Source organism: Manis pentadactyla, chromosome 6, assembly GCF_030020395.1.
Source record: "Manis pentadactyla isolate mManPen7 chromosome 6, mManPen7.hap1, whole genome shotgun sequence".
NCBI classification, from domain to species: domain Eukaryota; kingdom Metazoa; phylum Chordata; class Mammalia; order Pholidota; family Manidae; genus Manis; species Manis pentadactyla.
In genome coordinates, this window is record NC_080024.1 from 72151352 (window position 1) to 72423441 (window position 272090).

Genomic DNA, 272090 nt, shown 5'->3' on the forward strand with positions numbered 1-272090 from the left:
TGTCTGACGGTTTTAGTGTGGGTGTGAGTGCATGTGACTGTGAGAGTGTGTGTGTAGTTGTGTGAGTGGGAGTGAGTGTGTGAATGTGTATACGATTGGGTGACTGTGTGTGAGTGTGTGTGATTGTGTGTGAGAATGTGTGTGTGTGAGTCTGTGTGTGTAGGTGTGTGATTGTGCCGAACCCTGTGTGATTGTGTGTGTTTGTGAGGGTGTGTGACAGTGTGTGTGAGTGTAGGAGTGTCTGAGTGCCTGTGTGATTTCTGTATGTGAGTGTGTGTGTGTTTGATGATGCGTTTGTTTGTGTGTGTGTAGGTGTGTTAGTGGGAGTGAGTGTGAATACGAGTGTGTGATTGTGTGTGAGTGTTTTTGTCTGTGAGTGGCTGTGAGTGTGTCTGTGAGTGCAGGTGAGAGTGCGTGACTATTTGTGAGTGTGTGTGTGATTGCATGTGAGCCTGTGTTTGTGTGTTGGTTTGTTTGTGTGTGTAGGTGTGCGTGTGTGTTTGACAGTGTTTGAGTGAGTGTTAGTGCGTGTGTGTCTGTAAGTGTTTGTGTGAGTAGGTGTGTGAGTGTGTGTGACCGGGTGATTGTGTGTGTGAATGCGTGTGAGTCTGTGTGTCTGTGTGTTTGTGGGTGTGTCTACATGTGTGTAGGTGTGTGACTGTTTATGGCACTGTGTCATTGTGCGTGAGTGCTCATGTGTCTGTGTGTGTGTGTGAGTTTGTGAGAGTGTAGGTGTGATTGGGAATGAGTGTGTGAGTGTGTATATGAGTGTGTCATTGTGTTTGTGTGTGTGTGAGTGTGTTTTGTTTAGGTGTGTGCGTGACATTTTGTGTGTCTATGTGTGAGTGTATTTTTGTCTGAGTGTGTGTGTCTGTGTGTAAGTGTGAGAGTGTGCTAGGGTGTTTGTGAGAGTGAAGGTGTGTGAGTGGGAGTGAGTGAGTGAATGTGTATATGAGTGGGTGACTGTGTGTGTGTGCATGTGTGTGCCTGACAGTCTGAATATGTGGGTGTTTCTGTGTGTAGGTGTGTGAGTGTGTGTGTGACATTGTGTGAGTGTGTGTGTGACATTGTGTGAGTGTGTGTGAGTGCATGTGAATCTGTGTGTGTTGGTGTGTGAGTAGGTGTGCGAGAGCTTGTGGCAGTGTGTGAGTGTGTGTTTGTGACATTCTGTGAATGTGTGTTGGTGTCTCTGTGTGTGTAGATGTGTGAGTGCAGCAGTGTGTGAGTGTGTGAGTGCGAATGAGTCTGTGAGTGTGTGCGGGTGTGAGTGTGTTTCTTTGTGAAATTTCAGTTGCGTGAGTTGGAGTGATTGTGTGAGTGTGTATATAAGTGTGCGATAGTGTGTGAGTGTGTGTGATTGTGTGTGAGTATGTGTGTGTGCCTATATGTGTTTGTGTCTATGTGTAGGTGCGTAATTGTGTGTGTGCGACTGTGTGTGAGAATGTGGTTGTTTCTGTGTGTAGGTGTGTGAATGTGTGAGTGTGTTTGTGAGAGTGTAGTTGTGTGCGTGTTTGTGTGTGTGTGAGTGTGTATACGGGTGTGTGATTGTGTCTGAGTTTTTGTGATTGTGTGTGAGAATGTGAGTGAATGTGTCTGTGTGTATGTGTGTGAGTGTGTGAAACAGTGTCTCAGTCTTCGTGATTTTGTGTGGGTGTGTGAGAGTGTGTGTGAGCGTTTGAGTGTAGGTGTGTCTTTTTGAGTGCCTTTGTGGTTATTATATGTGTGTGTGTGAAAGTGTGTGTGTAAGTGTGAGTGGGAGTGAGAGTGGGACTGTGTGTACGAGTGTGTTATTGTGTGTGATTGTGTTTGTGGGTGAGTGTCTGAGCGTCTTTGTGTGCAGGTGTGTGTGTCTGACGGTTTTAGTGTGGGTGTGAGTGCATGTGACTGTGAGAGTGTGTGTGTAGTTGTGTGAGTGGGAGTGAGTGTGTGAATGTGTATACGATTGGGTGACTGTGTGTGAGTGTGTGTGATTGTGTGTGAGAATGTGTGTGAGTGAGTCTTTGTGTGTAGGTGTGTGATTGTGCCGAACCCTGTGTGATTGTGTGTGTTTGTGAGGGTGTGTGACAGTGTGTGTGAGTGTAGGAGTGTCTGAGTGCCTGTGTGATTTCTGTATGTGAGTGTGTGTGTGTTTGATGATGCGTTTGTTTGTGTGTGTGTAGGTGTGTTAGTGGGAGTGAGTGTGAATACGAGTGTGTGATTGTGTGTGAGTGTTTTTGTCTGTGAGTGGCTGTGAGTGTGTCTGTGAGTGCAGGTGAGAGTGCGTGACTATTTGTGAGTGTGTGTGTGATTGCATGTGAGCCTGTGTTTGTGTGTTGGTTTGTTTGTGTGTGTAGGTGTGCGTGTGTGTTTGACAGTGTTTGAGTGAGTGTTAGTGCGTGTGTGTCTGTAAGTGTTTGTGTGAGTAGGTGTGTGAGTGTGTGTGACCGGGTGATTGTGTGTGTGAATGCGTGTGAGTCTGTGTGTCTGTGTGTTTGTGGGTGTGTCTACATGTGTGTAGGTGTGTGACTGTTTATGGCACTGTGTCATTGTGCGTGAGTGCTCATGTGTCTGTGTGTGTGTGTGAGTTTGTGACAGTGTAGGTGTGATTGGGAATGAGTGTGTGAGTGTGTATATGAGTGTGTCATTGTGTTTGTGTGTGTGTGAGTGTGTTTTGTTTAGGTGTGTGCGTGACATTTTGTGTGTCTATGTGTGAGTGTATTTTTGTCTGAGTGTGTGTGTCTGTGTGTAAGTGTGAGAGTGTGCTAGGGTGTTTGTGAGAGTGAAGGTGTGTGAGTGGGAGTGAGTGAGTGAATGTGTATATGAGTGGGTGACTGTGTGTGTGTGCATGTGTGTGCCTGACAGTCTGAATATGTGGGTGTTTCTGTGTGTAGGTGTGTGAGTGTGTGTGTGACATTGTGTGAGTGTGTGTGTGACATTGTGTGAGTGTGTGTGAGTGCATGTGAATCTGTGTGTGTTGGTGTGTGAGTAGGTGTGCGAGAGCTTGTGGCAGTGTGTGAGTGTGTGTGTTTGTGACATTCTGTGAATGTGTGTTGGTGTCTCTGTGTGTGTAGATGTGTGAGTGCAGCAGTGTGTGAGTGTGTGAGTGCGAATGAGTCTGTGAGTGTGTGCGGGTGTGAGTGTGTTTCTTTGTGAAATTTCAGTTGCGTGAGTTGGAGTGATTGTGTGAGTGTGTATATAAGTGTGCGATAGTGTGTGAGTGTGTGTGATTGTGTGTGAGTATGTGTGTGTGCCTATATGTGTTTGTGTCTATGTGTAGGTGCGTAATTGTGTGTGTGCGACTGTGTGTGAGAATGTGGTTGTTTCTGTGTGTAGGTGTGTGAATGTGTGAGTGTGTTTGTGAGAGTGTAGTTGTGTGCGTGTTTGTGTGTGTGTGAGTGTGTATACGGGTGTGTGATTGTGTCTGAGTTTTTGTGATTGTGTGTGAGAATGTGAGTGAATGTGTCTGTGTGTATGTGTGTGAGTGTGTGAAACAGTGTCTCAGTCTTCGTGATTTTGTGTGGGTGTGTGAGAGTGTGTGTGAGCGTTTGAGTGTAGGTGTGTCTTTTTGAGTGCCTTTGTGGTTATTATATGTGTGTGTGTGAAAGTGTGTGTGTAAGTGTGAGTGGGAGTGAGAGTGGGACTGTGTGTACGAGTGTGTTATTGTGTGTGATTGTGTTTGTGGGTGAGTGTCTGAGCGTCTTTGTGTGCAGGTGTGTGTGTCTGACGGTTTTAGTGTGGGTGTGAGTGCATGTGACTGTGAGAGTGTGTGTGTAGTTGTGTGAGTGGGAGTGAGTGTGTGAATGTGTATACGATTGGGTGACTGTGTGTGAGTGTGTGTGATTGTGTGTGAGAATGTGTGTGTGTGAGTCTGTGTGTGTAGGTGTGTGATTGTGCCGAACCCTGTGTGATTGTGTGTGTTTGTGAGGGTGTGTGACAGTGTGTGTGAGTGTAGGAGTGTCTGAGTGCCTGTGTGATTTCTGTATGTGAGTGTGTGTGTTTGATGATGCGTTTGTTTGTGTGTGTGTAGGTGCGTTAGTGGGAGTGAGTGTGAATACGAGTGTGTGATTGTGTGTGAGTGTTTTTGTCTGTGAGTGGCTGTGAGTGTGTCTGTGAGTGCAGGTGAGAGTGCGTGACTATTTGTGAGTGTGTGTGTGATTGCATGTGAGCCTGTGTTTGTGTGTTGGTTTGTTTGTGTGTGTAGGTGTGCGTGTGTGTTTGACAGTGTTTGAGTGAGTGTTAGTGCGTGTGTGTCTGTAAGTGTTTGTGTGAGTAGGTGTGTGAGTGTGTGTGACCAGGTGATTGTGTGTGTGAATGCGTGTGAGTCTGTGTGTCTGTGTGTTTGTGGGTGTGTCTACATGTGTGTAGGTGTGTGACTGTTTATGGCACTGTGTCATTGTGCGTGAGTGCTCATGTGTCTGTGTGTGTGTGTGAGATTGTGAGAGTGTAGGTGTGATTGGGAATGAGTGTGTGAGTGTGTATATGAGTGTGTCATTGTGTTTGTGTGTGTGTGAGTGTGTTTTGTTTAGGTGTGTGCGTGACATTTTGTGTGTCTATGTGTGAGTGTATTTTTGTCTGAGTGTGTGTGTCTGTGTGTAAGTGTGAGAGTGTGCTAGGGTGTTTGTGAGAGTGAAGGTGTGTGAGTGGGAGTGAGTGAGTGAATGTGTATATGAGTGGGTGACTGTGTGTGTGTGCATGTGTGTGCCTGACAGTCTGAATATGTGGGTGTTTCTGTGTGTAGGTGTGTGAGTGTGTGTGTGACATTGTGTGAGTGTGTGTGTGACATTGTGTGAGTGTGTGTGAGTGCATGTGAATCTGTGTGTGTTGGTGTGTGAGTAGGTGTGCGAGAGCTTGTGGCAGTGTGTGAGTGTGTGTGTTTGTGACATTCTGTGAATGTGTGTTGGTGTCTCTGTGTGTGTAGATGTGTGAGTGCAGCAGTGTGTGAGTGTGTGAGTGCGAATGAGTCTGTGAGTGTGTGCGGGTGTGAGTGTGTTTCTTTGTGAAATTTCAGTTGCGTGAGTTGGAGTGATTGTGTGAGTGTGTATATAAGTGTGCGATAGTGTGTGAGTGTGTGTGATTGTGTGTGAGTATGTGTGTGTTCCTATATGTGTTTGTGTCTATGTGTAGGTGCGTAATTGTGTGTGTGCTACTGTGTGTGAGAATGTGGGTGTTTCTGTGTGTAGGTGTGTGAATGTGTGAGTGTGTTTGTGAGAGTGTACTTGTGTGAGTGTTTGTGTGTGTGTGAGTGTGTATACGGGTGTGTGATTGTGTCTGAGTTTTTGTGATTGTGTGTGAGAATGTGAGTGAATGTGTCTGTGTGTATGTGTGTGAGTGTGTGAAACAGTGTCTCAGTCTTCGTGATTTTGTGTGGGTGTGTGAGAGTGTGTGTGAGCGTTTGAGTGTAGGTGTGTCTTTTTGAGTGCCTTTGTGGTTATTATATGTGTGTGAGTGAAAGTGTGTGTGTAAGTGTGAGTGGGAGTGAGAGTGGGAGTGTGTGTACGAGTGTGTTATTGTGTGTGATTGTGTTTGTGGGTGAGTGTCTGAGCGTCTTTGTGTGCAGGTGTGTGTGTCTGACGGTTTTATTGTGGGTGTGAGTGCATGTGACTCTGTGAGAGTGTGTGTGTAGTTGTGTGAGTGGGAGTGAGTGTGTGAATGTGTATACGATTGGGTGACTGTGTGTGAGTGTGTGTGATTGTGTGTGAGAATGTGTGTGAGTGAGTCTTTGTGTGTAGGTGTGTGATTGTGCCGAACCCTGTGTGATTGTGTGTGTTTGTGAGGGTGTGTGACAGTGTGTGTGAGTGTAGGAGTGTCTGAGTGCCTGTGTGATTTCTGTATGTGAGTGTGTGTGTGTTTGATGATGCGTTTGTTTGTGTGTGTGTAGGTGTGTTAGTGGGAGTGAGTGTGAATACGAGTGTGTGATTGTGTGTGAGTGTTTTTGTCTGTGAGTGGCTGTGAGTGTGTCTGTGAGTGCAGGTGAGAGTGCGTGACTATTTGTGAGTGTGTGTGTGATTGCATGTGAGCCTGTGTTTGTGTGTTGGTTTGTGTGTGTAGGTGTGCGAGTGTGTTTGACAGTGTTTCAGTGTTAGTGCGTGTGTGTCTGTAAGTGTTTGTGTGAGTAGGTGTGTGAGTGTGTGTGACCGGGTGATTGTGTGTTTGAATGCGTGTGAGTCTGTGTGTCTGTGTGTTTGTGGGTGTGTCTACATGTGTGTAGGTGTGTGACTGTTTATAGCACTGTGTCAATGTGCGTGAGTGCTCATGTGTCTGTGTGTGTGTGTGTGAGATTGTGAGAGTGTAGGTGTGATTAGGAATGTGTGTGTGAGTGTGTATATGAGTGTGTCATTGTGTTTGAGTGTGTGTGTGAGTGTGTTTTTGTTTAGGTGTGTGAGTGACATTGTGTGAGTCTATGTGGGAGTGCATTTCTGTCTGAGTGTGTGTGTGTCAGTGAGTAAGGGTGAGAGTGTGTTAGGGTGTTTGTGAGAGTGCAGGTGTGAGAGTGGGAGTGAGTGAGTGAATGTGTATATGAGTGTGTGACTGTGTGTGTGTGCATGTGTGTGCCAGACAGTCTGAATATGTGGGTGTTTCTGTGTGTAGGTGTGTGAGTGTGTGTGTGACATTGTGTGAGTGTGTGTGTGAGTGCATGTGAATCTGTGTGAGTTGGTGTGTGAGTAGGTGTGCGAGAGATTGTGGCAGTGTGTGAGTGTGTGTGATTGTGACATTCTGTGAATGTGTGTTGGTGTCTCTGTGTGTGTAATGTGTGAGTGCAGCAGTGTGTGAGTGTGTGAGTGCGAATGAGTCTGTGAGTGTGTGCGGGTGTGAGTGTGTTTCTTTGTGAAATTTCAGTTGCGTGAGTTGGAGTGATTGTGTGAGTGTGTATATAAGTGTGCGATAGTGTGTGAGTGTGTGTGATTGTGTGTGAGTATGTGTGTGTGCCTATATGTGTTTGTGTCTATGTGTAGGTGCGTAATTGTGTGTGTGCGATTGTGTGTGAGAATGTGGTTGTTTCTGTGTGTAGGTGTGTGAATGTGTGAGTGTGTTTGTGAGAGTGTAGTTGTGTGCGTGTTTGTGTGTGTGTGAGTGTGTATACGGGTGTGTGATTGTGTCTGAGTTTTTGTGATTGTGTGTGAGAATGTGAGTGAATGTGTCTGTGTGTATGTGTGTGAGTGTGTGAAACAGTGTCTCAGTCTTCGTGATTTTGTGTGGGTGTGTGAGAGTGTGTGTGAGCGTTTGAGTGTAGGTGTGTCTTTTTGAGTGCCTTTGTGGTTATTATATGTGTGTGTGTGAAAGTGTGTGTGTAAGTGTGAGTGGGAGTGAGAGTGGGACTGTGTGTACGAGTGTGTTATTGTGTGTGATTGTGTTTGTGGGTGAGTGTCTGAGCGTCTTTGTGTGCAGGTGTGTGTGTCTGACGGTTTTAGTGTGGGTGTGAGTGCATGTGACTCTGTGAGAGTGTGTGTGTAGTTGTGTGAGTGGGAGTGAGTGTGTGAATGTGTATACGATTGGGTGATTGTGTGTGAGTGTGTGTGATTGTGTGTGAGAATGTGTGTGTGTGAGTCTGTGTGTGTAGGTGTGTGATTGTGCCGAACCCTGTGTGATTGTGTGTGTTTGTGAGGGTGTGTGACTGTGTGTGAGTGTAGGAGTGTCTGAGTGCCTGTGTGATTTCTGTATGTGAGTGTGTGTGTGTTTGATGATGCGTTTGTTTGTGTGTGTGTAGGTGTGTTAGTGGGAGTGAGTGTGAATACGAGTGTGTGATTGTGTGTGAGTGTTTTTGTCTGTGAGTGGCTGTGAGTGTGTCTGTGAGTGCAGGTGAGGGTGCGTGACTATTTGTGAGTGTGTGTGTGATTGCATGTGAGCCTGTGTTTGTGTGTTGGTTTGTTTGTGTGTGTAGGTGTGCGTGTGTGTTTGACAGTGTTTGAGTGAGTGTTAGTGCGTGTGTGTCTGTAAGTGTTTGTGTGAGTAGGTGTGTGAGTGTGTGTGACCGGGTGATTGTGTGTGTGAATGCGTGTGAGTCTGTGTGTCTGTGTGTTTGTGGGTGTGTCTACATGTGTGTAGGTGTGTGACTGTTTATGGCACTGTGTCATTGTGCGTGAGTGCTCATGTGTCTGTGTGTGTGTGTGAGTTTGTGAGAGTGTAGGTGTGATTGGGAATGAGTGTGTGAGTGTGTATATGAGTGTGTCATTGTGTTTGTGTGTGTGTGTGAGTGTGTTTTGTTTAGGTGTGTGCGTGACATTTTGTGTGTCTATGTGTGAGTGTATTTTTGTCTGAGTGTGTGTGTCTGTGTGTAAGTGTGAGAGTGTGCTAGGGTGTTTGTGAGAGTGAAGGTGTGTGAGTGGGAGTGAGTGAGTGAATGTGTATATGAGTGGGTGACTGTGTGTGTGTGCATGTGTGTGCCTGACAGTCTGAATATGTGGGTGTTTCTGTGTGTAGGTGTGTGAGTGTGTGTGTGACATTGTGTGAGTGTGTGTGTGACATTGTGTGAGTGTGTGTGAGTGCATGTGAATCTGTGTGTGTTGGTGTGTGAGTAGGTGTGCGAGAGCTTGTGGCAGTGTGTGAGTGTGTGTGTTTGAAACATTCTGTGAATGTGTGTTGGTGTCTCTGTGTGTGTAGATGTGTGAGTGCAGCAGTGTGTGAGTGTGTGAGTGCGAATGAGTCTGTGAGTGTGTGCGGGTGTGAGTGTGTTTCTTTGTGAAATTTCAGTTGCGTGAGTTGGAGTGATTGTGTGAGTGTGTATATAAGTGTGCGATAGTGTGTGAGTGTGTGTGATTGTGTGTGAGTATGTGTGTGTGCCTATATGTGTTTGTGTCTATGTGTAGGTGCGTAATTGTGTGTGTGCGACTGTGTGTGAGAATGTGGGTGTTTCTGTGTGTAGGTGTGTGAATGTGTGAGTGTGTTTGTGAGAGTGTACTTGTGTGAGTGTTTGTGTGTGTGTGAGTGAGTATACGGGTGTGTGATTGTGTCTGAGTTTTTGTGATTGTGTGTGAGAATGTGAGTGAATGTGTCTGTGTGTATGTGTGTGAGTGTGTGAAACAGTGTCTCAGTCTTCGTGATTTTGTGTGGGTGTGTGAGAGTGTGTGTGAGCGTTTGAGTGTAGGTGTGTCTTTTTGAGTGCCTTTGTGGTTATTATATGTGTGTGTGTGTGAAAGTGTGTGTGTAAGTGTGAGTGGGAGTGAGAGTGGGACTGTGTGTACGAGTGTGTTATTGTGTGTGATTGTGTTTGTGGGTGAGTGTCTGAGCGTCTTTGTGTGCAGGTGTGTGTGTCTGACGGTTTTAGTGTGGGTGTGAGTGCATGTGACTCTGTGAGAGTGTGTGTGTAGTTGTGTGAGTGGGAGTGAGTGTGTGAATGTGTATACGATTGGGTGACTGTGTGTGAGTGTGTGTGATTGTGTGTGAGAATGTGTGTGAGTGAGTCTTTGTGTGTAGGTGTGTGATTGTGCCGAACCCTGTGTGATTGTGTGTGTTTGTGAGGGTGTGTGACAGTGTGTGTGAGTGTAGGAGTGTCTGAGTGCCTGTGTGATTTCTGTATGTGAGTGTGTGTGTGTTTGATGATGCGTTTGTTTGTGTGTGTGTAGGTGTGTTAGTGGGAGTGAGTGTGAATACGAGTGTGTGATTGTGTGTGAGTGTTTTTGTCTGTGAGTGGCTGTGAGTGTGTCTGTGAGTGCAGGTGAGGGTGCGTGACTATTTGTGAGTGTGTGTGTGATTGCATGTGAGCCTGTGTTTGTGTGTTGGTTTGTTTGTGTGTGTAGGTGTGCGTGTGTGTTTGACAGTGTTTGAGTGTTAGTGCGTGTGTGTCTGTAAGTGTTTGTGTGAGTAGGTGTGTGAGTGTGTGTGACCGGGTGATTGTGTGTGTGAATGCGTGTGAGTCTGTGTGTCTGTGTGTTTGTGGGTGTGTCTACATGTGTGTAGGTGTGTGACTGTTTATGGCACTGTGTCATTGTGCGTGAGTGCTCATGTGTCTGTGTGTGTGTGTGAGTTTGTGAGAGTGTAGGTGTGATTGGGAATGAGTGTGTGAGTGTGTATATGAGTGTGTCATTGTGTTTGTGTGTGTGTGTGAGTGTGTTTTGTTTAGGTGTGTGCGTGACATTTTGTGTGTCTATGTGTGAGTGTATTTTTGTCTGAGTGTGTGTGTCTGTGTGTAAGTGTGAGAGTGTGCTAGGGTGTTTGTGAGAGTGAAGGTGTGTGAGTGGAAGTGAGTGAGTGAATGTGTATATGAGTGGGTGACTGCGTGTGTGTGCATGTGTGTGCCTGACAGTCTGAATATGTGGGTGTTTCTGTGTGTAGGTGTGTGAGTGTGTGTGTGACATTGTGTGAGTGTGTGTGTGACATTGTGTGAGTGTGTGTGAGTGCATGTGAATCTGTGTGTGTTGGTGTGTGAGTAGGTGTGCGAGAGCTTGTGGCAGTGTGTGAGTGTGTGTGTTTGTGACATTCTGTGAATGTGTGTTGGTGTCTCTGTGTGTGTAGATGTGTGAGTGCAGCAGTGTGTGAGTGTGTGAGTGCGAATGAGTCTGTGAGTGTGTGCGGGTGTGAGTGTGTTTCTTTGTGAAATTTCAGTTGCGTGAGTTGGAGTGATTGTGTGAGTGTGTATATAAGTGTGCGATAGTGTGTGAGTGTGTGTGATTGTGTGTGAGTATGTGTGTGTGCCTATATGTGTTTGTGTCTATGTGTAGGTGCGTAATTGTGTGTGTGCGACTGTGTGTGAGAATGTGGGTGTTTCTGTGTGTAGGTGTGTGAATGTGTGAGTGTGTTTGTGAGAGTGTACTTGTGTGAGTGTTTGTGTGTGTGTGAGTGAGTATACGGGTGTGTGATTGTGTCTGAGTTTTTGTGATTGTGTGTGAGAATGTGAGTGAATGTGTCTGTGTGTATGTGTGTGAGTGTGTGAAACAGTGTCTCAGTCTTCGTGATTTTGTGTGGGTGTGTGAGAGTGTGTGTGAGCGTTTGAGTGTAGGTGTGTCTTTTTGAGTGCCTTTGTGGTTATTATATGTGTGTGTGTGTGAAAGTGTGTGTGTAAGTGTGAGTGGGAGTGAGAGTGGGACTGTGTGTACGAGTGTGTTATTGTGTGTGATTGTGTTTGTGGGTGAGTGTCTGAGCGTCTTTGTGTGCAGGTGTGTGTGTCTGACGGTTTTAGTGTGGGTGTGAGTGCATGTGACTCTGTGAGAGTGTGTGTGTAGTTGTGTGAGTGGGAGTGAGTGTGTGAATGTGTATACGATTGGGTGACTGTGTGTGAGTGTGTGTGATTGTGTGTGAGAATGTGTGTGAGTGAGTCTTTGTGTGTAGGTGTGTGATTGTGCCGAACCCTGTGTGATTGTGTGTGTTTGTGAGGGTGTGTGACAGTGTGTGTGAGTGTAGGAGTGTCTGAGTGCCTGTGTGATTTCTGTATGTGAGTGTGTGTGTGTTTGATGATGCGTTTGTTTGTGTGTGTGTAGGTGTGTTAGTGGGAGTGAGTGTGAATACGAGTGTGTGATTGTGTGTGAGTGTTTTTGTCTGTGAGTGGCTGTGAGTGTGTCTGTGAGTGCAGGTGAGGGTGCGTGACTATTTGTGAGTGTGTGTGTGATTGCATGTGAGCCTGTGTTTGTGTGTTGGTTTGTTTGTGTGTGTAGGTGTGCGTGTGTGTTTGACAGTGTTTGAGTGAGTGTTAGTGCGTGTGTGTCTGTAAGTGTTTGTGTGAGTAGGTGTGTGAGTGTGTGTGACCGGGTGATTGTGTGTGTGAATGCGTGTGAGTCTGTGTGTCTGTGTGTTTGTGGGTGTGTCTACATGTGTGTAGGTGTGTGACTGTTTATGGCACTGTGTCATTGTGCGTGAGTGCTCATGTGTCTGTGTGTGTGTGTGAGTTTGTGAGAGTGTAGGTGTGATTGGGAATGAGTGTGTGAGTGTGTATATGAGTGTGTCATTGTGTTTGTGTGTGTGTGTGAGTGTGTTTTGTTTAGGTGTGTGCGTGACATTTTGTGTGTCTATGTGTGAGTGTATTTTTGTCTGAGTGTGTGTGTCTGTGTGTAAGTGTGAGAGTGTGCTAGGGTGTTTGTGAGAGTGAAGGTGTGTGAGTGGGAGTGAGTGAGTGAATGTGTATATGAGTGGGTGACTGCGTGTGTGTGCATGTGTGTGCCTGACAGTCTGAATAAGTGGGTGTTTCTGTGTGTAGGTGTGTGAGTGTGTGTGTGACATTGTGTGAGTGTGTGTGTGACATTGTGTGAGTGTGTGTGAGTGCATGTGAATCTGTGTGCGTTGGTGTGTGAGTAGGTGTGCGAGAGCTTGTGGCAGTGTGTGAGTGTGTGTGTTTGTGACATTCTGTGAATGTGTGTTGGTGTCTCTGTGTGTGTAGATGTGTGAGTGCAGCAGTGTGTGAGTGTGTGAGTGCGAATGAGTCTGTGAGTGTGTGCGGGTGTGAGTGTGTTTCTTTGTGAAATTTCAGTTGCGTGAGTTGGTGTGATTGTGTGAGTGTGTATATAAGTGTGCGATAGTGTGTGAGTGTGTGTGATTGTGTGTGAGTATGTGTGTGTGCCTATATGTGTTTGTGTCTATGTGTAGGTGCGTAATTGTGTGTGTGCGACTGTGTGTGAGAATGTGGGTGTTTCTGTGTGTAGGTGTGTGAATGTGTGAGTGTGTTTGTGAGAGTGTACTTGTGTGAGTGTTTGTGTGTGTGTGAGTGAGTATACGGGTGTGTGATTGTGTCTGAGTTTTTGTGATTGTGTGTGAGAATGTGAGTGAATGTGTCTGTGTGTATGTGTGTGAGTGTGTGAAACAGTGTCTCAGTCTTCGTGATTTTGTGTGGGTGTGTGAGAGTGTGTGTGAGCGTTTGAGTGTAGGTGTGTCTTTTTGAGTGCCTTTGTGGTTATTATATGTGTGTGTGTGAAAGTGTGTGTGTAAGTGTGAGTGGGAGTGAGAGTGGGACTGTGTGTACGAGTGTGTTATTGTGTGTGATTGTGTTTGTGGGTGAGTGTCTGAGCGTCTTTGTGTGCAGGTGTGTGTGTCTGACGGTTTTAGTGTGGGTGTGAGTGCATGTGACTCTGTGAGAGTGTGTGTGTAGTTGTGTGAGTGGGAGTGAGTGTGTGAATGTGTATACGATTGGGTGACTGTGTGTGAGTGTGTGTGATTGTGTGTGAGAATGTGTGTGTGTGAGTCTGTGTGTGTAGGTGTGTGATTGTGCCGAACCCTGTGTGATTGTGTGTGTTTGTGAGGGTGTGTGACAGTGTGTGTGAGTGTAGGAGTGTCTGAGTGCCTGTGTGATTTCTGTATGTGAGTGTGTGTGTGTTTGATGATGCGTTTGTTTGTGTGTGTGTAGGTGTGTTAGTGGGAGTGAGTGTGAATACGAGTGTGTGATTGTGTGTGAGTGTTTTTGTCTGTGAGTGGCTGTGAGTGTGTCTGTGAGTGCAGGTGAGAGTGCGTGACTATTTGTGAGTGTGTGTGTGATTGCATGTGAGCCTGTGTTTGTGTGTTGGTTTGTTTGTGTGTGTAGGTGTGCGTGTGTGTTTGACAGTGTTTGAGTGAGTGTTAGTGCGTGTGTGTCTGTAAGTGTTTGTGTGAGTAGGTGTGTGAGTGTGTGTGACCGGGTGATTGTGTGTGTGAATGCGTGTGAGTCTGTGTGTCTGTGTGTTTGTGGGTGTGTCTACATGTGTGTAGGTGTGTGACTGTTTATGGCACTGTGTCATTGTGCGTGAGTGCTCATGTGTCTGTGTGTGTGTGTGAGTTTGTGACAGTGTAGGTGTGATTGGGAATGAGTGTGTGAGTGTGTATATGAGTGTGTCATTGTGTTTGTGTGTGTGTGTGAGTGTGTTTTGTTTAGGTGTGTGCGTGACATTTTGTGTGTCTATGTGTGAGTGTATTTTTGTCTGAGTGTGTGTGTCTGTGTGTAAGTGTGAGAGTGTGCTAGGGTGTTTGTGAGAGTTCAGGGGTGTGAGTGGTAGTGAGTGAGTGAATGTGTATATGAGTAGGTGACTGTGTGTGTGTGCATGTGTGTGCCTGACAGTCTGAATATGTGGGTGTTTCTGTGTGTAGGTGTGTGAGTGTGTGTGTGACATTGTATGAGTGTGTGTGTGACATTGTGTGAGTGTGTGTGTGAGTGCATGTTAATCTGTGTGCGTTGGTGAGTGAGTAGGTGTGCGAGAGCTTGTGGCAGTGTGTGAGTGTGTGTGTTTGTGACATTCTGTGAATGTGTGTTGGTGTCTCTGTGTGTAATGTGTGAGTGCAGCAGTGTGTGAGTGTGTGAGTGCGAATGAGTCTGTGAGTGTGTGCGGGTGTGAGTGTGTTTCTTTGTGAAATTTCAGTTGCGTGAGTTGGAGTGATTGTGTGAGTGTGTATATAAGTGTGCGATAGTGTGTGAGTGTGTGTGATTGTGTGTGAGTATGTGTGTGTGCCTATATGTGTTTGTGTCTATGTGTAGGTGCGTAATTGTGTGTGTGCTATTGTGTGTGAGAATGTGGTTGTTTCTGTGTGTAGGTGTGTGAATGTGTGAGTGTGTTTGTGAGAGTGTAGTTGTGTGCGTGTTTGTGTGTGTGTGAGTGTGTATACGGGTGTGTGATTGTGTCTGAGTTTTTGTGATTGTGTGTGAGAATGTGAGTGAATGTGTCTGTGTGTATGTGTGTGAGTGTGTGAAACAGTGTCTCAGTCTTCGTGATTTTGTGTGGGTGTGTGAGAGTGTGTGTGAGCGTTTGAGTGTAGGTGTGTCTTTTTGAGTGCCTTTGTGGTTATTATATGTGTGTGTGTGAAAGTGTGTGTGTAAGTGTGAGTGGGAGTGAGAGTGGGAGTGTGTGTACGAGTGTGTTATTGTGTGTGATTGTGTTTGTGGGTGAGTGTCTGAGCGTCTTTGTGTGCAGGTGTGTGTGTCTGACGGTTTTAGTGTGGGTGTGAGTGCATGTGACTCTGTGAGAGTGTGTGTGTAGTTGTGTGAGTGGGAGTGAGTGTGTGAATGTGTATACGATTGGGTGACTGTGTGTGAGTGTGTGTGATTGTGTGTGAGAATGTGTGTGTGTGAGTCTGTGTGTGTAGGTGTGTGATTGTGCCGAACCCTGTGTGACTGTGTGTGTTTGTGAGGGTGTGTGACAGTGTGTGTGAGTGTAGGAGTGTCTGAGTGCCTGTGTGATTTCTGTATGTGAGTGTGTGTGTGTTTGATGATGCGTTTGTTTGTGTGTGTGTAGGTGTGTTAGTGGGAGTGAGTGTGAATACGAGTGTGTGATTGTGTGTGAGTGTTTTTGTCTGTGAGTGGCTGTGAGTGTGTCTGTGAGTGCAGGTGAGGGTGCGTGACTATTTGTGAGTGTGTGTGTGATTGCATGTGAGCCTGTGTTTGTGTGTTGGTTTGTTTGTGTGTGTAGGTGTGCGTGTGTGTTTGACAGTGTTTGAGTGAGTGTTAGTGCGTGTGTGTCTGTAAGTGTTTGTGTGAGTAGGTGTGTGAGTGTGTGTGACCGGGTGATTGTGTGTGTGAATGCGTGTGAGTCTGTGTGTCTGTGTGTTTGTGGGTGTGTCTACATGTGTGTAGGTGTGTGACTGTTTATGGCACTGTGTCATTGTGCGTGAGTGCTCATGTGTCTGTGTGTGTGTGTGAGTTTGTGAGAGTGTAGGTGTGATTGGGAATGAGTGTGTGAGTGTGTATATGAGTGTGTCATTGTGTTTGTGTGTGTGTGTGAGTGTGTTTTGTTTAGGTGTGTGCGTGACATTTTGTGTGTCTATGTGTGAGTGTATTTTTGTCTGAGTGTGTGTGTCTGTGTGTAAGTGTGAGAGTGTGCTAGGGTGTTTGTGAGAGTGAAGGTGTGTGAGTGGGAGTGAGTGAGTGAATGTGTATATGAGTGGGTGACTGTGTGTGTGTGCATGTGTGTGCCTGACAGTCTGAATATGTGGGTGTTTCTGTGTGTAGGTGTGTGAGTGTGTGTGTGACATTGTGTGAGTGTGTGTGTGACATTGTGTGAGTGTGTGTGAGTGCATGTGAATCTGTGTGTGTTGGTGTGTGAGTAGGTGTGCGAGAGCTTGTGGCAGTGTGTGAGTGTGTGTGTTTGTGACATTCTGTGAATGTGTGTTGGTGTCTCTGTGTGTGTAGATGTGTGAGTGCAGCAGTGTGTGAGTGTGTGAGTGCGAATGAGTCTGTGAGTGTGTGCGGGTGTGAGTGTGTTTCTTTGTGAAATTTCAGTTGCGTGAGTTGGAGTGATTGTGTGAGTGTGTATATAAGTGTGCGATAGTGTGTGAGTGTGTGTGATTGTGTGTGAGTATGTGTGTGTGCCTATATGTGTTTGTGTCTATGTGTAGGTGCGTAATTGTGTGTGTGCGACTGTGTGTGAGAATGTGGTTGTTTCTGTGTGTAGGTGTGTGAATGTGTGAGTGTGTTTGTGAGAGTGTAGTTGTGTGCGTGTTTGTGTGTGTGTGAGTGTGTATACGGGTGTGTGATTGTGTCTGAGTTTTTGTGATTGTGTGTGAGAATGTGAGTGAATGTGTCTGTGTGTATGTGTGTGAGTGTGTGAAACAGTGTCTCAGTCTTCGTGATTTTGTGTGGGTGTGTGAGAGTGTGTGTGAGCGTTTGAGTGTAGGTGTGTCTTTTTGAGTGCCTTTGTGGTTATTATATGTGTGTGTGTGAAAGTGTGTGTGTAAGTGTGAGTGGGAGTGAGAGTGGGACTGTGTGTACGAGTGTGTTATTGTGTGTGATTGTGTTTGTGGGTGAGTGTCTGAGCGTCTTTGTGTGCAGGTGTGTGTGTCTGACGGTTTTAGTGTGGGTGTGAGTGCATGTGACTGTGAGAGTGTGTGTGTAGTTGTGTGAGTGGGAGTGAGTGTGTGAATGTGTATACGATTGGGTGACTGTGTGTGAGTGTGTGTGATTGTGTGTGAGAATGTGTGTGTGTGAGTCTGTGTGTGTAGGTGTGTGATTGTGCCGAACCCTGTGTGATTGTGTGTGTTTGTGAGGGTGTGTGACAGTGTGTGTGAGTGTAGGAGTGTCTGAGTGCCTGTGTGATTTCTGTATGTGAGTGTGTGTGTGTTTGATGATGCGTTTGTTTGTGTGTGTGTAGGTGCGTTAGTGGGAGTGAGTGTGAATACGAGTGTGTGATTGTGTGTGAGTGTTTTTGTCTGTGAGTGGCTGTGAGTGTGTCTGTGAGTGCAGGTGAGAGTGCGTGACTATTTGTGAGTGTGTGTGTGATTGCATGTGAGCCTGTGTTTGTGTGTTGGTTTGTTTGTGTGTGTAGGTGTGCGTGTGTGTTTGACAGTGTTTGAGTGAGTGTTAGTGCGTGTGTGTCTGTAAGTGTTTGTGTGAGTAGGTGTGTGAGTGTGTGTGACCAGGTGATTGTGTGTGTGAATGCGTGTGAGTCTGTGTGTCTGTGTGTTTGTGGGTGTGTCTACATGTGTGTAGGTGTGTGACTGTTTATGGCACTGTGTCATTGTGCGTGAGTGCTCATGTGTCTGTGTGTGTGTGTGAGTTTGTGAGAGTGTAGGTGTGATTGGGAATGAGTGTGTGAGTGTGTATATGAGTGTGTCATTGTGTTTGTGTGTGTGTGTGAGTGTGTTTTGTTTAGGTGTGTGCGTGACATTTTGTGTGTCTATGTGTGAGTGTATTTTTGTCTGAGTGTGTGTGTCTGTGTGTAAGTGTGAGAGTGTGCTAGGGTGTTTGTGAGAGTGAAGGTGTGTGAGTGGGAGTGAGTGAGTGAATGTGTATATGAGTGGGTGACTGTGTGTGTGTGCATGTGTGTGCCTGACAGTCTGAATATGTGGGTGTTTCTGTGTGTAGGTGTGTGAGTGTGTGTGTGACATTGTGTGAGTGTGTGTGTGACATTGTGTGAGTGTGTGTGAGTGCATGTGAATCTGTGTGTGTTGGTGTGTGAGTAGGTGTGCGAGAGCTTGTGGCAGTGTGTGAGTGTGTGTGTTTGTGACATTCTGTGAATGTGTGTTGGTGTCTCTGTGTGTGTAGATGTGTGAGTGCAGCAGTGTGTGAGTGTGTGAGTGCGAATGAGTCTGTGAGTGTGTGCGGGTGTGAGTGTGTTTCTTTGTGAAATTTCAGTTGCGTGAGTTGGAGTGATTGTGTGAGTGTGTATATAAGTGTGCGATAGTGTGTGAGTGTGTGTGATTGTGTGTGAGTATGTGTGTGTTCCTATATGTGTTTGTGTCTATGTGTAGGTGCGTAATTGTGTGTGTGCTACTGTGTGTGAGAATGTGGGTGTTTCTGTGTGTAGGTGTGTGAATGTGTGAGTGTGTTTGTGAGAGTGTACTTGTGTGAGTGTTTGTGTGTGTGTGAGTGTGTATACGGGTGTGTGATTGTGTCTGAGTTTTTGTGATTGTGTGTGAGAATGTGAGTGAATGTGTCTGTGTGTATGTGTGTGAGTGTGTGAAACAGTGTCTCAGTCTTCGTGATTTTGTGTGGGTGTGTGAGAGTGTGTGTGAGCGTTTGAGTGTAGGTGTGTCTTTTTGAGTGCCTTTGTGGTTATTATATGTGTGTGAGTGAAAGTGTGTGTGTAAGTGTGAGTGGGAGTGAGAGTGGGAGTGTGTGTACGAGTGTGTTATTGTGTGTGATTGTGTTTGTGGGTGAGTGTCTGAGCGTCTTTGTGTGCAGGTGTGTGTGTCTGACGGTTTTAGTGTGGGTGTGAGTGCATGTGACTCTGTGAGAGTGTGTGTGTAGTTGTGTGAGTGGGAGTGAGTGTGTGAATGTGTATACGATTGGGTGACTGTGTGTGAGTGTGTGTGATTGTGTGTGAGAATGTGTGTGAGTGAGTCTTTGTGTGTAGGTGTGTGATTGTGCCGAACCCTGTGTGATTGTGTGTGTTTGTGAGGGTGTGTGACAGTGTGTGTGAGTGTAGGAGTGTCTGAGTGCCTGTGTGATTTCTGTATGTGAGTGTGTGTGTGTTTGATGATGCGTTTGTTTGTGTGTGTGTAGGTGTGTTAGTGGGAGTGAGTGTGAATACGAGTGTGTGATTGTGTGTGAGTGTTTTTGTCTGTGAGTGGCTGTGAGTGTGTCTGTGAGTGCAGGTGAGAGTGCGTGACTATTTGTGAGTGTGTGTGTGATTGCATGTGAGCCTGTGTTTGTGTGTTGGTTTGTTTGTGTGTGTAGGTGTGCGTGTGTGTTTGACAGTGTTTCAGTGTTAGTGCGTGTGTGTCTGTAAGTGTTTGTGTGAGTAGGTGTGTGAGTGTGTGTGACCGGGTGATTGTGTGTTTGAATGCGTGTGAGTCTGTGTGTCTGTGTGTTTGTGGGTGTGTCTACATGTGTGTAGGTGTGTGACTGTTTATAGCACTGTGTCAATGTGCGTGAGTTCTCATGTGTCTGTGTGTGTGTGTGTGAGTTTGTGAGAGTGTAGGTGTGATTAGGAATGTGTGTGTGAGTGTGTATATGAGTGTGTCATTGTGTTTGAGTGTGTGTGTGAGTGTGTTTTTGTTTAGGTGTGTGAGTGACATTGTGTGAGTCTATGTGGGAGTGCATTTCTGTCTGAGTGTGTGTGTGTCAGTGAGTAAGGGTGAGAGTGTGTTAGGGTGTTTGTGAGAGTGCAGGTGTGAGAGTGGGAGTGAGTGAGTGAATGTGTATATGAGTGTGTGACTGTGTGTGTGTGCATGTGTGTGCCAGACAGTCTGAATATGTGGGTGTTTCTGTGTGTAGGTGTGTGAGTGTGTGTGTGACATTGTGTGAGTGTGTGTGTGAGTGCATGTGAATCTGTGTGAGTTGGTGTGTGAGTAGGTGTGCGAGCGATTGTGGCAGTGTGTGAGTGTGTGTGATTGTGACATTCTGTGAATGTGTGTTGGTGTCTCTGTGTGTGTAGATGTGTGAGTGCAGCAGTGTGTGAGTGTGTGAGTGCGAATGAGTCTGTGAGTGTGTGCGGGTGTGAGTGTGTTTCTTTGTGAAATTTCAGTTGCGTGAGTTGGAGTGATTGTGTGAGTGTGTATATAAGTGTGCGATAGTGTGTGAGTGTGTGTGATTGTGTGTGAGTATGTGTGTGTGCCTATATGTGTTTGTGTCTATGTGTAGGTGCGTAATTGTGTGTGTGCGACTGTGTGTGAGAATGTGGTTGTTTCTGTGTGTAGGTGTGTGAATGTGTGAGTGTGTTTGTGAGAGTGTAGTTGTGTGCGTGTTTGTGTGTGTGTGAGTGTGTATACGGGTGTGTGATTGTGTCTGAGTTTTTGTGATTGTGTGTGAGAATGTGAGTGAATGTGTCTGTGTGTATGTGTGTGAGTGTGTGAAACAGTGTCTCAGTCTTCGTGATTTTGTGTGGGTGTGTGAGAGTGTGTGTGAGCGTTTGAGTGTAGGTGTGTCTTTTTGAGTGCCTTTGTGGTTATTATATGTGTGTGTGTGAAAGTGTGTGTGTAAGTGTGAGTGGGAGTGAGAGTGGGAGTGTGTGTACGAGTGTGTTATTGTGTGTGATTGTGTTTGTGGGTGAGTGTCTGAGCGTCTTTGTGTGCAGGTGTGTGTGTCTGACGGTTTTAGTGTGGGTGTGAGTGCATGTGACTCTGTGAGAGTGTGTGTGTAGTTGTGTGAGTGGGAGTGAGTGTGTGAATGTGTATACGATTGGGTGATTGTGTGTGAGTGTGTGTGATTGTGTGTGAGAATGTGTGTGTGTGAGTCTGTGTGTGTAGGTGTGTGATTGTGCCGAACCCTGTGTGATTGTGTGTGTTTGTGAGGGTGTGTGACTGTGTGTGAGTGTAGGAGTGTCTGAGTGCCTGTGTGATTTCTGTATGTGAGTGTGTGTGTGTTTGATGATGCGTTTGTTTGTGTGTGTGTAGGTGTGTTAGTGGGAGTGAGTGTGAATACGAGTGTGTGATTGTGTGTGAGTGTTTTTGTCTGTGAGTGGCTGTGAGTGTGTCTGTGAGTGCAGGTGAGGGTGCGTGACTATTTGTGAGTGTGTGTGTGATTGCATGTGAGCCTGTGTTTGTGTGTTGGTTTGTTTGTGTGTGTAGGTGTGCGTGTGTGTTTGACAGTGTTTGAGTGAGTGTTAGTGCGTGTGTGTCTGTAAGTGTTTGTGTGAGTAGGTGTGTGAGTGTGTGTGACCGGGTGATTGTGTGTGTGAATGCGTGTGAGTCTGTGTGTCTGTGTGTTTGTGGGTGTGTCTACATGTGTGTAGGTGTGTGACTGTTTATGGCACTGTGTCATTGTGCGTGAGTGCTCATGTGTCTGTGTGTGTGTGTGAGTTTGTGAGAGTGTAGGTGTGATTGGGAATGAGTGTGTGAGTGTGTATATGAGTGTGTCATTGTGTTTGTGTGTGTGTGTGAGTGTGTTTTGTTTAGGTGTGTGCGTGACATTTTGTGTGTCTATGTGTGAGTGTATTTTTGTCTGAGTGTGTGTGTCTGTGTGTAAGTGTGAGAGTGTGCTAGGGTGTTTGTGAGAGTGAAGGTGTGTGAGTGGAAGTGAGTGAGTGAATGTGTATATGAGTGGGTGACTGCGTGTGTGTGCATATGTGTGCCTGACAGTCTGAATATGTGGGTGTTTCTGTGTGTAGGTGTGTGAGTGTGTGTGTGACATTGTGTGAGTGTGTGTGTGACATTGTGTGAGTGTGTGTGAGTGCATGTGAATCTGTGTGCGTTGGTGTGTGAGTAGGTGTGCGAGAGCTTGTGGCAGTGTGTGAGTGTGTGTGTTTGTGACATTCTGTGAATGTGTGTTGGTGTCTCTGTGTGTGTAGATGTGTGAGTGCAGCAGTGTGTGAGTGTGTGAGTGCGAATGAGTCTGTGAGTGTGTGCGGGTGTGAGTGTGTTTCTTTGTGAAATTTCAGTTGCGTGAGTTGGTGTGATTGTGTGAGTGTGTATATAAGTGTGCGATAGTGTGTGAGTGTGTGTGATTGTGTGTGAGTATGTGTGTGTGCCTATATGTGTTTGTGTCTATGTGTAGGTGCGTAATTGTGTGTGTGCGACTGTGTGTGAGAATGTGGGTGTTTCTGTGTGTAGGTGTGTGAATGTGTGAGTGTGTTTGTGAGAGTGTACTTGTGTGAGTGTTTGTGTGTGTGTGAGTGAGTATACGGGTGTGTGATTGTGTCTGAGTTTTTGTGATTGTGTGTGAGAATGTGAGTGAATGTGTCTGTGTGTATGTGTGTGAGTGTGTGAAACAGTGTCTCAGTCTTCGTGATTTTGTGTGGGTGTGTGAGAGTGTGTGTGAGCGTTTGAGTGTAGGTGTGTCTTTTTGAGTGCCTTTGTGGTTATTATATGTGTGTGTGTGTGAAAGTGTGTGTGTAAGTGTGAGTGGGAGTGAGAGTGGGACTGTGTGTACGAGTGTGTTATTGTGTGTGATTGTGTTTGTGGGTGAGTGTCTGAGCGTCTTTGTGTGCAGGTGTGTGTGTCTGACGGTTTTAGTGTGGGTGTGAGTGCATGTGACTCTGTGAGAGTGTGTGTGTAGTTGTGTGAGTGGGAGTGAGTGTGTGAATGTGTATACGATTGGGTGACTGTGTGTGAGTGTGTGTGATTGTGTGTGAGAATGTGTGTGTGTGAGTCTGTGTGTGTAGGTGTGTGATTGTGCCGAACCCTGTGTGATTGTGTGTGTTTGTGAGGGTGTGTGACAGTGTGTGTGAGTGTAGGAGTGTCTGAGTGCCTGTGTGATTTCTGTATGTGAGTGTGTGTGTGTTTGATGATGCGTTTGTTTGTGTGTGTGTAGGTGTGTTAGTGGGAGTGAGTGTGAATACGAGTGTGTGATTGTGTGTGAGTGTTTTTGTCTGTGAGTGGCTGTGAGTGTGTCTGTGAGTGCAGGTGAGAGTGCGTGACTATTTGTGAGTGTGTGTATGATTGCATGTGAGCCTGTGTTTGTGTGTTGGTTTGTTTGTGTGTGTAGGTGTGCGTGTGTGTTTGACAGTGTTTGAGTGAGTGTTAGTGCGTGTGTGTCTGTAAGTGTTTGTGTGAGTAGGTGTGTGAGTGTGTGTGACCGGGTGATTGTGTGTGTGAATGCGTGTGAGTCTGTGTGTCTGTGTGTTTGTGGGTGTGTCTACATGTGTGTAGGTGTGTGACTGTTTATGGCACTGTGTCATTGTGCGTGAGTGCTCATGTGTCTGTGTGTGTGTGTGAGTTTGTGAGAGTGTAGGTGTGATTGGGAATGAGTGTGTGAGTGTGTATATGAGTGTGTCATTGTGTTTGTGTGTGTGTGTGAGTGTGTTTTGTTTAGGTGTGTGCGTGACATTTTGTGTGTCTATGTGTGAGTGTATTTTTGTCTGAGTGTGTGTGTCTGTGTGTAAGTGTGAGAGTGTGCTAGGGTGTTTGTGAGAGTGAAGGTGTGTGAGTGGGAGTGAGTGAGTGAATGTGTATATGAGTGGGTGACTGTGTGTGTGTGCATGTGTGTGCCTGACAGTCTGAATATGTGGGTGTTTCTGTGTGTAGGTGTGTGAGTGTGTGTGTGACATTGTGTGAGTGTGTGTGTGACATTGTGTGAGTGTGTGTGAGTGCATGTGAATCTGTGTGTGTTGGTGTGTGAGTAGGTGTGCGAGAGCTTGTGGCAGTGTGTGAGTGTGTGTGTTTGTGACATTCTGTGAATGTGTGTTGGTGTCTCTGTGTGTGTAGATGTGTGAGTGCAGCAGTGTGTGAGTGTGTGAGTGCGAATGAGTCTGTGAGTGTGTGCGGGTGTGAGTGTGTTTCTTTGTGAAATTTCAGTTGCGTGAGTTGGAGTGATTGTGTGAGTGTGTATATAAGTGTGCGATAGTGTGTGAGTGTGTGTGATTGTGTGTGAGTATGTGTGTGTTCCTATATGTGTTTGTGTCTATGTGTAGGTGCGTAATTGTGTGTGTGCTACTGTGTGTGAGAATGTGGGTGTTTCTGTGTGTAGGTGTGTGAATGTGTGAGTGTGTTTGTGAGAGTGTACTTGTGTGAGTGTTTGTGTGTGTGTGAGTGTGTATACGGGTGTGTGATTGTGTCTGAGTTTTTGTGATTGTGTGTGAGAATGTGAGTGAATGTGTCTGTGTGTATGTGTGTGAGTGTGTGAAACAGTGTCTCAGTCTTCGTGATTTTGTGTGGGTGTGTGAGAGTGTGTGTGAGCGTTTGAGTGTAGGTGTGTCTTTTTGAGTGCCTTTGTGGTTATTATATGTGTGTGAGTGAAAGTGTGTGTGTAAGTGTGAGTGGGAGTGAGAGTGGGAGTGTGTGTACGAGTGTGTTATTGTGTGTGATTGTGTTTGTGGGTGAGTGTCTGAGCGTCTTTGTGTGCAGGTGTGTGTGTCTGACGGTTTTAGTGTGGGTGTGAGTGCATGTGACTCTGTGAGAGTGTGTGTGTAGTTGTGTGAGTGGGAGTGAGTGTGTGAATGTGTATACGATTGGGTGACTGTGTGTGAGTGTGTGTGATTGTGTGTGAGAATGTGTGTGAGTGAGTCTTTGTGTGTAGGTGTGTGATTGTGCCGAACCCTGTGTGATTGTGTGTGTTTGTGAGGGTGTGTGACAGTGTGTGTGAGTGTAGGAGTGTCTGAGTGCATGTGTGATTTCTGTATGTGAGTGTGTGTGTGTTTGATGATGCGTTTGTTTGTGTGTGTGTAGGTGTGTTAGTGGGAGTGAGTGTGAATACGAGTGTGTGATTGTGTGTGAGTGTTTTTGTCTGTGAGTGGCTGTGAGTGTGTCTGTGAGTGCAGGTGAGGGTGCGTGACTATTTGTGAGTGTGTGTGTGATTGCATGTGAGCCTGTGTTTGTGTGTTGGTTTGTTTGTGTGTGTAGGTGTGCGTGTGTGTTTGACAGTGTTTGAGTGAGTGTTAGTGCGTGTGTGTCTGTAAGTGTTTGTGTGAGTAGGTGTGTGAGTGTGTGTGACCGGGTGATTGTGTGTGTGAATGCGTGTGAGTCTGTGTGTCTGTGTGTTTGTGGGTGTGTCTACATGTGTGTAGGTGTGTGACTGTTTATGGCACTGTGTCATTGTGCGTGAGTGCTCATGTGTCTGTGTGTGTGTGTGAGTTTGTGAGAGTGTAGGTGTGATTGGGAATGAGTGTGTGAGTGTGTATATGAGTGTGTCATTGTGTTTGTGTGTGTGTGTGAGTGTGTTTTGTTTAGGTGTGTGCGTGACATTTTGTGTGTCTATGTGTGAGTGTATTTTTGTCTGAGTGTGTGTGTCTGTGTGTAAGTGTGAGAGTGTGCTAGGGTGTTTGTGAGAGTGAAGGTGTGTGAGTGGAAGTGAGTGAGTGAATGTGTATATGAGTGGGTGACTGCGTGTGTGTGCATGTGTGTGCCTGACAGTCTGAATAAGTGGGTGTTTCTGTGTGTAGGTGTGTGAGTGTGTGTGTGACATTGTGTGAGTGTGTGTGTGACATTGTGTGAGTGTGTGTGAGTGCATGTGAATCTGTGTGCGTTGGTGTGTGAGTAGGTGTGCGAGAGCTTGTGGCAGTGTGTGAGTGTGTGTGTTTGTGACATTCTGTGAATGTGTGTTGGTGTCTCTGTGTGTGTAGATGTGTGAGTGCAGCAGTGTGTGAGTGTGTGAGTGCGAATGAGTCTGTGAGTGTGTGCGGGTGTGAGTGTGTTTCTTTGTGAAATTTCAGTTGCGTGAGTTGGTGTGATTGTGTGAGTGTGTATATAAGTGTGCGATAGTGTGTGAGTGTGTGTGATTGTGTGTGAGTATGTGTGTGTGCCTATATGTGTTTGTGTCTATGTGTAGGTGCGTAATTGTGTGTGTGCGACTGTGTGTGAGAATGTGGGTGTTTCTGTGTGTAGGTGTGTGAATGTGTGAGTGTGTTTGTGAGAGTGTACTTGTGTGAGTGTTTGTGTGTGTGTGAGTGAGTATACGGGTGTGTGATTGTGTCTGAGTTTTTGTGATTGTGTGTGAGAATGTGAGTGAATGTGTCTGTGTGTATGTGTGTGAGTGTGTGAAACAGTGTCTCAGTCTTCGTGATTTTGTGTGGGTGTGTGAGAGTGTGTGTGAGCGTTTGAGTGTAGGTGTGTCTTTTTGAGTGCCTTTGTGGTTATTATATGTGTGTGTGTGTGAAAGTGTGTGTGTAAGTGTGAGTGGGAGTGAGAGTGGGAGTGTGTGTACGAGTGTGTTATTGTGTGTGATTGTGTTTGTGGGTGAGTGTCTGAGCGTCTTTGTGTGCAGGTGTGTGTGTCTGACGGTTTTAGTGTGGGTGTGAGTGCATGTGACTCTGTGAGAGTGTGTGTGTAGTTGTGTGAGTGGGAGTGAGTGTGTGAATGTGTATACGATTGGGTGACTGTGTGTGAGTGTGTGTGATTGTGTGTGAGAATGTGTGTGTGTGAGTCTGTGTGTGTAGGTGTGTGATTGTGCCGAACCCTGTGTGATTGTGTGTGTTTGTGAGGGTGTGTGACAGTGTGTGTGAGTGTAGGAGTGTCTGAGTGCCTGTGTGATTTCTGTATGTGAGTGTGTGTGTGTTTGATGATGCGTTTGTTTGTGTGTGTGTAGGTGTGTTAGTGGGAGTGAGTGTGAATACGAGTGTGTGATTGTGTGTGAGTGTTTTTGTCTGTGAGTGGCTGTGAGTGTGTCTGTGAGTGCAGGTGAGAGTGCGTGACTATTTGTGAGTGTGTGTATGATTGCATGTGAGCCTGTGTTTGTGTGTTGGTTTGTTTGTGTGTGTAGGTGTGCGTGTGTGTTTGACAGTGTTTGAGTGAGTGTTAGTGCGTGTGTGTCTGTAAGTGTTTGTGTGAGTAGGTGTGTGAGTGTGTGTGACCGGGTGATTGTGTGTGTGAATGCGTGTGAGTCTGTGTGTCTGTGTGTTTGTGGGTGTGTCTACATGTGTGTAGGTGTGTGACTGTTTATGGCACTGTGTCATTGTGCGTGAGTGCTCATGTGTCTGTGTGTGTGTGTGAGTTTGTGAGAGTGTAGGTGTGATTGGGAATGAGTGTGTGAGTGTGTATATGAGTGTGTCATTGTGTTTGTGTGTGTGTGTGAGTGTGTTTTGTTTAGGTGTGTGCGTGAAATTTTGTGTGTCTATGTGTGAGTGTATTTTTGTCTGAGTGTGTGTGTCTGTGTGTAAGTGTGAGAGTGTGCTAGGGTGTTTGTGAGAGTGAAGGTGTGTGAGTGGGAGTGAGTGAGTGAATGTGTATATGAGTGGGTGACTGTGTGTGTGTGCATGTGTGTGCCTGACAGTCTGAATATGTGGGTGTTTCTGTGTGTAGGTGTGTGAGTGTGTGTGTGACATTGTGTGAGTGTGTGTGTGACATTGTGTGAGTGTGTGTGAGTGCATGTGAATCTGTGTGTGTTGGTGTGTGAGTAGGTGTGCGAGAGCTTGTGGCAGTGTGTGAGTGTGTGTGTTTGTGACATTCTGTGAATGTGTGTTGGTGTCTCTGTGTGTGTAGATGTGTGAGTGCAGCAGTGTGTGAGTGTGTGAGTGCGAATGAGTCTGTGAGTGTGTGCGGGTGTGAGTGTGTTTCTTTGTGAAATTTCAGTTGCGTGAGTTGGAGTGATTGTGTGAGTGTGTATATAAGTGTGCGATAGTGTGTGAGTGTGTGTGATTGTGTGTGAGTATGTGTGTGTTCCTATATGTGTTTGTGTCTATGTGTAGGTGCGTAATTGTGTGTGTGCTACTGTGTGTGAGAATGTGGGTGTTTCTGTGTGTAGGTGTGTGAATGTGTGAGTGTGTTTGTGAGAGTGTACTTGTGTGAGTGTTTGTGTGTGTGTGAGTGTGTATACGGGTGTGTGATTGTGTCTGAGTTTTTGTGATTGTGTGTGAGAATGTGAGTGAATGTGTCTGTGTGTATGTGTGTGAGTGTGTGAAACAGTGTCTCAGTCTTCGTGATTTTGTGTGGGTGTGTGAGAGTGTGTGTGAGCGTTTGAGTGTAGGTGTGTCTTTTTGAGTGCCTTTGTGGTTATTATATGTGTGTGAGTGAAAGTGTGTGTGTAAGTGTGAGTGGGAGTGAGAGTGGGAGTGTGTGTACGAGTGTGTTATTGTGTGTGATAGTGTTTGTGGGTGAGTGTCTGAGCGTCTTTGTGTGCAGGTGTGTGTGTCTGACGGTTTTAGTGTGGGTGTGAGTGCATGTGACTCTGTGAGAGTGTGTGTGTAGTTGTGTGAGTGGGAGTGAGTGTGTGAATGTGTATACGATTGGGTGACTGTGTGTGAGTGTGTGTGATTGTGTGTGAGAATGTGTGTGAGTGAGTCTTTGTGTGTAGGTGTGTGATTGTGCCGAACCCTGTGTGATTGTGTGTGTTTGTGAGGGTGTGTGACAGTGTGTGTGAGTGTAGGAGTGTCTGAGTGCCTGTGTGATTTCTGTATGTGAGTGTGTGTGTGTTTGATGATGCGTTTGTTTGTGTGTGTGTAGGTGTGTTAGTGGGAGTGAGTGTGAATACGAGTGTGTGATTGTGTGTGAGTGTTTTTGTCTGTGAGTGGCTGTGAGTGTGTCTGTGAGTGCAGGTGAGAGTGCGTGACTATTTGTGAGTGTGTGTGTGATTGCATGTGAGCCTGTGTATATGTGTTGGTTTGTTTGTGTGTGTAGGTGTGCGAGTGTGTTTGACAGTGTTTCAGTGTTAGTGCGTGTGTGTCTGTAAGTGTTTGTGTGAGTAGGTGTGTGAGTGTGTGTGACCGGTTGATTGTGTGTGTGAATGCGTGTGAGTCTGTGTGTCTGTGTGTTTGTGGGTGTGTCTACATGTGTGTAGGTGTGTGACTGTTTATGGCACTGTGTCAATGTGCGTGAGTGCTCATGTGTCTGTGTGTGTGTGTGAGATTGTGAGAGTGTAGGTGTGATTGGGAATGAGTGTGTGTGTATATGAGTGTGTCATTGTGTTTGTGTGTGTGTGAGTGTGTTTTTGTTTAGGTGTGTGTGTGACATTGTGTGAGTCTATGTGGGAGTGCATTTCTCTCTGAGTGTGTGTGTGTCTGTGTGTAAGTGTGAGAGTGTGTTAGGGTGTTTGTGAGAGTGCAGGGGTGTGAGTGGGATTGAGTGAGTGTATGTGTATATGAGTGGGTGACTGTGTGTTTGCATGTGTGCTGCCTGACAGTCTGAATATGTGGGTGTATCTGTGTGTAGGTGTGTGAGTGTGTGTGTGACATTGTGTGAGTGTGTGTGAGTGCATGTGAATCTGTGTGTGTTTGTGTGTGAGTAGTTGTGCGAGAGCTTGTGGCAGTGTGTGAGTGTGTGTGTTTGTGACATTCTGTGATTGTGTGTTGGTGTCTCTGTGTGTGTAGATGTGTGAGTGCAGCAGTGTGTGAGTGTGTGAGTGGGAATGTGTCTGTGAGTGTGTGTGGGTGTGAGTGTGTTTTTTTTGAAATTCTAGTTGTGTGTGTGGGAGTGATTGTGTGTGTGTATATAAGTGTGTGTTTGTGTGTGAGTGTGTGTGATTGTGTGTATGTGTGTGTGACTATATGTGTGTGTGTCTATGTGTAGGTGCGTAATTGTGTGTGAGAATGTGGGTGCTTCTGTGTGTAGGTGTGTGAATGTGTGAGTGTGTTTGTGAGAGTGAAGTTGTGTGAGTGTTTGTGTGTGTGTGAGTGTGTATACGGTGTGTGATTGTGTCTGAGTTTTTGTGATTGTGTGTGAGAATGTGAGTGAAGGTGTCTGTGTGTATGTGTGTGAATGTGTGAAACAGTGTCTCAGTCTTCGTGATTTTGTGTGGGTGTGTGAGAGTGTGTGTGAGCGTTTGGGTGTAGGTGTTTCTTTTTGAGGGCCTTTGTGGTTAATATATGTGTGTGTGTGAGTGTGTGTGTGTGTAAGTGTGAGTGGGAGTGAGAGTGGGAGTGTGTGCACGAGTGTGTTGTGTGTGATTGTGTTTGTGGGTGAGTTTCTGAGCGTCTTTGTGTGCAGGTGTGTTTCTGACGGTTTTAGTGTGGGTGTGAGTGCATGTGACTCTGTGAGAGTGTGTGTGTGTAGTTGTGTGAGTGGGAGTGAGTGTGTGAATGTGTATACGATTGGGTGACTGTGTGTGAGTGTGTGTGATTGTGTGTGAGAATGTGTGTGAGTGAGTCTGTGTGTGTAGGTGTGTGATTGTGCCGAAATCTGTGTGATTGCGTGTGTTTGTGAGTGTGTGTGACAGTGTGTGTGAGTGTAGGAGTGTCTGAGTGCCTGTGTGATTTCTGTATGTGAGTGTGTGTGTGTTTGATGATGCGTTTTTTTTTGTGTGTGTAGGTGTGTTAGTGGGAGAGTGTGTGTATACGAGTGTGTGATTGTGTGTGAGTGTTTATGTCTGTGAGTGGGTGTGAGTGTGTCTGTGTGTGCAGGTGTGAGTGTGTCAGTATTTGTGAGTGTGTTTGTGATTGCATGTGAGCCTGTGTTTGTATGTTGGTTTGTTTGTGTGTGTAGGTGTGCGATTGTGTTTGACAGTGTTTAAGGGTGAGTGCGTGTGTGTCTGTAAGTGTTTGTGTGAGTAGGTGAGTGAGTGTGTGTGACCGGGTGATTGTGTGTGTGAATGAGTGTGAGTCTGTGTGTCTGTGTGTTTGTGGGTGTGTCTACATGTGTGTAGGTGTGTGACTGTTTATGGCACTGTGTCAATGCGCGTGAGTGCTCATGTGTCTGTGTGTGTGTGTGAGTTGGTGAGAGTGTCAGTGTGATTGGTAATGAGTGTGTGAGTATGTATATGAGTGTGTCATTGTGTTTGTGTGTGTGTGAGTGTGTTTTTGTTTAGGTCTGTGTGTGACATTGTGTGAGTCTATGTGGGAGTGCATTTCTGTCTGAGTGTGTGTGTGTCTGTGAGTAACGGTGAGAGTGTGTTAGGGTGTTTGTGAGAGTGCAGGTGTGTGAGTGGGAGTGAGTGAGTGAATGTGTATATGAGTGGGTGACTGTGTGTGTGTGCATGTGTGTGCCTGACAGTCTGAATATGTGGGTGTTTCTGTGTGTATGTGTGTGAGTGTGTGTGTGACATTGTGTGAGTGTGTGTGTGAGTGCATGTGAATCTGTGTGTGTTGGTGTGTGAGTAGGTGTGCGAGACTTGTGGCAGTGTGTGAGTGTGTGTGTTTGTGACATTCTGTGAATGTGGGTTGGTGTCTCTCTGTGTGTAGATGAGTGAGTGCAGCAGTGTGTGAGTGTGTGAGTGCGAATGAGTCTGTGAGTGTGTGTGGGTGTGAGTGTGTTTCTTAGTGAAATTTCAGTTGTGTGAGTTGGAGTGATTGTGTGTGTATATAAGTGTGCGATAGTGTGTGAGTGTGTGTGATTGTGTGTGAGTATGTGTGTGTGCCTATATGTGTTTGTGTCTATGTGTAGGTGCGTAATTGTGTGTGTGCGATTGTGTGTGAGAATGTGGTTGTTTCTGTGTGTAGGTGTGTGAATGTGTGAGTGTGTTTGTGAGAGTGTAGTTGTGTGAGTGTTTGTGTGTGTGAGTGTGTATACGGGTGTGTGATTGTGTCTGAGTTTTTGTAATTGTGTGTGAGAATGTGAGTGAATGTGACTGTGTGTATGTGTGTGAGTGTGTGAAACAGTGTCTCAGTCTTCGTGATTTTGTGTGGGTGTGTGAGAGTGTGTGTGAGCGTTTGAGTGTAGGTGTTTCTGTTTGAGGGCCTTTGTGGTTGTTATATGTGTGTGTGTGAGTGTGTGTGTGTGTAAGTGTGAGTGGGAGTGAGAGTGGGAGTGTGTGTACGTGTGTGTTATTGTGTGTGATTGTGTTTGTGGGTTAGATTCTGAGCTTCTTTGTGTGAAGGTGTGTGTTTTTGACCGTTTTAGTGAGGGCGTGAGTGCATGTGACTCTGTGAGTGTGTGTAGTTGTGTGAGTGGGAGTGAGTGTGAGAATGTGTGTATTATTTGTGTGATTATGTGTGAGTGTGTGTGATTGTGTGTGAGAATGTGTGTGAGTGAGTCTGTGTGTGTAGGTGTGTGATTGTGCCAAAATCTGTGTGATTGCGTGTGTTTGTGAGTGTGTGTGACAGTGTGTGTGAGTGTAGGAGTGTCTGAGTGCCTGTGTAATTTCTGTATGTGAGTGTGTGTGTGTTTGATGATGCGTTTGTTTGTGTGTGTGTAGGTGTGTTAGTGGGAGAGTGTGTGTATAGGAGTGTGTGATTGTGTGTGAGTGTTTTTGTCTGTGAGTGGGTGTGAGTGTGTCTGTGTGTGCAGGTGAGAGTGTGTCACTATTTGTGAGTGTGTGTGTGATTGCATGTTAGCCTGTGTATATGTGTTGGTTTGTTTGTGTGTGTAGGTGTGCGAGTGTGTTTGACAGTGTTTCAGTGTTAGTGCGTGTGTGTCTGTAAGTGTTTGTGTGAGTAGGTGTGTGAGTGTGTGTGACCGGGTGATTGTGTGTGTGAATGCGTGTGAGTCTGTGTGTCTGTGTGTTTGTGGGTGTGTCTACATGTGTGTAGGTGTGTGACAGTTTATGGCACTGTGTCAATGTGCGTGAGTGCTCATGTGTCTGTGTGTATGTGTGTGAGTTTGTGAGAGTGTAGGTGTGATTGGGAATGAGTGTGTGAGTGTGTATATGAGAGTGTCATTGTGTTTGTGTGTGTGAGTGTGTTTTTGTTTAGGTCTGTGTGTGACATTGTGTGAGTCTATGTGGGAGTGCATTTCTGTCTGAGTGTGTGTGTGTCTGTGAGTAAGGGTGAGAGTGTGTTAGGGTGTTTGTGAGAGTGCAGGTGTGTGAGTGGGAGTGAGTGAGTGAATGTGTATATGAGTGCGTGACTGTGTGTGCGTGCATGTTTGTGCCTGACAGTTTGAATACGTGGTTGATTCTGTGTGTAGGTATGTGAGTGTGTGTGTGACATTGTGTGAGTGTGTGTGTGAGTGCATGTGAATCTGTGTGTGTTGGTGTGTGAGTAGGTGTGCGAGAGCTTGTGGCAGTGTGTGAGTGTGTGTGTTTGTGACATTCTGTGAATGTGTGTTGGTGTCTCTCTGTGTGTAGATGAGTGAGTGCAGCAGTGTGTGAGTGTGTGAGTGCGAATGAGTCTGTGAGTGTGTGTGGGTGTGAGTGTGTTTCTTTGTGAAATTCTAGTTGTGTGAGTGGTACTGATTGTGTGAGTGTGTATATAAGTGTGCGATTGTGTGTGAGTATGTGTGTGTCTATATGTGTGTGTGTCTATGTGTAGGTGCGTAATAGTGTGTGTGCAATTGTGCGTGAGAATGTGGTTGTTTCTGTGTGTAGGTGTGTGAATGTGTGAGTGTGTTTGTGAGAGTGTAGTTGTGTGAGTGTTTGTGTGTGTGTGAGTGTGTATACGGATGTGTGATTGTGTCTGAGTTTTTGTGATTGTTTGTGAGAATGTGAGTGAATGTGTCTGTGTGTATGTGTGTGAGTGTGTGAAACAGTGTCTCAGTCTTCGTGATTTTGTGTGGGTGTGTGAGAGTGTGTGTGAGCGTTTGAGTGTAGGTGTTTCTGTTTGAGGGCCTTTGTGGTTATTATATGTGTGTGTGTGAGTGTGTGTGTGTGTAAGTGTGAGTGGGAGTGAGAGTGGGAGTGTGTGTACGTGTGTGTTATTGTGTGTGATTGTGTTTGTGGGTGAGTTTCTGAGCGTCTTTGTGTGCAGGTGTGTGGGTCTGACCATTTTAGTGTGGGTGTGAGTGCATGTGACTCTGAGAGTGAGTGTGTGTAGTTGTGTGAGTGGGAGTGAGTGTGTGAATGTGTATACGATTGGGTGACTGTGTGTGAGTGTGTGTGATTGTGTGTGAGAATGTGTGTGTGTGAGTCTGTGTGTGTAGGTGTGTGATTGTGCCGAACCCTGTGTGATTGTGTGTGTTTGTGAGGGTGTGTGACAGTGTGTGTGAGTGTAGGAGTGTCTGAGTGCCTGTGTGATTTCTGTATGTGAGTGTGTGTGTGTTTGATGATGCGTTGGTTTGTGTGTGTGTAGGTGTGTTAGTGGGAGTGAGTGTGAATACGAGTGTGTGATTGTGTGTGAGTGTTTTTGTCTGTGACTGGCTGTGAGTGTGTCTGTGAGTGCAGGTGAGAGTGCGTGACTATTTGTGAGTGTGTGTGTGTGATTGCATGTGAGCCTGTGTTTGTGTGTTGGTTTGTTTGTGTGTGTAGGTGTGCATGTGTGTTTGACAGTGTTTGAGTGAGTGTTAGTGCGTGTGTGTCTGTAAGTGTTTGTGTGAGTAGGTGTGTGAGTGTGTGTGACCGGGTGATTGTGTGTGTGAATGCGTGTGAGTCTGTGTGTCTGTGTGTTTGTGGGTGTGTCTACATGTGTGTAGGTGTGTGACTGTTTATGGCACTGTGTCATTGTGCGTGAGTGCTCATGTGTCTGTGTGTGTGTGTGTTTGTGAGAGTGTAGGTGTGATTGGGAATGAGTGTGTGAGTGTGTATATGAGTGTGTCATTGTGTTTGTGTGTGTGTGTGAGTGTGTTTTGTTTAGGTGTGTGCGTGACATTTTGTGTGTCTATGTGTGAGTGTATTTTTGTCTGAGTGTGTGTGTCTGTGTGTAAGTGTGAGAGTGTGCTAGGGTGTTTGTGAGAGTGAAGGTGTGTGAGTGGGAGTGAGTGAGTGAATGTGTATATGAGTAGGTGACTGTGTGTGTGTGCATGTGTGTGCCTGACAGTCTGAATATGTGGGTGTTTCTGTGTGTAGGTGTGTGAGTGTGTGTGTGACATTGTATGAGTGTGTGTGTGACATTGTGTGAGTGTGTGTGTGAGTGCATGTTAATCTGTGTGCGTTGGTGAGTGAGTAGGTGTGCGAGAGCTTGTGGCAGTGTGTGAGTGTGTGTGTTTGTGACATTCTGTGAATGTGTGTTGGTGTCTCTGTGTGTGTAATGTGTGAGTGCAGCAGTGTGTGAGTGTGTGAGTGCGAATGAGTCTGTGAGTGTGTGCGGGTGTGAGTGTGTTTCTTTGTGAAATTTCAGTTGCGTGAGTTGGAGTGATTGTGTGAGTGTGTATATAAGTGTGCGATAGTGTGTGAGTGTGTGTGATTGTGTGTGAGTATGTGTGTGTGCCTATATGTGTTTGTGTCTATGTGTAGGTGCGTAATTGTGTGTGTGCTACTGTGTGTGAGAATGTGGTTGTTCCTGTGTGTAGGTGTGTGAATGTGTGAGTGTGTTTGTGAGAGTGTAGTTGTGTGCGTGTTTGTGTGTGTGTGAGTGTGTATACGGGTGTGTGATTGTGTCTGAGTTTTTGTGATTGTGTGTGAGAATGTGAGTGAATGTGTCTGTGTGTATGTGTGTGAGTGTGTGAAACAGTGTCTCAGTCTTCGTGATTTTGTGTGGGTGTGTGAGAGTGTGTGTGAGCGTTTGAGTGTAGGTGTGTCTTTTTGAGTGCCTTTGTGGTTATTATATGTGTGTGTGTGAAAGTGTGTGTGTAAGTGTGAGTGGGAGTGAGAGTGGGAGTATGTGTACGAGTGTGTTATTGTGTGTGATTGTGTTTGTGGGTGAGTGTCTGAGCGTCTTTGTGTGCAGGTGTGTGTGTCTGACGGTTTTAGTGTGGGTGTGAGTGCATGTGACTCTGTGAGAGTGTGTGTGTAGTTGTGTGAGTGGGAGTGAGTGTGTGAATGTGTATACGATTGGGTGACTGTGTGTGAGTGTGTGTGATTGTGTGTGAGAATGTGTGTGTGTGAGTCTGTGTGTGTAGGTGTGTGATTGTGCCGAACCCTGTGTGATTGTGTGTGTTTGTGAGGGTGTGTGACAGTGTGTGTGAGTGTAGGAGTGTCTGAGTGCCTGTGTGATTTCTGTATGTGAGTGTGTGTGTGTTTGGTGATGCGTTTGTTTGTGTGTGTGTAGGTGTGTTAGTGGGAGTGAGTGTGAATACGAGTGTGTGATTGTGTGTGAGTGCTTTTGTCTGTGAGTGGCTGTGAGTGTGTCTGTGAGTGCAGGTGAGAGTGCGTGACTATTTGTGAGTGTGTGTGTGATTGCATGTGAGCCTGTGTTTGTGTGTTGGTTTGTTTGTGTGTGTAGGTGTGCGTGTGTGTTTGACAGTGTTTGAGTGTGTGTTAGTGCGTGTGTGTCTGTAAGTGTTTGTGTGAGTAGGTGTGTGAGTGTGTGTGACCGGGTGATTGTGTGTGTGAATGCGTGTGAGTCTGTGTGTCTGTGTGTTTGTGGGTGTGTCTACATGTGTGTAGGTGTGTGACTGTTTATGGCACTGTGTCATTGTGCGTGAGTGCTCATCTGTCTGTGTGTGTGTGTGAGTTTGTGAGAGTGTAGGTGTGATTGGGAATGAGTGTGTGAGTGTGTATATGAGTGTGTCATTGTGTTTGTGTGTGTGTGTGAGTGTGTTTTGTTTAGGTGTGTGCGTGACATTTTGTGTGTCTATGTGTGAGTGTGTTTTTGTCTGAGTGTGTGTGTCTGTGTGTAAGTGTGAGAGTGTGCTAGGGTGTTTGTGAGAGTGAAGGTGTGTGAGTGGGAGTGAGTGAGTGAATGTGTATATGAGTGGGTGACTGTGTGTGTGTGCATGTGTGTGCCTGACAGTCTGAATATGTGGGTGTTTCTGTGTGTAGGTGTGTGAGTGTGTGTGTGACATTGTGTGAGTGTGTGTGTGACATTGTGTGAGTGTGTGTGAGTGCATGTGAATCTGTGTGCGTTGGTGTGTGAGCAGGTGTGCGAGAGCTTGTGGCAGTGTGTGAGTGTGTGTGTTTGTGACATTCTGTGAATGTGTGTTGGTGTCTCTTTGTGTGTAATGTGTGAGTGCAGCAGTGTGTGAGTGTGTGAGTGCGAATGAGTCTGTGAGTGTGTGCGGGTGTGAGTGTGTTTCTTTGTGAAATTTCAGTTGCGTGAGTTGGAGTGATTGTGTGAGTGTGTATATAAGTGTGCGATAGTGTGTGAGTGTGTGTGATTGTGTGTGAGTATGTGTGTGTGCCTATATGTGTTTGTGTCTATGTGTAGGTGCGTAATTGTGTGTGTGCGATTGTGTGTGAGAATGTGGTTGTTTCTGTGTGTAGGTGTGTGAATGTGTGAGTGTGTTTGTGAGAGTGTAGTTGTGTGCGTGTTTGTGTGTGTGTGAGTGTGTATACGGGTGTGTGATTGTGTCTGAGTTTTTGTGATTGTGTGTGAGAATGTGAGTGAATGTGTCTGTGTGTATGTGTGTGAGTGTGTGAAACAGTGTCTCAGTCTTCGTGATTTTGTGTGGGTGTGTGAGAGTGTGTGTGAGCGTTTGAGTGTAGGTGTGTCTTTTTGAGTGCCTTTGTGGTTATTATATGTGTGTGTGTGAAAGTGTGTGTGTAAGTGTGAGTGGGAGTGAGAGTGGGACTGTGTGTACGAGTGTGTTATTGTGTGTGATTGTGTTTGTGGGTGAGTGTCTGAGCGTCTTTGTGTGCAGGTGTGTGTGTCTGACGGTTTTAGTGTGGGTGTGAGTGCATGTGACTCTGTGAGAGTGTGTGTGTAGTTGTGTGAGTGGGAGTGAGTGTGTGAATGTGTATACGATTGGGTGATTGTGTGTGAGTGTGTGTGATTGTGTGTGAGAATGTGTGTGTGTGAGTCTGTGTGTGTAGGTGTGTGATTGTGCCGAACCCTGTGTGATTGTGTGTGTTTGTGAGGGTGTGTGACAGTGTGTGTGAGTGTAGGAGTGTCTGAGTGCCTGTGTGATTTCTGTATGTGAGTGTGTGTGTGTTTGATGATGCGTTTGTTTGTGTGTGTGTAGGTGTGTTAGTGGGAGTGAGTGTGAATACGAGTGTGTGATTGTGTGTGAGTGTTTTTGTCTGTGAGTGGCTGTGAGTGTGTCTGTGAGTGCAGGTGAGGGTGCGTGACTATTTGTGAGTGTGTGTGTGATTGCATGTGAGCCTGTGTTTGTGTGTTGGTTTGTTTGTGTGTGTAGGTGTGCGTGTGTGTTTGACAGTGTTTGAGTGAGTGTTAGTGCGTGTGTGTCTGTAAGTGTTTGTGTGAGTAGGTGTGTGAGTGTGTGTGACCGGGTGATTGTGTGTGTGAATGCGTGTGAGTCTGTGTGTCTGTGTGTTTGTGGGTGTGTCTACATGTGTGTAGGTGTGTGACTGTTTATGGCACTGTGTCATTGTGCGTGAGTGCTCATGTGTCTGTGTGTGTGTGTGAGTTTGTGAGAGTGTAGGTGTGATTGGGAATGAGTGTGTGAGTGTGTATATGAGTGTGTCATTGTGTTTGTGTGTGTGTGTGAGTGTGTTTTGTTTAGGTGTGTGCGTGACATTTTGTGTGTCTATGTGTGAGTGTATTTTTGTCTGAGTGTGTGTGTCTGTGTGTAAGTGTGAGAGTGTGCTAGGGTGTTTGTGAGAGTGAAGGTGTGTGAGTGGGAGTGAGTGAGTGAATGTGTATATGAGTGGGTGACTGCGTGTGTGTGCATGTGTGTGCCTGACAGTCTGAATATGTGGGTGTTTCTGTGTGTAGGTGTGTGAGTGTGTGTGTGACATTGTGTGAGTGTGTGTGTGACATTGTGTGAGTGTGTGTGAGTGCATGTGAATCTGTGTGCGTTGGTGTGTGAGTAGGTGTGCGAGAGCTTGTGGCAGTGTGTGAGTGTGTGTGTTTGTGACATTCTGTGAATGTGTGTTGGTGTCTCTGTGTGTGTAGATGTGTGAGTGCAGCAGTGTGTGAGTGTGTGAGTGCGAATGAGTCTGTGAGTGTGTGCGGGTGTGAGTGTGTTTCTTTGTGAAATTTCAGTTGCGTGAGTTGGAGTGATTGTGTGAGTGTGTATATAAGTGTGCGATAGTGTGTGAGTGTGTGTGATTGTGTGTGAGTATGTGTGTGTGCCTATATGTGTTTGTGTCTATGTGTAGGTGCGTAATTGTGTGTGTGCGACTGTGTGTGAGAATGTGGGTGTTTCTGTGTGTAGGTGTGTGAATGTGTGAGTGTGTTTGTGAGAGTGTACTTGTGTGAGTGTTTGTGTGTGTGTGAGTGAGTATACGGGTGTGTGATTGTGTCTGAGTTTTTGTGATTGTGTGTGAGAATGTGAGTGAATGTGTCTGTGTGTATGTGTGTGAGTGTGTGAAACAGTGTCTCAGTCTTCGTGATTTTGTGTGGGTGTGTGAGAGTGTGTGTGAGCGTTTGAGTGTAGGTGTGTCTTTTTGAGTGCCTTTGTGGTTATTATATGTGTGTGTGTGTGAAAGTGTGTGTGTAAGTGTGAGTGGGAGTGAGAGTGGGACTGTGTGTACGAGTGTGTTATTGTGTGTGATTGTGTTTGTGGGTGAGTGTCTGAGCGTCTTTGTGTGCAGGTGTGTGTGTCTGACGGTTTTAGTGTGGGTGTGAGTGCATGTGACTCTGTGAGAGTGTGTGTGTAGTTGTGTGAGTGGGAGTGAGTGTGTGAATGTGTATACGATTGGGTGACTGTGTGTGAGTGTGTGTGATTGTGTGTGAGAATGTGTGTGTGTGAGTCTGTGTGTGTAGGTGTGTGATTGTGCCGAACCCTGTGTGATTGTGTGTGTTTGTGAGGGTGTGTGACAGTGTGTGTGAGTGTAGGAGTGTCTGAGTGCCTGTGTGATTTCTGTATGTGAGTGTGTGTGTGTTTGATGATGCGTTTGTTTGTGTGTGTGTAGGTGTGTTAGTGGGAGTGAGTGTGAATACGAGTGTGTGATTGTGTGTGAGTGTTTTTGTCTGTGACTGGCTGTGAGTGTGTCTGTGAGTGCAGGTGAGAGTGCGTGACTATTTGTGAGTGTGTGTGTGTGATTGCATGTGAGCCTGTGTTTGTGTGTTGGTTTGTTTGTGTGTGTAGGTGTGCGTGTGTGTTTGACAGTGTTTGAGTGAGTGTTAGTGCATGTGTGTCTGTAAGTGTTTGTGTGAGTAGGTGTGTGAGTGTGTGTGACCGGGTGATTGTGTGTGTGAATGCGTGTGAGTCTGTGTGTCTGTGTGTTTGTGGGTGTGTCTACATGTGTGTAGGTGTGTGACTGTTTATGGCACTGTGTCATTGTGCGTGAGTGCTCATGTGTCTGTGTGTGTGTGTGAGTTTGTGAGAGTGTAGGTGTGATTGGGAATGAGTGTGTGAGTGTGTATATGAGTGTGTCATTGTGTTTGTGTGTGTGTGTGAGTGTGTTTTGTTTAGGTGTGTGCGTGACATTTTGTGTGTCTATGTGTGAGTGTATTTTTGTCTGAGTGTGTGTGTCTGTGTGTAAGTGTGAGAGTGTGCTAGGGTGTTTGTGAGAGTGAAGGTGTGTGAGTGGGAGTGAGTGAGTGAATGTGTATATGAGTGGGTGACTGTGTGTGTGTGCATGTGTGTGCCTGACAGTCTGAATATGTGGGTGTTTCTGTGTGTAGGTGTGTGAGTGTGTGTGTGACATTGTGTGAGTGTGTGTGTGACATTGTGTGAGTGTGTGTGAGTGCATGTGAATCTGTGTGTGTTGGTGTGTGAGTAGGTGTGCGAGAGCTTGTGGCAGTGTGTGAGTGTGTGTGTTTGTGACATTCTGTGAATGTGTGTTGGTGTCTCTGTGTGTGTAGATGTGTGAGTGCAGCAGTGTGTGAGTGTGTGAGTGCGAATGAGTCTGTGAGTGTGTGCGGGTGTGAGTGTGTTTCTTTGTGAAATTTCAGTTGCGTGAGTTGGAGTGATTGTGTGAGTGTGTATATAAGTGTGCGATAGTGTGTGAGTGTGTGTGATTGTGTGTGAGTATGTGTGTGTGCCTATATGTGTTTGTGTCTATGTGTAGGTGCGTAATTGTGTGTGTGCTACTGTGTGTGAGAATGTGGTTGTTTCTGTGTGTAGGTGTGTGAATGTGTGAGTGTGTTTGTGAGAGTGTAGTTGTGTGAGTGTTTGTGTGTGTGTGAGTGTGTATACGGGTGTGTGATTGTGTCTGAGTTTTTGTGATTGTGTGTGAGAATGTGAGTGAATGTGTCTGTGTGTATGTGTGTGAGTGTGTGAAACAGTGTCTCAGTCTTCGTGATTTTGTGTGGGTGTGTGAGAGTGTGTGTGAGCGTTTGAGTGTAGGTGTGTCTTTTTGAGTGCCTTTGTGGTTATTATATGTGTGTGAGTGAAAGTGTGTGTGTAAGTGTGAGTGGGAGTGAGAGTGGGACTGTGTGTACGAGTGTGTTATTGTGTGTGATTGTGTTTGTGGGTGAGTGTCTGAGCGTCTTTGTGTGCAGGTGTGTGTGTCTGACGGTTTTAGTGTGGGTGTGAGTGCATGTGACTCTGTGAGAGTGTGTGTAGTTGTGTGAGTGGGAGTGAGTGTGTGAATGTGTATACGATTGGGTGACTGTGTGTGAGTGTGTGTGATTGTGTGTGAGAATGTGTGTGTGTGAGTCTGTGTGTGTAGGTGTGTGATTGTGCCGAACCCTGTGTGATTGTGTGTGTTTGTGAGGGTGTGTGACAGTGTGTGTGAGTGTAGGAGTGTCTGAGTGCCTGTGTGATTTCTGTATGTGAGTGTGTGTGTGTTTGGTGATGCGTTTGTTTGTGTGTGTGTAGGTGTGTTAGTGGGAGTGAGTGTGAATACGAGTGTGTGATTGTGTGTGAGTGCTTTTGTCTGTGAGTGGCTGTGAGTGTGTCTGTGAGTGCAGGTGAGAGTGCGTGACTATTTGTGAGTGTGTGTGTGATTGCATGTGAGCCTGTGTTTGTGTGTTGGTTTGTTTGTGTGTGTAGGTGTGCGTGTGTGTTTGACAGTGTTTGAGTGAGTGTTAGTGCGTGTGTGTCTGTAAGTGTTTGTGTGAGTAGGTGTGTGAGTGTGTGTGACCGGGTGATTGTGTGTGTGAATGCGTGTGAGTCTGTGTGTCTGTGTGTTTGTGGGTGTGTCTACATGTGTGTAGGTGTGTGACTGTTTATGGCACTGTGTCATTGTGCGTGAGTGCTCATGTGTCTGTGTGTGTGTGTGAGTTTGTGAGAGTGTAGGTGTGATTGGGAATGAGTGTGTGAGTGTGTATATGAGTGTGTCATTGTGTTTGTGTGTGTGTGTGAGTGTGTTTTGTTTAGGTGTGTGCGTGACATTTTGTGTGTCTATGTGTGAGTGTATTTTTGTCTGAGTGTGTGTGTCTGTGTGTAAGTGTGAGAGTGTGCTAGGGTGTTTGTGAGAGTGAAGGTGTGTGAGTGGGAGTGAGTGAGTGAATGTGTATATGAGTGGGTGACTGTGTGTGTGTGCATGTGTGTGCCTGACAGTCTGAATATGTGGGTGTTTCTGTGTGTAGGTGTGTGAGTGTGTGTGTGACATTGTGTGAGTGTGTGTGTGACATTGTGTGAGTGTGTGTGAGTGCATGTGAATCTGTGTGCGTTGGTGTGTGAGTAGGTGTGCGAGAGCTTGTGGCAGTGTGTGAGTGTGTGTGTTTGTGACATTCTGTGAATGTGTGTTGGTGTCTCTTTGTGTGTAATGTGTGAGTGCAGCAGTGTGTGAGTGTGTGAGTGCGAATGAGTCTGTGAGTGTGTGCGGGTGTGAGTGTGTTTCTTTGTGAAATTTCAGTTGCGTGAGTTGGAGTGATTGTGTGAGTGTGTATATAAGTGTGCGATAGTGTGTGAGTGTGTGTGATTGTGTGTGAGTATGTGTGTGTGCCTATATGTGTTTGTGTCTATGTGTAGGTGCGTAATTGTGTGTGTGCGATTGTGTGTGAGAATGTGGTTGTTTCTGTGTGTAGGTGTGTGAATGTGTGAGTGTGTTTGTGAGAGTGTAGTTGTGTGCGTGTTTGTGTGTGTGTGAGTGTGTATACGGGTGTGTGATTGTGTCTGAGTTTTTGTGATTGTGTGTGAGAATGTGAGTGAATGTGTCTGTGTGTATGTGTGTGAGTGTGTGAAACAGTGTCTCAGTCTTCGTGATTTTGTGTGGGTGTGTGAGAGTGTGTGTGAGCGTTTGAGTGTAGGTGTGTCTTTTTGAGTGCCTTTGTGGTTATTATATGTGTGTGTGTGAAAGTGTGTGTGTAAGTGTGAGTGGGAGTGAGAGTGGGACTGTGTGTACGAGTGTGTTATTGTGTGTGATTGTGTTTGTGGGTGAGTGTCTGAGCGTCTTTGTGTGCAGGTGTGTGTGTCTGACGGTTTTAGTGTGGGTGTGAGTGCATGTGACTCTGTGAGAGTGTGTGTGTAGTTGTGTGAGTGGGAGTGAGTGTGTGAATGTGTATACGATTGGGTGATTGTGTGTGAGTGTGTGTGATTGTGTGTGAGAATGTGTGTGTGTGAGTCTGTGTGTGTAGGTGTGTGATTGTGCCGAACCCTGTGTGATTGTGTGTGTTTGTGAGGGTGTGTGACAGTGTGTGTGAGTGTAGGAGTGTCTGAGTGCCTGTGTGATTTCTGTATGTGAGTGTGTGTGTGTTTGATGATGCGTTTGTTTGTGTGTGTGTAGGTGTGTTAGTGGGAGTGAGTGTGAATACGAGTGTGTGATTGTGTGTGAGTGTTTTTGTCTGTGAGTGGCTGTGAGTGTGTCTGTGAGTGCAGGTGAGGGTGCGTGACTATTTGTGAGTGTGTGTGTGATTGCATGTGAGCCTGTGTTTGTGTGTTGGTTTGTTTGTGTGTGTAGGTGTGCGTGTGTGTTTGACAGTGTTTGAGTGAGTGTTAGTGCGTGTGTGTCTGTAAGTGTTTGTGTGAGTAGGTGTGTGAGTGTGTGTGACCGGGTGATTGTGTGTGTGAATGCGTGTGAGTCTGTGTGTCTGTGTGTTTGTGGGTGTGTCTACATGTGTGTAGGTGTGTGACTGTTTATGGCACTGTGTCATTGTGCGTGAGTGCTCATGTGTCTGTGTGTGTGTGTGAGTTTGTGAGAGTGTAGGTGTGATTGGGAATGAGTGTGTGAGTGTGTATATGAGTGTGTCATTGTGTTTGTGTGTGTGTGTGAGTGTGTTTTGTTTAGGTGTGTGCGTGACATTTTGTGTGTCTATGTGTGAGTGTATTTTTGTCTGAGTGTGTGTGTCTGTGTGTAAGTGTGAGAGTGTGCTAGGGTGTTTGTGAGAGTGAAGGTGTGTGAGTGGGAGTGAGTGAGTGAATGTGTATATGAGTGGGTGACTGCGTGTGTGTGCATGTGTGTGCCTGAGAGTCTGAATATGTGGGTGTTTCTGTGTGTAGGTGTGTGAGTGTGTGTGTGACATTGTGTGAGTGTGTGTGTGACATTGTGTGAGTGTGTGTGAGTGCATGTGAATCTGTGTGCGTTGGTGTGTGAGTAGGTGTGCGAGAGCTTGTGGCAGTGTGTGAGTGTGTGTGTTTGTGACATTCTGTGAATGTGTGTTGGTGTCTCTGTGTGTGTAGATGTGTGAGTGCAGCAGTGTGTGAGTGTGTGAGTGCGAATGAGTCTGTGAGTGTGTGCGGGTGTGAGTGTGTTTCTTTGTGAAATTTCAGTTGCGTGAGTTGGAGTGATTGTGTGAGTGTGTATATAAGTGTGCGATAGTGTGTGAGTGTGTGTGATTGTGTGTGAGTATGTGTGTGTGCCTATATGTGTTTGTGTCTATGTGTAGGTGCGTAATTGTGTGTGTGCGACTGTGTGTGAGAATGTGGGTGTTTCTGTGTGTAGGTGTGTGAATGTGTGAGTGTGTTTGTGAGAGTGTACTTGTGTGAGTGTTTGTGTGTGTGTGAGTGAGTATACGGGTGTGTGATTGTGTCTGAGTTTTTGTGATTGTGTGTGAGAATGTGAGTGAATGTGTCTGTGTGTATGTGTGTGAGTGTGTGAAACAGTGTCTCAGTCTTCGTGATTTTGTGTGGGTGTGTGAGAGTGTGTGTGAGCGTTTGAGTGTAGGTGTGTCTTTTTGAGTGCCTTTGTGGTTATTATATGTGTGTGTGTGTGAAAGTGTGTGTGTAAGTGGGAGTGGGAGTGAGAGTGGGACTGTGTGTACGAGTGTGTTATTGTGTGTGATTGTGTTTGTGGGTGAGTGTCTGAGCGTCTTTGTGTGCAGGTGTGTGTGTCTGACGGTTTTAGTGTGGGTGTGAGTGCATGTGACTCTGTGAGAGTGTGTGTGTAGTTGTGTGAGTGGGAGTGAGTGTGTGAATGTGTATACGATTGGGTGACTGTGTGTGAGTGTGTGTGATTGTGTGTGAGAATGTGTGTGTGTGAGTCTGTGTGTGTAGGTGTGTGATTGTGCCGAACCCTGTGTGATTGTGTGTGTTTGTGAGGGTGTGTGACAGTGTGTGTGAGTGTAGGAGTGTCTGAGTGCCTGTGTGATTTCTGTATGTGAGTGTGTGTGTGTTTGATGATGCGTTTGTTTGTGTGTGTGTAGGTGTGTTAGTGGGAGTGAGTGTGAATACGAGTGTGTGATTGTGTGTGAGTGTTTTTGTCTGTGACTGGCTGTGAGTGTGTCTGTGAGTGCAGGTGAGAGTGCGTGACTATTTGTGAGTGTGTGTGTGTGATTGCATGTGAGCCTGTGTTTGTGTGTTGGTTTGTTTGTGTGTGTAGGTGTGCATGTGTGTTTGACAGTGTTTGAGTGAGTGTTAGTGCGTGTGTGTCTGTAAGTGTTTGTGTGAGTAGGTGTGTGAGTGTGTGTGACCGGGTGATTGTGTGTGTGAATGCGTGTGAGTCTGTGTGTCTGTGTGTTTGTGGGTGTGTCTACATGTGTGTAGGTGTGTGACTGTTTATGGCACTGTGTCATTGTGCGTGAGTGCTCATGTGTCTGTGTGTGTGTGTGAGTTTGTGAGAGTGTAGGTGTGATTGGGAATGAGTGTGTGAGTGTGTATATGAGTGTGTCATTGTGTTTGTGTGTGTGTGTGAGTGTGTTTTGTTTAGGTGTGTGCGTGACATTTTGTGTGTCTATGTGTGAGTGTATTTTTGTCTGAGTGTGTGTGTCTGTGTGTAAGTGTGAGAGTGTGCTAGGGTGTTTGTGAGAGTGAAGGTGTGTGAGTGGGAGTGAGTGAGTGAATGTGTATATGAGTGGGTGACTGTGTGTGTGTGCATGTGTGTGCCTGACAGTCTGAATATGTGGGTGTTTCTGTGTGTAGGTGTGTGAGTGTGTGTGTGACATTGTATGAGTGTGTGTGTGACATTGTGTGAGTGTGTGTGTGACATTGTGTGAGTGTGTGTGTGAGTGCATGTGAATCTGTGTGTGTTGGTGTGTGAGTAGGTGTGCGAGACTTGTGGCAGTGTGTGAGTGTGTGTGTTTGTGACATTCTGTGAATGTGTGTTCGTGTCTCTGTGTGTAATGTGTGAGTGCAGCAGTGTGTGAGTGTGTGAGTGCGAATGAGTCTGTGAGTGTGTGCGGGTGTGAGTGTGTTTCTTTGTGAAATTTCAGTTGCGTGAGTTGGAGTGATTGTGTGAGTGTGTATATAAGTGTGCGATAGTGTGTGAGTGTGTGTGATTGTGTGTGAGTATGTGTGTGTGCCTATATGTGTTTGTGTCTATGTGTAGGTGCGTAATTGTGTGTGTGCGACTGTGTGTGAGAATGTGGGTGTTTCTGTGTGTAGGTGTGTGAATGTGTGAGTGTGTTTGTGAGAGTGTACTTGTGTGAGTGTTTGTGTGTGTGTGAGTGAGTATACGGGTGTGTGATTGTGTCTGAGTTTTTGTGATTGTGTGTGAGAATGTGAGTGAATGTGTCTGTGTGTATGTGTGTGAGTGTGTGAAACAGTGTCTCAGTCTTCGTGATTTTGTGTGGGTGTGTGAGAGTGTGTGTGAGCGTTTGAGTGTAGGTGTGTCTTTTTGAGTGCCTTTGTGGTTATTATATGTGTGTGTGTGAAAGTGTGTGTGTAAGTGTGAGTGGGAGTGAGAGTGGGAGTATGTGTACGAGTGTGTTATTGTGTGTGATTGTGTTTGTGGGTGAGTGTCTGAGCGTCTTTGTGTGCAGGTGTGTGTGTCTGACGGTTTTAGTGTGGGTGTGAGTGCATGTGACTCTGTGAGAGTGTGTGTGTAGTTGTGTGAGTGGGAGTGAGTGTGTGAATGTGTATACGATTGGGTGACTGTGTGTGAGTGTGTGTGATTGTGTGTGAGAATGTGTGTGAGTGAGTCTGTGTGTGTAGGTGTGTGATTGTGCCGAACCCTGTGTGATTGTGTGTGTTTGTGAGGGTGTGTGACAGTGTGTGTGAGTGTAGGAGTGTCTGAGTGCCTGTGTGATTTCTGTATGTGAGTGTGTGTGTGTTTGATGATGCGTTTGTTTGTGTGTGTGTAGGTGTGTTAGTGGGAGTGAGTGTGAATACGAGTGTGTGATTGTGTGTGAGTGTTTTTGTCTGTGAGTGGCTGTGAGTGTGTCTGTGAGTGCAGGTGAGAGTGCGTGACTATTTGTGAGTGTGTGTGTGATTGCATGTGAGCCTGTGTTTGTGTGTTGGTTTGTTTGTGTGTGTAGGTGTGCGTGTGTGTTTGACAGTGTTTGAGTGTGTGTTAGTGCGTGTGTGTCTGTAAGTGTTTGTGTGAGTAGGTGTGTGAGTGTGTGTGACCGGGTGATTGTGTGTGTGAATGCGTGTGAGTCTGTGTGTCTGTGTGTTTGTGGGTGTGTCTACATGTGTGTAGGTGTGTGACTGTTTATGGCACTGTGTCATTGTGCATGAGTGCTCATGTGTCTGTGTGTGTGTGTGAGTTTGTGAGAGTGTAGGTGTGATTGGGAATGAGTGTGTGAGTGTGTATATGAGTGTGTCATTGTGTTTGTGTGTGTGTGTGAGTGTGTTTTGTTTAGGTGTGTGCGTGACATTTTGTGTGTCTATGTGTGAGTGTATTTTTGTCTGAGTGTGTGTGTCTGTGTGTAAGTGTGAGAGTGTGCTAGGGTGTTTGTGAGAGTGAAGGTGTGTGAGTGGGAGTGAGTGAGTGAATGTGTATATGAGTGGGTGACTGCGTGTGTGTGCATGTGTGTGCCTGAGAGTCTGAATATGTGGGTGTTTCTGTGTGTAGGTGTGTGAGTGTGTGTGTGACATTGTGTGAGTGTGTGTGTGACATTGTGTGAGTGTGTGTGAGTGCATGTGAATCTGTGTGCGTTGGTGTGTTTGTAGGTGTGCGAGAGCTTGTGGCAGTGTGTGAGTGTGTGTGTTTGTGACATTCTGTGAATGTGTGTTGGTGTCTCTGTGTGTGTAGATGTGTGAGTGCAGCAGTGTGTGAGTGTGTGAGTGCGAATGAGTCTGTGAGTGTGTGCGGGTGTGAGTGTGTTTCTTTGTGAAATTTCAGTTGCGTGAGTTGGAGTGATTGTGTGAGTGTGTATATAAGTGTGCGATAGTGTGTGAGTGTGTGTGATTGTGTGTGAGTATGTGTGTGTGCCTATATGTGTTTGTGTCTATGTGTAGGTGCGTAATTGTGTGTGTGCGACTGTGTGTGAGAATGTGGGTGTTTCTGTGTGTAGGTGTGTGAATGTGTGAGTGTGTTTGTGAGAGTGTACTTGTGTGAGTGTTTGTGTGTGTGTGAGTGAGTATACGGGTGTGTGATTGTGTCTGAGTTTTTGTGATTGTGTGTGAGAATGTGAGTGAATGTGTCTGTGTGTATGTGTGTGAGTGTGTGAAACAGTGTCTCAGTCTTCGTGATTTTGTGTGGGTGTGTTAGAGTGTGTGTGAGCGTTTGAGTGTAGGTGTGTCTTTTTGAGTGCCTTTGTGGTTATTATATGTGTGTGTGTGTGAAAGTGTGTGTGTAAGTGTGAGTGGGAGTGAGAGTGGGACTGTGTGTACGAGTGTGTTATTGTGTGTGATTGTGTTTGTGGGTGAGTGTCTGAGCGTCTTTGTGTGCAGGTGTGTGTGTCTGACGGTTTTAGTGTGGGTGTGAGTGCATGTGACTCTGTGAGAGTGTGTGTGTAGTTGTGTGAGTGGGAGTGAGTGTGTGAATGTGTATACGATTGGGTGACTGTGTGTGAGTGTGTGTGATTGTGTGTGAGAATGTGTGTGTGTGAGTCTGTGTGTGTAGGTGTGTGATTGTGCCGAACCCTGTGTGATTGTGTGTGTTTGTGAGGGTGTGTGACAGTGTGTGTGAGTGTAGGAGTGTCTGAGTGCCTGTGTGATTTCTGTATGTGAGTGTGTGTGTGTTTGATGATGCGTTTGTTTGTGTGTGTGTAGGTGTGTTAGTGGGAGTGAGTGTGAATACGAGTGTGTGATTGTGTGTGAGTGTTTTTGTCTGTGAGTGGCTGTGAGTGTGTCTGTGAGTGCAGGTGAGAGTGCGTGACTATTTGTGAGTGTGTGTGTGTGATTGCATGTGAGCCTGTGTTTGTGTGTTGGTTTGTTTGTGTGTGTAGGTGTGCATGTGTGTTTGACAGTGTTTGAGTGAGTGTTAGTGCGTGTGTGTCTGTAAGTGTTTGTGTGAGTAGGTGTGTGAGTGTGTGTGACCGGGTGATTGTGTGTGTGAATGCGTGTGAGTCTGTGTGTCTGTGTGTTTGTGGGTGTGTCTACATGTGTGTAGGTGTGTGACTGTTTATGGCACTGTGTCATTGTGCGTGAGTGCTCATGTGTCTGTGTGTGTGTGTGAGTTTGTGAGAGTGTAGGTGTGATTGGGAATGAGTGTGTGAGTGTGTATATGAGTGTGTCATTGTGTTTGTGTGTGTGTGTGAGTGTGTTTTGTTTAGGTGTGCGCGTGACATTTTGTGTGTCTATGTGTGAGTGTATTTTTGTCTGAGTGTGTGTGTCTGTGTGTAAGTGTGAGAGTGTGCTAGGGTGTTTGTGAGAGTGAAGGTGTGTGAGTGGGAGTGAGTGAGTGAATGTGTATATGAGTAGGTGACTGTGTGTGTGTGCATGTGTGTGCCTGACAGTCTGAATATGTGGGTGTTTCTGTGTGTAGGTGTGTGAGTGTGTGTGTGACATTGTATGAGTGTGTGTGTGACATTGTGTGAGTGTGTGTGTGAGTGCATGTTAATCTGTGTGCGTTGGTGAGTGAGTAGGTGTGCGAGAGCTTGTGGCAGTGTGTGAGTGTGTGTGTTTGTGACATTCTGTGAATGTGTGTTGGTGTCTCTGTGTGTGTAATGTGTGAGTGCAGCAGTGTGTGAGTGTGTGAGTGCGAATGAGTCTGTGAGTGTGTGCGGGTGTGAGTGTGTTTCTTTGTGAAATTTCAGTTGCGTGAGTTGGAGTGATTGTGTGAGTGTGTATATAAGTGTGCGATAGTGTGTGAGTGTGTGTGATTGTGTGTGAGTATGTGTGTGTGCCTATATGTGTTTGTGTCTATGTGTAGGTGCGTAATTGTGTGTGTGCTATTGTGTGTGAGAATGTGGTTGTTTCTGTGTGTAGGTGTGTGAATGTGTGAGTGTGTTTGTGAGAGTGTAGTTGTGTGCGTGTTTGTGTGTGTGTGAGTGTGTATACGGGTGTGTGATTGTGTCTGAGTTTTTGTGATTGTGTGTGAGAATGTGAGTGAATGTGTCTGTGTGTATGTGTGTGAGTGTGTGAAACAGTGTCTCAGTCTTCGTGATTTTGTGTGGGTGTGTGAGAGTGTGTGTGAGCGTTTGAGTGTAGGTGTGTCTTTTTGAGTGCCTTTGTGGTTATTATATGTGTGTGTGTGAAAGTGTGTGTGTAAGTGTGAGTGGGAGTGAGAGTGGGACTGTGTGTACGAGTGTGTTATTGTGTGTGATTGTGTTTGTGGGTGAGTGTCTGAGCGTCTTTGTGTGCAGGTGTGTGTGTCTGACGGTTTTAGTGTGGGTGTGAGTGCATGTGACTCTGTGAGAGTGTGTGTGTAGTTGTGTGAGTGGGAGTGAGTGTGTGAATGTGTATACGATTGGGTGACTGTGTGTGAGTGTGTGTGATTGTGTGTGAGAATGTGTGTGTGTGAGTCTGTGTGTGTAGGTGTGTGATTGTGCCGAACCCTGTGTGATTGTGTGTGTTTGTGAGGGTGTGTGACAGTGTGTGTGAGTGTAGGAGTGTCTGAGTGCCTGTGTGATTTCTGTATGTGAGTGTGTGTGTGTTTGATGATGCGTTTGTTTGTGTGTGTGTAGGTGTGTTAGTGGGAGTGAGTGTGAATACGAGTGTGTGATTGTGTGTGAGTGTTTTTGTCTGTGAGTGGCTGTGAGTGTGTCTGTGAGTGCAGGTGAGAGTGCGTGACTATTTGTGAGTGTGTGTGTGATTGCATGTGAGCCTGTGTTTGTGTGTTGGTTTGTTTGTGTGTGTAGGTGTGCGTGTGTGTTTGACAGTGTTTGAGTGTGTGTTAGTGCGTGTGTGTCTGTAAGTGTTTGTGTGAGTAGGTGTGTGAGTGTGTGTGACCGGGTGATTGTGTGTGTGAATGCGTGTGAGTCTGTGTGTCTGTGTGTTTGTGGGTGTGTCTACATGTGTGTAGGTGTGTGACTGTTTATGGCACTGTGTCATTGTGCATGAGTGCTCATGTGTCTGTGTGTGTGTGTGAGTTTGTGAGAGTGTAGGTGTGATTGGGAATGAGTGTGTGAGTGTGTATATGAGTGTGTCATTGTGTTTGTGTGTGTGTGTGAGTGTGTTTTGTTTAGGTGTGTGCGTGACATTTTGTGTGTCTATGTGTGAGTGTATTTTTGTCTGAGTGTGTGTGTCTGTGTGTAAGTGTGAGAGTGTGCTAGGGTGTTTGTGAGAGTGAAGGTGTGTGAGTGGGAGTGAGTGAGTGAATGTGTATATGAGTGGGTGACTGTGTGTGTGTGCATGTGTGTGCCTGACAGTCTGAATATGTGGGTGTTTCTGTGTGTAGGTGTGTGAGTGTGTGTGTGACATTGTGTGAGTGTGTGTGTGACAATGTGTGAGTGTGTGTGAGTGCATGTGAATCTGTGTGTGTTGGTGTGTGAGTAGGTGTGTGAGAGCTTGTGGCAGTGTGTGAGTGTGTGTGTTTGTGACATTCTGTGAATGTGTGTTGGTGTCTCTGTGTGTGTAGATGTGTGAGTGCAGCAGTGTGTGAGTGTGTGAGTGCGAATGAGTCTGTGAGTGTGTGCGGGTGTGAGTGTGTTTCTTTGTGAAATTTCAGTTGCGTGAGTTGGAGTGATTGTGTGAGTGTGTATATAAGTGTGCGATAGTGTGTGAGTGTGTGTGATTGTGTGTGAGTATGTGTGTGTGCCTATATGTGTTTGTGTCTATGTGTAGGTGCGTAATTGTGTGTGTGCTACTGTGTGTGAGAATGTGGTTGTTTCTGTGTGTAGGTGTGTGAATGTGTGAGTGTGTTTGTGAGAGTGTAGTTGTGTGAGTGTTTGTGTGTGTGAGTGTGTATACGGGTGTGTGATTGTGTCTGAGTTTTTGTGATTGTGTGTGAGAATGTGAGTGAATGTGTCTGTGTGTATGTGTGTGAGTGTGTGAAACAGTGTCTCAGTCTTCGTGATTTTGTGTGGGTGTGTGAGAGTGTGTGTGAGCGTTTGAGTGTAGGTGTGTCTTTTTGAGTGCCTTTGTGGTTATTATATGTGTGTGAGTGAAAGTGTGTGTGTAAGTGTGAGTGGGAGTGAGAGTGGGACTGTGTGTACGAGTGTGTTATTGTGTGTGATTGTGTTTGTGGGTGAGTGTCTGAGCGTCTTTGTGTGCAGGTGTGTGTGTCTGACGGTTTTAGTGTGGGTGTGAGTGCATGTGACTCTGTGAGAGTGTGTGTAGTTGTGTGAGTGGGAGTGAGTGTGTGAATGTGTATACGATTGGGTGACTGTGAGTGAGTGTGTGTGATTGTGTGTGAGAATGTGTGTGTGTGAGTCTGTGTGTGTAGGTGTGTGATTGTGCCGAACCCTGTGTGATTGTGTGTGTTTGTGAGGGTGTGTGACAGTGTGTGTGAGTGTAGGAGTGTCTGAGTGCCTGTGTGATTTCTGTATGTGAGTGTGTGTGTGTTTGATGATGCGTTTGTTTGTGTGTGTGTAGGTGTGTTAGTGGGAGTGAGTGTGAATACGAGTGTGTGATTGTGTGTGAGTGTTTTTGTCTGTGAGTGGCTGTGAGTGTGTCTGTGAGTGCAGGTGAGAGTGCGTGACTATTTGTGAGTGTGTGTGTGATTGCATGTGAGCCTGTGTTTGTGTGTTGGTTTGTTTGTGTGTGTAGGTGTGCGTGTGTGTTTGACAGTGTTTGAGTGAGTGTTAGTGCGTGTGTGTCTGTAAGTGTTTGTGTGAGTAGGTGTGTGAGTGTGTGTGACCGGGTGATTGTGTGTGTGAATGCGTGTGAGTCTGTGTGTCTGTGTGTTTGTGGGTGTGTCTACATGTGTGTAGGTGTGTGACTGTTTATGGCACTGTGTCATTGTGCGTGAGTGCTCATGTGTCTGTGTGTGTGTGTGAGTTTGTGAGAGTGTAGGTGTGATTGGGAATGAGTGTGTGAGTGTGTATATGAGTGTGTCATTGTGTTTGTGTGTGTGTGTGAGTGTGTTTTGTTTAGGTGTGTGCGTGACATTTTGTGTGTCTATGTGTGAGTGTATTTTTGTCTGAGTGTGTGTGTCTGTGTGTAAGTGTGAGAGTGTGCTAGGGTGTTTGTGAGAGTGAAGGTGTGTGAGTGGGAGTGAGTGAGTGAATGTGTATATGAGTGGGTGACTGTGTGTGTGTGCATGTGTGTGCCTGACAGTCTGAATATGTGGGTGTTTCTGTGTGTAGGTGTGTGAGTGTGTGTGTGACATTGTGTGAGTGTGTGTGTGACATTGTGTGAGTGTGTGTGAGTGCATGTGAATCTGTGTGTGTTGGTGTGTGAGTAGGTGTGCGAGAGCTTGTGGCAGTGTGTGAGTGTGTGTGTTTGTGACATTCTGTGAATGTGTGTTGGTGTCTCTGTGTGTGTAGATGTGTGAGTGCAGCAGTGTGTGAGTGTGTGAGTGCGAATGAGTCTGTGACTGTGTTCGGGTGTGAGTGTGTTTCTTTGTGAAATTTCAGTTGCGTGAGTTGGAGTGATTGTGTGAGTGTGTATATAAGTGTGCGATAGTGTGTGAGTGTGTGTGATTGTGTGTGAGTATGTGTGTGTGCCTATATGTGTTTGTGTCTATGTGTAGGTGCGTAATTGTGTGTGTGCGACTGTGTGTGAGAATGTGGTTGTTTCTGTGTGTAGGTGTGTGAATGTGTGAGTGTGTTTGTGAGAGTGTAGTTGTGTGAGTGTTTGTGTGTGTGTGAGTGTGTATACGGGTGTGTGATTGTGTCTGAGTTTTTGTGATTGTGTGTGAGAATGTGAGTGAATGTGTCTGTGTGTATGTGTGTGAGTGTGTGAAACAGTGTCTCAGTCTTCGTGATTTTGTGTGGGTGTGTGAGAGTGTGTGTGAGCGTTTGAGTGTAGGTGTGTCTTCTTGAGTGCCTTTGTGGTTATTATATGTGTGTGAGTGAAAGTGTGTGTGTAAGTGTGAGTGGGAGTGAGAGTGGGACTGTGTGTACGAGTGTGTTCTTGTGTTTGATTGTGTTTGTGGGTGAGTGTCTGAGCGTCTTTGTGTGCAGGTGTGTGTGTCTGACGGTTTTAGTGTGGGTGTGAGTGCATGTGACTCTGTGAGAGTGTGTGTGTAGTTGTGTGAGTGGGAGTGAGTGTGTGAATGTGTATGCGATTGGGTGACTGTGTGTGAGTGTGTGTGATTGTGTGTGAGAATGTGTGTGAGTGAGTCTGTGTGTGTAGGTGTGTGATTGTGCCGAACCCTGTGTGATTGTGTGCGTTTGTGAGGGTGTGTGACAGTGTGTGTGAGTGAAGGAGTGTCTGAGTGCCTGTGTGATTTCTGTATGTGAGTGTGTGTGTGTTTGATGATGCGTTTGTTTGTGTGTGTGTAGGTGTGTTAGTGGGAGTGAGTGTGAATACGAGTGTGTGATTGTGTGTGAGTGTTTTTGTCTGTGAGTGGCTGTGAGTGTGTCTGTGAGTGCAGGTGAGAGTGCGTGACTATTTGTGAGTGTGTGTGTGATTGCATGTGAGCCTGTGTTTGTGTGTTGGTTTGTTTGTGTGTGTAGGTGTGCATGTGTGTTTGACAGTGTTTGAGTGAGTGTTAGTGCGTGTGTGTCTGTAAGTGTTTGTGTGAGTAGGTGTGTGAGTGTGTGTGACCGGGTGATTGTGTGTGTGAATGCGTGTGAGTCTGTGTGTCTGTGTGTTTGTGGGTGTGTCTACATGTGTGTAGGTGTGTGACTGTTTATGGCACTGTGTCATTGTGCGTGAGTGCTCATGTGTCTGTGTGTGTGTGTGAGTTTGTGAGAGTGTAGGTGTGATTGGGAATGAGTGTGTGAGTGTGTATATGAGTGTGTCATTGTGTTTGTGTGTGTGTGTGAGTGTGTTTTGTTTAGGTGTGTGCGTGACATTTTGTGTGTCTATGTGTGAGTGTATTTTTGTCTGAGTGTGTGTGTCTGTGTGTAAGTGTGAGAGTGTGCTAGGGTGTTTGTGAGAGTGAAGGTGTGTGAGTGGGAGTGAGTGAGTGAATGTGTATATGAGTGGGTGACTGTGTGTGTGTGCATGTGTGTGCCTGACAGTCTGAATATGTGGGTGTTTCTGTGTGTAGGTGTGTGAGTGTGTGTGTGACATTGTGTGAGTGTGTGTGTGTCATTGTGTGAGTGTGTGTGTGAGTGCATGTTAATCTGTGTGCGTTGGTGAGTGAGTAGGTGTGCGAGAGCTTGTGGCAGTGTGTGAGTGTGTGTGTTTGTGACATTCTGTGAATGTGTGTTGGTGTCTCTGTGTGTGTAATGTGTGAGTGCAGCAGTGTGTGAGTGTGTGAGTGCGAATGAGTCTGTGAGTGTGTGCGGGTGTGAGTGTGTTTCTTTGTGAAATTTCAGTTGCGTGAGTTGGAGTGATTGTGTGAGTGTGTATATAAGTGTGCGATAGTGTGTGAGTGTGTGTGATTGTGTGTGAGTATGTGTGTGTGCCTATATGTGTTTGTGTCTATGTGTAGGTGCGTAATTGTGTGTGTGCTATTGTGTGTGAGAATGTGGTTGTTTCTGTGTGTAGGTGTGTGAATGTGTGAGTGTGTTTGTGAGAGTGTAGTTGTGTGCGTGTTTGTGTGTGTGTGAGTGTGTATACGGGTGTGTGATTGTGTCTGAGTTTTTGTGATTGTGTGTGAGAATGTGAGTGAATGTGTCTGTGTGTATGTGTGTGAGTGTGTGAAACAGTGTCTCAGTCTTCGTGATTTTGTGTGGGTGTGTGAGAGTGTGTGTGAGCGTTTGAGTGTAGGTGTGTCTTTTTGAGTGCCTTTGTGGTTATTATATGTGTGTGTGTGAAAGTGTGTGTGTAAGTGTGAGTGGGAGTGAGAGTGGGACTGTGTGTACGAGTGTGTTATTGTGTGTGATTGTGTTTGTGGGTGAGTGTCTGAGCGTCTTTGTGTGCAGGTGTGTGTGTCTGACGGTTTTAGTGTGGGTGTGAGTGCATGTGACTCTGTGAGAGTGTGTGTGTAGTTGTGTGAGTGGGAGTGAGTGTGTGAATGTGTATACGATTGGGTGACTGTGTGTGAGTGTGTGTGATTGTGTGTGAGAATGTGTGTGTGTGAGTCTGTGTGTGTAGGTGTGTGATTGTGCCGAACCCTGTGTGATTGTGTGTGTTTGTGAGGGTGTGTGACAGTGTGTGTGAGTGTAGGAGTGTCTGAGTGCCTGTGTGATTTCTGTATGTGAGTGTGTGTGTGTTTGATGATGCGTTTGTTTGTGTGTGTGTAGGTGTGTTAGTGGGAGTGAGTGTGAATACGAGTGTGTGATTGTGTGTGAGTGTTTTTGTCTGTGAGTGGCTGTGAGTGTGTCTGTGAGTGCAGGTGAGAGTGCGTGACTATTTGTGAGTGCGTGTGTGATTGCATGTGAGCCTGTGTTTGTGTGTTGGTTTGTTTGTGTGTGTAGGTGTGCGTGTGTGTTTGACAGTGTTTGAGTGTGTGTTAGTGCGTGTGTGTCTGTAAGTGTTTGTGTGAGTAGGTGTGTGAGTGTGTGTGACCGGGTGATTGTGTGTGTGAATGCGTGTGAGTCTGTGTGTCTGTGTGTTTGTGGGTGTGTCTACATGTGTGTAGGTGTGTGACTGTTTATGGCACTGTGTCATTGTGCATGAGTGCTCATGTGTCTGTGTGTGTGTGTGAGTTTGTGAGAGTGTAGGTGTGATTGGGAATGAGTGTGTGAGTGTGTATATGAGTGTGTCATTGTGTTTGTGTGTGTGTGTGAGTGTGTTTTGTTTAGGTGTGTGCGTGACATTTTGTGTGTCTATGTGTGAGTGTATTTTTGTCTGAGTGTGTGTGTCTGTGTGTAAGTGTGAGAGTGTGCTAGGGTGTTTGTGAGAGTGAAGGTGTGTGAGTGGGAGTGAGTGAGTGAATGTGTATATGAGTGGGTGACTGTGTGTGTGTGCATGTGTGTGCCTGACAGTCTGAATATGTGGGTGTTTCTGTGTGTAGGTGTGTGAGTGTGTGTGTGACATTGTGTGAGTGTGTGTGTGACAATGTGTGAGTGTGTGTGAGTGCATGTGAATCTGTGTGTGTTGGTGTGTGAGTAGGTGTGTGAGAGCTTGTGGCAGTGTGTGAGTGTGTGTGTTTGTGACATTCTGTGAATGTGTGTTGGTGTCTCTGTGTGTGTAGATGTGTGAGTGCAGCAGTGTGTGAGTGTGTGAGTGCGAATGAGTCTGTGAGTGTGTGCGGGTGTGAGTGTGTTTCTTTGTGAAATTTCAGTTGCGTGAGTTGGAGTGATTGTGTGAGTGTGTATATAAGTGTGCGATAGTGTGTGAGTGTGTGTGATTGTGTGTGAGTATGTGTGTGTGCCTATATGTGTTTGTGTCTATGTGTAGGTGCGTAATTGTGTGTGTGCTACTGTGTGTGAGAATGTGGTTGTTTCTGTGTGTAGGTGTGTGAATGTGTGAGTGTGTTTGTGAGAGTGTAGTTGTGTGAGTGTTTGTGTGTGTGAGTGTGTATACGGGTGTGTGATTGTGTCTGAGTTTTTGTGATTGTGTGTGAGAATGTGAGTGAATGTGTCTGTGTGTATGTGTGTGAGTGTGTGAAACAGTGTCTCAGTCTTCGTGATTTTGTGTGGGTGTGTGAGAGTGTGTGTGAGCGTTTGAGTGTAGGTGTGTCTTTTTGAGTGCCTTTGTGGTTATTATATGTGTGTGAGTGAAAGTGTGTGTGTAAGTGTGAGTGGGAGTGAGAGTGGGACTGTGTGTACGAGTGTGTTATTGTGTGTGATTGTGTTTGTGGGTGAGTGTCTGAGCGTCTTTGTGTGCAGGTGTGTGTGTCTGACGGTTTTAGTGTGGGTGTGAGTGCATGTGACTCTGTGAGAGTGTGTGTAGTTGTGTGAGTGGGAGTGAGTGTGTGAATGTGTATACGATTGGGTGACTGTGTGTGAGTGTGTGTGATTGTGTGTGAGAATGTGTGTGTGTGAGTCTGTGTGTGTAGGTGTGTGATTGTGCCGAACCCTGTGTGATTGTGTGTGTTTGTGAGGGTGTGTGACAGTGTGTGTGAGTGTAGGAGTGTCTGAGTGCCTGTGTGATTTCTGTATGTGAGTGTGTGTGTGTTTGATGATGCGTTTGTTTGTGTGTGTGTAGGTGTGTTAGTGGGAGTGAGTGTGAATACGAGTGTGTGATTGTGTGTGAGTGTTTTTGTCTGTGAGTGGCTGTGAGTGTGTCTGTGAGTGCAGGTGAGAGTGCGTGACTATTTGTGAGTGTGTGTGTGATTGCATGTGAGCCTGTGTTTGTGTGTTGGTTTGTTTGTGTGTGTAGGTGTGCGTGTGTGTTTGACAGTGTTTGAGTGAGTGTTAGTGCGTGTGTGTCTGTAAGTGTTTGTGTGAGTAGGTGTGTGAGTGTGTGTGACCGGGTGATTGTGTGTGTGAATGCGTGTGAGTCTGTGTGTCTGTGTGTTTGTGGGTGTGTCTACATGTGTGTAGGTGTGTGACTGTTTATGGCACTGTGTCATTGTGCGTGAGTGCTCATGTGTCTGTGTGTGTGTGTGAGTTTGTGAGAGTGTAGGTGTGATTGGGAATGAGTGTGTGAGTGTGTATATGAGTGTGTCATTGTGTTTGTGTGTGTGTGTGAGTGTGTTTTGTTTAGGTGTGTGCGTGACATTTTGTGTGTCTATGTGTGAGTGTATTTTTGTCTGAGTGTGTGTGTCTGTGTGTAAGTGTGAGAGTGTGCTAGGGTGTTTGTGAGAGTGAAGGTGTGTGAGTGGGAGTGAGTGAGTGAATGTGTATATGAGTGGGTGACTGTGTGTGTGTGCATGTGTGTGCCTGACAGTCTGAATATGTGGGTGTTTCTGTGTGTAGGTGTGTGAGTGTGTGTGTGACATTGTGTGAGTGTGTGTGTGACATTGTGTGAGTGTGTGTGAGTGCATGTGAATCTGTGTGTGTTGGTGTGTGAGTAGGTGTGCGAGAGCTTGTGGCAGTGTGTGAGTGTGTGTGTTTGTGACATTCTGTGAATGTGTGTTGGTGTCTCTGTGTGTGTAGATGTGTGAGTGCAGCAGTGTGTGAGTGTGTGAGTGCGAATGAGTCTGTGAGTGTGTGCGGGTGTGAGTGTGTTTCTTTGTGAAATTTCAGTTGCGTGAGTTGGAGTGATTGTGTGAGTGTGTATATAAGTGTGCGATAGTGTGTGAGTGTGTGTGATTGTGTGTGAGTATGTGTGTGTGCCTATATGTGTTTGTGTCTATGTGTAGGTGCGTAATTGTGTGTGTGCGACTGTGTGTGAGAATGTGGTTGTTTCTGTGTGTAGGTGTGTGAATGTGTGAGTGTGTTTGTGAGAGTGTAGTTGTGTGAGTGTTTGTGTGTGTGTGAGTGTGTATACGGGTGTGTGATTGTGTCTGAGTTTTTGTGATTGTGTGTGAGAATGTGAGTGAATGTGTCTGTGTGTATGTGTGTGAGTGTGTGAAACAGTGTCTCAGTCTTCGTGATTTTGTGTGGGTGTGTGAGAGTGTGTGTGAGCGTTTGAGTGTAGGTGTGTCTTTTTGAGTGCCTTTGTGGTTATTATATGTGTGTGTGTGAAAGTGTGTGTGTAAGTGTGAGTGGGAGTGAGAGTGGGACTGTGTGTACGAGTGTGTTATTGTGTGTGATTGTGTTTGTGGGTGAGTGTCTGAGCGTCTTTGTGTGCAGGTGTGTGTGTCTGACGGTTTTAGTGTGGGTGTGAGTGCATGTGACTCTGAGTGTGTAGTTGTGTGAGTGGGAGTGAGTGTGTGAATGTGTATACGATTGGGTGACTGTGTGTGAGTGTGTGTGATTGTGTGTGAGAATGTGTGTGTGTGAGTCTGTGTGTGTAGGTGTGTGATTGTGCCGAACCCTGTGTGATTGTGTGTGTTTGTGAGGGTGTGTGACAGTGTGTGTGAGTGTAGGAGTGTCTGAGTGCCTGTGTGATTTCTGTATGTGAGTGTGTGTGTGTTTGATGATGCGTTTGTTTGTGTGTGTGTAGGTGTGTTAGTGGGAGTGAGTGTGAATACGAGTGTGTGATTGTGTGTGAGTGTTTTTGTCTGTGAGTGGCTGTGAGTGTGTCTGTGAGTGCAGGTGAGAGTGCGTGACTATTTGTGAGTGTGTGTGTGATTGCATGTGAGCCTGTGTTTGTGTGTTGGTTTGTTTGTGTGTGTAGGTGTGCGTGTGTGTTTGACAGTGTTTGAGTGAGTGTTAGTGCGTGTGTGTCTGTAAGTGTTTGTGTGAGTAGGTGTGTGAGTGTGTGTGACCGGGTGATTGTGTGTGTGAATGCGTGTGAGTCTGTGTGTCTGTGTGTTTGTGGGTGTGTCTACATGTGTGTAGGTGTGTGACTGTTTATGGCACTGTGTCATTGTGCGTGAGTGCTCATGTGTCTGTGTGTGTGTGTGAGTTTGTGAGAGTGTAGGTGTGATTGGGAATGAGTGTGTGAGTGTGTATATGAGTGTGTCATTGTGTTTGTGTGTGTGTGTGAGTGTGTTTTGTTTAGGTGTGTGCGTGACATTTTGTGTGTCTATGTGTGAGTGTATTTTTGTCTGAGTGTGTGTGTCTGTGTGTAAGTGTGAGAGTGTGCTAGGGTGTTTGTGAGAGTGAAGGTGTGTGAGTGGGAGTGAGTGAGTGAATGTGTATATGAGTAGGTGACTGTGTGTGTGTGCATGTGTGTGCCTGACAGTCTGAATATGTGGGTGTTTCTGTGTGTAGGTGTGTGAGTGTGTGTGTGACATTGTATGAGTGTGTGTGTGACATTGTGTGAGTGTGTGTGTGAGTGCATGTTAATCTGTGTGCGTTGGTGAGTGAGTAGGTGTGCGAGAGCTTGTGGCAGTGTGTGAGTGTGTGTTTGTGACATTCTGTGAATGTGTGTTGGTGTCTCTGTGTGTGTAATGTGTGAGTGCAGCAGTGTGTGAGTGTGTGAGTGCGAATGAGTCTGTGAGTGTGTGCGGGTGTGAGTGTGTTTCTTTGTGAAATTTCAGTTGCGTGAGTTGGAGTGATTGTGTGAGTGTGTATATAAGTGTGCGATAGTGTGTGAGTGTGTGTGATTGTGTGTGAGTATGTGTGTGTGCCTATATGTGTTTGTGTCTATGTGTAGGTGCGTAATTGTGTGTGTGCTATTGTGTGTGAGAATGTGGTTGTTTCTGTGTGTAGGTGTGTGAATGTGTGAGTGTGTTTGTGAGAGTGTAGTTGTGTGCGTGTTTGTGTGTGTGTGAGTGTGTATACGGGTGTGTGATTGTGTCTGAGTTTTTGTGATTGTGTGTGAGAATGTGAGTGAATGTGTCTGTGTGTATGTGTGTGAGTGTGTGAAACAGTGTCTCAGTCTTCGTGATTTTGTGTGGGTGTGTGAGAGTGTGTGTGAGCGTTTGAGTGTAGGTGTGTCTTCTTGAGTGCCTTTGTGGTTATTATATGTGTGTGAGTGAAAGTGTGTGTGTAAGTGTGAGTGGGAGTGAGAGTGGGACTGTGTGTACGAGTGTGTTCTTGTGTTTGATTGTGTTTGTGGGTGAGTGTCTGAGCGTCTTTGTGTGCAGGTGTGTGTGTCTGACGGTTTTAGTGTGGGTGTGAGTGCATGTGACTCTGTGAGAGTGTGTGTGTAGTTGTGTGAGTGGGAGTGAGTGTGTGAATGTGTATGCGATTGGGTGACTGTGTGTGAGTGTGTGTGATTGTGTGTGAGAATGTGTGTGAGTGAGTCTGTGTGTGTAGGTGTGTGATTGTGCCGAACCCTGTGTGATTGTGTGCGTTTGTGAGGGTGTGTGACAGTGTGTGTGAGTGAAGGAGTGTCTGAGTGCCTGTGTGATTTCTGTATGTGAGTGTGTGTGTGTTTGATGATGCGTTTGTTTGTGTGTGTGTAGGTGTGTTAGTGGGAGTGAGTGTGAATACGAGTGTGTGATTGTGTGTGAGTGTTTTTGTCTGTGAGTGGCTGTGAGTGTGTCTGTGAGTGCAGGTGAGAGTGCGTGACTATTTGTGAGTGTGTGTGTGATTGCATGTGAGCCTGTGTTTGTGTGTTGGTTTGTTTGTGTGTGTAGGTGTGCATGTGTGTTTGACAGTGTTTGAGTGAGTGTTAGTGCGTGTGTGTCTGTAAGTGTTTGTGTGAGTAGGTGTGTGAGTGTGTGTGACCGGGTGATTGTGTGTGTGAATGCGTGTGAGTCTGTGTGTCTGTGTGTTTGTGGGTGTGTCTACATGTGTGTAGGTGTGTGACTGTTTATGGCACTGTGTCATTGTGCGTGAGTGCTCATGTGTCTGTGTGTGTGTGTGAGTTTGTGAGAGTGTAGGTGTGATTGGGAATGAGTGTGTGAGTGTGTATATGAGTGTGTCATTGTGTTTGTGTGTGTGTGTGAGTGTGTTTTGTTTAGGTGTGTGCGTGACATTTTGTGTGTCTATGTGTGAGTGTATTTTTGTCTGAGTGTGTGTGTCTGTGTGTAAGTGTGAGAGTGTGCTAGGGTGTTTGTGAGAGTGAAGGTGTGTGAGTGGGAGTGAGTGAGTGAATGTGTATATGAGTGGGTGACTGTGTGTGTGTGCATGTGTGTGCCTGACAGTCTGAATATGTGGGTGTTTCTGTGTGTAGGTGTGTGAGTGTGTGTGTGACATTGTGTGAGTGTGTGTGTGACATTGTGTGAGTGTGTGTGTGAGTGCATGTTAATCTGTGTGCGTTGGTGAGTGAGTAGGTGTGCGAGAGCTTGTGGCAGTGTGTGAGTGTGTGTGTTTGTGACATTCTGTGAATGTGTGTTGGTGTCTCTGTGTGTGTAATGTGTGAGTGCAGCAGTGTGTGAGTGTGTGAGTGCGAATGAGTCTGTGAGTGTGTGCGGGTGTGAGTGTGTTTCTTTGTGAAATTTCAGTTGCGTGAGTTGGAGTGATTGTGTGAGTGTGTATATAAGTGTGCGATAGTGTGTGAGTGTGTGTGATTGTGTGTGAGTATGTGTGTGTGCCTATATGTGTTTGTGTCTATGTGTAGGTGCGTAATTGTGTGTGTGCTATTGTGTGTGAGAATGTGGTTGTTTCTGTGTGTAGGTGTGTGAATGTGTGAGTGTGTTTGTGAGAGTGTAGTTGTGTGCGTGTTTGTGTGTGTGTGAGTGTGTATACGGGTGTGTGATTGTGTCTGAGTTTTTGTGATTGTGTGTGAGAATGTGAGTGAATGTGTCTGTGTGTATGTGTGTGAGTGTGTGAAACAGTGTCTCAGTCTTCGTGATTTTGTGTGGGTGTGTGAGAGTGTGTGTGAGCGTTTGAGTGTAGGTGTGTCTTTTTGAGTGCCTTTGTGGTTATTATATGTGTGTGTGTGAAAGTGTGTGTGTAAGTGTGAGTGGGAGTGAGAGTGGGACTGTGTGTACGAGTGTGTTATTGTGTGTGATTGTGTTTGTGGGTGAGTGTCTGAGCGTCTTTGTGTGCAGGTGTGTGTGTCTGACGGTTTTAGTGTGGGTGTGAGTGCATGTGACTCTGTGAGAGTGTGTGTGTAGTTGTGTGAGTGGGAGTGAGTGTGTGAATGTGTATACGATTGGGTGACTGTGTGTGAGTGTGTGTGATTGTGTGTGAGAATGTGTGTGTGTGAGTCTGTGTGTGTAGGTGTGTGATTGTGCCGAACCCTGTGTGATTGTGTGTGTTTGTGAGGGTGTGTGACAGTGTGTGTGAGTGTAGGAGTGTCTGAGTGCCTGTGTGATTTCTGTATGTGAGTGTGTGTGTGTTTGATGATGCGTTTGTTTGTGTGTGTGTAGGTGTGTTAGTGGGAGTGAGTGTGAATACGAGTGTGTGATTGTGTGTGAGTGTTTTTGTCTGTGAGTGGCTGTGAGTGTGTCTGTGAGTGCAGGTGAGAGTGCGTGACTATTTGTGAGTGCGTGTGTGATTGCATGTGAGCCTGTGTTTGTGTGTTGGTTTGTTTGTGTGTGTAGGTGTGCGTGTGTGTTTGACAGTGTTTGAGTGTGTGTTAGTGCGTGTGTGTCTGTAAGTGTTTGTGTGAGTAGGTGTGTGAGTGTGTGTGACCGGGTGATTGTGTGTGTGAATGCGTGTGAGTCTGTGTGTCTGTGTGTTTGTGGGTGTGTCTACATGTGTGTAGGTGTGTGACTGTTTATGGCACTGTGTCATTGTGCATGAGTGCTCATGTGTCTGTGTGTGTGTGTGAGTTTGTGAGAGTGTAGGTGTGATTGGGAATGAGTGTGTGAGTGTGTATATGAGTGTGTCATTGTGTTTGTGTGTGTGTGTGAGTGTGTTTTGTTTAGGTGTGTGCGTGACATTTTGTGTGTCTATGTGTGAGTGTATTTTTGTCTGAGTGTGTGTGTCTGTGTGTAAGTGTGAGAGTGTGCTAGGGTGTTTGTGAGAGTGAAGGTGTGTGAGTGGGAGTGAGTGAGTGAATGTGTATATGAGTGGGTGACTGTGTGTGTGTGCATGTGTGTGCCTGACAGTCTGAATATGTGGGTGTTTCTGTGTGTAGGTGTGTGAGTGTGTGTGTGACATTGTGTGAGTGTGTGTGTGACAATGTGTGAGTGTGTGTGAGTGCATGTGAATCTGTGTGTGTTGGTGTGTGAGTAGGTGTGTGAGAGCTTGTGGCAGTGTGTGAGTGTGTGTGTTTGTGACATTCTGTGAATGTGTGTTGGTGTCTCTGTGTGTGTAGATGTGTGAGTGCAGCAGTGTGTGAGTGTGTGAGTGCGAATGAGTCTGTGAGTGTGTGCGGGTGTGAGTGTGTTTCTTTGTGAAATTTCAGTTGCGTGAGTTGGAGTGATTGTGTGAGTGTGTATATAAGTGTGCGATAGTGTGTGAGTGTGTGTGATTGTGTGTGAGTATGTGTGTGTGCCTATATGTGTTTGTGTCTATGTGTAGGTGCGTAATTGTGTGTGTGCTACTGTGTGTGAGAATGTGGTTGTTTCTGTGTGTAGGTGTGTGAATGTGTGAGTGTGTTTGTGAGAGTGTAGTTGTGTGAGTGTTTGTGTGTGTGAGTGTGTATACGGGTGTGTGATTGTGTCTGAGTTTTTGTGATTGTGTGTGAGAATGTGAGTGAATGTGTCTGTGTGTATGTGTGTGAGTGTGTGAAACAGTGTCTCAGTCTTCGTGATTTTGTGTGGGTGTGTGAGAGTGTGTGTGAGCGTTTGAGTGTAGGTGTGTCTTTTTGAGTGCCTTTGTGGTTATTATATGTGTGTGAGTGAAAGTGTGTGTGTAAGTGTGAGTGGGAGTGAGAGTGGGACTGTGTGTACGAGTGTGTTATTGTGTGTGATTGTGTTTGTGGGTGAGTGTCTGAGCGTCTTTGTGTGCAGGTGTGTGTGTCTGACGGTTTTAGTGTGGGTGTGAGTGCATGTGACTCTGTGAGAGTGTGTGTAGTTGTGTGAGTGGGAGTGAGTGTGTGAATGTGTATACGATTGGGTGACTGTGTGTGAGTGTGTGTGATTGTGTGTGAGAATGTGTGTGTGTGAGTCTGTGTGTGTAGGTGTGTGATTGTGCCGAACCCTGTGTGATTGTGTGTGTTTGTGAGGGTGTGTGACAGTGTGTGTGAGTGTAGGAGTGTCTGAGTGCCTGTGTGATTTCTGTATGTGAGTGTGTGTGTGTTTGATGATGCGTTTGTTTGTGTGTGTGTAGGTGTGTTAGTGGGAGTGAGTGTGAATACGAGTGTGTGATTGTGTGTGAGTGTTTTTGTCTGTGAGTGGCTGTGAGTGTGTCTGTGAGTGCAGGTGAGAGTGCGTGACTATTTGTGAGTGTGTGTGTGATTGCATGTGAGCCTGTGTTTGTGTGTTGGTTTGTTTGTGTGTGTAGGTGTGCGTGTGTGTTTGACAGTGTTTGAGTGAGTGTTAGTGCGTGTGTGTCTGTAAGTGTTTGTGTGAGTAGGTGTGTGAGTGTGTGTGACCGGGTGATTGTGTGTGTGAATGCGTGTGAGTCTGTGTGTCTGTGTGTTTGTGGGTGTGTCTACATGTGTGTAGGTGTGTGACTGTTTATGGCACTGTGTCATTGTGCGTGAGTGCTCATGTGTCTGTGTGTGTGTGTGAGTTTGTGAGAGTGTAGGTGTGATTGGGAATGAGTGTGTGAGTGTGTATATGAGTGTGTCATTGTGTTTGTGTGTGTGTGTGAGTGTGTTTTGTTTAGGTGTGTGCGTGACATTTTGTGTGTCTATGTGTGAGTGTATTTTTGTCTGAGTGTGTGTGTCTGTGTGTAAGTGTGAGAGTGTGCTAGGGTGTTTGTGAGAGTGAAGGTGTGTGAGTGGGAGTGAGTGAGTGAATGTGTATATGAGTGGGTGACTGTGTGTGTGTGCATGTGTGTGCCTGACAGTCTGAATATGTGGGTGTTTCTGTGTGTAGGTGTGTGAGTGTGTGTGTGACATTGTGTGAGTGTGTGTGTGACATTGTGTGAGTGTGTGTGAGTGCATGTGAATCTGTGTGTGTTGGTGTGTGAGTAGGTGTGCGAGAGCTTGTGGCAGTGTGTGAGTGTGTGTGTTTGTGACATTCTGTGAATGTGTGTTGGTGTCTCTGTGTGTGTAGATGTGTGAGTGCAGCAGTGTGTGAGTGTGTGAGTGCGAATGAGTCTGTGACTGTGTTCGGGTGTGAGTGTGTTTCTTTGTGAAATTTCAGTTGCGTGAGTTGGAGTGATTGTGTGAGTGTGTATATAAGTGTGCGATAGTGTGTGAGTGTGTGTGATTGTGTGTGAGTATGTGTGTGTGCCTATATGTGTTTGTGTCTATGTGTAGGTGCGTAATTGTGTGTGTGCGACTGTGTGTGAGAATGTGGTTGTTTCTGTGTGTAGGTGTGTGAATGTGTGAGTGTGTTTGTGAGAGTGTAGTTGTGTGAGTGTTTGTGTGTGTGTGAGTGTGTATACGGGTGTGTGATTGTGTCTGAGTTTTTGTGATTGTGTGTGAGAATGTGAGTGAATGTGTCTGTGTGTATGTGTGTGAGTGTGTGAAACAGTGTCTCAGTCTTCGTGATTTTGTGTGGGTGTGTGAGAGTGTGTGTGAGCGTTTGAGTGTAGGTGTGTCTTTTTGAGTGCCTTTGTGGTTATTATATGTGTGTGAGTGAAAGTGTGTGTGTAAGTGTGAGTGGGAGTGAGAGTGGGACTGTGTGTACGAGTGTGTTCTTGTGTTTGATTGTGTTTATGGGTGAGTGTCTGAGCGTCTTTGTGTGCAGGTGTGTGTGTCTGACGGTTTTAGTGTGGGTGTGAGTGCATGTGACTCTGTGAGAGTGTGTGTGTAGTTGTGTGAGTGGGAGTGAGTGTGTGAATGTGTATGCGATTGGGTGACTGTGTGTGAGTGTGTGTGATTGTGTGTGAGAATGTGTGTGAGTGAGTCTGTGTGTGTAGGTGTGTGATTGTGCCGAACCCTGTGTGATTGTGTGCGTTTGTGAGGGTGTGTGACAGTGTGTGTGAGTGAAGGAGTGTCTGAGTGCCTGTGTGATTTCTGTATGTGAGTGTGTGTGTGTTTGATGATGCGTTTGTTTGTGTGTGTGTAGGTGTGTTAGTGGGAGTGAGTGTGAATACGAGTGTGTGATTGTGTGTGAGTGTTTTTGTCTGTGAGTGGCTGTGAGTGTGTCTGTGAGTGCAGGTGAGAGTGCGTGACTATTTGTGAGTGTGTGTGTGATTGCATGTGAGCCTGTGTTTGTGTGTTGGTTTGTTTGTGTGTGTAGGTGTGCATGTGTGTTTGACAGTGTTTGAGTGAGTGTTAGTGCGTGTGTGTCTGTAAGTGTTTGTGTGAGTAGGTGTGTGAGTGTGTGTGACCGGGTGATTGTGTGTGTGAATGCGTGTGAGTCTGTGTGTCTGTGTGTTTGTGGGTGTGTCTACATGTGTGTAGGTGTGTGACTGTTTATGGCACTGTGTCATTGTGCGTGAGTGCTCATGTGTCTGTGTGTGTGTGTGAGTTTGTGAGAGTGTAGGTGTGATTGGGAATGAGTGTGTGAGTGTGTATATGAGTGTGTCATTGTGTTTGTGTGTGTGTGTGAGTGTGTTTTGTTTAGGTGTGTGCGTGACATTTTGTGTGTCTATGTGTGAGTGTATTTTTGTCTGAGTGTGTGTGTCTGTGTGTAAGTGTGAGAGTGTGCTAGGGTGTTTGTGAGAGTGAAGGTGTGTGAGTGGGAGTGAGTGAGTGAATGTGTATATGAGTGGGTGACTGTGTGTGTGTGCATGTGTGTGCCTGACAGTCTGAATATGTGGGTGTTTCTGTGTGTAGGTGTGTGAGTGTGTGTGTGACATTGTGTGAGTGTGTGTGTGACATTGTGTGAGTGTGTGTGAGTGCATGTGAATCTGTGTGTGTTGGTGTGTGAGTAGGTGTGCGAGAGCTTGTGGCAGTGTGTGAGTGTGTGTGTTTGTGACATTCTGTGAATGTGTGTTGGTGTCTCTGTGTGTGTAGATGTGTGAGTGCAGCAGTGTGTGAGTGTGTGAGTGCGAATGAGTCTGTGAGTGTGTGCGGGTGTGAGTGTGTTTCTTTGTGAAATTTCAGTTGCGTGAGTTGGAGTGATTGTGTGAGTGTGTATATAAGTGTGCGATAGTGTGTGAGTGTGTGTGATTGTGTGTGAGTATGTGTGTGTGCCTATATGTGTTTGTGTCTATGTGTAGGTGCGTAATTGTGTGTGTGCGACTGTGTGTGAGAATGTGGTTGTTTCTGTGTGTAGGTGTGTGAATGTGTGAGTGTGTTTGTGAGAGTGTAGTTGTGTGAGTGTTTGTGTGTGTGTGAGTGTGTATACGGGTGTGTGATTGTGTCTGAGTTTTTGTGATTGTGTGTGAGAATGTGAGTGAATGTGTCTGTGTGTATGTGTGTGAGTGTGTGAAACAGTGTCTCAGTCTTCGTGATTTTGTGTGGGTGTGTGAGAGTGTGTGTGAGCGTTTGAGTGTAGGTGTGTCTTTTTGAGTGCCTTTGTGGTTATTATATGTGTGTGTGTGAAAGTGTGTGTGTAAGTGTGAGTGGGAGTGAGAGTGGGACTGTGTGTACGAGTGTGTTATTGTGTGTGATTGTGTTTGTGGGTGAGTGTCTGAGCGTCTTTGTGTGCAGGTGTGTGTGTCTGACGGTTTTAGTGTGGGTGTGAGTGCATGTGACTCTGAGTGTGTAGTTGTGTGAGTGGGAGTGAGTGTGTGAATGTGTATACGATTGGGTGACTGTGTGTGAGTGTGTGTGATTGTGTGTGAGAATGTGTGTGTGTGAGTCTGTGTGTGTAGGTGTGTGATTGTGCCGAACCCTGTGTGATTGTGTGTGTTTGTGAGGGTGTGTGACAGTGTGTGTGAGTGTAGGAGTGTCTGAGTGCCTGTGTGATTTCTGTATGTGAGTGTGTGTGTGTTTGATGATGCGTTTGTTTGTGTGTGTGTAGGTGTGTTAGTGGGAGTGAGTGTGAATACGAGTGTGTGATTGTGTGTGAGTGTTTTTGTCTGTGAGTGGCTGTGAGTGTGTCTGTGAGTGCAGGTGAGAGTGCGTGACTATTTGTGAGTGTGTGTGTGATTGCATGTGAGCCTGTGTTTGTGTGTTGGTTTGTTTGTGTGTGTAGGTGTGCGTGTGTGTTTGACAGTGTTTGAGTGAGTGTTAGTGCGTGTGTGTCTGTAAGTGTTTGTGTGAGTAGGTGTGTGAGTGTGTGTGACCGGGTGATTGTGTGTGTGAATGCGTGTGAGTCTGTGTGTCTGTGTGTTTGTGGGTGTGTCTACATGTGTGTAGGTGTGTGACTGTTTATGGCACTGTGTCATTGTGCGTGAGTGCTCATGTGTCTGTGTGTGTGTGTGAGTTTGTGAGAGTGTAGGTGTGATTGGGAATGAGTGTGTGAGTGTGTATATGAGTGTGTCATTGTGTTTGTGTGTGTGTGAGTGTGTTTTGTTTAGGTGTGTGCGTGACATTTTGTGTGTCTATGTGTGAGTGTATTTTTGTCTGAGTGTGTGTGTCTGTGTGTAAGTGTGAGAGTGTGCTAGGGTGTTTGTGAGAGTGAAGGTGTGTGAGTGGGAGTGAGTGAGTGAATGTGTATATGAGTAGGTGACTGTGTGTGTGTGCATGTGTGTGCCTGACAGTCTGAATATGTGGGTGTTTCTGTGTGTAGGTGTGTGAGTGTGTGTGTGACATTGTATGAGTGTGTGTGTGACATTGTGTGAGTGTGTGTGTGAGTGCATGTTAATCTGTGTGCGTTGGTGAGTGAGTAGGTGTGCGAGAGCTTGTGGCAGTGTGTGAGTGTGTGTTTGTGACATTCTGTGAATGTGTGTTGGTGTCTCTGTGTGTGTAATGTGTGAGTGCAGCAGTGTGTGAGTGTGTGAGTGCGAATGAGTCTGTGAGTGTGTGCGGGTGTGAGTGTGTTTCTTTGTGAAATTTCAGTTGCGTGAGTTGGAGTGATTGTGTGAGTGTGTATATAAGTGTGCGATAGTGTGTGAGTGTGTGTGATTGTGTGTGAGTATGTGTGTGTGCCTATATGTGTTTGTGTCTATGTGTAGGTGCGTAATTGTGTGTGTGCTATTGTGTGTGAGAATGTGGTTGTTTCTGTGTGTAGGTGTGTGAATGTGTGAGTGTGTTTGTGAGAGTGTAGTTGTGTGCGTGTTTGTGTGTGTGTGAGTGTGAATACGGGTGTGTGATTGTGTCTGAGTTTTTGTGATTGTGTGTGAGAATGTGAGTGAATGTGTCTGTGTGTATGTGTGTGAGTGTGTGAAACAGTGTCTCAGTCTTCGTGATTTTGTGTGGGTGTGTGAGAGTGTGTGTGAGCGTTTGAGTGTAGGTGTGTCTTTTTGAGTGCCTTTGTGGTTATTATATGTGTGTGAGTGAAAGTGTGTGTGTAAGTGTGAGTGGGAGTGAGAGTGGGACTGTGTGTACGAGTGTGTTCTTGTGTTTGATTGTGTTTATGGGTGAGTGTCTGAGCGTCTTTGTGTGCAGGTGTGTGTGTCTGACGGTTTTAGTGTGGGTGTGAGTGCATGTGACTCTGTGAGAGTGTGTGTGTAGTTGTGTGAGTGGGAGTGAGTGTGTGAATGTGTATGCGATTGGGTGACTGTGTGTGAGTGTGTGTGATTGTGTGTGAGAATGTGTGTGAGTGAGTCTGTGTGTGTAGGTGTGTGATTGTGCCGAACCCTGTGTGATTGTGTGCGTTTGTGAGGGTGTGTGACAGTGTGTGTGAGTGAAGGAGTGTCTGAGTGCCTGTGTGATTTCTGTATGTGAGTGTGTGTGTGTTTGATGATGCGTTTGTTTGTGTGTGTGTAGGTGTGTTAGTGGGAGTGAGTGTGAATACGAGTGTGTGATTGTGTGTGAGTGTTTTTGTCTGTGAGTGGCTGTGAGTGTGTCTGTGAGTGCAGGTGAGAGTGCGTGACTATTTGTGAGTGTGTGTGTGATTGCATGTGAGCCTGTGTTTGTGTGTTGGTTTGTTTGTGTGTGTAGGTGTGCATGTGTGTTTGACAGTGTTTGAGTGAGTGTTAGTGCGTGTGTGTCTGTAAGTGTTTGTGTGAGTAGGTGTGTGAGTGTGTGTGACCGGGTGATTGTGTGTGTGAATGCGTGTGAGTCTGTGTGTCTGTGTGTTTGTGGGTGTGTCTACATGTGTGTAGGTGTGTGACTCTTTATGGCACTGTGTCATTGTGCGTGAGTGCTCATGTGTCTGTGTGTGTGTGTGAGTTTGTGAGAGTGTAGGTGTGATTGGGAATGAGTGTGTGAGTGTGTATATGAGTGTGTCATTGTGTTTGTGTGTGTGTGTGAGTGTGTTTTGTTTAGGTGTGTGCGTGACATTTTGTGTGTCTATGTGTGAGTGTATTTTTGTCTGAGTGTGTGTGTCTGTGTGTAAGTGTGAGAGTGTGCTAGGGTGTTTGTGAGAGTGAAGGTGTGTGAGTGGGAGTGAGTGAGTGAATGTGTATATGAGTGGGTGACTGTGTGTGTGTGCATGTGTGTGCCTGACAGTCTGAATATGTGGGTGTTTCTGTGTGTAGGTGTGTGAGTGTGTGTGTGACATTGTGTGAGTGTGTGTGTGACATTGTGTGAGTGTGTGTGAGTGCATGTGAATCTGTGTGTGTTGGTGTGTGAGTAGGTGTGCGAGAGCTTGTGGCAGTGTGTGAGTGTGTGTGTTTGTGACATTCTGTGAATGTGTGTTGGTGTCTCTGTGTGTGTAGATGTGTGAGTGCAGCAGTGTGTGAGTGTGTGAGTGCGAATGAGTCTGTGAGTGTGTGCGGGTGTGAGTGTGTTTCTTTGTGAAATTTCAGTTGCGTGAGTTGGAGTGATTGTGTGAGTGTGTATATAAGTGTGCGATAGTGTGTGAGTGTGTGTGATTGTGTGTGAGTATGTGTGTGTGCCTATATGTGTTTGTGTCTATGTGTAGGTGCGTAATTGTGTGTGTGCGACTGTGTGTGAGAATGTGGTTGTTTCTGTGTGTAGGTGTGTGAATGTGTGAGTGTGTTTGTGAGAGTGTAGTTGTGTGAGTGTTTGTGTGTGTGTGAGTGTGTATACGGGTGTGTGATTGTGTCTGAGTTTTTGTGATTGTGTGTGAGAATGTGAGTGAATGTGTCTGTGTGTATGTGTGTGAGTGTGTGAAACAGTGTCTCAGTCTTCGTGATTTTGTGTGGGTGTGTGAGAGTGTGTGTGAGCGTTTGAGTGTAGGTGTGTCTTTTTGAGTGCCTTTGTGGTTATTATATGTGTGTGTGTGAAAGTGTGTGTGTAAGTGTGAGTGGGAGTGAGAGTGGGACTGTGTGTACGAGTGTGTTATTGTGTGTGATTGTGTTTGTGGGTGAGTGTCTGAGCGTCTTTGTGTGCAGGTGTGTGTGTCTGACGGTTTTAGTGTGGGTGTGAGTGCATGTGACTCTGAGTGTGTAGTTGTGTGAGTGGGAGTGAGTGTGTGAATGTGTATACGATTGGGTGACTGTGTGTGAGTGTGTGTGATTGTGTGTGAGAATGTGTGTGTGTGAGTCTGTGTGTGTAGGTGTGTGATTGTGCCGAACCCTGTGTGATTGTGTGTGTTTGTGAGGGTGTGTGACAGTGTGTGTGAGTGTAGGAGTGTCTGAGTGCCTGTGTGATTTCTGTATGTGAGTGTGTGTGTGTTTGATGATGCGTTTGTTTGTGTGTGTGTAGGTGTGTTAGTGGGAGTGAGTGTGAATACGAGTGTGTGATTGTGTGTGAGTGTTTTTGTCTGTGAGTGGCTGTGAGTGTGTCTGTGAGTGCAGGTGAGAGTGCGTGACTATTTGTGAGTGTGTGTGTGATTGCATGTGAGCCTGTGTTTGTGTGTTGGTTTGTTTGTGTGTGTAGGTGTGCGTGTGTGTTTGACAGTGTTTGAGTGAGTGTTAGTGCGTGTGTGTCTGTAAGTGTTTGTGTGAGTAGGTGTGTGAGTGTGTGTGACCGGGTGATTGTGTGTGTGAATGCGTGTGAGTCTGTGTGTCTGTGTGTTTGTGGGTGTGTCTACATGTGTGTAGGTGTGTGACTGTTTATGGCACTGTGTCATTGTGCGTGAGTGCTCATGTGTCTGTGTGTGTGTGTGAGTTTGTGAGAGTGTAGGTGTGATTGGGAATGAGTGTGTGAGTGTGTATATGAGTGTGTCATTGTGTTTGTGTGTGTGTGTGAGTGTGTTTTGTTTAGGTGTGTGCGTGACATTTTGTGTGTCTATGTGTGAGTGTATTTTTGTCTGAGTGTGTGTGTCTGTGTGTAAGTGTGAGAGTGTGCTAGGGTGTTTGTGAGAGTGAAGGTGTGTGAGTGGGAGTGAGTGAGTGAATGTGTATATGAGTAGGTGACTGTGTGTGTGTGCATGTGTGTGCCTGACAGTCTGAATATGTGGGTGTTTCTGTGTGTAGGTGTGTGAGTGTGTGTGTGACATTGTATGAGTGTGTGTGTGACATTGTGTGAGTGTGTGTGTGAGTGCATGTTAATCTGTGTGCGTTGGTGAGTGAGTAGGTGTGCGAGAGCTTGTGGCAGTGTGTGAGTGTGTGTTTGTGACATTCTGTGAATGTGTGTTGGTGTCTCTGTGTGTGTAATGTGTGAGTGCAGCAGTGTGTGAGTGTGTGAGTGCGAATGAGTCTGTGAGTGTGTGCGGGTGTGAGTGTGTTTCTTTGTGAAATTTCAGTTGCGTGAGTTGGAGTGATTGTGTGAGTGTGTATATAAGTGTGCGATAGTGTGTGAGTGTGTGTGATTGTGTGTGAGTATGTGTGTGTGCCTATATGTGTTTGTGTCTATGTGTAGGTGCGTAATTGTGTGTGTGCTATTGTGTGTGAGAATGTGGTTGTTTCTGTGTGTAGGTGTGTGAATGTGTGAGTGTGTTTGTGAGAGTGTAGTTGTGTGCGTGTTTGTGTGTGTGTGAGTGTGTATACGGGTGTGTGATTGTGTCTGAGTTTTTGTGATTGTGTGTGAGAATGTGAGTGAATGTGTCTGTGTGTATGTGTGTGAGTGTGTGAAACAGTGTCTCAGTCTTCGTGATTTTGTGTGGGTGTGTGAGAGTGTGTGTGAGCGTTTGAGTGTAGGTGTGTCTTTTTGAGTGCCTTTGTGGTTATTATATGTGTGTGTGTGAAAGTGTGTGTGTAAGTGTGAGTGGGAGTGAGAGTGGGACTGTGTGTACGAGTGTGTTATTGTGTGTGATTGTGTTTGTGGGTGAGTGTCTGAGCGTCTTTGTGTGCAGGTGTGTGTGTCTGACGGTTTTAGTGTGGGTGTGAGTGCATGTGACTCTGTGAGAGTGTGTGTGTAGTTGTGTGAGTGGGAGTGAGTGTGTGAATGTGTATACGATTGGGTGACTGTGTGTGAGTGTGTGTGATTGTGTGTGAGAATGTGTGTGTGTGAGTCTGTGTGTGTAGGTGTGTGATTGTTCCGAACCCTGTGTGATTGTGTGTGTTTGTGAGGGTGTGTGACAGTGTGTGTGAGTGTAGGAGTGTCTGAGTGCCTGTGTGATTTCTGTATGTGAGTGTGTGTGTGTTTGATGATGCGTTTGTTTGTGTGTGTGTAGGTGTGTTAGTGGGAGTGAGTGTGAATACGAGTGTGTGATTGTGTGTGAGTGTTTTTGTCTGTGAGTGGCTGTGAGTGTGTCTGTGAGTGCAGGTGAGAGTGCGTGACTATTTGTGAGTGTGTGTGTGATTGCATGTGAGCCTGTGTTTGTGTGTTGGTTTGTTTGTGTGTGTAGGTGTGCGTGTGTGTTTGACAGTGTTTGAGTGTGTGTTAGTGCGTGTGTGTCTGTAAGTGTTTGTGTGAGTAGGTGTGTGAGTGTGTGTGACCGGGTGATTGTGTGTGTGAATGCGTGTGAGTCTGTGTGTCTGTGTGTTTGTGGGTGTGTCTACATGTGTGTAGGTGTGTGACTGTTTATGGCACTGTGTCATTGTGCGTGAGTGCTCATGTGTCTGTGTGTGTGTGTGAGTTTGTGAGAGTGTAGGTGTGATTGGGAATGAGTGTGTGAGTGTGTATATGAGTGTGTCATTGTGTTTGTGTGTGTGTGTGAGTGTGTTTTGTTTAGGTGTGTGCGTGACATTTTGTGTGTCTATGTGTGAGTGTATTTTTGTCTGAGTGTGTGTGTCTGTGTGTAAGTGTGAGAGTGTGCTAGGGTGTTTGTGAGAGTGAAGGTGTGTGAGTGGGAGTGAGTGAGTGAATGTGTATATGAGTGGGTGACTGTGTGTGTGTGCATGTGTGTGCCTGACAGTCTGAATATGTGGGTGTTTCTGTGTGTAGGTGTGTGAGTGTGTGTGTGACATTGTGTGAGTGTGTGTGTGACATTGTGTGAGTGTGTGTGAGTGCATGTGAATCTGTGTGTGTTGGTGTGTGAGTAGGTGTGCGAGAGCTTGTGGCAGTGTGTGAGTGTGTGTGTTTGTGACATTCTGTGAATGTGTGTTGGTGTCTCTGTGTGTGTAGATGTGTGAGTGCAGCAGTGTGTGAGTGTGTGAGTGCGAATGAGTCTGTGAGTGTGTGCGGGTGTGAGTGTGTTTCTTTGTGAAATTTCAGTTGCGTGAGTTGGAGTGATTGTGTGAGTGTGTATATAAGTGTGCGATAGTGTGTGAGTGTGTGTGATTGTGTGTGAGTATGTGTGTGTGCCTATATGTGTTTGTGTCTATGTGTAGGTGCGTAATTGTGTGTGTGCGACTGTGTGTGAGAATGTGGTTGTTTCTGTGTGTAGGTGTGTGAATGTGTGAGTGTGTTTGTGAGAGTGTAGTTGTGTGAGTGTTTGTGTGTGTGTGAGTGTGTATACGGGTGTGTGATTGTGTCTGAGTTTTTGTGATTGTGTGTGAGAATGTGAGTGAATGTGTCTGTGTGTATGTGTGTGAGTGTGTGAAACAGTGTCTCAGTCTTCGTGATTTTGTGTGGGTGTGTGAGAGTGTGTGTGAGCGTTTGAGTGTAGGTGTGTCTTTTTGAGTGCCTTTGTGGTTATTATATGTGTGTGTGTGAAAGTGTGTGTGTAAGTGTGAGTGGGAGTGAGAGTGGGACTGTGTGTACGAGTGTGTTATTGTGTGTGATTGTGTTTGTGGGTGAGTGTCTGAGCGTCTTTGTGTGCAGGTGTGTGTGTCTGACGGTTTTAGTGTGGGTGTGAGTGCATGTGACTCTGAGTGTGTAGTTGTGTGAGTGGGAGTGAGTGTGTGAATGTGTATACGATTGGGTGACTGTGTGTGAGTGTGTGTGATTGTGTGTGAGAATGTGTGTGTGTGAGTCTGTGTGTGTAGGTGTGTGATTGTGCCGAACCCTGTGTGATTGTGTGTGTTTGTGAGGGTGTGTGACAGTGTGTGTGAGTGTAGGAGTGTCTGAGTGCCTGTGTGATTTCTGTATGTGAGTGTGTGTGTGTTTGATGATGCGTTTGTTTGTGTGTGTGTAGGTGTGTTAGTGGGAGTGAGTGTGAATACGAGTGTGTGATTGTGTGTGAGTGTTTTTGTCTGTGAGTGGCTGTGAGTGTGTCTGTGAGTGCAGGTGAGAGTGCGTGACTATTTGTGAGTGTGTGTGTGATTGCATGTGAGCCTGTGTTTGTGTGTTGGTTTGTTTGTGTGTGTAGGTGTGCGTGTGTGTTTGACAGTGTTTGAGTGAGTGTTAGTGCGTGTGTGTCTGTAAGTGTTTGTGTGAGTAGGTGTGTGAGTGTGTGTGACCGGGTGATTGTGTGTGTGAATGCGTGTGAGTCTGTGTGTCTGTGTGTTTGTGGGTGTGTCTACATGTGTGTAGGTGTGTGACTGTTTATGGCACTGTGTCATTGTGCGTGAGTGCTCATGTGTCTGTGTGTGTGTGTGAGTTTGTGAGAGTGTAGGTGTGATTGGGAATGAGTGTGTGAGTGTGTATATGAGTGTGTCATTGTGTTTGTGTGTGTGTGTGAGTGTGTTTTGTTTAGGTGTGTGCGTGACATTTTGTGTGTCTATGTGTGAGTGTATTTTTGTCTGAGTGTGTGTGTCTGTGTGTAAGTGTGAGAGTGTGCTAGGGTGTTTGTGAGAGTGAAGGTGTGTGAGTGGGAGTGAGTGAGTGAATGTGTATATGAGTGGGTGACTGTGTGTGTGTGCATGTGTGTGCCTGACAGTCTGAATATGTGGGTGTTTCTGTGTGTAGGTGTGTGAGTGTGTGTGTGACATTGTGTGAGTGTGTGTGTGACATTGTGTGAGTGTGTGTGAGTGCATGTGAATCTGTGTACGTTGGTGTGTGAGTAGGTGTGCGAGAGCTTGTGGCAGTGTGTGAGTGTGTGTGTTTGTGACATTCTGTGAATGTGTGTTGGTGTCTCTGTGTGTGTAGATGTGTGAGTGCAGCAGTGTGTGAGTGTGTGAGTGCGAATGAGTCTGTGAGTGTGTGCGGGTGTGAGTGTGTTTCTTTGTGAAATTTCAGTTGCGTGAGTTGGAGTGATTGTGTGAGTGTGTATATAAGTGTGCGATAGTGTGTGAGTGTGTGTGATTGTGTGTGAGTATGTGTGTGTGCCTATATGTGTTTGTGTCTATGTGTAGGTGCGTAATTGTGTGTGTGCTACTGTGTGTGAGAATGTGGGTGTTTCTGTGTGTAGGTGTGTGAATGTGTGAGTGTGTTTGTGAGAGTGTAGTTGTGTGAGTGTTTGTGTGTGTGAGTGTGTATACGGATGTGTGATTGTGTCTGAGTTTTTGTGATTGTGTGTGAGAATGTGAGTGAATGTGTCTATGTGTATGTGTGTGAGTGTGTGAAACAGTGTCTCAGTCTTCGTGATTTTGTGTGGGTGTGTGAGAGTGTGTGTGAGCGTTTGAGTGTAGGTGTGTCTTTTTGAGTGCCTTTGTGGTTATTATATGTGTGTGAGTGAAAGTGTGTGTGTAAGTGTGAGTGGGAGTGAGAGTGGGACTGTGTGTACGAGTGTGTTATTGTGTGTGATTGTGTTTGTGGGTGAGTGTCTGAGCGTCTTTGTGTGCAGGTGTGTGTGTCTGACGGTTTTAGTGTGGGTGTGAGTGCATGTGACACTGTGAGAGTGTGTGTGTAGTTGTGTGAGTGGGAGTGAGTGTGTGAATGTGTATACGATTGGGTGACTGTGTGTGAGTGTGTGTGATTGTGTGTGAGAATGTGTGTGAGTGAGTCTGTGTGTGTAGGTGTGTGATTGTGCCGAACCCTGTGTGATTGTGTGTGTTTGTGAGGGTGTGTGACAGTGTGTGTGAGTGTAGGAGTGTCTGAGTGCCTGTGTGATTTCTGTATGTGAGTGTGTGTGTGTTTGATGATGCGTTTGTTTGTGTGTGTGTAGGTGTGTTAGTGGGAGTGAGTGTGAATACGAGTGTGTGATTGTGTGTGAGTGTTTTTGTCTGTGAGTGGCTGTGAGTGTGTCTGTGAGTGCAGGTGAGAGTGCGTGACTATTTGTGAGTGTGTGTGATTGCATGTGAGCCTGTGTTTGTGTGTTGGTTTGTTTGTGTGTGTAGGTGTGCGTGTGTGTTTGACAGTGTTTGAGTGAGTGTTAGTGCGTGTGTGTCTGTAAGTGTTTGTGTGAGTAGGTGTGTGAGTGTGTGTGACCGGGTGATTGTGTGTGTGAATGCGTGTGAGTCTGTGTGTCTGTGTGTTTGTGGGTGTGTCTACATGTGTGTAGGTGTGTGACTGTTTATGGCACTGTGTCATTGTGCGTGAGTGCTCATGTGTCTGTGTGTGTGTGTGAGTTTGTGAGAGTGTAGGTGTGATTGGGAATGAGTGTGTGAGTGTGTATATGAGTGTGTCATTGTGTTTGTGTGTGTGTGTGAGTGTGTTTTGTTTAGGTGTGTGCGTGACATTTTGTGTGTCTATGTGTGAGTGTATTTTTGTCTGAGTGTGTGTGTCTGTGTGTAAGTGTGAGAGTGTGCTAGGGTGTTTGTGAGAGTTCAGGGGTGTGAGTGGGAGTGAGTGAGTGAATGTGTATATGAGTAGGTGACTGTGTGTGTGTGCATGTGTGTGCCTGACAGTCTGAATATGTGGGTGTTTCTGTGTGTAGGTGTGTGAGTGTGTGTGTGACATTTTATGAGTGTGTGTGTGACATTGTGTGAGTGTGTGTGTGAGTGCATGTGAATCTGTGTGCGTTGGTGTGTGAGTAGGTGTGCGAGAGCTTGTGGCAGTGTGTGAGTGTGTGTGTTTGTGACATTCTGTGAATGTGTGTTGGTGTCTCTGTGTGTGTAATGTGTGAGTGCAGCAGTGTGTGAGTGTGTGAGTGCGAATGAGTCTGTGAGTGTGTGCGGGTGTGAGTGTGTTTCTTTGTGAAATTTCAGTTGCGTGAGTTGGAGTGATTGTGTGAGTGTGTATATAAGTGTGCGATAGTGTGTGAGTGTGTGTGATTGTGTGTGAGTATGTGTGTGTGCCTATATGTGTTTGTGTCTATGTGTAGGTGCGTAATTGTGTGTGTGCTACTGTGTGTGAGAATGTGGTTGTTTCTGTGTGTAGGTGTGTGAATGTGTGAGTGTGTTTGTGAGAGTGTAGTTGTGTGAGTGTTTGTGTGTGTGTGAGTGTGTATACGGGTGTGTGATTGTGTCTGAGTTTTTGTGATTGTGTGTGAGAATGTGAGTGAATGTGTCTGTGTGTATGTGTGTGAGTGTGTGAAACAGTGTCTCAGTCTTCGTGATTTTGTGTGGGTGTGTGAGAGTGTGTGTGAGCGTTTGAGTGTAGGTGTGTCTTTTTGAGTGCCTTTGTGGTTATTATATGTGTGTGTGTGAAAGTGTGTGTGTAAGTGTGAGTGGGAGTGAGAGTGGGACTGTGTGTACGAGTGTGTTATTGTGTGTGATTGTGTTTGTGGGTGAGTGTCTGAGCGTCTTTGTGTGCAGGTGTGTGTGTCTGACGGTTTTAGTGTGGGTGTGAGTGCATGTGACTCTGTGAGAGTGTGTGTGTAGTTGTGTGAGTGGGAGTGAGTGTGTGAATGTGTATACGATTGGGTGACTGTGTGTGAGTGTGTGTGATTGTGTGTGAGAATGTGTGTGTGTGAGTCTGTGTGTGTAGGTGTGTGATTGTGCCGAACCCTGTGTGATTGTGTGTGTTTGTGAGGGTGTGTGACAGTGTGTGTGAGTGTAGGAGTGTCTGAGTGCCTGTGTGATTTCTGTATGTGAGTGTGTGTGTGTTTGATGATGCGTTTGTTTGTGTGTGTGTAGGTGTGTTAGTGGGAGTGAGTGTGAATACGAGTGTGTGATTGTGTGTGAGTGTTTTTGTCTGTGACTGGCTGTGAGTGTGTCTGTGAGTGCAGGTGAGAGTGCGTGACTATTTGTGAGTGTGTGTGTGATTGCATGTGAGCCTGTGTTTGTGTGTTGGTTTGTTTGTGTGTGTAGGTGTGCGTGTGTGTTTGACAGTGTTTGAGTGAGTGTTAGTGCGTGTGTGTCTGTAAGTGTTTGTGTGAGTAGGTGTGTGAGTGTGTGTGACCGGGTGATTGTGTGTGTGAATGCGTGTGAGTCTGTGTGTCTGTGTGTTTGTGGGTGTGTCTACATGTGTGTAGGTGTGTGACTGTTTATGGCACTGTGTCATTGTGCGTGAGTGCTCATGTGTCTGTGTGTGTGTGTGAGTTTGTGAGAGTGTAGGTGTGATTGGGAATGAGTGTGTGAGTGTGTATATGAGTGTGTCATTGTGTTTGTGTGTGTGTGTGAGTGTGTTTTGTTTAGGTGTGTGCGTGACATTTTGTGTGTCTATGTGTGAGTGTATTTTTGTCTGAGTGTGTGTGTCTGTGTGTAAGTGTGAGAGTGTGCTAGGGTGTTTGTGAGAGTTCAGGGGTGTGAGTGGGAGTGAGTGAGTGAATGTGTATATGAGTAGGTGACTGTGTGTGTGTGCATGTGTGTGCCTGACAGTCTGAATATGTGGGTGTTTCTGTGTGTAGGTGTGTGAGTGTGTGTGTGACATTTTATGAGTGTGTGTGTGACATTGTGTGAGTGTGTGTGTGAGTGCATGTGAATCTGTGTGCGTTGGTGTGTGAGTAGGTGTGCGAGAGCTTGTGGCAGTGTGTGAGTGTGTGTGTTTGTGACATTCTGTGAATGTGTGTTGGTGTCTCTGTGTGTGTAATGTGTGAGTGCAGCAGTGTGTGAGTGTGTGAGTGCGAATGAGTCTGTGAGTGTGTGCGGGTGTGAGTGTGTTTCTTTGTGAAATTTCAGTTGCGTGAGTTGGAGTGATTGTGTGAGTGTGTATATAAGTGTGCGATAGTGTGTGAGTGTGTGTGATTGTGTGTGAGTATGTGTGTGTGCCTATATGTGTTTGTGTCTATGTGTAGGTGCGTAATTGTGTGTGTGCTACTGTGTGTGAGAATGTGGTTGTTTCTGTGTGTAGGTGTGTGAATGTGTGAGTGTGTTTGTGAGAGTGTAGTTGTGTGAGTGTTTGTGTGTGTGTGAGTGTGTATACGGGTGTGTGATTGTGTCTGAGTTTTTGTGATTGTGTGTGAGAATGTGAGTGAATGTGTCTGTGTGTATGTGTGTGAGTGTGTGAAACAGTGTCTCAGTCTTCGTGATTTTGTGTGGGTGTGTGAGAGTGTGTGTGAGCGTTTGAGTGTAGGTGTGTCTTTTTGAGTGCCTTTGTGGTTATTATATGTGTGTGTGTGAAAGTGTGTGTGTAAGTGTGAGTGGGAGTGAGAGTGGGACTGTGTGTACGAGTGTGTTATTGTGTGTGATTGTGTTTGTGGGTGAGTGTCTGAGCGTCTTTGTGTGCAGGTGTGTGTGTCTGACGGTTTTAGTGTGGGTGTGAGTGCATGTGACTCTGTGAGAGTGTGTGTGTAGTTGTGTGAGTGGGAGTGAGTGTGTGAATGTGTATACGATTGGGTGACTGTGTGTGAGTGTGTGTGATTGTGTGTGAGAATGTGTGTGTGTGAGTCTGTGTGTGTAGGTGTGTGATTGTGCCGAACCCTGTGTGATTGTGTGCGTTTGTGAGGGTGTGTGACAGTGTGTGTGAGTGTAGGAGTGTCTGAGTGCCTGTGTGATTTCTGTATGTGAGTGTGTGTGTGTTTGATGATGCGTTTGTTTGTGTGTGTGTAGGTGTGTTAGTGGGAGTGAGTGTGAATACGAGTGTGTGATTGTGTGTGAGTGTTTTTGTCTGTGAGTGGCTGTGAGTGTGTCTGTGAGTGCAGGTGAGAGTGCGTGACTATTTGTGAGTGTGTGTGTGATTGCATGTGAGCCTGTGTTTGTGTGTTGGTTTGTTTGTGTGTGTAGGTGTGCGTGTGTGTTTGACAGTGTTTGAGTGAGTGTTAGTGCATGTGTGTCTGTAAGTGTTTGTGTGAGTAGGTGTGTGAGTGTGTGTGACCGGGTGATTGTGTGTGTGAATGCGTGTGAGTCTGTGTGTCTGTGTGTTTGTGGGTGTGTCTACATGTGTGTAGGTGTGTGACTGTTTATGGCACTGTGTCATTGTGCGTGAGTGCTCATGTGTCTGTGTGTGTGTGTGTTTGTGAGAGTGTAGGTGTGATTGGGAATGAGTGTGTGAGTGTGTATATGAGTGTGTCATTGTGTTTGTGTGTGTGTGTGAGTGTGTTTTGTTTAGGTGTGTGCGTGACATTTTGTGTGTCTATGTGTGAGTGTATTTTTGTCTGAGTGTGTGTGTCTGTGTGTAAGTGTGAGAGTGTGCTAGGGTGTTTGTGAGAGTGAAGGTGTGTGAGTGGGAGTGAGTGAGTGAATGTGTATATGAGTAGGTGACTGTGTGTGTGTGCATGTGTGTGCCTGACAGTCTGAATATGTGGGTGTTTCTGTGTGTAGGTGTGTGAGTGTGTGTGTGACATTGTGTGAGTGTGTGTGTGACATTGTGTGAGTGTGTGTGAGTGCATGTGAATCTGTGTGTGTTGGTGTGTGAGTAGGTGTGCGAGAGCTTGTGGCAGTGTGTGAGTGTGTGTGTTTGTGACATTCTGTGAATGTGTGTTGGTGTCTCTGTGTGTGTAGATGTGTGAGTGCAGCAGTGTGTGAGTGTGTGAGTGCGAATGAGTCTGTGACTGTGTTCGGGTGTGAGTGTGTTTCTTTGTGAAATTTCAGTTGCGTGAGTTGGAGTGATTGTGTGAGTGTGTATATAAGTGTGCGATAGTGTGTGAGTGTGTGTGATTGTGTGTGAGTATGTGTGTGTGCCTATATGTGTTTGTGTCTATGTGTAGGTGCGTAATTGTGTGTGTGCGACTGTGTGTGAGAATGTGGTTGTTTCTCTGTGTAGGTGTGTGAATGTGTGAGTGTGTTTGTGAGAGTGTAGTTGTGTGAGTGTTTGTGTGTGTGTGAGTGTGTATACGGGTGTGTGATTGTGTCTGAGTTTTTGTGATTGTGTGTGAGAATGTGAGTGAATGTGTCTGTGTGTATGTGTGTGAGTGTGTGAAACAGTGTCTCAGTCTTCGTGATTTTGTGTGGGTGTGTGAGAGTGTGTGTGAGCGTTTGAGTGTAGGTGTGTCTTTTTGAGTGCCTTTGTGGTTATTATATGTGTGTGAGTGAAAGTGTGTGTGTAAGTGTGAGTGGGAGTGAGAGTGGGACTGTGTGTACGAGTGTGTTCTTGTGTGTGATTGTGTTTGTGGGTGAGTGTCTGAGCGTCTTTGTGTGCAGGTGTGTGTGTCTGACGGTTTTAGTGTGGGTGTGAGTGCATGTGACTCTGTGAGAGTGTGTGTGTAGTTGTGTGAGTGGGAGTGAGTGTGTGAATGTGTATACGATTGGGTGACTGTGTGTGAGTGTGTGTGATTGTGTGTGAGAATGTGTGTGAGTGAGTCTGTGTGTGTAGGTGTGTGATTGTGCCGAACCCTGTGTGATTGTGTGCGTTTGTGAGGGTGTGTGACAGTGTGTGTGAGTGAAGGAGTGTCTGAGTGCCTGTGTGATTTCTGTATGTGAGTGTGTGTGTGTTTGATGATGCGTTTGTTTGTGTGTGTGTAGGTGTGTTAGTGGGAGTGAGTGTGAATACGAGTGTGTGATTGTGTGTGAGTGTTTTTGTCTGTGAGTGGCTGTGAGTGTGTCTGTGAGTGCAGGTGAGAGTGCGTGACTATTTGTGAGTGTGTGTGTGATTGCATGTGAGCCTGTTTGTGTGTTGGTTTGTTTGTGTGTGTAGGTGTGCATGTGTGTTTGACAGTGTTTGAGTGAGTGTTAGTGCGTGTGTGTCTGTAAGTGTTTGTGTGAGTAGGTGTGTGAGTGTGTGTGACCGGGTGATTGTGTGTGTGAATGCGTGTGAGTCTGTGTGTCTGTGTGTTTGTGGGTGTGTCTACATGTGTGTAGGTGTGTGACTGTTTATGGCACTGTGTCATTGTGCGTGAGTGCTCATGTGTCTGTGTGTGTGTGTGAGTTTGTGAGAGTGTAGGTGTGATTGGGAATGAGTGTGTGAGTGTGTATATGAGTGTGTCATTGTGTTTGTGTGTGTGTGTGAGTGTGTTTTGTTTAGGTGTGTGCGTGACATTTTGTGTGTCTATGTGTGAGTGTATTTTTGTCTGAGTGTGTGTGTCTGTGTGTAAGTGTGAGAGTGTGCTAGGGTGTTTGTGAGAGTGAAGGTGTGTGAGTGGGAGTGAGTGAGTGAATGTGTATATGAGTGGGTGACTGTGTGTGTGTGCATGTGTGTGCCTGACAGTCTGAATATGTGGGTGTTTCTGTGTGTAGGTGTGTGAGTGTGTGTGTGACATTGTGTGAGTGTGTGTGTGACATTGTGTGAGTGTGTGTGAGTGCATGTGAATCTGTGTGTGTTGGTGTGTGAGTAGGTGTGCGAGAGCTTGTGGCAGTGTGTGAGTGTGTGTGTTTGTGACATTCTGTGAATGTGTGTTGGTGTCTCTGTGTGTGTAGATGTGTGAGTGCAGCAGTGTGTGAGTGTGTGAGTGCGAATGAGTCTGTGAGTGTGTGCGGGTGTGAGTGTGTTTCTTTGTGAAATTTCAGTTGCGTGAGTTGGAGTGATTGTGTGAGTGTGTATATAAGTGTGCGATAGTGTGTGAGTGTGTGTGATTGTGTGTGAGTATGTGTGTGTGCCTATATGTGTTTGTGTCTATGTGTAGGTGCGTAATTGTGTGTGTGCTACTGTGTGTGAGAATGTGGGTGTTTCTGTGTGTAGGTGTGTGAATGTGTGAGTGTGTTTGTGAGAGTGTAGTTGTGTGAGTGTTTGTGTGTGTGAGTGTGTATACGGGTGTGTGATTGTGTCTGAGTTTTTGTGATTGTGTGTGAGAATGTGAGTGAATGTGTCTATGTGTATGTGTGTGAGTGTGTGAAACAGTGTCTCAGTCTTCGTGATTTTGTGTGGGTGTGTGAGAGTGTGTGTGAGCGTTTGAGTGTAGGTGTGTCTTTTTGAGTGCCTTTGTGGTTATTATATGTGTGTGAGTGAAAGTGTGTGTGTAAGTGTGAGTGGGAGTGAGAGTGGGACTGTGTGTACGAGTGTGTTATTGTGTGTGATTGTGTTTGTGGGTGAGTGTCTGAGCGTCTTTGTGTGCAGGTGTGTGTGTCTGACGGTTTTAGTGTGGGTGTGAGTGCATGTGACTCTGAGTGTGTAGTTGTGTGAGTGGGAGTGAGTGTGTGAATGTGTATACGATTGGGTGACTGTGTGTGAGTGTGTGTGATTGTGTGTGAGAATGTGTGTGTGTGAGTCTGTGTGTGTAGGTGTGTGATTGTGCCGAACCCTGTGTGATTGTGTGTGTTTGTGAGGGTGTGTGACAGTGTGTGTGAGTGTAGGAGTGTCTGAGTGCCTGTGTGATTTCTGTATGTGAGTGTGTGTGTGTTTGATGATGCGTTTGTTTGTGTGTGTGTAGGTGTGTTAGTGGGAGTGAGTGTGAATACGAGTGTGTGATTGTGTGTGAGTGTTTTTGTCTGTGACTGGCTGTGAGTGTGTCTGTGAGTGCAGGTGAGAGTGCGTGACTATTTGTGAGTGTGTGTGTGATTGCATGTGAGCCTGTGTTTGTGTGTTGGTTTGTTTGTGTGTGTAGGTGTGCGTGTGTGTTTGACAGTGTTTGAGTGAGTGTTAGTGCGTGTGTGTCTGTAAGTGTTTGTGTGAGTAGGTGTGTGAGTGTGTGTGACCGGGTGATTGTGTGTGTGAATGCGTGTGAGTCTGTGTGTCTGTGTGTTTGTGGGTGTGTCTACATGTGTGTAGGTGTGTGACTGTTTATGGCACTGTGTCATTGTGCGTGAGTGCTCATGTGTCTGTGTGTGTGTGTGAGTTTGTGAGAGTGTAGGTGTGATTGGGAATGAGTGTGTGAGTGTGTATATGAGTGTGTCATTGTGTTTGTGTGTGTGTGTGAGTGTGTTTTGTTTAGGTGTGTGCGTGACATTTTGTGTGTCTATGTGTGAGTGTATTTTTGTCTGAGTGTGTGTGTCTGTGTGTAAGTGTGAGAGTGTGCTAGGGTGTTTGTGAGAGTGAAGGTGTGTGAGTGGGAGTGAGTGAGTGAATGTGTATATGAGTAGGTGACTGTGTGTGTGTGCATGTGTGTGCCTGACAGTCTGAATATGTGGGTGTTTCTGTGTGTAGGTGTGTGAGTGTGTGTGTGACATTGTATGAGTGTGTGTGTGACATTGTGTGAGTGTGTGTGTGAGTGCATGTTAATCTGTGTGCGTTGGTGAGTGAGTAGGTGTGCGAGAGCTTGTGGCAGTGTGTGAGTGTGTGTGTTTGTGACATTCTGTGAATGTGTGTTGGTGTCTCTGTGTGTGTAATGTGTGAGTGCAGCAGTGTGTGAGTGTGTGAGTGCGAATGAGTCTGTGAGTGTGTGCGGGTGTGAGTGTGTTTCTTTGTGAAATTTCAGTTGCGTGAGTTGGAGTGATTGTGTGAGTGTGTATATAAGTGTGCGATAGTGTGTGAGTGTGTGTGATTGTGTGTGAGTATGTGTGTGTGCCTATATGTGTTTGTGTCTATGTGTAGGTGCGTAATTGTGTGTGTGCTATTGTGTGTGAGAATGTGGTTGTTTCTGTGTGTAGGTGTGTGAATGTGTGAGTGTGTTTGTGAGAGTGTAGTTGTGTGCGTGTTTGTGTGTGTGTGAGTGTGTATACGGGTGTGTGATTGTGTCTGAGTTTTTGTGATTGTGTGTGAGAATGTGAGTGAATGTGTCTGTGTGTATGTGTGTGAGTGTGTGAAACAGTGTCTCAGTCTTCGTGATTTTGTGTGGGTGTGTGAGAGTGTGTGTGAGCGTTTGAGTGTAGGTGTGTCTTTTTGAGTGCCTTTGTGGTTATTATATGTGTGTGTGTGAAAGTGTGTGTGTAAGTGTGAGTGGGAGTGAGAGTGGGAGTATGTGTACGAGTGTGTTATTGTGTGTGATTGTGTTTGTGGGTGAGTGTCTGAGCGTCTTTGTGTGCAGGTGTGTGTGTCTGACGGTTTTAGTGTGGGTGTGAGTGCATGTGACTCTGTGAGAGTGTGTGTGTAGTTGTGTGAGTGGGAGTGAGTGTGTGAATGTGTATACGATTGGGTGACTGTGTGTGAGAATGTGTGTGTGTGAGTCTGTGTGTGTAGGTGTGTGATTGTGCCGAACCCTGTGTGATTGTGTGTGTTTGTGAGGGTGTGTGACAGTGTGTGTGAGTGTAGGAGTGTCTGAGTGCCTGTGTGATTTCTGTATGTGAGTGTGTGTGTGTTTGATGATGCGTTTGTTTGTGTGTGTGTAGGTGTGTTAGTGGGAGTGAGTGTGAATACGAGTGTGTGATTGTGTGTGAGTGTTTTTGTCTGTGAGTGGCTGTGAGTGTGTCTGTGTGTGCAGGTGAGGGTGCGTGACTGTGAGTGTGTGTGTGATTGCATGTGAGCCTGTGTTTGTGTGTTGGTTTGTTTGTGTGTGTAGGTGTGCGTGTGTGTTTGACAGTGTTTGAGTGAGTGTTAGTGCGTGTGTGTCTGTAAGTGTTTGTGTGAGTAGGTGTGTGAGTGTGTGTGACCGGGTGATTGTGTGTGTGAATGCGTGTGAGTCTGTGTGTCTGTGTGTTTGTGGGTGTGTCTACATGTGTGTAGGTGTGTGACTGTTTATGGCACTGTGTCATTGTGCGTGAGTGCTCATGTGTCTGTGTGTGTGTGTGAGTTTGTGAGAGTGTAGGTGTGATTGGGAATGAGTGTGTGAGTGTGTATATGAGTGTGTCATAGTGTTTGTGTGTGTGTGTGAGTGTGTTTTGTTTAGGTGTGTGCGTGACATTTTGTGTGTCTATGTGTGAGTGTATTTTTGTCTGAGTGTGTGTGTCTGTGTGTAAGTGTGAGAGTGTGCTAGGGTGTTTGTGAGAGTGAAGGTGTGTGAGTGGGAGTGAGTGAGTGAATGTGTATATGAGTGGGTGACTGTGTGTGTGTGCATGTGTGTGCCTGACAGTCTGAATATGTGGGTGTTTCTGTGTGTAGGTGTGTGAGTGTGTGTGTGACATTGTGTGAGTGTGTGTGTGACATTGTGTGAGTGTGTGTGAGTGCATGTGAATCTGTGTGTGTTGGTGTGTGAGTAGGTGTGCGAGAGCTTGTGGCAGTGTGTGAGTGTGTGTGTTTGTGACATTCTGTGAATGTGTGTTGGTGTCTCTGTGTGTGTAGATGTGTGAGTGCAGCAGTGTGTGAGTGTGTGAGTGCGAATGAGTCTGTGAGTGTGTGCGGGTGTGAGTGTGTTTCTTTGTGAAATTTCAGTTGCGTGAGTTGGAGTGATTGTGTGAGTGTGTATATAAGTGTGCGATAGTGTGTGAGTGTGTGTGATTGTGTGTGAGTATGTGTGTGTGCCTATATGTGTTTGTGTCTATGTGTAGGTGCGTAATTGTGTGTGTGCTACTGTGTGTGAGAATGTGGGTGTTTCTGTGTGTAGGTGTGTGAATGTGTGAGTGTGTTTGTGAGAGTGTAGTTGTGTGAGTGTTTGTGTGTGTGAGTGTGTATACGGGTGTGTGATTGTGTCTGAGTTTTTGTGATTGTGTGTGAGAATGTGAGTGAATGTGTCTATGTGTATGTGTGTGAGTGTGTGAAACAGTGTCTCAGTCTTCGTGATTTTGTGTGGGTGTGTGAGAGTGTGTGTGAGCGTTTGAGTGTAGGTGTGTCTTTTTGAGTGCCTTTGTGGTTATTATATGTGTGTGAGTGAAAGTGTGTGTGTAAGTGTGAGTGGGAGTGAGAGTGGGACTGTGTGTACGAGTGTGTTATTGTGTGTGATTGTGTTTGTGGGTGAGTGTCTGAGCGTCTTTGTGTGCAGGTGTGTGTGTCTGACGGTTTTAGTGTGGGTGTGAGTGCATGTGACTGTGAGAGTGTGTGTGTAGTTGTGTGAGTGGGAGTGAGTGTGTGAATGTGTATACGATTGGGTGACTGTGTGTGAGTGTGTGTGATTGTGTGTGAGAATGTGTGTGTGTGAGTCTGTGTGTGTAGGTGTGTGATTGTGCCGAACCCTGTGTGATTGTGTGTGTTTGTGAGGGTGTGTGACAGTGTGTGTGAGTGTAGGAGTGTCTGAGTGCCTGTGTGATTTCTGTATGTGAGTGTGTGTGTGTTTGATGATGCGTTTGTTTGTGTGTGTGTAGGTGTGTTAGTGGGAGTGAGTGTGAATACGAGTGTGTGATTGTGTGTGAGTGTTTTTGTCTGTGACTGGCTGTGAGTGTGTCTGTGAGTGCAGGTGAGAGTGCGTGACTATTTGTGAGTGTGTGTGTGATCGCATGTGAGCCTGTGTTTGTGTGTTGGTTTGTTTGTGTGTGTAGGTGTGCGTGTGTGTTTGACAGTGTTTGAGTGAGTGTTAGTGCGTGTGTGTCTGTAAGTGTTTGTGTGAGTAGGTGTGTGAGTGTGTGTGACCGGGTGATTGTGTGTGTGAATGCGTGTGAGTCTGTGTGTCTGTGTGTTTGTGGGTGTGTCTACATGTGTGTAGGTGTGTGACTGTTTATGGCACTGTGTCATTGTGCGTGAGTGCTCATGTGTCTGTGTGTGTGTGTGAGTTTGTGAGAGTGTAGGTGTGATTGGGAATGAGTGTGTGAGTGTGTATATGAGTGTGTCATTGTGTTTGTGTGTGTGTGTGAGTGTGTTTTGTTTAGGTGTGTGCGTGACATTTTGTGTGTCTATGTGTGAGTGTATTTTTGTCTGAGTGTGTGTGTCTGTGTGTAAGTGTGAGAGTGTGCTAGGGTGTTTGTGAGAGTGAAGGTGTGTGAGTGGGAGTGAGTGAGTGAATGTGTATATGAGTGGGTGACTGTGTGTGTGCATGTGTGTGCCTGACAGTCTGAATATGTGGGTGTTTCTGTGTGTAGGTGTGTGAGTGTGTGTGTGACATTGTGTGAGTGTGTGTGTGACATTGTGTGAGTGTGTGTGAGTGCATGTGAATCTGTGTACGTTGGTGTGTGAGTAGGTGTGCGAGAGCTTGTGGCAGTGTGTGAGTGTGTGTGTTTGTGACATTCTGTGAATGTGTGTTGGTGTCTCTGTGTGTGTAGATGTGTGAGTGCAGCAGTGTGTGAGTGTGTGAGTGCGAATGAGTCTGTGAGTGTGTGCGGGTGTGAGTGTGTTTCTTTGTGAAATTTCAGTTGCGTGAGTTGGAGTGATTGTGTGAGTGTGTATATAAGTGTGCGATAGTGTGTGAGTGTGTGTGATTGTGTGTGAGTATGTGTGTGTGCCTATATGTGTTTGTGTCTATGTGTAGGTGCGTAATTGTGTGTGTGCTACTGTGTGTGAGAATGTGGGTGTTTCTGTGTGTAGGTGTGTGAATGTGTGAGTGTGTTTGTGAGAGTGTAGTTGTGTGAGTGTTTGTGTGTGTGAGTGTGTATACGGGTGTGTGATTGTGTCTGAGTTTTTGTGATTGTGTGTGAGAATGTGAGTGAATGTGTCTATGTGTATGTGTGTGAGTGTGTGAAACAGTGTCTCAGTCTTCGTGATTTTGTGTGGGTGTGTGAGAGTGTGTGTGAGCGTTTGAGTGTAGGTGTGTCTTTTTGAGTGCCTTTGTGGTTATTATATGTGTGTGAGTGAAAGTGTGTGTGTAAGTGTGAGTGGGAGTGAGAGTGGGACTGTGTGTACGAGTGTGTTATTGTGTGTGATTGTGTTTGTGGGTGAGTGTCTGAGCGTCTTTGTGTGCAGGTGTGTGTGTCTGACGGTTTTAGTGTGGGTGTGAGTGCATGTGACTCTGTGAGAGTGTGTGTGTAGTTGTGTGAGTGGGAGTGAGTGTGTGAATGTGTATACGATTGGGTGACTGTGTGTGAGTGTGTGTGATTGTGTGTGAGAATGTGTGTGAGTGAGTCTGTGTGTGTAGGTGTGTGATTGTGCCGAACCCTGTGTGATTGTGTGTGTTTGTGAGGGTGTGTGACAGTGTGTGTGAGTGTAGGAGTGTCTGAGTGCCTGTGTGATTTCTGTATGTGAGTGTGTGTGTGTTTGATGATGCGTTTGTTTGTGTGTGTGTAGGTGTGTTAGTGGGAGTGAGTGTGAATACGAGTGTGTGATTGTGTGTGAGTGTTTTTGTCTGTGAGTGGCTGTGAGTGTGTCTGTGTGTGCAGGTGAGGGTGCGTGACTGTGAGTGTGTGTGTGATTGCATGTGAGCCTGTGTTTGTGTGTTGGTTTGTTTGTGTGTGTAGGTGTGCGTGTGTGTTTGACAGTGTTTGAGTGAGTGTTAGTGCGTGTGTGTCTGTAAGTGTTTGTGTGAGTAGGTGTGTGAGTGTGTGTGACCGGGTGATTGTGTGTGTGAATGCGTGTGAGTCTGTGTGTCTGTGTGTTTGTGGGTGTGTCTACATGTGTGTAGGTGTGTGACTGTTTATGGCACTGTGTCATTGTGCGTGAGTGCTCATGTGTCTGTGTGTGTGTGTGAGTTTGTGAGAGTGTAGGTGTGATTGGGAATGAGTGTGTGAGTGTGTATATGAGTGTGTCATAGTGTTTGTGTGTGTGTGTGAGTGTGTTTTGTTTAGGTGTGTGCGTGACATTTTGTGTGTCTATGTGTGAGTGTATTTTTGTCTGAGTGTGTGTGTCTGTGTGTAAGTGTGAGAGTGTGCTAGGGTGTTTGTGAGAGTGAAGGTGTGTGAGTGGGAGTGAGTGAGTGAATGTGTATATGAGTGGGTGACTGTGTGTGTGTGCATGTGTGTGCCTGACAGTCTGAATATGTGGGTGTTTCTGTGTGTAGGTGTGTGAGTGTGTGTGTGACATTGTGTGAGTGTGTGTGTGACATTGTGTGAGTGTGTGTGAGTGCATGTGAATCTGTGTACGTTGGTGTGTGAGTAGGTGTGCGAGAGCTTGTGGCAGTGTGTGAGTGTGTGTGTTTGTGACATTCTGTGAATGTGTGTTGGTGTCTCTGTGTGTGTAGATGTGTGAGTGCAGCAGTGTGTGAGTGTGTGAGTGCGAATGAGTCTGTGAGTGTGTGCGGGTGTGAGTGTGTTTCTTTGTGAAATTTCAGTTGCGTGAGTTGGAGTGATTGTGTGAGTGTGTATATAAGTGTGCGATAGTGTGTGAGTGTGTGTGATTGTGTGTGAGTATGTGTGTGTGCCTATATGTGTTTGTGTCTATGTGTAGGTGCGTAATTGTGTGTGTGCTACTGTGTGTGAGAATGTGGGTGTTTCTGTGTGTAGGTGTGTGAATGTGTGAGTGTGTTTGTGAGAGTGTAGTTGTGTGAGTGTTTGTGTGTGTGAGTGTGTATACGGGTGTGTGATTGTGTCTGAGTTTTTGTGATTGTGTGTGAGAATGTGAGTGAATGTGTCTATGTGTATGTGTGTGAGTGTGTGAAACAGTGTCTCAGTCTTCGTGATTTTGTGTGGGTGTGTGAGAGTGTGTGTGAGCGTTTGAGTGTAGGTGTGTCTTTTTGAGTGCCTTTGTGGTTATTATATGTGTGTGAGTGAAAGTGTGTGTGTAAGTGTGAGTGGGAGTGAGAGTGGGACTGTGTGTACGAGTGTGTTATTGTGTGTGATTGTGTTTGTGGGTGAGTGTCTGAGCGTCTTTGTGTGCAGGTGTGTGTGTCTGACGGTTTTAGTGTGGGTGTGAGTGCATGTGACTGTGAGAGTGTGTGTGTAGTTGTGTGAGTGGGAGTGAGTGTGTGAATGTGTATACGATTGGGTGACTGTGTGTGAGTGTGTGTGATTGTGTGTGAGAATGTGTGTGTGTGAGTCTGTGTGTGTAGGTGTGTGATTGTGCCGAACCCTGTGTGATTGTGTGTGTTTGTGAGGGTGTGTGACAGTGTGTGTGAGTGTAGGAGTGTCTGAGTGCCTGTGTGATTTCTGTATGTGAGTGTGTGTGTGTTTGATGATGCGTTTGTTTGTGTGTGTGTAGGTGTGTTAGTGGGAGTGAGTGTGAATACGAGTGTGTGATTGTGTGTGAGTGTTTTTGTCTGTGACTGGCTGTGAGTGTGTCTGTGAGTGCAGGTGAGAGTGCGTGACTATTTGTGAGTGTGTGTGTGATCGCATGTGAGCCTGTGTTTGTGTGTTGGTTTGTTTGTGTGTGTAGGTGTGCGTGTGTGTTTGACAGTGTTTGAGTGAGTGTTAGTGCGTGTGTGTCTGTAAGTGTTTGTGTGAGTAGGTGTGTGAGTGTGTGTGACCGGGTGATTGTGTGTGTGAATGCGTGTGAGTCTGTGTGTCTGTGTGTTTGTGGGTGTGTCTACATGTGTGTAGGTGTGTGACTGTTTATGGCACTGTGTCATTGTGCGTGAGTGCTCATGTGTCTGTGTGTGTGTGTGAGTTTGTGAGAGTGTAGGTGTGATTGGGAATGAGTGTGTGAGTGTGTATATGAGTGTGTCATTGTGTTTGTGTGTGTGTGTGAGTGTGTTTTGTTTAGGTGTGTGCGTGACATTTTGTGTGTCTATGTGTGAGTGTATTTTTGTCTGAGTGTGTGTGTCTGTGTGTAAGTGTGAGAGTGTGCTAGGGTGTTTGTGAGAGTGAAGGTGTGTGAGTGGGAGTGAGTGAGTGAATGTGTATATGAGTGGGTGACTGTGTGTGTGTGCATGTGTGTGCCTGACAGTCTGAATATGTGGGTGTTTCTGTGTGTAGGTGTGTGAGTGTGTGTGTGACATTGTGTGAGTGTGTGTGTGACATTGTGTGAGTGTGTGTGAGTGCATGTGAATCTGTGTACGTTGGTGTGTGAGTAGGTGTGCGAGAGCTTGTGGCAGTGTGTGAGTGTGTGTGTTTGTGACATTCTGTGAATGTGTGTTGGTGTCTCTGTGTGTGTAGATGTGTGAGTGCAGCAGTGTGTGAGTGTGTGAGTGCGAATGAGTCTGTGAGTGTGTGCGGGTGTGAGTGTGTTTCTTTGTGAAATTTCAGTTGCGTGAGTTGGAGTGATTGTGTGAGTGTGTATATAAGTGTGCGATAGTGTGTGAGTGTGTGTGATTGTGTGTGAGTATGTGTGTGTGCCTATATGTGTTTGTGTCTATGTGTAGGTGCGTAATTGTGTGTGTGCTACTGTGTGTGAGAATGTGGGTGTTTCTGTGTGTAGGTGTGTGAATGTGTGAGTGTGTTTGTGAGAGTGTAGTTGTGTGAGTGTTTGTGTGTGTGAGTGTGTATACGGGTGTGTGATTGTGTCTGAGTTTTTGTGATTGTGTGTGAGAATGTGAGTGAATGTGTCTATGTGTATGTGTGTGAGTGTGTGAAACAGTGTCTCAGTCTTCGTGATTTTGTGTGGGTGTGTGAGAGTGTGTGTGAGCGTTTGAGTGTAGGTGTGTCTTTTTGAGTGCCTTTGTGGTTATTATATGTGTGTGAGTGAAAGTGTGTGTGTAAGTGTGAGTGGGAGTGAGAGTGGGACTGTGTGTACGAGTGTGTTATTGTGTGTGATTGTGTTTGTGGGTGAGTGTCTGAGCGTCTTTGTGTGCAGGTGTGTGTGTCTGACGGTTTTAGTGTGGGTGTGAGTGCATGTGACTCTGTGAGAGTGTGTGTGTAGTTGTGTGAGTGGGAGTGAGTGTGTGAATGTGTATACGATTGGGTGACTGTGTGTGAGTGTGTGTGATTGTGTGTGAGAATGTGTGTGAGTGAGTCTGTGTGTGTAGGTGTGTGATTGTGCCGAACCCTGTGTGATTGTGTGTGTTTGTGAGGGTGTGTGACAGTGTGTGTGAGTGTAGGAGTGTCTGAGTGCCTGTGTGATTTCTGTATGTGAGTGTGTGTGTGTTTGATGATGCGTTTGTTTGTGTGTGTGTAGGTGTGTTAGTGGGAGTGAGTGTGAATACGAGTGTGTGATTGTGTGTGAGTGTTTTTGTCTGTGAGTGGCTGTGAGTGTGTCTGTGAGTGCAGGTGAGAGTGCGTGACTATTTGTGAGTGTGTGTGTGATTGCATGTGAGCCTGTGTTTGTGTGTTGGTTTGTTTGTGTGTGTAGGTGTGCGTGTGTGTTTGACAGTGTTTGAGTGAGTGTTAGTGCGTGTGTGTCTGTAAGTGTTTGTGTGAGTAGGTGTGTGAGTGTGTGTGACCGGGTGATTGTGTGTGTGAATGCGTGTGAGTCTGTGTGTCTGTGTGTTTGTGGGTGTGTCTACATGTGTGTAGGTGTGTGACTGTTTATGGCACTGTGTCATTGTGCGTGAGTGCTCATGTGTCTGTGTGTGTGTGTGAGTTTGTGAGAGTGTAGGTGTGATTGGGAATGAGTGTGTGAGTGTGTATATGAGTGTGTCATAGTGTTTGTGTGTGTGTGTGAGTGTGTTTTGTTTAGGTGTGTGCGTGACATTTTGTGTGTCTATGTGTGAGTGTATTTTTGTCTGAGTGTGTGTGTCTGTGTGTAAGTGTGAGAGTGTGCTAGGGTGTTTGTGAGAGTGAAGGTGTGTGAGTGGGAGTGAGTGAGTGAATGTGTATATGAGTAGGTGACTGTGTGTGTGTGCATGTGTGTGCCTGACAGTCTGAATATGTGGGTGTTTCTGTGTGTAGGTGTGTGAGTGTGTGTGTGACATTGTATGAGTGTGTGTGTGACATTGTGTGAGTGTGTGTGTGAGTGCATGTTAATCTGTGTGCGTTGGTGAGTGAGTAGGTGTGCGAGAGCTTGTGGCAGTGTGTGAGTGTGTGTGTTTGTGACATTCTGTGAATGTGTGTTGGTGTCTCTGTGTGTGTAATGTGTGAGTGCAGCAGTGTGTGAGTGTGTGAGTGCGAATGAGTCTGTGAGTGTGTGCGGGTGTGAGTGTGTTTCTTTGTGAAATTTCAGTTGCGTGAGTTGGAGTGATTGTGTGAGTGTGTATATAAGTGTGCGATAGTGTGTGAGTGTGTGTGATTGTGTGTGAGTATGTGTGTGTGCCTATATGTGTTTGTGTCTATGTGTAGGTGCGTAATTGTGTGTGTGCTATTGTGTGTGAGAATGTGGTTGTTTCTGTGTGTAGGTGTGTGAATGTGTGAGTGTGTTTGTGAGAGTGTAGTTGTGTGCGTGTTTGTGTGTGTGTGAGTGTGTATACGGGTGTGTGATTGTGTCTGAGTTTTTGTGATTGTGTGTGAGAATGTGAGTGAATGTGTCTGTGTGTATGTGTGTGAGTGTGTGAAACAGTGTCTCAGTCTTCGTGATTTTGTGTGGGTGTGTGAGAGTGTGTGTGAGCGTTTGAGTGTAGGTGTGTCTTTTTGAGTGCCTTTGTGGTTATTATATGTGTGTGTGTGAAAGTGTGTGTGTAAGTGTGAGTGGGAGTGAGAGTGGGAGTATGTGTACGAGTGTGTTATTGTGTGTGATTGTGTTTGTGGGTGAGTGTCTGAGCGTCTTTGTGTGCAGGTGTGTGTGTCTGACGGTTTTAGTGTGGGTGTGAGTGCATGTGACTCTGTGAGAGTGTGTGTGTAGTTGTGTGAGTGGGAGTGAGTGTGTGAATGTGTATACGATTGGGTGACTGTGTGTGAGAATGTGTGTGTGTGAGTCTGTGTGTGTAGGTGTGTGATTGTGCCGAACCCTGTGTGATTGTGTGTGTTTGTGAGGGTGTGTGACAGTGTGTGTGAGTGTAGGAGTGTCTGAGTGCCTGTGTGATTTCTGTATGTGAGTGTGTGTGTGTTTGATGATGCGTTTGTTTGTGTGTGTGTAGGTGTGTTAGTGGGAGTGAGTGTGAATACGAGTGTGTGATTGTGTGTGAGTGTTTTTGTCTGTGAGTGGCTGTGAGTGTGTCTGTGTGTGCAGGTGAGGGTGCGTGACTGTGAGTGTGTGTGTGATTGCATGTGAGCCTGTGTTTGTGTGTTGGTTTGTTTGTGTGTGTAGGTGTGCGTGTGTGTTTGACAGTGTTTGAGTGAGTGTTAGTGCGTGTGTGTCTGTAAGTGTTTGTGTGAGTAGGTGTGTGAGTGTGTGTGACCGGGTGATTGTGTGTGTGAATGCGTGTGAGTCTGTGTGTCTGTGTGTTTGTGGGTGTGTCTACATGTGTGTAGGTGTGTGACTGTTTATGGCACTGTGTCATTGTGCGTGAGTGCTCATGTGTCTGTGTGTGTGTGTGAGTTTGTGAGAGTGTAGGTGTGATTGGGAATGAGTGTGTGAGTGTGTATATGAGTGTGTCATTGTGTTTGTGTGTGTGTGTGAGTGTGTTTTGTTTAGGTGTGTGCGTGACATTTTGTGTGTCTATGTGTGAGTGTATATTTGTCTGAGTGTGTGTGTCTGTGTGTAAGTGTGAGAGTGTGCTAGGGTGTTTGTGAGAGTGAAGGTGTGTGAGTGGGAGTGAGTGAGTGTATGTGTATATGAGTGGGTGACTGCGTGTGTGTGCATGTGTGTGCCTGAGAGTCTGAATATGTGGGTGTTTCTGTGTGTAGGTGTGTGAGTGTGTGTGTGACATTGTGTGAGTGTGTGTGTGACATTGTGTGAGTGTGTGTGAGTGCATGTGAATCTGTGTGCGTTGGTGTGTGAGTAGGTGTGCGAGAGCTTGTGGCAGTGTGTGAGTGTGTGTGTTTGTGACATTCTGTGAATGTGTGTTGGTGTCTCTGTGTGTGTAGATGTGTGAGTGCAGCAGTGTGTGAGTGTGTGAGTGCGAATGAGTCTGTGAGTGTGTGCGGGTGTGAGTGTGTTTCTTTGTGAAATTTCAGTTGCGTGAGTTGGAGTGATTGTGTGAGTGTGTATATAAGTGTGCGATAGTGTGTGAGTGTGTGTGATTGTGTGTGAGTATGTGTGTGTGCCTATATGTGTTTGTGTCTATGTGTAGGTGCGTAATTGTGTGTGTGCGACTGTGTGTGAGAATGTGGGTGTTTCTGTGTGTAGGTGTGTGAATGTGTGAGTGTGTTTGTGAGAGTGTACTTGTGTGAGTGTTTGTGTGTGTGTGAGTGAGTATACGGGTGTGTGATTGTGTCTGAGTTTTTGTGATTGTGTGTGAGAATGTGAGTGAATGTGTCTGTGTGTATGTGTGTGAGTGTGTGAAACAGTGTCTCAGGCTTCGTGATTTTGTGTGGGTGTGTGAGAGTGTGTGTGAGCGTTTGAGTGTAGGTGTGTCTTTTTGAGTGCCTTTGTGGTTATTATATATGTGTGTGTGTGTGAAAGTGTGTGTGTAAGTGTGAGTGGGAGTGAGAGTGGGACTGTGTGTACGAGTGTGTTATTGTGTGTGATTGTGTTTGTGGGTGAGTGTCTGAGCGTCTTTGTGTGCAGGTGTGTGTGTCTGACGGTTTTAGTGTGGGTGTGAGTGCATGTGACTGTGAGAGTGTGTGTGTAGTTGTGTGAGTGGGAGTGAGTGTGTGAATGTGTATACGATTGGGTGACTGTGTGTGAGTGTGTGTGATTGTGTGTGAGAATGTGTGTGTGTGAGTCTGTGTGTGTAGGTGTGTGATTGTGCCGAACCCTGTGTGATTGTGTGTGTTTGTGAGGGTGTGTGACAGTGTGTGTGAGTGTAGGAGTGTCTGAGTGCCTGTGTGATTTCTGTATGTGAGTGTGTGTGTGTTTGATGATGCGTTTGTTTGTGTGTGTGTAGGTGTGTTAGTGGGAGTGAGTGTGAATACGAGTGTGTGATTGTGTGTGAGTGTTTTTGTCTGTGACTGGCTGTGAGTGTGTCTGTGAGTGCAGGTGAGAGTGCGTGACTATTTGTGAGTGTGTGTGTGATCGCATGTGAGCCTGTGTTTGTGTGTTGGTTTGTTTGTGTGTGTAGGTGTGCGTGTGTGTTTGACAGTGTTTGAGTGAGTGTTAGTGCGTGTGTGTCTGTAAGTGTTTGTGTGAGTAGGTGTGTGAGTGTGTGTGACCGGGTGATTGTGTGTGTGAATGCGTGTGAGTCTGTGTGTCTGTGTGTTTGTGGGTGTGTCTACATGTGTGTAGGTGTGTGACTGTTTATGGCACTGTGTCATTGTGCGTGAGTGCTCATGTGTCTGTGTGTGTGTGTGAGTTTGTGAGAGTGTAGGTGTGATTGGGAATGAGTGTGTGAGTGTGTATATGAGTGTGTCATTGTGTTTGTGTGTGTGTGTGAGTGTGTTTTGTTTAGGTGTGTGCGTGACATTTTGTGTGTCTATGTGTGAGTGTATTTTTGTCTGAGTGTGTGTGTCTGTGTGTAAGTGTGAGAGTGTGCTAGGGTGTTTGTGAGAGTGAAGGTGTGTGAGTGGGAGTGAGTGAGTGAATGTGTATATGAGTAGGTGACTGTGTGTGTGTGCATGTGTGTGCCTGACAGTCTGAATATGTGGGTGTTTCTGTGTGTAGGTGTGTGAGTGTGTGTGTGACATTGTATGAGTGTGTGTGTGACATTGTGTGAGTGTGTGTGTGAGTGCATGTTAATCTGTGTGCGTTGGTGTGTGAGTAGGTGTGCGAGAGCTTGTGGCAGTGTGTGAGTGTGTGTGTTTGTGACATTCTGTGAATGTGTGTTGGTGTCTCTGTGTGTGTAATGTGTGAGTGCAGCAGTGTGTGAGTGTGTGAGTGCGAATGAGTCTGTGAGTGTGTGCGGGTGTGAGTGTGTTTCTTTGTGAAATTTCAGTTGCGTGAGTTGGAGTGATTGTGTGAGTGTGTATATAAGTGTGCGATAGTGTGTGAGTGTGTGTGATTGTGTGTGAGTATGTGTGTGTGCCTATATGTGTTTGTGTCTATGTGTAGGTGCGTAATTGTGTGTGTGCTATTGTGTGTGAGAATGTGGTTGTTTCTGTGTGTAGGTGTGTGAATGTGTGAGTGTGTTTGTGAGAGTGTAGTTGTGTGCGTGTTTGTGTGTGTGTGAGTGTGTATACGGGTGTGTGATTGTGTCTGAGTTTTTGTGATTGTGTGTGAGAATGTGAGTGAATGTGTCTGTGTGTATGTGTGTGAGTGTGTGAAACAGTGTCTCAGTCTTCGTGATTTTGTGTGGGTGTGTGAGAGTGTGTGTGAGCGTTTGAGTGTAGGTGTGTCTTTTTGAGTGCCTTTGTGGTTATTATATGTGTGTGTGTGAAAGTGTGTGTGTAAGTGTGAGTGGGAGTGAGAGTGGGAGTATGTGTACGAGTGTGTTATTGTGTGTGATTGTGTTTGTGGGTGAGTGTCTGAGCGTCTTTGTGGGCAGGTGTGTGTGTCTGACGGTTTTAGTGTGGGTGTGAGTGCATGTGACTCTGTGAGAGTGTGTGTGTAGTTGTGTGAGTGGGAGTGAGTGTGTGAATGTGTATACGATTGGGTGACTGTGTGTGAGAATGTGTGTGTGTGAGTCTGTGTGTGTAGGTGTGTGATTGTGCCGAACCCTGTGTGATTGTGTGTGTTTGTGAGGGTGTGTGACAGTGTGTGTGAGTGTAGGAGTGTCTGAGTGCCTGTGTGATTTCTGTATGTGAGTGTGTGTGTGTTTGATGATGCGTTTGTTTGTGTGTGTGTAGGTGTGTTAGTGGGAGTGAGTGTGAATACGAGTGTGTGATTGTGTGTGAGTGTTTTTGTCTGTGACTGGCTGTGAGTGTGTCTGTGAGTGCAGGTGAGAGTGCGTGACTATTTGTGAGTGTGTGTGTGATTGCATGTGAGCCTGTGTTTGTGTGTTGGTTTGTTTGTGTGTGTAGGTGTGCGTGTGTGTTTGACAGTGTTTGAGTGAGTGTTAGTGCGTGTGTGTCTGTAAGTGTTTGTGTGAGTAGGTGTGTGAGTGTGTGTGACCGGGTGATTGTGTGTGTGAATGCGTGTGAGTCTGTGTGTCTGTGTGTTTGTGGGTGTGTCTACATGTGTGTAGGTGTGTGACTGTTTATGGCACTGTGTCATTGTGCGTGAGTGCTCATGTGTCTGTGTGTGTGTGTGAGTTTGTGAGAGTGTAGGTGTGATTGGGAATGAGTGTGTGAGTGTGTATATGAGTGTGTCATTGTGTTTGTGTGTGTGTGTGAGTGTGTTTTGTTTAGGTGTGTGCGTGACATTTTGTGTGTCTATGTGTGAGTGTATTTTTGTCTGAGTGTGTGTGTCTGTGTGTAAGTGTGAGAGTGTGCTAGGGTGTTTGTGAGAGTGAAGGTGTGTGAGTGGGAGTGAGTGAGTGAATGTGTATATGAGTGGGTGACTGTGTGTGTGTGCATGTGTGTGCCTGACAGTCTGAATATGTGGGTGTTTCTGTGTGTAGGTGTGTGAGTGTGTGTGTGACATTGTGTGAGTGTGTGTGTGACATTGTGTGAGTGTGTGTGAGTGCATGTGAATCTGTGTACGTTGGTGTGTGAGTAGGTGTGCGAGAGCTTGTGGCAGTGTGTGAGTGTGTGTGTTTGTGACATTCTGTGAATGTGTGTTGGTGTCTCTGTGTGTGTAGATGTGTGAGTGCAGCAGTGTGTGAGTGTGTGAGTGCGAATGAGTCTGTGAGTGTGTGCGGGTGTGAGTGTGTTTCTTTGTGAAATTTCAGTTGCGTGAGTTGGAGTGATTGTGTGAGTGTGTATATAAGTGTGCGATAGTGTGTGAGTGTGTGTGATTGTGTGTGAGTATGTGTGTGTGCCTATATGTGTTTGTGTCTATGTGTAGGTGCGTAATTGTGTGTGTGCTACTGTGTGTGAGAATGTGGGTGTTTCTGTGTGTAGGTGTGTGAATGTGTGAGTGTGTTTGTGAGAGTGTAGTTGTGTGAGTGTTTGTGTGTGTGAGTGTGTATACGGGTGTGTGATTGTGTCTGAGTTTTTGTGATTGTGTGTGAGAATGTGAGTGAATGTGTCTATGTGTATGTGTGTGAGTGTGTGAAACAGTGTCTCAGTCTTCGTGATTTTGTGTGGGTGTGTGAGAGTGTGTGTGAGCGTTTGAGTGTAGGTGTGTCTTTTTGAGTGCCTTTGTGGTTATTATATGTGTGTGAGTGAAAGTGTGTGTGTAAGTGTGAGTGGGAGTGAGAGTGGGACTGTGTGTACGAGTGTGTTATTGTGTGTGATTGTGTTTGTGGGTGAGTGTCTGAGCGTCTTTGTGTGCAGGTGTGTGTGTCTGACGGTTTTAGTGTGGGTGTGAGTGCATGTGACTCTGTGAGAGTGTGTGTGTAGTTGTGTGAGTGGGAGTGAGTGTGTGAATGTGTATACGATTGGGTGACTGTGTGTGAGTGTGTGTGATTGTGTGTGAGAATGTGTGTGAGTGAGTCTGTGTGTGTAGGTGTGTGATTGTGCCGAACCCTGTGTGATTGTGTGTGTTTGTGAGGGTGTGTGACAGTGTGTGTGAGTGTAGGAGTGTCTGAGTGCCTGTGTGATTTCTGTATGTGAGTGTGTGTGTGTTTGATGATGCGTTTGTTTGTGTGTGTGTAGGTGTGTTAGTGGGAGTGAGTGTGAATACGAGTGTGTGATTGTGTGTGAGTGTTTTTGTCTGTGAGTGGCTGTGAGTGTGTCTGTGAGTGCAGGTGAGAGTGCGTGACTATTTGTGAGTGTGTGTGTGATTGCATGTGAGCCTGTGTTTGTGTGTTGGTTTGTTTGTGTGTGTAGGTGTGCGTGTGTGTTTGACAGTGTTTGAGTGAGTGTTAGTGCGTGTGTGTCTGTAAGTGTTTGTGTGAGTAGGTGTGTGAGTGTGTGTGACCGGGTGATTGTGTGTGTGAATGCGTGTGAGTCTGTGTGTCTGTGTGTTTGTGGGTGTGTCTACATGTGTGTAGGTGTGTGACTGTTTATGGCACTGTGTCATTGTGCGTGAGTGCTCATGTGTCTGTGTGTGTGTGTGAGTTTGTGAGAGTGTAGGTGTGATTGGGAATGAGTGTGTGAGTGTGTATATGAGTGTGTCATAGTGTTTGTGTGTGTGTGTGAGTGTGTTTTGTTTAGGTGTGTGCGTGACATTTTGTGTGTCTATGTGTGAGTGTATTTTTGTCTGAGTGTGTGTGTCTGTGTGTAAGTGTGAGAGTGTGCTAGGGTGTTTGTGAGAGTGAAGGTGTGTGAGTGGGAGTGAGTGAGTGAATGTGTATATGAGTAGGTGACTGTGTGTGTGTGCATGTGTGTGCCTGACAGTCTGAATATGTGGGTGTTTCTGTGTGTAGGTGTGTGAGTGTGTGTGTGACATTGTATGAGTGTGTGTGTGACATTGTGTGAGTGTGTGTGTGAGTGCATGTTAATCTGTGTGCGTTGGTGAGTGAGTAGGTGTGCGAGAGCTTGTGGCAGTGTGTGAGTGTGTGTGTTTGTGACATTCTGTGAATGTGTGTTGGTGTCTCTGTGTGTGTAATGTGTGAGTGCAGCAGTGTGTGAGTGTGTGAGTGCGAATGAGTCTGTGAGTGTGTGCGGGTGTGAGTGTGTTTCTTTGTGAAATTTCAGTTGCGTGAGTTGGAGTGATTGTGTGAGTGTGTATATAAGTGTGCGATAGTGTGTGAGTGTGTGTGATTGTGTGTGAGTATGTGTGTGTGCCTATATGTGTTTGTGTCTATGTGTAGGTGCGTAATTGTGTGTGTGCTATTGTGTGTGAGAATGTGGTTGTTTCTGTGTGTAGGTGTGTGAATGTGTGAGTGTGTTTGTGAGAGTGTAGTTGTGTGCGTGTTTGTGTGTGTGTGAGTGTGTATACGGGTGTGTGATTGTGTCTGATTTTTTGTGATTGTGTGTGAGAATGTGAGTGAATGTGTCTGTGTGTATGTGTGTGAGTGTGTGAAACAGTGTCTCAGTCTTCGTGATTTTGTGTGGGTGTGTGAGAGTGTGTGTGAGCGTTTGAGTGTAGGTGTGTCTTTTTGAGTGCCTTTGTGGTTATTATATGTGTGTGTGTGAAAGTGTGTGTGTAAGTGTGAGTGGGAGTGAGAGTGGGAGTATGTGTACGAGTGTGTTATTGTGTGTGATTGTGTTTGTGGGTGAGTGTCTGAGCGTCTTTGTGTGCAGGTGTGTGTGTCTGACGGTTTTAGTGTGGGTGTGAGTGCATGTGACTCTGTGAGAGTGTGTGTGTAGTTGTGTGAGTGGGAGTGAGTGTGTGAATGTGTATACGATTGGGTGACTGTGTGTGAGAATGTGTGTGTGTGAGTCTGTGTGTGTAGGTGTGTGATTGTGCCGAACCCTGTGTGATTGTGTGTGTTTGTGAGGGTGTGTGACAGTGTGTGTGAGTGTAGGAGTGTCTGAGTGCCTGTGTGATTTCTGTATGTGAGTGTGTGTGTGTTTGATGATGCGTTTGTTTGTGTGTGTGTAGGTGTGTTAGTGGGAGTGAGTGTGAATACGAGTGTGTGATTGTGTGTGAGTGTTTTTGTCTGTGAGTGGCTGTGAGTGTGTCTGTGTGTGCAGGTGAGGGTGCGTGACTGTGAGTGTGTGTGTGATTGCATGTGAGCCTGTGTTTGTGTGTTGGTTTGTTTGTGTGTGTAGGTGTGCGTGTGTGTTTGACAGTGTTTGAGTGAGTGTTAGTGCGTGTGTGTCTGTAAGTGTTTGTGTGAGTAGGTGTGTGAGTGTGTGTGACCGGGTGATTGTGTGTGTGAATGCGTGTGAGTCTGTGTGTCTGTGTGTTTGTGGGTGTGTCTACATGTGTGTAGGTGTGTGACTGTTTATGGCACTGTGTCATTGTGCGTGAGTGCTCATGTGTCTGTGTGTGTGTGTGAGTTTGTGAGAGTGTAGGTGTGATTGGGAATGAGTGTGTGAGTGTGTATATGAGTGTGTCATTGTGTTTGTGTGTGTGTGTGAGTGTGTTTTGTTTAGGTGTGTGCGTGACATTTTGTGTGTCTATGTGTGAGTGTATATTTGTCTGAGTGTGTGTGTCTGTGTGTAAGTGTGAGAGTGTGCTAGGGTGTTTGTGAGAGTGAAGGTGTGTGAGTGGGAGTGAGTGAGTGTATGTGTATATGAGTGGGTGACTGCGTGTGTGTGCATGTGTGTGCCTGAGAGTCTGAATATGTGGGTGTTTCTGTGTGTAGGTGTGTGAGTGTGTGTGTGACATTGTGTGAGTGTGTGTGTGACATTGTGTGAGTGTGTGTGAGTGCATGTGAATCTGTGTGCGTTGGTGTGTGAGTAGGTGTGCGAGAGCTTGTGGCAGTGTGTGAGTGTGTGTGTTTGTGACATTCTGTGAATGTGTGTTGGTGTCTCTGTGTGTGTAGATGTGTGAGTGCAGCAGTGTGTGAGTGTGTGAGTGCGAATGAGTCTGTGAGTGTGTGCGGGTGTGAGTGTGTTTCTTTGTGAAATTTCAGTTGCGTGAGTTGGAGTGATTGTGTGAGTGTGTATATAAGTGTGCGATAGTGTGTGAGTGTGTGTGATTGTGTGTGAGTATGTGTGTGTGCCTATATGTGTTTGTGTCTATGTGTAGGTGCGTAATTGTGTGTGTGCGACTGTGTGTGAGAATGTGGGTGTTTCTGTGTGTAGGTGTGTGAATGTGTGAGTGTGTTTGTGAGAGTGTACTTGTGTGAGTGTTTGTGTGTGTGTGAGTGAGTATACGGGTGTGTGATTGTGTCTGAGTTTTTGTGATTGTGTGTGAGAATGTGAGTGAATGTGTCTGTGTGTATGTGTGTGAGTGTGTGAAACAGTGTCTCAGGCTTCGTGATTTTGTGTGGGTGTGTGAGAGTGTGTGTGAGCGTTTGAGTGTAGGTGTGTCTTTTTGAGTGCCTTTGTGGTTATTATATATGTGTGTGTGTGTGAAAGTGTGTGTGTAAGTGTGAGTGGGAGTGAGAGTGGGACTGTGTGTACGAGTGTGTTATTGTGTGTGATTGTGTTTGTGGGTGAGTGTCTGAGCGTCTTTGTGTGCAGGTGTGTGTGTCTGACGGTTTTAGTGTGGGTGTGAGTGCATGTGACTGTGAGAGTGTGTGTGTAGTTGTGTGAGTGGGAGTGAGTGTGTGAATGTGTATACGATTGGGTGACTGTGTGTGAGTGTGTGTGATTGTGTGTGAGAATGTGTGTGTGTGAGTCTGTGTGTGTAGGTGTGTGATTGTGCCGAACCCTGTGTGATTGTGTGTGTTTGTGAGGGTGTGTGACAGTGTGTGTGAGTGTAGGAGTGTCTGAGTGCCTGTGTGATTTCTGTATGTGAGTGTGTGTGTGTTTGATGATGCGTTTGTTTGTGTGTGTGTAGGTGTGTTAGTGGGAGTGAGTGTGAATACGAGTGTGTGATTGTGTGTGAGTGTTTTTGTCTGTGACTGGCTGTGAGTGTGTCTGTGAGTGCAGGTGAGAGTGCGTGACTATTTGTGAGTGTGTGTGTGATCGCATGTGAGCCTGTGTTTGTGTGTTGGTTTGTTTGTGTGTGTAGGTGTGCGTGTGTGTTTGACAGTGTTTGAGTGAGTGTTAGTGCGTGTGTGTCTGTAAGTGTTTGTGTGAGTAGGTGTGTGAGTGTGTGTGACCGGGTGATTGTGTGTGTGAATGCGTGTGAGTCTGTGTGTCTGTGTGTTTGTGGGTGTGTCTACATGTGTGTAGGTGTGTGACTGTTTATGGCACTGTGTCATTGTGCGTGAGTGCTCATGTGTCTGTGTGTGTGTGTGAGTTTGTGAGAGTGTAGGTGTGATTGGGAATGAGTGTGTGAGTGTGTATATGAGTGTGTCATTGTGTTTGTGTGTGTGTGTGAGTGTGTTTTGTTTAGGTGTGTGCGTGACATTTTGTGTGTCTATGTGTGAGTGTATTTTTGTCTGAGTGTGTGTGTCTGTGTGTAAGTGTGAGAGTGTGCTAGGGTGTTTGTGAGAGTGAAGGTGTGTGAGTGGGAGTGAGTGAGTGAATGTGTATATGAGTAGGTGACTGTGTGTGTGTGCATGTGTGTGCCTGACAGTCTGAATATGTGGGTGTTTCTGTGTGTAGGTGTGTGAGTGTGTGTGTGACATTGTATGAGTGTGTGTGTGACATTGTGTGAGTGTGTGTGTGAGTGCATGTTAATCTGTGTGCGTTGGTGTGTGAGTAGGTGTGCGAGAGCTTGTGGCAGTGTGTGAGTGTGTGTGTTTGTGACATTCTGTGAATGTGTGTTGGTGTCTCTGTGTGTGTAATGTGTGAGTGCAGCAGTGTGTGAGTGTGTGAGTGCGAATGAGTCTGTGAGTGTGTGCGGGTGTGAGTGTGTTTCTTTGTGAAATTTCAGTTGCGTGAGTTGGAGTGATTGTGTGAGTGTGTATATAAGTGTGCGATAGTGTGTGAGTGTGTGTGATTGTGTGTGAGTATGTGTGTGTGCCTATATGTGTTTGTGTCTATGTGTAGGTGCGTAATTGTGTGTGTGCTATTGTGTGTGAGAATGTGGTTGTTTCTGTGTGTAGGTGTGTGAATGTGTGAGTGTGTTTGTGAGAGTGTAGTTGTGTGCGTGTTTGTGTGTGTGTGAGTGTGTATACGGGTGTGTGATTGTGTCTGAGTTTTTGTGATTGTGTGTGAGAATGTGAGTGAATGTGTCTGTGTGTATGTGTGTGAGTGTGTGAAACAGTGTCTCAGTCTTCGTGATTTTGTGTGGGTGTGTGAGAGTGTGTGTGAGCGTTTGAGTGTAGGTGTGTCTTTTTGAGTGCCTTTGTGGTTATTATATGTGTGTGTGTGAAAGTGTGTGTGTAAGTGTGAGTGGGAGTGAGAGTGGGAGTATGTGTACGAGTGTGTTATTGTGTGTGATTGTGTTTGTGGGTGAGTGTCTGAGCGTCTTTGTGGGCAGGTGTGTGTGTCTGACGGTTTTAGTGTGGGTGTGAGTGCATGTGACTCTGTGAGAGTGTGTGTGTAGTTGTGTGAGTGGGAGTGAGTGTGTGAATGTGTATACGATTGGGTGACTGTGTGTGAGAATGTGTGTGTGTGAGTCTGTGTGTGTAGGTGTGTGATTGTGCCGAACCCTGTGTGATTGTGTGTGTTTGTGAGGGTGTGTGACAGTGTGTGTGAGTGTAGGAGTGTATGAGTGCCTGTGTGATTTCTGTATGTGAGTGTGTGTGTGTTTGATGATGCGTTTGTTTGTGTGTGTGTAGGTGTGTTAGTGGGAGTGAGTGTGAATACGAGTGTGTGATTGTGTGTGTGTTTTTGTCTGTGAGTGGCTGTGAGTGTGTCTGTGAGTGCAGGTGAGGGTGCGTGACTGTGAGTGTGTGTGTGATTGCATGTGAGCCTGTGTTTGTGTGTTGGTTTGTTTGTGTGTGTAGGTGTGCGTGTGTGTTTGACAGTGTTTGAGTGAGTGTTAGTGCGTGTGTGTCTGTAAGTGTTTGTGTGAGTAGGTGTGTGAGTGTGTGTGACCGGGTGATTGTGTGTGTGAATGCGTGTGAGTCTGTGTGTCTGTGTGTTTGTGGGTGTGTCTACATGTGTGTAGGTGTGTGACTGTTTATGGCACTGTCATTGTGCGTGAGTGCTCATGTGTCTGTGTGTGTGTGTGAGTTTGTGAGAGTGTAGGTGTGATTGGGAATGAGTGTGTGAGTGTGTATATGAGTGTGTCATTGTGTTTGTGTGTGTGTGTGAGTGTGTTTTGTTTAGGTGTGTGCGTGACATTTTGTGTGTCTATGTGTGAGTGTATTTTTGTCTGAGTGTGTGTGTCTGTGTGTAAGTGTGAGAGTGTGCTAGGGTGTTTGTGAGAGTGAAGGTGTGTGAGTGGGAGTGAGTGAGTGAATGTGTATATGAGTGGGTGACTGCGTGTGTGTGCATGTGTGTGCCTGAGAGTCTGAATATGTGGGTGTTTCTGTGTGTAGGTGTGAGTGTGTGTGTGACATTGTGTGAGTGTGTGTGTGACATTGTGTGAGTGTGTGTGAGTGCATGTGAATCTGTGTGCGTTGGTGTGTGAGTAGGTGTGCGAGAGCTTGTGGCAGTGAGTGAGTGTGTGTGTTTGTGACATTCTGTGAATGTGTGTTGGTGTCTCTGTGTGTGTAGATGTGTGAGTGCAGCAGTGTGTGAGTGTGTGAGTGCGAATGAGTCTGTGAGTGTGTGCGGGTGTGAGTGTGTTTCTTTGTGAAATTTCAGTTGCGTGAGTTGGAGTGATTGTGTGAGTGTGTATATAAGTGTGCGATAGTGTGTGAGTGTGTGTGATTGTGTGTGAGTATGTGTGTGTGCCTATATGTGTTTGTGTCTATGTGTAGGTGCGTAATTGTGTGTGTGCGATTGTGTGTGAGAATGTGGTTGTTTCTGTGTGTAAGTGTGGGAATGTGTGAGTGTGTTTGTGAGAGTGTAGTTGTGTGCGTGTTTGTGTGTGTGTGAGTGTGTATACGGGTGTGTGATTGTGTCTGAGTTTTCGTGATTGTGTGTGAGAATGTGAGTGAATGTGTCTGTGTATGTGTGTGAGTGTGTGAAACAGTGTCTCAGTCTTCGTGATTTTGTGTGGGTGTGTGAGAGTGTGTGTGAGCGTTTGAGTGTAGGTGTGTCTTTTTGAGTGCCTTTGTGGTTATTATATGTGTGTGTGTGAAAGTGTGTGTGTAAGTGTGAGTGGGAGTGAGAGTGGGACTGTGTTTACGAGTGTGTTATTGTGTGTGATTGTGTTTGTGGGTGAGTGTCTGAGCGTCTTTGTGTGCAGGTGTGTGTGTCTGACGGTTTTAGTGTGGGTGTGAGTGCATGTGACTCTGTGAGAGTGTGTGTGTAGTTGTGTGAGTGGGAGTGAGTGTGTGAATGTGTATACGATTGGGTGACTGTGTGTGAGAATGTGTGTGTGTGAGTCTGTGTGTAGGTGTGTGATTGTGCCGAACCCTGTGTGATTGTGTGTGTTTGTGAGGGTGTGTGACAGTGTGTGTGAGTGTAGGAGTGTCTGAGTGCCTGTGTGATTTCTGTATGTGAGTGTGTGTGTGTTTGATGATGCGTTTGTTTGTGTGTGTGTAGGTGTGTTAGTGGGAGTGAGTGTGAATACGAGTGTGTGATTGTGTGTGAGTGTTTTTGTCTGTGAGTGGCTGTGAGTGTGTCTGTGTGTGCAGGTGAGGGTGCGTGACTGTGAGTGTGTGTGTGATTGCATGTGAGCCTGTGTTTGTGTGTTGGTTTGTTTGTGTGTGTAGGTGTGCGTGTGTGTTTGACAGTGTTTGAGTGAGTGTTAGTGCATGTGTGTCTGTAAGTGTTTGTGTGAGTAGGTGTGTGAGTGTGTGTGACCGGGTGATTGTGTGTGTGAATGCGTGTGAGTCTGTGTGTCTGTGTGTTTGTGGGTGTGTCTACATGTGTGTAGGTGTGTGACTGTTTATGGCACTGTGTCATTGTGCGTGAGTGCTCATGTGTCTGTGTGTGTGTGTGAGTTTGTGAGAGTGTAGGTGTGATTGGGAATGAGTGTGTGAGTGTGTATATGAGTGTGTCATTGTGTTTGTGTGTGTGTGTGAGTGTGTTTTGTTTAGGTGTGTGCGTGACATTTTGTGTGTCTATGTGTGAGTGTATATTTGTCTGAGTGTGTGTGTCTGTGTGTAAGTGTGAGAGTGTGCTAGGGTGTTTGTGAGAGTGAAGGTGTGTGAGTGGGAGTGAGTGAGTGTATGTGTATATGAGTGGGTGACTGCGTGTGTGTGCATGTGTGTGCCTGAGAGTCTGAATATGTGGGTGTTTCTGTGTGTAGGTGTGTGAGTGTGTGTGTGACATTGTGTGAGTGTGTGTGTGACATTGTGTGAGTGTGTGTGAGTGCATGTGAATCTGTGTGCGTTGGTGTGTGAGTAGGAGTGCGAGAGCTTGTGGCAGTGTGTGAGTGTGTGTGTTTGTGACATTCTGTGAATGTGTGTTGGTGTCTCTGTGTGTGTAGATGTGTGAGTGCAGCAGTGTGTGAGTGTGTGAGTGCGAATGAGTCTGTGAGTGTGTGCGGGTGTGAGTGTGTTTCTTTGTGAAATTTCAGTTGCGTGAGTTGGAGTGATTGTGTGAGTGTGTATATAAGTGTGCGATAGTGTGTGAGTGTGTGTGATTGTGTGTGAGTATGTGTGTGTGCCTATATGTGTTTGTGTCTATGTGTAGGTGCGTAATTGTGTGTGTGCGACTGTGTGTGAGAATGTGGTTGTTTCTGTGTGTAGGTGTGTGAATGTGTGAGTGTGTTTGTGAGAGTGTAGTTGTGTGAGTGTTTGTGTGTGTGTGAGTGTGTATACGGGTGTGTGATTGTGTCTGAGTTTTTGTGATTGTGTGTGAGAATGTGAGTGAATGTGTCTGTGTGTATGTGTGTGAGTGTGTGAAACAGTGTCTCAGTCTTCGTGATTTTGTGTGGGTGTGTGAGAGTGTGTGTGAGCGTTTGAGTGTAGGTGTGTCTTTTTGAGTGCCTTTGTGGTTATTATATGTGTGTGTGTGAAAGTGTGTGTGTAAGTGTGAGTGGGAGTGAGAGTGGGACTGTGTGTACGAGTGTGTTATTGTGTGTGATTGTGTTTGTGGGTGAGTGTCTGAGCGTCTTTGTGTGCAGGTGTGTGTGTCTGACGGTTTTAGTGTGGGTGTGAGTGCATGTGACTCTGAGTGTGTAGTTGTGTGAGTGGGAGTGAGTGTGTGAATGTGTATACGATTGGGTGACTGTGTGTGAGTGTGTGTGATTGTGTGTGAGAATGTGTGTGTGTGAGTCTGTGTGTGTAGGTGTGTGATTGTGCCGAACCCTGTGTGATTGTGTGTGTTTGTGAGGGTGTGTGACAGTGTGTGTGAGTGTAGGAGTGTCTGAGTGCCTGTGTGATTTCTGTATGTGAGTGTGTGTGTGTTTGATGATGCGTTTGTTTGTGTGTGTGTAGGTGTGTTAGTGGGAGTGAGTGTGAATACGAGTGTGTGATTGTGTGTGAGTGTTTTTGTCTGTGACTGGCTGTGAGTGTGTCTGTGAGTGCAGGTGAGAGTGCGTGACTATTTGTGAGTGTGTGTGTGATTGCATGTGAGCCTGTGTTTGTGTGTTGGTTTGTTTGTGTGTGTAGGTGTGCGTGTGTGTTTGACAGTGTTTGAGTGAGTGTTAGTGCGTGTGTGTCTGTAAGTGTTTGTGTGAGTAGGTGTGTGAGTGTGTGTGACCGGGTGATTGTGTGTGTGAATGCGTGTGAGTCTGTGTGTCTGTGTGTTTGTGGGTGTGTCTACATGTGTGTAGGTGTGTGACTGTTTATGGCACTGTGTCATTGTGCGTGAGTGCTCATGTGTCTGTGTGTGTGTGTGAGTTTGTGAGAGTGTAGGTGTGATTGGGAATGAGTGTGTGAGTGTGTATATGAGTGTGTCATTGTGTTTGTGTGTGTGTGTGAGTGTGTTTTGTTTAGGTGTGTGCGTGACATTTTGTGTGTCTATGTGTGAGTGTATTTTTGTCTGAGTGTGTGTGTCTGTGTGTAAGTGTGAGAGTGTGCTAGGGTGTTTGTGAGAGTGAAGGTGTGTGAGTGGGAGTGAGTGAGTGAATGTGTATATGAGTGGGTGACTGTGTGTGTGTGCATGTGTGTGCCTGACAGTCTGAATATGTGGGTGTTTCTGTGTGTAGGTGTGTGAGTGTGTGTGTGACATTGAGTGAGTGTGTGTGTGACATTGTGTGAGTGTGTGTGAGTGCATGTGAATCTGTGTACGTTGGTGTGTGAGTAGGTGTGCGAGAGCTTGTGGCAGTGTGTGAGTGTGTGTGTTTGTGACATTCTGTGAATGTGTGTTGGTGTCTCTGTGTGTGTAGATGTGTGAGTGCAGCAGTGTGTGAGTGTGTGAGTGCGAATGAGTCTGTGAGTGTGTGCGGGTGTGAGTGTGTTTCTTTGTGAAATTTCAGTTGCGTGAGTTGGAGTGATTGTGTGAGTGTGTATATAAGTGTGCGATAGTGTGTGAGTGTGTGTGATTGTGTGTGAGTATGTGTGTGTGCCTATATGTGTTTGTGTCTATGTGTAGGTGCGTAATTGTGTGTGTGCTACTGTGTGTGAGAATGTGGGTGTTTCTGTGTGTAGGTGTGTGAATGTGTGAGTGTGTTTGTGAGAGTGTAGTTGTGTGAGTGTTTGTGTGTGTGAGTGTGTATACGGGTGTGTGATTGTGTCTGAGTTTTTGTGATTGTGTGTGAGAATGTGAGTGAATGTGTCTATGTGTATGTGTGTGAGTGTGTGAAACAGTGTCTCAGTCTTCGTGATTTTGTGTGGGTGTGTGAGAGTGTGTGTGAGCGTTTGAGTGTAGGTGTGTCTTTTTGAGTGCCTTTGTGGTTATTATATGTGTGTGAGTGAAAGTGTGTGTGTAAGTGTGAGTGGGAGTGAGAGTGGGACTGTGTGTACGAGTGTGTTATTGTGTGTGATTGTGTTTGTGGGTGAGTGTCTGAGCGTCTTTGTGTGCAGGTGTGTGTGTCTGACGGTTTTAGTGTGGGTGTGAGTGCATGTGACTCTGTGAGAGTGTGTGTGTAGTTGTGTGAGTGGGAGTGAGTGTGTGAATGTGTATACGATTGGGTGACTGTGTGTGAGTGTGTGTGATTGTGTGTGAGAATGTGTGTGAGTGAGTCTGTGTGTGTAGGTGTGTGATTGTGCCGAACCCTGTGTGATTGTGTGTGTTTGTGAGGGTGTGTGACAGTGTGTGTGAGTGTAGGAGTGTCTGAGTGCCTGTGTGATTTCTGTATGTGAGTGTGTGTGTGTTTGATGATGCGTTTGTTTGTGTGTGTGTAGGTGTGTTAGTGGGAGTGAGTGTGAATACGAGTGTGTGATTGTGTGTGAGTGTTTTTGTCTGTGAGTGGCTGTGAGTGTGTCTGTGAGTGCAGGTGAGAGTGCGTGACTATTTGTGAGTGTGTGTGTGATTGCATGTGAGCCTGTGTTTGTGTGTTGGTTTGTTTGTGTGTGTAGGTGTGCGTGTGTGTTTGACAGTGTTTGAGTGAGTGTTAGTGCGTGTGTGTCTGTAAGTGTTTGTGTGAGTAGGTGTGTGAGTGTGTGTGACCGGGTGATTGTGTGTGTGAATGCGTGTGAGTCTGTGTGTCTGTGTGTTTGTGGGTGTGTCTACATGTGTGTAGGTGTGTGACTGTTTATGGCACTGTGTCATTGTGCGTGAGTGCTCATGTGTCTGTGTGTGTGTGTGAGTTTGTGAGAGTGTAGGTGTGATTGGGAATGAGTGTGTGAGTGTGTATATGAGTGTGTCATTGTGTTTGTGTGTGTGTGTGAGTGTGTTTTGTTTAGGTGTGTGCGTGACATTTTGTGTGTCTATGTGTGAGTGTATTTTTGTCTGAGTGTGTGTGTCTGTGTGTAAGTGTGAGAGTGTGCTAGGGTGTTTGTGAGAGTGAAGGTGTGTGAGTGGGAGTGAGTGAGTGAATGTGTATATGAGTAGGTGACTGTGTGTGTGTGCATGTGTGTGCCTGACAGTCTGAATATGTGGGTGTTTCTGTGTGTAGGTGTGTGAGTGTGTGTGTGACATTGTATGAGTGTGTGTGTGACATTGTGTGAGTGTGTGTGTGAGTGCATGTTAATCTGTGTGCGTTGGTGAGTGAGTAGGTGTGCGAGAGCTTGTGGCAGTGTGTGAGTGTGTGTGTTTGTGACATTCTGTGAATGTGTGTTGGTGTCTCTGTGTGTGTAATGTGTGAGTGCAGCAGTGTGTGAGTGTGTGAGTGCGAATGAGTCTGTGAGTGTGTGCGGGTGTGAGTGTGTTTCTTTGTGAAATTTCAGTTGCGTGAGTTGGAGTGATTGTGTGAGTGTGTATATAAGTGTGCGATAGTGTGTGAGTGTGTGTGATTGTGTGTGAGTATGTGTGTGTGCCTATATGTGTTTGTGTCTATGTGTAGGTGCGTAATTGTGTGTGTGCTATTGTGTGTGAGAATGTGGTTGTTTCTGTGTGTAGGTGTGTGAATGTGTGAGTGTGTTTGTGAGAGTGTAGTTGTGTGCGTGTTTGTGTGTGTGTGAGTGTGTATACGGGTGTGTGATTGTGTCTGAGTTTTTGTGATTGTGTGTGAGAATGTGAGTGAATGTGTCTGTGTGTATGTGTGTGAGTGTGTGAAACAGTGTCTCAGTCTTCGTGATTTTGTGTGGGTGTGTGAGAGTGTGTGTGAGCGTTTGAGTGTAGGTGTGTCTTTTTGAGTGCCTTTGTGGTTATTATATGTGTGTGTGTGAAAGTGTGTGTGTAAGTGTGAGTGGGAGTGAGAGTGGGAGTATGTGTACGAGTGTGTTATTGTGTGTGATTGTGTTTGTGGGTGAGTGTCTGAGCGTCTTTGTGTGCAGGTGTGTGTGTCTGACGGTTTTAGTGTGGGTGTGAGTGCATGTGACTCTGTGAGAGTGTGTGTGTAGTTGTGTGAGTGGGAGTGAGTGTGTGAATGTGTATACGATTGGGTGACTGTGTGTGAGAATGTGTGTGTGTGAGTCTGTGTGTGTAGGTGTGTGATTGTGCCGAACCCTGTGTGATTGTGTGTGTTTGTGAGGGTGTGTGACAGTGTGTGTGAGTGTAGGAGTGTCTGAGTGCCTGTGTGATTTCTGTATGTGAGTGTGTGTGTGTTTGATGATGCGTTTGTTTGTGTGTGTGTAGGTGTGTTAGTGGGAGTGAGTGTGAATACGAGTGTGTGATTGTGTGTGAGTGTTTTTGTCTGTGAGTGGCTGTGAGTGTGTCTGTGTGTGCAGGTGAGGGTGCGTGACTGTGAGTGTGTGTGTGATTGCATGTGAGCCTGTGTTTGTGTGTTGGTTTGTTTGTGTGTGTAGGTGTGCGTGTGTGTTTGACAGTGTTTGAGTGAGTGTTAGTGCGTGTGTGTCTGTAAGTGTTTGTGTGAGTAGGTGTGTGAGTGTGTGTGACCGGGTGATTGTGTGTGTGAATGCGTGTGAGTCTGTGTGTCTGTGTGTTTGTGGGTGTGTCTACATGTGTGTAGGTGTGTGACTGTTTATGGCACTGTGTCATTGTGCGTGAGTGCTCATGTGTCTGTGTGTGTGTGTGAGTTTGTGAGAGTGTAGGTGTGATTGGGAATGAGTGTGTGAGTGTGTATATGAGTGTGTCATTGTGTTTGTGTGTGTGTGTGAGTGTGTTTTGTTTAGGTGTGTGCGTGACATTTTGTGTGTCTATGTGTGAGTGTATATTTGTCTGAGTGTGTGTGTCTGTGTGTAAGTGTGAGAGTGTGCTAGGGTGTTTGTGAGAGTGAAGGTGTGTGAGTGGGAGTGAGTGAGTGTATGTGTATATGAGTGGGTGACTGCGTGTGTGTGCATGTGTGTGCCTGAGAGTCTGAATATGTGGGTGTTTCTGTGTGTAGGTGTGTGAGTGTGTGTGTGACATTGTGTGAGTGTGTGTGTGACATTGTGTGAGTGTGTGTGAGTGCATGTGAATCTGTGTGCGTTGGTGTGTGAGTAGGTGTGCGAGAGCTTGTGGCAGTGTGTGAGTGTGTGTGTTTGTGACATTCTGTGAATGTGTGTTGGTGTCTCTGTGTGTGTAGATGTGTGAGTGCAGCAGTGTGTGAGTGTGTGAGTGCGAATGAGTCTGTGAGTGTGTGCGGGTGTGAGTGTGTTTCTTTGTGAAATTTCAGTTGCGTGAGTTGGAGTGATTGTGTGAGTGTGTATATAAGTGTGCGATAGTGTGTGAGTGTGTGTGATTGTGTGTGAGTATGTGTGTGTGCCTATATGTGTTTGTGTCTATGTGTAGGTGCGTAATTGTGTGTGTGCGACTGTGTGTGAGAATGTGGGTGTTTCTGTGTGTAGGTGTGTGAATGTGTGAGTGTGTTTGTGAGAGTGTAGTTGTGTGAGTGTTTGTGTGTGTGTGAGTGAGTTTACGGGTGTGTGATTGTGTCTGAGTTTTTGTGATTGTGTGTGAGAATGTGAGTGAATGTGTCTGTGTGTATGTGTGTGAGTGTGTGAAACAGTGTCTCAGGCTTCGTGATTTTGTGTGGGTGTGTGAGAGTGTGTGTGAGCGTTTGAGTGTAGGTGTGTCTTTTTGAGTGCCTTTGTGGTTATTATATGTGTGTGTGTGTGAAAGTGTGTGTGTAAGTGTGAGTGGGAGTGAGAGTGTGACTGTGTGTACGAGTGTGTTATTGTGTGTGATTGTGTTTGTGGGTGAGTGTCTGAGCGTCTTTGTGTGCAGGTGTGTGTGTCTGACGGTTTTAGTGTGGGTGTGAGTGCATGTGACTCTGTGAGAGTGTGTGTGTAGTTGTGTGAGTGGGAGTGAGTGTGTGAATGTGTATACGATTGGGTGACTGTGTGTGAGTGTGTGTGATTGTGTGTGAGAATGTGTGTGTGTGAGTCTGTGTGTGTAGGTGTGTGATTGTGCCGAACCCTGTGTGATTGTGTGTGTTTGTGAGGGTGTGTGACAGTGTGTGTGAGTGTAGGAGTGTCTGAGTGCCTGTGTGATTTCTGTATGTGAGTGTGTGTGTGTTTGATGATGCGTTTGTTTGTGTGTGTGTAGGTGTGTTAGTGGGAGTGAGTGTGAATACGAGTGTGTGATTGTGTGTGAGTGTTTTTGTCTGTGACTGGCTGTGAGTGTGTCTGTGAGTGCAGGTGAGAGTGCGTGACTATTTGTGAGTGTGTGTGTGATCGCATGTGAGCCTGTGTTTGTGTGTTGGTTTGTTTGTGTGTGTAGGTGTGCGTGTGTGTTTGACAGTGTTTGAGTGAGTGTTAGTGCGTGTGTGTCTGTAAGTGTTTGTGTGAGTAGGTGTGTGAGTGTGTGTGACCGGGTGATTGTGTGTGTGAATGCGTGTGAGTCTGTGTGTCTGTGTGTTTGTGGGTGTGTCTACATGTGTGTAGGTGTGTGACTGTTTATGGCACTGTGTCATTGTGCGTGAGTGCTCATGTGTCTGTGTGTGTGTGTGAGTTTGTGAGAGTGTAGGTGTGATTGGGAATGAGTGTGTGAGTGTGTATATGAGTGTGTCATTGTGTTTGTGTGTGTGTGTGAGTGTGTTTTGTTTAGGTGTGTGCGTGACATTTTGTGTGTCTATGTGTGAGTGTATTTTTGTCTGAGTGTGTGTGTCTGTGTGTAAGTGTGAGAGTGTGCTAGGGTGTTTGTGAGAGTGAAGGTGTGTGAGTGGGAGTGAGTGAGTGAATGTGTATATGAGTAGGTGACTGTGTGTGTGTGCATGTGTGTGCCTGACAGTCTGAATATGTGGGTGTTTCTGTGTGTAGGTGTGTGAGTGTGTGTGTGACATTGTATGAGTGTGTGTGTGACATTGTGTGAGTGTGTGTGTGAGTGCATGTTAATCTGTGTGCGTTGGTGTGTGAGTAGGTGTGCGAGAGCTTGTGGCAGTGTGTGAGTGTGTGTGTTTGTGACATTCTGTGAATGTGTGTTGGTGTCTCTGTGTGTGTAATGTGTGAGTGCAGCAGTGTGTGAGTGTGTGAGTGCGAATGAGTCTGTGAGTGTGTGCGGGTGTGAGTGTGTTTCTTTGTGAAATTTCAGTTGCGTGAGTTGGAGTGATTGTGTGAGTGTGTATATAAGTGTGCGATAGTGTGTGAGTGTGTGTGATTGTGTGTGAGTATGTGTGTGTGCCTATATGTGTTTGTGTCTATGTGTAGGTGCGTAATTGTGTGTGTGCTATTGTGTGTGAGAATGTGGTTGTTTCTGTGTGTAGGTGTGTGAATGTGTGAGTGTGTTTGTGAGAGTGTAGTTGTGTGCGTGTTTGTGTGTGTGTGAGTGTGTATACGGGTGTGTGATTGTGTCTGAGTTTTTGTGATTGTGTGTGAGAATGTGAGTGAATGTGTCTGTGTGTATGTGTGTGAGTGTGTGAAACAGTGTCTCAGTCTTCGTGATTTTGTGTGGGTGTGTGAGAGTGTGTGTGAGCGTTTGAGTGTAGGTGTGTCTTTTTGAGTGCCTTTGTGGTTATTATATGTGTGTGTGTGAAAGTGTGTGTGTAAGTGTGAGTGGGAGTGAGAGTGGGAGTATGTGTACGAGTGTGTTATTGTGTGTGATTGTGTTTGTGGGTGAGTGTCTGAGCGTCTTTGTGTGCAGGTGTGTGTGTCTGACGGTTTTAGTGTGGGTGTGAGTGCATGTGACTCTGTGAGAGTGTGTGTGTAGTTGTGTGAGTGGGAGTGAGTGTGTGAATGTGTATACGATTGGGTGACTGTGTGTGAGAATGTGTGTGTGTGAGTCTGTGTGTGTAGGTGTGTGATTGTGCCGAACCCTGTGTGATTGTGTGTGTTTGTGAGGGTGTGTGACAGTGTGTGTGAGTGTAGGAGTGTCTGAGTGCCTGTGTGATTTCTGTATGTGAGTGTGTGTGTGTTTGATGATGCGTTTGTTTGTGTGTGTGTAGGTGTGTTAGTGGGAGTGAGTGTGAATACGAGTGTGTGATTGTGTGTGAGTGTTTTTGTCTGTGAGTGGCTGTGAGTGTGTCTGTGAGTGCAGGTGAGGGTGCGTGACTGTGAGTGTGTGTGTGATTGCATGTGAGCCTGTGTTTGTGTGTTGGTTTGTTTGTGTGTGTAGGTGTGCGTGTGTGTTTGACAGTGTTTGAGTGAGTGTTAGTGCATGTGTGTCTGTAAGTGTTTGTGTGAGTAGGTGTGTGAGTGTGTGTGACCGGGTGATTGTGTGTGTGAATGCGTGTGAGTCTGTGTGTCTGTGTGTTTGTGGGTGTGTCTACATGTGTGTAGGTGTGTGACTGTTTATGGCACTGTGTCATTGTGCGTGAGTGCTCATGTGTCTGTGTGTGTGTGTGAGTTTGTGAGAGTGTAGGTGTGATTGGGAATGAGTGTGTGAGTGTGTATATGAGTGTGTCATTGTGTTTGTGTGTGTGTGTGAGTGTGTTTTGTTTAGGTGTGTGCGTGACATTTTGTGTGTCTATGTGTGAGTGTATTTTTGTCTGAGTGTGTGTGTCTGTGTGTAAGTGTGAGAGTGTGCTAGGGTGTTTGTGAGAGTGAAGGTGTGTGAGTGGGAGTGAGTGAGTGAATGTGTATATGAGTAGGTGACTGTGTGTGTGTGCATGTGTGTGCCTGACAGTCTGAATATGTGGGTGTTTCTGTGTGTAGGTGTGTGAGTGTGTGTGTGACATTGTATGAGTGTGTGTGTGACATTGTGTGAGTGTGTGTGTGAGTGCATGTTAATCTGTGTGCGTTGGTGTGTGAGTAGGTGTGCGAGAGCTTGTGGCAGTGTGTGAGTGTGTGTGTTTGTGACATTCTGTGAATGTGTGTTGGTGTCTCTGTGTGTGTAATGTGTGAGTGCAGCAGTGTGTGAGTGTGTGAGTGCGAATGAGTCTGTGAGTGTGTGCGGGTGTGAGTGTGTTTCTTTGTGAAATTTCAGTTGCGTGAGTTGGAGTGATTGTGTGAGTGTGTATATAAGTGTGCGATAGTGTGTGAGTGTGTGTGATTGTGTGTGAGTATGTGTGTGTGCCTATATGTGTTTGTGTCTATGTGTAGGTGCGTAATTGTGTGTGTGCTATTGTGTGTGAGAATGTGGTTGTTTCTGTGTGTAGGTGTGTGAATGTGTGAGTGTGTTTGTGAGAGTGTAGTTGTGTGCGTGTTTGTGTGTGTGTGAGTGTGTATATGGGTGTGTGATTGTGTCTGAGTTTTTGTGATTGTGTGTGAGAATGTGAGTGAATGTGTCTGTGTGTATGTGTGTGAGTGTGTGAAACAGTGTCTCAGTCTTCGTGATTTTGTGTGGGTGTGTGAGAGTGTGTGTGAGCGTTTGAGTGTAGGTGTGTCTTTTTGAGTGCCTTTGTGGTTATTATATGTGTGTGTGTGAAAGTGTGTGTGTAAGTGTGAGTGGGAGTGAGAGTGGGAGTATGTGTACGAGTGTGTTATTGTGTGTGATTGTGTTTGTGGGTGAGTGTCTGAGCGTCTTTGTGTGCAGGTGTGTGTGTCTGACGGTTTTAGTGTGGGTGTGAGTGCATGTGACTCTGTGAGAGTGTGTGTGTAGTTGTGTGAGTGGGAGTGAGTGTGTGAATGTGTATACGATTGGGTGACTGTGTGTGAGAATGTGTGTGTGTGAGTCTGTGTGTGTAGGTGTGTGATTGTGCCGAACCCTGTGTGATTGTGTGTGTTTGTGAGGGTGTGTGACAGTGTGTGTGAGTGTAGGAGTGTCTGAGTGCCTGTGTGATTTCTGTATGTGAGTGTGTGTGTGTTTGATGATGCGTTTGTTTGTGTGTGTGTAGGTGTGTTAGTGGGAGTGAGTGTGAATACGAGTGTGTGATTGTGTGTGAGTGTTTTTGTCTGTGAGTGGCTGTGAGTGTGTCTGTGAGTGCAGGTGAGGGTGCGTGACTGTGAGTGTGTGTGTGATTGCATGTGAGCCTGTGTTTGTGTGTTGGTTTGTTTGTGTGTGTAGGTGTGCGTGTGTGTTTGACAGTGTTTGAGTGAGTGTTAGTGCGTGTGTGTCTGTAAGTGTTTGTGTGAGTAGGTGTGTGAGTGTGTGTGACCGGGTGATTGTGTGTGTGAATGCGTGTGAGTCTGTGTGTCTGTGTGTTTGTGGGTGTGTCTACATGTGTGTAGGTGTGTGACTGTTTATGGCACTGTGTCATTGTGCGTGAGTGCTCATGTGTCTGTGTGTGTGTGTGAGTTTGTGAGAGTGTAGGTGTGATTGGGAATGAGTGTGTGAGTGTGTATATGAGTGTGTCATTGTGTTTGTGTGTGTGTGTGAGTGTGTTTTGTTTAGGTGTGTGCGTGACATTTTGTGTGTCTATGTGTGAGTGTATTTTTGTCTGAGTGTGTGTGTCTGTGTGTAAGTGTGAGAGTGTGCTAGGGTGTTTGTGAGAGTGAAGGTGTGTGAGTGGGAGTGAGTGAGTGAATGTGTATATGAGTGGGTGACTGCGTGTGTGTGCATGTGTGTGCCTGAGAGTCTGAATATGTGGGTGTTTCTGTGTGTAGGTGTGTGAGTGTGTGTGTGACATTGTGTGAGTGTGTGTGTGACATTGTGTGAGTGTGTGTGAGTGCATGTGAATCTGTGTGCGTTGGTGTGTGAGTAGGTGTGCGAGAGCTTGTGGCAGTGAGTGAGTGTGTGTGTTTGTGACATTCTGTGAATGTGTGTTGGTGTCTCTGTGTGTGTAGATGTGTGAGTGCAGCAGTGTGTGAGTGTGTGAGTGCGAATGAGTCTGTGAGTGTGTGCGGGTGTGAGTGTGTTTCTTTGTGAAATTTCAGTTGCGTGAGTTGGAGTGATTGTGTGAGTGTGTATATAAGTGTGCGATAGTGTGTGAGTGTGTGTGATTGTGTGTGAGTATGTGTGTGTGCCTATATGTGTTTGTGTCTATGTGTAGGTGCGTAATTGTGTGTGTGCGATTGTGTGTGAGAATGTGGTTGTTTCTGTGTGAAGGTGTGGGAATGTGTGAGTGTGTTTGTGAGAGTGTAGTTGTGTGCGTGTTTGTGTGTGTGTGAGTGTGTATACGGGTGTGTGATTGTGTCTGAGTTTTCGTGATTGTGTGTGAGAATGTGAGTGAATGTGTCTGTGTATGTGTGTGAGTGTGTGAAACAGTGTCTCAGTCTTCGTGATTTTGTGTGGGTGTGTGAGAGTGTGTGTGAGCGTTTGAGTGTAGGTGTGTCTTTTTGAGTGCCTTTGTGGTTATTATATGTGTGTGTGTGAAAGTGTGTGTGTAAGTGTGAGTGGGAGTGAGAGTGGGACTGTGTTTACGAGTGTGTTATTGTGTGTGATTGTGTTTGTGGGTGAGTGTCTGAGCGTCTTTGTGTGCAGGTGTGTGTGTCTGACGGTTTTAGTGTGGGTGTGAGTGCATGTGACTCTGTGAGAGTGTGTGTGTAGTTGTGTGAGTGGGAGTGAGTGTGTGAATGTGTATACGATTGGGTGACTGTGTGTGAGAATGTGTGTGTGTGAGTCTGTGTGTGTAGGTGTGTGATTGTGCCGAACCCTGTGTGATTGTGTGTGTTTGTGAGGGTGTGTGACAGTGTGTGTGAGTGTAGGAGTGTCTGAGTGCCTGTGTGATTTCTGTATGTGAGTGTGTGTGTGTTTGATGATGCGTTTGTTTGTGTGTGTGTAGGTGTGTTAGTGGGAGTGAGTGTGAATACGAGTGTGTGATTGTGTGTGAGTGTTTTTGTCTGTGAGTGGCTGTGAGTGTGTCTGTGTGTGCAGGTGAGGGTGCGTGACTGTGAGTGTGTGTGTGATTGCATGTGAGCCTGTGTTTGTGTGTTGGTTTGTTTGTGTGTGTAGGTGTGCGTGTGTGTTTGACAGTGTTTGAGTGAGTGTTAGTGCATGTGTGTCTGTAAGTGTTTGTGTGAGTAGGTGTGTGAGTGTGTGTGACCGGGTGATTGTGTGTGTGAATGCGTGTGAGTCTGTGTGTCTGTGTGTTTGTGGGTGTGTCTACATGTGTGTAGGTGTGTGACTGTTTATGGCACTGTGTCATTGTGCGTGAGTGCTCATGTGTCTGTGTGTGTGTGTGAGTTTGTGAGAGTGTAGGTGTGATTGGGAATGAGTGTGTGAGTGTGTATATGAGTGTGTCATTGTGTTTGTGTGTGTGTGTGAGTGTGTTTTGTTTAGGTGTGTGCGTGACATTTTGTGTGTCTATGTGTGAGTGTATATTTGTCTGAGTGTGTGTGTCTGTGTGTAAGTGTGAGAGTGTGCTAGGGTGTTTGTGAGAGTGAAGGTGTGTGAGTGGGAGTGAGTGAGTGTATGTGTATATGAGTGGGTGACTGCGTGTGTGTGCATGTGTGTGCCTGAGAGTCTGAATATGTGGGTGTTTCTGTGTGTAGGTGTGTGAGTGTGTGTGTGACATTGTGTGAGTGTGTGTGTGACATTGTGTGAGTGTGTGTGAGTGCATGTGAATCTGTGTGCGTTGGTGTGTGAGTAGGTGTGCGAGAGCTTGTGGCAGTGTGTGAGTGTGTGTGTTTGTGACATTCTGTGAATGTGTGTTGGTGTCTCTGTGTGTGTAGATGTGTGAGTGCAGCAGTGTGTGAGTGTGTGAGTGCGAATGAGTCTGTGAGTGTGTGCGGGTGTGAGTGTGTTTCTTTGTGAAATTTCAGTTGCGTGAGTTGGAGTGATTGTGTGAGTGTGTATATAAGTGTGCGATAGTGTGTGAGTGTGTGTGATTGTGTGTGAGTATGTGTGTGTGCCTATATGTGTTTGTGTCTATGTGTAGGTGCGTAATTGTGTGTGTGCGACTGTGTGTGAGAATGTGGGTGTTTCTGTGTGTAGGTGTGTGAATGTGTGAGTGTGTTTGTGAGAGTGTACTTGTGTGAGTGTTTGTGTGTGTGTGAGTGAGTATACGGGTGTGTGATTGTGTCTGAGTTTTTGTGATTGTGTGTGAGAATGTGAGTGAATGTGTCTGTGTGTATGTGTGTGAGTGTGTGAAACAGTGTCTCAGGCTTCGTGATTTTGTGTGGGTGTGTGAGAGTGTGTGTGAGCGTTTGAGTGTAGGTGTGTCTTTTTGAGTGCCTTTGTGGTTATTATATGTGTGTGTGTGTGAAAGTGTGTGTGTAAGTGTGAGTGGGAGTGAGAGTGGGACTGTGTGTACGAGTGTGTTCTTGTGTGTGATTGTGTTTGTGGGTGAGTGTCTGAGCGTCTTTGTGTGCAGGTGTGTGTGTCTGACGGTTTTAGTGTGGGTGTGAGTGCATGTGACTCTGTGAGAGTGTGTGTGTAGTTGTGTGAGTGGGAGTGAGTGTGTGAATGTGTATACGATTGGGTGACTGTGTGTGAGTGTGTGTGATTGTGTGTGAGAATGTGTGTGTGTGAGTCTGTGTGTGTAGGTGTGTGATTGTGCCGAACCCTGTGTGATTGTGTGTGTTTGTGAGGGTGTGTGACAGTGTGTGTGAGTGTAGGAGTGTCTGAGTGCCTGTGTGATTTCTGTATGTGAGTGTGTGTGTGTTTGATGATGCGTTTGTTTGTGTGTGTGTAGGTGTGTTAGTGGGAGTGAGTGTGAATACGAGTGTGTGATTGTGTGTGAGTGTTTTTGTCTGTGACTGGCTGTGAGTGTGTCTGTGAGTGCAGGTGAGAGTGCGTGACTATTTGTGAGTGTGTGTGTGTGATTGCATGTGAGCCTGTGTTTGTGTGTTGGTTTGTTTGTGTGTGTAGGTGTGCGTGTGTGTTTGACAGTGTTTGAGTGAGTGTTAGTGCGTGTGTGTCTGTAAGTGTTTGTGTGAGTAGGTGTGTGAGTGTGTGTGACCGGGTGATTGTGTGTGTGAATGCGTGTGAGTCTGTGTGTCTGTGTGTTTGTGGGTGTGTCTACATGTGTGTAGGTGTGTGACTGTTTATGGCACTGTGTCATTGTGCGTGAGTGCTCATGTGTCTGTGTGTGTGTGTGAGTTTGTGAGAGTGTAGGTGTGATTGGGAATGAGTGTGTGAGTGTGTATATGAGTGTGTCATTGTGTTTGTGTGTGTGTGTGAGTGTGTTTTGTTTAGGTGTGTGCGTGACATTTTGTGTGTCTATGTGTGAGTGTATTTTTGTCTGAGTGTGTGTGTCTGTGTGTAAGTGTGAGAGTGTGCTAGGGTGTTTGTGAGAGTGAAGGTGTGTGAGTGGGAGTGAGTGAGTGAATGTGTATATGAGTAGGTGACTGTGTGTGTGTGCATGTGTGTGCCTGACAGTCTGAATATGTGGGTGTTTCTGTGTGTAGGTGTGTGAGTGTGTGTGTGACATTGTATGAGTGTGTGTGTGACATTGTGTGAGTGTGTGTGTGAGTGCATGTGAATCTGTGTGCGTTGGTGTGTGAGTAGGTGTGCGAGAGCTTGTGGCAGTGTGTGAGTGTGTGTGTTTGTGACATTCTGTGAATGTGTGTTGGTGACTCTGTGTGTGTAATGTGTGAGTGCAGCAGTGTGTGAGTGTGTGAGTACGAATGAGTCTGTGAGTGTGTGCGGGTGTGAGTGTGTTTCTTTGTGAAATTTCAGTTGCGTGAGTTGGAGTGATTGTGTGAGTGTGTATATAAGTGTGCGATAGTGTGTGAGTGTGTGTGATTGTGTGTGAGTATGTGTGTGTGCCTATATGTGTTTGTGTCTATGTGTATGTGCGTAATTGTGTGTGTGCTATTGTGTGTGAGAATGTGGTTGTTTCTGTGTGTAGGTGTGTGAATGTGTGAGTGTGTTTGTGAGAGTGTAGTTGTGTGCGTGTTTGTGTGTGTGTGAGTGTGTATACGGGTGTGTGATTGTGTCTGAGTTTTTGTGATTGTGTGTGAGAATGTGAGTGAATGTGTCTGTGTGTATGTGTGTGAGTGTGTGAAACAGTGTCTCAGTCTTCGTGATTTTGTGTGGGTGTGTGAGAGTGTGTGTGAGCGTTTGAGTGTAGGTGTGTCTTTTTGAGTGCCTTTGTGGTTATTATATGTGTGTGTGTGAAAGTGTGTGTGTAAGTGTGAGTGGGAGTGAGAGTGGGACTGTGTGTACGAGTGTGTTATTGTGTGTGATTGTGTTTGTGGGTGAGTGTCTGAGCGTCTTTGTGTGCAGGTGTGTGTGTCTGACGGTTTTAGTGTGGGTGTGAGTGCATGTGACTCTGTGAGAGTGTGTGTGTAGTTGTGTGAGTGGGAGTGAGTGTGTGAATGTGTATACGATTGGGTGACTGTGTGTGAGAATGTGTGTGTGTGAGTCTGTGTGTGTAGGTGTGTGATTGTGCCGAACCCTGTGTGATTGTGTGTGTTTGTGAGGGTGTGTGACAGTGTGTGTGAGTGTAGGAGTGTCTGAGTGCCTGTGTGATTTCTGTATGTGAGTGTGTGTGTGTTTGATGATGCGTTTGTTTGTGTGTGTGTAGGTGTGTTAGTGGGAGTGAGTGTGAATACGAGTGTGTGATTGTGTGTGAGTGTTTTTGTCTGTGAGTGGCTGTGAGTGTGTCTGTGAGTGCAGGTGAGGGTGCGTGACTGTGAGTGTGTGTGTGATTGCATGTGAGCCTGTGTTTGTGTGTTGGTTTGTTTGTGTGTGTAGGTGTGCGTGTGTGTTTGACAGTGTTTGAGTGAGTGTTAGTGCATGTGTGTCTGTAAGTGTTTGTGTGAGTAGGTGTGTGAGTGTGTGTGACCGGGTGATTGTGTGTGTGAATGCGTGTGAGTCTGTGTGTCTGTGTGTTTGTGGGTGTGTCTACATGTGTGTAGGTGTGTGACTGTTTATGGCACTGTGTCATTGTGCGTGAGTGCTCATGTGTCTGTGTGTGTGTGTGAGTTTGTGAGAGTGTAGGTGTGATTGGGAATGAGTGTGTGAGTGTGTATATGAGTGTGTCATTGTGTTTGTGTGTGTGTGTGAGTGTGTTTTGTTTAGGTGTGTGCGTGACATTTTGTGTGTCTATGTGTGAGTGTATTTTTGTCTGAGTGTGTGTGTCTGTGTGTAAGTGTGAGAGTGTGCTAGGGTGTTTGTGAGAGTGAAGGTGTGTGAGTGGGAGTGAGTGAGTGAATGTGTATATGAGTGGGTGACTGCGTGTGTGTGCATGTGTGTGCCTGACAGTCTGAATATGTGGGTGTTTCTGTGTGTAGGTGTGTGAGTGTGTGTGTGACATTGTGTGAGTGTGTGTGTGACATTGTGTGAGTGTGTGTGAGTGCATGTGAATCTGTGTGCGTTGGTGTGTGAGTAGGTGTGCGAGAGCTTGTGGCAGTGAGTGAGTGTGTGTGTTTGTGACATTCTGTGAATGTGTGTTGGTGTCTCTGTGTGTGTAGATGTGTGAGTGCAGCAGTGTGTGAGTGTGTGAGTGCGAATGAGTCTGTGAGTGTGTGCGGGTGTGAGTGTGTTTCTTTGTGAAATTTCAGTTGCGTGAGTTGGAGTGATTGTGTGAGTGTGTATATAAGTGTGCGATAGTGTGTGAGTGTGTGTGATTGTGTGTGAGTATGTGTGTGTGCCTATATGTGTTTGTGTCTATGTGTAGGTGCGTAATTGTGTGTGTGCGATTGTGTGTGAGAATGTGGTTGTTTCTGTGTGTAGGTGTGTGAATGTGTGAGTGTGTTTGTGAGAGTGTAGTTGTGTGCGTGTTTGTGTGTGTGTGAGTGTGTATACGGGTGTGTGATTGTGTCTGAGTTTTCGTGATTGTGTGTGAGAATGTGAGTGAATGTGTCTGTGTATGTGTGTGAGTGTGTGAAACAGTGTCTCAGTCTTCGTGATTTTGTGTGGGTGTGTGAGAGTGTGTGTGAGCGTTTGAGTGTAGGTGTGTCTTTTTGAGTGCCTTTGTGGTTATTATATGTGTGTGTGTGAAAGTGTGTGTGTAAGTGTGAGTGGGAGTGAGAGTGGGACTGTGTGTACGAGTGTGTTATTGTGTGTGATTGTGTTTGTGGGTGAGTGTCTCAGCGTCTTTGTGTGCAGGTGTGTGTGTCTGACGGTTTTAGTGTGGGTGTGAGTGCATGTGACTCTGTGAGAGTGTGTGTGTAGTTGTGTGAGTGGGAGTGAGTGTGTGAATGTGTATACGATTGGGTGACTGTGTGTGAGAATGTGTGTGTGTGAGTCTGTGTGTGTAGGTGTGTGATTGTGCCGAACCCTGTGTGATTGTGTGTGTTTGTGAGGGTGTGTGACAGTGTGTGTGAGTGTAGGAGTGTCTGAGTGCCTGTGTGATTTCTGTATGTGAGTGTGTGTGTGTTTGATGATGCGTTTGTTTGTGTGTGTGTAGGTGTGTTAGTGGGAGTGAGTGTGAATACGAGTGTGTGATTGTGTGTGAGTGTTTTTGTCTGTGAGTGGCTGTGAGTGTGTCTGTGAGTGCAGGTGAGGGTGCGTGACTGTGAGTGTGTGTGTGATTGCATGTGAGCCTGTGTTTGTGTGTTGGTTTGTTTGTGTGTGTAGGTGTGCGTGTGTGTTTGACAGTGTTTGAGTGAGTGTTAGTGCGTGTGTGTCTGTAAGTGTTTGTGTGAGTAGGTGTGTGAGTGTGTGTGACCGGGTGATTGTGTGTGTGAATGCGTGTGAGTCTGTGTGTCTGTGTGTTTGTGGGTGTGTCTACATGTGTGTAGGTGTGTGACTGTTTATGGCACTGTGTCATTGTGCGTGAGTGCTCATGTGTCTGTGTGTGTGTGTGAGTTTGTGAGAGTGTAGGTGTGATTGGGAATGAGTGTGTGAGTGTGTATATGAGTGTGTCATTGTGTTTGTGTGTGTGTGTGAGTGTGTTTTGTTTAGGTGTGTGCGTGACATTTTGTGTGTCTATGTGTGAGTGTATTTTTGTCTGAGTGTGTGTGTCTGTGTGTAAGTGTGAGAGTGTGCTAGGGTGTTTGTGAGAGTGAAGGTGTGTGAGTGGGAGTGAGTGAGTGAATGTGTATATGAGTGGGTGACTGCGTGTGTGTGCATGTGTGTGCCTGACAGTCTGAATATGTGGGTGTTTCTGTGTGTAGGTGTGTGAGTGTGTGTGTGACATTGTGTGAGTGTGTGTGTGACATTGTGTGAGTGTGTGTGAGTGCATGTGAATCTGTGTGCGTTGGTGTGTGAGTAGGTGTGCGAGAGCTTGTGGCAGTGAGTGAGTGTGTGTGTTTGTGACATTCTGTGAATGTGTGTTGGTGTCTCTGTGTGTGTAGATGTGTGAGTGCAGCAGTGTGTGAGTGTGTGAGTGCGAATGAGTCTGTGAGTGTGTGCGGGTGTGAGTGTGTTTCTTTGTGAAATTTCAGTTGCGTGAGTTGGAGTGATTGTGTGAGTGTGTATATAAGTGTGCGATAGTGTGTGAGTGTGTGTGATTGTGTGTGAGTATGTGTGTGTGCCTATATGTGTTTGTGTCTATGTGTAGGTGCGTAATTGTGTGTGTGCGATTGTGTGTGAGAATGTGGTTGTTTCTGTGTGTAGGTGTGGGAATGTGTGAGTGTGTTTGTGAGAGTGTAGTTGTGTGCGTGTTTGTGTGTGTGTGAGTGTGTATACGGGTGTGTGATTGTGTCTGAGTTTTCGTGATTGTGTGTGAGAATGTGAGTGAATGTGTCTGTGTATGTGTGTGAGTGTGTGAAACAGTGTCTCAGTCTTCGTGATTTTGTGTGGGTGTGTGAGAGTGTGTGTGAGCGTTTGAGTGTAGGTGTGTCTTTTTGAGTGCCTTTGTGGTTATTATATGTGTGTGAGTGAAAGTGTGTGTGTAAGTGTGAGTGGGAGTGAGAGTGGGACTGTGTGTACGAGTGTGTTATTGTGTGTGATTGTGTTTGTGGGTGAGTGTCTGAGCGTCTTTGTGTGCAGGTGTGTGTGTCTGACGGTTTTAGTGTGGGTGTGAGTGCATGTGACTCTGTGAGAGTGTATGTGTAGTTGTGTGAGTGGGAGTGAGTGTGTGAATGTGTATACGATTGGGTGACTGTGTGTGAGTGTGTGTGATTGTGTGTGAGAATGTGTGTGAGTGAGTCTGTGTGTGTAGGTGTGTGATTGTGCCGAACCCTGTGTGATTGTGTGTGTTTGTGAGGGTGTGTGACAGTGTGTGTGAGTGTAGGAGTGTCTGAGTGCCTGTGTGATTTCTGTATGTGAGTGTGTGTGTGTTTGATGATGCGTTTGTTTGTGTGTGTGTAGGTGTGTTAGTGGGAGTGAGTGTGAATACGAGTGTGTGATTGTGTGTGAGTGTTTTTGTCTGTGAGTGGCTGTGAGTGTGTCTGTGAGTGCAGGTGAGGGTGCGTGACTATTTGTGAGTGTGTGTGTGATTGCATGTGAGCCTGTGTTTGTGTGTTGGTTTGTTTGTGTGTGTAGGTGTGCGTGTGTGTTTGACAGTGTTTGAGTGAGTGTTAGTGCATGTGTGTCTGTAAGTGTTTGTGTGAGTAGGTGTGTGAGTGTGTGTGACCGGGTGATTGTGTGTGTGAATGCGTGTGAGTCTGTGTGTCTGTGTGTTTGTGGGTGTGTCTACATGTGTGTAGGTGTGTGACTGTTTATGGCACTGTGTCATTGTGCGTGAGTGCTCATGTGTCTGTGTGTGTGTGTGAGTTTGTGAGAGTGTAGGTGTGATTGGGAATGAGTGTGTGAGTGTGTATATGAGTGTGTCATTGTGTTTGTGTGTGTGTGTGAGTGTGTTTTGTTTAGGTGTGTGCGTGACATTTTGTGTGTCTATGTGTGAGTGTATTTTTGTCTGAGTGTGTGTGTCTGTGTGTAAGTGTGAGAGTGTGCTAGGGTGTTTGTGAGAGTGAAGGTGTGTGAGTGGGAGTGAGTGAGTGAATGTGTATATGAGTGGGTGACTGCGTGTGTGTGCATGTGTGTGCCTGACAGTCTGAATATGTGGGTGTTTCTGTGTGTAGGTGTGTGAGTGTGTGTGTGACATTGTGTGAGTGTGTGTGTGACATTGTGTGAGTGTGTGTGAGTGCATGTGAATCTGTGTGCGTTGGTGTGTGAGTAGGTGTGCGAGAGCTTGTGGCAGTGTGTGAGTGTGTGTGTTTGTGACATTCTGTGAATGTGTGTTGGTGTCTCTGTGTGTGTAGATGTGTGAGTGCAGCAGTGTGTGAGTGTGTGAGTGCGAATGAGTCTGTGAGTGTGTGCGGGTGTGAGTGTGTTTCTTTGTGAAATTTCAGTTGCGTGAGTTGGAGTGATTGTGTGAGTGTGTATATAAGTGTGCGATAGTGTGTGAGTGTGTGTGATTGTGTGTGAGTATGTGTGTGTGCCTATATGTGTTTGTGTCTATGTGTAGGTGCGTAATTGTGTGTGTGCGATTGTGTGTGAGAATGTGGTTGTTTCTGTGTGTAGGTGTGTGAATGTGTGAGTGTGTTTGTGAGAGTGTAGTTGTGTGCGTGTTTGTGTGTGTGTGAGTGTGTATACGGGTGTGTGATTGTGTCTGAGTTTTCGTGATTGTGTGTGAGAATGTGAGTGAATGTGTCTGTGTATGTGTGTGAGTGTGTGAAACAGTGTCTCAGTCTTCGTGATTTTGTGTGGGTGTGTGAGAGTGTGTGTGAGCGTTTGAGTGTAGGTGTGTCTTTTTGAGTGCCTTTGTGGTTATTATATGTGTGTGTGTGAAAGTGTGTGTGTAAGTGTGAGTGGGAGTGAGAGTGGGACTGTGTGTACGAGTGTGTTATTGTGTGTGATTGTGTTTGTGGGTGAGTGTCTGAGCGTCTTTGTGTGCAGGTGTGTGTGTCTGACGGTTTTAGTGTGGGTGTGAGTGCATGTGACTCTGTGAGAGTGTGTGTGTAGTTGTGTGAGTGGGAGTGAGTGTGTGAATGTGTATACGATTGGGTGACTGTGTGTGAGAATGTGTGTGTGTGAGTCTGTGTGTGTAGGTGTGTGATTGTGCCGAACCCTGTGTGATTGTGTGTGTTTGTGAGGGTGTGTGACAGTGTGTGTGAGTGTAGGAGTGTCTGAGTGCCTGTGTGATTTCTGTATGTGAGTGTGTGTGTGTTTGATGATGCGTTTGTTTGTGTGTGTGTAGGTGTGTTAGTGGGAGTGAGTGTGAATACGAGTGTGTGATTGTGTGTGAGTGTTTTTGTCTGTGAGTGGCTGTGAGTGTGTCTGTGAGTGCAGGTGAGGGTGCGTGACTGTGAGTGTGTGTGTGATTGCATGTGAGCCTGTGTTTGTGTGTTGGTTTGTTTGTGTGTGTAGGTGTGCGTGTGTGTTTGACAGTGTTTGAGTGAGTGTTAGTGCGTGTGTGTCTGTAAGTGTTTGTGTGAGTAGGTGTGTGAGTGTGTGTGACCGGGTGATTGTGTGTGTGAATGCGTGTGAGTCTGTGTGTCTGTGTGTTTGTGGGTGTGTCTACATGTGTGTAGGTGTGTGACTGTTTATGGCACTGTGTCATTGTGCGTGAGTGCTCATGTGTCTGTGTGTGTGTGTGAGTTTGTGAGAGTGTAGGTGTGATTGGGAATGAGTGTGTGAGTGTGTATATGAGTGTGTCATTGTGTTTGTGTGTGTGTGTGAGTGTGTTTTGTTTAGGTGTGTGCGTGACATTTTGTGTGTCTATGTGTGAGTGTATTTTTGTCTGAGTGTGTGTGTCTGTGTGTAAGTGTGAGAGTGTGCTAGGGTGTTTGTGAGAGTGAAGGTGTGTGAGTGGGAGTGAGTGAGTGAATGTGTATATGAGTGGGTGACTGCGTGTGTGTGCATGTGTGTGCCTGACAGTCTGAATATGTGGGTGTTTCTGTGTGTAGGTGTGTGAGTGTGTGTGTGACATTGTGTGAGTGTGTGTGTGACATTGTGTGAGTGTGTGTGAGTGCATGTGAATCTGTGTGCGTTGGTGTGTGAGTAGGTGTGCGAGAGCTTGTGGCAGTGAGTGAGTGTGTGTGTTTGTGACATTCTGTGAATGTGTGTTGGTGTCTCTGTGTGTGTAGATGTGTGAGTGCAGCAGTGTGTGAGTGTGTGAGTGCGAATGAGTCTGTGAGTGTGTGCGGGTGTGAGTGTGTTTCTTTGTGAAATTTCAGTTGCGTGAGTTGGAGTGATTGTGTGAGTGTGTATATAAGTGTGCGATAGTGTGTGAGTGTGTGTGATTGTGTGTGAGTATGTGTGTGTGCCTATATGTGTTTGTGTCTATGTGTAGGTGCGTAATTGTGTGTGTGCGATTGTGTGTGAGAATGTGGTTGTTTCTGTGTGTAGGTGTGTGAATGTGTGAGTGTGTTTGTGAGAGTGTAGTTGTGTGCGTGTTTGTGTGTGTGTGAGTGTGTATACGGGTGTGTGATTGTGTCTGAGTTTTCGTGATTGTGTGTGAGAATGTGAGTGAATGTGTCTGTGTATGTGTGTGAGTGTGTGAAACAGTGTCTCAGTCTTCGTGATTTTGTGTGGGTGTGTGAGAGTGTGTGTGAGCGTTTGAGTGTAGGTGTGTCTTTTTGAGTGCCTTTGTGGTTATTATATGTGTGTGTGTGAAAGTGTGTGTGTAAGTGTGAGTGGGAGTGAGAGTGGGACTGTGTGTACGAGTGTGTTATTGTGTGTGATTGTGTTTGTGGGTGAGTGTCTGAGCGTCTTTGTGTGCAGGTGTGTGTGTCTGACGGTTTTAGTGTGGGTGTGAGTGCATGTGACTCTGTGAGAGTGTGTGTGTAGTTGTGTGAGTGGGAGTGAGTGTGTGAATGTGTATACGATTGGGTGACTGTGTGTGAGTGTGTGTGATTGTGTGTGAGAATGTGTGTGTGAGTCTGTGTGTGTAGGTGTGTGATTGTGCCGAACCCTGTGTGATTGTGTGTGTTTGTGAGGGTGTGTGACAGTGTGTGTGAGTGTAGGAGTGTCTGAGTGCCTGTGTGATTTCTGTATGTGAGTGTGTGTGTGTTTGATGATGCGTTTGTTTGTGTGTGTGTAGGTGTGTTAGTGGGAGTGAGTGTGAATACGAGTGTGTGATTGTGTGTGAGTGTTTTTGTCTGTGAGTGGCTGTGAGTGTGTCTGTGATTGCAGGTGAGAGTGCGTAACTATTTGTGAGTGTGTGTGTGATTGCATGTGAGCCTGTGTTTGTGTGTTGGTTTGTTTGTGTGTGTAGGTGTGCGTGTGTGTTTGACAGTGTTTGAGTGTGTGTTAGTGCATGTGTGTCTGTAAGTGTTTGTGTGAGTAGGTGTGTGAGTGTGTGTGACCGGGTGATTGTGTGTGTGAATGCGTGTGAGTCTGTGTGTCTGTGTGTTTGTGGGTGTGTCTACATGTGTGTAGGTGTGTGACTGTTTATGGCACTGTGTCATTGTGCGTGAGTGCTCATGTGTCTGTGTGTGTGTGTGAGTTTGTGAGAGTGTAGGTGTGATTGGGAATGAGTGTGTGAGTGTGTATATGAGTGTGTCATTGTGTTTGTGTGTGTGTGTGAGTGTGTTTTGTTTAGGTGTGTGCGTGACATTTTGTGTGTCTATGTGTGAGTGTATTTTTGTCTGAGTGTGTGTGTCTGTGTGTAAGTGTGAGAGTGTGCTAGGGTGTTTGTGAGAGTGAAGGTGTGTGAGTGGGAGTGAGTGAGTGAATGTGTATATGAGTGGGTGACTGTGTGTGTGTGCATGTGTGTGCCTGACAGTCTGAATATGTGGGTGTTTCTGTGTGTAGGTGTGTGAGTGTGTGTGTGACATTGTGTGAGTGTGTGTGTGACATTGTGTGAGTGTGTGTGAGTGCATGTGAATCTGTGTGTGTTGGTGTGTGAGTAGGTGTGTGAGAGCTTGTGGCAGTGTGTGAGTGTGTGTGTTTGTGACATTCTGTGAATGTGTGTTGGTGTCTCTGTGTGTGTAGATGTGTGAGTGCAGCAGTGTGTGAGTGTGTGAGTGCGAATGAGTCTGTGAGTGTGTGCGGGTGTGAGTGTGTTTCTTTGTGAAATTTCAGTTGCGTGAGTTGGAGTGATTGTGTGAGTGTGTATATAAGTGTGCGATAGTGTGTGAGTGTGTGTGATTGTGTGTGAGTATGTGTGTGTGCCTATATGTGTTTGTGTCTATGTGTAGGTGCGTAATTGTGTGTGTGCGATTGTGTGTGAGAATGTGGTTGTTTCTGTGTGTAGGTGTGTGAATGTGTGAGTGTGTTTGTGAGAGTGTAGTTGTGTGCGTGTTTGTGTGTGTGTGAGTGTGTATACGGGTGTGTGATTGTGTCTGATTTTGTGATTGTGTGTGAGAATGTGAGTGAATGTGTCTGTGTGTATGTGTGTGAGTGTGTGAAACAGTGTCTCAGTCTTCGTGATTTTGTGTGGGTGTGTGAGAGTGTGTGTGAGCGTTTGAGTGTAGGTGTGTCTTTTTGAGTGCCTTTGTGGTTATTATATGTGTGTGTGTGAAAGTGTGTGTGTAAGTGTGAGTGGGAGTGAGAGTGGGACTGTGTGTACGAGTGTGTTATAGTGTGTGATTGTGTTTGTGGGTGAGTGTCTGAGCGTCTTTGTGTGCAGGTGTGTGTGTCTGACGGTTTTAGTGTGGGTGTGAGTGCATGTGACTCTGTGAGAGTGTGTGTGTAGTTGTGTGAGTGGGAGTGAGTGTGTGAATGTGTATACGATTGGGTGACTGTGTGTGAGTGTGTGTGATTGTGTGTGAGAATGTGTGTGTGTGAGTCTGTGTGTGTAGGTGTGTGATTGTGCCGAACCCTGTGTGATTGTGTGTGTTTGTGAGGGTGTGTGACAGTGTGTGTGAGTGTAGGAGTGTCTGAGTGCCTGTGTGATTTCTGTATGTGAGTGTGTGTGTGTTTGATGATGCGTTTGTTTGTGTGTGTGTAGGTGTGTTAGTGGGAGTGAGTGTGAATACGAGTGTGTGATTGTGTGTGAGTGTTTTTGTCTGTGAGTGGCTGTGAGTGTGTCTGTGAGTGCAGGTGAGGGTGCGTGACTGTGAGTGTGTGTGTGATTGCATGTGAGCCTGTGTTTGTGTGTTGGTTTGTTTGTGTGTGTAGGTGTGCGTGTGTGTTTGACAGTGTTTGAGTGAGTGTTAGTGCGTGTGTGTCTGTAAGTGTTTGTGTGAGTAGGTGTGTGAGTGTGTGTGACCGGGTGATTGTGTGTGTGAATGCGTGTGAGTCTGTGTGTCTGTGTGTTTGTGGGTGTGTCTACATGTGTGTAGGTGTGTGACTGTTTATGGCACTGTGTCATTGTGCGTGAGTGCTCATGTGTCTGTGTGTGTGTGTGAGTTTGTGAGAGTGTAGGTGTGATTGGGAATGAGTGTGTGAGTGTGTATATGAGTGTGTCATTGTGTTTGTGTGTGTGTGTGAGTGTGTTTTGTTTAGGTGTGTGCGTGACATTTTGTGTGTCTATGTGTGAGTGTATTTTTGTCTGAGTGTGTGTGTCTGTGTGTAAGTGTGAGAGTGTGCTAGGGTGTTTGTGAGAGTGAAGGTGTGTGAGTGGGAGTGAGTGAGTGAATGTGTATATGAGTGGGTGACTGCGTGTGTGTGCATGTGTGTGCCTGACAGTCTGAATATGTGGGTGTTTCTGTGTGTAGGTGTGTGAGTGTGTGTGTGACATTGTGTGAGTGTGTGTGTGACATTGTGTGAGTGTGTGTGAGTGCATGTGAATCTGTGTGCGTTGGTGTGTGAGTAGGTGTGCGAGAGCTTGTGGCAGTGAGTGAGTGTGTGTGTTTGTGACATTCTGTGAATGTGTGTTGGTGTCTCTGTGTGTGTAGATGTGTGAGTGCAGCAGTGTGTGAGTGTGTGAGTGCGAATGAGTCTGTGAGTGTGTGCGGGTGTGAGTGTGTTTCTTTGTGAAATTTCAGTTGCGTGAGTTGGAGTGATTGTGTGAGTGTGTATATAAGTGTGCGATAGTGTGTGAGTGTGTGTGATTGTGTGTGAGTATGTGTGTGTGCCTATATGTGTTTGTGTCTATGTGTAGGTGCGTAATTGTGTGTGTGCGATTGTGTGTGAGAATGTGGTTGTTTCTGTGTGTAGGTGTGGGAATGTGTGAGTGTGTTTGTGAGAGTGTAGTTGTGTGCGTGTTTGTGTGTGTGTGAGTGTGTATACGGGTGTGTGATTGTGTCTGAGTTTTCGTGATTGTGTGTGAGAATGTGAGTGAATGTGTCTGTGTATGTGTGTGAGTGTGTGAAACAGTGTCTCAGTCTTCGTGATTTTGTGTGGGTGTGTGAGAGTGTGTGTGAGCGTTTGAGTGTAGGTGTGTCTTTTTGAGTGCCTTTGTGGTTATTATATGTGTGTGTGTGAAAGTGTGTGTGTAAGTGTGAGTGGGAGTGAGAGTGGGACTGTGTGTACGAGTGTGTTATTGTGTGTGATTGTGTTTGTGGGTGAGTGTCTGAGCGTCTTTGTGTGCAGGTGTGTGTGTCTGACGGTTTTAGTGTGGGTGTGAGTGCATGTGACTCTGTGAGAGTGTGTGTGTAGTTGTGTGAGTGGGAGTGAGTGTGTGAATGTGTATACGATTGGGTGACTGTGTGTGAGTGTGTGTGATTGTGTGTGAGAATGTGTGTGTGAGTCTGTGTGTGTAGGTGTGTGATTGTGCCGAACCCTGTGTGATTGTGTGTGTTTGTGAGGGTGTGTGACAGTGTGTGTGAGTGTAGGAGTGTCTGAGTGCCTGTGTGATTTCTGTATGTGAGTGTGTGTGTGTTTGATGATGCGTTTGTTTGTGTGTGTGTAGGTGTGTTAGTGGGAGTGAGTGTGAATACGAGTGTGTGATTGTGTGTGAGTGTTTTTGTCTGTGAGTGGCTGTGAGTGTGTCTGTGATTGCAGGTGAGAGTGCGTAACTATTTGTGAGTGTGTGTGTGATTGCATGTGAGCCTGTGTTTGTGTGTTGGTTTGTTTGTGTGTGTAGGTGTGCGTGTGTGTTTGACAGTGTTTGAGTGTGTGTTAGTGCATGTGTGTCTGTAAGTGTTTGTGTGAGTAGGTGTGTGAGTGTGTGTGACCGGGTGATTGTGTGTGTGAATGCGTGTGAGTCTGTGTGTCTGTGTGTTTGTGGGTGTGTCTACATGTGTGTAGGTGTGTGACTGTTTATGGCACTGTGTCATTGTGCGTGAGTGCTCATGTGTCTGTGTGTGTGTGTGAGTTTGTGAGAGTGTAGGTGTGATTGGGAATGAGTGTGTGAGTGTGTATATGAGTGTGTCATTGTGTTTGTGTGTGTGTGTGAGTGTGTTTTGTTTAGGTGTGTGCGTGACATTTTGTGTGTCTATGTGTGAGTGTATTTTTGTCTGAGTGTGTGTGTCTGTGTGTAAGTGTGAGAGTGTGCTAGGGTGTTTGTGAGAGTGAAGGTGTGTGAGTGGGAGTGAGTGAGTGAATGTGTATATGAGTGGGTGACTGTGTGTGTGTGCATGTGTGTGCCTGACAGTCTGAATATGTGGGTGTTTCTGTGTGTAGGTGTGTGAGTGTGTGTGTGACATTGTGTGAGTGTGTGTGTGACATTGTGTGAGTGTGTGTGAGTGCATGTGAATCTGTGTGTGTTGGTGTGTGAGTAGGTGTGTGAGAGCTTGTGGCAGTGTGTGAGTGTGTGTGTTTGTGACATTCTGTGAATGTGTGTTGGTGTCTCTGTGTGTGTAGATGTGTGAGTGCAGCAGTGTGTGAGTGTGTGAGTGCGAATGAGTCTGTGAGTGTGTGCGGGTGTGAGTGTGTTTCTTTGTGAAATTTCAGTTGCGTGAGTTGGAGTGATTGTGTGAGTGTGTATATAAGTGTGCGATAGTGTGTGAGTGTGTGTGATTGTGTGTGAGTATGTGTGTGTGCCTATATGTGTTTGTGTCTATGTGTAGGTGCGTAATTGTGTGTGTGCGATTGTGTGTGAGAATGTGGTTGTTTCTGTGTGTAGGTGTGTGAATGTGTGAGTGTGTTTGTGAGAGTGTAGTTGTGTGCGTGTTTGTGTGTGTGTGAGTGTGTATACGGGTGTGTGATTGTGTCTGAGTTTTTGTGATTGTGTGTGAGAATGTGAGTGAATGTGTCTGTGTGTATGTGTGTGAGTGTGTGAAACAGTGTCTCAGTCTTCGTGATTTTGTGTGGGTGTGTGAGAGTGTGTGTGAGCGTTTGAGTGTAGGTGTGTCTTTTTGAGTGCCTTTGTGGTTATTATATGTGTGTGTGTGAAAGTGTGTGTGTAAGTGTGAGTGGGAGTGAGAGTGGGACTGTGTGTACGAGTGTGTTATAGTGTGTGATTGTGTTTGTGGGTGAGTGTCTGAGCGTCTTTGTGTGCAGGTGTGTGTGTCTGACGGTTTTAGTGTGGGTGTGAGTGCATGTGACTCTGTGAGAGTGTGTGTGTAGTTGTGTGAGTGGGAGTGAGTGTGTGAATGTGTATACGATTGGGTGACTGTGTGTGAGTGTGTGTGATTGTGTGTGAGAATGTGTGTGTGTGAGTCTGTGTGTGTAGGTGTGTGATTGTGCCGAACCCTGTGTGATTGTGTGTGTTTGTGAGGGTGTGTGACAGTGTGTGTGAGTGTAGGAGTGTCTGAGTGCCTGTGTGATTTCTGTATGTGAGTGTGTGTGTGTTTGATGATGCGTTTGTTTGTGTGTGTGTAGGTGTGTTAGTGGGAGTGAGTGTGAATACGAGTGTGTGATTGTGTGTGAGTGTTTTTGTCTGTGAGTGGCTGTGAGTGTGTCTGTGAGTGCAGGTGAGGGTGCGTGACTGTGAGTGTGTGTGTGATTGCATGTGAGCCTGTGTTTGTGTGTTGGTTTGTTTGTGTGTGTAGGTGTGCGTGTGTGTTTGACAGTGTTTGAGTGAGTGTTAGTGCGTGTGTGTCTGTAAGTGTTTGTGTGAGTAGGTGTGTGAGTGTGTGTGACCGGGTGATTGTGTGTGTGAATGCGTGTGAGTCTGTGTGTCTGTGTGTTTGTGGGTGTGTCTACATGTGTGTAGGTGTGTGACTGTTTATGGCACTGTGTCATTGTGCGTGAGTGCTCATGTGTCTGTGTGTGTGTGTGAGTTTGTGAGAGTGTAGGTGTGATTGGGAATGAGTGTGTGAGTGTGTATATGAGTGTGTCATTGTGTTTGTGTGTGTGTGTGAGTGTGTTTTGTTTAGGTGTGTGCGTGACATTTTGTGTGTCTATGTGTGAGTGTATTTTTGTCTGAGTGTGTGTGTCTGTGTGTAAGTGTGAGAGTGTGCTAGGGTGTTTGTGAGAGTGAAGGTGTGTGAGTGGGAGTGAGTGAGTGAATGTGTATATGAGTAGGTGACTGTGTGTGTGTGCATGTGTGCGCCTGACAGTCTGAATATGTGGGTGTTTCTGTGTGTAGGTGTGTGAGTGTGTGTGTGACATTGTATGAGTGTGTGTGTGACATTGTGTGAGTGTGTGTGTGAGTGCATGTGAATCTGTGTGCGTTGTTGTGTGAGTAGGTGTGCGAGAGCTTGTGGCAGTGTGTGAGTGTGTGTGTTTGTGACATTCTGTGAATGTGTGTTGGTGTCTCTGTGTGTGTAATGTGTGAGTGCAGCAGTGTGTGAGTGTGTGAGTGCGAATGAGTCTGTGAGTGTGTGCGGGTGTGAGTGTGTTTCTTTGTGAAATTTCAGTTGCGTGAGTTGGAGTGATTGTGTGAGTGTGTATATAAGTGTGCGATAGTGTGTGAGTGTGTGTGATTGTGTGTGAGTATGTGTGTGTGCCTATATGTGTTTGTGTCTATGTGTAGGTGCGTAATTGTGTGTGTGCGACTGTGTGTGAGAATGTGGTTGTTTCTGTGTGTAGGTGTGTGAATGTGTGAGTGTGTTTGTGAGAGTGTAGTTGTGTGCGAGTTTGTGTGTGTGTGAGTGTGTATACGGGTGTGTGATTGTGTCTGAGTTTTTGTGATTGTGTGTAAGAATGTGAGTGAATGTGTCTGTGTGTATGTGTGTGAGTGTGTGAAACAGTGTCTCAGTCTTCGTGATTTTGTGTGGGTGTGTGAGAGTGTGTGTGAGCGTTTGAGTGTAGGTGTGTCTTTTTGAGTGCCTTTGTGGTTATTATATGTGTGTGTGTGAAAGTGTGTGTGTAAGTGTGAGTGGGAGTGAGAGTGGGACTGTGTGTACGAGTGTGTTATTGTGTGTGATTGTGTTTGTGGGTGAGTGTCTGAGCGTCTTTGTGTGCAGGTGTGTGTGTCTGACGGTTTTAGTGTGGGTGTGAGTGCATGTGACTCTGTGAGAGTGTGTGTGTAGTTGTGTGAGTGGGAGTGAGTGTGTGAATGTGTATACGATTGGGTGACTGTGTGTGAGTGTGTGTGATTGTGTGTGAGAATGTGTGTGTGTGAGTCTGTGTGTGTAGGTGTGTGATTGTGCCGAACCCTGTGTGATTGTGTGTGTTTGTGAGGGTGTGTGACAGTGTGTGTGAGTGTAGGAGTGTCTGAGTGCCTGTGTGATTTCTGTATGTGAGTGTGTGTGTGTTTGATGATGCGTTTGTTTGTGTGTGTGTAGGTGTGTTAGTGGGAGTGAGTGTGAATACGAGTGTGTGATTGTGTGTGAGTGTTTTTGTCTGTGAGTGGCTGTGAGTGTGTCTGTGAGTGCAGGTGAGGGTGCGTGACTATTTGTGAGTGTGTGTGTGATTGCATGTGAGCCTGTGTTTGTGTGTTGGTTTGTTTGTGTGTGTAGGTGTGCGTGTGTGTTTGACAGTGTTTGAGTGAGTGTTAGTGCGTGTGTGTCTGTAAGTGTTTGTGTGAGTAGGTGTGTGAGTGTGTGTGACCGGGTGATTGTGTGTGTGAATGCGTGTGAGTCTGTGTGTCTGTGTGTTTGTGGGTGTGTCTACATGTGTGTAGGTGTGTGACTGTTTATGGCACTGTGTCATTGTGCGTGAGTGCTCATGTGTCTGTGTGTGTGTGTGAGTTTGTGAGAGTGTAGGTGTGATTGGGAATGAGTGTGTGAGTGTGTATATGAGTGTGTCATTGTGTTTGTGTGTGTGTGTGAGTGTGTTTTGTTTAGGTGTGTGCGTGACATTTTGTGTGTCTATGTGTGAGTGTATTTTTGTCTGAGTGTGTGTGTCTGTGTGTAAGTGTGAGAGTGTGCTAGGGTGTTTGTGAGAGTGAAGGTGTGTGAGTGGGAGTGAGTGAGTGAATGTGTATATGAGTGGGTGACTGTGTGTGTGTGCATGTGTGTGCCTGACAGTCTGAATATGTGGGTGTTTCTGTGTGTAGGTGTGTGAGTGTGTGTGTGACATTGTGTGAGTGTGTGTGTGACATTGTGTGAGTGTGTGTGAGTGCATGTGAATCTGTGTGTGTTGGTGTGTGAGTAGGTGTGTGAGAGCTTGTGGCAGTGTGTGAGTGTGTGTGTTTGTGACATTCTGTGAATGTGTGTTGGTGTCTCTGTGTGTGTAGATGTGTGAGTGCAGCAGTGTGTGAGTGTGTGAGTGCGAATGAGTCTGTGAGTGTGTGCGGGTGTGAGTGTGTTTCTTTGTGAAATTTCAGTTGCGTGAGTTGGAGTGATTGTGTGAGTGTGTATATAAGTGTGCGATAGTGTGTGAGTGTGTGTGATTGTGTGTGAGTATGTGTGTGTGCCTATATGTGTTTGTGTCTATGTGTAGGTGCGTAATTGTGTGTGTGCGATTGTGTGTGAGAATGTGGTTGTTTCTGTGTGTAGGTGTGTGAATGTGTGAGTGTGTTTGTGAGAGTGTAGTTGTGTGCGTGTTTGTGTGTGTGTGAGTGTGTATACGGGTGTGTGATTGTGTCTGATTTTGTGATTGTGTGTGAGAATGTGAGTGAATGTGTCTGTGTGTATGTGTGTGAGTGTGTGAAACAGTGTCTCAGTCTTCGTGATTTTGTGTGGGTGTGTGAGAGTGTGTGTGAGCGTTTGAGTGTAGGTGTGTCTTTTTGAGTGCCTTTGTGGTTATTATATGTGTGTGTGTGAAAGTGTGTGTGTAAGTGTGAGTGGGAGTGAGAGTGGGACTGTGTGTACGAGTGTGTTATAGTGTGTGATTGTGTTTGTGGGTGAGTGTCTGAGCGTCTTTGTGTGCAGGTGTGTGTGTCTGACGGTTTTAGTGTGGGTGTGAGTGCATGTGACTCTGTGAGAGTGTGTGTGTAGTTGTGTGAGTGGGAGTGAGTGTGTGAATGTGTATACGATTGGGTGACTGTGTGTGAGTGTGTGTGATTGTGTGTGAGAATGTGTGTGTGTGAGTCTGTGTGTGTAGGTGTGTGATTGTGCCGAACCCTGTGTGATTGTGTGTGTTTGTGAGGGTGTGTGACAGTGTGTGTGAGTGTAGGAGTGTCTGAGTGCCTGTGTGATTTCTGTATGTGAGTGTGTGTGTGTTTGATGATGCGTTTGTTTGTGTGTGTGTAGGTGTGTTAGTGGGAGTGAGTGTGAATACGAGTGTGTGATTGTGTGTGAGTGTTTTTGTCTGTGAGTGGCTGTGAGTGTGTCTGTGAGTGCAGGTGAGGGTGCGTGACTGTGAGTGTGTGTGTGATTGCATGTGAGCCTGTGTTTGTGTGTTGGTTTGTTTGTGTGTGTAGGTGTGCGTGTGTGTTTGACAGTGTTTGAGTGAGTGTTAGTGCGTGTGTGTCTGTAAGTGTTTGTGTGAGTAGGTGTGTGAGTGTGTGTGACCGGGTGATTGTGTGTGTGAATGCGTGTGAGTCTGTGTGTCTGTGTGTTTGTGGGTGTGTCTACATGTGTGTAGGTGTGTGACTGTTTATGGCACTGTGTCATTGTGCGTGAGTGCTCATGTGTCTGTGTGTGTGTGTGAGTTTGTGAGAGTGTAGGTGTGATTGGGAATGAGTGTGTGAGTGTGTATATGAGTGTGTCATTGTGTTTGTGTGTGTGTGTGAGTGTGTTTTGTTTAGGTGTGTGCGTGACATTTTGTGTGTCTATGTGTGAGTGTATTTTTGTCTGAGTGTGTGTGTCTGTGTGTAAGTGTGAGAGTGTGCTAGGGTGTTTGTGAGAGTGAAGGTGTGTGAGTGGGAGTGAGTGAGTGAATGTGTATATGAGTGGGTGACTGCGTGTGTGTGCATGTGTGTGCCTGACAGTCTGAATATGTGGGTGTTTCTGTGTGTAGGTGTGTGAGTGTGTGTGTGACATTGTGTGAGTGTGTGTGTGACATTGTGTGAGTGTGTGTGAGTGCATGTGAATCTGTGTGCGTTGGTGTGTGAGTAGGTGTGCGAGAGCTTGTGGCAGTGAGTGAGTGTGTGTGTTTGTGACATTCTGTGAATGTGTGTTGGTGTCTCTGTGTGTGTAGATGTGTGAGTGCAGCAGTGTGTGAGTGTGTGAGTGCGAATGAGTCTGTGAGTGTGTGCGGGTGTGAGTGTGTTTCTTTGTGAAATTTCAGTTGCGTGAGTTGGAGTGATTGTGTGAGTGTGTATATAAGTGTGCGATAGTGTGTGAGTGTGTGTGATTGTGTGTGAGTATGTGTGTGTGCCTATATGTGTTTGTGTCTATGTGTAGGTGCGTAATTGTGTGTGTGCGATTGTGTGTGAGAATGTGGTTGTTTCTGTGTGTAGGTGTGGGAATGTGTGAGTGTGTTTGTGAGAGTGTAGTTGTGTGCGTGTTTGTGTGTGTGTGAGTGTGTATACGGGTGTGTGATTGTGTCTGAGTTTTCGTGATTGTGTGTGAGAATGTGAGTGAATGTGTCTGTGTATGTGTGTGAGTGTGTGAAACAGTGTCTCAGTCTTCGTGATTTTGTGTGGGTGTGTGAGAGTGTGTGTGAGCGTTTGAGTGTAGGTGTGTCTTTTTGAGTGCCTTTGTGGTTATTATATGTGTGTGTGTGAAAGTGTGTGTGTAAGTGTGAGTGGGAGTGAGAGTGGGACTGTGTGTACGAGTGTGTTATTGTGTGTGATTGTGTTTGTGGGTGAGTGTCTGAGCGTCTTTGTGTGCAGGTGTGTGTGTCTGACGGTTTTAGTGTGGGTGTGAGTGCATGTGACTCTGTGAGAGTGTGTGTGTAGTTGTGTGAGTGGGAGTGAGTGTGTGAATGTGTATACGATTGGGTGACTGTGTGTGAGTGTGTGTGATTGTGTGTGAGAATGTGTGTGTGAGTCTGTGTGTGTAGGTGTGTGATTGTGCCGAACCCTGTGTGATTGTGTGTGTTTGTGAGGGTGTGTGACAGTGTGTGTGAGTGTAGGAGTGTCTGAGTGCCTGTGTGATTTCTGTATGTGAGTGTGTGTGTGTTTGATGATGCGTTTGTTTGTGTGTGTGTAGGTGTGTTAGTGGGAGTGAGTGTGAATACGAGTGTGTGATTGTGTGTGAGTGTTTTTGTCTGTGAGTGGCTGTGAGTGTGTCTGTGATTGCAGGTGAGAGTGCGTAACTATTTGTGAGTGTGTGTGTGATTGCATGTGAGCCTGTGTTTGTGTGTTGGTTTGTTTGTGTGTGTAGGTGTGCGTGTGTGTTTGACAGTGTTTGAGTGTGTGTTAGTGCATGTGTGTCTGTAAGTGTTTGTGTGAGTAGGTGTGTGAGTGTGTGTGACCGGGTGATTGTGTGTGTGAATGCGTGTGAGTCTGTGTGTCTGTGTGTTTGTGGGTGTGTCTACATGTGTGTAGGTGTGTGACTGTTTATGGCACTGTGTCATTGTGCGTGAGTGCTCATGTGTCTGTGTGTGTGTGTGAGTTTGTGAGAGTGTAGGTGTGATTGGGAATGAGTGTGTGAGTGTGTATATGAGTGTGTCATTGTGTTTGTGTGTGTGTGTGAGTGTGTTTTGTTTAGGTGTGTGCGTGACATTTTGTGTGTCTATGTGTGAGTGTATTTTTGTCTGAGTGTGTGTGTCTGTGTGTAAGTGTGAGAGTGTGCTAGGGTGTTTGTGAGAGTGAAGGTGTGTGAGTGGGAGTGAGTGAGTGAATGTGTATATGAGTGGGTGACTGTGTGTGTGTGCATGTGTGTGCCTGACAGTCTGAATATGTGGGTGTTTCTGTGTGTAGGTGTGTGAGTGTGTGTGTGACATTGTGTGAGTGTGTGTGTGACATTGTGTGAGTGTGTGTGAGTGCATGTGAATCTGTGTGTGTTGGTGTGTGAGTAGGTGTGTGAGAGCTTGTGGCAGTGTGTGAGTGTGTGTGTTTGTGACATTCTGTGAATGTGTGTTGGTGTCTCTGTGTGTGTAGATGTGTGAGTGCAGCAGTGTGTGAGTGTGTGAGTGCGAATGAGTCTGTGAGTGTGTGCGGGTGTGAGTGTGTTTCTTTGTGAAATTTCAGTTGCGTGAGTTGGAGTGATTGTGTGAGTGTGTATATAAGTGTGCGATAGTGTGTGAGTGTGTGTGATTGTGTGTGAGTATGTGTGTGTGCCTATATGTGTTTGTGTCTATGTGTAGGTGCGTAATTGTGTGTGTGCGATTGTGTGTGAGAATGTGGTTGTTTCTGTGTGTAGGTGTGTGAATGTGTGAGTGTGTTTGTGAGAGTGTAGTTGTGTGCGTGTTTGTGTGTGTGTGAGTGTGTATACGGGTGTGTGATTGTGTCTGAGTTTTTGTGATTGTGTGTGAGAATGTGAGTGAATGTGTCTGTGTGTATGTGTGTGAGTGTGTGAAACAGTGTCTCAGTCTTCGTGATTTTGTGTGGGTGTGTGAGAGTGTGTGTGAGCGTTTGAGTGTAGGTGTGTCTTTTTGAGTGCCTTTGTGGTTATTATATGTGTGTGTGTGAAAGTGTGTGTGTAAGTGTGAGTGGGAGTGAGAGTGGGACTGTGTGTACGAGTGTGTTATAGTGTGTGATTGTGTTTGTGGGTGAGTGTCTGAGCGTCTTTGTGTGCAGGTGTGTGTGTCTGACGGTTTTAGTGTGGGTGTGAGTGCATGTGACTCTGTGAGAGTGTGTGTGTAGTTGTGTGAGTGGGAGTGAGTGTGTGAATGTGTATACGATTGGGTGACTGTGTGTGAGTGTGTGTGATTGTGTGTGAGAATGTGTGTGTGTGAGTCTGTGTGTGTAGGTGTGTGATTGTGCCGAACCCTGTGTGATTGTGTGTGTTTGTGAGGGTGTGTGACAGTGTGTGTGAGTGTAGGAGTGTCTGAGTGCCTGTGTGATTTCTGTATGTGAGTGTGTGTGTGTTTGATGATGCGTTTGTTTGTGTGTGTGTAGGTGTGTTAGTGGGAGTGAGTGTGAATACGAGTGTGTGATTGTGTGTGAGTGTTTTTGTCTGTGAGTGGCTGTGAGTGTGTCTGTGAGTGCAGGTGAGAGTGCGTGACTATTTGTGAGTGTGTGTGTGATTGCATGTGAGCCTGTGTTTGTGTGTTGGTTTGTTTGAGTGTGTAGGTGTGCGTGTGTGTTTGACAGTGTTTGAGTGAGTGTTAGTGCGTGTGTGTCTGTAAGTGTTTGTGTGAGTAGGTGTGTGAGTGTGTGTGACCGGGTGATTGTGTGTGTGAATGCGTGTGAGTCTGTGTGTCTGTGTGTTTGTGGGTGTGTCTACATGTGTGTAGGTGTGTGACTGTTTATGGCACTGTGTCATTGTGCGTGAGTGCTCATGTGTCTGTGTGTGTGTGTGAGTTTGTGAGAGTGTAGGTGTGATTGGGAATGAGTGTGTGAGTGTGTATATGAGTGTGTCATTGTGTTTGTGTGTGTGTGTGAGTGTGTTTTGTTTAGGTGTGTGCGTGACATTTTGTGTGTCTATGTGTGAGTGTATTTTTGTCTGAGTGTGTGTGTCTGTGTGTAAGTGTGAGAGTGTGCTAGGGTGTTTGTGAGAGTGAAGGTGTGTGAGTGGGAGTGAGTGAGTGAATGTGTATATGAGTAGGTGACTGTGTGTGTGTGCATGTGTGCGCCTGACAGTCTGAATATGTGGGTGTTTCTGTGTGTAGGTGTGTGAGTGTGTGTGTGACATTGTATGAGTGTGTGTGTGACATTGTGTGAGTGTGTGTGTGAGTGCATGTGAATCTGTGTGCGTTGTTGTGTGAGTAGGTGTGCGAGAGCTTGTGGCAGTGTGTGAGTGTGTGTGTTTGTGACATTCTGTGAATGTGTGTTGGTGTCTCTGTGTGTGTAATGTGTGAGTGCAGCAGTGTGTGAGTGTGTGAGTGCGAATGAGTCTGTGAGTGTGTGCGGGTGTGAGTGTGTTTCTTTGTGAAATTTCAGTTGCGTGAGTTGGAGTGATTGTGTGAGTGTGTATATAAGTGTGCGATAGTGTGTGAGTGTGTGTGATTGTGTGTGAGTATGTGTGTGTGCCTATATGTGTTTGTGTCTATGTGTAGGTGCGTAATTGTGTGTGTGCGACTGTGTGTGAGAATGTGGTTGTTTCTGTGTGTAGGTGTGTGAATGTGTGAGTGTGTTTGTGAGAGTGTAGTTGTGTGCGAGTTTGTGTGTGTGTGAGTGTGTATACGGGTGTGTGATTGTGTCTGAGTTTTTGTGATTGTGTGTAAGAATGTGAGTGAATGTGTCTGTGTGTATGTGTGTGAGTGTGTGAAACAGTGTCTCAGTCTTCGTGATTTTGTGTGGGTGTGTGAGAGTGTGTGTGAGCGTTTGAGTGTAGGTGTGTCTTTTTGAGTGCCTTTGTGGTTATTATATGTGTGTGTGTGAAAGTGTGTGTGTAAGTGTGAGTGGGAGTGAGAGTGGGACTGTGTGTACGAGTGTGTTATTGTGTGTGATTGTGTTTGTGGGTGAGTGTCTGAGCGTCTTTGTGTGCAGGTGTGTGTGTCTGACGGTTTTAGTGTGGGTGTGAGTGCATGTGACTCTGTGAGAGTGTGTGTGTAGTTGTGTGAGTGGGAGTGAGTGTGTGAATGTGTATACGATTGGGTGACTGTGTGTGAGTGTGTGTGATTGTGTGTGAGAATGTGTGTGTGTGAGTCTGTGTGTGTAGGTGTGTGATTGTGCCGAACCCTGTGTGATTGTGTGTGTTTGTGAGGGTGTGTGACAGTGTGTGTGAGTGTAGGAGTGTCTGAGTGCCTGTGTGATTTCTGTATGTGAGTGTGTGTGTGTTTGATGATGCGTTTGTTTGTGTGTGTGTAGGTGTGTTAGTGGGAGTGAGTGTGAATACGAGTGTGTGATTGTGTGTGAGTGTTTTTGTCTGTGAGTGGCTGTGAGTGTGTCTGTGAGTGCAGGTGAGGGTGCGTGACTATTTGTGAGTGTGTGTGTGATTGCATGTGAGCCTGTGTTTGTGTGTTGGTTTGTTTGTGTGTGTAGGTGTGCGTGTGTGTTTGACAGTGTTTGAGTGAGTGTTAGTGCGTGTGTGTCTGTAAGTGTTTGTGTGAGTAGGTGTGTGAGTGTGTGTGACCGGGTGATTGTGTGTGTGAATGCGTGTGAGTCTGTGTGTCTGTGTGTTTGTGGGTGTGTCTACATGTGTGTAGGTGTGTGACTGTTTATGGCACTGTGTCATTGTGCGTGAGTGCTCATGTGTCTGTGTGTGTGTGTGAGTTTGTGAGAGTGTAGGTGTGATTGGGAATGAGTGTGTGAGTGTGTATATGAGTGTGTCATTGTGTTTGTGTGTGTGTGTGAGTGTGTTTTGTTTAGGTGTGTGCGTGACATTTTGTGTGTCTATGTGTGAGTGTATTTTTGTCTGAGTGTGTGTGTCTGTGTGTAAGTGTGAGAGTGTGCTAGGGTGTTTGTGAGAGTGAAGGTGTGTGAGTGGGAGTGAGTGAGTGAATGTGTATATGAGTGGGTGACTGTGTGTGTGTGCATGTGTGTGCCTGACAGTCTGAATATGTGGGTGTTTCTGTGTGTAGGTGTGTGAGTGTGTGTGTGACATTGTGTGAGTGTGTGTGTGACATTGTGTGAGTGTGTGTGAGTGCATGTGAATCTGTGTGTGTTGGTGTGTGAGTAGGTGTGCGAGAGCTTGTGGCAGTGTGTGAGTGTGTGTGTTTGTGACATTCTGTGAATGTGTGTTGGTGTCTCTGTGTGTGTAATGTGTGAGTGCAGCAGTGTGTGAGTGTGTGAGTGCGAATGAGTCTGTGAGTGTGTGCGGGTGTGAGTGTGTTTCTTTGTGAAATTTCAGTTGCGTGAGTTGGAGTGATTGTGTGAGTGTGTATATAAGTGTGCGATAGTGTGTGAGTGTGTGTGATTGTGTGTGAGTATGTGTGTGTGCCTATATGTGTTTGTGTCTATGTGTAGGTGCGTAATTGTGTGTGTGCGACTGTGTGTGAGAATGTGGTTGTTTCTGTGTGTAGGTGTGTGAATGTGTGAGTGTGTTTGTGAGAGTGTAGTTGTGTGAGTGTTTGTGTGTGTGTGAGTGTGTATACGGGTGTGTGATTGTGTCTGAGTTTTTGTGATTGTGTGTGAGAATGTGAGTGAATGTGTCTGTGTGTATGTGTGTGAGTGTGTGAAACAGTGTCTCAGTCTTCGTGATTTTGTGTGGGTGTGTGAGAGTGTGTGTGAGCGTTTGAGTGTAGGTGTGTCTTTTTGAGTGCCTTTGTGGTTATTATATGTGTGTGTGTGAAAGTGTGTGTGTAAGTGTGAGTGGGAGTGAGAGTGGGACTGTGTGTACGAGTGTGTTATTGTGTGTGATTGTGTTTGTGGGTGAGTGTCTGAGCGTCTTTGTGTGCAGGTGTGTGTGTCTGACGGTTTTAGTGTGGGTGTGAGTGCATGTGACTCTGTGAGAGTGTGTGTGTAGTTGTGTGAGTGGGAGTGAGTGTGTGAATGTGTATACGATTGGGTGACTGTGTGTGAGTGTGTGTGATTGTGTGTGAGAATGTGTGTGTGTGAGTCTGTGTGTGTAGGTGTGTGATTGTGCCGAACCCTGTGTGATTGTGTGTGTTTGTGAGGGTGTGTGACAGTGTGTGTGAGTGTAGGAGTGTCTGAGTGCCTGTGTGATTTCTGTATGTGAGTGTGTGTGTGTTTGATGATGCGTTTGTTTGTGTGTGTGTAGGTGTGTTAGTGGGAGTGAGTGTGAATACGAGTGTGTGATTGTGTGTGAGTGTTTTTGTCTGTGACTGGCTGTGAGTGTGTCTGTGAGTGCAGGTGAGAGTGCGTGACTATTTGTGAGTGTGTGTGTGTGATTGCATGTGAGCCTGTGTTTGTGTGTTGGTTTGTTTGTGTGTGTAGGTGTGCGTGTGTGTTTGACAGTGTTTGAGTGAGTGTTAGTGCGTGTGTGTCTGTAAGTGTTTGTGTGAGTAGGTGTGTGAGTGTGTGTGACCGGGTGATTGTGTGTGTGAATGCGTGTGAGTCTGTGTGTCTGTGTGTTTGTGGGTGTGTCTACATGTGTGTAGGTGTGTGACTGTTTATGGCACTGTGTCATTGTGCGTGAGTGCTCATGTGTCTGTGTGTGTGTGTGAGTTTGTGAGAGTGTAGGTGTGATTGGGAATGAGTGTGTGAGTGTGTATATGAGTGTGTCATTGTGTTTGTGTGTGTGTGTGAGTGTGTTTTGTTTAGGTGTGTGCGTGACATTTTGTGTGTCTATGTGTGAGTGTATTTTTGTCTGAGTGTGTGTGTCTGTGTGTAAGTGTGAGAGTGTGCTAGGGTGTTTGTGAGAGTGAAGGTGTGTGAGTGGGAGTGAGTGAGTGAATGTGTATATGAGTAGGTGACTGTGTGTGTGTGCATGTGTGTGCCTGACAGTCTGAATATGTGGGTGTTTCTGTGTGTAGGTGTGTGAGTGTGTGTGTGACATTGTATGAGTGTGTGTGTGACATTGTGTGAGTGTGTGTGTGAGTGCATGTTAATCTGTGTGCGTTGGTGAGTGAGTAGGTGTGCGAGAGCTTGTGGCAGTGTGTGAGTGTGTGTGTTTGTGACATTCTGTGAATGTGTGTTGGTGTCTCTGTGTGTGTAATGTGTGAGTGCAGCAGTGTGTGAGTGTGTGAGTGCGAATGAGTCTGTGAGTGTGTGCGGGTGTGAGTGTGTTTCTTTGTGAAATTTCAGTTGCGTGAGTTGGAGTGATTGTGTGAGTGTGTATATAAGTGTGCGATAGTGTGTGAGTGTGTGTGATTGTGTGTGAGTATGTGTGTGTGCCTATATGTGTTTGTGTCTATGTGTAGGTGCGTAATTGTGTGTGTGCTATTGTGTGTGAGAATGTGGTTGTTTCTGTGTGTAGGTGTGTGAATGTGTGAGTGTGTTTGTGAGAGTGTAGTTGTGTGCGTGTTTGTGTGTGTGTGAGTGTGTATACGGGTGTGTGATTGTGTCTGAGTTTTTGTGATTGTGAGAATGTGAGTGAATGTGTCTGTGTGTATGTGTGTGAGTGTGTGAAACAGTGTCTCAGTCTTCGTGATTTTGTGTGGGTGTGTGAGAGTGTGTGTGAGCGTTTGAGTGTAGGTGTGTCTTTTTGAGTGCCTTTGTGGTTATTATATGTGTGTGTGTGAAAGTGTGTGTGTAAGTGTGAGTGGGAGTGAGAGTGGGAGTATGTGTACGAGTGTGTTATTGTGTGTGATTGTGTTTGTGGGTGAGTGTCTGAGCGTCTTTGTGTGCAGGTGTGTGTGTCTGACGGTTTTAGTGTGGGTGTGAGTGCATGTGACTCTGTGAGAGTGTGTGTGTAGTTGTGTGAGTGGGAGTGAGTGTGTGAATGTGTATACGATTGGGTGACTGTGTGTGAGAATGTGTGTGTGTGAGTCTGTGTGTGTAGGTGTGTGATTGTGCCGAACCCTGTGTGATTGTGTGTGTTTGTGAGGGTGTGTGACAGTGTGTGTGAGTGTAGGAGTGTCTGAGTGCCTGTGTGATTTCTGTATGTGAGTGTGTGTGTGTTTGATGATGCGTTTGTTTGTGTGTGTGTAGGTGTGTTAGTGGGAGTGAGTGTGAATACGAGTGTGTGATTGTGTGTGAGTGTTTTTGTCTGTGAGTGGCTGTGAGTGTGTCTGTGAGTGCAGGTGAGAGTGCGTGACTATTTGTGAGTGTGTGTGTGATTGCATGTGAGCCTGTGTTTGTGTGTTGGTTTGTTTGTGTGTGTAGGTGTGCATGTGTGTTTGACAGTGTTTGAGTGAGTGTTAGTGCGTGTGTGTCTATAAGTGTTTGTGTGAGTAGGTGTGTGAGTGTGTGTGACCGGGTGATTGTGTGTGTGAATGCGTGTGAGTCTGTGTGTCTGTGTGTTTGTGGGTGTGTCTACATGTGTGTAGGTGTGTGACTGTTTATGGCACTGTGTCATTGTGCGTGAGTGCTCATGTGTCTGTGTGTGTGTGTGAGTTTGTGAGAGTGTAGGTGTGATTGGGAATGAGTGTGTGAGTGTGTATATGAGTGTGTCATTGTGTTTGTGTGTGTGTGTGAGTGTGTTTTGTTTAGGTGTGTGCGTGACATTTTGTGTGTCTATGTGTGAGTGTATTTTTGTCTGAGTGTGTGTGTCTGTGTGTAAGTGTGAGAGTGTGCTAGGGTGTTTGTGAGAGTGAAGGTGTGTGAGTGGGAGTGAGTGAGTGAATGTGTATATGAGTGGGTGACTGCGTGTGTGTGCATGTGTGTGCCTGACAGTCTGAATATGTGGGTGTTTCTGTGTGTAGGTGTGTGAGTGTGTGTGTGACATTGTGTGAGTGTGTGTGTGACATTGTGTGAGTGTGTGTGAGTGCATGTGAATCTGTGTGCGTTGGTGTGTGAGTAGGTGTGCGAGAGCTTGTGGCAGTGTGTGAGTGTGTGTGTTTGTGACATTCTGTGAATGTGTGTTGGTGTCTCTGTGTGTGTAGATGTGTGAGTGCAGCAGTGTGTGAGTGTGTGAGTGCGAATGAGTCTGTGAGTGTGTGCGGGTGTGAGTGTGTTTCTTTGTGAAATTTCAGTTGCGTGAGTTGGAGTGATTGTGTGAGTGTGTATATAAGTGTGCGATAGTGTGTGAGTGTGTGTGATTGTGTGTGAGTATGTGTGTGTGCCTATATGTGTTTGTGTCTATGTGTAGGTGCGTAATTGTGTGTGTGCGATTGTGTGTGAGAATGTGGTTGTTTCTGTGTGTAGGTGTGTGAATGTGTGAGTGTGTTTGTGAGAGTGTAGTTGTGTGCGTGTTTGTGTGTGTGTGAGTGTGTATACGGGTGTGTGATTGTGTCTGAGTTTTCGTGATTGTGTGTGAGAATGTGAGTGAATGTGTCTGTGTATGTGTGTGAGTGTGTGAAACAGTGTCTCAGTCTTCGTGATTTTGTGTGGGTGTGTGAGAGTGTGTGTGAGCGTTTGAGTGTAGGTGTGTCTTTTTGAGTGCCTTTGTGGTTATTATATGTGTGTGTGTGAAAGTGTGTGTGTAAGTGTGAGTGGGAGTGAGAGTGGGACTGTGTGTACGAGTGTGTTATTGTGTGTGATTGTGTTTGTGGGTGAGTGTCTGAGCGTCTTTGTGTGCAGGTGTGTGTGTCTGACGGTTTTAGTGTGGGTGTGAGTGCATGTGACTCTGTGAGAGTGTGTGTGTAGTTGTGTGAGTGGGAGTGAGTGTGTGAATGTGTATACGATTGGGTGACTGTGTGTGAGAATGTGTGTGTGTGAGTCTGTGTGTGTAGGTGTGTGATTGTGCCGAACCCTGTGTGATTGTGTGTGTTTGTGAGGGTGTGTGACAGTGTGTGTGAGTGTAGGAGTGTCTGAGTGCCTGTGTGATTTCTGTATGTGAGTGTGTGTGTGTTTGATGATGCGTTTGTTTGTGTGTGTGTAGGTGTGTTAGTGGGAGTGAGTGTGAATACGAGTGTGTGATTGTGTGTGAGTGTTTTTGTCTGTGAGTGGCTGTGAGTGTGTCTGTGAGTGCAGGTGAGGGTGCGTGACTGTGAGTGTGTGTGTGATTGCATGTGAGCCTGTGTTTGTGTGTTGGTTTGTTTGTGTGTGTAGGTGTGCGTGTGTGTTTGACAGTGTTTGAGTGAGTGTTAGTGCGTGTGTGTCTGTAAGTGTTTGTGTGAGTAGGTGTGTGAGTGTGTGTGACCGGGTGATTGTGTGTGTGAATGCGTGTGAGTCTGTGTGTCTGTGTGTTTGTGGGTGTGTCTACATGTGTGTAGGTGTGTGACTGTTTATGGCACTGTGTCATTGTGCGTGAGTGCTCATGTGTCTGTGTGTGTGTGTGAGTTTGTGAGAGTGTAGGTGTGATTGGGAATGAGTGTGTGAGTGTGTATATGAGTGTGTCATTGTGTTTGTGTGTGTGTGTGAGTGTGTTTTGTTTAGGTGTGTGCGTGACATTTTGTGTGTCTATGTGTGAGTGTATTTTTGTCTGAGTGTGTGTGTCTGTGTGTAAGTGTGAGAGTGTGCTAGGGTGTTTGTGAGAGTGAAGGTGTGTGAGTGGGAGTGAGTGAGTGAATGTGTATATGAGTGGGTGACTGCGTGTGTGTGCATGTGTGTGCCTGACAGTCTGAATATGTGGGTGTTTCTGTGTGTAGGTGTGTGAGTGTGTGTGTGACATTGTGTGAGTGTGTGTGTGACATTGTGTGAGTGTGTGTGAGTGCATGTGAATCTGTGTGCGTTGGTGTGTGAGTAGGTGTGCGAGAGCTTGTGGCAGTGAGTGAGTGTGTGTGTTTGTGACATTCTGTGAATGTGTGTTGGTGTCTCTGTGTGTGTAGATGTGTGAGTGCAGCAGTGTGTGAGTGTGTGAGTGCGAATGAGTCTGTGAGTGTGTGCGGGTGTGAGTGTGTTTCTTTGTGAAATTTCAGTTGCGTGAGTTGGAGTGATTGTGTGAGTGTGTATATAAGTGTGCGATAGTGTGTGAGTGTGTGTGATTGTGTGTGAGTATGTGTGTGTGCCTATATGTGTTTGTGTCTATGTGTAGGTGCGTAATTGTGTGTGTGCGATTGTGTGTGAGAATGTGGTTGTTTCTGTGTGTAGGTGTGGGAATGTGTGAGTGTGTTTGTGAGAGTGTAGTTGTGTGCGTGTTTGTGTGTGTGTGAGTGTGTATACGGGTGTGTGATTGTGTCTGAGTTTTCGTGATTGTGTGTGAGAATGTGAGTGAATGTGTCTGTGTATGTGTGTGAGTGTGTGAAACAGTGTCTCAGTCTTCGTGATTTTGTGTGGGTGTGTGAGAGTGTGTGTGAGCGTTTGAGTGTAGGTGTGTCTTTTTGAGTGCCTTTGTGGTTATTATATGTGTGTGTGTGAAAGTGTGTGTGTAAGTGTGAGTGGGAGTGAGAGTGGGACTGTGTGTACGAGTGTGTTATTGTGTGTGATTGTGTTTGTGGGTGAGTGTCTGAGCGTCTTTGTGTGCAGGTGTGTGTGTCTGACGGTTTTAGTGTGGGTGTGAGTGCATGTGACTCTGTGAGAGTGTGTGTGTAGTTGTGTGAGTGGGAGTGAGTGTGTGAATGTGTATACGATTGGGTGACTGTGTGTGAGTGTGTGTGATTGTGTGTGAGAATGTGTGTGTGAGTCTGTGTGTGTAGGTGTGTGATTGTGCCGAACCCTGTGTGATTGTGTGTGTTTGTGAGGGTGTGTGACAGTGTGTGTGAGTGTAGGAGTGTCTGAGTGCCTGTGTGATTTCTGTATGTGAGTGTGTGTGTGTTTGATGATGCGTTTGTTTGTGTGTGTGTAGGTGTGTTAGTGGGAGTGAGTGTGAATACGAGTGTGTGATTGTGTGTGAGTGTTTTTGTCTGTGAGTGGCTGTGAGTGTGTCTGTGATTGCAGGTGAGAGTGCGTAACTATTTGTGAGTGTGTGTGTGATTGCATGTGAGCCTGTGTTTGTGTGTTGGTTTGTTTGTGTGTGTAGGTGTGCGTGTGTGTTTGACAGTGTTTGAGTGTGTGTTAGTGCATGTGTGTCTGTAAGTGTTTGTGTGAGTAGGTGTGTGAGTGTGTGTGACCGGGTGATTGTGTGTGTGAATGCGTGTGAGTCTGTGTGTCTGTGTGTTTGTGGGTGTGTCTACATGTGTGTAGGTGTGTGACTGTTTATGGCACTGTGTCATTGTGCGTGAGTGCTCATGTGTCTGTGTGTGTGTGTGAGTTTGTGAGAGTGTAGGTGTGATTGGGAATGAGTGTGTGAGTGTGTATATGAGTGTGTCATTGTGTTTGTGTGTGTGTGTGAGTGTGTTTTGTTTAGGTGTGTGCGTGACATTTTGTGTGTCTATGTGTGAGTGTATTTTTGTCTGAGTGTGTGTGTCTGTGTGTAAGTGTGAGAGTGTGCTAGGGTGTTTGTGAGAGTGAAGGTGTGTGAGTGGGAGTGAGTGAGTGAATGTGTATATGAGTGGGTGACTGTGTGTGTGTGCATGTGTGTGCCTGACAGTCTGAATATGTGGGTGTTTCTGTGTGTAGGTGTGTGAGTGTGTGTGTGACATTGTGTGAGTGTGTGTGTGACATTGTGTGAGTGTGTGTGAGTGCATGTGAATCTGTGTGTGTTGGTGTGTGAGTAGGTGTGTGAGAGCTTGTGGCAGTGTGTGAGTGTGTGTGTTTGTGACATTCTGTGAATGTGTGTTGGTGTCTCTGTGTGTGTAGATGTGTGAGTGCAGCAGTGTGTGAGTGTGTGAGTGCGAATGAGTCTGTGAGTGTGTGCGGGTGTGAGTGTGTTTCTTTGTGAAATTTCAGTTGCGTGAGTTGGAGTGATTGTGTGAGTGTGTATATAAGTGTGCGATAGTGTGTGAGTGTGTGTGATTGTGTGTGAGTATGTGTGTGTGCCTATATGTGTTTGTGTCTATGTGTAGGTGCGTAATTGTGTGTGTGCGATTGTGTGTGAGAATGTGGTTGTTTCTGTGTGTAGGTGTGTGAATGTGTGAGTGTGTTTGTGAGAGTGTAGTTGTGTGCGTGTTTGTGTGTGTGTGAGTGTGTATACGGGTGTGTGATTGTGTCTGATTTTGTGATTGTGTGTGAGAATGTGAGTGAATGTGTCTGTGTGTATGTGTGTGAGTGTGTGAAACAGTGTCTCAGTCTTCGTGATTTTGTGTGGGTGTGTGAGAGTGTGTGTGAGCGTTTGAGTGTAGGTGTGTCTTTTTGAGTGCCTTTGTGGTTATTATATGTGTGTGTGTGAAAGTGTGTGTGTAAGTGTGAGTGGGAGTGAGAGTGGGACTGTGTGTACGAGTGTGTTATAGTGTGTGATTGTGTTTGTGGGTGAGTGTCTGAGCGTCTTTGTGTGCAGGTGTGTGTGTCTGACGGTTTTAGTGTGGGTGTGAGTGCATGTGACTCTGTGAGAGTGTGTGTGTAGTTGTGTGAGTGGGAGTGAGTGTGTGAATGTGTATACGATTGGGTGACTGTGTGTGAGTGTGTGTGATTGTGTGTGAGAATGTGTGTGTGTGAGTCTGTGTGTGTAGGTGTGTGATTGTGCCGAACCCTGTGTGATTGTGTGTGTTTGTGAGGGTGTGTGACAGTGTGTGTGAGTGTAGGAGTGTCTGAGTGCCTGTGTGATTTCTGTATGTGAGTGTGTGTGTGTTTGATGATGCGTTTGTTTGTGTGTGTGTAGGTGTGTTAGTGGGAGTGAGTGTGAATACGAGTGTGTGATTGTGTGTGAGTGTTTTTGTCTGTGAGTGGCTGTGAGTGTGTCTGTGAGTGCAGGTGAGGGTGCGTGACTGTGAGTGTGTGTGTGATTGCATGTGAGCCTGTGTTTGTGTGTTGGTTTGTTTGTGTGTGTAGGTGTGCGTGTGTGTTTGACAGTGTTTGAGTGAGTGTTAGTGCGTGTGTGTCTGTAAGTGTTTGTGTGAGTAGGTGTGTGAGTGTGTGTGACCGGGTGATTGTGTGTGTGAATGCGTGTGAGTCTGTGTGTCTGTGTGTTTGTGGGTGTGTCTACATGTGTGTAGGTGTGTGACTGTTTATGGCACTGTGTCATTGTGCGTGAGTGCTCATGTGTCTGTGTGTGTGTGTGAGTTTGTGAGAGTGTAGGTGTGATTGGGAATGAGTGTGTGAGTGTGTATATGAGTGTGTCATTGTGTTTGTGTGTGTGTGTGAGTGTGTTTTGTTTAGGTGTGTGCGTGACATTTTGTGTGTCTATGTGTGAGTGTATTTTTGTCTGAGTGTGTGTGTCTGTGTGTAAGTGTGAGAGTGTGCTAGGGTGTTTGTGAGAGTGAAGGTGTGTGAGTGGGAGTGAGTGAGTGAATGTGTATATGAGTGGGTGACTGCGTGTGTGTGCATGTGTGTGCCTGACAGTCTGAATATGTGGGTGTTTCTGTGTGTAGGTGTGTGAGTGTGTGTGTGACATTGTGTGAGTGTGTGTGTGACATTGTGTGAGTGTGTGTGAGTGCATGTGAATCTGTGTGCGTTGGTGTGTGAGTAGGTGTGCGAGAGCTTGTGGCAGTGAGTGAGTGTGTGTGTTTGTGACATTCTGTGAATGTGTGTTGGTGTCTCTGTGTGTGTAGATGTGTGAGTGCAGCAGTGTGTGAGTGTGTGAGTGCGAATGAGTCTGTGAGTGTGTGCGGGTGTGAGTGTGTTTCTTTGTGAAATTTCAGTTGCGTGAGTTGGAGTGATTGTGTGAGTGTGTATATAAGTGTGCGATAGTGTGTGAGTGTGTGTGATTGTGTGTGAGTATGTGTGTGTGCCTATATGTGTTTGTGTCTATGTGTAGGTGCGTAATTGTGTGTGTGCGATTGTGTGTGAGAATGTGGTTGTTTCTGTGTGTAGGTGTGGGAATGTGTGAGTGTGTTTGTGAGAGTGTAGTTGTGTGCGTGTTTGTGTGTGTGTGAGTGTGTATACGGGTGTGTGATTGTGTCTGAGTTTTCGTGATTGTGTGTGAGAATGTGAGTGAATGTGTCTGTGTATGTGTGTGAGTGTGTGAAACAGTGTCTCAGTCTTCGTGATTTTGTGTGGGTGTGTGAGAGTGTGTGTGAGCGTTTGAGTGTAGGTGTGTCTTTTTGAGTGCCTTTGTGGTTATTATATGTGTGTGTGTGAAAGTGTGTGTGTAAGTGTGAGTGGGAGTGAGAGTGGGACTGTGTGTACGAGTGTGTTATTGTGTGTGATTGTGTTTGTGGGTGAGTGTCTGAGCGTCTTTGTGTGCAGGTGTGTGTGTCTGACGGTTTTAGTGTGGGTGTGAGTGCATGTGACTCTGTGAGAGTGTGTGTGTAGTTGTGTGAGTGGGAGTGAGTGTGTGAATGTGTATACGATTGGGTGACTGTGTGTGAGTGTGTGTGATTGTGTGTGAGAATGTGTGTGTGAGTCTGTGTGTGTAGGTGTGTGATTGTGCCGAACCCTGTGTGATTGTGTGTGTTTGTGAGGGTGTGTGACAGTGTGTGTGAGTGTAGGAGTGTCTGAGTGCCTGTGTGATTTCTGTATGTGAGTGTGTGTGTGTTTGATGATGCGTTTGTTTGTGTGTGTGTAGGTGTGTTAGTGGGAGTGAGTGTGAATACGAGTGTGTGATTGTGTGTGAGTGTTTTTGTCTGTGAGTGGCTGTGAGTGTGTCTGTGATTGCAGGTGAGAGTGCGTAACTATTTGTGAGTGTGTGTGTGATTGCATGTGAGCCTGTGTTTGTGTGTTGGTTTGTTTGTGTGTGTAGGTGTGCGTGTGTGTTTGACAGTGTTTGAGTGTGTGTTAGTGCATGTGTGTCTGTAAGTGTTTGTGTGAGTAGGTGTGTGAGTGTGTGTGACCGGGTGATTGTGTGTGTGAATGCGTGTGAGTCTGTGTGTCTGTGTGTTTGTGGGTGTGTCTACATGTGTGTAGGTGTGTGACTGTTTATGGCACTGTGTCATTGTGCGTGAGTGCTCATGTGTCTGTGTGTGTGTGTGAGTTTGTGAGAGTGTAGGTGTGATTGGGAATGAGTGTGTGAGTGTGTATATGAGTGTGTCATTGTGTTTGTGTGTGTGTGTGAGTGTGTTTTGTTTAGGTGTGTGCGTGACATTTTGTGTGTCTATGTGTGAGTGTATTTTTGTCTGAGTGTGTGTGTCTGTGTGTAAGTGTGAGAGTGTGCTAGGGTGTTTGTGAGAGTGAAGGTGTGTGAGTGGGAGTGAGTGAGTGAATGTGTATATGAGTGGGTGACTGTGTGTGTGTGCATGTGTGTGCCTGACAGTCTGAATATGTGGGTGTTTCTGTGTGTAGGTGTGTGAGTGTGTGTGTGACATTGTGTGAGTGTGTGTGTGACATTGTGTGAGTGTGTGTGAGTGCATGTGAATCTGTGTGTGTTGGTGTGTGAGTAGGTGTGTGAGAGCTTGTGGCAGTGTGTGAGTGTGTGTGTTTGTGACATTCTGTGAATGTGTGTTGGTGTCTCTGTGTGTGTAGATGTGTGAGTGCAGCAGTGTGTGAGTGTGTGAGTGCGAATGAGTCTGTGAGTGTGTGCGGGTGTGAGTGTGTTTCTTTGTGAAATTTCAGTTGCGTGAGTTGGAGTGATTGTGTGAGTGTGTATATAAGTGTGCGATAGTGTGTGAGTGTGTGTGATTGTGTGTGAGTATGTGTGTGTGCCTATATGTGTTTGTGTCTATGTGTAGGTGCGTAATTGTGTGTGTGCGATTGTGTGTGAGAATGTGGTTGTTTCTGTGTGTAGGTGTGTGAATGTGTGAGTGTGTTTGTGAGAGTGTAGTTGTGTGCGTGTTTGTGTGTGTGTGAGTGTGTATACGGGTGTGTGATTGTGTCTGAGTTTTTGTGATTGTGTGTGAGAATGTGAGTGAATGTGTCTGTGTGTATGTGTGTGAGTGTGTGAAACAGTGTCTCAGTCTTCGTGATTTTGTGTGGGTGTGTGAGAGTGTGTGTGAGCGTTTGAGTGTAGGTGTGTCTTTTTGAGTGCCTTTGTGGTTATTATATGTGTGTGTGTGAAAGTGTGTGTGTAAGTGTGAGTGGGAGTGAGAGTGGGACTGTGTGTACGAGTGTGTTATAGTGTGTGATTGTGTTTGTGGGTGAGTGTCTGAGCGTCTTTGTGTGCAGGTGTGTGTGTCTGACGGTTTTAGTGTGGGTGTGAGTGCATGTGACTCTGTGAGAGTGTGTGTGTAGTTGTGTGAGTGGGAGTGAGTGTGTGAATGTGTATACGATTGGGTGACTGTGTGTGAGTGTGTGTGATTGTGTGTGAGAATGTGTGTGTGTGAGTCTGTGTGTGTAGGTGTGTGATTGTGCCGAACCCTGTGTGATTGTGTGTGTTTGTGAGGGTGTGTGACAGTGTGTGTGAGTGTAGGAGTGTCTGAGTGCCTGTGTGATTTCTGTATGTGAGTGTGTGTGTGTTTGATGATGCGTTTGTTTGTGTGTGTGTAGGTGTGTTAGTGGGAGTGAGTGTGAATACGAGTGTGTGATTGTGTGTGAGTGTTTTTGTCTGTGAGTGGCTGTGAGTGTGTCTGTGAGTGCAGGTGAGAGTGCGTGACTATTTGTGAGTGTGTGTGTGATTGCATGTGAGCCTGTGTTTGTGTGTTGGTTTGTTTGAGTGTGTAGGTGTGCGTGTGTGTTTGACAGTGTTTGAGTGAGTGTTAGTGCGTGTGTGTCTGTAAGTGTTTGTGTGAGTAGGTGTGTGAGTGTGTGTGACCGGGTGATTGTGTGTGTGAATGCGTGTGAGTCTGTGTGTCTGTGTGTTTGTGGGTGTGTCTACATGTGTGTAGGTGTGTGACTGTTTATGGCACTGTGTCATTGTGCGTGAGTGCTCATGTGTCTGTGTGTGTGTGTGAGTTTGTGAGAGTGTAGGTGTGATTGGGAATGAGTGTGTGAGTGTGTATATGAGTGTGTCATTGTGTTTGTGTGTGTGTGTGAGTGTGTTTTGTTTAGGTGTGTGCGTGACATTTTGTGTGTCTATGTGTGAGTGTATTTTTGTCTGAGTGTGTGTGTCTGTGTGTAAGTGTGAGAGTGTGCTAGGGTGTTTGTGAGAGTGAAGGTGTGTGAGTGGGAGTGAGTGAGTGAATGTGTATATGAGTAGGTGACTGTGTGTGTGTGCATGTGTGCGCCTGACAGTCTGAATATGTGGGTGTTTCTGTGTGTAGGTGTGTGAGTGTGTGTGTGACATTGTATGAGTGTGTGTGTGACATTGTGTGAGTGTGTGTGTGAGTGCATGTGAATCTGTGTGCGTTGTTGTGTGAGTAGGTGTGCGAGAGCTTGTGGCAGTGTGTGAGTGTGTGTGTTTGTGACATTCTGTGAATGTGTGTTGGTGTCTCTGTGTGTGTAATGTGTGAGTGCAGCAGTGTGTGAGTGTGTGAGTGCGAATGAGTCTGTGAGTGTGTGCGGGTGTGAGTGTGTTTCTTTGTGAAATTTCAGTTGCGTGAGTTGGAGTGATTGTGTGAGTGTGTATATAAGTGTGCGATAGTGTGTGAGTGTGTGTGATTGTGTGTGAGTATGTGTGTGTGCCTATATGTGTTTGTGTCTATGTGTAGGTGCGTAATTGTGTGTGTGCGACTGTGTGTGAGAATGTGGTTGTTTCTGTGTGTAGGTGTGTGAATGTGTGAGTGTGTTTGTGAGAGTGTAGTTGTGTGCGAGTTTGTGTGTGTGTGAGTGTGTATACGGGTGTGTGATTGTGTCTGAGTTTTTGTGATTGTGTTTAAGAATGTGAGTGAATGTGTCTGTGTGTATGTGTGTGAGTGTGTGAAACAGTGTCTCAGTCTTCGTGATTTTGTGTGGGTGTGTGAGAGTGTGTGTGAGCGTTTGAGTGTAGGTGTGTCTTTTTGAGTGCCTTTGTGGTTATTATATGTGTGTGTGTGAAAGTGTGTGTGTAAGTGTGAGTGGGAGTGAGAGTGGGACTGTGTGTACGAGTGTGTTATTGTGTGTGATTGTGTTTGTGGGTGAGTGTCTGAGCGTCTTTGTGTGCAGGTGTGTGTGTCTGACGGTTTTAGTGTGGGTGTGAGTGCATGTGACTCTGTGAGAGTGTGTGTGTAGTTGTGTGAGTGGGAGTGAGTGTGTGAATGTGTATACGATTGGGTGACTGTGTGTGAGTGTGTGTGATTGTGTGTGAGAATGTGTGTGTGTGAGTCTGTGTGTGTAGGTGTGTGATTGTGCCGAACCCTGTGTGATTGTGTGTGTTTGTGAGGGTGTGTGACAGTGTGTGTGAGTGTAGGAGTGTCTGAGTGCCTGTGTGATTTCTGTATGTGAGTGTGTGTGTGTTTGATGATGCGTTTGTTTGTGTGTGTGTAGGTGTGTTAGTGGGAGTGAGTGTGAATACGAGTGTGTGATTGTGTGTGAGTGTTTTTGTCTGTGAGTGGCTGTGAGTGTGTCTGTGAGTGCAGGTGAGGGTGCGTGACTATTTGTGAGTGTGTGTGTGATTGCATGTGAGCCTGTGTTTGTGTGTTGGTTTGTTTGTGTGTGTAGGTGTGCGTGTGTGTTTGACAGTGTTTGAGTGAGTGTTAGTGCGTGTGTGTCTGTAAGTGTTTGTGTGAGTAGGTGTGTGAGTGTGTGTGACCGGGTGATTGTGTGTGTGAATGCGTGTGAGTCTGTGTGTCTGTGTGTTTGTGGGTGTGTCTACATGTGTGTAGGTGTGTGACTGTTTATGGCACTGTGTCATTGTGCGTGAGTGCTCATGTGTCTGTGTGTGTGTGTGAGTTTGTGAGAGTGTAGGTGTGATTGGGAATGAGTGTGTGAGTGTGTATATGAGTGTGTCATTGTGTTTGTGTGTGTGTGTGAGTGTGTTTTGTTTAGGTGTGTGCGTGACATTTTGTGTGTCTATGTGTGAGTGTATTTTTGTCTGAGTGTGTGTGTCTGTGTGTAAGTGTGAGAGTGTGCTAGGGTGTTTGTGAGAGTGAAGGTGTATGAGTGGGAGTGAGTGAGTGAATGTGTATATGAGTGGGTGACTGTGTGTGTGTGCATGTGTGTGCCTGACAGTCTGAATATGTGGGTGTTTCTGTGTGTAGGTGTGTGAGTGTGTGTGTGACATTGTGTGAGTGTGTGTGTGACATTGTGTGAGTGTGTGTGAGTGCATGTGAATCTGTGTGTGTTGGTGTGTGAGTAGGTGTGCGAGAGCTTGTGGCAGTGTGTGAGTGTGTGTGTTTGTGACATTCTGTGAATGTGTGTTGGTGTCTCTGTGTGTGTAATGTGTGAGTGCAGCAGTGTGTGAGTGTGTGAGTGCGAATGAGTCTGTGAGTGTGTGCGGGTGTGAGTGTGTTTCTTTGTGAAATTTCAGTTGCGTGAGTTGGAGTGATTGTGTGAGTGTGTATATAAGTGTGCGATAGTGTGTGAGTGTGTGTGATTGTGTGTGAGTATGTGTGTGTGCCTATATGTGTTTGTGTCTATGTGTAGGTGCGTAATTGTGTGTGTGCGACTGTGTGTGAGAATGTGGTTGTTTCTGTGTGTAGGTGTGTGAATGTGTGAGTGTGTTTGTGAGAGTGTAGTTGTGTGAGTGTTTGTGTGTGTGTGAGTGTGTATACGGGTGTGTGATTGTGTCTGAGTTTTTGTGATTGTGTGTGAGAATGTGAGTGAATGTGTCTGTGTGTATGTGTGTGAGTGTGTGAAACAGTGTCTCAGTCTTCGTGATTTTGTGTGGGTGTGTGAGAGTGTGTGTGAGCGTTTGAGTGTAGGTGTGTCTTTTTGAGTGCCTTTGTGGTTATTATATGTGTGTGTGTGAAAGTGTGTGTGTAAGTGTGAGTGGGAGTGAGAGTGGGACTGTGTGTACGAGTGTGTTATTGTGTGTGATTGTGTTTGTGGGTGAGTGTCTGAGCGTCTTTGTGTGCAGGTGTGTGTGTCTGACGGTTTTAGTGTGGGTGTGAGTGCATGTGACTCTGTGAGAGTGTGTGTGTAGTTGTGTGAGTGGGAGTGAGTGTGTGAATGTGTATACGATTGGGTGACTGTGTGTGAGTGTGTGTGATTGTGTGTGAGAATGTGTGTGTGTGAGTCTGTGTGTGTAGGTGTGTGATTGTGCCGAACCCTGTGTGATTGTGTGTGTTTGTGAGGGTGTGTGACAGTGTGTGTGAGTGTAGGAGTGTCTGAGTGCCTGTGTGATTTCTGTATGTGAGTGTGTGTGTGTTTGATGATGCGTTTGTTTGTGTGTGTGTAGGTGTGTTAGTGGGAGTGAGTGTGAATACGAGTGTGTGATTGTGTGTGAGTGTTTTTGTCTGTGACTGGCTGTGAGTGTGTCTGTGAGTGCAGGTGAGAGTGCGTGACTATTTGTGAGTGTGTGTGTGATTGCATGAGAGCCTGTGTTTGTGTGTTGGTTTGTTTGAGTGTGTAGGTGTGCGTGTGTGTTTGACAGTGTTTGAGTGAGTGTTAGTGCGTGTGTGTCTGTAAGTGTTTGTGTGAGTAGGTGTGTGAGTGTGTGTGACCGGGTGATTGTGTGTGTGAATGCGTGTGAGTCTGTGTGTCTGTGTGTTTGTGGGTGTGTCTACATGTGTGTAGGTGTGTGACTGTTTATGGCACTGTGTCATTGTGCGTGAGTGCTCATGTGTCTGTGTGTGTGTGTGAGTTTGTGAGAGTGTAGGTGTGATTGGGAATGAGTGTGTGAGTGTGTATATGAGTGTGTCATTGTGTTTGTGTGTGTGTGTGAGTGTGTTTTGTTTAGGTGTGTGCGTGACATTTTGTGTGTCTATGTGTGAGTGTATTTTTGTCTGAGTGTGTGTGTCTGTGTGTAAGTGTGAGAGTGTGCTAGGGTGTTTGTGAGAGTGAAGGTGTGTGAGTGGGAGTGAGTGAGTGAATGTGTATATGAGTGGGTGACTGTGTGTGTGTGCATGTGTGTGCCTGACAGTCTGAATATGTGGGTGTTTCTGTGTGTAGGTGTGTGAGTGTGTGTGTGACATTGTGTGAGTGTGTGTGTGACATTGTGTGAGTGTGTGTGAGTGCATGTGAATCTGTGTGTGTTGGTGTGTGAGTAGGTGTGCGAGAGCTTGTGGCAGTGTGTGAGTGTGTGTGTTTGTGACATTCTGTGAATGTGTGTTGGTGTCTCTGTGTGTGTAGATGTGTGAGTGCAGCAGTGTGTGAGTGTGTGAGTGCGAATGAGTCTGTGAGTGTGTGCGGGTGTGAGTGTGTTTCTTTGTGAAATTTCAGTTGCGTGAGTTGGAGTGATTGTGTGAGTGTGTATATAAGTGTGCGATAGTGTGTGAGTGTGTGTGATTGTGTGTGAGTATGTGTGTGTGCCTATATGTGTTTGTGTCTATGTGTAGGTGCGTAATTGTGTGTGTGCTACTGTGTGTGAGAATGTGGGTGTTTCTGTGTGTAGGTGTGTGAATGTGTGAGTGTGTTTGTGAGAGTGTAGTTGTGTGCGTGTTTGTGTGTGTGAGTGTGTATACGGGTGTGTGATTGTGTCTGAGTTTTTGTGATTGTGTGTGAGAATGTGAGTGAATGTGTCTATGTGTATGTGTGTGAGTGTGTGAAACAGTGTCTCAGTCTTCGTGATTTTGTGTGGGTGTGTGAGAGTGTGTGTGAGCGTTTGAGTGTAGGTGTGTCTTTTTGAGTGCCTTTGTGGTTATTATATGTGTGTGAGTGAAAGTGTGTGTGTAAGTGTGAGTGGGAGTGAGAGTGGGACTGTGTGTACGAGTGTGTTATTGTGTGTGATTGTGTTTGTGGGTGAGTGTCTGAGCGTCTTTGTGTGCAGGTGTGTGTGTCTGACGGTTTTAGTGTGGGTGTGAGTGCATGTGACTCTGTGAGAGTGTGTGTGTAGTTGTGTGAGTGGGAGTGAGTGTGTGAATGTGTATACGATTGGGTGACTGTGTGTGAGTGTGTGTGATTGTGTGTGAGAATGTGTGTGAGTGAGTCTGTGTGTGTAGGTGTGTGATTGTGCCGAACCCTGTGTGATTGTGTGTGTTTGTGAGGGTGTGTGACAGTGTGTGTGAGTGAAGGAGTGTCTGAGTGCCTGTGTGATTTCTGTATGTGAGTGTGTGTGTGTTTGATGATGCGTTTGTTTGTGTGTGTGTAGGTGTGTTAGTGGGAGTGAGTGTGAATACGAGTGTGTGATTGTGTGTGAGTGTTTTTGTCTGTGAGTGGCTGTGAGTGTGTCTGTGAGTGCAGGTGAGAGTGCGTGACTATTTGTGAGTGTGTGTGTGATTGCATGTGAGCCTGTGTTTGTGTGTTGGTTTGTTTGTGTGTGTAGGTGTGCGTGTGTGTTTGACAGTGTTTGAGTGAGTGTTAGTGCGTGTGTGTCTGTAAGTGTTTGTGTGAGTAGGTGTGTGAGTGTGTGTGACCGGGTGATTGTGTGTGTGAATGCGTGTGAGTCTGTGTGTCTGTGTGTTTGTGGGTGTGTCTACATGTGTGTAGGTGTGTGACTGTTTATGGCACTGTGTCATTGTGCGTGAGTGCTCATGTGTCTGTGTGTGTGTGTGAGTTTGTGAGAGTGTAGGTGTGATTGGGAATGAGTGTGTGAGTGTGTATATGAGTGTGTCATTGTGTTTGTGTGTGTGTGTGAGTGTGTTTTGTTTAGGTGTGTGCGTGACATTTTGTGTGTCTATGTGTGAGTGTATTTTTATCTGAGTGTGTGTGTCTGTGTGTAAGTGTGAGAGTGTGCTAGGGTGTTTGTGAGAGTTCAGGGGTGTGAGTGGGAGTGAGTGAGTGAATGTGTATATGAGTAGGTGACTGTGTGTGTGTGCATGTGTGTGCCTGACAGTCTGAATATGTGGGTGTTTCTGTGTGTAGGTGTGTGAGTGTGTGTGTGACATTGTATGAGTGTGTGTGTGACATTGTGTGAGTGTGTGTGTGAGTGCATGTGAATCTGTGTGCGTTGGTGTGTGAGTAGGTGTGCGAGAGCTTGTGGCAGTGTGTGAGTGTGTGTGTTTGTGACATTCTGTGAATGTGTGTTGGTGTCTCTGTGTGTGTAATGTGTGAGTGCAGCAGTGTGTGAGTGTGTGAGTGCGAATGAGTCTGTGAGTGTGTGCGGGTGTGAGTGTGTTTCTTTGTGAAATTTCAGTTGCGTGAGTTGGAGTGATTGTGTGAGTGTGTATATAAGTGTGCGATAGTGTGTGAGTGTGTGTGATTGTGTGTGAGTATGTGTGTGTGCCTATATGTGTTTGTGTCTATGTGTAGGTGCGTAATTGTGTGTGTGCTACTGTGTGTGAGAATGTGGTTGTTTCTGTGTGTAGGTGTGTGAATGTGTGAGTGTGTTTGTGAGAGTGTAGTTGTGTGAGTGTTTGTGTGTATGTGAGTGTGTATACGGGTGTGTGATTGTGTCTGAGTTTTTGTGATTTTGTGTGAGAATGTGAGTGAATGTGTCTGTGTGTATGTGTGTGAGTGTGTGAAACAGTGTCTCAGTCTTCGTGATTTTGTGTGGGTGTGTGAGAGTGTGTGTGAGCGTTTGAGTGTAGGTGTGTCTTTTTGAGTGCCTTTGTGGTTATTATATGTGTGTGAGTGAAAGTGTGTGTGTAAGTGGGAGTGGGAGTGAGAGTGGGACTGTGTGTACGAGTGTGTTATTGTGTGTGATTGTGTTTGTGGGTGAGTGTCTGAGCGTCTTTGTGTGCAGGTGTGTGTGTCTGACGGTTTTAGTGTGGGTGTGAGTGCATGTGACTCTGTGAGATGTGTGTAGTTGTGTGAGTGGGAGTGAGTGTGTGAATGTGTATACGATTGGGTGACTGTGTGTGAGTGTGTGTGATTGTGTGTGAGAATGTGTGTGTGTGAGTCTGTGTGTGTAGGTGTGTGATTGTGCCGAACCCTGTGTGATTGTGTGTGTTTGTGAGGGTGTGTGACAGTGTGTGTGAGTGTAGGAGTGTCTGAGTGCCTGTGTGATTTCTGTATGTGAGTGTGTGTGTGTTTGATGATGCGTTTGTTTGTGTGTGTGTAGGTGTGTTAGTGGGAGTGAGTGTGAATACGAGTGTGTGATTGTGTGTGAGTGTTTTTGTCTGTGAGTGGCTGTGAGTGTGTCTGTGAGTGCAGGTGAGGGTGCGTGACTATTTGTGAGTGTGTGTGTGATTGCATGTGAGCCTGTGTTTGTGTGTTGGTTTGTTTGTGTGTGTAGGTGTGCGTGTGTGTTTGACAGTGTTTGAGTGAGTGTTAGTGCGTGTGTGTCTGTAAGTGTTTGTGTGAGTAGGTGTGTGAGTGTGTGTGACCGGGTGATTGTGTGTGTGAATGCGTGTGAGTCTGTGTGTCTGTGTGTTTGTGGGTGTGTCTACATGTGTGTAGGTGTGTGACTGTTTATGGCACTGTGTCATTGTGCGTGAGTGCTCATGTGTCTGTGTGTGTGTGTGAGTTTGTGAGAGTGTAGGTGTGATTGGGAATGAGTGTGTGAGTGTGTATATGAGTGTGTCATTGTGTTTGTGTGTGTGTGTGAGTGTGTTTTGTTTAGGTGTGTGCGTGACATTTTGTGTGTCTATGTGTGAGTGTATTTTTGTCTGAGTGTGTGTGTCTGTGTGTAAGTGTGAGAGTGTGCTAGGGTGTTTGTGAGAGTGAAGGTGTGTGAGTGGGAGTGAGTGAGTGAATGTGTATATGAGTGGGTGACTGTGTGTGTGTGCATGTGTGTGCCTGACAGTCTGAATATGTGGGTGTTTCTGTGTGTAGGTGTGTGAGTGTGTGTGTGACATTGTGTGAGTGTGTGTGTGACATTGTGTGAGTGTGTGTGAGTGCATGTGAATCTGTGTGTGTTGGTGTGTGAGTAGGTGTGCGAGAGCTTGTGGCAGTGTGTGAGTGTGTGTGTTTGTGACATTCTGTGAATGTGTGTTGGTGTCTCTGTGTGTGTAATGTGTGAGTGCAGCAGTGTGTGAGTGTGTGAGTGCGAATGAGTCTGTGAGTGTGTGCGGGTGTGAGTGTGTTTCTTTGTGAAATTTCAGTTGCGTGAGTTGGAGTGATTGTGTGAGTGTGTATATAAGTGTGCGATAGTGTGTGAGTGTGTGTGATTGTGTGTGAGTATGTGTGTGTGCCTATATGTGTTTGTGTCTATGTGTAGGTGCGTAATTGTGTGTGTGCGACTGTGTGTGAGAATGTGGTTGTTTCTGTGTGTAGGTGTGTGAATGTGTGAGTGTGTTTGTGAGAGTGTAGTTGTGTGAGTGTTTGTGTGTGTGTGAGTGTGTATACGGGTGTGTGATTGTGTCTGAGTTTTTGTGATTGTGTGTGAGAATGTGAGTGAATGTGTCTGTGTGTATGTGTGTGAGTGTGTGAAACAGTGTCTCAGTCTTCGTGATTTTGTGTGGGTGTGTGAGAGTGTGTGTGAGCGTTTGAGTGTAGGTGTGTCTTTTTGAGTGCCTTTGTGGTTATTATATGTGTGTGTGTGAAAGTGTGTGTGTAAGTGTGAGTGGGAGTGAGAGTGGGACTGTGTGTACGAGTGTGTTATTGTGTGTGATTGTGTTTGTGGGTGAGTGTCTGAGCGTCTTTGTGTGCAGGTGTGTGTGTCTGACGGTTTTAGTGTGGGTGTGAGTGCATGTGACTCTGAGAGTGTGTGTGTAGTTGTGTGAGTGGGAGTGAGTGTGTGAATGTGTATACGATTGGGTGACTGTGTGTGAGTGTGTGTGATTGTGTGTGAGAATGTGTGTGTGTGAGTCTGTGTGTGTAGGTGTGTGATTGTGCCGAACCCTGTGTGATTGTGTGTGTTTGTGAGGGTGTGTGACAGTGTGTGTGAGTGTAGGAGTGTCTGAGTGCCTGTGTGATTTCTGTATGTGAGTGTGTGTGTGTTTGATGATGCGTTTGTTTGTGTGTGTGTAGGTGTGTTAGTGGGAGTGAGTGTGAATACGAGTGTGTGATTGTGTGTGAGTGTTTTTGTCTGTGAGTGGCTGTGAGTGTGTCTGTGAGTGCAGGTGAGAGTGCGTGACTATTTGTGAGTGTGTGTGTGATTGCATGTGAGCCTGTGTTTGTGTGTTGGTTTGTTTGTGTGTGTAGGTGTGCATGTGTGTTTGACAGTGTTTGAGTGAGTGTTAGTGCGTGTGTGTCTATAAGTGTTTGTGTGAGTAGGTGTGTGAGTGTGTGTGACCGGGTGATTGTGTGTGTGAATGCGTGTGAGTCTGTGTGTCTGTGTGTTTGTGGGTGTGTCTACATGTGTGTAGGTGTGTGACTGTTTATGGCACTGTGTCATTGTGCGTGAGTGCTCATGTGTCTGTGTGTGTGTGTGAGTTTGTGAGAGTGTAGGTGTGATTGGGAATGAGTGTGTGAGTGTGTATATGAGTGTGTCATTGTGTTTGTGTGTGTGTGTGAGTGTGTTTTGTTTAGGTGTGTGCGTGACATTTTGTGTGTCTATGTGTGAGTGTATTTTTGTCTGAGTGTGTGTGTCTGTGTGTAAGTGTGAGAGTGTGCTAGGGTGTTTGTGAGAGTGAAGGTGTGTGAGTGGGAGTGAGTGAGTGAATGTGTATATGAGTGGGTGACTGTGTGTGTGTGCATGTGTGTGCCTGACAGTCTGAATATGTGGGTGTTTCTGTGTGTAGGTGTGTGAGTGTGTGTGTGACATTGTGTGAGTGTGTGTGTGACATTGTGTGAGTGTGTGTGAGTGCATGTGAATCTGTGTGTGTTGGTGTGTGAGTAGGTGTGCGAGAGCTTGTGGCAGTGTGTGAGTGTGTGTGTTTGTGACATTCTGTGAATGTGTGTTGGTGTCTCTGTGTGTGTAATGTGTGAGTGCAGCAGTGTGTGAGTGTGTGAGTGCGAATGAGTCTGTGAGTGTGTGCGGGTGTGAGTGTGTTTCTTTGTGAAATTTCAGTTGCGTGAGTTGGAGTGATTGTGTGAGTGTGTATATAAGTGTGCGATAGTGTGTGAGTGTGTGTGATTGTGTGTGAGTATGTGTGTGTGCCTATATGTGTTTGTGTCTATGTGTAGGTGCGTAATTGTGTGTGTGCGACTGTGTGTGAGAATGTGGTTGTTTCTGTGTGTAGGTGTGTGAATGTGTGAGTGTGTTTGTGAGAGTGTAGTTGTGTGAGTGTTTGTGTGTGTGTGAGTGTGTATACGGGTGTGTGATTGTGTCTGAGTTTTTGTGATTGTGTGTGAGAATGTGAGTGAATGTGTCTGTGTGTATGTGTGTGAGTGTGTGAAACAGTGTCTCAGTCTTCGTGATTTTGTGTGGGTGTGTGAGAGTGTGTGTGAGCGTTTGAGTGTAGGTGTGTCTTTTTGAGTGCCTTTGTGGTTATTATATGTGTGTGTGTGAAAGTGTGTGTGTAAGTGTGAGTGGGAGTGAGAGTGGGACTGTGTGTACGAGTGTGTTATTGTGTGTGATTGTGTTTGTGGGTGAGTGTCTGAGCGTCTTTGTGTGCAGGTGTGTGTGTCTGACGGTTTTAGTGTGGGTGTGAGTGCATGTGACTCTGTGAGAGTGTGTGTGTAGTTGTGTGAGTGGGAGTGAGTGTGTGAATGTGTATACGATTGGGTGACTGTGTGTGAGTGTGTGTGATTGTGTGTGAGAATGTGTGTGTGTGAGTCTGTGTGTGTAGGTGTGTGATTGTGCCGAACCCTGTGTGATTGTGTGTGTTTGTGAGGGTGTGTGACAGTGTGTGTGAGTGTAGGAGTGTCTGAGTGCCTGTGTGATTTCTGTATGTGAGTGTGTGTGTGTTTGATGATGCGTTTGTTTGTGTGTGTGTAGGTGTGTTAGTGGGAGTGAGTGTGAATACGAGTGTGTGATTGTGTGTGAGTGTTTTTGTCTGTGACTGGCTGTGAGTGTGTCTGTGAGTGCAGGTGAGAGTGCGTGACTATTTGTGAGTGTGTGTGTGTGATTGCATGTGAGCCTGTGTTTGTGTGTTGGTTTGTTTGTGTGTGTAGGTGTGCGTGTGTGTTTGACAGTGTTTGAGTGAGTGTTAGTGCGTGTGTGTCTGTAAGTGTTTGTGTGAGTAGGTGTGTGAGTGTGTGTGACCGGGTGATTGTGTGTGTGAATGCGTGTGAGTCTGTGTGTCTGTGTGTTTGTGGGTGTGTCTACATGTGTGTAGGTGTGTGACTGTTTATGGCACTGTGTCATTGTGCGTGAGTGCTCATGTGTCTGTGTGTGTGTGTGAGTTTGTGAGAGTGTAGGTGTGATTGGGAATGAGTGTGTGAGTGTGTATATGAGTGTGTCATTGTGTTTGTGTGTGTGTGTGAGTGTGTTTTGTTTAGGTGTGTGCGTGACATTTTGTGTGTCTATGTGTGAGTGTATTTTTGTCTGAGTGTGTGTGTCTGTGTGTAAGTGTGAGAGTGTGCTAGGGTGTTTGTGAGAGTGAAGGTGTGTGAGTGGGAGTGAGTGAGTGAATGTGTATATGAGTAGGTGACTGTGTGTGTGTGCATGTGTGTGCCTGACAGTCTGAATATGTGGGTGTTTCTGTGTGTAGGTGTGTGAGTGTGTGTGTGACATTGTATGAGTGTGTGTGTGACATTGTGTGAGTGTGTGTGTGAGTGCATGTTAATCTGTGTGCGTTGGTGAGTGAGTAGGTGTGCGAGAGCTTGTGGCAGTGTGTGAGTGTGTGTGTTTGTGACATTCTGTGAATGTGTGTTGGTGTCTCTGTGTGTGTAATGTGTGAGTGCAGCAGTGTGTGAGTGTGTGAGTGCGAATGAGTCTGTGAGTGTGTGCGGGTGTGAGTGTGTTTCTTTGTGAAATTTCAGTTGCGTGAGTTGGAGTGATTGTGTGAGTGTGTATATAAGTGTGCGATAGTGTGTGAGTGTGTGTGATTGTGTGTGAGTATGTGTGTGTTCCTATATGTGTTTGTGTCTATGTGTAGGTGCGTAATTGTGTGTGTGCTACTGTGTGTGAGAATGTGGGTGTTTCTGTGTGTAGGTGTGTGAATGTGTGAGTGTGTTTGTGAGAGTGTACTTGTGTGAGTGTTTGTGTGTGTGTGAGTGTGTATACGGGTGTGTGATTGTGTCTGAGTTTTTGTGATTGTGTGTGAGAATGTGAGTGAATGTGTCTGTGTGTATGTGTGTGAGTGTGTGAAACAGTGTCTCAGTCTTCGTGATTTTGTGTGGGTGTGTGAGAGTGTGTGTGAGCGTTTGAGTGTAGGTGTGTCTTTTTGAGTGCCTTTGTGGTTATTATATGTGTGTGAGTGAAAGTGTGTGTGTAAGTGTGAGTGGGAGTGAGAGTGGGAGTGTGTGTACGAGTGTGTTATTGTGTGTGATTGTGTTTGTGGGTGAGTGTCTGAGCGTCTTTGTGTGCAGGTGTGTGTGTCTGACGGTTTTAGTGTGGGTGTGAGTGCATGTGACTCTGTGAGAGTGTGTGTGTAGTTGTGTGAGTGGGAGTGAGTGTGTGAATGTGTATACGATTGGGTGACTGTGTGTGAGTGTGTGTGATTGTGTGTGAGAATGTGTGTGTGTGAGTCTGTGTGTGTAGGTGTGTGATTGTGCCGAACCCTGTGTGATTGTGTGTGTTTGTGAGGGTGTGTGACAGTGTGTGTGAGTGTAGGAGTGTCTGAGTGCCTGTGTGATTTCTGTATGTGAGTGTGTGTGTGTTTGATGATGCGTTTGTTTGTGTGTGTGTAGGTGTGTTAGTGGGAGTGAGTGTGAATACGAGTGTGTGATTGTGTGTGAGTGTTTTTGTCTGTGAGTGGCTGTGAGTGTGTCTGTGAGTGCAGGTGAGAGTGCGTGACTATTTGTGAGTGTGTGTGTGATTGCATGTGAGCCTGTGTTTGTGTGTTGGTTTGTTTGTGTGTGTAGGTGTGCATGTGTGTTTGACAGTGTTTGAGTGAGTGTTAGTGCGTGTGTGTCTATAAGTGTTTGTGTGAGTAGGTGTGTGAGTGTGTGTGACCGGGTGATTGTGTGTGTGAATGCGTGTGAGTCTGTGTGTCTGTGTGTTTGTGGGTGTGTCTACATGTGTGTAGGTGTGTGACTGTTTATGGCACTGTGTCATTGTGCGTGAGTGCTCATGTGTCTGTGTGTGTGTGTGAGTTTGTGAGAGTGTAGGTGTGATTGGGAATGAGTGTGTGAGTGTGTATATGAGTGTGTCATTGTGTTTGTGTGTGTGTGTGAGTGTGTTTTGTTTAGGTGTGTGTGTGACATTTTGTGTGTCTATGTGTGAGTGTATTTTTGTCTGAGTGTGTGTGTCTGTGTGTAAGTGTGAGAGTGTGCTAGGGTGTTTGTGAGAGTGAAGGTGTGTGAGTGGGAGTGAGTGAGTGAATGTGTATATGAGTGGGTGACTGTGTGTGTGTGCATGTGTGTGCCTGACAGTCTGAATATGTGGGTGTTTCTGTGTGTAGGTGTGTGAGTGTGTGTGTGACATTGTGTGAGTGTGTGTGTGACATTGTGTGAGTGTGTGTGAGTGCATGTGAATCTGTGTGTGTTGGTGTGTGAGTAGGTGTGCGAGAGCTTGTGGCAGTGTGTGAGTGTGTGTGTTTGTGACATTCTGTGAATGTGTGTTGGTGTCTCTGTGTGTGTAGATGTGTGAGTGCAGCAGTGTGTGAGTGTGTGAGTGCGAATGAGTCTGTGAGTGTGTGCGGGTGTGAGTGTGTTTCTTTGTGAAATTTCAGTTGCGTGAGTTGGAGTGATTGTGTGAGTGTGTATATAAGTGTGCGATAGTGTGTGAGTGTGTGTGATTGTGTGTGAGTATGTGTGTGTGCCTATATATGTTTGTGTCTATGTGTAGGTGCGTAATTGTGTGTGTGCTACTGTGTGTGAGAATGTGGTTGTTTCTGTGTGTAGGTGTGTGAATGTGTGAGTGTGTTTGTGAGAGTGTAGTTGTGTGAGTGTTTGTGTGTGTGTGAGTGTGTATACGGGTGTGTGATTGTGTCTGAGTTTTTGTGATTGTGTGTGAGAATGTGAGTGAATGTGTCTGTGTGTATGTGTGTGAGTGTGTGAAACAGTGTCTCAGTCTTCGTGATTTTGTGTGGGTGTGTGAGAGTGTGTGTGAGCGTTTGAGTGTAGGTGTGTCTTTTTGAGTGCCTTTGTGGTTATTATATGTGTGTGTGTGAAAGTGTGTGTGTAAGTGTGAGTGGGAGTGAGAGTGGGACTGTGTGTACGAGTGTGTTATTGTGTGTGATTGTGTTTGTGGGTGAGTGTCTGAGCGTCTTTGTGTGCAGGTGTGTGTGTCTGACGGTTTTAGTGTGGGTGTGAGTGCATGTGACTCTGAGAGTGTGTGTGTAGTTGTGTGAGTGGGAGTGAGTGTGTGAATGTGTATACGATTGGGTGACTGTGTGTGAGTGTGTGTGATTGTGTGTGAGAATGTGTGTGTGTGAGTCTGTTTGTGTAGGTGTGTGATTGTGCCGAACCCTGTGTGATTGTGTGTGTTTGTGAGGGTGTGTGACAGTGTGTGTGAGTGTAGGAGTGTCTGAGTGCCTGTGTGATTTCTGTATGTGAGTGTGTGTGTGTTTGATGATGCGTTTGTTTGTGTGTGTGTAGGTGTGTTAGTGGGAGTGAGTGTGAATACGAGTGTGTGATTGTGTGTGAGTGTTTTTGTCTGTGAGTGGCTGTGAGTGTGTCTGTGAGTGCAGGTGAGAGTGCGTGACTATTTGTGAGTGTGTGTGTGATTGCATGAGAGCCTGTGTTTGTGTGTTGGTTTGTTTGAGTGTGTAGGTGTGCGTGTGTGTTTGACAGTGTTTGAGTGAGTGTTAGTGCGTGTGTGTCTGTAAGTGTTTGTGTGAGTAGGTGTGTGAGTGTGTGTGACCGGGTGATTGTGTGTGTGAATGCGTGTGAGTCTGTGTGTCTGTGTGTTTGTGGGTGTGTCTACATGTGTGTAGGTGTGTGACTGTTTATGGCACTGTGTCATTGTGCGTGAGTGCTCATGTGTCTGTGTGTGTGTGTGAGTTTGTGAGAGTGTAGGTGTGATTGGGAATGAGTGTGTGAGTGTGTATATGAGTGTGTCATTGTGTTTGTGTGTGTGTGTGAGTGTGTTTTGTTTAGGTGTGTGCGTGACATTTTGTGTGTCTATGTGTGAGTGTATTTTTGTCTGAGTGTGTGTGTTTGTGTGTAAGTGTGAGAGTGTGCTAGGGTGTTTGTGAGAGTGAAGGTGTGTGAGTGGGAGTGAGTGAGTGAATGTGTATATGAGTGGGTGACTGTGTGTGTGTGCATGTGTGTGCCTGACAGTCTGAATATGTGGGTGTTTCTGTGTGTAGGTGTGTGAGTGTGTGTGTGACATTGTGTGAGTGTGTGTGTGACATTGTGTGAGTGTGTGTGAGTGCATGTGAATCTGTGTGTGTTGGTGTGTGAGTAGGTGTGCGAGAGCTTGTGGCAGTGTGTGAGTGTGTGTGTTTGTGACATTCTGTGAATGTGTGTTGGTGTCTCTGTGTGTGTAGATGTGTGAGTGCAGCAGTGTGTGAGTGTGTGAGTGCGAATGAGTCTGTGAGTGTGTGCGGGTGTGAGTGTGTTTCTTTGTGAAATTTCAGTTGCGTGAGTTGGAGTGATTGTGTGAGTGTGTATATAAGTGTGCGATAGTGTGTGAGTGTGTGTGATTGTGTGTGAGTATGTGTGTGTGCCTATATGTGTTTGTGTCTATGTGTAGGTGCGTAATTGTGTGTGTGCTACTGTGTGTGAGAATGTGGGTGTTTCTGTGTGTAGGTGTGTGAATGTGTGAGTGTGTTTGTGAGAGTGTAGTTGTGTGCGTGTTTGTGTGTGTGAGTGTGTATACGGGTGTGTGATTGTGTCTGAGTTTTTGTGATTGTGTGTGAGAATGTGAGTGAATGTGTCTATGTGTATGTGTGTGAGTGTGTGAAACAGTGTCTCAGTCTTCGTGATTTTGTGTGGGTGTGTGAGAGTGTGTGTGAGCGTTTGAGTGTAGGTGTGTCTTTTTGAGTGCCTTTGTGGTTATTATATGTGTGTGAGTGAAAGTGTGTGTGTAAGTGTGAGTGGGAGTGAGAGTGGGACTGTGTGTACGAGTGTGTTATTGTGTGTGATTGTGTTTGTGGGTGAGTGTCTGAGCGTCTTTGTGTGCAGGTGTGTGTGTCTGACGGTTTTAGTGTGGGTGTGAGTGCATGTGACTCTGTGAGAGTGTGTGTGTAGTTGTGTGAGTGGGAGTGAGTGTGTGAATGTGTATACGATTGGGTGACTGTGTGTGAGTGTGTGTGATTGTGTGTGAGAATGTGTGTGAGTGAGTCTGTGTGTGTAGGTGTGTGATTGTGCCGAACCCTGTGTGATTGTGTGTGTTTGTGAGGGTGTGTGACAGTGTGTGTGAGTGTAGGAGTGTCTGAGTGCCTGTGTGATTTCTGTATGTGAGTGTGTGTGTTTGATGATGCGTTTGTTTGTGTGTGTGTAGGTGTGTTAGTGGGAGTGAGTGTGAATACGAGTGTGTGATTGTGTGTGAGTGTTTTTGTCTGTGAGTGGCTGTGAGTGTGTCTGTGAGTGCAGGTGAGAGTGCGTGACTATTTGTGAGTGTGTGTGTGATTGCATGTGAGCCTGTGTTTGTGTGTTGGTTTGTTTGTGTGTGTAGGTGTGCGTGTGTGTTTGACAGTGTTTGAGTGAGTGTTAGTGCGTGTGTGTCTGTAAGTGTTTGTGTGAGTAGGTGTGTGAGTGTGTGTGACCGGGTGATTGTGTGTGTGAATGCGTGTGAGTCTGTGTGTCTGTGTGTTTGTGGGTGTGTCTACATGTGTGTAGGTGTGTGACTGTTTATGGCACTGTGTCATTGTGCGTGAGTGCTCATGTGTCTGTGTGTGTGTGTGAGTTTGTGAGAGTGTAGGTGTGATTGGGAATGAGTGTGTGAGTGTGTATATGAGTGTGTCATTGTGTTTGTGTGTGTGTGTGAGTGTGTTTTGTTTAGGTGTGTGCGTGACATTTTGTGTGTCTATGTGTGAGTGTATTTTTATCTGAGTGTGTGTGTCTGTGTGTAAGTGTGAGAGTGTGCTAGGGTGTTTGTGAGAGTTCAGGGGTGTGAGTGGGAGTGAGTGAGTGAATGTGTATATGAGTAGGTGACTGTGTGTGTGTGCATGTGTGTGCCTGACAGTCTGAATATGTGGGTGTTTCTGTGTGTAGGTGTGTGAGTGTGTGTGTGACATTGTATGAGTGTGTGTGTGACATTGTGTGAGTGTGTGTGTGAGTGCATGTGAATCTGTGTGCGTTGGTGTGTGAGTAGGTGTGCGAGAGCTTGTGGCAGTGTGTGAGTGTGTGTGTTTGTGACATTCTGTGAATGTGTGTTGGTGTCTCTGTGTGTGTAATGTGTGAGTGCAGCAGTGTGTGAGTGTGTGAGTGCGAATGAGTCTGTGAGTGTGTGCGGGTGTGAGTGTGTTTCTTTGTGAAATTTCAGTTGCGTGAGTTGGAGTGATTGTGTGAGTGTGTATATAAGTGTGCGATAGTGTGTGAGTGTGTGTGATTGTGTGTGAGTATGTGTGTGTGCCTATATGTGTTTGTGTCTATGTGTAGGTGCGTAATTGTGTGTGTGCTACTGTGTGTGAGAATGTGGTTGTTTCTGTGTGTAGGTGTGTGAATGTGTGAGTGTGTTTGTGAGAGTGTAGTTGTGTGAGTGTTTGTGTGTGTGTGAGTGTGTATACGGGTGTGTGATTGTGTCTGAGTTTTTGTGATTTTGTGTGAGAATGTGAGTGAATGTGTCTGTGTGTATGTGTGTGAGTGTGTGAAACAGTGTCTCAGTCTTCGTGATTTTGTGTGGGTGTGTGAGAGTGTGTGTGAGCGTTTGAGTGTAGGTGTGTCTTTTTGAGTGCCTTTGTGGTTATTATATGTGTGTGAGTGAAAGTGTGTGTGTAAGTGGGAGTGGGAGTGAGAGTGGGACTGTGTGTACGAGTGTGTTATTGTGTGTGATTGTGTTTGTGGGTGAGTGTCTGAGCGTCTTTGTGTGCAGGTGTGTGTGTCTGACGGTTTTAGTGTGGGTGTGAGTGCATGTGACTCTGTGAGATGTGTGTAGTTGTGTGAGTGGGAGTGAGTGTGTGAATGTGTATACGATTGGGTGACTGTGTGTGAGTGTGTGTGATTGTGTGTGAGAATGTGTGTGTGTGAGTCTGTGTGTGTAGGTGTGTGATTGTGCCGAACCCTGTGTGATTGTGTGTGTTTGTGAGGGTGTGTGACAGTGTGTGTGAGTGTAGGAGTGTCTGAGTGCCTGTGTGATTTCTGTATGTGAGTGTGTGTGTGTTTGATGATGCGTTTGTTTGTGTGTGTGTAGGTGTGTTAGTGGGAGTGAGTGTGAATACGAGTGTGTGATTGTGTGTGAGTGTTTTTGTCTGTGAGTGGCTGTGAGTGTGTCTGTGAGTGCAGGTGAGGGTGCGTGACTATTTGTGAGTGTGTGTGTGATTGCATGTGAGCCTGTGTTTGTGTGTTGGTTTGTTTGTGTGTGTAGGTGTGCGTGTGTGTTTGACAGTGTTTGAGTGTGTGTTAGTGCATGTGTGTCTGTAAGTGTTTGTGTGAGTAGGTGTGTGAGTGTGTGTGACCGGGTGATTGTGTGTGTGAATGCGTGTGAGTCTGTGTGTCTGTGTGTTTGTGGGTGTGTCTACATGTGTGTAGGTGTGTGACTGTTTATGGCACTGTGTCATTGTGCGTGAGTGCTCATGTGTCTGTGTGTGTGTGTGAGTTTGTGAGAGTGTAGGTGTGATTGGGAATGAGTGTGTGAGTGTGTATATGAGTGTGTCATTGTGTTTGTGTGTGTGTGTGAGTGTGTTTTGTTTAGGTGTGTGCGTGACATTTTGTGTGTCTATGTGTGAGTGTATTTTTGTCTGAGTGTGTGTGTCTGTGTGTAAGTGTGAGAGTGTGCTAGGGTGTTTGTGAGAGTGAAGGTGTGTGAGTGGGAGTGAGTGAGTGAATGTGTATATGAGTGGGTGACTGTGTGTGTGTGCATGTGTGTGCCTGACAGTCTGAATATGTGGGTGTTTCTGTGTGTAGGTGTGTGAGTGTGTGTGTGACATTGTGTGAGTGTGTGTGTGACATTGTGTGAGTGTGTGTGAGTGCATGTGAATCTGTGTGTGTTGGTGTGTGAGTAGGTGTGCGAGAGCTTGTGGCAGTGTGTGAGTGTGTGTGTTTGTGACATTCTGTGAATGTGTGTTGGTGTCTCTGTGTGTGTAATGTGTGAGTGCAGCAGTGTGTGAGTGTGTGAGTGCGAATGAGTCTGTGAGTGTGTGCGGGTGTGAGTGTGTTTCTTTGTGAAATTTCAGTTGCGTGAGTTGGAGTGATTGTGTGAGTGTGTATATAAGTGTGCGATAGTGTGTGAGTGTGTGTGATTGTGTGTGAGTATGTGTGTGTGCCTATATGTGTTTGTGTCTATGTGTAGGTGCGTAATTGTGTGTGTGCGACTGTGTGTGAGAATGTGGTTGTTTCTGTGTGTAGGTGTGTGAATGTGTGAGTGTGTTTGTGAGAGTGTAGTTGTGTGAGTGTTTGTGTGTGTGTGAGTGTGTATACGGGTGTGTGATTGTGTCTGAGTTTTTGTGATTGTGTGTGAGAATGTGAGTGAATGTGTCTGTGTGTATGTGTGTGAGTGTGTGAAACAGTGTCTCAGTCTTCGTGATTTTGTGTGGGTGTGTGAGAGTGTGTGTGAGCGTTTGAGTGTAGGTGTGTCTTTTTGAGTGCCTTTGTGGTTATTATATGTGTGTGTGTGAAAGTGTGTGTGTAAGTGTGAGTGGGAGTGAGAGTGGGACTGTGTGTACGAGTGTGTTATTGTGTGTGATTGTGTTTGTGGGTGAGTGTCTGAGCGTCTTTGTGTGCAGGTGTGTGTGTCTGACGGTTTTAGTGTGGGTGTGAGTGCATGTGACTCTGAGAGTGTGTGTGTAGTTGTGTGAGTGGGAGTGAGTGTGTGAATGTGTATACGATTGGGTGACTGTGTGTGAGTGTGTGTGATTGTGTGTGAGAATGTGTGTGTGTGAGTCTGTGTGTGTAGGTGTGTGATTGTGCCGAACCCTGTGTGATTGTGTGTGTTTGTGAGGGTGTGTGACAGTGTGTGTGAGTGTAGGAGTGTCTGAGTGCCTGTGTGATTTCTGTATGTGAGTGTGTGTGTGTTTGATGATGCGTTTGTTTGTGTGTGTGTAGGTGTGTTAGTGGGAGTGAGTGTGAATACGAGTGTGTGATTGTGTGTGAGTGTTTTTGTCTGTGAGTGGCTGTGAGTGTGTCTGTGAGTGCAGGTGAGAGTGCGTGACTATTTGTGAGTGTGTGTGTGATTGCATGTGAGCCTGTGTTTGTGTGTTGGTTTGTTTGTGTGTGTAGGTGTGCATGTGTGTTTGACAGTGTTTGAGTGAGTGTTAGTGCGTGTGTGTCTATAAGTGTTTGTGTGAGTAGGTGTGTGAGTGTGTGTGACCGGGTGATTGTGTGTGTGAATGCGTGTGAGTCTGTGTGTCTGTGTGTTTGTGGGTGTGTCTACATGTGTGTAGGTGTGTGACTGTTTATGGCACTGTGTCATTGTGCGTGAGTGCTCATGTGTCTGTGTGTGTGTGTGAGTTTGTGAGAGTGTAGGTGTGATTGGGAATGAGTGTGTGAGTGTGTATATGAGTGTGTCATTGTGTTTGTGTGTGTGTGTGAGTGTGTTTTGTTTAGGTGTGTGCGTGACATTTTGTGTGTCTATGTGTGAGTGTATTTTTGTCTGAGTGTGTGTGTCTGTGTGTAAGTGTGAGAGTGTGCTAGGGTGTTTGTGAGAGTGAAGGTGTGTGAGTGGGAGTGAGTGAGTGAATGTGTATATGAGTGGGTGACTGTGTGTGCGTGCATGTGTGTGCCTGACAGTCTGAATATGTGGGTGTTTCTGTGTGTAGGTGTGTGAGTGTGTGTGTGACATTGTGTGAGTGTGTGTGTGACATTGTGTGAGTGTGTGTGAGTGCATGTGAATCTGTGTGTGTTGGTGTGTGAGTAGGTGTGCGAGAGCTTGTGGCAGTGTGTGAGTGTGTGTGTTTGTGACATTCTGTGAATGTGTGTTGGTGTCTCTGTGTGTGTAGATGTGTGAGTGCAGCAGTGTGTGAGTGTGTGAGTGCGAATGAGTCTGTGAGTGTGTGCGGGTGTGAGTGTGTTTCTTTGTGAAATTTCAGTTGCGTGAGTTGGAGTGATTGTGTGAGTGTGTATATAAGTGTGCGATAGTGTGTGAGTGTGTGTGATTGTGTGTGAGTATGTGTGTGTGCCTATATATGTTTGTGTCTATGTGTAGGTGCGTAATTGTGTGTGTGCTACTGTGTGTGAGAATGTGGTTGTTTCTGTGTGTAGGTGTGTGAATGTGTGAGTGTGTTTGTGAGAGTGTAGTTGTGTGAGTGTTTGTGTGTGTGTGAGTGTGTATACGGGTGTGTGATTGTGTCTGAGTTTTTGTGATTGTGTGTGAGAATGTGAGTGAATGTGTCTGTGTGTATGTGTGTGAGTGTGTGAAACAGTGTCTCAGTCTTCGTGATTTTGTGTGGGTGTGTGAGAGTGTGTGTGAGCGTTTGAGTGTAGGTGTGTCTTTTTGAGTGCCTTTGTGGTTATTATATGTGTGTGTGTGAAAGTGTGTGTGTAAGTGTGAGTGGGAGTGAGAGTGGGACTGTGTGTACGAGTGTGTTATTGTGTGTGATTGTGTTTGTGGGTGAGTGTCTGAGCGTCTTTGTGTGCAGGTGTGTGTGTCTGACGGTTTTAGTGTGGGTGTGAGTGCATGTGACTCTGAGAGTGTGTGTGTAGTTGTGTGAGTGGGAGTGAGTGTGTGAATGTGTATACGATTGGGTGACTGTGTGTGAGTGTGTGTGATTGTGTGTGAGAATGTGTGTGTGTGAGTCTGTGTGTGTAGGTGTGTGATTGTGCCGAACCCTGTGTGATTGTGTGTGTTTGTGAGGGTGTGTGACAGTGTGTGTGAGTGTAGGAGTGTCTGAGTGCCTGTGTGATTTCTGTATGTGAGTGTGTGTGTGTTTGATGATGCGTTTGTTTGTGTGTGTGTAGGTGTGTTAGTGGGAGTGAGTGTGAATACGAGTGTGTGATTGTGTGTGAGTGTTTTTGTCTGTGAGTGGCTGTGAGTGTGTCTGTGAGTGCAGGTGAGAGTGCGTGACTATTTGTGAGTGTGTGTGTGATTGCATGTGAGCCTGTGTTTGTGTGTTGGTTTGTTTGTGTGTGTAGGTGTGCGTGTGTGTTTGACAGTGTTTGAGTGAGTGTTAGTGCATGTGTGTCTGTAAGTGTTTGTGTGAGTAGGTGTGTGAGTGTGTGTGACCGGGTGATTGTGTGTGTGAATGCGTGTGAGTCTGTGTGTCTGTGTGTTTGTGGGTGTGTCTACATGTGTGTAGGTGTGTGACTGTTTATGGCACTGTGTCATTGTGCGTGAGTGCTCATGTGTCTGTGTGTGTGTGTGAGTTTGTGAGAGTGTAGGTGTGATTGGGAATGAGTGTGTGAGTGTGTATATGAGTGTGTCATTGTGTTTGTGTGTGTGTGTGAGTGTGTTTTGTTTAGGTGTGTGCGTGACATTTTGTGTGTCTATGTGTGAGTGTATTTTTGTCTGAGTGTGTGTGTCTGTGTGTAAGTGTGAGAGTGTGCTAGGGTGTTTGTGAGAGTGAAGGTGTGTGAGTGGGAGTGAGTGAGTGAATGTGTATATGAGTGGGTGACTGTGTGTGTGTGCATGTGTGTGCCTGACAGTCTGAATATGTGGGTGTTTCTGTGTGTAGGTGTGTGAGTGTGTGTGTGACATTGTGTGAGTGTGTGTGTGACATTGTGTGAGTGTGTGTGAGTGCATGTGAATCTGTGTGTGTTGGTGTGTGAGTAGGTGTGCGAGAGCTTGTGGCAGTGTGTGAGTGTGTGTGTTTGTGACATTCTGTGAATGTGTGTTGGTGTCTCTGTGTGTGTAGATGTGTGAGTGCAGCAGTGTGTGAGTGTGTGAGTGCGAATGAGTCTGTGAGTGTGTGCGGGTGTGAGTGTGTTTCTTTGTGAAATTTCAGTTGCGTGTGTTGGAGTGATTGTGTGAGTGTGTATATAAGTGTGCGATAGTGTGTGAGTGTGTGTGATTGTGTGTGAGTATGTGTGTGTGCCTATATGTGTTTGTGTCTATGTGTAGGTGCGTAATTGTGTGTGTGCTACTGTGTGTGAGAATGTGGTTGTTTCTGTGTGTAGGTGTGTGAATGTGTGAGTGTGTTTGTGAGAGTGTAGTTGTGTGAGTGTTTGTGTGTGTGTGAGTGTGTATACGGGTGTGTGATTGTGTCTGAGTTTTTGTGATTTTGTGTGAGAATGTGAGTGAATGTGTCTGTGTGTATGTGTGTGAGTGTGTGAAACAGTGTCTCAGTCTTCGTGATTTTGTGTGGGTGTGTGAGAGTGTGTGTGAGCGTTTGAGTGTAGGTGTGTCTTTTTGAGTGCCTTTGTGGTTATTATATGTGTGTGAGTGAAAGTGTGTGTGTAAGTGTGAGTGGGAGTGAGAGTGGGACTGTGTGTACGAGTGTGTTATTGTGTGTGATTGTGTTTGTGGGTGAGTGTCTGAGCGTCTTTGTGTGCAGGTGTGTGTGTCTGACGGTTTTAGTGTGGGTGTGAGTGCATGTGACTCTGTGAGAGTGTGTGTAGTTGTGTGAGTGGGAGTGAGTGTGTGAATGTGTATACGATTGGGTGACTGTGTGTGAGTGTGTGTGATTGTGTGTGAGAATGTGTGTGTGTGAGTCTGTGTGTGTAGGTGTGTGATTGTGCCGAACCCTGTGTGATTGTGTGTGTTTGTGAGGGTGTGTGACAGTGTGTGTGAGTGTAGGAGTGTCTGAGTGCCTGTGTGATTTCTGTATGTGAGTGTGTGTGTGTTTGGTGATGCGTTTGTTTGTGTGTGTGTAGGTGTGTTAGTGGGAGTGAGTGTGAATACGAGTGTGTGATTGTGTGTGAGTGCTTTTGTCTGTGAGTGGCTGTGAGTGTGTCTGTGAGTGCAGGTGAGAGTGCGTGACTATTTGTGAGTGTCTGTGTGATTGCATGTGAGCCTGTGTTTGTGTGTTGGTTTGTTTGTGTGTGTAGGTGTGCGTGTGTGTTTGACAGTGTTTGAGTGTGTGTTAGTGCGTGTGTGTCTGTAAGTGTTTGTGTGAGTAGGTGTGTGAGTGTGTGTGACCGGGTGATTGTGTGTGTGAATGCGTGTGAGTCTGTGTGTCTGTGTGTTTGTGGGTGTGTCTACATGTGTGTAGGTGTGTGACTGTTTATGGCACTGTGTCATTGTGCGTGAGTGCTCATGTGTCTGTGTGTGTGTGTGAGTTTGTGAGAGTGTAGGTGTGATTGGGAATGAGTGTGTGAGTGTGTATATGAGTGTGTCATTGTGTTTGTGTGTGTGTGTGAGTGTGTTTTGTTTAGGTGTGTGCGTGACATTTTGTGTGTCTATGTGTGAGTGTGTTTTTGTCTGAGTGTGTGTGTCTGTGTGTAAGTGTGAGAGTGTGCTAGGGTGTTTGTGAGAGTGAAGGTGTGTGAGTGGGAGTGAGTGAGTGAATGTGTATATGAGTGGGTGACTGTGTGTGTGTGCATGTGTGTGCCTGACAGTCTGAATATGTGGGTGTTTCTGTGTGTAGGTGTGTGAGTGTGTGTGTGACATTGTGTGAGTGTGTGTGTGACATTGTGTGAGTGTGTGTGAGTGCATGTGAATCTGTGTGCGTTGGTGTGTGAGCAGGTGTGCGAGAGCTTGTGGCAGTGTGTGAGTGTGTGTGTTTGTGACATTCTGTGAATGTGTGTTGGTGTCTCTTTGTGTGTAATGTGTGAGTGCAGCAGTGTGTGAGTGTGTGAGTGCGAATGAGTCTGTGAGTGTGTGCGGGTGTGAGTGTGTTTCTTTGTGAAATTTCAGTTGCGTGAGTTGGAGTGATTGTGTGAGTGTGTATATAAGTGTGCGATAGTGTGTGAGTGTGTGTGATTGTGTGTGAGTATGTGTGTGTGCCTATATGTGTTTGTGTCTATGTGTAGGTGCGTAATTGTGTGTGTGCGATTGTGTGTGAGAATGTGGTTGTTTCTGTGTGTAGGTGTGTGAATGTGTGAGTGTGTTTGTGAGAGTGTAGTTGTGTGCGTGTTTGTGTGTGTGTGAGTGTGTATACGGGTGTGTGATTGTGTCTGAGTTTTTGTGATTGTGTGTGAGAATGTGAGTGAATGTGTCTGTGTGTATGTGTGTGAGTGTGTGAAACAGTGTCTCAGTCTTCGTGATTTTGTGTGGGTGTGTGAGAGTGTGTGTGAGCGTTTGAGTGTAGGTGTGTCTTTTTGAGTGCCTTTGTGGTTATTATATGTGTGTGTGTGAAAGTGTGTGTGTAAGTGTGAGTGGGAGTGAGAGTGGGACTGTGTGTACGAGTGTGTTATTGTGTGTGATTGTGTTTGTGGGTGAGTGTCTGAGCGTCTTTGTGTGCAGGTGTGTGTGTCTGACGGTTTTAGTGTGGGTGTGAGTGCATGTGACTCTGTGAGAGTGTGTGTGTAGTTGTGTGAGTGGGAGTGAGTGTGTGAATGTGTATACGATTGGGTGATTGTGTGTGAGTGTGTGTGATTGTGTGTGAGAATGTGTGTGTGTGAGTCTGTGTGTGTAGGTGTGTGATTGTGCCGAACCCTGTGTGATTGTGTGTGTTTGTGAGGGTGTGTGACAGTGTGTGTGAGTGTAGGAGTGTCTGAGTGCCTGTGTGATTTCTGTATGTGAGTGTGTGTGTGTTTGATGATGCGTTTGTTTGTGTGTGTGTAGGTGTGTTAGTGGGAGTGAGTGTGAATACGAGTGTGTGATTGTGTGTGAGTGTTTTTGTCTGTGAGTGGCTGTGAGTGTGTCTGTGAGTGCAGGTGAGGGTGCGTGACTATTTGTGAGTGTGTGTGTGATTGCATGTGAGCCTGTGTTTGTGTGTTGGTTTGTTTGTGTGTGTAGGTGTGCGTGTGTGTTTGACAGTGTTTGAGTGAGTGTTAGTGCGTGTGTGTCTGTAAGTGTTTGTGTGAGTAGGTGTGTGAGTGTGTGTGACCGGGTGATTGTGTGTGTGAATGCGTGTGAGTCTGTGTGTCTGTGTGTTTGTGGGTGTGTCTACATGTGTGTAGGTGTGTGACTGTTTATGGCACTGTGTCATTGTGCGTGAGTGCTCATGTGTCTGTGTGTGTGTGTGAGTTTGTGAGAGTGTAGGTGTGATTGGGAATGAGTGTGTGAGTGTGTATATGAGTGTGTCATTGTGTTTGTGTGTGTGTGTGAGTGTGTTTTGTTTAGGTGTGTGCGTGACATTTTGTGTGTCTATGTGTGAGTGTATTTTTGTCTGAGTGTGTGTGTCTGTGTGTAAGTGTGAGAGTGTGCTAGGGTGTTTGTGAGAGTGAAGGTGTGTGAGTGGGAGTGAGTGAGTGAATGTGTATATGAGTGGGTGACTGCGTGTGTGTGCATGTGTGTGCCTGAGAGTCTGAATATGTGGGTGTTTCTGTGTGTAGGTGTGTGAGTGTGTGTGTGACATTGTGTGAGTGTGTGTGTGACATTGTGTGTGAGTGTGTGAGTGCATGTGAATCTGTGTGCGTTGGTGTGTGAGTAGGTGTGCGAGAGCTTGTGGCAGTGTGTGAGTGTGTGTGTTTGTGACATTCTGTGAATGTGTGTTGGTGTCTCTGTGTGTGTAGATGTGTGAGTGCAGCAGTGTGTGAGTGTGTGAGTGCGAATGAGTCTGTGAGTGTGTGCGGGTGTGAGTGTGTTTCTTTGTGAAATTTCAGTTGCGTGAGTTGGAGTGATTGTGTGAGTGTGTATATAAGTGTGCGATAGTGTGTGAGTGTGTGTGATTGTGTGTGAGTATGTGTGTGTGCCTATATGTGTTTGTGTCTATGTGTAGGTGCGTAATTGTGTGTGTGCGACTGTGTGTGAGAATGTGGGTGTTTCTGTGTGTATGTGTGTGAATGTGTGAGTGTGTTTGTGAGAGTGTACTTGTGTGAGTGTTTGTGTGTGTGTGAGTGAGTATACGGGTGTGTGATTGTGTCTGAGTTTTTGTGATTGTGTGTGAGAATGTGAGTGAATGTGTCTGTGTGTATGTGTGTGAGTGTGTGAAACAGTGTCTCAGTCTTCGTGATTTTGTGTGGGTGTGTGAGAGTGTGTGTGAGCGTTTGAGTGTAGGTGTGTCTTTTTGAGTGCCTTTGTGGTTATTATATGTGTGTGTGTGTGAAAGTGTGTGTGTAAGTGTGAGTGGGAGTGAGAGTGGGACTGTGTGTACGAGTGTGTTATTGTGTGTGATTGTGTTTGTGGGTGAGTGTCTGAGCGTCTTTGTGTGCAGGTGTGTGTGTCTGACGGTTTTAGTGTGGGTGTGAGTGCATGTGACTCTGTGAGAGTGTGTGTGTAGTTGTGTGAGTGGGAGTGAGTGTGTGAATGTGTATACGATTGGGTGACTGTGTGTGAGTGTGTGTGATTGTGTGTGAGAATGTGTGTGTGTGAGTCTGTGTGTGTAGGTGTGTGATTGTGCCGAACCCTGTGTGATTGTGTGTGTTTGTGAGGGTGTGTGACAGTGTGTGTGAGTGTAGGAGTGTCTGAGTGCCTGTGTGATTTCTGTATGTGAGTGTGTGTGTGTTTGATGATGCGTTTGTTTGTGTGTGTGTAGGTGTGTTAGTGGGAGTGAGTGTGAATACGAGTGTGTGATTGTGTGTGAGTGTTTTTGTCTGTGAGTGGCTGTGAGTGTGTCTGTGAGTGCAGGTGAGGGTGCGTGACTATTTGTGAGTGTGTGTGTGTGATTGCATGTGAGCCTGTGTTTGTGTGTTGGTTTGTTTGTGTGTGTAGGTGTGCGTGTGTGTTTGACAGTGTTTGAGTGAGTGTTAGTGCGTGTGTGTCTGTAAGTGTTTGTGTGAGTAGGTGTGTGAGTGTGTGTGACCGGGTGATTGTGTGTGTGAATGCGTGTGAGTCTGTGTGTCTGTGTGTTTGTGGGTGTGTCTACATGTGTGTAGGTGTGTGACTGTTTATGGCACTGTGTCATTGTGCGTGAGTGCTCATGTGTCTGTGTGTGTGTGTGAGTTTGTGAGAGTGTAGGTGTGATTGGGAATGAGTGTGTGAGTGTGTATATGAGTGTGTCATTGTGTTTGTGTGTGTGTGTGAGTGTGTTTTGTTTAGGTGTGTGCGTGACATTTTGTGTGTCTATGTGTGAGTGTAATTTTGTCTGAGTGTGTGTGTCTGTGTGTAAGTGTGAGAGTGTGCTAGGGTGTTTGTGAGAGTGAAGGTGTGTGAGTGGGAGTGAGTGAGTGAATGTGTATATGAGTGGGTGACTGTGTGTGTGTGCATGTGTGTGCCTGACAGTCTGAATATGTGGGTGTTTCTGTGTGTAGGTGTGTGAGTGTGTGTGTGACATTGTGTGAGTGTGTGTGTGACATTGTGTGAGTGTGTGTGAGTGCATGTGAATCTGTGTGTGTTGGTGTGTGAGTAGGTGTGCGAGAGCTTGTGGCAGTGTGTGAGTGTGTGTGTTTGTGACATTCTGTGAATGTGTGTTGGTGTCTCTGTGTGTGTAATGTGTGAGTGCAGCAGTGTGTGAGTGTGTGAGTGCGAATGAGTCTGTGAGTGTGTGCGGGTGTGAGTGTGTTTCTTTGTGAAATTTCAGTTGCGTGAGTTGGAGTGATTGTGTGAGTGTGTATATAAGTGTGCGATAGTGTGTGAGTGTGTGTGATTGTGTGTGAGTATGTGTGTGTGCCTATATGTGTTTGTGTCTATGTGTAGGTGCGTAATTGTGTGTGTGCGACTGTGTGTGAGAATGTGGTTGTTTCTGTGTGTAGGTGTGTGAATGTGTGAGTGTGTTTGTGAGAGTGTAGTTGTGTGAGTGTTTGTGTGTGTGTGAGTGTGTATACGGGTGTGTGATTGTGTCTGAGTTTTTGTGATTGTGTGTGAGAATGTGAGTGAATGTGTCTGTGTGTATGTGTGTGAGTGTGTGAAACAGTGTCTCAGTCTTCGTGATTTTGTGTGGGTGTGTGAGAGTGTGTGTGAGCGTTTGAGTGTAGGTGTGTCTTTTTGAGTGCCTTTGTGGTTATTATATGTGTGTGTGTGAAAGTGTGTGTGTAAGTGTGAGTGGGAGTGAGAGTGGGACTGTGTGTACGAGTGTGTTATTGTGTGTGATTGTGTTTGTGGGTGAGTGTCTGAGCGTCTTTGTGTGCAGGTGTGTGTGTCTGACGGTTTTAGTGTGGGTGTGAGTGCATGTGACTCTGAGAGTGTGTGTGTAGTTGTGTGAGTGGGAGTGAGTGTGTGAATGTGTATACGATTGGGTGACTGTGTGTGAGTGTGTGTGATTGTGTGTGAGAATGTGTGTGTGTGAGTCTGTGTGTGTAGGTGTGTGATTGTGCCGAACCCTGTGTGATTGTGTGTGTTTGTGAGGGTGTGTGACAGTGTGTGTGAGTGTAGGAGTGTCTGAGTGCCTGTGTGATTTCTGTATGTGAGTGTGTGTGTGTTTGATGATGCGTTTGTTTGTGTGTGTGTAGGTGTGTTAGTGGGAGTGAGTGTGAATACGAGTGTGTGATTGTGTGTGAGTGTTTTTGTCTGTGAGTGGCTGTGAGTGTGTCTGTGAGTGCAGGTGAGAGTGCGTGACTATTTGTGAGTGTGTGTGTGATTGCATGTGAGCCTGTGTTTGTGTGTTGGTTTGTTTGTGTGTGTAGGTGTGCATGTGTGTTTGACAGTGTTTGAGTGAGTGTTAGTGCGTGTGTGTCTATAAGTGTTTGTGTGAGTAGGTGTGTGAGTGTGTGTGACCGGGTGATTGTGTGTGTGAATGCGTGTGAGTCTGTGTGTCTGTGTGTTTGTGGGTGTGTCTACATGTGTGTAGGTGTGTGACTGTTTATGGCACTGTGTCATTGTGCGTGAGTGCTCATGTGTCTGTGTGTGTGTGTGAGTTTGTGAGAGTGTAGGTGTGATTGGGAATGAGTGTGTGAGTGTGTATATGAGTGTGTCATTGTGTTTGTGTGTGTGTGTGAGTGTGTTTTGTTTAGGTGTGTGCGTGACATTTTGTGTGTCTATGTGTGAGTGTATTTTTGTCTGAGTGTGTGTGTCTGTGTGTAAGTGTGAGAGTGTGCTAGGGTGTTTGTGAGAGTGAAGGTGTGTGAGTGGGAGTGAGTGAGTGAATGTGTATATGAGTGGGTGACTGTGTGTGTGTGCATGTGTGTGCCTGACAGTCTGAATATGTGGGTGTTTCTGTGTGTAGGTGTGTGAGTGTGTGTGTGACATTGTGTGAGTGTGTGTGTGACATTGTGTGAGTGTGTGTGAGTGCATGTGAATCTGTGTGTGTTGGTGTGTGAGTAGGTGTGCGAGAGCTTGTGGCAGTGTGTGAGTGTGTGTGTTTGTGACATTCTGTGAATGTGTGTTGGTGTCTCTGTGTGTGTAGATGTGTGAGTGCAGCAGTGTGTGAGTGTGTGAGTGCGAATGAGTCTGTGAGTGTGTGCGGGTGTGAGTGTGTTTCTTTGTGAAATTTCAGTTGCGTGAGTTGGAGTGATTGTGTGAGTGTGTATATAAGTGTGCGATAGTGTGTGAGTGTGTGTGATTGTGTGTGAGTATGTGTGTGTGCCTATATATGTTTGTGTCTATGTGTAGGTGCGTAATTGTGTGTGTGCTACTGTGTGTGAGAATGTGGTTGTTTCTGTGTGTAGGTGTGTGAATGTGTGAGTGTGTTTGTGAGAGTGTAGTTGTGTGAGTGTTTGTGTGTGTGTGAGTGTGTATACGGGTGTGTGATTGTGTCTGAGTTTTTGTGATTGTGTGTGAGAATGTGAGTGAATGTGTCTGTGTGTATGTGTGTGAGTGTGTGAAACAGTGTCTCAGTCTTCGTGATTTTGTGTGGGTGTGTGAGAGTGTGTGTGAGCGTTTGAGTGTAGGTGTGTCTTTTTGAGTGCCTTTGTGGTTATTATATGTGTGTGTGTGAAAGTGTGTGTGTAAGTGTGAGTGGGAGTGAGAGTGGGACTGTGTGTACGAGTGTGTTATAGTGTGTGATTGTGTTTGTGGGTGAGTGTCTGAGCGTCTTTGTGTGCAGGTGTGTGTGTCTGACGGTTTTAGTGTGGGTGTGAGTGCATGTGACTCTGTGAGTGTGTGTGTAGTTGTGTGAGTGGGAGTGAGTGTGTGAATGTGTATACGATTGGGTGACTGTGTGTGAGTGTGTGTGATTGTGTGTGAGAATGTGTGTGTGTGAGTCTGTGTGTGTAGGTGTGTGATTGTGCCGAACCCTGTGTGATTGTGTGTGTTTGTGAGGGTGTGTGACAGTGTGTGTGAGTGTAGGAGTGTCTGAGTGCCTGTGTGATTTCTGTATGTGAGTGTGTGTGTGTTTGATGATGCGTTTGTTTGTGTGTGTGTAGGTGTGTTAGTGGGAGTGAGTGTGAATACGAGTGTGTGATTGTGTGTGAGTGTTTTTGTCTGTGAGTGGCTGTGAGTGTGTCTGTGAGTGCAGGTGAGAGTGCGTGACTATTTGTGAGTGTGTGTGTGATTGCATGTGAGCCTGTGTTTGTGTGTTGGTTTGTTTGTGTGTGTAGGTGTGCGTGTGTGTTTGACAGTGTTTGAGTGAGTGTTAGTGCGTGTGTGTCTGTAAGTGTTTGTGTGAGTAGGTGTGTGAGTGTGTGTGACCGGGTGATTGTGTGTGTGAATGCGTGTGAGTCTGTGTGTCTGTGTGTTTGTGGGTGTGTCTACATGTGTGTAGGTGTGTGACTGTTTATGGCACTGTGTCATTGTGCGTGAGTGCTCATGTGTCTGTGTGTGTGTGTGAGTTTGTGAGAGTGTAGGTGTGATTGGGAATGAGTGTGTGAGTGTGTATATGAGTGTGTCATTGTGTTTGTGTGTGTGTGTGTGTGTTTTGTTTAGGTGTGTGCGTGACATTTTGTGTGTCTATGTGTGAGTGTATTTTTGTCTGAGTGTGTGTGTCTGTGTGTAAGTGTGAGAGTGTGCTAGGGTGTTTGTGAGAGTGAAGGTGTGTGAGTGGGAGTGAGTGAGTGAATGTGTATATGAGTGGGTGACTGTGTGTGTGTGCATGTGTGTGCCTGACAGTCTGAATATGTGGGTGTTTCTGTGTGTAGGTGTGTGAGTGTGTGTGTGACATTGTGTGAGTGTGTGTGTGACATTGTGTGAGTGTGTGTGAGTGCATGTGAATCTGTGTGTGTTGGTGTGTGAGTAGGTGTGCGAGAGCTTGTGGCAGTGTGTGAGTGTGTGTGTTTGTGACATTCTGTGAATGTGTGTTGGTGTCTCTGTGTGTGTAGATGTGTGAGTGCAGCAGTGTGTGAGTGTGTGAGTGCGAATGAGTCTGTGAGTGTGTGCGGGTGTGAGTGTGTTTCTTTGTGAAATTTCAGTTGCGTGAGTTGGAGTGATTGTGTGAGTGTGTATATAAGTGTGCGATAGTGTGTGAGTGTGTGTGATTGTGTGTGAGTATGTGTGTGTGCCTATATGTGTTTGTGTCTATGTGTAGGTGCGTAATTGTGTGTGTGCTACTGTGTGTGAGAATGTGGGTGTTTCTGTGTGTAGGTGTGTGAATGTGTGAGTGTGTTTGTGAGAGTGTAGTTGTGTGAGTGTTTGTGTGTGTGAGTGTGTATACGGGTGTGTGATTGTGTCTGAGTTTTTGTGATTGTGTGTGAGAATGTGAGTGAATGTGTCTATGTGTATGTGTGTGAGTGTGTGAAACAGTGTCTCAGTCTTCGTGATTTTGTGTGGGTGTGTGAGAGTGTGTGTGAGCGTTTGAGTGTAGGTGTGTCTTTTTGAGTGCCTTTGTGGTTATTATATGTGTGTGAGTGAAAGTGTGTGTGTAAGTGTGAGTGGGAGTGAGAGTGGGACTGTGTGTACGAGTGTGTTCTTGTGTGTGATTGTGTTTGTGGGTGAGTGTCTGAGCGTCTTTGTGTGCAGGTGTGTGTGTCTGACGGTTTTAGTGTGGGTGTGAGTGCATGTGACTCTGTGAGAGTGTGTGTGTAGTTGTGTGAGTGGGAGTGAGTGTGTGAATGTGTATACGATTGGGTGACTGTGTGTGAGTGTGTGTGATTGTGTGTGAGAATGTGTGTGAGTGAGTCTGTGTGTGTAGGTGTGTGATTGTGCCGAACCCTGTGTGATTGTGTGCGTTTGTGAGGGTGTGTGACAGTGTGTGTGAGTGAAGGAGTGTCTGAGTGCCTGTGTGATTTCTGTATGTGAGTGTGTGTGTGTTTGATGATGCGTTTGTTTGTGTGTGTGTAGGTGTGTTAGTGGGAGTGAGTGTGAATACGAGTGTGTGATTGTGTGTGAGTGTTTTTGTCTGTGAGTGGCTGTGAGTGTGTCTGTGAGTGCAGGTGAGAGTGCGTGACTATTTGTGAGTGTGTGTGTGATTGCATGTGAGCCTGTGTTTGTGTGTTGGTTTGTTTGTGTGTGTAGGTGTGCGTGTGTGTTTGACAGTGTTTGAGTGAGTGTTAGTGCGTGTGTGTCTGTAAGTGTTTGTGTGAGTAGGTGTGTGAGTGTGTGTGACCGGGTGATTGTGTGTGTGAATGCGTGTGAGTCTGTGTGTCTGTGTGTTTGTGGGTGTGTCTACATGTGTGTAGGTGTGTGACTGTTTATGGCACTGTGTCATTGTGCGTGAGTGCTCATGTGTCTGTGTGTGTGTGTGAGTTTGTGAGAGTGTAGGTGTGATTGGGAATGAGTGTGTGAGTGTGTATATGAGTGTGTCATTGTGTTTGTGTGTGTGTGTGAGTGTGTTTTGTTTAGGTGTGTGCGTGACATTTTGTGTGTCTATGTGTGAGTGTATTTTTATCTGAGTGTGTGTGTCTGTGTGTAAGTGTGAGAGTGTGCTAGGGTGTTTGTGAGAGTTCAGGGGTGTGAGTGGGAGTGAGTGAGTGAATGTGTATATGAGTAGGTGACTGTGTGTGTGTGCATGTGTGTGCCTGACAGTCTGAATATGTGGGTGTTTCTGTGTGTAGGTGTGTGAATGTGTGAGTGTGTTTGTGAGAGTGTAGTTGTGTGAGTGTTTGTGTGTGTGTGAGTGTGTATACGGGTGTGTGATTGTGTCTGAGTTTTTGTGATTTTGTGTGAGAATGTGAGTGAATGTGTCTGTGTGTATGTGTGTGAGTGTGTGAAACAGTGTCTCAGTCTTCGTGATTTTGTGTGGGTGTGTGAGAGTGTGTGTGAGCGTTTGAGTGTAGGTGTGTCTTTTTGAGTGCCTTTGTGGTTATTATATGTGTGTGAGTGAAAGTGTGTGTGTAAGTGTGAGTGGGAGTGAGAGTGGGACTGTGTGTACGAGTGTGTTATTGTGTGTGATTGTGTTTGTGGGTGAGTGTCTGAGCGTCTTTGTGTGCAGGTGTGTGTGTCTGACGGTTTTAGTGTGGGTGTGAGTGCATGTGACTCTGTGAGATGTGTGTAGTTGTGTGAGTGGGAGTGAGTGTGTGAATGTGTATACGATTGGGTGACTGTGTGTGAGTGTGTGTGATTGTGTGTGAGAATGTGTGTGTGTGAGTCTGTGTGTGTAGGTGTGTGATTGTGCCAAACCCTGTGTGATTGTGTGTGTTTGTGAGGGTGTGTGACAGTGTGTGTGAGTGTAGGAGTGTCTGAGTGCCTGTGTGATTTCTGTATGTGAGTGTGTGTGTGTTTGATGATGCGTTTGTTTGTGTGTGTGTAGGTGTGTTAGTGGGAGTGAGTGTGAATACGAGTGTGTGATTGTGTGTGAGTGTTTTTGTCTGTGAGTGGCTGTGAGTGTGTCTGTGAGTGCAGGTGAGAGTGCGTGACTATTTGTGAGTGTGTGTGTGATTGCATGTGAGCCTGTGTTTGTGTGTTGGTTTGTTTGTGTGTGTAGGTGTGCGTGTGTGTTTGACAGTGTTTGAGTGTGTGTTAGTGCATGTGTGTCTGTAAGTGTTTGTGTGAGTAGGTGTGTGAGTGTGTGTGACCGGGTGATTGTGTGTGTGAATGCGTGTGAGTCTGTGTGTCTGTGTGTTTGTGGGTGTGTCTACATGTGTGTAGGTGTGTGACTGTTTATGGCACTGTGTCATTGTGCGTGAGTGCTCATGTGTCTGTGTGTGTGTGTGAGTTTGTGAGAGTGTAGGTGTGATTGGGAATGAGTGTGTGAGTGTGTATATGAGTGTGTCATTGTGTTTGTGTGTGTGTGTGAGTGTGTTTTGTTTAGGTGTGTGCGTGACATTTTGTGTGTCTATGTGTGAGTGTGTTTTTGTCTGAGTGTGTGTGTCTGTGTGTAAGTGTGAGAGTGTGCTAGGGTGTTTGTGAGAGTGAAGGTGTGTGAGTGGGAGTGAGTGAGTGAATGTGTATATGAGTAGGTGACTGTGTGTGTGTGCATGTGTGTGCCTGACAGTCTGAATATGTGGGTGTTTCTGTGTGTAGGTGTGTGAGTGTGTGTGTGACATTGTGTGAGTGTGTGTGTGACATTGTGTGAGTGTGTGTGTGAGTGCATGTGAATCTGTGTGCGTTGGTGTGTGAGTAGGTGTGCGAGAGCTTGTGGCAGTGTGTGAGTGTGTGTGTTTGTGACATTCTGTGAATGTGTGTTGGTGTCTCTGTGTGTGTAATGTGTGAGTGCAGCAGTGTGTGAGTGTGTGAGTGCGAATGAGTCTGTGAGTGTGTGCGGGTGTGAGTGTGTTTCTTTGTGAAATTTCAGTTGCGTGAGTTGGAGTGATTGTGTGAGTGTGTATATAAGTGTGCGATAGTGTGTGAGTGTGTGTGATTGTGTGTGAGTATGTGTGTGTGCCTATATGTGTTTGTGTCTATGTGTAGGTGCGCAATTGTGTGTGTGCTACTGTGTGTGAGAATGTGGTTGTTTCTGTGTGTAGGTGTGTGAATGTGTGAGTGTGTTTGTGAGAGTGTAGTTGTGTGAGTGTTTGTGTGTGTGTGAGTGTGTATACGGGTGTGTGATTGTGTCTGAGTTTTTGTGATTTTGTGTGAGAATGTGAGTGAATGTGTCTGTGTGTATGTGTGTGAGTGTGTGAAACAGTGTCTCAGTCTTCGTGATTTTGTGTGGGTGTGTGAGAGTGTGTGTGAGCGTTTGAGTGTAGGTGTGTCTTTTTGAGTGCCTTTGTGGTTATTATATGTGTGTGAGTGAAAGTGTGTGTGTAAGTGGGAGTGGGAGTGAGAGTGGGACTGTGTGTACGAGTGTGTTATTGTGTGTGATTGTGTTTGTGGGTGAGTGTCTGAGCGTCTTTGTGTGCAGGTGTGTGTGTCTGACGGTTTTAGTGTGGGTGTGAGTGCATGTGACTCTGTGAGATGTGTGTAGTTGTGTGAGTGGGAGTGAGTGTGTGAATGTGTATACGATTGGGTGACTGTGTGTGAGTGTGTGTGATTGTGTGTGAGAATGTGTGTGTGTGAGTCTGTGTGTGTAGGTGTGTGATTGTGCCAAACCCTGTGTGATTGTGTGTGTTTGTGAGGGTGTGTGACAGTGTGTGTGAGTGTAGGAGTGTCTGAGTGCCTGTGTGATTTCTGTATGTGAGTGTGTGTGTGTTTGATGATGCGTTTGTTTGTGTGTGTGTAGGTGTGTTAGTGGGAGTGAGTGTGAATACGAGTGTGTGATTGTGTGTGAGTGTTTTTGTCTGTGAGTGGCTGTGAGTGTGTCTGTGAGTGCAGGTGAGAGTGCGTGACTATTTGTGAGTGTGTGTGTGATTGCATGTGAGCCTGTGTTTGTGTGTTGGTTTGTTTGTGTGTGTAGGTGTGCGTGTGTGTTTGACAGTGTTTGAGTGTGTGTTAGTGCATGTGTGTCTGTAAGTGTTTGTGTGAGTAGGTGTGTGAGTGTGTGTGACCGGGTGATTGTGTGTGTGAATGCGTGTGAGTCTGTGTGTCTGTGTGTTTGTGGGTGTGTCTACATGTGTGTAGGTGTGTGACTGTTTATGGCACTGTGTCATTGTGCGTGAGTGCTCATGTGTCTGTGTGTGTGTGTGAGTTTGTGAGAGTGTAGGTGTGATTGGGAATGAGTGTGTGAGTGTGTATATGAGTGTGTCATTGTGTTTGTGTGTGTGTGTGAGTGTGTTTTGTTTAGGTGTGTGCGTGACATTTTGTGTGTCTATGTGTGAGTGTGTTTTTGTCTGAGTGTGTGTGTCTGTGTGTAAGTGTGAGAGTGTGCTAGGGTGTTTGTGAGAGTGAAGGTGTGTGAGTGGGAGTGAGTGAGTGAATGTGTATATGAGTAGGTGACTGTGTGTGTGTGCATGTGTGTGCCTGACAGTCTGAATATGTGGGTGTTTCTGTGTGTAGGTGTGTGAGTGTGTGTGTGACATTGTATGAGTGTGTGTGTGACATTGTGTGAGTGTGTGTGTGAGTGCATGTGAATCTGTGTGCGTTGGTGTGTGAGTAGGTGTGCGAGAGCTTGTGGCAGTGTGTGAGTGTGTGTGTTTGTGACATTCTGTGAATGTGTGTTGGTGTCTCTGTGTGTGTAATGTGTGAGTGCAGCAGTGTGTGAGTGTGTGAGTGCGAATGAGTCTGTGAGTGTGTGCGGGTGTGAGTGTGTTTCTTTGTGAAATTTCAGTTGCGTGAGTTGGAGTGATTGTGTGAGTGTGTATATAAGTGTGCGATAGTGTGTGAGTGTGTGTGATTGTGTGTGAGTATGTGTGTGTGCCTATATGTGTTTGTGTCTATGTGTAGTTGCGTAATTGTGTGTGTGCGATTGTGTGTGAGAATGTGGTTGTTTCTGTGTGTAGGTGTGTGAATGTGTGAGTGTGTTTGTGAGAGTGTAGTTGTGTGCGTGTTTGTGTGTGTGTGAGTGTGTATACGGGTGTGTGATTGTGTCTGAGTTTTTGTGATTGTGTGTGAGAATGTGAGTGAATGTGTCTGTGTGTATGTGTGTGAGTGTGTGAAACAGTGTCTCAGTCTTCGTGATTTTGTGTGGGTGTGTGAGAGTGTGTGTGAGCGTTTGAGTGTAGGTGTGTCTTTTTGAGTGCCTTTGTGGTTATTATATGTGTGTGTGTGAAAGTGTGTGTGTAAGTGTGAGTGGGAGTGAGAGTGGGACTGTGTGTACGAGTGTGTTATTGTGTGTGATTGTGTTTGTGGGTGAGTGTCTGAGCGTCTTTGTGTGCAGGTGTGTGTGTCTGACGGTTTTAGTGTGGGTGTGAGTGCATGTGACTCTGTGAGAGTGTGTGTGTAGTTGTGTGAGTGGGAGTGAGTGTGTGAATGTGTATACGATTGGGTGACTGTGTGTGAGTGTGTGTGATTGTGTGTGAGAATGTGTGTGTGTGAGTCTGTGTGTGTAGGTGTGTGATTGTGCCGAACCCTGTGTGATTGTGTGTGTTTGTGAGGGTGTGTGACAGTGTGTGTGAGTGTAGGAGTGTCTGAGTGCCTGTGTGATTTCTGTATGTGAGTGTGTGTGTGTTTGATGATGCGTTTGTTTGTGTGTGTAGGTGTGTTAGTGGGAGTGAGTGTGAATACGAGTGTGTGATTGTGTGTGAGTGTTTTTGTCTGTGAGTGGCTGTGAGTGTGTCTGTGAGTGCAGGTGAGAGTGCGTGACTATTTGTGAGTGTGTGTGTGATTGCATGTGAGCCTGTGTTTGTGTGTTGGTTTGTTTGTGTGTGTAGGTGTGCGTGTGTGTTTGACAGTGTTTGAGTGAGTGTTAGTGCATGTGTGTCTGTAAGTGTTTGTGTGAGTAGGTGTGTGAGTGTGTGTGACCGGGTGATTGTGTGTGTGAATGCGTGTGAGTCTGTGTGTCTGTGTGTTTGTGGGTGTGTCTACATGTGTGTAGGTGTGTGACTGTTTATGGCACTGTGTCATTGTGCGTGAGTGCTCATGTGTCTGTGTGTGTGTGTGAGTTTGTGAGAGTGTAGGTGTGATTGGGAATGAGTGTGTGAGTGTGTATATGAGTGTGTCATTGTGTTTGTGTGTGTGTGTGAGTGTGTTTTGTTTAGGTGTGTGCGTGACATTTTGTGTGTCTATGTGTGAGTGTATTTTTGTCTGAGTGTGTGTGTCTGTGTGTAAGTGTGAGAGTGTGCTAGGGTGTTTGTGAGAGTGAAGGTGTGTGAGTGGGAGTGAGTGAGTGAATGTGTATATGAGTGGGTGACTGTGTGTGTGTGCATGTGTGTGCCTGACAGTCTGAATATGTGGGTGTTTCTGTGTGTAGGTGTGTGAGTGTGTGTGTGACATTGTGTGAGTGTGTGTGAGTGCATGTGAATCTGTGTGTGTTGGTGTGTGAGTAGGTGTGCGAGAGCTTGTGGCAGTGTGTGAGTGTGTGTGTTTGTGACATTCTGTGAATGTGTGTTGGTGTCTCTGTGTGTGTAGATGTGTGAGTGCAGCAGTGTGTGAGTGTGTGAGTGCGAATGAGTCTGTGAGTGTGTGCGGGTGTGAGTGTGTTTCTTTGTGAAATTTCAGTTGCGTGAGTTGGAGTGATTGTGTGAGTGTGTATATAAGTGTGCGATAGTGTGTGAGTGTGTGTGATTGTGTGTGAGTATGTGTGTGTGCCTATATGTGTTTGTGTCTATGTGTAGGTGCGTAATTGTGTGTGTGCGACTGTGTGTGAGAATGTGGTTGTTTCTGTGTGTAGGTGTGTGAATGTGTGAGTGTGTTTGTGAGAGTGTAGTTGTGTGAGTGTTTGTGTGTGTGTGAGTGTGTATACGGGTGTGTGATTGTGTCTGAGTTTTTGTGATTGTGTGTGAGAATGTGAGTGAATGTGTCTGTGTGTATGTGTGTGAGTGTGTGAAACAGTGTCTCAGTCTTCGTGATTTTGTGTGGGTGTGTGAGAGTGTGTGTGAGCGTTTGAGTGTAGGTGTGTCTTTTTGAGTGCCTTTGTGGTTATTATATGTGTGTGAGTGAAAGTGTGTGTGTAAGTGTGAGTGGGAGTGAGAGTGGGACTGTGTGTACGAGTGTGTTATTGTGTGTGATTGTGTTTGTGGGTGAGTGTCTGAGCGTCTTTGTGTGCAGGTGTGTGTGTCTGACGGTTTTAGTGTGGGTGTGAGTGCATGTGACTCTGTGAGAGTGTGTGTAGTTGTGTGAGTGGGAGTGAGTGTGTGAATGTGTATACGATTGGGTGACTGTGTGTGAGTGTGTGTGATTGTGTGTGAGAATGTGTGTGTGTGAGTCTGTGTGTGTAGGTGTGTGATTGTGCCGAACCCTGTGTGATTGTGTGTGTTTGTGAGGGTGTGTGACAGTGTGTGTGAGTGTAGGAGTGTCTGAGTGCCTGTGTGATTTCTGTATGTGAGTGTGTGTGTGTTTGGTGATGCGTTTGTTTGTGTGTGTGTAGGTGTGTTAGTGGGAGTGAGTGTGAATACGAGTGTGTGATTGTGTGTGAGTGTTTTTGTCTGTGAGTGGCTGTGAGTGTGTCTGTGAGTGCAGGTGAGAGTGCGTGACTATTTGTGAGTGTGTGTGTGATTGCATGTGAGCCTGTGTTTGTGTGTTGGTTTGTTTGTGTGTGTAGGTGTGCGTGTGTGTTTGACAGTGTTTGAGTGTGTGTTAGTGCGTGTGTGTCTGTAAGTGTTTGTGTGAGTAGGTGTGTGAGTGTGTGTGACCGGGTGATTGTGTGTGTGAATGCGTGTGAGTCTGTGTGTCTGTGTGTTTGTGGGTGTGTCTACATGTGTGTAGGTGTGTGACTGTTTATGGCACTGTGTCATTGTGCGTGAGTGCTCATCTGTCTGTGTGTGTGTGTGAGTTTGTGAGAGTGTAGGTGTGATTGGGAATGAGTGTGTGAGTGTGTATATGAGTGTGTCATTGTGTTTGTGTGTGTGTGTGAGTGTGTTTTGTTTAGGTGTGTGCGTGACATTTTGTGTGTCTATGTGTGAGTGTGTTTTTGTCTGAGTGTGTGTGTCTGTGTGTAAGTGTGAGAGTGTGCTAGGGTGTTTGTGAGAGTGAAGGTGTGTGAGTGGGAGTGAGTGAGTGAATGTGTATATGAGTGGGTGACTGTGTGTGTGTGCATGTGTGTGCCTGACAGTCTGAATATGTGGGTGTTTCTGTGTGTAGGTGTGTGAGTGTGTGTGTGACATTGTGTGAGTGTGTGTGTGACATTGTGTGAGTGTGTGTTAGTGCATGTGAATCTGTGTGCGTTGGTGTGTGAGCAGGTGTGCGAGAGCTTGTGGCAGTGTGTGAGTGTGTGTGTTTGTGACATTCTGTGAATGTGTGTTGGTGTCTCTTTGTGTGTAATGTGTGAGTGCAGCAGTGTGTGAGTGTGTGAGTGCGAATGAGTCTGTGAGTGTGTGCGGGTGTGAGTGTGTTTCTTTGTGAAATTTCAGTTGCGTGAGTTGGAGTGATTGTGTGAGTGTGTATATAAGTGTGCGATAGTGTGTGAGTGTGTGTGATTGTGTGTGAGTATGTGTGTGTGCCTATATGTGTTTGTGTCTATGTGTAGGTGCGTAATTGTGTGTGTGCGATTGTGTGTGAGAATGTGGTTGTTACTGTGTGTAGGTGTGTGAATGTGTGAGTGTGTTTGTGAGAGTGTAGTTGTGTGCGTGTTTGTGTGTGTGTGAGTGTGTATACGGGTGTGTGATTGTGTCTGAGTTTTTGTGATTGTGTGTGAGAATGTGAGTGAATGTGTCTGTGTGTATGTGTGTGAGTGTGTGAAACAGTGTCTCAGTCTTCGTGATTTTGTGTGGGTGTGTGAGAGTGTGTGTGAGCGTTTGAGTGTAGGTGTGTCTTTTTGAGTGCCTTTGTGGTTATTATATGTGTGTGTGTGAAAGTGTGTGTGTAAGTGTGAGTGGGAGTGAGAGTGGGACTGTGTGTACGAGTGTGTTATTGTGTGTGATTGTGTTTGTGGGTGAGTGTCTGAGCGTCTTTGTGTGCAGGTGTGTGTGTCTGACGGTTTTAGTATGGGTGTGAGTGCATGTGACTCTGTGAGAGTGTGTGTGTAGTTGTGTGAGTGGGAGTGAGTGTGTGAATGTGTATACGATTGGGTGATTGTGTGTGAGTGTGTGTGATTGTGTGTGAGAATGTGTGTGTGTGAGTCTGTGTGTGTAGGTGTGTGATTGTGCCGAACCCTGTGTGATTGTGTGTGTTTGTGAGGGTGTGTGACAGTGTGTGTGAGTGTAGGAGTGTCTGAGTGCCTGTGTGATTTCTGTATGTGAGTGTGTGTGTGTTTGATGATGCGTTTGTTTGTGTGTGTGTAGGTGTGTTAGTGGGAGTGAGTGTGAATACGAGTGTGTGATTGTGTGTGAGTGTTTTTGTCTGTGAGTGGCTGTGAGTGTGTCTGTGAGTGCAGGTGAGGGTGCGTGACTATTTGTGAGTGTGTGTGTGATTGCATGTGAGCCTGTGTTTGTGTGTTGGTTTGTTTGTGTGTGTAGGTGTGCGTGTGTGTTTGACAGTGTTTGAGTGAGTGTTAGTGCGTGTGTGTCTGTAAGTGTTTGTGTGAGTAGGTGTGTGAGTGTGTGTGACCGGGTGATTGTGTGTGTGAATGCGTGTGAGTCTGTGTGTCTGTGTGTTTGTGGGTGTGTCTACATGTGTGTAGGTGTGTGACTGTTTATGGCACTGTGTCATTGTGCGTGAGTGCTCATGTGTCTGTGTGTGTGTGTGAGTTTGTGAGAGTGTAGGTGTGATTGGGAATGAGTGTGTGAGTGTGTATATGAGTGTGTCATTGTGTTTGTGTGTGTGTGTGAGTGTGTTTTGTTTAGGTGTGTGCGTGACATTTTGTGTGTCTATGTGTGAGTGTATTTTTGTCTGAGTGTGTGTGTCTGTGTGTAAGTGTGAGAGTGTGCTAGGGTGTTTGTGAGAGTGAAGGTGTGTGAGTGGGAGTGAGTGAGTGAATGTGTATATGAGTGGGTGACTGCGTGTGTGTGCATGTGTGTGCCTGAGAGTCTGAATATGTGGGTGTTTCTGTGTGTAGGTGTGTGAGTGTGTGTGTGACATTGTGTGAGTGTGTGTGTGACATTGTGTGAGTGTGTGTGAGTGCATGTGAATCTGTGTGCGTTGGTGTGTGAGTAGGTGTGCGAGAGCTTGTGGCAGTGTGTGAGTGTGTGTGTTTGTGACATTCTGTGAATGTGTGTTGGTGTCTCTGTGTGTGTAGATGTGTGAGTGCAGCAGTGTGTGAGTGTGTGAGTGCGAATGAGTCTGTGAGTGTGTGCGGGTGTGAGTGTGTTTCTTTGTGAAATTTCAGTTGCGTGAGTTGGAGTGATTGTGTGAGTGTGTATATAAGTGTGCGATAGTGTGTGAGTGTGTGTGATTGTGTGTGAGTATGTGTGTGTGCCTATATGTGTTTGTGTCTATGTGTAGGTGCGTAATTGTGTGTGTGCGACTGTGTGTGAGAATGTGGGTGTTTCTGTGTGTAGGTGTGTGAATGTGTGAGTGTGTTTGTGAGAGTGTACTTGTGTGAGTGTTTGTGTGTGTGTGAGTGAGTATACGGGTGTGTGATTGTGTCTGAGTTTTTGTGATTGTGTGTGAGAATGTGAGTGAATGTGTCTGTATGTGTGTGAGTGTGTGAAACAGTGTCTCAGTCTTCGTGATTTTGTGTGGGTGTGTGAGAGTGTGTGTGAGCGTTTGAGTGTAGGTGTGTCTTTTTGAGTGCCTTTGTGGTTATTATATGTGTGTGTGTGTGAAAGTGTGTGTGTAAGTGTGAGTGGGAGTGAGAGTGGGACTGTGTGTACGAGTGTGTTATTGTGTGTGATTGTGTTTGTGGGTGAGTGTCTGAGCGTCTTTGTGTGCAGGTGTGTGTGTCTGACGGTTTTAGTGTGGGTGTGAGTGCATGTGACTCTGTGAGAGTGTGTGTGTAGTTGTGTGAGTGGGAGTGAGTGTGTGAATGTGTATACGATTGGGTGACTGTGTGTGAGTGTGTGTGATTGTGTGTGAGAATGTGTGTGTGTGAGTCTGTGTGTGTAGGTGTGTGATTGTGCCGAACCCTGTGTGATTGTGTGTGTTTGTGAGGGTGTGTGACAGTGTGTGTGAGTGTAGGAGTGTCTGAGTGCCTGTGTGATTTCTGTATGTGAGTGTGTGTGTGTTTGATGATGCGTTTGTTTGTGTGTGTGTAGGTGTGTTAGTGGGAGTGAGTGTGAATACGAGTGTGTGATTGTGTGTGAGTGTTTTTGTCTGTGACTGGCTGTGAGTGTGTCTGTGAGTGCAGGTGAGAGTGCGTGACTATTTGTGAGTGTGTGTGTGTGATTGCATGTGAGCCTGTGTTTGTGTGTTGGTTTGTTTGTGTGTGTAGGTGTGCATGTGTGTTTGACAGTGTTTGAGTGAGTGTTAGTGCGTGTGTGTCTGTAAGTGTTTGTGTGAGTAGGTGTGTGAGTGTGTGTGACCGGGTGATTGTGTGTGTGAATGCGTGTGAGTCTGTGTGTCTGTGTGTTTGTGGGTGTGTCTACATGTGTGTAGGTGTGTGACTGTTTATGGCACTGTGTCATTGTGCGTGAGTGCTCATGTGTCTGTGTGTGTGTGTGAGTTTGTGAGAGTGTAGGTGTGATTGGGAATGAGTGTGTGAGTGTGTATATGAGTGTGTCATTGTGTTTGTGTGTGTGTGTGAGTGTGTTTTGTTTAGGTGTGTGCGTGACATTTTGTGTGTCTATGTGTGAGTGTATTTTTGTCTGAGTGTGTGTGTCTGTGTGTAAGTGTGAGAGTGTGCTAGGGTGTTTGTGAGAGTGAAGGTGTGTGAGTGGGAGTGAGTGAGTGAATGTGTATATGAGTAGGTGACTGTGTGTGTGTGCATGTGTGTGCCTGACAGTCTGAATATGTGGGTGTTTCTGTGTGTAGGTGTGTGAGTGTGTGTGTGACATTGTATGAGTGTGTGTGTGACATTGTGTGAGTGTGTGTGTGAGTGCATGTTAATCTGTGTGCGTTGGTGAGTGAGTAGGTGTGCGAGAGCTTGTGGCAGTGTGTGAGTGTGTGTGTTTGTGACATTCTGTGAATGTGTGTTGGTGTCTCTGTGTGTGTAATGTGTGAGTGCAGCAGTGTGTGAGTGTGTCAGTGCGAATGAGTCTGTGAGTGTGTGCGGGTGTGAGTGTGTTTCTTTGTGAAATTTCAGTTGCGTGAGTTGGAGTGATTGTGTGAGTGTGTATATAAGTGTGCGATAGTGTGTGAGTGTGTGTGATTGTGTGTGAGTATGTGTGTGTGCCTATATGTGTTTGTGTCTATGTGTAGGTGCGTAATTGTGTGTGTGCTATTGTGTGTGAGAATGTGGTTGTTTCTGTGTGTAGGTGTGTGAATGTGTGAGTGTGTTTGTGAGAGTGTAGTTGTGTGCGTGTTTGTGTGTGTGTGAGTGTGTATACGGGTGTGTGATTGTGTCTGAGTTTTTGTGATTGTGTGTGAGAATGTGAGTGAATGTGTCTGTGTGTATGTGTGTGAGTGTGTGAAACAGTGTCTCAGTCTTCGTGATTTTGTGTGGGTGTGTGAGAGTGTGTGTGAGCGTTTGAGTGTAGGTGTGTCTTTTTGAGTGCCTTTGTGGTTATTATATGTGTGTGTGTGAAAGTGTGTGTGTAAGTGTGAGTGGGAGTGAGAGTGGGACTGTGTGTACGAGTGTGTTATTGTGTGTGATTGTGTTTGTGGGTGAGTGTCTGAGCGTCTTTGTGTGCAGGTGTGTGTGTCTGACGGTTTTAGTGTGGGTGTGAGTGCATGTGACTCTGTGAGAGTGTGTGTGTAGTTGTGTGAGTGGGAGTGAGTGTGTGAATGTGTATACGATTGGGTGACTGTGTGTGAGTGTGTGTGATTGTGTGTGAGAATGTGTGTGTGTGAGTCTGTGTGTGTAGGTGTGTGATTGTGCCGAACCCTGTGTGATTGTGTGTGTTTGTGAGGGTGTGTGACAGTGTGTGTGAGTGTAGGAGTGTCTGAGTGCCTGTGTGATTTCTGTATGTGAGTGTGTGTGTGTTTGATGATGCGTTTGTTTGTGTGTGTAGGTGTGTTAGTGGGAGTGAGTGTGAATACGAGTGTGTGATTGTGTGTGAGTGTTTTTGTCTGTGAGTGGCTGTGAGTGTGTCTGTGAGTGCAGGTGAGAGTGCGTGACTATTTGTGAGTGTGTGTGTGATTGCATGTGAGCCTGTGTTTGTGTGTTGGTTTGTTTGTGTGTGTAGGTGTGCGTGTGTGTTTGACAGTGTTTGAGTGAGTGTTAGTGCGTGTGTGTCTGTAAGTGTTTGTGTGAGTAGGTGTGTGAGTGTGTGTGACCGGGTGATTGTGTGTGTGAATGCGTGTGAGTCTGTGTGTCTGTGTGTTTGTGGGTGTGTCTACATGTGTGTAGGTGTGTGACTGTTTATGGCACTGTGTCATTGTGCGTGAGTGCTCATGTGTCTGTGTGTGTGTGTGAGTTTGTGAGAGTGTAGGTGTGATTGGGAATGAGTGTGTGAGTGTGTATATGAGTGTGTCATTGTGTTTGTGTGTGTGTGTGAGTGTGTTTTGTTTAGGTGTGTGCGTGACATTTTGTGTGTCTATGTGTGAGTGTATTTTTGTCTGAGTGTGTGTGTCTGTGTGTAAGTGTGAGAGTGTGCTAGGGTGTTTGTGAGAGTGAAGGTGTGTGAGTGGGAGTGAGTGAGTGAATGTGTATATGAGTGGGTGACTGTGTGTGTGTGCATGTGTGTGCCTGACAGTCTGAATATGTGGGTGTTTCTGTGTGTAGGTGTGTGAGTGTGTGTGTGACATTGTGTGAGTGTGTGTGTGACATTGTGTGAGTGTGTGTGAGTGCATGTGAATCTGTGTGTGTTGGTGTGTGAGTAGGTGTGCGAGAGCTTGTGGCAGTGTGTGAGTGTGTGTGTTTGTGACATTCTGTGAATGTGTGTTGGTGTCTCTGTGTGTGTAGATGTGTGAGTGCAGCAGTGTGTGAGTGTGTGAGTGCGAATGAGTCTGTGAGTGTGTGCGGGTGTGAGTGTGTTTCTTTGTGAAATTTCAGTTGCGTGAGTTGGAGTGATTGTGTGAGTGTGTATATAAGTGTGCGATAGTGTGTGAGTGTGTGTGATTGTGTGTGAGTATGTGTGTGTGCCTATATGTGTTTGTGTCTATGTGTAGGTGCGTAATTGTGTGTGTGCGACTGTGTGTGAGAATGTGGTTGTTTCTGTGTGTAGGTGTGTGAATGTGTGAGTGTGTTTGTGAGAGTGTAGTTGTGTGAGTGTTTGTGTGTGTGTGAGTGTGTATACGGGTGTGTGATTGTGTCTGAGTTTTTGTGATTGTGTGTGAGAATGTGAGTGAATGTGTCTGTGTGTATGTGTGTGAGTGTGTGAAACAGTGTCTCAGTCTTCGTGATTTTGTGTGGGTGTGTGAGAGTGTGTGTGAGCGTTTGAGTGTAGGTGTGTCTTTTTGAGTGCCTTTGTGGTTATTATATGTGTGTGAGTGAAAGTGTGTGTGTAAGTGTGAGTGGGAGTGAGAGTGGGACTGTGTGTACGAGTGTGTTATTGTGTGTGATTGTGTTTGTGGGTGAGTGTCTGAGCGTCTTTGTGTGCAGGTGTGTGTGTCTGACGGTTTTAGTGTGGGTGTGAGTGCATGTGACTCTGTGAGAGTGTGTGTAGTTGTGTGAGTGGGAGTGAGTGTGTGAATGTGTATACGATTGGGTGACTGTGTGTGAGTGTGTGTGATTGTGTGTGAGAATGTGTGTGTGTGAGTCTGTGTGTGTAGGTGTGTGATTGTGCCGAACCCTGTGTGATTGTGTGTGTTTGTGAGGGTGTGTGACAGTGTGTGTGAGTGTAGGAGTGTCTGAGTGCCTGTGTGATTTCTGTATGTGAGTGTGTGTGTGTTTGGTGATGCGTTTGTTTGTGTGTGTGTAGGTGTGTTAGTGGGAGTGAGTGTGAATACGAGTGTGTGATTGTGTGTGAGTGTTTTTGTCTGTGAGTGGCTGTGAGTGTGTCTGTGAGTGCAGGTGAGAGTGCGTGACTATTTGTGAGTGTGTGTGTGATTGCATGTGAGCCTGTGTTTGTGTGTTGGTTTGTTTGTGTGTGTAGGTGTGCGTGTGTGTTTGACAGTGTTTGAGTGTGTGTTAGTGCGTGTGTGTCTGTAAGTGTTTGTGTGAGTAGGTGTGTGAGTGTGTGTGACCGGGTGATTGTGTGTGTGAATGCGTGTGAGTCTGTGTGTCTGTGTGTTTGTGGGTGTGTCTACATGTGTGTAGGTGTGTGACTGTTTATGGCACTGTGTCATTGTGCGTGAGTGCTCATGTGTCTGTGTGTGTGTGTGAGTTTGTGAGAGTGTAGGTGTGATTGGGAATGAGTGTGTGAGTGTGTATATGAGTGTGTCATTGTGTTTGTGTGTGTGTGTGAGTGTGTTTTGTTTAGGTGTGTGCGTGACATTTTGTGTGTCTATGTGTGAGTGTGTTTTTGTCTGAGTGTGTGTGTCTGTGTGTAAGTGTGAGAGTGTGCTAGGGTGTTTGTGAGAGTGAAGGTGTGTGAGTGGGAGTGAGTGAGTGAATGTGTATATGAGTGGGTGACTGTGTGTGTGTGCATGTGTGTGCCTGACAGTCTGAATATGTGGGTGTTTCTGTGTGTAGGTGTGTGAGTGTGTGTGTGACATTGTGTGAGTGTGTGTGTGACATTGTGTGAGTGTGTGTGAGTGCATGTGAATCTGTGTGTGTTGGTGTGTGAGTAGGTGTGCGAGAGCTTGTGGCAGTGTGTGAGTGTGTGTGTTTGTGACATTCTGTGAATGTGTGTTGGTGTCTCTTTGTGTGTAATGTGTGAGTGCAGCAGTGTGTGAGTGTGTGAGTGCGAATGAGTCTGTGAGTGTGTGCGGGTGTGAGTGTGTTTCTTTGTGAAATTTCAGTTGCGTGAGTTGGAGTGATTGTGTGAGTGTGTATATAAGTGTGCGATAGTGTGTGAGTGTGTGTGATTGTGTGTGAGTATGTGTGTGTGCCTATATGTGTTTGTGTCTATGTGTAGGTGCGTAATTGTGTGTGTGCGATTGTGTGTGAGAATGTGGTTGTTACTGTGTGTAGGTGTGTGAATGTGTGAGTGTGTTTGTGAGAGTGTAGTTGTGTGCGTGTTTGTGTGTGTGTGAGTGTGTATACGGGTGTGTGATTGTGTCTGAGTTTTTGTGATTGTGTGTGAGAATGTGAGTGAATGTGTCTGTGTGTATGTGTGTGAGTGTGTGAAACAGTGTCTCAGTCTTCGTGATTTTGTGTGGGTGTGTGAGAGTGTGTGTGAGCGTTTGAGTGTAGGTGTGTCTTTTTGAGTGCCTTTGTGGTTATTATATGTGTGTGTGTGAAAGTGTGTGTGTAAGTGTGAGTGGGAGTGAGAGTGGGACTGTGTGTACGAGTGTGTTATTGTGTGTGATTGTGTTTGTGGGTGAGTGTCTGAGCGTCTTTGTGTGCAGGTGTGTGTGTCTGACGGTTTTAGTATGGGTGTGAGTGCATGTGACTCTGTGAGAGTGTGTGTGTAGTTGTGTGAGTGGGAGTGAGTGTGTGAATGTGTATACGATTGGGTGATTGTGTGTGAGTGTGTGTGATTGTGTGTGAGAATGTGTGTGTGTGAGTCTGTGTGTGTAGGTGTGTGATTGTGCCGAACCCTGTGTGATTGTGTGTGTTTGTGAGGGTGTGTGACAGTGTGTGTGAGTGTAGGAGTGTCTGAGTGCCTGTGTGATTTCTGTATGTGAGTGTGTGTGTGTTTGATGATGCGTTTGTTTGTGTGTGTGTAGGTGTGTTAGTGGGAGTGAGTGTGAATACGAGTGTGTGATTGTGTGTGAGTGTTTTTGTCTGTGAGTGGCTGTGAGTGTGTCTGTGAGTGCAGGTGAGGGTGCGTGACTATTTGTGAGTGTGTGTGTGATTGCATGTGAGCCTGTGTTTGTGTGTTGGTTTGTTTGTGTGTGTAGGTGTGCGTGTGTGTTTGACAGTGTTTGAGTGAGTGTTAGTGCGTGTGTGTCTGTAAGTGTTTGTGTGAGTAGGTGTGTGAGTGTGTGTGACCGGGTGATTGTGTGTGTGAATGCGTGTGAGTCTGTGTGTCTGTGTGTTTGTGGGTGTGTCTACATGTGTGTAGGTGTGTGACTGTTTATGGCACTGTGTCATTGTGCGTGAGTGCTCATGTGTCTGTGTGTGTGTGTGAGTTTGTGAGAGTGTAGGTGTGATTGGGAATGAGTGTGTGAGTGTGTATATGAGTGTGTCATTGTGTTTGTGTGTGTGTGTGAGTGTGTTTTGTTTAGGTGTGTGCGTGACATTTTGTGTGTCTATGTGTGAGTGTATTTTTGTCTGAGTGTGTGTGTCTGTGTGTAAGTGTGAGAGTGTGCTAGGGTGTTTGTGAGAGTGAAGGTGTGTGAGTGGGAGTGAGTGAGTGAATGTGTATATGAGTGGGTGACTGCGTGTGTGTGCATGTGTGTGCCTGAGAGTCTGAATATGTGGGTGTTTCTGTGTGTAGGTGTGTGAGTGTGTGTGTGACATTGTGTGAGTGTGTGTGTGACATTGTGTGAGTGTGTGTGAGTGCATGTGAATCTGTGTGCGTTGGTGTGTGAGTAGGTGTGCGAGAGCTTGTGGCAGTGTGTGAGTGTGTGTGTTTGTGACATTCTGTGAATGTGTGTTGGTGTCTCTGTGTGTGTAGATGTGTGAGTGCAGCAGTGTGTGAGTGTGTGAGTGCGAATGAGTCTGTGAGTGTGTGCGGGTGTGAGTGTGTTTCTTTGTGAAATTTCAGTTGCGTGAGTTGGAGTGATTGTGTGAGTGTGTATATAAGTGTGCGATAGTGTGTGAGTGTGTGTGATTGTGTGTGAGTATGTGTGTGTGCCTATATGTGTTTGTGTCTATGTGTAGGTGCGTAATTGTGTGTGTGCGACTGTGTGTGAGAATGTGGGTGTTTCTGTGTGTAGGTGTGTGAATGTGTGAGTGTGTTTGTGAGAGTGTACTTGTGTGAGTGTTTGTGTGTGTGTGAGTGAGTATACGGGTGTGTGATTGTGTCTGAGTTTTTGTGATTGTGTGTGAGAATGTGAGTGAATGTGTCTGTATGTGTGTGAGTGTGTGAAACAGTGTCTCAGTCTTCGTGATTTTGTGTGGGTGTGTGAGAGTGTGTGTGAGCGTTTGAGTGTAGGTGTGTCTTTTTGAGTGCCTTTGTGGTTATTATATGTGTGTGTGTGTGAAAGTGTGTGTGTAAGTGTGAGTGGGAGTGAGAGTGGGACTGTGTGTACGAGTGTGTTATTGTGTGTGATTGTGTTTGTGGGTGAGTGTCTGAGCGTCTTTGTGTGCAGGTGTGTGTGTCTGACGGTTTTAGTGTGGGTGTGAGTGCATGTGACTCTGTGAGAGTGTGTGTGTAGTTGTGTGAGTGGGAGTGAGTGTGTGAATGTGTATACGATTGGGTGACTGTGTGTGAGTGTGTGTGATTGTGTGTGAGAATGTGTGTGTGTGAGTCTGTGTGTGTAGGTGTGTGATTGTGCCGAACCCTGTGTGATTGTGTGTGTTTGTGAGGGTGTGTGACAGTGTGTGTGAGTGTAGGAGTGTCTGAGTGCCTGTGTGATTTCTGTATGTGAGTGTGTGTGTGTTTGATGATGCGTTTGTTTGTGTGTGTGTAGGTGTGTTAGTGGGAGTGAGTGTGAATACGAGTGTGTGATTGTGTGTGAGTGTTTTTGTCTGTGACTGGCTGTGAGTGTGTCTGTGAGTGCAGGTGAGAGTGCGTGACTATTTGTGAGTGTGTGTGTGTGATTGCATGTGAGCCTGTGTTTGTGTGTTGGTTTGTTTGTGTGTGTAGGTGTGCATGTGTGTTTGACAGTGTTTGAGTGAGTGTTAGTGCGTGTGTGTCTGTAAGTGTTTGTGTGAGTAGGTGTGTGAGTGTGTGTGACCGGGTGATTGTGTGTGTGAATGCGTGTGAGTCTGTGTGTCTGTGTGTTTGTGGGTGTGTCTACATGTGTGTAGGTGTGTGACTGTTTATGGCACTGTGTCATTGTGCGTGAGTGCTCATGTGTCTGTGTGTGTGTGTGAGTTTGTGAGAGTGTAGGTGTGATTGGGAATGAGTGTGTGAGTGTGTATATGAGTGTGTCATTGTGTTTGTGTGTGTGTGTGAGTGTGTTTTGTTTAGGTGTGTGCGTGACATTTTGTGTGTCTATGTGTGAGTGTATTTTTGTCTGAGTGTGTGTGTCTGTGTGTAAGTGTGAGAGTGTGCTAGGGTGTTTGTGAGAGTGAAGGTGTGTGAGTGGGAGTGAGTGAGTGAATGTGTATATGAGTAGGTGACTGTGTGTGTGTGCATGTGTGTGCCTGACAGTCTGAATATGTGGGTGTTTCTGTGTGTAGGTGTGTGAGTGTGTGTGTGACATTGTATGAGTGTGTGTGTGACATTGTGTGAGTGTGTGTGTGAGTGCATGTTAATCTGTGTGCGTTGGTGAGTGAGTAGGTGTGCGAGAGCTTGTGGCAGTGTGTGAGTGTGTGTGTTTGTGACATTCTGTGAATGTGTGTTGGTGTCTCTGTGTGTGTAATGTGTGAGTGCAGCAGTGTGTGAGTGTGTCAGTGCGAATGAGTCTGTGAGTGTGTGCGGGTGTGAGTGTGTTTCTTTGTGAAATTTCAGTTGCGTGAGTTGGAGTGATTGTGTGAGTGTGTATATAAGTGTGCGATAGTGTGTGAGTGTGTGTGATTGTGTGTGAGTATGTGTGTGTGCCTATATGTGTTTGTGTCTATGTGTAGGTGCGTAATTGTGTGTGTGCTATTGTGTGTGAGAATGTGGTTGTTTCTGTGTGTAGGTGTGTGAATGTGTGAGTGTGTTTGTGAGAGTGTAGTTGTGTGCGTGTTTGTGTGTGTGTGAGTGTGTATACGGGTGTGTGATTGTGTCTGAGTTTTTGTGATTGTGTGTGAGAATGTGAGTGAATGTGTCTGTGTGTATGTGTGTGAGTGTGTGAAACAGTGTCTCAGTCTTCGTGATTTTGTGTGGGTGTGTGAGAGTGTGTGTGAGCGTTTGAGTGTAGGTGTGTCTTTTTGAGTGCCTTTGTGGTTATTATATGTGTGTGTGTGAAAGTGTGTGTGTAAGTGTGAGTGGGAGTGAGAGTGGGAGTATGTGTACGAGTGTGTTATTGTGTGTGATTGTGTTTGTGGGTGAGTGTCTGAGCGTCTTTGTGTGCAGGTGTGTGTGTCTGACGGTTTTAGTGTGGGTGTGAGTGCATGTGACTCTGTGAGAGTGTGTGTGTAGTTGTGTGAGTGGGAGTGAGTGTGTGAATGTGTATACGATTGGGTGACTGTGTGTGAGTGTGTGTGATTGTGTGTGAGAATGTGTGTGTGTGAGTCTGTGTGTGTAGGTGTGTGATTGTGCCGAACCCTGTGTGATTGTGTGTGTTTGTGAGGGTGTGTGACAGTGTGTGTGAGTGTAGGAGTGTCTGAGTGCCTGTGTGATTTCTGTATGTGAGTGTGTGTGTGTTTGATGATGCGTTTGTTTGTGTGTGTGTAGGTGTGTTAGTGGGAGTGAGTGTGAATACGAGTGTGTGATTGTGTGTGAGTGTTTTTGTCTGTGAGTGGCTGTGAGTGTGTCTGTGAGTGCAGGTGAGAGTGCGTGACTATTTGTGAGTGTGTGTGTGATTGCATGTGAGCCTGTGTTTGTGTGTTGGTTTGTTTGTGTGTGTAGGTGTGCGTGTGTGTTTGACAGTGTTTGAGTGTGTGTTAGTGCGTGTGTGTCTGTAAGTGTTTGTGTGAGTAGGTGTGTGAGTGTGTGTGACCGGGTGATTGTGTGTGTGAATGCGTGTGAGTCTGTGTGTCTGTGTGTTTGTGGGTGTGTCTACATGTGTGTAGGTGTGTGACTGTTTATGGCACTGTGTCATTGTGCGTGAGTGCTCATGTGTCTGTGTGTGTGTGTGAGTTTGTGAGAGTGTAGGTGTGATTGGGAATGAGTGTGTGAGTGTGTATATGAGTGTGTCATTGTGTTTGTGTGTGTGTGTGAGTGTGTTTTGTTTAGGTGTGTGCGTGACATTTTGTGTGTCTATGTGTGAGTGTATTTTTGTCTGAGTGTGTGTGTCTGTGTGTAAGTGTGAGAGTGTGCTAGGGTGTTTGTGAGAGTGAAGGTGTGTGAGTGGGAGTGAGTGAGTGAATGTGTATATGAGTGGGTGACTGTGTGTGTGTGCATGTGTGTGCCTGACAGTCTGAATATGTGGGTGTTTCTGTGTGTAGGTGTGTGAGTGTGTGTGTGACATTGTGTGAGTGTGTGTGTGACAATGTGTGAGTGTGTGTGAGTGCATGTGAATCTGTGTGTGTTGGTGTGTGAGTAGGTGTGTGAGAGCTTGTGGCAGTGTGTGAGTGTGTGTGTTTGTGACATTCTGTGAATGTGTGTTGGTGTCTCTGTGTGTGTAGATGTGTGAGTGCAGCAGTGTGTGAGTGTGTGAGTGCGAATGAGTCTGTGAGTGTGTGCGGGTGTGAGTGTGTTTCTTTGTGAAATTTCAGTTGCGTGAGTAGGAGTGATTGTGTGAGTGTGTATATAAGTGTGCGATAGTGTGTGAGTGTGTGTGATTGTGTGTGAGTATGTGTGTGTGCCTATATGTGTTTGTGTCTATGTGTAGGTGCGTAATTGTGTGTGTGCTACTGTGTGTGAGAATGTGGTTGTTTCTGTGTGTAGGTGTGTGAATGTGTGAGTGTGTTTGTGAGAGTGTAGTTGTGTGAGTGTTTGTGTGTGTGAGTGTGTATACGGGTGTGTGATTGTGTCTGAGTTTTTGTGATTGTGTGTGAGAATGTGAGTGAATGTGTCTGTGTGTATGTGTGTGAGTGTGTGAAACAGTGTCTCAGTCTTCGTGATTTTGTGTGGGTGTGTGAGAGTGTGTGTGAGCGTTTGAGTGTAGGTGTGTCTTTTTGAGTGCCTTTGTGGTTATTATATGTGTGTGAGTGAAAGTGTGTGTGTAAGTGTGAGTGGGAGTGAGAGTGGGACTGTGTGTACGAGTGTGTTATTGTGTGTGATTGTGTTTGTGGGTGAGTGTCTGAGCGTCTTTGTGTGCAGGTGTGTGTGTCTGACGGTTTTAGTGTGGGTGTGAGTGCATGTGACTCTGTGAGAGTGTGTGTAGTTGTGTGAGTGGGAGTGAGTGTGTGAATGTGTATACGATTGGGTGACTGTGTGTGAGTGTGTGTGATTGTGTGTGAGAATGTGTGTGTGTGAGTCTGTGTGTGTAGGTGTGTGATTGTGCCGAACCCTGTGTGATTGTGTGTGTTTGTGAGGGTGTGTGACAGTGTGTGTGAGTGTAGGAGTGTCTGAGTGCCTGTGTGATTTCTGTATGTGAGTGTGTGTGTGTTTGATGATGCGTTTGTTTGTGTGTGTGTAGGTGTGTTAGTGGGAGTGAGTGTGAATACGAGTGTGTGATTGTGTGTGAGTGTTTTTGTCTGTGAGTGGCTGTGAGTGTGTCTGTGAGTGCAGGTGAGAGTGCGTGACTATTTGTGAGTGTGTGTGTGATTGCATGTGAGCCTGTGTTTGTGTGTTGGTTTGTTTGTGTGTGTAGGTGTGCGTGTGTGTTTGACAGTGTTTGAGTGAGTGTTAGTGCGTGTGTGTCTGTAAGTGTTTGTGTGAGTAGGTGTGTGAGTGTGTGTGACCGGGTGATTGTGTGTGTGAATGCGTGTGAGTCTGTGTGTCTGTGTGTTTGTGGGTGTGTCTACATGTGTGTAGGTGTGTGACTGTTTATGGCACTGTGTCATTGTGCGTGAGTGCTCATGTGTCTGTGTGTGTGTGTGAGTTTGTGAGAGTGTAGGTGTGATTGGGAATGAGTGTGTGAGTGTGTATATGAGTGTGTCATTGTGTTTGTGTGTGTGTGTGAGTGTGTTTTGTTTAGGTGTGTGCGTGACATTTTGTGTGTCTATGTGTGAGTGTATTTTTGTCTGAGTGTGTGTGTCTGTGTGTAAGTGTGAGAGTGTGCTAGGGTGTTTGTGAGAGTGAAGGTGTGTGAGTGGGAGTGAGTGAGTGAATGTGTATATGAGTGGGTGACTGTGTGTGTGTGCATGTGTGTGCCTGACAGTCTGAATATGTGGGTGTTTCTGTGTGTAGGTGTGTGAGTGTGTGTGTGACATTGTGTGAGTGTGTGTGTGACATTGTGTGAGTGTGTGTGAGTGCATGTGAATCTGTGTGTGTTGGTGTGTGAGTAGGTGTGCGAGAGCTTGTGGCAGTGTGTGAGTGTGTGTGTTTGTGACATTCTGTGAATGTGTGTTGGTGTCTCTGTGTGTGTAGATGTGTGAGTGCAGCAGTGTGTGAGTGTGTGAGTGCGAATGAGTCTGTGACTGTGTTCGGGTGTGAGTGTGTTTCTTTGTGAAATTTCAGTTGCGTGAGTTGGAGTGATTGTGTGAGTGTGTATATAAGTGTGCGATAGTGTGTGAGTGTGTGTGATTGTGTGTGAGTATGTGTGTGTGCCTATATGTGTTTGTGTCTATGTGTAGGTGCGTAATTGTGTGTGTGCGACTGTGTGTGAGAATGTGGTTGTTTCTGTGTGTAGGTGTGTGAATGTGTGAGTGTGTTTGTGAGAGTGTAGTTGTGTGAGTGTTTGTGTGTGTGTGAGTGTGTATACGGGTGTGTGATTGTGTCTGAGTTTTTGTGATTGTGTGTGAGAATGTGAGTGAATGTGTCTGTGTGTATGTGTGTGAGTGTGTGAAACAGTGTCTCAGTCTTCGTGATTTTGTGTGGGTGTGTGAGAGTGTGTGTGAGCGTTTGAGTGTAGGTGTGTCTTTTTGAGTGCCTTTGTGGTTATTATATGTGTGTGAGTGAAAGTGTGTGTGTAAGTGTGAGTGGGAGTGAGAGTGGGACTGTGTGTACGAGTGTGTTCTTGTGTTTGATTGTGTTTGTGGGTGAGTGTCTGAGCGTCTTTGTGTGCAGGTGTGTGTGTCTGACGGTTTTAGTGTGGGTGTGAGTGCATGTGACTCTGTGAGAGTGTGTGTGTAGTTGTGTGAGTGGGAGTGAGTGTGTGAATGTGTATGCGATTGGGTGACTGTGTGTGAGTGTGTGTGATTGTGTGTGAGAATGTGTGTGAGTGAGTCTGTGTGTGTAGGTGTGTGATTGTGCCGAACCCTGTGTGATTGTGTGCGTTTGTGAGGGTGTGTGACAGTGTGTGTGAGTGAAGGAGTGTCTGAGTGCCTGTGTGATTTCTGTATGTGAGTGTGTGTGTGTTTGATGATGCGTTTGTTTGTGTGTGTGTAGGTGTGTTAGTGGGAGTGAGTGTGAATACGAGTGTGTGATTGTGTGTGAGTGTTTTTGTCTGTGAGTGGCTGTGAGTGTGTCTGTGAGTGCAGGTGAGAGTGCGTGACTATTTGTGAGTGTGTGTGTGATTGCATGTGAGCCTGTGTTTGTGTGTTGGTTTGTTTGTGTGTGTAGGTGTGCATGTGTGTTTGACAGTGTTTGAGTGAGTGTTAGTGCGTGTGTGTCTGTAAGTGTTTGTGTGAGTAGGTGTGTGTGTGTGTGACCGGGTGATTGTGTGTGTGAATGCGTGTGAGTCTGTGTGTCTGTGTGTTTGTGGGTGTGTCTACATGTGTGTAGGTGTGTGACTGTTTATGGCACTGTGTCATTGTGCGTGAGTGCTCATGTGTCTGTGTGTGTGTGTGAGTTTGTGAGAGTGTAGGTGTGATTGGGAATGAGTGTGTGAGTGTGTATATGAGTGTGTCATTGTGTTTGTGTGTGTGTGTGTGTGTTTTGTTTAGGTGTGTGCGTGACATTTTGTGTGTCTATGTGTGAGTGTATTTTTGTCTGAGTGTGTGTGTCTGTGTGTAAGTGTGAGAGTGTGCTAGGGTGTTTGTGAGAGTGAAGGTGTGTGAGTGGGAGTGAGTGAGTGAATGTGTATATGAGTGGGTGACTGTGTGTGTGTGCATGTGTGTGCCTGACAGTCTGAATATGTGGGTGTTTCTGTGTGTAGGTGTGTGAGTGTGTGTGTGACATTGTGTGAGTGTGTGTGTGACATTGTGTGAGTGTGTGTGAGTGCATGTGAATCTGTGTGTGTTGGTGTGTGAGTAGGTGTGCGAGAGCTTGTGGCAGTGTGTGAGTGTGTGTGTTTGTGACATTCTGTGAATGTGTGTTGGTGTCTCTGTGTGTGTAGATGTGTGAGTGCAGCAGTGTGTGAGTGTGTGAGTGCGAATGAGTCTGTGAGTGTGTGCGGGTGTGAGTGTGTTTCTTTGTGAAATTTCAGTTGCGTGAGTTGGAGTGATTGTGTGAGTGTGTATATAAGTGTGCGATAGTGTGTGAGTGTGTGTGATTGTGTGTGAGTATGTGTGTGTGCCTATATGTGTTTGTGTCTATGTGTAGGTGCGTAATTGTGTGTGTGCGACTGTGTGTGAGAATGTGGTTGTTTCTGTGTGTAGGTGTGTGAATGTGTGAGTGTGTTTGTGAGAGTGTAGTTGTGTGAGTGTTTGTGTGTGTGTGAGTGTGTATACGGGTGTGTGATTGTGTCTGAGTTTTTGTGATTGTGTGTGAGAATGTGAGTGAATGTGTCTGTGTGTATGTGTGTGAGTGTGTGAAACAGTGTCTCAGTCTTCGTGATTTTGTGTGGGTGTGTGAGAGTGTGTGTGAGCGTTTGAGTGTAGGTGTGTCTTTTTGAGTGCCTTTGTGGTTATTATATGTGTGTGTGTGAAAGTGTGTGTGTAAGTGTGAGTGGGAGTGAGAGTGGGACTGTGTGTACGAGTGTGTTATTGTGTGTGATTGTGTTTGTGGGTGAGTGTCTGAGCGTCTTTGTGTGCAGGTGTGTGTGTCTGACGGTTTTAGTGTGGGTGTGAGTGCATGTGACTCTGAGAGTGTGTGTGTAGTTGTGTGAGTGGGAGTGAGTGTGTGAATGTGTATACGATTGGGTGACTGTGTGTGAGTGTGTGTGATTGTGTGTGAGAATGTGTGTGTGTGAGTCTGTGTGTGTAGGTGTGTGATTGTGCCGAACCCTGTGTGATTGTGTGTGTTTGTGAGGGTGTGTGACAGTGTGTGTGAGTGTAGGAGTGTCTGAGTGCCTGTGTGATTTCTGTATGTGAGTGTGTGTGTGTTTGATGATGCGTTTGTTTGTGTGTGTGTAGGTGTGTTAGTGGGAGTGAGTGTGAATACGAGTGTGTGATTGTGTGTGAGTGTTTTTGTCTGTGAGTGGCTGTGAGTGTGTCTGTGAGTGCAGGTGAGAGTGCGTGACTATTTGTGAGTGTGTGTGTGATTGCATGTGAGCCTGTGTTTGTGTGTTGGTTTGTTTGTGTGTGTAGGTGTGCGTGTGTGTTTGACAGTGTTTGAGTGAGTGTTAGTGCGTGTGTGTCTGTAAGTGTTTGTGTGAGTAGGTGTGTGAGTGTGTGTGACCGGGTGATTGTGTGTGTGAATGCGTGTGAGTCTGTGTGTCTGTGTGTTTGTGGGTGTGTCTACATGTGTGTAGGTGTGTGACTGTTTATGGCACTGTGTCATTGTGCGTGAGTGCTCATGTGTCTGTGTGTGTGTGTGAGTTTGTGAGAGTGTAGGTGTGATTGGGAATGAGTGTGTGAGTGTGTATATGAGTGTGTCATTGTGTTTGTGTGTGTGTGTGAGTGTGTTTTGTTTAGGTGTGTGCGTGACATTTTGTGTGTCTATGTGTGAGTGTATTTTTGTCTGAGTGTGTGTGTCTGTGTGTAAGTGTGAGAGTGTGCTAGGGTGTTTGTGAGAGTGAAGGTGTGTGAGTGGGAGTGAGTGAGTGAATGTGTATATGAGTGGGTGACTGTGTGTGTGTGCATGTGTGTGCCTGACAGTCTGAATATGTGGGTGTTTCTGTGTGTAGGTGTGTGAGTGTGTGTGTGACATTGTATGAGTGTGTGTGTGACATTGTGTGAGTGTGTGTGAGTGCATGTGAATCTGTGTACGTTGGTGTGTGAGTAGGTGTGCGAGAGCTTGTGGCAGTGTGTGAGTGTGTGTGTTTGTGACATTCTGTGAATGTGTGTTGGTGTCTCTGTGTGTGTAGATGTGTGAGTGCAGCAGTGTGTGAGTGTGTGAGTGCGAATGAGTCTGTGAGTGTGTGCGGGTGTGAGTGTGTTTCTTTGTGAAATTTCAGTTGCGTGAGTTGGAGTGATTGTGTGAGTGTGTATATAAGTGTGCGATAGTGTGTGAGTGTGTGTGATTGTGTGTGAGTATGTGTGTGTGCCTATATGTGTTTGTGTCTATGTGTAGGTGCGTAATTGTGTGTGTGCTACTGTGTGTGAGAATGTGGGTGTTTCTGTGTGTAGGTGTGTGAATGTGTGAGTGTGTTTGTGAGAGTGTAGTTGTGTGAGTGTTTGTGTGTGTGAGTGTGTATACGGGTGTGTGATTGTGTCTGAGTTTTTGTGATTGTGTGTGACAATGTGAGTGAATGTGTCTATGTGTATGTGTGTGAGTGTGTGAAACAGTGTCTCAGTCTTCGTGATTTTGTGTGGGTGTGTGAGAGTGTGTGTGAGCGTTTGAGTGTAGGTGTGTCTTTTTGAGTGCCTTTGTGGTTATTATATGTGTGTGAGTGAAAGTGTGTGTGTAAGTGTGAGTGGGAGTGAGAGTGGGACTGTGTGTACGAGTGTGTTATTGTGTGTGATTGTGTTTGTGGGTGAGTGTCTGAGCGTCTTTGTGTGCAGGTGTGTGTGTCTGACGGTTTTAGTGTGGGTGTGAGTGCATGTGACTCTGTGAGAGTGTGTGTGTAGTTGTGTGAGTGGGAGTGAGTGTGTGAATGTGTATACGATTGGGTGACTGTGTGTGAGTGTGTGTGATTGTGTGTGAGAATGTGTGTGAGTGAGTCTGTGTGTGTAGGTGTGTGATTGTGCCGAACCCTGTGTGATTGTGTGTGTTTGTGAGGGTGTGTGACAGTGTGTGTGAGTGTAGGAGTGTCTGAGTGCCTGTGTGATTTCTGTATGTGAGTGTGTGTGTGTTTGATGATGCGTTTGTTTGTGTGTGTGTAGGTGTGTTAGTGGGAGTGAGTGTGAATACGAGTGTGTGATTGTGTGTGAGTGTTTTTGTCTGTGAGTGGCTGTGAGTGTGTCTGTGAGTGCAGGTGAGAGTGCGTGACTATTTGTGAGTGTGTGTGTGATTGCATGTGAGCCTGTGTTTGTGTGTTGGTTTGTTTGTGTGTGTAGGTGTGCGTGTGTGTTTGACAGTGTTTGAGTGAGTGTTAGTGCGTGTGTGTCTGTAAGTGTTTGTGTGAGTAGGTGTGTGAGTGTGTGTGACCGGGTGATTGTGTGTGTGAATGCGTGTGAGTCTGTGTGTCTGTGTGTTTGTGGGTGTGTCTACATGTGTGTAGGTGTGTGACTGTTTATGGCACTGTGTCATTGTGCGTGAGTGCTCATGTGTCTGTGTGTGTGTGTGAGTTTGTGAGAGTGTAGGTGTGATTGGGAATGAGTGTGTGAGTGTGTATATGAGTGTGTCATTGTGTTTGTGTGTGTGTGTGAGTGTGTTTTGTTTAGGTGTGTGCGTGACATTTTGTGTGTCTATGTGTGAGTGTATTTTTGTCTGAGTGTGTGTGTCTGTGTGTAAGTGTGAGAGTGTGCTAGGGTGTTTGTGAGAGTGAAGGTGTGTGAGTGGGAGTGAGTGAGTGAATGTGTATATGAGTAGGTGACTGTGTGTGTGTGCATGTGTGTGCCTGACAGTCTGAATATGTGGGTGTTTCTGTGTGTAGGTGTGTGAGTGTGTGTGTGACATTGTGTGAGTGTGTGTGTGACATTGTGTGAGTGTGTGTGAGTGCATGTGAATCTGTGTGTGTTGGTGTGTGAGTAGGTGTGCGAGAGCTTGTGGCAGTGTGTGAGTGTGTGTGTTTGTGACATTCTGTGAATGTGTGTTGGTGTCTCTGTGTGTGTAGATGTGTGAGTGCAGCAGTGTGTGAGTGTGTGAGTGCGAATGAGTCTGTGACTGTGTTCGGGTGTGAGTGTGTTTCTTTGTGAAATTTCAGTTGCGTGAGTTGGAGTGATTGTGTGAGTGTGTATATAAGTGTGCGATAGTGTGTGAGTGTGTGTGATTGTGTGTGAGTATGTGTGTGTGCCTATATGTGTTTGTGTCTATGTGTAGGTGCGTAATTGTGTGTGTGCGACTGTGTGTGAGAATGTGGTTGTTTCTGTGTGTAGGTGTGTGAATGTGTGAGTGTGTTTGTGAGAGTGTAGTTGTGTGAGTGTTTGTGTGTGTGTGAGTGTGTATACGGGTGTGTGATTGTGTCTGAGTTTTTGTGATTGTGTGTGAGAATGTGAGTGAATGTGTCTGTGTGTATGTGTGTGAGTGTGTGAAACAGTGTCTCAGTCTTCGTGATTTTGTGTGGGTGTGTGAGAGTGTGTGTGAGCGTTTGAGTGTAGGTGTGTCTTTTTGAGTGCCTTTGTGGTTATTATATGTGTGTGAGTGAAAGTGTGTGTGTAAGTGTGAGTGGGAGTGAGAGTGGGACTGTGTGTACGAGTGTGTTCTTGTGTGTGATTGTGTTTGTGGGTGAGTGTCTGAGCGTCTTTGTGTGCAGGTGTGTGTGTCTGACGGTTTTAGTGTGGGTGTGAGTGCATGTGACTCTGTGAGAGTGTGTGTGTAGTTGTGTGAGTGGGAGTGAGTGTGTGAATGTGTATACGATTGGGTGACTGTGTGTGAGTGTGTGTGATTGTGTGTGAGAATGTGTGTGAGTGAGTCTGTGTGTGTAGGTGTGTGATTGTGCCGAACCCTGTGTGATTGTGTGCGTTTGTGAGGGTGTGTGACAGTGTGTGTGAGTGAAGGAGTGTCTGAGTGCCTGTGTGATTTCTGTATGTGAGTGTGTGTGTGTTTGATGATGCGTTTGTTTGTGTGTGTGTAGGTGTGTTAGTGGGAGTGAGTGTGAATACGAGTGTGTGATTGTGTGTGAGTGTTTTTGTCTGTGAGTGGCTGTGAGTGTGTCTGTGAGTGCAGGTGAGAGTGCGTGACTATTTGTGAGTGTGTGTGTGATTGCATGTGAGCCTGTGTTTGTGTGTTGGTTTGTTTGTGTGTGTAGGTGTGCGTGTGTGTTTGACAGTGTTTGAGTGAGTGTTAGTGCGTGTGTGTCTGTAAGTGTTTGTGTGAGTAGGTGTGTGAGTGTGTGTGACCGGGTGATTGTGTGTGTGAATGCGTGTGAGTCTGTGTGTCTGTGTGTTTGTGGGTGTGTCTACATGTGTGTAGGTGTGTGACTGTTTATGGCACTGTGTCATTGTGCGTGAGTGCTCATGTGTCTGTGTGTGTGTGTGAGTTTGTGAGAGTGTAGGTGTGATTGGGAATGAGTGTGTGAGTGTGTATATGAGTGTGTCATTGTGTTTGTGTGTGTGTGTGAGTGTGTTTTGTTTAGGTGTGTGCGTGACATTTTGTGTGTCTATGTGTGAGTGTATTTTTGTCTGAGTGTGTGTGTCTGTGTGTAAGTGTGAGAGTGTGCTAGGGTGTTTGTGAGAGTGAAGGTGTGTGAGTGGGAGTGAGTGAGTGAATGTGTATATGAGTGGGTGACTGTGTGTGTGTGCATGTGTGTGCCTGACAGTCTGAATATGTGGGTGTTTCTGTGTGTAGGTGTGTGAGTGTGTGTGTGACATTGTGTGAGTGTGTGTGTGACATTGTGTGAGTGTGTGTGAGTGCATGTGAATCTGTGTGTGTTGGTGTGTGAGTAGGTGTGCGAGAGCTTGTGGCAGTGTGTGAGTGTGTGTGTTTGTGACATTCTGTGAATGTGTGTTGGTGTCTCTGTGTGTGTAGATGTGTGAGTGCAGCAGTGTGTGAGTGTGTGAGTGCGAATGAGTCTGTGAGTGTGTGCGGGTGTGAGTGTGTTTCTTTGTGAAATTTCAGTTGCGTGAGTTGGAGTGATTGTGTGAGTGTGTATATAAGTGTGCGATAGTGTGTGAGTGTGTGTGATTGTGTGTGAGTATGTGTGTGTGCCTATATGTGTTTGTGTCTATGTGTAGGTGCGTAATTGTGTGTGTGCGACTGTGTGTGAGAATGTGGTTGTTTCTGTGTGTAGGTGTGTGAATGTGTGAGTGTGTTTGTGAGAGTGTAGTTGTGTGAGTGTTTGTGTGTGTGTGAGTGTGTATACGGGTGTGTGATTGTGTCTGAGTTTTTGTGATTGTGTGTGAGAATGTGAGTGAATGTGTCTGTGTGTATGTGTGTGAGTGTGTGAAACAGTGTCTCAGTCTTCGTGATTTTGTGTGGGTGTGTGAGAGTGTGTGTGAGCGTTTGAGTGTAGGTGTGTCTTTTTGAGTGCCTTTGTGGTTATTATATGTGTGTGTGTGAAAGTGTGTGTGTAAGTGTGAGTGGGAGTGAGAGTGGGACTGTGTGTACGAGTGTGTTATTGTGTGTGATTGTGTTTGTGGGTGAGTGTCTGAGCGTCTTTGTGTGCAGGTGTGTGTGTCTGACGGTTTTAGTGTGGGTGTGAGTGCATGTGACTCTGAGTGTGTAGTTGTGTGAGTGGGAGTGAGTGTGTGAATGTGTATACGATTGGGTGACTGTGTGTGAGTGTGTGTGATTGTGTGTGAGAATGTGTGTGTGTGAGTCTGTGTGTGTAGGTGTGTGATTGTGCCGAACCCTGTGTGATTGTGTGTGTTTGTGAGGGTGTGTGACAGTGTGTGTGAGTGTAGGAGTGTCTGAGTGCCTGTGTGATTTCTGTATGTGAGTGTGTGTGTGTTTGATGATGCGTTTGTTTGTGTGTGTGTAGGTGTGTTAGTGGGAGTGAGTGTGAATACGAGTGTGTGATTGTGTGTGAGTGTTTTTGTCTGTGAGTGGCTGTGAGTGTGTCTGTGAGTGCAGGTGAGAGTGCGTGACTATTTGTGAGTGTGTGTGTGATTGCATGTGAGCCTGTGTTTGTGTGTTGGTTTGTTTGTGTGTGTAGGTGTGCGTGTGTGTTTGACAGTGTTTGAGTGAGTGTTAGTGCATGTGTGTCTGTAAGTGTTTGTGTGAGTAGGTGTGTGAGTGTGTGTGACCGGGTGATTGTGTGTGTGAATGCGTGTGAGTCTGTGTGTCTGTGTGTTTGTGGGTGTGTCTACATGTGTGTAGGTGTGTGACTGTTTATGGCACTGTGTCATTGTGCGTGAGTGCTCATGTGTCTGTGTGTGTGTGTGAGTTTGTGAGAGTGTAGGTGTGATTGGGAATGAGTGTGTGAGTGTGTATATGAGTGTGTCACTGTGTTTGTGTGTGTGTGTGAGTGTGTTTTGTTTAGGTGTGTGCGTGACATTTTGTGTGTCTATGTGTGAGTGTGTTTTTGTCTGAGTGTGTGTGTCTGTGTGTAAGTGTGAGAGTGTGCTAGGGTGTTTGTGAGAGTGAAGGTGTGTGAGTGGGAGTGAGTGAGTGAATGTGTATATGAGTAGGTGACTGTGTGTGTGTGCATGTGTGTGCCTGACAGTCTGAATATGTGGGTGTTTCTGTGTGTAGGTGTGTGAGTGTGTGTGTGACATTGTATGAGTGTGTGTGTGACATTGTGTGAGTGTGTGTGAGTGCATGTGAATCTGTGTGCGTTGGTGTGTGAGTAGGTGTGCGAGAGCTTGTGGCAGTGTGTGAGTGTGTGTGTTTGTGACATTCTGTGAATGTGTGTTGGTGTCTCTGTGTGTGTAATGTGTGAGTGCAGCAGTGTGTGAGTGTGTGAGTGCGAATGAGTCTGTGAGTGTGTGCGGGTGTGAGTGTGTTTCTTTGTGAAATTTCAGTTGCGTGAGTTGGAGTGATTGTGTGAGTGTGTATATAAGTGTGCGATAGTGTGTGAGTGTGTGTGATTGTGTGTGAGTATGTGTGTGTTCCTATATGTGTTTGTGTCTATGTGTAGGTGCGTAATTGTGTGTGTGCGATTGTGTGTGAGAATGTGGTTGTTTCTGTGTGTAGGTGTGTGAATGTGTGAGTGTGTTTGTGAGAGTGTAGTTGTGTGCGTGTTTGTGTGTGTGTGAGTGTGTATACGGGTGTGTGATTGTGTCTGAGTTTTTGTGATTGTGTGTGAGAATGTGAGTGAATGTGTCTGTGTGTATGTGTGTGAGTGTGTGAAACAGTGTCTCAGTCTTCGTGATTTTGTGTGGGTGTGTGAGAGTGTGTGTGAGCGTTTGAGTGTAGGTGTGTCTTTTTGAGTGCCTTTGTGGTTATTATATGTGTGTGTGTGAAAGTGTGTGTGTAAGTGTGAGTGGGAGTGAGAGTGGGACTGTGTGTACGAGTGTGTTATTGTGTGTGATTGTGTTTGTGGGTGAGTGTCTGAGCGTCTTTGTGTGCAGGTGTGTGTGTCTGACGGTTTTAGTGTGGGTGTGAGTGCATGTGACTCTGTGAGAGTGTGTGTGTAGTTGTGTGAGTGGGAGTGAGTGTGTGAATGTGTATACGATTGGGTGACTGTGTGTGAGTGTGTGTGATTGTGTGTGAGAATGTGTGTGAGTGAGTCTGTGTGTGTAGGTGTGTGATTGTGCCGAACCCTGTGTGATTGTGTGCGTTTGTGAGGGTGTGTGACAGTGTGTGTGAGTGAAGGAGTGTCTGAGTGCCTGTGTGATTTCTGTATGTGAGTGTGTGTGTGTTTGATGATGCGTTTGTTTGTGTGTGTGTAGGTGTGTTAGTGGGAGTGAGTGTGAATACGAGTGTGTGATTGTGTGTGAGTGTTTTTGTCTGTGAGTGGCTGTGAGTGTGTCTGTGAGTGCAGGTGAGAGTGCGTGACTATTTGTGAGTGTGTGTGTGATTGCATGTGAGCCTGTGTTTGTGTGTTGGTTTGTTTGTGTGTGTAGGTGTGCGTGTGTGTTTGACAGTGTTTGAGTGAGTGTTAGTGCGTGTGTGTCTGTAAGTGTTTGTGTGAGTAGGTGTGTGAGTGTGTGTGACCGGGTGATTGTGTGTGTGAATGCGTGTGAGTCTGTGTGTCTGTGTGTTTGTGGGTGTGTCTACATGTGTGTAGGTGTGTGACTGTTTATGGCACTGTGTCATTGTGCGTGAGTGCTCATGTGTCTGTGTGTGTGTGTGAGTTTGTGAGAGTGTAGGTGTGATTGGGAATGAGTGTGTGAGTGTGTATATGAGTGTGTCATTGTGTTTGTGTGTGTGTGTGAGTGTGTTTTGTTTAGGTGTGTGCGTGACATTTTGTGTGTCTATGTGTGAGTGTATTTTTGTCTGAGTGTGTGTGTCTGTGTGTAAGTGTGAGAGTGTGCTAGGGTGTTTGTGAGAGTGAAGGTGTGTGAGTGGGAGTGAGTGAGTGAATGTGTATATGAGTGGGTGACTGTGTGTGTGTGCATGTGTGTGCCTGACAGTCTGAATATGTGGGTGTTTCTGTGTGTAGGTGTGTGAGTGTGTGTGTGACATTGTGTGAGTGTGTGTGTGACATTGTGTGAGTGTGTGTGAGTGCATGTGAATCTGTGTGTGTTGGTGTGTGAGTAGGTGTGCGAGAGCTTGTGGCAGTGTGTGAGTGTGTGTGTTTGTGACATTCTGTGAATGTGTGTTGGTGTCTCTGTGTGTGTAGATGTGTGAGTGCAGCAGTGTGTGAGTGTGTGAGTGCGAATGAGTCTGTGAGTGTGTGCGGGTGTGAGTGTGTTTCTTTGTGAAATTTCAGTTGCGTGAGTTGGAGTGATTGTGTGAGTGTGTATATAAGTGTGCGATAGTGTGTGAGTGTGTGTGATTGTGTGTGAGTATGTGTGTGTGCCTATATGTGTTTGTGTCTATGTGTAGGTGCGTAATTGTGTGTGTGCGACTGTGTGTGAGAATGTGGTTGTTTCTGTGTGTAGGTGTGTGAATGTGTGAGTGTGTTTGTGAGAGTGTAGTTGTGTGAGTGTTTGTGTGTGTGTGAGTGTGTATACGGGTGTGTGATTGTGTCTGAGTTTTTGTGATTGTGTGTGAGAATGTGAGTGAATGTGTCTGTGTGTATGTGTGTGAGTGTGTGAAACAGTGTCTCAGTCTTCGTGATTTTGTGTGGGTGTGTGAGAGTGTGTGTGAGCGTTTGAGTGTAGGTGTGTCTTTTTGAGTGCCTTTGTGGTTATTATATGTGTGTGTGTGAAAGTGTGTGTGTAAGTGTGAGTGGGAGTGAGAGTGGGACTGTGTGTACGAGTGTGTTATTGTGTGTGATTGTGTTTGTGGGTGAGTGTCTGAGCGTCTTTGTGTGCAGGTGTGTGTGTCTGACGGTTTTAGTGTGGGTGTGAGTGCATGTGACTCTGAGTGTGTAGTTGTGTGAGTGGGAGTGAGTGTGTGAATGTGTATACGATTGGGTGACTGTGTGTGAGTGTGTGTGATTGTGTGTGAGAATGTGTGTGTGTGAGTCTGTGTGTGTAGGTGTGTGATTGTGCCGAACCCTGTGTGATTGTGTGTGTTTGTGAGGGTGTGTGACAGTGTGTGTGAGTGTAGGAGTGTCTGAGTGCCTGTGTGATTTCTGTATGTGAGTGTGTGTGTGTTTGATGATGCGTTTGTTTGTGTGTGTGTAGGTGTGTTAGTGGGAGTGAGTGTGAATACGAGTGTGTGATTGTGTGTGAGTGTTTTTGTCTGTGAGTGGCTGTGAGTGTGTCTGTGAGTGCAGGTGAGAGTGCGTGACTATTTGTGAGTGTGTGTGTGATTGCATGTGAGCCTGTGTTTGTGTGTTGGTTTGTTTGTGTGTGTAGGTGTGCGTGTGTGTTTGACAGTGTTTGAGTGAGTGTTAGTGCATGTGTGTCTGTAAGTGTTTGTGTGAGTAGGTGTGTGAGTGTGTGTGACCGGGTGATTGTGTGTGTGAATGCGTGTGAGTCTGTGTGTCTGTGTGTTTGTGGGTGTGTCTACATGTGTGTAGGTGTGTGACTGTTTATGGCACTGTGTCATTGTGCGTGAGTGCTCATGTGTCTGTGTGTGTGTGTGAGTTTGTGAGAGTGTAGGTGTGATTGGGAATGAGTGTGTGAGTGTGTATATGAGTGTGTCACTGTGTTTGTGTGTGTGTGTGAGTGTGTTTTGTTTAGGTGTGTGCGTGACATTTTGTGTGTCTATGTGTGAGTGTGTTTTTGTCTGAGTGTGTGTGTCTGTGTGTAAGTGTGAGAGTGTGCTAGGGTGTTTGTGAGAGTGAAGGTGTGTGAGTGGGAGTGAGTGAGTGAATGTGTATATGAGTAGGTGACTGTGTGTGTGTGCATGTGTGTGCCTGACAGTCTGAATATGTGGGTGTTTCTGTGTGTAGGTGTGTGAGTGTGTGTGTGACATTGTATGAGTGTGTGTGTGACATTGTGTGAGTGTGTGTGAGTGCATGTGAATCTGTGTGCGTTGGTGTGTGAGTAGGTGTGCGAGAGCTTGTGGCAGTGTGTGAGTGTGTGTGTTTGTGACATTCTGTGAATGTGTGTTGGTGTCTCTGTGTGTGTAATGTGTGAGTGCAGCAGTGTGTGAGTGTGTGAGTGCGAATGAGTCTGTGAGTGTGTGCGGGTGTGAGTGTGTTTCTTTGTGAAATTTCAGTTGCGTGAGTTGGAGTGATTGTGTGAGTGTGTATATAAGTGTGCGATAGTGTGTGAGTGTGTGTGATTGTGTGTGAGTATGTGTGTGTTCCTATATGTGTTTGTGTCTATGTGTAGGTGCGTAATTGTGTGTGTGCGATTGTGTGTGAGAATGTGGTTGTTTCTGTGTGTAGGTGTGTGAATGTGTGAGTGTGTTTGTGAGAGTGTAGTTGTGTGCGTGTTTGTGTGTGTGTGAGTGTGTATACGGGTGTGTGATTGTGTCTGAGTTTTTGTGATTGTGTGTGAGAATGTGAGTGAATGTGTCTGTGTGTATGTGTGTGAGTGTGTGAAACAGTGTCTCAGTCTTCGTGATTTTGTGTGGGTGTGTGAGAGTGTGTGTGAGCGTTTGAGTGTAGGTGTGTCTTTTTGAGTGCCTTTGTGGTTATTATATGTGTGTGTGTGAAAGTGTGTGTGTAAGTGTGAGTGGGAGTGAGAGTGGGACTGTGTGTACGAGTGTGTTATTGTGTGTGATTGTGTTTGTGGGTGAGTGTCTGAGCGTCTTTGTGTGCAGGTGTGTGTGTCTGACGGTTTTAGTGTGGGTGTGAGTGCATGTGACTCTGTGAGAGTGTGTGTGTAGTTGTGTGAGTGGGAGTGAGTGTGTGAATGTGTATACGATTGGGTGACTGTGTGTGAGTGTGTGTGGTTGTGTGTGAGAATGTGTGTGTGTGACTCTGTGTGTGTAGGTGTGTGATTGTGCCGAACCCTGTGTGATTGTGTGTGTTTGTGAGGGTGTGTGACAGTGTGTGTGAGTGTAGGAGTGTCTGAGTGCCTGTGTGATTTCTGTATGTGAGTGTGTGTGTGTTTGATGATGCGTTTGTTTGTGTGTGGGTAGGTGTGTTAGTGGGAGTGAGTGTGAATACGAGTGTGTGATTGTGTGTGAGTGTTTTTGTCTGTGAGTGGCTGTGAGTGTGTCTGTGAGTGCAGGTGAGAGTGCGTGACTATTTGTGAGTGTGTGTGTGATTGCATGTGAGCCTGTGTTTGTGTGTTGGTTTGTTTGTGTGTGTAGGTGTGCGTGTGTGTTTGACAGTGTTTGAGTGAGTGTTAGTGCGTGTGCGTCTGTAAGTGTTTGTGTGAGTAGGTGTGTGAGTGTGTGTGACCGGGTGATTGTGTGTGTGAATGCGTGTGAGTCTGTGTGTCTGTGTGTTTGTGGGTGTGTCTACATGTGTGTAGGTGTGTGACTGTTTATGGCACTGTGTCATTGTGCGTGAGTGCTCATGTGTCTGTGTGTGTGTGTGAGTTTGTGAGAGTGTAGGTGTGATTGGGAATGAGTGTGTGAGTGTGTATATGAGTGTGTCATTGTGTTTGTGTGTGTGTGTGAGTGTGTTTTGCTTAGGTGTGTGCGTGACATTTTGTGTGTCTATGTGTGAGTGTATTTTTGTCTGAGTGTGTGTGTCTGTGTGTAAGTGTGAGAGTGTGCTAGGGTGTTTGTGAGAGTGAAGGTGTGTGAGTGGGAGTGAGTGAGTGAATGTGTATATGAGTAGGTGACTGTGTGTGTGTGCATGTGTGTGCCTGACAGTCTGAATATGTGGGTGTTTCTGTGTGTAGGAGTGTGAGTGTGTGTGTGACATTGTATGAGTGTGTGTGTGACATTGTGTGAGTGTGTGTGTGAGTGCATGTGAATCTGTGTGCGTTGGTGTGTGAGCAGGTGTGCGAGAGCTTGTGGCAGTGTGTGAGTGTGTGTGTTTGTGACATTCTGTGAATGTGTGTTGGTGTCTCTGTGTGTGTAATGTGTGAGTGCAGCAGTGTGTGAGTGTGTGAGTGCGAATGAGTCTGTGAGTGTGTGCGGGTGTGAGTGTGTTTCTTTGTGAAATTTCAGTTGCGTGAGTTGGAGTGATTGTGTGAGTGTGTATATAAGTGTGCGATAGTGTGTGAGTGTGTGTGATTGTGTGTGAGTATGTGTGTGTGCCTATATGTGTTTGTGTCTATGTGTAGGTGCGTAATTGTGTGTGAGAATGTGGTTGTTTCTGTGTGTAGGTGTGTGAATGTGTGAGTGTGTTTGTGAGAGTGTAGTTGTGTGCGTGTTTGTGTGTGTGTGAGTGTGTATACGGGTGTGTGATTGTGTCTGAGTTTTTGTGATTGTGTGTGAGAATGTGAGTGAATGTGTCTGTGTGTATGTGTGTGAGTGTGTGAAACAGTGTCTCAGTCTTCGTGATTTTGTGTCGGTGTGTGAGAGTGTGTGTGAGCGTTTGAGTGTAGGTGTGTCTTTTTGAGTGCCTTTGTGGTTATTATATGTGTGTGTGTGAAAGTGTGTGTGTAAGTGTGAGTGGGAGTGAGAGTGGGACTGTGTGTACGAGTGTGTTATTGTGTGTGATTGTGTTTGTGGGTGAGTGTCTGAGCGTCTTTGTGTGCAGGTGTGTGTGTCTGACGGTTTTAGTGTGGGTGTGAGTGCATGTGACTCTGTGAGAGTGTGTGTGTAGTTGTGTGAGTGGGAGTGAGTGTGTGAATGTGTATACGATTGGGTGACTGTGTGTGAGTGTGTGTGATTGTGTGTGAGAATGTGTGTGAGTGAGTCTGTGTGTGTAGGTGTGTGATTGTGCCGAACCCTGTGTGATTGTGTGTGTTTGTGAGGGTGTGTGACAGTGTGTGTGAGTGTAGGAGTGTCTGAGTGCCTGTGTGATTTCTGTATGTGAGTGTGTGTGTTTGATGATGCGTTTGTTTGTGTGTGTGTAGGTGTGTTAGTGGGAGTGAGTGTGAATACGAGTGTGTGATTGTGTGTGAGTGTTTTTGTCTGTGAGTGGCTGTGAGTGTGTCTGTGAGTGCAGGTGAGAGTGCGTGACTATTTGTGAGTGTGTGTGTGATTGCATGTGAGCCTGTGTTTGTGTGTTGGTTTGTTTGTGTGTGTAGGTGTGCGTGTGTGTTTGACAGTGTTTGAGTGAGTGTTAGTGCGTGTGTGTCTGTAAGTGTTTGTGTGAGTAGGTGTGTGAGTGTGTGTGACCGGGTGATTGTGTGTGTGAATGCGTGTGAGTCTGTGTGTCTGTGTGTTTGTGGGTGTGTCTACATGTGTGTAGGTGTGTGACTGTTTATGGCACTGTGTCATTGTGCGTGAGTGCTCATGTGTCTGTGTGTGTGTGTGAGTTTGTGAGAGTGTAGGTGTGATTGGGAATGAGTGTGTGAGTGTGTATATGAGTGTGTCATTGTGTTTGTGTGTGTGTGTGAGTGTGTTTTGTTTAGGTGTGTGCGTGACATTTTGTGTGTCTATGTGTGAGTGTGTTTTTGTCTGAGTGTGTGTGTCTGTGTGTAAGTGTGAGAGTGTGCTAGGGTGTTTGTGAGAGTGAAGGTGTGTGAGTGGGAGTGAGTGAGTGAATGTGTATATGAGTAGGTGACTGTGTGTGTGTGCATGTGTGTGCCTGACAGTCTGAATATGTGGGTGTTTCTGTGTGTAGGTGTGTGAGTGTGTGTGTGACATTGTATGAGTGTGTGTGTGACATTGTGTGAGTGTGTGTGTGAGTGCATGTGAATCTGTGTGCGTTGGTGTGTGAGTAGGTGTGCGAGAGCTTGTTTCAGTGTGTGAGTGTGTGTGTTTGTGACATTCTGTGAATGTGTGTTGGTGTCTCTGTGTGTGTAATGTGTGAGTGCAGCAGTGTGTGAGTGTGTGAGTGCGAATGAGTCTGTGAGTGTGTGCGGGTGTGAGTGTGTTTCTTTGTGAAATTTCAGTTGCGTGAGTTGGAGAGATTGTGTGAGTGTGTATATAAGTGTGCGATAGTGTGTGAGTGTGTGTGATTGTGTGTGAGTATGTGTGTGTGCCTATATGTGTTTGTGTCTATGTGTAGGTGCGTAATTGTGTGTGTGCGATTGTGTGTGAGAATGTGGTTGTTTCTGTGTGTAGGTGTGTGAATGTGTGAGTGTGTTTGTGAGAGTGTAGTTGTGTGCGTGTTTGTGTGTGTGTGAGTGTGTATACGGGTGTGTGATTGTGTCTGAGTTTTTGTGATTGTGTGTGAGAATGTGAGTGAATGTGTCTGTGTGTATGTGTGTGAGTGTGTGAAACAGTGTCTCAGTCTTCGTGATTTTGTGTGGGTGTGTGAGAGTGTGTGTGAGCGTTTGAGTGTAGGTGTGTCTTTTTGAGTGCCTTTGTGGTTATTATATGTGTGTGTGTGAAAGTGTGTGTGTAAGTGTGAGTGGGAGTGAGAGTGGGACTGTGTGTACGAGTGTGTTATTGTGTGTGATTGTGTTTGTGGGTGAGTGTCTGAGCGTCTTTGTGTGCAGGTGTGTGTGTCTGACGGTTTTAGTGTGGGTGTGAGTGCATGTGACTCTGTGAGAGTGTGTGTGTAGTTGTGTGAGTGGGAGTGAGTGTGTGAATGTGTATACGATTGGGTGACTGTGTGTGAGTGTGTGTGATTGTGTGTGAGAATGTGTGTGTGTGAGTCTGTGTGTGTAGGTGTGTGATTGTGCCGAACCCTGTGTGATTGTGTGTGTTTGTGAGGGTGTGTGACAGTGTGTGTGAGTGTAGGAGTGTCTGAGTGCCTGTGTGATTTCTGTATGTGAGTGTGTGTGTGTTTGATGATGCGTTTGTTTGTGTGTGTGTAGGTGTGTTAGTGGGAGTGAGTGTGAATACGAGTGTGTGATTGTGTGTGAGTGTTTTTGTCTGTGAGTGGCTGTGAGTGTGTCTGTGAGTGCAGGTGAGAGTGCGTGACTATTTGTGAGTGTGTGTGTGATTGCATGTGAGCCTGTGTTTGTGTGTTGGTTTGTTTGTGTGTGTAGGTGTGCGTGTGTGTTTGACAGTGTTTGAGTGAGTGTTAGTGCATGTGTGTCTGTAAGTGTTTGTGTGAGTAGGTGTGTGAGTGTGTGTGACCGGGTGATTGTGTGTGTGAATGCGTGTGAGTCTGTGTGTCTGTGTGTTTGTGGGTGTGTCTACATGTGTGTAGGTGTGTGACTGTTTATGGCACTGTGTCATTGTGCGTGAGTGCTCATGTGTCTGTGTGTGTGTGTGAGTTTGTGAGAGTGTAGGTGTGATTGGGAATGAGTGTGTGAGTGTGTATATGAGTGTGTCATTGTGTTTGTGTGTGTGTGTGAGTGTGTTTTGTTTAGGTGTGTGCGTGACATTTTGTGTGTCTATGTGTGAGTGTGTTTTTGTCTGAGTGTGTGTGTCTGTGTGTAAGTGTGAGAGTGTGCTAGGGTGTTTGTGAGAGTGAAGGTGTGTGAGTGGGAGTGAGTGAGTGAATGTGTATATGAGTGGGTGACTGTGTGTGTGTGCATGTGTGTGCCTGACAGTCTGAATATGTGGGTGTTTCTGTGTGTAGGTGTGTGAGTGTGTGTGTGACATTGTATGAGTGTGTGTGTGACATTGTGTGAGTGTGTGTGTGAGTGCATGTGAATCTGTGTCCGTTGGTGTGTGAGTAGGTGTGCGAGAGCTTGTGGCAGTGTGTGAGTGTGTGTGTTTGTGACATTCTGTGAATGTGTGTTGGTGTCTCTGTGTGTGTAATGTGTGAGTGCAGCAGTGTGTGAGTGTGTGAGTGCGAATGAGTCTGTGAGTGTGTGCGGGTGTGAGTGTGTTTCTTTGTGAAATTTCAGTTGCGTGAGTTGGAGTGATTGTGTGAGTGTGTATATAAGTGTGCGATAGTGTGTGAGTGTGTGTGATTGTGTGTGAGTATGTGTGTGTGCCTATATGTGTTTGTGTCTATGTGTAGGTGCGTAATTGTGTGTGTGCGATTGTGTGTGAGAATGTGGTTGTTTCTGTGTGTAGGTGTGTGAATGTGTGAGTGTGTTTGTGAGAGTGTAGTTGTGTGCGTGTTTGTGTGTGTGTGAGTGTGTATACGGGTGTGTGATTGTGTCTGAGTTTTTGTGATTGTGTGTGAGAATGTGAGTGAATGTGTCTGTGTGTATGTGTGTGAGTGTGTGAAACAGTGTCTCAGTCTTCGTGATTTTGTGTGGGTGTGTGAGAGTGTGTGTGAGCGTTTGAGTGTAGGTGTGTCTTTTTGAGTGCCTTTGTGGTTATTATATGTGTGTGTGTGAAAGTGTGTGTGTAAGTGTGAGTGGGAGTGAGAGTGGGAGTGTGTGTACGAGTGTGTTATTGTGTGTGATTGTGTTTGTGGGTGAGTGTCTGAGCGTCTTTGTGTGCAGGTGTGTGTGTCTGACGGTTTTAGTGTGGGTGTGAGTGCATGTGACTCTGTGAGAGTGTGTGTGTAGTTGTGTGAGTGGGAGTGAGTGTGTGAATGTGTATACGATTGGGTGATTGTGTGTGAGTGTGTGTGATTGTGTGTGAGAATGTGTGTGTGTGAGTCAGTGTGTGTAGGTGTGTGATTGTGCCGAACCCTGTGTGATTGTGTGTGTTTGTGAGGGTGTGTGACAGTGTGTGTGAGTGTAGGAGTGTCTGAGTGCCTGTGTGATTTCTGTATGTGAGTGTGTGTGTGTTTGATGATGCGTTTGTTTGTGTGTGTGTAGGTGTGTTAGTGGGAGTGAGTGTGAATACGAGTGTGTGATTGTGTGTGAGTGTTTTTGTCTGTGAGTGGCTGTGAGTGTGTCTGTGAGTGCAGGTGAGAGTGCGTGACTATTTGTGAGTGTGTGTGTGATTGCATGTGAGCCTGTGTTTGTGTGTTGGTTTGTTTGTGTGTGTAGGTGTGCGTGTGTGTTTGACAGTGTTTGAGTGAGTGTTAGTGCGTGTGCGTCTGTAAGTGTTTGTGTGAGTAGGTGTGTGAGTGTGTGTGACCGGGTGATTGTGTGTGTGAATGCGTGTGAGTCTGTGTGTCTGTGTGTTTGTGGGTGTGTCTACATGTGTGTAGGTGTGTGACTGTTTATGGCACTGTGTCATTGTGCGTGAGTGCTCATGTGTCTGTGTGTGTGTGTGAGTTTGTGAGAGTGTAGGTGTGATTGGGAATGAGTGTGTGAGTGTGTATATGAGTGTGTCATTGTGTTTGTGTGTGTGTGTGAGTGTGTTTTGTTTAGGTGTGTGCGTGACATTTTGTGTGTCTATGTGTGAGTGTGTTTTTGTCTGAGTGTGTGTGTCTGTGTGTAAGTGTGAGAGTGTGCTAGGGTGTTTGTGAGAGTGAAGGTGTGTGAGTGGGAGTGAGTGAGTGAATGTGTATATGAGTGGGTGACTGTGTGTGTGTGCATGTGTGTGCCTGACAGTCTGAATATGTGGGTGTTTCTGTGTGTAGGTGTGTGAGTGTGTGTGTGACATTGTGTGAGTGTGTGTGTGACATTGTGTGAGTGTGTGTGAGTGCATGTGAATCTGTGTGTGTTGGTGTGTGAGTAGGTGTGCGAGAGCTTGTGGCAGTGTGTGAGTGTGTGTGTTTGTGACATTCTGTGAATGTGTGTTGGTGTCTCTGTGTGTGTAGATGTGTGAGTGCAGCAGTGTGTGAGTGTGTGAGTGCGAATGAGTCTGTGAGTGTGTGCGGGTGTGAGTGTGTTTCTTTGTGAAATTTCAGTTGCGTGAGTTGGAGTGATTGTGTGAGTGTGTATATAAGTGTGCGATAGTGTGTGAGTGTGTGTGATTGTGTGTGAGTATGTGTGTGTGCCTATATGTGTTTGTGTCTATGTGTAGGTGCGTAATTGTGTGTGTGCGACTGTGTGTGAGAATGTGGTTGTTTCTGTGTGTAGGTGTGTGAATGTGTGAGTGTGTTTGTGAGAGTGTAGTTGTGTGAGTGTTTGTGTGTGTGTGAGTGTGTATACGGGTGTGTGATTGTGTCTGAGTTTTTGTGATTGTGTGTGAGAATGTGAGTGAATGTGTCTGTGTGTATGTGTGTGAGTGTGTGAAACAGTGTCTCAGTCTTCGTGATTTTGTGTGGGTGTGTGAGAGTGTGTGTGAGCGTTTGAGTGTAGGTGTGTCTTTTTGAGTGCCTTTGTGGTTATTATATGTGTGTGAGTGAAAGTGTGTGTGTAAGTGTGAGTGGGAGTGAGAGTGGGACTGTGTGTACGAGTGTGTTCTTGTGTTTGATTGTGTTTGTGGGTGAGTGTCTGAGCGTCTTTGTGTGCAGGTGTGTGTGTCTGACGGTTTTAGTGTGGGTGTGAGTGCATGTGACTCTGTGAGAGTGTGTGTGTAGTTGTGTGAGTGGGAGTGAGTGTGTGAATGTGTATGCGATTGGGTGACTGTGTGTGAGTGTGTGTGATTGTGTGTGAGAATGTGTGTGAGTGAGTCTGTGTGTGTAGGTGTGTGATTGTGCCGAACCCTGTGTGATTGTGTGCGTTTGTGAGGGTGTGTGACAGTGTGTGTGAGTGAAGGAGTGTCTGAGTGCCTGTGTGATTTCTGTATGTGAGTGTGTGTGTGTTTGATGATGCGTTTGTTTGTGTGTGTGTAGGTGTGTTAGTGGGAGTGAGTGTGAATACGAGTGTGTGATTGTGTGTGAGTGTTTTTGTCTGTGAGTGGCTGTGAGTGTGTCTGTGAGTGCAGGTGAGAGTGCGTGACTATTTGTGAGTGTGTGTGTGATTGCATGTGAGCCTGTGTTTGTGTGTTGGTTTGTTTGTGTGTGTAGGTGTGCGTGTGTGTTTGACAGTGTTTGAGTGAGTGTTAGTGCGTGTGTGTCTGTAAGTGTTTGTGTGAGTAGGTGTGTGTGTGTGTGACCGGGTGATTGTGTGTGTGAATGCGTGTGAGTCTGTGTGTCTGTGTGTTTGTGGGTGTGTCTACATGTGTGTAGGTGTGTGACTGTTTATGGCACTGTGTCATTGTGCGTGAGTGCTCATGTGTCTGTGTGTGTGTGTGAGTTTGTGAGAGTGTAGGTGTGATTGGGAATGAGTGTGTGAGTGTGTATATGAGTGTGTCATTGTGTTTGTGTGTGTGTGTGTGTGTTTTGTTTAGGTGTGTGCGTGACATTTTGTGTGTCTATGTGTGAGTGTATTTTTGTCTGAGTGTGTGTGTCTGTGTGTAAGTGTGAGAGTGTGCTAGGGTGTTTGTGAGAGTGAAGGTGTGTGAGTGGGAGTGAGTGAGTGAATGTGTATATGAGTGGGTGACTGTGTGTGTGTGCATGTGTGTGCCTGACAGTCTGAATATGTGGGTGTTTCTGTGTGTAGGTGTGTGAGTGTGTGTGTGACATTGTGTGAGTGTGTGTGTGACATTGTGTGAGTGTGTGTGAGTGCATGTGAATCTGTGTGTGTTGGTGTGTGAGTAGGTGTGCGAGAGCTTGTGGCAGTGTGTGAGTGTGTGTGTTTGTGACATTCTGTGAATGTGTGTTGGTGTCTCTGTGTGTGTAGATGTGTGAGTGCAGCAGTGTGTGAGTGTGTGAGTGCGAATGAGTCTGTGAGTGTGTGCGGGTGTGAGTGTGTTTCTTTGTGAAATTTCAGTTGCGTGAGTTGGAGTGATTGTGTGAGTGTGTATATAAGTGTGCGATAGTGTGTGAGTGTGTGTGATTGTGTGTGAGTATGTGTGTGTGCCTATATGTGTTTGTGTCTATGTGTAGGTGCGTAATTGTGTGTGTGCGACTGTGTGTGAGAATGTGGTTGTTTCTGTGTGTAGGTGTGTGAATGTGTGAGTGTGTTTGTGAGAGTGTAGTTGTGTGAGTGTTTGTGTGTGTGTGAGTGTGTATACGGGTGTGTGATTGTGTCTGAGTTTTTGTGATTGTGTGTGAGAATGTGAGTGAATGTGTCTGTGTGTATGTGTGTGAGTGTGTGAAACAGTGTCTCAGTCTTCGTGATTTTGTGTGGGTGTGTGAGAGTGTGTGTGAGCGTTTGAGTGTAGGTGTGTCTTTTTGAGTGCCTTTGTGGTTATTATATGTGTGTGTGTGAAAGTGTGTGTGTAAGTGTGAGTGGGAGTGAGAGTGGGACTGTGTGTACGAGTGTGTTATTGTGTGTGATTGTGTTTGTGGGTGAGTGTCTGAGCGTCTTTGTGTGCAGGTGTGTGTGTCTGACGGTTTTAGTGTGGGTGTGAGTGCATGTGACTCTGAGAGTGTGTGTGTAGTTGTGTGAGTGGGAGTGAGTGTGTGAATGTGTATACGATTGGGTGACTGTGTGTGAGTGTGTGTGATTGTGTGTGAGAATGTGTGTGTGTGAGTCTGTGTGTGTAGGTGTGTGATTGTGCCGAACCCTGTGTGATTGTGTGTGTTTGTGAGGGTGTGTGACAGTGTGTGTGAGTGTAGGAGTGTCTGAGTGCCTGTGTGATTTCTGTATGTGAGTGTGTGTGTGTTTGATGATGCGTTTGTTTGTGTGTGTGTAGGTGTGTTAGTGGGAGTGAGTGTGAATACGAGTGTGTGATTGTGTGTGAGTGTTTTTGTCTGTGAGTGGCTGTGAGTGTGTCTGTGAGTGCAGGTGAGAGTGCGTGACTATTTGTGAGTGTGTGTGTGATTGCATGTGAGCCTGTGTTTGTGTGTTGGTTTGTTTGTGTGTGTAGGTGTGCGTGTGTGTTTGACAGTGTTTGAGTGAGTGTTAGTGCGTGTGTGTCTGTAAGTGTTTGTGTGAGTAGGTGTGTGAGTGTGTGTGACCGGGTGATTGTGTGTGTGAATGCGTGTGAGTCTGTGTGTCTGTGTGTTTGTGGGTGTGTCTACATGTGTGTAGGTGTGTGACTGTTTATGGCACTGTGTCATTGTGCGTGAGTGCTCATGTGTCTGTGTGTGTGTGTGAGTTTGTGAGAGTGTAGGTGTGATTGGGAATGAGTGTGTGAGTGTGTATATGAGTGTGTCATTGTGTTTGTGTGTGTGTGTGAGTGTGTTTTGTTTAGGTGTGTGCGTGACATTTTGTGTGTCTATGTGTGAGTGTGTTTTTGTCTGAGTGTGTGTGTCTGTGTGTAAGTGTGAGAGTGTGCTAGGGTGTTTGTGAGAGTGAAGGTGTGTGAGTGGGAGTGAGTGAGTGAATGTGTATATGAGTGGGTGACTGTGTGTGTGTGCATGTGTGTGCCTGACAGTCTGAATATGTGGGTGTTTCTGTGTGTAGGTGTGTGAGTGTGTGTGTGACATTGTGTGAGTGTGTGTGTGACATTGTGTGAGTGTGTGTGAGTGCATGTGAATCTGTGTGTGTTGGTGTGTGAGTAGGTGTGCGAGAGCTTGTGGCAGTGTGTGAGTGTGTGTGTTTGTGACATTCTGTGAATGTGTGTTGGTGTCTCTGTGTGTGTAGATGTGTGAGTGCAGCAGTGTGTGAGTGTGTGAGTGCGAATGAGTCTGTGAGTGTGTGCGGGTGTGAGTGTGTTTCTTTGTGAAATTTCAGTTGCGTGAGTTGGAGTGATTGTGTGAGTGTGTATATAAGTGTGCGATAGTGTGTGAGTGTGTGTGATTGTGTGTGAGTATGTGTGTGTGCCTATATGTGTTTGTGTCTATGTGTAGGTGCGTAATTGTGTGTGTGCGACTGTGTGTGAGAATGTGGTTGTTTCTGTGTGTAGGTGTGTGAATGTGTGAGTGTGTTTGTGAGAGTGTAGTTGTGTGAGTGTTTGTGTGTGTGTGAGTGTGTATACGGGTGTGTGATTGTGTCTGAGTTTTTGTGATTGTGTGTGAGAATGTGAGTGAATGTGTCTGTGTGTATGTGTGTGAGTGTGTGAAACAGTGTCTCAGTCTTCGTGATTTTGTGTGGGTGTGTGAGAGTGTGTGTGAGCGTTTGAGTGTAGGTGTGTCTTTTTGAGTGCCTTTGTGGTTATTATATGTGTGTGAGTGAAAGTGTGTGTGTAAGTGTGAGTGGGAGTGAGAGTGGGACTGTGTGTACGAGTGTGTTCTTGTGTTTGATTGTGTTTGTGGGTGAGTGTCTGAGCGTCTTTGTGTGCAGGTGTGTGTGTCTGACGGTTTTAGTGTGGGTGTGAGTGCATGTGACTCTGTGAGAGTGTGTGTGTAGTTGTGTGAGTGGGAGTGAGTGTGTGAATGTGTATGCGATTGGGTGACTGTGTGTGAGTGTGTGTGATTGTGTGTGAGAATGTGTGTGAGTGAGTCTGTGTGTGTAGGTGTGTGATTGTGCCGAACCCTGTGTGATTGTGTGCGTTTGTGAGGGTGTGTGACAGTGTGTGTGAGTGAAGGAGTGTCTGAGTGCCTGTGTGATTTCTGTATGTGAGTGTGTGTGTGTTTGATGATGCGTTTGTTTGTGTGTGTGTAGGTGTGTTAGTGGGAGTGAGTGTGAATACGAGTGTGTGATTGTGTGTGAGTGTTTTTGTCTGTGAGTGGCTGTGAGTGTGTCTGTGAGTGCAGGTGAGAGTGCGTGACTATTTGTGAGTGTGTGTGTGATTGCATGTGAGCCTGTGTTTGTGTGTTGGTTTGTTTGTGTGTGTAGGTGTGCATGTGTGTTTGACAGTGTTTGAGTGAGTGTTAGTGCGTGTGTGTCTGTAAGTGTTTGTGTGAGTAGGTGTGTGTGTGTGTGACCGGGTGATTGTGTGTGTGAATGCGTGTGAGTCTGTGTGTCTGTGTGTTTGTGGGTGTGTCTACATGTGTGTAGGTGTGTGACTGTTTATGGCACTGTGTCATTGTGCGTGAGTGCTCATGTGTCTGTGTGTGTGTGTGAGTTTGTGAGAGTGTAGGTGTGATTGGGAATGAGTGTGTGAGTGTGTATATGAGTGTGTCATTGTGTTTGTGTGTGTGTGTGTGTGTTTTGTTTAGGTGTGTGCGTGACATTTTGTGTGTCTATGTGTGAGTGTATTTTTGTCTGAGTGTGTGTGTCTGTGTGTAAGTGTGAGAGTGTGCTAGGGTGTTTGTGAGAGTGAAGGTGTGTGAGTGGGAGTGAGTGAGTGAATGTGTATATGAGTGGGTGACTGTGTGTGTGTGCATGTGTGTGCCTGACAGTCTGAATATGTGGGTGTTTCTGTGTGTAGGTGTGTGAGTGTGTGTGTGACATTGTGTGAGTGTGTGTGTGACATTGTGTGAGTGTGTGTGAGTGCATGTGAATCTGTGTGTGTTGGTGTGTGAGTAGGTGTGCGAGAGCTTGTGGCAGTGTGTGAGTGTGTGTGTTTGTGACATTCTGTGAATGTGTGTTGGTGTCTCTGTGTGTGTAGATGTGTGAGTGCAGCAGTGTGTGAGTGTGTGAGTGCGAATGAGTCTGTGAGTGTGTGCGGGTGTGAGTGTGTTTCTTTGTGAAATTTCAGTTGCGTGAGTTGGAGTGATTGTGTGAGTGTGTATATAAGTGTGCGATAGTGTGTGAGTGTGTGTGATTGTGTGTGAGTATGTGTGTGTGCCTATATGTGTTTGTGTCTATGTGTAGGTGCGTAATTGTGTGTGTGCGACTGTGTGTGAGAATGTGGTTGTTTCTGTGTGTAGGTGTGTGAATGTGTGAGTGTGTTTGTGAGAGTGTAGTTGTGTGAGTGTTTGTGTGTGTGTGAGTGTGTATACGGGTGTGTGATTGTGTCTGAGTTTTTGTGATTGTGTGTGAGAATGTGAGTGAATGTGTCTGTGTGTATGTGTGTGAGTGTGTGAAACAGTGTCTCAGTCTTCGTGATTTTGTGTGGGTGTGTGAGAGTGTGTGTGAGCGTTTGAGTGTAGGTGTGTCTTTTTGAGTGCCTTTGTGGTTATTATATGTGTGTGTGTGAAAGTGTGTGTGTAAGTGTGAGTGGGAGTGAGAGTGGGACTGTGTGTACGAGTGTGTTATTGTGTGTGATTGTGTTTGTGGGTGAGTGTCTGAGCGTCTTTGTGTGCAGGTGTGTGTGTCTGACGGTTTTAGTGTGGGTGTGAGTGCATGTGACTCTGAGAGTGTGTGTGTAGTTGTGTGAGTGGGAGTGAGTGTGTGAATGTGTATACGATTGGGTGACTGTGTGTGAGTGTGTGTGATTGTGTGTGAGAATGTGTGTGTGTGAGTCTGTGTGTGTAGGTGTGTGATTGTGCCGAACCCTGTGTGATTGTGTGTGTTTGTGAGGGTGTGTGACAGTGTGTGTGAGTGTAGGAGTGTCTGAGTGCCTGTGTGATTTCTGTATGTGAGTGTGTGTGTGTTTGATGATGCGTTTGTTTGTGTGTGTGTAGGTGTGTTAGTGGGAGTGAGTGTGAATACGAGTGTGTGATTGTGTGTGAGTGTTTTTGTCTGTGAGTGGCTGTGAGTGTGTCTGTGAGTGCAGGTGAGAGTGCGTGACTATTTGTGAGTGTGTGTGTGATTGCATGTGAGCCTGTGTTTGTGTGTTGGTTTGTTTGTGTGTGTAGGTGTGCGTGTGTGTTTGACAGTGTTTGAGTGAGTGTTAGTGCGTGTGTGTCTGTAAGTGTTTGTGTGAGTAGGTGTGTGAGTGTGTGTGACCGGGTGATTGTGTGTGTGAATGCGTGTGAGTCTGTGTGTCTGTGTGTTTGTGGGTGTGTCTACATGTGTGTAGGTGTGTGACTGTTTATGGCACTGTGTCATTGTGCGTGAGTGCTCATGTGTCTGTGTGTGTGTGTGAGTTTGTGAGAGTGTAGGTGTGATTGGGAATGAGTGTGTGAGTGTGTATATGAGTGTGTCATTGTGTTTGTGTGTGTGTGTGAGTGTGTTTTGTTTAGGTGTGTGCGTGACATTTTGTGTGTCTATGTGTGAGTGTATTTTTGTCTGAGTGTGTGTGTCTGTGTGTAAGTGTGAGAGTGTGCTAGGGTGTTTGTGAGAGTGAAGGTGTGTGAGTGGGAGTGAGTGAGTGAATGTGTATATGAGTGGGTGACTGTGTGTGTGTGCATGTGTGTGCCTGACAGTCTGAATATGTGGGTGTTTCTGTGTGTAGGTGTGTGAGTGTGTGTGTGACATTGTATGAGTGTGTGTGTGACATTGTGTGAGTGTGTGTGAGTGCATGTGAATCTGTGTACGTTGGTGTGTGAGTAGGTGTGCGAGAGCTTGTGGCAGTGTGTGAGTGTGTGTGTTTGTGACATTCTGTGAATGTGTGTTGGTGTCTCTGTGTGTGTAGATGTGTGAGTGCAGCAGTGTGTGAGTGTGTGAGTGCGAATGAGTCTGTGAGTGTGTGCGGGTGTGAGTGTGTTTCTTTGTGAAATTTCAGTTGCGTGAGTTGGAGTGATTGTGTGAGTGTGTATATAAGTGTGCGATAGTGTGTGAGTGTGTGTGATTGTGTGTGAGTATGTGTGTGTGCCTATATGTGTTTGTGTCTATGTGTAGGTGCGTAATTGTGTGTGTGCTACTGTGTGTGAGAATGTGGGTGTTTCTGTGTGTAGGTGTGTGAATGTGTGAGTGTGTTTGTGAGAGTGTAGTTGTGTGAGTGTTTGTGTGTGTGAGTGTGTATACGGGTGTGTGATTGTGTCTGAGTTTTTGTGATTGTGTGTGAGAATGTGAGTGAATGTGTCTATGTGTATGTGTGTGAGTGTGTGAAACAGTGTCTCAGTCTTCGTGATTTTGTGTGGGTGTGTGAGAGTGTGTGTGAGCGTTTGAGTGTAGGTGTGTCTTTTTGAGTGCCTTTGTGGTTATTATATGTGTGTGAGTGAAAGTGTGTGTGTAAGTGTGAGTGGGAGTGAGAGTGGGACTGTGTGTACGAGTGTGTTATTGTGTGTGATTGTGTTTGTGGGTGAGTGTCTGAGCGTCTTTGTGTGCAGGTGTGTGTGTCTGACGGTTTTAGTGTGGGTGTGAGTGCATGTGACTCTGTGAGAGTGTGTGTGTAGTTGTGTGAGTGGGAGTGAGTGTGTGAATGTGTATACGATTGGGTGACTGTGTGTGAGTGTGTGTGATTGTGTGTGAGAATGTGTGTGAGTGAGTCTGTGTGTGTAGGTGTGTGATTGTGCCGAACCCTGTGTGATTGTGTGTGTTTGTGAGGGTGTGTGACAGTGTGTGTGAGTGTAGGAGTGTCTGAGTGCCTGTGTGATTTCTGTATGTGAGTGTGTGTGTGTTTGATGATGCGTTTGTTTGTGTGTGTGTAGGTGTGTTAGTGGGAGTGAGTGTGAATACGAGTGTGTGATTGTGTGTGAGTGTTTTTGTCTGTGAGTGGCTGTGAGTGTGTCTGTGAGTGCAGGTGAGAGTGCGTGACTATTTGTGAGTGTGTGTGTGATTGCATGTGAGCCTGTGTTTGTGTGTTGGTTTGTTTGTGTGTGTAGGTGTGCGTGTGTGTTTGACAGTGTTTGAGTGAGTGTTAGTGCGTGTGTGTCTGTAAGTGTTTGTGTGAGTAGGTGTGTGAGTGTGTGTGACCGGGTGATTGTGTGTGTGAATGCGTGTGAGTCTGTGTGTCTGTGTGTTTGTGGGTGTGTCTACATGTGTGTAGGTGTGTGACTGTTTATGGCACTGTGTCATTGTGCGTGAGTGCTCATGTGTCTGTGTGTGTGTGTGAGTTTGTGAGAGTGTAGGTGTGATTGGGAATGAGTGTGTGAGTGTGTATATGAGTGTGTCATTGTGTTTGTGTGTGTGTGTGAGTGTGTTTTGTTTAGGTGTGTGCGTGACATTTTGTGTGTCTATGTGTGAGTGTATTTTTGTCTGAGTGTGTGTGTCTGTGTGTAAGTGTGAGAGTGTGCTAGGGTGTTTGTGAGAGTGAAGGTGTGTGAGTGGGAGTGAGTGAGTGAATGTGTATATGAGTGGGTGACTGTGTGTGTGTGCATGTGTGTGCCTGACAGTCTGAATATGTGGGTGTTTCTGTGTGTAGGTGTGTGAGTGTGTGTGTGACATTGTGTGAGTGTGTGTGTGACATTGTGTGAGTGTGTGTGAGTGCATGTGAATCTGTGTGTGTTGGTGTGTGAGTAGGTGTGCGAGAGCTTGTGGCAGTGTGTGAGTGTGTGTGTTTGTGACATTCTGTGAATGTGTGTTGGTGTCTCTGTGTGTGTAGATGTGTGAGTGCAGCAGTGTGTGAGTGTGTGAGTGCGAATGAGTCTGTGAGTGTGTGCGGGTGTGAGTGTGTTTCTTTGTGAAATTTCAGTTGCGTGAGTTGGAGTGATTGTGTGAGTGTGTATATAAGTGTGCGATAGTGTGTGAGTGTGTGTGATTGTGTGTGAGTATGTGTGTGTGCCTATATGTGTTTGTGTCTATGTGTAGGTGCGTAATTGTGTGTGTGCGACTGTGTGTGAGAATGTGGTTGTTTCTGTGTGTAGGTGTGTGAATGTGTGAGTGTGTTTGTGAGAGTGTAGTTGTGTGAGTGTTTGTGTGTGTGTGAGTGTGTATACGGGTGTGTGATTGTGTCTGAGTTTTTGTGATTGTGTGTGAGAATGTGAGTGAATGTGTCTGTGTGTATGTGTGTGAGTGTGTGAAACAGTGTCTCAGTCTTCGTGATTTTGTGTGGGTGTGTGAGAGTGTGTGTGAGCGTTTGAGTGTAGGTGTGTCTTTTTGAGTGCCTTTGTGGTTATTATATGTGTGTGTGTGAAAGTGTGTGTGTAAGTGTGAGTGGGAGTGAGAGTGGGACTGTGTGTACGAGTGTGTTATTGTGTGTGATTGTGTTTGTGGGTGAGTGTCTGAGCGTCTTTGTGTGCAGGTGTGTGTGTCTGACGGTTTTAGTGTGGGTGTGAGTGCATGTGACTCTGAGTGTGTAGTTGTGTGAGTGGGAGTGAGTGTGTGAATGTGTATACGATTGGGTGACTGTGTGTGAGTGTGTGTGATTGTGTGTGAGAATGTGTGTGTGTGAGTCTGTGTGTGTAGGTGTGTGATTGTGCCGAACCCTGTGTGATTGTGTGTGTTTGTGAGGGTGTGTGACAGTGTGTGTGAGTGTAGGAGTGTCTGAGTGCCTGTGTGATTTCTGTATGTGAGTGTGTGTGTGTTTGATGATGCGTTTGTTTGTGTGTGTGTAGGTGTGTTAGTGGGAGTGAGTGTGAATACGAGTGTGTGATTGTGTGTGAGTGTTTTTGTCTGTGAGTGGCTGTGAGTGTGTCTGTGAGTGCAGGTGAGAGTGCGTGACTATTTGTGAGTGTGTGTGTGATTGCATGTGAGCCTGTGTTTGTGTGTTGGTTTGTTTGTGTGTGTAGGTGTGCGTGTGTGTTTGACAGTGTTTGAGTGAGTGTTAGTGCATGTGTGTCTGTAAGTGTTTGTGTGAGTAGGTGTGTGAGTGTGTGTGACCGGGTGATTGTGTGTGTGAATGCGTGTGAGTCTGTGTGTCTGTGTGTTTGTGGGTGTGTCTACATGTGTGTAGGTGTGTGACTGTTTATGGCACTGTGTCATTGTGCGTGAGTGCTCATGTGTCTGTGTGTGTGTGTGAGTTTGTGAGAGTGTAGGTGTGATTGGGAATGAGTGTGTGAGTGTGTATATGAGTGTGTCACTGTGTTTGTGTGTGTGTGTGAGTGTGTTTTGTTTAGGTGTGTGCGTGACATTTTGTGTGTCTATGTGTGAGTGTGTTTTTGTCTGAGTGTGTGTGTCTGTGTGTAAGTGTGAGAGTGTGCTAGGGTGTTTGTGAGAGTGAAGGTGTGTGAGTGGGAGTGAGTGAGTGAATGTGTATATGAGTAGGTGACTGTGTGTGTGTGCATGTGTGTGCCTGACAGTCTGAATATGTGGGTGTTTCTGTGTGTAGGTGTGTGAGTGTGTGTGTGACATTGTATGAGTGTGTGTGTGACATTGTGTGAGTGTGTGTGAGTGCATGTGAATCTGTGTGCGTTGGTGTGTGAGTAGGTGTGCGAGAGCTTGTGGCAGTGTGTGAGTGTGTGTGTTTGTGACATTCTGTGAATGTGTGTTGGTGTCTCTGTGTGTGTAATGTGTGAGTGCAGCAGTGTGTGAGTGTGTGAGTGCGAATGAGTCTGTGAGTGTGTGCGGGTGTGAGTGTGTTTCTTTGTGAAATTTCAGTTGCGTGAGTTGGAGTGATTGTGTGAGTGTGTATATAAGTGTGCGATAGTGTGTGAGTGTGTGTGATTGTGTGTGAGTATGTGTGTGTTCCTATATGTGTTTGTGTCTATGTGTAGGTGCGTAATTGTGTGTGTGCGATTGTGTGTGAGAATGTGGTTGTTTCTGTGTGTAGGTGTGTGAATGTGTGAGTGTGTTTGTGAGAGTGTAGTTGTGTGCGTGTTTGTGTGTGTGTGAGTGTGTATACGGGTGTGTGATTGTGTCTGAGTTTTTGTGATTGTGTGTGAGAATGTGAGTGAATGTGTCTGTGTGTATGTGTGTGAGTGTGTGAAACAGTGTCTCAGTCTTCGTGATTTTGTGTGGGTGTGTGAGAGTGTGTGTGAGCGTTTGAGTGTAGGTGTGTCTTTTTGAGTGCCTTTGTGGTTATTATATGTGTGTGTGTGAAAGTGTGTGTGTAAGTGTGAGTGGGAGTGAGAGTGGGACTGTGTGTACGAGTGTGTTATTGTGTGTGATTGTGTTTGTGGGTGAGTGTCTGAGCGTCTTTGTGTGCAGGTGTGTGTGTCTGACGGTTTTAGTGTGGGTGTGAGTGCATGTGACTCTGTGAGAGTGTGTGTGTAGTTGTGTGAGTGGGAGTGAGTGTGTGAATGTGTATACGATTGGGTGACTGTGTGTGAGTGTGTGTGGTTGTGTGTGAGAATGTGTGTGTGTGACTCTGTGTGTGTAGGTGTGTGATTGTGCCGAACCCTGTGTGATTGTGTGTGTTTGTGAGGGTGTGTGACAGTGTGTGTGAGTGTAGGAGTGTCTGAGTGCCTGTGTGATTTCTGTATGTGAGTGTGTGTGTGTTTGATGATGCGTTTGTTTGTGTGTGGGTAGGTGTGTTAGTGGGAGTGAGTGTGAATACGAGTGTGTGATTGTGTGTGAGTGTTTTTGTCTGTGAGTGGCTGTGAGTGTGTCTGTGAGTGCAGGTGAGAGTGCGTGACTATTTGTGAGTGTGTGTGTGATTGCATGTGAGCCTGTGTTTGTGTGTTGGTTTGTTTGTGTGTGTAGGTGTGCGTGTGTGTTTGACAGTGTTTGAGTGAGTGTTAGTGCGTGTGCGTCTGTAAGTGTTTGTGTGAGTAGGTGTGTGAGTGTGTGTGACCGGGTGATTGTGTGTGTGAATGCGTGTGAGTCTGTGTGTCTGTGTGTTTGTGGGTGTGTCTACATGTGTGTAGGTGTGTGACTGTTTATGGCACTGTGTCATTGTGCGTGAGTGCTCATGTGTCTGTGTGTGTGTGTGAGTTTGTGAGAGTGTAGGTGTGATTGGGAATGAGTGTGTGAGTGTGTATATGAGTGTGTCATTGTGTTTGTGTGTGTGTGTGAGTGTGTTTTGCTTAGGTGTGTGCGTGACATTTTGTGTGTCTATGTGTGAGTGTATTTTTGTCTGAGTGTGTGTGTCTGTGTGTAAGTGTGAGAGTGTGCTAGGGTGTTTGTGAGAGTGAAGGTGTGTGAGTGGGAGTGAGTGAGTGAATGTGTATATGAGTAGGTGACTGTGTGTGTGTGCATGTGTGTGCCTGACAGTCTGAATATGTGGGTGTTTCTGTGTGTAGGAGTGTGAGTGTGTGTGTGACATTGTATGAGTGTGTGTGTGACATTGTGTGAGTGTGTGTGTGAGTGCATGTGAATCTGTGTGCGTTGGTGTGTGAGCAGGTGTGCGAGAGCTTGTGGCAGTGTGTGAGTGTGTGTGTTTGTGACATTCTGTGAATGTGTGTTGGTGTCTCTGTGTGTGTAATGTGTGAGTGCAGCAGTGTGTGAGTGTGTGAGTGCGAATGAGTCTGTGAGTGTGTGCGGGTGTGAGTGTGTTTCTTTGTGAAATTTCAGTTGCGTGAGTTGGAGTGATTGTGTGAGTGTGTATATAAGTGTGCGATAGTGTGTGAGTGTGTGTGATTGTGTGTGAGTATGTGTGTGTGCCTATATGTGTTTGTGTCTATGTGTAGGTGCGTAATTGTGTGTGAGAATGTGGTTGTTTCTGTGTGTAGGTGTGTGAATGTGTGAGTGTGTTTGTGAGAGTGTAGTTGTGTGCGTGTTTGTGTGTGTGTGAGTGTGTATACGGGTGTGTGATTGTGTCTGAGTTTTTGTGATTGTGTGTGAGAATGTGAGTGAATGTGTCTGTGTGTATGTGTGTGAGTGTGTGAAACAGTGTCTCAGTCTTCGTGATTTTGTGTCGGTGTGTGAGAGTGTGTGTGAGCGTTTGAGTGTAGGTGTGTCTTTTTGAGTGCCTTTGTGGTTATTATATGTGTGTGTGTGAAAGTGTGTGTGTAAGTGTGAGTGGGAGTGAGAGTGGGACTGTGTGTACGAGTGTGTTATTGTGTGTGATTGTGTTTGTGGGTGAGTGTCTGAGCGTCTTTGTGTGCAGGTGTGTGTGTCTGACGGTTTTAGTGTGGGTGTGAGTGCATGTGACTCTGTGAGAGTGTGTGTGTAGTTGTGTGAGTGGGAGTGAGTGTGTGAATGTGTATACGATTGGGTGACTGTGTGTGAGTGTGTGTGATTGTGTGTGAGAATGTGTGTGAGTGAGTCTGTGTGTGTAGGTGTGTGATTGTGCCGAACCCTGTGTGATTGTGTGTGTTTGTGAGGGTGTGTGACAGTGTGTGTGAGTGTAGGAGTGTCTGAGTGCCTGTGTGATTTCTGTATGTGAGTGTGTGTGTTTGATGATGCGTTTGTTTGTGTGTGTGTAGGTGTGTTAGTGGGAGTGAGTGTGAATACGAGTGTGTGATTGTGTGTGAGTGTTTTTGTCTGTGAGTGGCTGTGAGTGTGTCTGTGAGTGCAGGTGAGAGTGCGTGACTATTTGTGAGTGTGTGTGTGATTGCATGTGAGCCTGTGTTTGTGTGTTGGTTTGTTTGTGTGTGTAGGTGTGCGTGTGTGTTTGACAGTGTTTGAGTGAGTGTTAGTGCGTGTGTGTCTGTAAGTGTTTGTGTGAGTAGGTGTGTGAGTGTGTGTGACCGGGTGATTGTGTGTGTGAATGCGTGTGAGTCTGTGTGTCTGTGTGTTTGTGGGTGTGTCTACATGTGTGTAGGTGTGTGACTGTTTATGGCACTGTGTCATTGTGCGTGAGTGCTCATGTGTCTGTGTGTGTGTGTGAGTTTGTGAGAGTGTAGGTGTGATTGGGAATGAGTGTGTGAGTGTGTATATGAGTGTGTCATTGTGTTTGTGTGTGTGTGTGAGTGTGTTTTGTTTAGGTGTGTGCGTGACATTTTGTGTGTCTATGTGTGAGTGTGTTTTTGTCTGAGTGTGTGTGTCTGTGTGTAAGTGTGAGAGTGTGCTAGGGTGTTTGTGAGAGTGAAGGTGTGTGAGTGGGAGTGAGTGAGAGAATGTGTATATGAGTAGGTGACTGTGTGTGTGTGCATGTGTGTGCCTGACAGTCTGAATATGTGGGTGTTTCTGTGTGTAGGTGTGTGAGTGTGTGTGTGACATTGTATGAGTGTGTGTGTGACATTGTGTGAGTGTGTGTGTGAGTGCATGTGAATCTGTGTGCGTTGGTGTGTGAGTAGGTGTGCGAGAGCTTGTTTCAGTGTGTGAGTGTGTGTGTTTGTGACATTCTGTGAATGTGTGTTGGTGTCTCTGTGTGTGTAATGTGTGAGTGCAGCAGTGTGTGAGTGTGTGAGTGCGAATGAGTCTGTGAGTGTGTGCGGGTGTGAGTGTGTTTCTTTGTGAAATTTCAGTTGCGTGAGTTGGAGAGATTGTGTGAGTGTGTATATAAGTGTGCGATAGTGTGTGAGTGTGTGTGATTGTGTGTGAGTATGTGTGTGTGCCTATATGTGTTTGTGTCTATGTGTAGGTGCGTAATTGTGTGTGTGCGATTGTGTGTGAGAATGTGGTTGTTTCTGTGTGTAGGTGTGTGAATGTGTGAGTGTGTTTGTGAGAGTGTAGTTGTGTGCGTGTTTGTGTGTGTGTGAGTGTGTATACGGGTGTGTGATTGTGTCTGAGTTTTTGTGATTGTGTGTGAGAATGTGAGTGAATGTGTCTGTGTGTATGTGTGTGAGTGTGTGAAACAGTGTCTCAGTCTTCGTGATTTTGTGTGGGTGTGTGAGAGTGTGTGTGAGCGTTTGAGTGTAGGTGTGTCTTTTTGAGTGCCTTTGTGGTTATTATATGTGTGTGTGTGAAAGTGTGTGTGTAAGTGTGAGTGGGAGTGAGAGTGGGACTGTGTGTACGAGTGTGTTATTGTGTGTGATTGTGTTTGTGGGTGAGTGTCTGAGCGTCTTTGTGTGCAGGTGTGTGTGTCTGACGGTTTTAGTGTGGGTGTGAGTGCATGTGACTCTGTGAGAGTGTGTGTGTAGTTGTGTGAGTGGGAGTGAGTGTGTGAATGTGTATACGATTGGGTGACTGTGTGTGAGTGTGTGTGATTGTGTGTGAGAATGTGTGTGTGTGAGTCTGTGTGTGTAGGTGTGTGATTGTGCCGAACCCTGTGTGATTGTGTGTGTTTGTGAGGGTGTGTGACAGTGTGTGTGAGTGTAGGAGTGTCTGAGTGCCTGTGTGATTTCTGTATGTGAGTGTGTGTGTGTTTGATGATGCGTTTGTTTGTGTGTGTGTAGGTGTGTTAGTGGGAGTGAGTGTGAATACGAGTGTGTGATTGTGTGTGAGTGTTTTTGTCTGTGAGTGGCTGTGAGTGTGTCTGTGAGTGCAGGTGAGAGTGCGTGACTATTTGTGAGTGTGTGTGTGATTGCATGTGAGCCTGTGTTTGTGTGTTGGTTTGTTTGTGTGTGTAGGTGTGCGTGTGTGTTTGACAGTGTTTGAGTGTGTGTTAGTGCATGTGTGTCTGTAAGTGTTTGTGTGAGTAGGTGTGTGAGTGTGTGTGACCGGGTGATTGTGTGTGTGAATGCGTGTGAGTCTGTGTGTCTGTGTGTTTGTGGGTGTGTCTACATGTGTGTAGGTGTGTGACTGTTTATGGCACTGTGTCATTGTGCGTGAGTGCTCATGTGTCTGTGTGTGTGTGTGAGTTTGTGAGAGTGTAGGTGTGATTGGGAATGAGTGTGTGAGTGTGTATATGAGTGTGTCATTGTGTTTGTGTGTGTGTGTGAGTGTGTTTTGTTTAGGTGTGTGCGTGACATTTTGTGTGTCTATGTGTGAGTGTATTTTTGTCTGAGTGTGTGTGTCTGTGTGTAAGTGTGAGAGTGTGCTAGGGTGTTTGTGAGAGTGAAGGTGTGTGAGTGGGAGTGAGTGAGTGAATGTGTATATGAGTGGGTGACTGTGTGTGTGTGCATGTGTGTGCCTGACAGTCTGAATATGTGTGTGTTTCTGTGTGTAGGTGTGTGAGTGTGTGTGTGACATTGTGTGAGTGTGTGTGTGACATTGTGTGAGTGTGTGTGAGTGCATGTGAATCTGTGTGTGTTGGTGTGTGAGTAGGTGTGCGAGAGCTTGTGGCAGTGTGTGAGTGTGTGTGTTTGTGACATTCTGTGAATGTGTGTTGGTGTCTCTGTGTGTGTAGATGTGTGAGTGCAGCAGTGTGTGAGTGTGTGAGTGCGAATGAGTCTGTGAGTGTGTGCGGGTGTGAGTGTGTTTCTTTGTGAAATTTCAGTTGCGTGAGTTGGAGTGATTGTGTGAGTGTGTATATAAGTGTGCGATAGTGTGTGTGATTGTGTGTGAGTATGTGTGTGTGCCTATATGTGTTTGTGTCTATGTGTAGGTGCGTAATTGTGTGTGTGCGACTGTGTGTGAGAATGTGGTTGTTTCTGTGTGTAGGTGTGTGAATGTGTGAGTGTGTTTGTGAGAGTGTAGTTGTGTGAGTGTTTGTGTGTGTGTGAGTGTGTATACGGGTGTGTGATTGTGTCTGAGTTTTTGTGATTGTGTGTGAGAATGTGAGTGAATGTGTCTGTGTGTATGTGTGTGAGTGTGTGAAACAGTGTCTCAGTCTTCGTGATTTTGTGTGGGTGTGTGAGAGTGTGTGTGAGCGTTTGAGTGTAGGTGTGTCTTTTTGAGTGCCTTTGTGGTTATTATATGTGTGTGTGTGAAAGTGTGTGTGTAAGTGTGAGTGGGAGTGAGAGTGGGACTGTGTGTACGAGTGTGTTATTGTGTGTGATTGTGTTTGTGGGTGAGTGTCTGAGCGTCTTTGTGTGCAGGTGTGTGTGTCTGACGTTTTTAGTGTGGGTGTGAGTGCATGTGACTCTGAGTGTGTAGTTGTGTGAGTGGGAGTGAGTGTGTGAATGTGTATACGATTGGGTGACTGTGTGTGAGTGTGTGTGATTGTGTGTGAGAATGTGTGTGTGTGAGTCTGTGTGTGTAGGTGTGTGATTGTGCCGAACCCTGTGTGATTGTGTGTGTTTGTGAGGGTGTGTGACAGTGTGTGTGAGTGTAGGAGTGTCTGAGTGCCTGTGTGATTTCTGTATGTGAGTGTGTGTGTGTTTGATGATGCGTTTGTTTGTGTGTGTGTAGGTGTGTTAGTGGGAGTGAGTGTGAATACGAGTGTGTGATTGTGTGTGAGTGTTTTTGTCTGTGAGTGGCTGTGAGTGTGTCTGTGAGTGCAGGTGAGAGTGCGTGACTATTTGTGAGTGTGTGTGTGATTGCATGTGAGCCTGTGTTTGTGTGTTGGTTTGTTTGTGTGTGTAGGTGTGCGTGTGTGTTTGACAGTGTTTGAGTGAGTGTTAGTGCGTGTGTGTCTGTAAGTGTTTGTGTGAGTAGGTGTGTGAGTGTGTGTGACCAGGTGATTGTGTGTGTGAATGCGTGTGAGTCTGTGTGTCTGTGTGTTTGTGGGTGTGTCTACATGTGTGTAGGTGTGTGACTGTTTATGGCACTGTGTCATTGTGCGTGAGTGCTCATGTGTCTGTGTGTGTGTGTGAGTTTGTGAGAGTGTAGGTGTGATTGGGAATGAGTGTGTGAGTGTGTATATGAGTGTGTCACTGTGTTTGTGTGTGTGTGTGAGTGTGTTTTGTTTAGGTGTGTGCGTGACATTTTGTGTGTCTATGTGTGAGTGTGTTTTTGTCTGAGTGTGTGTGTCTGTGTGTAAGTGTGAGAGTGTGCTAGGGTGTTTGTGAGAGTGAAGGTGTGTGAGTGGGAGTGAGTGAGTGAATGTGTATATGAGTAGGTGACTGTGTGTGTGTGCATGTGTGTGCCTGACAGTCTGAATATGTGGGTGTTTCTGTGTGTAGGTGTGTGAGTGTGTGTGTGACATTGTATGAGTGTGTGTGTGACATTGTGTGAGTGTGTGTGTGAGTGCATGTGAATCTGTGTGCGTTGGTGTGTGAGTAGGTGTGCGAGAGCTTGTGGCAGTGTGTGAGTGTGTGTGTTTGTGACATTCTGTGAATGTGTGTTGGTGTCTCTGTGTGTGTAATGTGTGAGTGCAGCAGTGTGTGAGTGTGTGAGTGCGAATGAGTCTGTGAGTGTGTGCGGGTGTGAGTGTGTTTCTTTGTGAAATTTCAGTTGCGTGAGTTGGAGTGATTGTGTGAGTGTGTATATAAGTGTGCGATAGTGTGTGAGTGTGTGTGATTGTGTGTGAGTATGTGTGTGTGCCTATATGTGTTTGTGTCTATGTGTAGTTGCGTAATTGTGTGTGTGCGATTGTGTGTGAGAATGTGGTTGTTTCTGTGTGTAGGTGTGTGAATGTGTGAGTGTGTTTGTGAGAGTGTAGTTGTGTGCGTGTTTGTGTGTGTGTGAGTGTGTATACGGGTGTGTGATTGTGTCTGAGTTTTTGTGATTGTGTGTGAGAATGTGAGTGAATGTGTCTGTGTGTATGTGTGTGAGTGTGTGAAACAGTGTCTCAGTCTTCGTGATTTTGTGTGGGTGTGTGAGAGTGTGTGTGAGCGTTTGAGTGTAGGTGTGTCTTTTTGAGTGCCTTTGTGGTTATTATATGTGTGTGTGTGAAAGTGTGTGTGTAAGTGTGAGTGGGAGTGAGAGTGGGACTGTGTGTACGAGTGTGTTATTGTGTGTGATTGTGTTTGTGGGTGAGTGTCTGAGCGTCTTTGTGTGCAGGTGTGTGTGTCTGACGGTTTTAGTGTGGGTGTGAGTGCATGTGACTCTGTGAGAGTGTGTGTGTAGTTGTGTGAGTGGGAGTGAGTGTGTGAATGTGTATACGATTGGGTGACTGTGTGTGAGTGTGTGTGATTGTGTGTGAGAATGTGTGTGTGTGAGTCTGTGTGTGTAGGTGTGTGATTGTGCCGAACCCTGTGTGATTGTGTGTGTTTGTGAGGGTGTGTGACAGTGTGTGTGAGTGTAGGAGTGTCTGAGTGCCTGTGTGATTTCTGTATGTGAGTGTGTGTGTGTTTGATGATGCGTTTGTTTGTGTGTGTAGGTGTGTTAGTGGGAGTGAGTGTGAATACGAGTGTGTGATTGTGTGTGAGTGTTTTTGTCTGTGAGTGGCTGTGAGTGTGTCTGTGAGTGCAGGTGAGAGTGCGTGACTATTTGTGAGTGTGTGTGTGATTGCATGTGAGCCTGTGTTTGTGTGTTGGTTTGTTTGTGTGTGTAGGTGTGCGTGTGTGTTTGACAGTGTTTGAGTGAGTGTTAGTGCATGTGTGTCTGTAAGTGTTTGTGTGAGTAGGTGTGTGAGTGTGTGTGACCGGGTGATTGTGTGTGTGAATGCGTGTGAGTCTGTGTGTCTGTGTGTTTGTGGGTGTGTCTACATGTGTGTAGGTGTGTGACTGTTTATGGCACTGTGTCATTGTGCGTGAGTGCTCATGTGTCTGTGTGTGTGTGTGAGTTTGTGAGAGTGTAGGTGTGATTGGGAATGAGTGTGTGAGTGTGTATATGAGTGTGTCATTGTGTTTGTGTGTGTGTGTGAGTGTGTTTTGTTTAGGTGTGTGCGTGACATTTTGTGTGTCTATGTGTGAGTGTATTTTTGTCTGAGTGTGTGTGTCTGTGTGTAAGTGTGAGAGTGTGCTAGGGTGTTTGTGAGAGTGAAGGTGTGTGAGTGGGAGTGAGTGAGTGAATGTGTATATGAGTGGGTGACTGTGTGTGTGTGCATGTGTGTGCCTGACAGTCTGAATATGTGGGTGTTTCTGTGTGTAGGTGTGTGAGTGTGTGTGTGACATTGTGTGAGTGTGTGTGTGACATTGTGTGAGTGTGTGTGAGTGCATGTGAATCTGTGTGTGTTGGTGTGTGAGTAGGTGTGCGAGAGCTTGTGGCAGTGTGTGAGTGTGTGTGTTTGTGACATTCTGTGAATGTGTGTTGGTGTCTCTGTGTGTGTAGATGTGTGAGTGCAGCAGTGTGTGAGTGTGTGAGTGCGAATGAGTCTGTGAGTGTGTGCGGGTGTGAGTGTGTTTCTTTGTGAAATTTCAGTTGCGTGAGTTGGAGTGATTGTGTGAGTGTGTATATAAGTGTGCGATAGTGTGTGAGTGTGTGTGATTGTGTGTGAGTATGTGTGTGTGCCTATATGTGTTTGTGTCTATGTGTAGGTGCGTAATTGTGTGTGTGCGACTGTGTGTGAGAATGTGGTTGTTTCTGTGTGTAGGTGTGTGAATGTGTGAGTGTGTTTGTGAGAGTGTAGTTGTGTGAGTGTTTGTGTGTGTGTGAGTGTGTATACGGGTGTGTGATTGTGTCTGAGTTTTTGTGATTGTGTGTGAGAATGTGAGTGAATGTGTCTGTGTGTATGTGTGTGAGTGTGTGAAACAGTGTCTCAGTCTTCGTGATTTTGTGTGGGTGTGTGAGAGTGTGTGTGAGCGTTTGAGTGTAGGTGTGTCTTTTTGAGTGCCTTTGTGGTTATTATATGTGTGTGAGTGAAAGTGTGTGTGTAAGTGTGAGTGGGAGTGAGAGTGGGACTGTGTGTACGAGTGTGTTATTGTGTGTGATTGTGTTTGTGGGTGAGTGTCTGAGCGTCTTTGTGTGCAGGTGTGTGTGTCTGACGGTTTTAGTGTGGGTGTGAGTGCATGTGACTCTGTGAGAGTGTGTGTAGTTGTGTGAGTGGGAGTGAGTGTGTGAATGTGTATACGATTGGGTGACTGTGTGTGAGTGTGTGTGATTGTGTGTGAGAATGTGTGTGTGTGAGTCTGTGTGTGTAGGTGTGTGATTGTGCCGAACCCTGTGTGATTGTGTGTGTTTGTGAGGGTGTGTGACAGTGTGTGTGAGTGTAGGAGTGTCTGAGTGCCTGTGTGATTTCTGTATGTGAGTGTGTGTGTGTTTGGTGATGCGTTTGTTTGTGTGTGTGTAGGTGTGTTAGTGGGAGTGAGTGTGAATACGAGTGTGTGATTGTGTGTGAGTGTTTTTGTCTGTGAGTGGCTGTGAGTGTGTCTGTGAGTGCAGGTGAGAGTGCGTGACTATTTGTGAGTGTGTGTGTGATTGCATGTGAGCCTGTGTTTGTGTGTTGGTTTGTTTGTGTGTGTAGGTGTGCGTGTGTGTTTGACAGTGTTTGAGTGTGTGTTAGTGCGTGTGTGTCTGTAAGTGTTTGTGTGAGTAGGTGTGTGAGTGTGTGTGACCGGGTGATTGTGTGTGTGAATGCGTGTGAGTCTGTGTGTCTGTGTGTTTGTGGGTGTGTCTACATGTGTGTAGGTGTGTGACTGTTTATGGCACTGTGTCATTGTGCGTGAGTGCTCATCTGTCTGTGTGTGTGTGTGAGTTTGTGAGAGTGTAGGTGTGATTGGGAATGAGTGTGTGAGTGTGTATATGAGTGTGTCATTGTGTTTGTGTGTGTGTGTGAGTGTGTTTTGTTTAGGTGTGTGCGTGACATTTTGTGTGTCTATGTGTGAGTGTGTTTTTGTCTGAGTGTGTGTGTCTGTGTGTAAGTGTGAGAGTGTGCTAGGGTGTTTGTGAGAGTGAAGGTGTGTGAGTGGGAGTGAGTGAGTGAATGTGTATATGAGTGGGTGACTGTGTGTGTGTGCATGTGTGTGCCTGACAGTCTGAATATGTGGGTGTTTCTGTGTGTAGGTGTGTGAGTGTGTGTGTGACATTGTGTGAGTGTGTGTGTGACATTGTGTGAGTGTGTGTTAGTGCATGTGAATCTGTGTGCGTTGGTGTGTGAGCAGGTGTGCGAGAGCTTGTGGCAGTGTGTGAGTGTGTGTGTTTGTGACATTCTGTGAATGTGTGTTGGTGTCTCTTTGTGTGTAATGTGTGAGTGCAGCAGTGTGTGAGTGTGTGAGTGCGAATGAGTCTGTGAGTGTGTGCGGGTGTGAGTGTGTTTCTTTGTGAAATTTCAGTTGCGTGAGTTGGAGTGATTGTGTGAGTGTGTATATAAGTGTGCGATAGTGTGTGAGTGTGTGTGATTGTGTGTGAGTATGTGTGTGTGCCTATATGTGTTTGTGTCTATGTGTAGGTGCGTAATTGTGTGTGTGCGATTGTGTGTGAGAATGTGGTTGTTACTGTGTGTAGGTGTGTGAATGTGTGAGTGTGTTTGTGAGAGTGTAGTTGTGTGCGTGTTTGTGTGTGTGTGAGTGTGTATACGGGTGTGTGATTGTGTCTGAGTTTTTGTGATTGTGTGTGAGAATGTGAGTGAATGTGTCTGTGTGTATGTGTGTGAGTGTGTGAAACAGTGTCTCAGTCTTCGTGATTTTGTGTGGGTGTGTGAGAGTGTGTGTGAGCGTTTGAGTGTAGGTGTGTCTTTTTGAGTGCCTTTGTGGTTATTATATGTGTGTGTGTGAAAGTGTGTGTGTAAGTGTGAGTGGGAGTGAGAGTGGGACTGTGTGTACGAGTGTGTTATTGTGTGTGATTGTGTTTGTGGGTGAGTGTCTGAGCGTCTTTGTGTGCAGGTGTGTGTGTCTGACGGTTTTAGTATGGGTGTGAGTGCATGTGACTCTGTGAGAGTGTGTGTGTAGTTGTGTGAGTGGGAGTGAGTGTGTGAATGTGTATACGATTGGGTGATTGTGTGTGAGTGTGTGTGATTGTGTGTGAGAATGTGTGTGTGTGAGTCTGTGTGTGTAGGTGTGTGATTGTGCCGAACCCTGTGTGATTGTGTGTGTTTGTGAGGGTGTGTGACAGTGTGTGTGAGTGTAGGAGTGTCTGAGTGCCTGTGTGATTTCTGTATGTGAGTGTGTGTGTGTTTGATGATGCGTTTGTTTGTGTGTGTGTAGGTGTGTTAGTGGGAGTGAGTGTGAATACGAGTGTGTGATTGTGTGTGAGTGTTTTTGTCTGTGAGTGGCTGTGAGTGTGTCTGTGAGTGCAGGTGAGGGTGCGTGACTATTTGTGAGTGTGTGTGTGATTGCATGTGAGCCTGTGTTTGTGTGTTGGTTTGTTTGTGTGTGTAGGTGTGCGTGTGTGTTTGACAGTGTTTGAGTGAGTGTTAGTGCGTGTGTGTCTGTAAGTGTTTGTGTGAGTAGGTGTGTGAGTGTGTGTGACCGGGTGATTGTGTGTGTGAATGCGTGTGAGTCTGTGTGTCTGTGTGTTTGTGGGTGTGTCTACATGTGTGTAGGTGTGTGACTGTTTATGGCACTGTGTCATTGTGCGTGAGTGCTCATGTGTCTGTGTGTGTGTGTGAGTTTGTGAGAGTGTAGGTGTGATTGGGAATGAGTGTGTGAGTGTGTATATGAGTGTGTCATTGTGTTTGTGTGTGTGTGTGAGTGTGTTTTGTTTAGGTGTGTGCGTGACATTTTGTGTGTCTATGTGTGAGTGTATTTTTGTCTGAGTGTGTGTGTCTGTGTGTAAGTGTGAGAGTGTGCTAGGGTGTTTGTGAGAGTGAAGGTGTGTGAGTGGGAGTGAGTGAGTGAATGTGTATATGAGTGGGTGACTGCGTGTGTGTGCATGTGTGTGCCTGAGAGTCTGAATATGTGGGTGTTTCTGTGTGTAGGTGTGTGAGTGTGTGTGTGACATTGTGTGAGTGTGTGTGTGACATTGTGTGAGTGTGTGTGAGTGCATGTGAATCTGTGTGCGTTGGTGTGTGAGTAGGTGTGCGAGAGCTTGTGGCAGTGTGTGAGTGTGTGTGTTTGTGACATTCTGTGAATGTGTGTTGGTGTCTCTGTGTGTGTAGATGTGTGAGTGCAGCAGTGTGTGAGTGTGTGAGTGCGAATGAGTCTGTGAGTGTGTGCGGGTGTGAGTGTGTTTCTTTGTGAAATTTCAGTTGCGTGAGTTGGAGTGATTGTGTGAGTGTGTATATAAGTGTGCGATAGTGTGTGAGTGTGTGTGATTGTGTGTGAGTATGTGTGTGTGCCTATATGTGTTTGTGTCTATGTGTAGGTGCGTAATTGTGTGTGTGCGACTGTGTGTGAGAATGTGGGTGTTTCTGTGTGTAGGTGTGTGAATGTGTGAGTGTGTTTGTGAGAGTGTACTTGTGTGAGTGTTTGTGTGTGTGTGAGTGAGTATACGGGTGTGTGATTGTGTCTGAGTTTTTGTGATTGTGTGTGAGAATGTGAGTGAATGTGTCTGTATGTGTGTGAGTGTGTGAAACAGTGTCTCAGTCTTCGTGATTTTGTGTGGGTGTGTGAGAGTGTGTGTGAGCGTTTGAGTGTAGGTGTGTCTTTTTGAGTGCCTTTGTGGTTATTATATGTGTGTGTGTGTGAAAGTGTGTGTGTAAGTGTGAGTGGGAGTGAGAGTGGGACTGTGTGTACGAGTGTGTTATTGTGTGTGATTGTGTTTGTGGGTGAGTGTCTGAGCGTCTTTGTGTGCAGGTGTGTGTGTCTGACGGTTTTAGTGTGGGTGTGAGTGCATGTGACTCTGTGAGAGTGTGTGTGTAGTTGTGTGAGTGGGAGTGAGTGTGTGAATGTGTATACGATTGGGTGACTGTGTGTGAGTGTGTGTGATTGTGTGTGAGAATGTGTGTGTGTGAGTCTGTGTGTGTAGGTGTGTGATTGTGCCGAACCCTGTGTGATTGTGTGTGTTTGTGAGGGTGTGTGACAGTGTGTGTGAGTGTAGGAGTGTCTGAGTGCCTGTGTGATTTCTGTATGTGAGTGTGTGTGTGTTTGATGATGCGTTTGTTTGTGTGTGTGTAGGTGTGTTAGTGGGAGTGAGTGTGAATACGAGTGTGTGATTGTGTGTGAGTGTTTTTGTCTGTGACTGGCTGTGAGTGTGTCTGTGAGTGCAGGTGAGAGTGCGTGACTATTTGTGAGTGTGTGTGTGTGATTGCATGTGAGCCTGTGTTTGTGTGTTGGTTTGTTTGTGTGTGTAGGTGTGCATGTGTGTTTGACAGTGTTTGAGTGAGTGTTAGTGCGTGTGTGTCTGTAAGTGTTTGTGTGAGTAGGTGTGTGAGTGTGTGTGACCGGGTGATTGTGTGTGTGAATGCGTGTGAGTCTGTGTGTCTGTGTGTTTGTGGGTGTGTCTACATGTGTGTAGGTGTGTGACTGTTTATGGCACTGTGTCATTGTGCGTGAGTGCTCATGTGTCTGTGTGTGTGTGTGAGTTTGTGAGAGTGTAGGTGTGATTGGGAATGAGTGTGTGAGTGTGTATATGAGTGTGTCATTGTGTTTGTGTGTGTGTGTGAGTGTGTTTTGTTTAGGTGTGTGCGTGACATTTTGTGTGTCTATGTGTGAGTGTATTTTTGTCTGAGTGTGTGTGTCTGTGTGTAAGTGTGAGAGTGTGCTAGGGTGTTTGTGAGAGTGAAGGTGTGTGAGTGGGAGTGAGTGAGTGAATGTGTATATGAGTAGGTGACTGTGTGTGTGTGCATGTGTGTGCCTGACAGTCTGAATATGTGGGTGTTTCTGTGTGTAGGTGTGTGAGTGTGTGTGTGACATTGTATGAGTGTGTGTGTGACATTGTGTGAGTGTGTGTGTGAGTGCATGTTAATCTGTGTGCGTTGGTGAGTGAGTAGGTGTGCGAGAGCTTGTGGCAGTGTGTGAGTGTGTGTGTTTGTGACATTCTGTGAATGTGTGTTGGTGTCTCTGTGTGTGTAATGTGTGAGTGCAGCAGTGTGTGAGTGTGTCAGTGCGAATGAGTCTGTGAGTGTGTGCGGGTGTGAGTGTGTTTCTTTGTGAAATTTCAGTTGCGTGAGTTGGAGTGATTGTGTGAGTGTGTATATAAGTGTGCGATAGTGTGTGAGTGTGTGTGATTGTGTGTGAGTATGTGTGTGTGCCTATATGTGTTTGTGTCTATGTGTAGGTGCGTAATTGTGTGTGTGCTATTGTGTGTGAGAATGTGGTTGTTTCTGTGTGTAGGTGTGTGAATGTGTGAGTGTGTTTGTGAGAGTGTAGTTGTGTGCGTGTTTGTGTGTGTGTGAGTGTGTATACGGGTGTGTGATTGTGTCTGAGTTTTTGTGATTGTGTGTGAGAATGTGAGTGAATGTGTCTGTGTGTATGTGTGTGAGTGTGTGAAACAGTGTCTCAGTCTTCGTGATTTTGTGTGGGTGTGTGAGAGTGTGTGTGAGCGTTTGAGTGTAGGTGTGTCTTTTTGAGTGCCTTTGTGGTTATTATATGTGTGTGTGTGAAAGTGTGTGTGTAAGTGTGAGTGGGAGTGAGAGTGGGACTGTGTGTACGAGTGTGTTATTGTGTGTGATTGTGTTTGTGGGTGAGTGTCTGAGCGTCTTTGTGTGCAGGTGTGTGTGTCTGACGGTTTTAGTGTGGGTGTGAGTGCATGTGACTCTGTGAGAGTGTGTGTGTAGTTGTGTGAGTGGGAGTGAGTGTGTGAATGTGTATACGATTGGGTGACTGTGTGTGAGTGTGTGTGATTGTGTGTGAGAATGTGTGTGTGTGAGTCTGTGTGTGTAGGTGTGTGATTGTGCCGAACCCTGTGTGATTGTGTGTGTTTGTGAGGTTGTGTGACAGTGTGTGTGAGTGTAGGAGTGTCTGAGTGCCTGTGTGATTTCTGTATGTGAGTGTGTGTGTGTTTGATGATGCGTTTGTTTGTGTGTGTAGGTGTGTTAGTGGGAGTGAGTGTGAATACGAGTGTGTGATTGTGTGTGAGTGTTTTTGTCTGTGAGTGGCTGTGAGTGTGTCTGTGAGTGCAGGTGAGAGTGCGTGACTATTTGTGAGTGTGTGTGTGATTGCATGTGAGCCTGTGTTTGTGTGTTGGTTTGTTTGTGTGTGTAGGTGTGCGTGTGTGTTTGACAGTGTTTGAGTGAGTGTTAGTGCGTGTGTGTCTGTAAGTGTTTGTGTGAGTAGGTGTGTGAGTGTGTGTGACCGGGTGATTGTGTGTGTGAATGCGTGTGAGTCTGTGTGTCTGTGTGTTTGTGGGTGTGTCTACATGTGTGTAGGTGTGTGACTGTTTATGGCACTGTGTCATTGTGCGTGAGTGCTCATGTGTCTGTGTGTGTGTGTGAGTTTGTGAGAGTGTAGGTGTGATTGGGAATGAGTGTGTGAGTGTGTATATGAGTGTGTCATTGTGTTTGTGTGTGTGTGTGAGTGTGTTTTGTTTAGGTGTGTGCGTGACATTTTGTGTGTCTATGTGTGAGTGTATTTTTGTCTGAGTGTGTGTGTCTGTGTGTAAGTGTGAGAGTGTGCTAGGGTGTTTGTGAGAGTGAAGGTGTGTGAGTGGGAGTGAGTGAGTGAATGTGTATATGAGTGGGTGACTGTGTGTGTGTGCATGTGTGTGCCTGACAGTCTGAATATGTGGGTGTTTCTGTGTGTAGGTGTGTGAGTGTGTGTGTGACATTGTGTGAGTGTGTGTGTGACATTGTGTGAGTGTGTGTGAGTGCATGTGAATCTGTGTGTGTTGGTGTGTGAGTAGGTGTGCGAGAGCTTGTGGCAGTGTGTGAGTGTGTGTGTTTGTGACATTCTGTGAATGTGTGTTGGTGTCTCTGTGTGTGTAGATGTGTGAGTGCAGCAGTGTGTGAGTGTGTGAGTGCGAATGAGTCTGTGAGTGTGTGCGGGTGTGAGTGTGTTTCTTTGTGAAATTTCAGTTGCGTGAGTTGGAGTGATTGTGTGAGTGTGTATATAAGTGTGCGATAGTGTGTGAGTGTGTGTGATTGTGTGTGAGTATGTGTGTGTGCCTATATGTGTTTGTGTCTATGTGTAGGTGCGTAATTGTGTGTGTGCGACTGTGTGTGAGAATGTGGTTGTTTCTGTGTGTAGGTGTGTGAATGTGTGAGTGTGTTTGTGAGAGTGTAGTTGTGTGAGTGTTTGTGTGTGTGTGAGTGTGTATACGGGTGTGTGATTGTGTCTGAGTTTTTGTGATTGTGTGTGAGAATGTGAGTGAATGTGTCTGTGTGTATGTGTGTGAGTGTGTGAAACAGTGTCTCAGTCTTCGTGATTTTGTGTGGGTGTGTGAGAGTGTGTGTGAGCGTTTGAGTGTAGGTGTGTCTTTTTGAGTGCCTTTGTGGTTATTATATGTGTGTGAGTGAAAGTGTGTGTGTAAGTGTGAGTGGGAGTGAGAGTGGGACTGTGTGTACGAGTGTGTTATTGTGTGTGATTGTGTTTGTGGGTGAGTGTCTGAGCGTCTTTGTGTGCAGGTGTGTGTGTCTGACGGTTTTAGTGTGGGTGTGAGTGCATGTGACTCTGTGAGAGTGTGTGTAGTTGTGTGAGTGGGAGTGAGTGTGTGAATGTGTATACGATTGGGTGACTGTGTGTGAGTGTGTGTGATTGTGTGTGAGAATGTGTGTGTGTGAGTCTGTGTGTGTAGGTGTGTGATTGTGCCGAACCCTGTGTGATTGTGTGTGTTTGTGAGGGTGTGTGACAGTGTGTGTGAGTGTAGGAGTGTCTGAGTGCCTGTGTGATTTCTGTATGTGAGTGTGTGTGTGTTTGGTGATGCGTTTGTTTGTGTGTGTGTAGGTGTGTTAGTGGGAGTGAGTGTGAATACGAGTGTGTGATTGTGTGTGAGTGTTTTTGTCTGTGAGTGGCTGTGAGTGTGTCTGTGAGTGCAGGTGAGAGTGCGTGACTATTTGTGAGTGTGTGTGTGATTGCATGTGAGCCTGTGTTTGTGTGTTGGTTTGTTTGTGTGTGTAGGTGTGCGTGTGTGTTTGACAGTGTTTGAGTGTGTGTTAGTGCGTGTGTGTCTGTAAGTGTTTGTGTGAGTAGGTGTGTGAGTGTGTGTGACCGGGTGATTGTGTGTGTGAATGCGTGTGAGTCTGTGTGTCTGTGTGTTTGTGGGTGTGTCTACATGTGTGTAGGTGTGTGACTGTTTATGGCACTGTGTCATTGTGCGTGAGTGCTCATCTGTCTGTGTGTGTGTGTGAGTTTGTGAGAGTGTAGGTGTGATTGGGAATGAGTGTGTGAGTGTGTATATGAGTGTGTCATTGTGTTTGTGTGTGTGTGTGAGTGTGTTTTGTTTAGGTGTGTGCGTGACATTTTGTGTGTCTATGTGTGAGTGTGTTTTTGTCTGAGTGTGTGTGTCTGTGTGTAAGTGTGAGAGTGTGCTAGGGTGTTTGTGAGAGTGAAGGTGTGTGAGTGGGAGTGAGTGAGTGAATGTGTATATGAGTGGGTGACTGTGTGTGTGTGCATGTGTGTGCCTGACAGTCTGAATATGTGGGTGTTTCTGTGTGTAGGTGTGTGAGTGTGTGTGTGACATTGTGTGAGTGTGTGTGTGACATTGTGTGAGTGTGTGTTAGTGCATGTGAATCTGTGTGCGTTGGTGTGTGAGCAGGTGTGCGAGAGCTTGTGGCAGTGTGTGAGTGTGTGTGTTTGTGACATTCTGTGAATGTGTGTTGGTGTCTCTTTGTGTGTAATGTGTGAGTGCAGCAGTGTGTGAGTGTGTGAGTGCGAATGAGTCTGTGAGTGTGTGCGGGTGTGAGTGTGTTTCTTTGTGAAATTTCAGTTGCGTGAGTTGGAGTGATTGTGTGAGTGTGTATATAAGTGTGCGATAGTGTGTGAGTGTGTGTGATTGTGTGTGAGTATGTGTGTGTGCCTATATGTGTTTGTGTCTATGTGTAGGTGCGTAATTGTGTGTGTGCGATTGTGTGTGAGAATGTGGTTGTTACTGTGTGTAGGTGTGTGAATGTGTGAGTGTGTTTGTGAGAGTGTAGTTGTGTGCGTGTTTGTGTGTGTGTGAGTGTGTATACGGGTGTGTGATTGTGTCTGAGTTTTTGTGATTGTGTGTGAGAATGTGAGTGAATGTGTCTGTGTGTATGTGTGTGAGTGTGTGAAACAGTGTCTCAGTCTTCGTGATTTTGTGTGGGTGTGTGAGAGTGTGTGTGAGCGTTTGAGTGTAGGTGTGTCTTTTTGAGTGCCTTTGTGGTTATTATATGTGTGTGTGTGAAAGTGTGTGTGTAAGTGTGAGTGGGAGTGAGAGTGGGACTGTGTGTACGAGTGTGTTATTGTGTGTGATTGTGTTTGTGGGTGAGTGTCTGAGCGTCTTTGTGTGCAGGTGTGTGTGTCTGACGGTTTTAGTATGGGTGTGAGTGCATGTGACTCTGTGAGAGTGTGTGTGTAGTTGTGTGAGTGGGAGTGAGTGTGTGAATGTGTATACGATTGGGTGATTGTGTGTGAGTGTGTGTGATTGTGTGTGAGAATGTGTGTGTGTGAGTCTGTGTGTGTAGGTGTGTGATTGTGCCGAACCCTGTGTGATTGTGTGTGTTTGTGAGGGTGTGTGACAGTGTGTGTGAGTGTAGGAGTGTCTGAGTGCCTGTGTGATTTCTGTATGTGAGTGTGTGTGTGTTTGATGATGCGTTTGTTTGTGTGTGTGTAGGTGTGTTAGTGGGAGTGAGTGTGAATACGAGTGTGTGATTGTGTGTGAGTGTTTTTGTCTGTGAGTGGCTGTGAGTGTGTCTGTGAGTGCAGGTGAGGGTGCGTGACTATTTGTGAGTGTGTGTGTGATTGCATGTGAGCCTGTGTTTGTGTGTTGGTTTGTTTGTGTGTGTAGGTGTGCGTGTGTGTTTGACAGTGTTTGAGTGAGTGTTAGTGCGTGTGTGTCTGTAAGTGTTTGTGTGAGTAGGTGTGTGAGTGTGTGTGACCGGGTGATTGTGTGTGTGAATGCGTGTGAGTCTGTGTGTCTGTGTGTTTGTGGGTGTGTCTACATGTGTGTAGGTGTGTGACTGTTTATGGCACTGTGTCATTGTGCGTGAGTGCTCATGTGTCTGTGTGTGTGTGTGAGTTTGTGAGAGTGTAGGTGTGATTGGGAATGAGTGTGTGAGTGTGTATATGAGTGTGTCATTGTGTTTGTGTGTGTGTGTGAGTGTGTTTTGTTTAGGTGTGTGCGTGACATTTTGTGTGTCTATGTGTGAGTGTATTTTTGTCTGAGTGTGTGTGTCTGTGTGTAAGTGTGAGAGTGTGCTAGGGTGTTTGTGAGAGTGAAGGTGTGTGAGTGGGAGTGAGTGAGTGAATGTGTATATGAGTGGGTGACTGCGTGTGTGTGCATGTGTGTGCCTGAGAGTCTGAATATGTGGGTGTTTCTGTGTGTAGGTGTGTGAGTGTGTGTGTGACATTGTGTGAGTGTGTGTGTGACATTGTGTGAGTGTGTGTGAGTGCATGTGAATCTGTGTGCGTTGGTGTGTGAGTAGGTGTGCGAGAGCTTGTGGCAGTGTGTGAGTGTGTGTGTTTGTGACATTCTGTGAATGTGTGTTGGTGTCTCTGTGTGTGTAGATGTGTGAGTGCAGCAGTGTGTGAGTGTGTGAGTGCGAATGAGTCTGTGAGTGTGTGCGGGTGTGAGTGTGTTTCTTTGTGAAATTTCAGTTGCGTGAGTTGGAGTGATTGTGTGAGTGTGTATATAAGTGTGCGATAGTGTGTGAGTGTGTGTGATTGTGTGTGAGTATGTGTGTGTGCCTATATGTGTTTGTGTCTATGTGTAGGTGCGTAATTGTGTGTGTGCGACTGTGTGTGAGAATGTGGGTGTTTCTGTGTGTAGGTGTGTGAATGTGTGAGTGTGTTTGTGAGAGTGTACTTGTGTGAGTGTTTGTGTGTGTGTGAGTGAGTATACGGGTGTGTGATTGTGTCTGAGTTTTTGTGATTGTGTGTGAGAATGTGAGTGAATGTGTCTGTATGTGTGTGAGTGTGTGAAACAGTGTCTCAGTCTTCGTGATTTTGTGTGGGTGTGTGAGAGTGTGTGTGAGCGTTTGAGTGTAGGTGTGTCTTTTTGAGTGCCTTTGTGGTTATTATATGTGTGTGTGTGTGAAAGTGTGTGTGTAAGTGTGAGTGGGAGTGAGAGTGGGACTGTGTGTACGAGTGTGTTATTGTGTGTGATTGTGTTTGTGGGTGAGTGTCTGAGCGTCTTTGTGTGCAGGTGTGTGTGTCTGACGGTTTTAGTGTGGGTGTGAGTGCATGTGACTCTGTGAGAGTGTGTGTGTAGTTGTGTGAGTGGGAGTGAGTGTGTGAATGTGTATACGATTGGGTGACTGTGTGTGAGTGTGTGTGATTGTGTGTGAGAATGTGTGTGTGTGAGTCTGTGTGTGTAGGTGTGTGATTGTGCCGAACCCTGTGTGATTGTGTGTGTTTGTGAGGGTGTGTGACAGTGTGTGTGAGTGTAGGAGTGTCTGAGTGCCTGTGTGATTTCTGTATGTGAGTGTGTGTGTGTTTGATGATGCGTTTGTTTGTGTGTGTGTAGGTGTGTTAGTGGGAGTGAGTGTGAATACGAGTGTGTGATTGTGTGTGAGTGTTTTTGTCTGTGACTGGCTGTGAGTGTGTCTGTGAGTGCAGGTGAGAGTGCGTGACTATTTGTGAGTGTGTGTGTGTGATTGCATGTGAGCCTGTGTTTGTGTGTTGGTTTGTTTGTGTGTGTAGGTGTGCATGTGTGTTTGACAGTGTTTGAGTGAGTGTTAGTGCGTGTGTGTCTGTAAGTGTTTGTGTGAGTAGGTGTGTGAGTGTGTGTGACCGGGTGATTGTGTGTGTGAATGCGTGTGAGTCTGTGTGTCTGTGTGTTTGTGGGTGTGTCTACATGTGTGTAGGTGTGTGACTGTTTATGGCACTGTGTCATTGTGCGTGAGTGCTCATGTGTCTGTGTGTGTGTGTGAGTTTGTGAGAGTGTAGGTGTGATTGGGAATGAGTGTGTGAGTGTGTATATGAGTGTGTCATTGTGTTTGTGTGTGTGTGTGAGTGTGTTTTGTTTAGGTGTGTGCGTGACATTTTGTGTGTCTATGTGTGAGTGTATTTTTGTCTGAGTGTGTGTGTCTGTGTGTAAGTGTGAGAGTGTGCTAGGGTGTTTGTGAGAGTGAAGGTGTGTGAGTGGGAGTGAGTGAGTGAATGTGTATATGAGTAGGTGACTGTGTGTGTGTGCATGTGTGTGCCTGACAGTCTGAATATGTGGGTGTTTCTGTGTGTAGGTGTGTGAGTGTGTGTGTGACATTGTATGAGTGTGTGTGTGACATTGTGTGAGTGTGTGTGTGAGTGCATGTTAATCTGTGTGCGTTGGTGAGTGAGTAGGTGTGCGAGAGCTTGTGGCAGTGTGTGAGTGTGTGTGTTTGTGACATTCTGTGAATGTGTGTTGGTGTCTCTGTGTGTGTAATGTGTGAGTGCAGCAGTGTGTGAGTGTGTCAGTGCGAATGAGTCTGTGAGTGTGTGCGGGTGTGAGTGTGTTTCTTTGTGAAATTTCAGTTGCGTGAGTTGGAGTGATTGTGTGAGTGTGTATATAAGTGTGCGATAGTGTGTGAGTGTGTGTGATTGTGTGTGAGTATGTGTGTGTGCCTATATGTGTTTGTGTCTATGTGTAGGTGCGTAATTGTGTGTGTGCTATTGTGTGTGAGAATGTGGTTGTTTCTGTGTGTAGGTGTGTGAATGTGTGAGTGTGTTTGTGAGAGTGTAGTTGTGTGCGTGTTTGTGTGTGTGTGAGTGTGTATACGGGTGTGTGATTGTGTCTGAGTTTTTGTGATTGTGTGTGAGAATGTGAGTGAATGTGTCTGTGTGTATGTGTGTGAGTGTGTGAAACAGTGTCTCAGTCTTCGTGATTTTGTGTGGGTGTGTGAGAGTGTGTGTGAGCGTTTGAGTGTAGGTGTGTCTTTTTGAGTGCCTTTGTGGTTATTATATGTGTGTGTGTGAAAGTGTGTGTGTAAGTGTGAGTGGGAGTGAGAGTGGGAGTATGTGTACGAGTGTGTTATTGTGTGTGATTGTGTTTGTGGGTGAGTGTCTGAGCGTCTTTGTGTGCAGGTGTGTGTGTCTGACGGTTTTAGTGTGGGTGTGAGTGCATGTGACTCTGTGAGAGTGTGTGTGTAGTTGTGTGAGTGGGAGTGAGTGTGTGAATGTGTATACGATTGGGTGACTGTGTGTGAGTGTGTGTGATTGTGTGTGAGAATGTGTGTGTGTGAGTCTGTGTGTGTAGGTGTGTGATTGTGCCGAACCCTGTGTGATTGTGTGTGTTTGTGAGGGTGTGTGACAGTGTGTGTGAGTGTAGGAGTGTCTGAGTGCCTGTGTGATTTCTGTATGTGAGTGTGTGTGTGTTTGATGATGCGTTTGTTTGTGTGTGTGTAGGTGTGTTAGTGGGAGTGAGTGTGAATACGAGTGTGTGATTGTGTGTGAGTGTTTTTGTCTGTGAGTGGCTGTGAGTGTGTCTGTGAGTGCAGGTGAGAGTGCGTGACTATTTGTGAGTGTGTGTGTGATTGCATGTGAGCCTGTGTTTGTGTGTTGGTTTGTTTGTGTGTGTAGGTGTGCGTGTGTGTTTGACAGTGTTTGAGTGTGTGTTAGTGCGTGTGTGTCTGTAAGTGTTTGTGTGAGTAGGTGTGTGAGTGTGTGTGACCGGGTGATTGTGTGTGTGAATGCGTGTGAGTCTGTGTGTCTGTGTGTTTGTGGGTGTGTCTACATGTGTGTAGGTGTGTGACTGTTTATGGCACTGTGTCATTGTGCGTGAGTGCTCATGTGTCTGTGTGTGTGTGTGAGTTTGTGAGAGTGTAGGTGTGATTGGGAATGAGTGTGTGAGTGTGTATATGAGTGTGTCATTGTGTTTGTGTGTGTGTGTGAGTGTGTTTTGTTTAGGTGTGTGCGTGACATTTTGTGTGTCTATGTGTGAGTGTATTTTTGTCTGAGTGTGTGTGTCTGTGTGTAAGTGTGAGAGTGTGCTAGGGTGTTTGTGAGAGTGAAGGTGTGTGAGTGGGAGTGAGTGAGTGAATGT